The 288,358-nt window shown below is 38.5% G+C and overlaps 6 protein-coding genes and 1 non-coding gene across 10 annotated transcripts in view; 3 read left to right on the top strand and 4 right to left on the bottom strand.

Moving 5' to 3' along the window:
* The window catches only part of LOC117394999 (ethanolaminephosphotransferase 1-like), a 23,422-nt gene extending 20,003 nt beyond the window's left edge, over window positions 1-3,419 (bottom strand). Inside the window, exon 1 of one of the 2 annotated variants that reach the window (XM_033993815.3) lies at window positions 3,240-3,419. Coding sequence is in view for 1 of the 2 variants with exons in the window: in XM_033993814.3 (XP_033849705.1) it covers window positions 978-1,034 (57 nt within the window). In the remaining variant the exon portion in view is untranslated. Of the gene's footprint in view, window positions 1-977; window positions 1,147-3,239 lie in introns of those variants that run through there. The other variant, XM_033993814.3, reaches the window with a different exon arrangement.
* Window positions 3,420-3,624: 205 nt separating this feature from the next.
* Window positions 3,625-124,792, top strand: spidr (scaffold protein involved in DNA repair). Its single transcript, XM_034921108.2, has 20 exons — window positions 3,625-3,901; window positions 4,680-4,838; window positions 5,735-5,804; window positions 6,439-6,648; window positions 8,993-9,126; window positions 29,876-30,108; window positions 42,101-42,201; window positions 48,946-49,165; window positions 63,981-64,191; window positions 64,713-64,963; window positions 92,251-92,412; window positions 97,040-97,127; window positions 99,285-99,431; window positions 100,330-100,389; window positions 106,340-106,547; window positions 113,021-113,143; window positions 114,649-114,748; window positions 116,122-116,230; window positions 122,728-122,781; window positions 123,869-124,792. Exons 1-20 carry the CDS (start codon window positions 3,884-3,886, stop codon window positions 123,980-123,982), a joined length of 2,772 nt encoding a protein of 923 aa, XP_034776999.2. The 5' UTR covers window positions 3,625-3,883; the 3' UTR covers window positions 123,983-124,792.
* Window positions 124,793-125,435: 643 nt separating this feature from the next.
* LOC117394744 (CCAAT/enhancer-binding protein delta) lies at window positions 125,436-126,990 on the bottom strand. Its single transcript, XM_033993253.3, has one exon. It carries the CDS (start codon window positions 126,675-126,677, stop codon window positions 125,865-125,867), a length of 813 nt encoding a protein of 270 aa, XP_033849144.2. The 5' UTR covers window positions 126,678-126,990; the 3' UTR covers window positions 125,436-125,864.
* Window positions 126,991-134,593: 7,603 nt separating this feature from the next.
* On the bottom strand, window positions 134,594-200,918 carry prkdc (protein kinase, DNA-activated, catalytic subunit). The gene is made up of 86 exons (XM_034058436.3): window positions 200,659-200,918; window positions 199,810-199,886; window positions 199,596-199,700; window positions 198,577-198,651; window positions 195,583-195,688; window positions 194,875-194,987; window positions 194,421-194,520; window positions 194,243-194,298; window positions 194,124-194,154; window positions 192,887-193,044; window positions 191,834-191,980; window positions 191,380-191,544; window positions 190,909-191,077; window positions 190,517-190,566; window positions 189,679-189,807; window positions 189,362-189,514; window positions 188,238-188,353; window positions 187,930-188,089; window positions 187,639-187,725; window positions 186,411-186,530; window positions 184,309-184,468; window positions 182,792-182,898; window positions 182,228-182,318; window positions 181,612-181,775; window positions 181,230-181,382; window positions 180,949-181,056; window positions 180,570-180,796; window positions 179,725-179,819; window positions 179,482-179,587; window positions 179,141-179,274; window positions 178,564-178,818; window positions 178,107-178,333; window positions 177,735-177,943; window positions 176,957-177,089; window positions 176,357-176,515; window positions 175,578-175,781; window positions 175,108-175,293; window positions 174,810-174,914; window positions 174,094-174,261; window positions 173,846-173,973; window positions 173,475-173,682; window positions 172,975-173,153; window positions 172,415-172,583; window positions 172,059-172,124; window positions 171,558-171,630; window positions 171,187-171,335; window positions 169,656-169,793; window positions 169,289-169,408; window positions 169,000-169,143; window positions 168,412-168,563; window positions 166,729-166,860; window positions 166,361-166,472; window positions 166,057-166,181; window positions 165,524-165,673; window positions 165,002-165,175; window positions 164,164-164,262; window positions 163,242-163,452; window positions 162,201-162,381; window positions 161,351-161,566; window positions 161,089-161,201; window positions 160,623-160,754; window positions 158,513-158,692; window positions 157,776-157,984; window positions 156,919-157,057; window positions 156,579-156,767; window positions 155,830-156,054; window positions 154,886-154,994; window positions 154,636-154,738; window positions 154,033-154,219; window positions 153,143-153,317; window positions 152,399-152,589; window positions 152,108-152,288; window positions 151,719-151,879; window positions 151,390-151,601; window positions 150,019-150,106; window positions 149,796-149,939; window positions 148,674-148,887; window positions 145,633-145,700; window positions 144,775-144,995; window positions 144,502-144,594; window positions 144,169-144,249; window positions 143,690-143,761; window positions 141,559-141,760; window positions 140,901-141,089; window positions 139,400-139,539; window positions 134,594-135,359 (listed from the first exon to the last, which is right to left on the bottom strand). The coding sequence occupies exons 1-86, from the start codon at window positions 200,828-200,830 to the stop codon at window positions 135,155-135,157; spliced, it is 12,429 nt and encodes a 4,142-aa protein (XP_033914327.3). The 5' UTR covers window positions 200,831-200,918; the 3' UTR covers window positions 134,594-135,154.
* A 2-nt stretch (window positions 200,919-200,920) lies between these two features.
* Window positions 200,921-212,071, top strand: mcm4 (minichromosome maintenance complex component 4). Of its 2 annotated transcripts, XM_033992296.3 has the most exons (18): window positions 200,921-200,992; window positions 201,407-201,505; window positions 201,946-202,020; window positions 203,324-203,488; window positions 203,831-203,994; window positions 204,077-204,178; window positions 204,442-204,537; window positions 204,625-204,720; window positions 204,850-204,988; window positions 205,874-206,094; window positions 207,530-207,650; window positions 207,780-208,039; window positions 208,162-208,527; window positions 208,877-209,004; window positions 209,968-210,175; window positions 210,703-210,931; window positions 211,288-211,421; window positions 211,673-212,071. In XM_033992296.3, exons 3-18 carry the CDS (start codon window positions 201,954-201,956, stop codon window positions 211,763-211,765), a joined length of 2,589 nt encoding a protein of 862 aa, XP_033848187.2. In that variant the 5' UTR covers window positions 200,921-200,992; window positions 201,407-201,505; window positions 201,946-201,953; the 3' UTR covers window positions 211,766-212,071. The 2 variants fall into 2 exon arrangements, with proteins under 2 accessions (XP_033848187.2, XP_058872089.1); XM_059016106.1 differs by lacking the exons at window positions 200,921-200,992; window positions 201,407-201,505 and adding an exon at window positions 201,582-201,709.
* A 3,126-nt stretch (window positions 212,072-215,197) lies between these two features.
* LOC117395070 (5S ribosomal RNA) lies at window positions 215,198-215,316 on the bottom strand. Its single transcript, XR_004543454.1, has one exon. It is a non-coding gene; the product is annotated as a 5S ribosomal RNA (ribosomal RNA).
* A 7,209-nt stretch (window positions 215,317-222,525) lies between these two features.
* Window positions 222,526-287,781, top strand: LOC117394803 (nuclear receptor-binding protein 2-like). 2 transcript variants are annotated; one of them, XM_033993397.3, is made up of 18 exons: window positions 222,528-223,556; window positions 263,590-263,712; window positions 265,490-265,591; window positions 266,350-266,439; window positions 269,815-269,855; window positions 272,584-272,678; window positions 273,305-273,328; window positions 273,905-273,988; window positions 279,117-279,172; window positions 279,431-279,526; window positions 280,241-280,373; window positions 283,506-283,608; window positions 284,319-284,369; window positions 285,299-285,434; window positions 285,802-285,855; window positions 286,081-286,144; window positions 286,691-286,746; window positions 286,981-287,781. In XM_033993397.3, the coding sequence occupies exons 1-18, from the start codon at window positions 223,437-223,439 to the stop codon at window positions 287,074-287,076; spliced, it is 1,524 nt and encodes a 507-aa protein (XP_033849288.1). In that variant the 5' UTR covers window positions 222,528-223,436; the 3' UTR covers window positions 287,077-287,781. The 2 variants fall into 2 exon arrangements, with proteins under 2 accessions (XP_058872069.1, XP_033849288.1); XM_059016086.1 differs by lacking the exon at window positions 263,590-263,712 and having other exon boundaries at window positions 222,526-223,556.
* The last annotated feature ends 577 nt before the right edge of the window (window positions 287,782-288,358 follow it).

Raw genomic sequence — 288,358 nt, 5'->3', positions numbered from 1 at the left:
CTCAATAGTTTGTGCTACAGATTTTCCAAAAATGAAAAACAGATTAGAAATGTCTTATCCTCAAGCACCACAAACCAGGAGGAGTGACCCAATTATTTTATGAAGTGTGAAAGTGTGGGTGCCCTTCACTTCAGAATAAAGGGCAAGCTTCAGATTAAAATGTACTAGACACAGAACATATAACATCATCTGCAACCTGTAACTGTACCTTACAGAGCTGGTGTTTTCCAGCTGAAACGCATACAGAATTATTCTAATGAGGCTTTCATGATGACAGTTACCAAGGGTTACGCTAGAGGTCTACTTTACATGGGGGGCTGTGTAAATCAATTGCTGATGCCAGTGTTTACAGATTGAGTGTTTATTTCCAAAATACATTTGTAATGAAGTTAATCAAAGAGGTGTACTAAATTGTAAAGTGCAAAAGGCAACATGTTTTGTACAACACAGAAAGAATAAAAGAATAACACATCTAGTATTTGTGCATGCAACTATCAATCACTGAGGAAATCTGAAAGCTCAGGCATGTTTCCTTTCGTGAGTCAAACCGCGTTTAGAATCCCAACACCCTTGAAATTCACCAGGCTTTATTTGTGTTCCTTCAACGCCATTACCACCGCGCCCTTCTTTTTAATAAAAAAAAACATGACAAAGCATCTCCAACGCAACTACATGTAAACCCCAAACTCTTTGTCTGCCTGTTATCGCTGCTGCGTAAGCATGACAATACACTTGACAAAGGTGTTGTTTGTTAGTTTGCCGAAGGTGTTTCTTTGCTTTTAAATGATTGATTAACTGCTTTTGCGCAGCATTATCTATAAGATACACACATGACTTCCTAATAGTTTGTCTTTGGTGTAGCCAGTAGACTGTATAGCTGTTCGATACATCATAAAAACACAGCAACATTCAATCTCGTGTGGTATATGCAATATGCACGTTTAAGGGATTTCAACACATCGTTAGTCTTTTTTTACCTTATATTTTTCGAACCCAGCCAGCTGTTGCGGTGTGACATATTGGTAGTTCAACATATTCTTTATATTTTGCACTTCTCAGTTCTAAACTAAAGACAAGTGTTCTTCAGCTCTGCTGCCTCTATGACCATTCGAGCTGTCAAACTCGCAGCTATGTGGATCCTCCTCAGCAATCAACTTTATGCATCAACTGCGTCACTTCCTGATTAGAAATCCAGGTGGAAAAAAAAAGTACTGTATAAGCCTTGTGTTACCATCTTACTGTACGAGTGCTACACTGTATCATTCATGTGTGTGAAACAAGTGTAATAGGAAATATGGGCATTGTGTGGTGTATGATGAAAAGTACATTGTAACTATTCTGTACATTTGTAATCATATTCTTGCTGTGTGTTACATTTGTTTCTTCCCATTCACATTTTGTCTCCCTACTCGCACTGGTAATTCCAGCTGTTAGCCAGCAAGCGTTGCGTTTTAGATTACTCTTTTTATTTTATTTATTTATTTTTGTCAGGTTTCACCCTGGATCATGAAGCCCTTACAATGTCAGCTTTCAGTCATTCCTTCTTCTGTACTGTATTCATAGACAGTAGCAGAGGTTAATGAGAATGATCAAGTTGAGTTGTACATAGTGAAAATAAATATATTGGTAAACATTGGTAAAAATAAATAAAATAAATAAATAAATAAATAAAAACCAAAAAACCAACATGAGTGCAATAATATAGGTACATGGAAAGGATAGTAAATTACAAACTGTGGACATTTACCACATTTAGTCCATTTAGTCCATTTAGTCCAAAGCCAATCTAATACTGTACCATAAACAAGGCAAATCAGAACAGTAACAAATAGTATTAAGGATTAGCAGATTAACCTCTACCCCCCCCCCAAAAAAAAAAAACAATTAAAATAAAATAAACTCAACTCACATCACATAGTCGTTATGACTCATTTATTCAGAACTCACTATGTACATTTCCCCAAGCCCAGGGTGCCTGATAATCCCCCACAGCTCTGTCCAAAGTGCTGAAAGTTGAGGTAAACCACAAACATGGTTGAATTAACTCATTTAATAAATTCTGTGTTGTGAGTTGTGACAGAAGAATGGGATGGTTTTGCAAAACCGTATTAAAGAAAAAAAACAACTCTGCTTAAATGAGTGAGGATGTGCAAATAATACATGAGAGGATTGAGATTGTTGTTTACTGCCATCCTTGATTTAAAAAAAAAATTGGAATTAAAAGTTATAATGGTCTATTGGTGATGACTTGGGTTGAGAGAGAAAAATAAACCTTCAATGCCAAGTGGTAATTTACATACAGTAAATAGTATATTCAACTGGTAAGGTATATCAATAAAATGCCTTAGAAGACAGAGTTGTCTAGCACTGAAATTAGTACAGCATATAATTCTGGGTAAAGAAGTGAAATCTGTCATACAGGCATTTAGCAAATAAACCAATAAAAAAAGCACCAGAAAGGAAGTGAGTGAATGTTGTCGGTTGCTAAAAGAAAATAATAATTTACACAAATACATGGGCTGAGTATTTTAGCTACGACTCATACTTATCAATTGCTTTGGTGATAATTCTAGCAAGGGTTTCACTCACTGTCTTTCCAATCCATTTTTGCTTTGATAGTTTGCATATTGTCTAATTCACAGCCCTCAGTTATTCACTATGATTATACCTTCATTTATCAAGAGGTGTCCTGGATCATCTACAAAAATCCTTGCTTCAACAGAGTACAATTTATTTTCTTTTTTTTTTTTTTTTTTTGAAAACTGTAGTGTTTATGGTAATGTTAAATTGTCGGATATGTAGTTAGACATTCCCTAATTTCTACACTGTAAAGAACCAAAATAATTAATGATAAACTAATTTTAGGATAACTAGTTTCTATAATTGCTGTCAGTAGACCTACTGTCAAGTCAGTATGAATGTTATATAACTTCACTATCTTAATAATTCTACATTGGTTTAATTGAATCTGTGAAAGTAGGCTTATAAATGTTGTTTATGGTTCCCCCATATAGTTTGGGGGAAATTCTACAATCCCTGGGTTTACTTGGCTCTCGGCCAGTAGCCTCTTAATCCTGCCTGTCTTGTAAGTGAGATCATTGTGAAGATGTTTGCAAGAGGATGAGCTCCTTCACTACAGAGTATAAATAATGCTGCATTCACACAAGAGGGCAGTGTAGGTAAGGACATTGCATCACCTCATGCACAATAAAAGACGAACAGACTTAAATTGTTCTTACTTGTTTTGCAGGGATCTTGTGGTGGATTTTCTTGCTTCTTTTTGTATTTTCTTGAATATGGTTATAGAGCCCTATTTCACAAAGTGTTTTATGAATAAAATAAGCTGAAACACGTTAGTTAAAAAGCACAATATTAGCAAATCATGTTTTTTTCTCTCTTGGACCATGATGAACTGTTTGCTCCCTCGGGCGGTTGTACATTGGTACTGCATGGTCTGTAGGCAATTATGTTTATTACAGTACACACCGGTACTGTTATGATACATTTTACAATGTATTCACCGATCTATCTAACACCATACAAAATAAAAGGAACAACCATCAGTAAATAGCCAGATTAATTCACACGAGTGCATAAAAAGTGAAAAAACACACTGCATCACCCAGAAAGCTTCGAGTGGTGGTTAGCAACTCAGCCAATCAGCGACATCTTTTCCCCAGAGAAGCATCCAATGAACGACCAGCAGTGAAGCGGCGCGCTGAGGAGAAAGCAGCAACGTTTGAGGAAGCGGAGTAGTAGAAAACTACAATAAAACTGTGAACCGATTATTTGTATACTATTTGTACAACTAGGGTTCTGTAATAAAACGACTGAAGTATATGGAGTATAAGTTAATTGTAAATAAATACAATCATTTGCCAGGATGTCTTTTTTCGCAAAGGTAAGTTAAAACAGTCCGCGTTGGAGTTTAAAATCCACATGATACAAAACAACTAAACAATGTTGTTGTTACTTTATGTTTGTGCAATGACTTTACCTGTATAGTTATGACGTGTTGTAAGACACATGTAAATGCATGTGTTTGTTTATCCGCAGAAAAAACTTTCGAAGAGGGCTGGATTTACAATCCCAGTTCTGAATGCGTTTATTTTAGTACATTGTTACACTGCCAAGTGTAAACGTGGCTTTTTTTTCTGCGTACAGTCACTGGTCAGTGTAGTGTTTAGTTTGTACTGACACTGTGCTGTGTGTATTAATCGTGCGCCATAATACAAACAATACTCAGGGACGGGAGGAGGGTGATATGGTCAATTTTAGTGAAACTGAGGACCACATTCACAAAGAATTTACATCTGTGTTGAATTTGCACCTTTTTTTTTTTTCTAAAATTAAGACCATCTGCAAATGATACAGAACTAGCAAGAAACAACTGGGTTACATAGGAGTTCTTAGATTATCTCCCACTTAAAGTTTAACATAAAAGAAAAAAATGTGAAAAAAATGTCAATTGCCTTTAGACTGTTTTGGTGCTTGTCCAAGCTGATGCCAGGTGAGCCAGTTTAATACAATTACGGGGAACTGTAGCCTGAATGTTAATTTCTACTTCCAAGGCAACTGTTACTTTTTATTGATGCATACTGTATTTAAAGGTTCAGTAACATTTTCTATAAATGTCCATACAGTGAGGATAACAACATTTGTTTTCTGTTATTTTCCAGCGCAAAAGGAAATCTTGGGATGCAAAGTTTGTTATTTTCCCGGAGGACACTGAAGCTGGATTCAGAAACCTGGGAAGCGAGCCGAAAAATCTCTCTTCATCCTTTTCCAAAGCCTGGAAGACGTGTGGGGAGGGTTTCCAAGACACTACACCTACCGAGGTATGTTTTTATAGCTTTCTCGATTTCCAGAGCTAAGGTGCAAGTTACAGTGATTATTCGTTTGGTGTTATTCATTATTTCGAATTATGGATTATACAGTGTTATTACTTTTCCAGTCCTTCTTCTACATACCTTTTAGCCAGGCCTGCAGAATAGTTGCACACACAATGTGCGTCTAAGGATTTGGTCGGGACCCTAAGATTTTCTTCTAGCAATAATATTTTAGAAATCGACGGGGACATTCTCCTGCCAGAAACCCCCTTGTTATCTATTGCTTGCACTGCTACTTAAACCTCTATATGTATTAAGCCTAGCCTATAACTTTTGTCGTTTGTCAATTATACATATATAATTATTTGGTTCTGAAAGGTTTGAAATTTCTGGAAGATTTTGGACATTCTGCTACCCTGCATTGTCAGATTTAAGCAATATGACCCAAAGGAGAGGGCTCGCCTCATGCGATTTACATTTATTTTTATTTTTTGGTAGGTTGTTCTGCAATAGAGATTAAACATGGTTCGAAAGATAACATTCAGGGTGCTAGCCATAAGATCCCTGTTCTTGACCAATCAGATTGAAGAAGAAAAAAAAAAACTCTGCTATTATGAGCTCTTAACATTTGGACTCTCAGGTTTTCCTGGATCTTGAACAGGATTTATTAAAGTGAAAAAAACATAATTAAAATACAATTCTACAATACTAATTGCACTTAATTGTAATGCTAAATACATGTAAATGGTAAATAAGTTTAGGTGTTTACTAAATTTAAAAAATGCAGATTTTGCATTGTATTTTACATTATACCCCACTCTACTGTATAAAGCAAAATATAAATACAAAGTTAACAGTATACTTTTTATTGTACATACAATCCATTTTAAAAATGTGTTTTTCAGAATTCTCTTTCATCTGGGAAAAAGTTAAGATCAGTGAGACAATTGGCATCATCTTTGTTTTCTGCAAAAGGTAACTACATTCTGTAACAAAGATAACCTGCTGTAAATCATATTTTACTTGTATTCTGAAGGGGCTTTCTTTGTGAAGATATATAATTTGAGGTTTTATTTCAATTGTCAATTCACAGTTCTTTTGTTTCTAGTGGCTGCTTATGCATTCTTTAAAACTTCACTAGTAATTGGCAGGCAAATGGTTGTAGTCCCAATTTGTACCAGATTTACCCGATACAAATTGGAAAGACATCCATTAGATCTAGGGATTACTAAATTGTGAACAACAAATCAATTGGTAACTCAGAAGAGCTGATACAATTGTTTGCTAGTTAGTACACCAATTTCAGGCTTAAATTAAATTTCTAGCCAATACCTCGGTTTTGATGGTAAAAATGCAAAGATCAAGATGGCAACATATATTTGGAAAGATGGTAGCGCCTTTTGTATTTCTTCACAATCTAGGCAGCTAAAAGGACTTTTTGGTGATGGGCTCAGACTTATGTCCAGTACCATACATAATAGTAAGATTAGTTTACTAGTCTACTGTTCTGAGTGGAATTATCTTTCCTATACTACTAGTGGTCTACAGTTTTGAGTGGAGCTTTCTTTCACAGACCTGTATACAAGATACTATTTGTCTGTTTTTGCAGAAAAAACTGAATTGGAGACACCACAAGAACCAGCTGACATTGTGTGGAGCTCCAGCGAGAGCGACTGGTCAGATGGGGAGACCAAGCGTGTTCCCTCCAGGCCTCAGGCAGGCAGGAGGTCTGGGATACATAAGCAAACGATCCTCAACTCCTACAGCAGATACCTGGACATGCTGAATACAGTAACAGCTGATCATGGTGGCAGTGATGGTGAGCTCATTATTGTTGTTCCACTGCCATTGTGGCACAGATAGGGACAGCACCAAGGTTCCTCATGCTGTTCCCTGCAGATGTGCATTGTGTCTTTCCAAATGGGTCTGCTCTCGTGGTCAAAGGAGTGAGAGATGGTTGTAAATCCGTTCCTGGTGCCACCCTGTGTCTCTCTGCCAGTGTACATTCATGTCAGGGACCCACTCATAGCTGTGCTTCAGATCACTTTCTTTTAAAACAAAAAGAAAGAAAACAGTCAAATAAAATGTAAAGGTAGGCATATTGTGAGTGGCAATGTCAGTTTAAAACAATATTTCTATACTCCAGTTCCTAGTCACCACTAATCGTGTTGGATTTTGCTTTCACCTACAGTAAATATTAGCTTTTAATGTGCTTCATGTCCAGTAACGACAGCGTCTGAGACTTTAGATTTATATATATATATATATATATATATATATATATATATATATATATATATACAGTACTGTGCAAAAGTTTTAGGCAGGTGTGAAAAAATGCTGTAAAGTAAGAATGCTTTCAAAAATATACATGTTAATAGATTATATTTATCAATTAACTAAATGCAAAGTGAGTGAACAGAAGAAAAATCTAAATCAAATCCATATTTGGTGTGACCACCCTTTGCCTTCAAAACAGCATCAATTCTTCTAGGTAGACTTGCACAAAGTCTTGGATTTTGTAGGCATATAGTCAGGTGTATGATTAAACAATTATACCAAACAGGTGCTAATGAGAATCAATTCAATATGTAGGTTGAAACACAATCATTAACTGAAACAGAAACAGCTGTGTAGGAGGAATAAAACTGGGTGAGGAACAGCCAAACTCAGCTAACAAGGTGAGGTTGCTGAAGACAGTTTACTGTCAAAAGTCATACACCATGGCAAGACTGAGCACAGCAACAAGACACAAGGTATTTATACTGCATCAGCAAGGTCTCTCCCAGGCAGAAATTTCAAGGCAGACAGGGGTTTCCAGATGTGCTGTCCAAGCTCTTTTGAAGAAGCACAAAGAAACAGGCAACGTTGAGGACTGTAGACGCAGTGGTCGGCCAAGGAAACTTACTGCAGCAGATGAAAGACACATCATGCTTACTTCCCTTCGCAATCGGAAGATGTCCAGCAGTGCCATCAGCTCAGTATTGGCAGAAAACAGTGGGACCCTGGTACACCCATCTACTGTCCGGAGAAGTCTGGTCAGAAGTGGCCTTCATGGAAGACTTGCGGCCAAAAAGCCATACCTCTGACGTGGAAACAAGGCCAAGCGACTCAACAATGCACGAAAACACAGGAACTGGGGTGCAGAAAAATGGCAGCAGGTGCTCTGGACTGATGAGTCAAAATTTGAAATATTTGGCTGTAGCAGAAGGCAGTTTGTTCGCCGAAGGGCTGGAGAGCGGTACACGAATGTCTGCAGGCAACAGTGAAGCATGGTGGAGGTTCCTTGCAAGTTTGGGGCTGCATTTCTGCAAATGGTGTTGGGGATTTGGTCAGAATGAATGGTCTCCTCAATGCTGAGAAGTACAGGCAGATACTTATCCATCATGCAATACCATCAGGGAGGCATCTGATTGGCCCCAAATTTATTCTGCAGCATGACAACGACCCCAAACATACAGCGAAAGTCATTAAGAACTATCTTCAGCGTAAAGAAGAACAAGGAGTCCTGGAAGTGATGGTATGGCCCCCACAGAGCCCTGATCTCAACATCATCGAGTCTGTCTGGGATTACATGAAGAGAGAGAAGCAACTGAGGCTGCCTAAATCCACAGAAGAACTGTGGTTAGTTCTCCAAGATGTTTGGGCCAACCTACCTGCCGAGTTCCTTCAAAAACTGTGTGCAAGTGTACCTAGAAGAATTGATGCTGTTTTGAAGGCAAAGGGTGGTCACACCAAATATTGATTTGATGTAGATTTTTCTTCTGTTCACTCACTTTGCATTTTGTTAATTGATAAATATAAACTATTAACATGTCTATTTTTGAAAGCATTCTTACTTTACAGCATTTTTTCACACCTGCCTAAAACTTTTGCACAGTACTGTGTGTATATATATATATATATATATATATATATTTTAATTACTCTTGGATATAGGGAAAACCTGGAAATGGAGCTGGTAAAAAATGAGAAAATAGTGTAAAACAAAAAAAGCAATTACATTAACTGTCATAACTTTCCCATTCCTGCTTCTAAAAATGTTGAGCAATGCATAATACGCTGCTTCAGACAATACACCTATACAGACACTGTAATATTGTTCTACTTGTGCAACTAAATGCATGTAACCTGTATATTTAAAAAAACATATCTTTTTATAGATGAACAACATGTTATTGATTGGGAGAATGCTAGTGACCAAGAGGAAGGAGAGAGTGTGGCAGAAATTTCCGATGCAGAATCCACCTTTGGGGACGGTACTGTCCAGAAACAGCAGGAGCAAGAACCTACTCTGGTAAACCACATATGTTCTCTTATGCCCAGCTCTGATGGCAGGTACATTTTTATGTATCTTGATGACCACATTAAATACTATAGTACTTTGTGGCTGGATTTCTTTTGCTGTCTGTCCAGTGTTAGGGTCCTGGTGATCATGTCTGCCTTGCTTTCTAAACAGAAACCTGAACCTTGTCTGACACTTTTTTTTTTTATATACAGTGTGATTGCTTGACTGCAGCACTTTCAGTAGGGAAAAAAAACCCTTAAGAAGTCAAGCGGCTGGGGGGGGGGGTTCAGTCTCTTTAGTTCAGTTCACTTGAATAGGATACCTTAGGCAGAAGACCAGGGACTGCTGGGTTTGGTGTGAGAGGTGTCTGTGTGCTGTTGAAGGGCATTCCTGAAGATGTTGGATCTTAGTGGTGCCACGATGGCTTTGTATCAACCACTGTGCCTATCGTACTTCCATACAAATATAACATGAAAAAATGGACTACTCTACTGTGGAGTTCTTTTGATGGTCAAAGTTGGGCCATAGTTCACATGGTGAGAAGAGTGTACTGTAATTGTATGGGTTGTATATAAGAAAGTATTCAAAACATCAAAATGACATGTTGCTTGGATCCATAAGATGAGTCCCTAGTTGCTATTTTGCAATTTGTAAGTGGTCAGGCTGCATCAGCTGTGTCTGGTTGATATGACATATATTGTCCCAATTGCACTTAAAAGAGGTTGTGTTTTAAGTTGGGGATTGTACAGAACAGTTGGTGCATTCTAGCACTCATCACCCAGGAATAGCAACAAAGCATGCTAGAAATGGGTAATTCAATAGCACCGGCGAAGATGTCAATACAAAAACAGGAAACTGGTGGGACAGAGCCCTGCTTACCACTAGAGGGTGCAATTGAACCTCTAACCAGTTTTTATAAGAACATTTCTAGAAATACAGTTGGCATATTATTTATATACTGTCTGTCCTTTAAACATAAGCTTACATTTTTACTAGATGTCCACATCTGATTTTAAGTAACATTGTCTATCACAGTCTGATGGTATATCTTTTTAAATGACTGATTCCAATCAACTTTTTATAGTGATCAAATGTGCAAGGGTGAAGTCCAGAGATTTATTGAGAGAATCCTGATTCTGGATATAACCGAGATACATTTAATAAACCTGTATCATATTTCCAGATAGTAATGCTTAATTACAGCTATTGAAAAGGTTGTTGTTAAAGTCTGCAGTACGGTCGACATTTTGCAGCCTGTCTGAATTATCATGCAGGCTGATTTATCTTTTTCCAGTAGAGGACACTCTTCCACAAGGTGAAACGGCTGATAGTGGTGGTATTTTGTGTGCGTGAGAAAGCTCCACACTAACAACTTGGTTATACACAATTTTTTCTTAGTCAAATAACATTTATAAAACTGAGGGTGGGTAAGTAATGACCAAGCAAAGAGCTGTGACAGAGATCTGAAAACTGAAATGTCATACTGTATGCCTAAATAGTGATGGATAATAGTGGAATGTAGTGAATTTTTTTTTTATATATCTATAAGATCAATATTTGGGTAGGGTACAACATATCTTTCCAATTAATTTTATCTTGTATTACTCATACTAACTTTAATCATAAACCCTGAAGCCTATGACCAGCCTTTGTCTCGTCTCACAGTTTGTATGAGCCAGCATACTTAATTTCTGTCAGTCAACCATCCCCATGCTGTGAAGGCTAGTTGAAGCATGTCGGTTCGAGATTGTTTGCATAGTTAACGTCAGATTTATGACTCGGAACATCGTGTTCCATGATGTCACTGCTTTAAGCACCACTTAAGATAAGTGAAGGAATGGTTAGCAGGAGTTAGAGCGCTATAATACTTGCAAGTTTTAAAGTAGTAAATGGAACTTCTTATCGCTGATAATCCTATGAGCAGCCTGTGAATAGATTTCTAGTCTAGGGATTAAATACAGTGTATACAGAGAGAGTTGCAGAGTTCTCCGTTTGCTGATGGTGTTTTATGTTACTATATGCTAATACTGTGCTAGATTCTTCATTTTGCATTGACTTGTTTTCCAGACATTACTTAACAGAAGGAGAATTATTACCTGTACCTAATTTGTGAATAAAAAAAATAGTAATTTGTGAATAAAAGGGCTCCTTTTCCCAGTCCTGTTTAAGATAAGTGTGTTCTAACAGAAAAAAAGAATGAATGTAAAAAAAATCAAAATTTTCTGAAGAAAAAACAAAACAAAACAATTAAGTGAAGCAAAAGATCGTTTTAATATTTCTTGTACATAAGACACACACGTTGCACTTTTATTTATAGACATTTTTAGAAAATATTAGTGAAGAACATTTATAGATCACTCCTTGCAACATTCTGTCAAGGAGTCGCATGAAGAAACACAGACGATGTAGAAAACACATAAAAAGCAGAGGTTTGGTAACTGGGACTGGTTTGCAGAAGTATTCACCCCCTACCAATAATGTCACATTTTGTTGAATTACAAATAATGTATGCACAGTTTTTCAAACTTTTTTTTATTCAAAACCGTCGTGGTTAAACTGAACACTGTTATATAAGGAGGAGGTTAAATGTCAGCAAAACTTGCAAAGAAAATGTACAAAATGAAATTTACTGGTTGCTTAAGTATTCAGCCCCTTAAGTCAGTGCTTGGTAGAAGCACTTTTTGCAGAAGTTACTGCTATGAGTCTTTTTGGATAGGTCTCTACTAGCTAGCACAGTAGGATGGTGAAACTTTTGCCTGTTTTTCACGTGGAAAATTTGCTCCATTTCTGATAAGTTTGTTGGGGATCGTCAATGGACTGCAGTCTTCAAGTCTCGTCATAAATTTTTTATTGGATTCAAGTCAAGACTTTGACTGGGCCACTCAAGAACATTAATTCTCTTCTTGTTCAACCACTCCAGTGTGGCTTTGGCTTTGTGCTTCAGGTCATTGTCCTGCTGAAATATGAATTTCCTCCCCAGTTTCAGACTCTTGGCTGACTCAAACAGGTTTTCCTCAAGGATTTGCCTGTACTTTGCACCATCCATTCTCCCCTCTATCTTGACAAGCTTCCCAGTCCCTGCTGAAGAGAAGCATCCCCATAACATGATGCTGCCACCACCATGCATGACAGTTGGGATGATGTTGACTGGGTGATGTGCAGTGTTGGGCTTGTGCCAGACGTAGAGTTTTAGACCGAAAAGTTCAATTTTCTCGTCTGACCACAAAACCTTTTTCCACATGTCTGCAGTATCATCTACATGTTTTTTCGCAAACTCCATACGTGCTTTAAGATGAGGCTTTTTGAGTAATGGCTTCTTTCTTGCCACCCGTCCATACAGGCCAGCTTTGTGTAGGGACCGGCTTATTGTTGATGCCTACTCCCATCTCAGACACAGAACTTTGCAGATCTCTCAAGGTCATTGTTGGCTTCAGAGCGACATCCCGAACCAGTTTCCTGGGAGGGCGACCTGATCTGGGTAGTGTCGGGTGGTATGATGCATCTTCCACTTCTTAATGATGGACTTCACTGTGCTGAGAGGGATAATCAGCGCCTTTGAAATTTTCTTGTACCCTTCTCCTGCTCTGTACACACAGGCTGAAACCATTTCACTAATTTTGTGACTTTTCAAACAAATCATTTGCACCTGAGCTGATTTTGGGCTGCAGTAGCAAAGGGGTTGAATACTTATGCAACTGAGATTAATCTGTTTTTTCTCTGTAAATCTTCTATATGCATTTTTTAACTTTATCAATGTGGAGTAGTTTGTGTAGATTCTACATGTAAACTCTAATTTGAAAGCATTGTGGAGTACGCTCAGGTGCCAACAAAATGCGAAAACTGTGCAGGGGGTGAATACTTCTGCAAACCACTGTATATATACTAGGGGTGTTGCGATATGACGATAAAATATATTTTTCAATATCGCTGTAATTATTTATTTATATTTATGATTTGTCAACCTCAAGTCATAGTTTGTAACTCTAAATTATTAATACAAATAAATTCAAATTGCAGTGATGGAATTTTTAAAGTGATCTGCCAGTACCATACTGTATACTTCGTCCTACATACTCTTTTCCGGTATAGAAACTTTTATCTACTTTTCTAATGCTGTGATTGGTCGTGTTACATGGCCCACTGTGTAAGATCAATTATGTTTGAATAACGTGTAAGTTTGCAGCGTGCACTGCACTACAAGATGACAGTTAAGAGAGAAACCAACTGTACCCCCCCAGAAAACAAATTAAATCAATAATATGGGATTATTTTGGTTTTTAAAAAAATGACGATGGTCAGATTGTCAAAGAGGGGGGTCCAATTTGTAAAGTATGCAGAGTTAGTGTTCTCTGCAAGAGCAGCAACACAACAAATATGTTCACGCATTTAAGAGATCACCACAAGTGCTTTATAAATGAGCAACATCAGTAAGGAACAAAGCATGAACAGTTTAAAGTTAAAGGAATTATTAACAGTTGAAATGACTAAAAAGCAAGTTGAACCAGGTTTTCCTCGGCACTCCCTGTTCCTTGACGTGGTCACAAGATGGGGGTCAACATACTTGATGGTTTTCAGGTTCATTGAGCAACAACAAGCAGTTTGTGCAATACTTCTGACCGCAGTTCATGGCATTTCATGCCAACAGATAGTAAAACCCAGGTTCTTGAAAATGTCCATTGCACATATTTACAGATGCACTAGCTGCAGTATCCCATGTTACAATATCTGCCTTGCAACCAGTTAAACATCACCTCCACAGTGACCTGCTGACTGAGCAGGATGGGGAGTTCTCACTAAACAAATGAAGCAAATACTTTCTGCTGATCTAAAATCAAGACATTCTGCAGCATCAACTTCCAGATTGCTTAACCTAACCAGTTATGTAGACCCCATTTTTCTGAGTCAGATGGTCCAAATAGCACTGCTGTTGAAGATGTGCATAAAGAGCTTGGTGTACCATATTTGACTATGTTGGCACCAAAACAGAACCATTTTTAAGTGAGCAAAGAAAAAAAAAAATTTAAATACAAGAAAAATACTAAAAAAGCCTGGACATTTACTTTTTGAGTTAAAAAAAACAAACAAAAACAATGCAGATGATGACTAAGTTCTTTCTGAAGCAGGAGGAAAATGTAAGGCTTATTTTATTTTACTTTGGAAATGCTCCAAATTATTTTTTATTTCATAGAGTTCTACATTTCAAATACTGAGTATTGTAGAAATATCTATTGTATTATAAGTAAGCACCATATTTTTGGAGTTAAAAAGTTTAGGCTATACTGATTTCATACCTATTATAGCTTAATAAATAGTAAACCTCATACATTTTATAAGTTTTTTTTTTTGTAGTTCTTTGTAAATGATCGTGTTTATCACAATTATTGTGATAACACACACAATAATCGTATGAGTGTTCATATCGTGACACCCCTAGTATGTAATATATATATATATATATTACACACACACATACACACCCTATTATAACACTACCCTTTTATAGTGCGGAATCGGATAACAGGTTAAGGTTGTGGCTCCCATTTCCGCCATAATGCAATTTGACTCACAAACGTTGGGTTTTATTGTTGTTTTACATTTACCGTATTTAAACCAATTTAAGTTGAAACTAGGACATATAGTACTTATAGTAAAAACAAACTGTCTGTTAATGTTACAAAACAAGACAAAACAATATAAGTGTGTATAAACGTCCTTGGATTCTGTGTTATTTATTTACACTTCACAACATTTATTATAAAAAAAATATACAATTTAAATAAGAGTGGTGTAAACTTTAGACTGGTGGAATAGCAGTTTCTATTATACTGTGTATAGTATAACGACCCAGGATTTATACTGTTACACGACTGGTCTGTGGACCCCGTGTGTGTGTGTGTGTGTGTGTGTGAGACTTAATATCGTCTTTTTTATCAAAACGGTTTACTTACTGCAGTGTACTGAGTTTCTATAGTCCTTAAAGATAGCGGCCAAGAATGACGCATGAGAGAATAAAGCCTTGCGACACTTAATATCCAGCACTACTTTTATTTATTTATTTTTAACCAGAACGTCTCAGAAAGAGGCTCATAATGCTTTTGTCAGTGACACCCCCTTAGAGATTGTAGCGTTTCAGCCATTCTAAATTGGGTAAAACTATCTCCGAGGGATTTTCCCGCACTGAAAGTTGCAGATATACAGGAGCAACTTGGAAAATGCGTAATTCCCACAGTCCCTCGCTGAAATTTAAGCCCTGATCTATCTGTCTATCTGTCTGTCTGTCTGTCTGTCTGTCTGTCTATCTATCTATCTATCTATCTATCTATCTATCTATCTATCTATCTATCTATCTATCTATCTATCTATCTATCTATCTATCTTTGAGCATCAAAAGAAATATATCACTTATATTTGGATAAAATTCACTAGGTGTAATCGAAAAATGACAAACTCTGTTTTAGAGCAGGTGCAGTGACTTTTTATCGTGTTGATTAACAATTGACATCACGAAGATGCTGCAAAGTGATCTGTTGATCTTGGGCAGGCGAGACGGGCCAGTTCTTGGCCCGTCTCGCCAGGTTTGAAATTGCTGGCTGTGAGCACCCAAGATGGCGAGCCACAGTACGCTGCCCTAGTCCAACCGCCAACATGCCGATTGTACGAAGGCGCTGCTCTCTTGACAGACGTGGCATATTGTTTTTTTTCTGTGATTTTCTTTATTGCTTTTATTAAAGCTTGCAATTCAGCAGCTGAAATCACTCCATATTCAGTGTCCAGTCAACTGTCTTGCTAATTAGGTGATTAAGTGCATATGCTTGTCATAGTCACTCAAGTGTGTCATGGTCATGGTCAAGGATGAATGATCGAGTGATTAAAAAGAAACCAAAAGCATTTCATCAATGTCCATCATTTTATATACCTTTTTTCGAAAATAAATGTGTTATAATAGTGATAAGTTTCATTAGATGCTCAGTATGTATTTCTATCTATCTATCTATCTTATCTATCTATCGATGTTATGAGCATCAACAATTTACTCAAAGCCTCCACTAATGTTTTCCACTATTATATCAACTTTGGCTGTTATTAATACAGTGGTTCTCAACACAGGGGGCGCGAAAAAACTTTTTTTTTTTACTTAATGTATACGTGACATGACGTTGTGTAGATGGCACAGGTTGATTATATGGTAGTTAAACAGCAGTGTATATACGTGCAAGAACAGTCATAGTGTTCAACCTTTTACAAGTAATCTAAGTCCCAAAAGCAATTTCCTCCATGCTCCGGCTGTCCTCAGGAACCATTTGCTGCTTTCCCTATGACTCCCTTGTTTTCAGTGTCCACTGTGCTCCATTTACTTAGGTACAATAACCAGTGATGATACAGACCACGTGCAGTTATTTTTGTTTTTTAATTTTAGTACTAAGCTGTGTATTGTGTTTTTTTTCTGGTTCCATTTGGCATTTGCTAGGTCTGTAAAGATAAAGATGAGGCCTAAAATAAAAAAAAGCTGCATTTGTCATTGTCATTACATTCAGTAAAAAAAAATGTCAGATATATACATACAAAATGAAAGTAACTCAGTTGTTCAGTAATTAAGTACAATATGGTCCAGCTGGACAGCGCATTAGTTTGTTTTTTAAACTTGCACGCTATTACAGGAGGCTAATAGTTCATAGAGTTCAAACGCTGTTTGTATTGGAACCAGCCAGTGAGTAACTCTTCTCAAGGGGAGTGCTGCATTCTCTTATTTGAGCAGTACATTTTCTTAATCAACCTCCAGTTTATTTTTACTCCAAGCTTATGAATGTTTTTAAATGGTAACTCTTGCCGAACCATTTAATCACAAAACACAAATGGAGAGACAATCAAAGACTGCATTCCTTTAGCCAAACGTCATCCAGGAAAACCAGTTGCTTCAGCTAAGACGCTGTGCTTTGAGTCTGCCAACTGCTTACTGGAAATAAAATGGGCAACATGTAGCTTGGAATTCATTGGTGTTTTTTTTGTTTCTTTAATGGAAAAATCCAAATCCCTTTAACCAATTCACTGGACTTGCATTTTTTAATTTTTTTAAATGATGCTTTACACGTGATCGTTTTAAATATGCTATGCTACGTTTATCAATTTAAAACTATGCTAAAAATAAGTTGGAGAGGGAGTATGTTGCAATTCGTGAAATGCAGTAATATTCAAGATTTTGCATCATTATTATTGCACACTGATTGAACTGTTAAGCTGTGTTTCAGCTACATGTTCTTACTGGTGATTTTATTTAGCCTTGCTTTTTTTCTTTTAGAGGTTTGAGTGTAAATTCAGTCCCTTGAATTGTGGAATTATTGCTTCTTTCCAGCCTGTCTCCCTCTTTTGCTTCTGTTCTTTATAGTGTGTCGAGCAGTGTCTCAGTGCCTGTGCTTTTTTAAAATTGTGTATACAGCCGAGGTCAGCCACAAGGAATTAACTTGCCATTATGGTGTCTTATCTGTGGTCTGCAGCCTCAAATTCTATTATTAGTTATTTATTAAAAACTGATGGTTAAGAAGTTGGAGAAACCCATGCTAATGCAGACTGGTTGCAGACATGTTCAGACGTTATTCTGGGCCAGTATAACATTTAAAGCTAATGCAGCGAACAGAGGTCTTGTATGAGATTTGCGTTGTGAGGAATTGGTTCTCTGTTCTGAATCAGTCAGCCTAGCCAGTATGGTAAATCTGTAGGAAAAGAGGTGATTAGGATCATAGTTTTATAGAAGTGGGCCACACTTAAGCACAACTCAGAGCTTGTCAGTTGTGTGTTTCTACTTCAAGGTGGTCATTCCATGCTAATTAGGATTTAATTTTTCCATCAGAAATGGAGTGGAGCATTGAAAAGTTAGATAATGGACTGTCAGGATGTGAGTGGTGCAGGAGTAAATCAAAAGATTTCCTTCAAGGGCGGCAAATACAGTGCTTTGTTTAAAAGTAAAGTGCTTTTGGACCTAAAGCAAGTGCTTATACATATATAGTCACATCTAGGGTTATCAGCAGCGTTCCCTCTAAGGCTGAAATGCGCACATTTTTTGCAAAAATAACTGGCAACAACCTTCGCACCCAAGTTTTCTAACTTTCGCAAGTTATTATCATAAATATCAACCTCAAGTGAGACGCCAACATCTCGAGGTAAACCTATCATTTTGAGAGCATTCTTACTAAGCATTAACATAAGCATATTCCTGTCTGTCTTGCAGCTGATTCTCCGATTTGCATCTGTAAAAATGCATGTCACATTAGTGTAGAGCTCACTCAACGCCAGCGAATCTACTGGTACAGGAGGGTGGGCGAAGCAGGCGTCTGGGCTGCTCGGTGCCTATTTTTTTATTTATATATATATATATATATATATATATATATATAGATATATAGATATATAGATATGTAGATATATAGATATATATAGATAGATATACATACATACAGTGTGTGTGTGTGTGTATATATATATATATATATATATATATATATATATATATATATATATATATATATATATATATACTGCTGTGCAAAAGTCTTAGACATGTTGCATTTTTCTACTCTGATGCATTATGAGCATCAACAATTTACTCCAAGCCTCAACTTGTGTTTTCTACTATTATAACAACCTTGACTTGCATAAACGAAAAACATCACGAGATTTTCAAGGTTTAGTATCCAATGCATAATCAACAAGTACAGAGAAACATCATCTGTAATTGACAAACCCAGGACTGGAAGACCCAAAAAGCTGTTTAACAAGGATGGACAATACTTGAAGATAATATCCTTAAGGAATAGAAAGAAGACAAGTGTTGAATTGACAACAGAACTGGCAGAAGGCACAGGTGTCGTTGTCCATCAAACGGAGATCACTCTTGAACTTAAAGGATGTGTTGCAGTAAGAATACCTCTGTTAAGAAAGGGGAACAAGACTAAAAGGCTAAAATATGCACAGGAACACAGAAATTGGACAATGGAACAATGGTCAAAGGTGCTTTGGACTGTTGATGGATGGACAGCGACACCTGTGCCTTCTGCCAGTTCTGTTGTCAATTCAACGTTTGTTAACTTGGCTTGTGTTTTTCAGGCACAATGGATCAAACTTGCATCAAAAAACACAAGCCAAGTTAGTAGAAACAATTGGGGCCACCTTGACCCCCACCGCTTTTACAGTTGTGCCTATTTGTTTGGTGCTGGCCAAGGTTGCCCCAATTGTTTCTTCTAACTTAGCTCCACTTGGCGTTTTTTCACATTTCCAATGTGTTTTTGTTTCAGATAGGATATATATGTATATCAGGGGTGTACAATTCGTATCGCCCAACGCTCTGGGTAACAAGATTTGTGTGACGGACAACAAGTTTTGCCGTTATAATTTTTCCGTCGGACATGTAGTTTTTATTTTTATTTATTTGTCCTATGTTTGTTGTGTTGCTAGAAAGACACTCCGGGTATATTTCTAGAGAGCCACGCAAGTTTCTGAACACTGAATTGCGGAAGTCTAGCACCAAAGCACACACGTAGGACGTGTTGTTTTATTCACCGCTGCAAATTTGAGCCGGAAGTACATCCACCGGTGACTGAAAACAACAGTTTGGTGACATTAAATATGGCGACTAGTACTAGAATTGTTCAGATGTTATTTATTTTAGTTTTTTTTACATATTTATGTATGATATTTAGTTATGTGAAGGGCCCTGAGATGTTTTACATGAAAAGCACTGTATAATAATACATTTCTTACACTACAGTACCGGTATCTGTTAAAAAAATAAACAAAGCTCAGAAATCATAGTCTAGAGTATGTGTGCGCCTTTTTTATTTATTTATTTTAAGAATATGAATGAACTTAATCGCTTTGATATTGTATTAGATTAGATCATAAAAATAGCATCAACTTAACATTTTTGCTTTATAATTTGAATACTTAATGTAAAGTTTGAAAAGTTCCTAAATTAATGGGATTTGGTAGAACTTTTATTACTTGGTGATTTACAGTATCCAAGTCCACTAGATATTTAATTTAGTCTGCCCACACAGTCCACATTGACAACATGGTCCCCCACATTCCATAGGGGACCATGTTGTCTACATTGTTTACAGTGGGGGGGGGGGGGAACAGGCAGAGCTGTTTTTATTTTTGAATAACTCCCAAATATTGCTTATTATAGTTGTACTCTTAGTATGTTACTTAAATTTACTAGCAAATGTGTTCCAAACTGCACTGAAAGGAACATTTCCTTAAAGTATGTTATACATTTGTTGAGGTGAGGTGGGGTCACAGGAACCTTTTGTGTATCTTGAAGAATTTTCTGAACCAGTCAAGCTACAAGGCTAGAACTGCCCCTGTTAATCACTAATTGATTAATTGTGTTCACTGTTAAACAAAACCAAAATCCTACACATTATATTCTACTTTTTTGTGTGTGTGTTTTGCACGATGGGGAGGGGCCAAGTAGATTAAGAAGGACAAGTAGATTTCGCAGACCGACAAAAAAATATTTCCATCGTTAATAATCGAAATTTATAGAAAGGGGATGTAAGAAAAATGGTTGAAAACATGTTAGAGTTCATTAATGTGTATACAATGAAATGTGGAGGAGGTACAGTATTTACATCTCTGGCTCGAGCAGCCTGCTCCAGGGCAGAGCTGTGAATAATTTATGTTGCGCATCATTCAAGCGTACGGTACGGTGCGTTGGGGTTAAAGTTGAGAAAGATCATATCGTACTCGGTTACGTTTGTCGCGGGAGGTTAAACTGCACTGTAATAATTTGTAAATGCCTTGTGTCGCATGTGCCTCTGAAGACTGACTTGGACAGCTCAACATTTTGTAGGCTACTACAATAAAGACATAAACTTAAATTTGGAGAGCTTTGCTGGATCTAGCAGATAAATATGCATTCCAGTAACTAACAAAAGAAGTTTTTTTAATTCATTTTTACATTTTTTACTTTTTTTTTTTTTACGAATGTACTACCAAATGAACAGAATGATTTAAAGAATGTATGATTTATTGATTTATGTATATTTATATATATTAATAAATTGTCTGCCCCCCCCCACACCCCTAATTACGCGCAATCCAGAACATTTAAATCAATTAAAAATCAAAATAAATGCTGAAAAATAAACATCGATATTATCCGTCGAAATTCTTAAAAAATAAATGGAATAAATAAAAGGATGATTCAGAATCAGAGGCAGCTACAATAAATGTCTTGTTTAAATTTAAAATAAATTGTAAAATTGTTAAGATACTAATATTGTTTCAAAATTGTATAATGCAACAAAAATACCTTAAAAGGGTTAATGCGTGGCCAACAGTTTCTCACTGATAATTTACCCTTTCTCAGTCAAAACAGCAAGTTTCTCAGTATCTAAAAAGCTTAGAGGGAACACTGGTTACCAGATTTCCAGTGTGAAAGGTTTGCAGATATGTGTGAAAAAAACAACAATTTCGGGCAAAGTTTTGTGACAACTAGGCTTGTTTCAAATTTATCCCACATGACTTATTAAATGTATTTTCACATTATAGTACAATTATAAAAGTCAAAGATATTGTTTGGTTCTGTTGTCCGAGTAACAATCGCCACTTCCTGTTGCTGTTTTCTGTGCCTGTTTGCCGCTGACAATGGAGCAAACCACTTTTAGGACGGCTGGACTTCTAACGGCTGCGTTTAAACTACAAAAAAAGGCCTAAGCCATCTCAGAGTCAGCTTAAACATGGCTAGTGTAAACTGGGTACATAAGAGTCTTGTTAATGGCCTTACTTTCCACAAAGCCACATTTGGAGAGTTCTGAAATACCTGGAGGTGCAATGCTTTCACATTCACATCATCCCAATGCTACTTAAAACCATTCCTGTAGCTTCCCACTGTAAGCTGTCTGGAAGCTGTTGATGGGAAGGTCATTAAGTTTTAGTGATTTATAAGACATTTATGTAATTACGATTGAGTTTTACTTCAGTTAACTTCAGTCTAACCACCAGGCCGCTCCGATCACAATATTTGTTGCTTCAGTTATATTGTGATGGCCTTGATTCAAGGTTATAAATGATTCGGCTAACTGTTTGACCTTGAGAGTGTGTTTAGGTGTGTACAGTTAATCATGATAGCCTACATTACATTACAAAAGGTTATCAAGCTGAGAAGGAGGGGGAGGAGACTTTTTTTTTATTTTGCGACAGCATGTTCTGAGCACTGACTGGGTGAGCTCAGCTTTGGATTGAGAGTTGTTTGGGAATGGTGAGGCAAGCCAAGTATTCAGTGTGCAGGACACCTGGCTTTGCTCAAGACTTTTAGCCAAAAACAGTTCAGTTTTCATGAAGTACTAAATAAGTGAAACTGGAACTTTTTAACACTTTGTTCTCATTTAAAACTCATAGGAATCTTTCTTTGTATCCTATACTGTACGCTTCTGAGATTCATTTCACTAAGGAAGCAGTATTCAATGTTCAGCAGTTGATGAGCTTGGTTTTAAATCTCTTTTGCTCTTGGTCCTTTCTGTTTTTTCAGTTTAATCAGTTATTTGTACAAATGGCAAGCCTAACTAATAAAGGCTAAAAACACTATATACATATTAGCAGATGTGTTTATATTTTTTAATATGCTTTCACAAAATATCACAATTGTATTCTTAATGAGAAGAGTGTGTATAGAGCAGTCATTTTTCTTTCTCAGCAACATTGGCGCATATAATAGGGGAAAAAATGTGAGCAAAATCCTTTAAAAACACAGTAAAAAAGTACATCAATGTATTCTGAATGTTCATTCTTTTAGTATAAATTAAAAAATAAAAAATGTTTCCCGTTATAAATCAAAATGTGCGCCATTCTGCAGTACCAGTGAAGATTTCAATTGATCGTGTGAAGTTAAAATGTTAAATGTCAGAGCCCTCCAGCTAAAGAATAATCAAGTCTTCGCTGTGTGCTTGTTAAACAGCTTCTCTTTGAGATGAGAGTGCGATGTTGAGCACTGAAACCACGTTCGCATTCCACTGTAGAGACGAGTATGACGAGGGCTATGTTGGAAAGTCTTGAAAACGGTGGGAAAATATCTGCATAGTCTATTGCCAATGCCTGACAAGTACATGTGAAGCTCAATTGCGAGTTTAAAGGGCAGAAATTAATTTCTTAGGTCGTCAGCATCTGTAACCGGTGGTATGCCTTGGGTCTCTGCACAAAAAACATTAATCGGATGTTCCAAAGCGTCTTTTCCTCAGGTGCGTAGTTCCCCACCGTCGGTTAGAAATGCCATTGGATTAAAAACAATGTCGAAAGCATTGATCGTGTCAGTGTCAGACGGCGGAAACCTGTTCTCAAGGTTTGATCTGAGTTCTTGAATAAATTCCAGTCTTGCGGCTTTGTAGTTGTTTACATTTGTCTGACCAGAGAACTTAAGTTTGTGTCCCTTAAAGTGCTGGTCTGTGATCTCTCGCTCAAGTCACCGCTAGAGGTAACTAAATCGCCAAGCAAATCTAAAGATGTCTTTACTGACGGATTGATCAGGCCAAGGTTTACATTCTCCAGTTGAGAGACTTTCTTGGGACTGTCCATGATGGGCATCACGTCAAGTAACATGTATGTGGTTGCTACAGAGCTGTAGGTTGAGACTTGTTTATGCAAACCCTCCGCTGTCACATTGGTCCGTGCATCTTCACAGAACTGCAGTACACTGCTCTGCTAAGCGACAGCCACCGCACGGAACATGGCTCTTTTAAACTCCTGAAGTCTCCTTCACCAAGAATTCGATTGAGTTCTTGGAGTCTTTCATAGTGGCAAGCAGAGTACTTGAAGTAGTTGAACACAGTGTTGACTGTTTGCCTATACTGCTTAATTGTGTTTACTTTTGCAGCGGCCCCTGAAGAGGCGAGTGCTACGCGATGTGCTGTACAATACACAGATGTCATTCGGGGATTCAGTTGTTCTAAACAAGTGCTAAACCCCAACACTCTCCTGGTCATCACAGCTGCTCCATCAGACCCAAAGCCGACAACTTTAGCTATTGGGATATTACGCTGTTGTAGAACACACGTAATTTTATTGGTTATAGTTTCAGCAGTACCATCAGGCACGTCAAAATTACCGATCAGCTGAGAAGCAGCTTTGCCGTCTTTCATGTAGCGTATAAAAATAAATTTCTTCTTAATATTTACATTGACTGTTTCATCAACCAAAATTCCAACAAAAGGACTTGCACTTACTTCCTGGATAATTTCTTCCCTTGCACACTCGACTAAGGCGTGCTGCATGTGTGTCACAGATGACGGGTGTCTCTATATAAATCATCAAGTTTGAGGTTTGTATTTCAGCTCTGAAGTCGCATTATAGAAGAGAACTTCTCATTTGCTATTTATTCTTGCGTCATCCAATAGACCGTCCACAGGGTAATCAGACGGGATTCTGAGCTCTGTTTTTTTACCTACATCTACAAGTGTTTTCATTTTTTTCTGCATTCCTATATTGGCAACAGCATCGCCATGTTTGTGTCTTTTAAGCGAAGATTCTTGAAAATCTGTACATCCATGTGTATATGCATTTTTCTGCACAGGCTTTTTCACAAACGTGACAGTACAAGCTTTTTCACAAACGTGACAGTACATTTTGCTGTCTTGATAAACAAGCCACGGGTATCTCTTCTTCCATTCAGAGTTATATGAATTGATTTTTCACTTGAGTTTTTCTGCATTGTTGCCTACTGCTTTGGTCACTGATGTACTCGCACACTCTCCTGCATTATTGCCTACTGCTTCAGTCACTGATGTACTCACACACTCTCCTGCATTGTTGCCTACTGCTTCGGTCACTGATGTACTCGCACACTCTCCTGCAGAAGTAGAAGGCTGCTGATCTTTTTCATTAGATGCTGACTGTTTAGAAAAGAAACCGATGGACATCTGCTTCGCCATTTTGACACACACTCACTAGTCTGACCGCCAAAAACGTCTGGAAAGCAATACAGTACTCGTACTTAATGCTGCCACCTTCAGGATTGGAGTGTACTTGGTAAATGCTGTGAATTCTTTTCCTTTTAAAAAAAAAAAAGTCCCGTGAAACGTAAGAAAATATTTTTCCGTCCATTGGATTTAATTTACGTCGCGACCTCTGTGTGTGTGTCGCTCTTGCGCTCTCTCTCTCTCTCTCTCTCTCTCTCTATATCTATATATCTATATATCTATATATCTATATATCTATATATCTATATATCTATATATCTATATATCTATATATATATATATATATATATATATATATATATATATATATATATAAATTGTGGCAGGGCAAATCCCTTCCTGAAGAAAATGTGTTGGTGGCTGGAAGGAATAATGCTAATTTCTGTCCCTTCCAGATAAATGTGTCTGGGTGTGGCTGTGCTTAACTGACACAGGTGTAATTAGTTAATATTTAATTTGATGACTTGTTAAATTGTTTTATAATATAATTTGTGTCACCTGCCTGTAATTAGCAGGCAAGGGCAGTCTCCAGTCTGTGTGAAGAGAGGCTGTGTGGTGTGAAAACCTTTTTGTTCATGTTATATTGTTTGCGTTTGGTGACTGTCCAATTGTGTTAGTGAAGGACGGTGAAAAGTTTTATTTACCGCTCCAAAGTGGAGTTAGGCTTTTGTTTTGTTTTATTTTGTCTTATATTTCTGTAATTAATAAAAAAGCACGAAAGTGCTTTAAAACACCTCAGTCTTGTGTCTGGGTCTTCTGCAAAAGGAATATCAAACCTTTAAACAAGTGAAATCGTTCACAACATATATATATATAATGTTACGGACAATGTCTGAATCCGCCAATGACGTCAATGGCCAGGCATTGTTGTCAGTGCCTAAGAGCAGCAGCCAATGACAGCATTGACCAGGCATTGACGTCATTGGCCGAGTTTATATATTTTGAATTTTTGGTCCATGTTTGTATGTCTTCTGTGTTTTCAATCCACTTACTTGCTCGACCTCAAACAGTATCTCACCGCAGTACATCGGGTGTGGGTACTGTAACTAGCCATGTCAAAACATACAGTATATTGAGAAGTGACTACCTGAACCAGCACTAGAATTAGATGGTACCTGTCAAATCACAGAATGAGCAGCACGCTTTGACAATCTGAGCCGAGCTGCTTTAAAACAACAGCAAAAATTAACCATGTGTTTGCATTCAGCTAGGTACTGTACAAGGGCAATTGAAAACTAAATACAGAAAGCTCATTTCACCAAAGGTATTGTGGTAAAATGATTCCTGGATAATTCCTTTTTCTGTGGTTATTTTTTTTATTAAGTTGCTGATTAGTCATTAAAAAAAACATATACAGTGTGTATGTATGTATGTATGTATGTATGTATGTGTGTGTGTGTATATATATATATATATATATATATATATATCTGTATGTATATCTATATGTATATCTATCTATCTATCTATCTATCTCTGTCTATCTATCTATCTATCTACTGCTGTGCAAAAGTCTTAGACATGTTGCATTTTTCTACTCTGATGCATTATGAGCATTAACAATTTACTCCAAGCCTCCACTTGTGTTTTCTATTATTATAGCAACCTTGACTTGCATAATGAAGGAAAAACATTGAGTCAAATAGCTCGCATCACTCGATTTTCAAGGTGTGGTATCCGAAGCATAATCAACAAGTACAGAGAAACATCATCTGTAATTGAGACACCCAGGACTGGAAGACCCAAAAAGCTGTCTATACATACGATCCATCTGATTCATTATGTAAGCAACATAAAATCTGGCATCGAGATGATATTATTAATTGCTGCATTTAACCCTTCCCTTCAGTACACATGTCTGTTGTACCTAGTATTCAAATAACAGTGGTTTTCAATGCATCAAGGTACTATATAAATGATGAAACTTGACTGAGATTTCTGTCAACTCATATCATAAAGAGATAACACACAAAATAAAGGAATCTTTGTGACCTATAGTTTTACTGTCTTTGTACTGCAAAGTGCTACTAGATAGTTATAAGTAGGCTTGCTACTTTTCAATATTAATAGGTAAAGCTCATTAAATGTCGAATTCCCAAAAAATATGAGTTAGACGGAAATACATTTATATAGGATAAACGTCGGTAAAACCAGTCGCTATTTTTTATTTTCTTACCAAATCATGTCTAGTTTGTGTTGTTTTTATACTTGTTGTCTGTCCCGTCTCGGTTCTGCTCTGAATGGCCGGGGATCGCTGTCAGTCTTCTCAGTGGTCCGTTAGTACTGTAGTTTTCACTATCACTGTCATTTTATCCTATTCTGACAGATCTCGTTGATTGATGCAGCGCTAGAATGCTCTCATTAGTTTAAATGACTGTCAATCATCAAGACCTGCACCGACTGTGCACTTTCATTTGCCAGCTATAGCGCCTGTCATTCAAAACGGCAACTTTGAAATTAGCGGGTTAAGGTGTAGGTAAGCTTTTGCTATTGGTATATATTGAAAATGGGGCGCAAGAGGAAAACACTTAATGAATATTGTGCACAATACCCTGGCTGACAGCTGAAGTCTCCGCGGCAGGATGAAGAGGGACCACCTTCCCAAAGCTTCCAGTAACTGAGTCCAGCTGTGCTAAAGCAGGAGAAGGGCGGAGCTCAGACTTTGAATAATAAGTGCAAGTTAGTTCTGTTCAACTATCTAAGGTTTTGTTCTGTTCATATTGTTTTTACTCGTAAATTTATGCTATAAAAGTAATACACTTTTATATGCTGCGTTTTCTACAGTTTATTTGAGACCATTTTTTAATTTGTGTAGGACCTTTATCTTCACAAGGTATAGCTCTGCTGTGACCAAATGTTATTTCAGTGGCATAAAGTCTGTGTTTTTTTTTTTTTAAAGCATAAAGGTTGATTTCCCAATTCTCTGCTTGAATCGAAAAATAGAAAAAAAAAACCCAGTAAATTCTTTCTAAAATAGACATCGATATTAGTCATTGATTTGGCAAAAAATTGAATAGTTACAAGCCTAGTTATAACTTAGTGTTTTTGTCTGCTTGTGTATTTTTGGCATTATCCAAGCTGCTTCTCTGTCGTTTCTTAATATTGAAAGGTTCTGTGGTGCACTACATCCTCCTTAGGGTTACTTTCGTTGTCAACTACTGTACTGGATGCTATATTATTTTATGAAATCAAATGATAAAACCAGCAGCAGCAAAGAGCTTTCCACTCAATAAATGGATTAGTAGAGGGTTCTTATTTTTAAATTATATGCTTTTTAACATAACCATTAATCAAACAATATGGTAACAATTTAAGATGACATTTTAAATATGAAGTATTCACATTTTTATCTACAGTACGTAGTTGCAACTGAAAAAACTTTTGATAACAGCTTGCTGACGATTTTATTTTGTATAAATAGCATGAACTAAAAAAATGAAATGATCTATTAGATTAGATTGCTGCTGAGTAATACTTAGTTCCTGATGTGGGAAGTGAATAATTAAACCTTAGTTTTATTACTGTGGAAAGATACCATTCTTGGACGGAAATTACTCATATGGTATCCTTTTGTTACATTTTTATGAACCATGACTCCCTTGTCATAACTACAGATAGCCTGTATAACTGCAACTGCCTGTTGCAAAGAGTGTAATATTTCTGACAAACACACCACCAATATACAGAACTATTGGGCCCCAGATTGTATCTAACACTGTTGATTCAATGGGCAATTGTTACAGAGGCTTTATTGGTAAAGGATACACTCTTTCAATTCATCCACTGCAGAGTGGACACATTTTTGTTTCCGGGCCAGGAACATAGTGTTCTACTTGGTCCTCTGCGTGACGTTGTCTCCTGGCATGCATCCAAGCAGTGTCGAGTTCATTCAGCTAGCGTGGGCTGCCTGGGTGAGGAATGCTGAACGTGTCTTCACATGACAAGAAGGCAGTCCCATGGATTTTTTCAGGGAAACTAGTTTCAATTCGTCTTGTCAGGTGTGCTGTGCAAGTGATGATGCACCTTTTTAAAAGGCTTAACTGAATTAAAATTCTGTTTTAATCCAATACTAAATTATTCAAAAGACACTGCTCCGTACTGTGTAAAAATAAAATGAAATAAACAGATATAATATATTTGTCCATGCATTTTGCCTTGCAGAATGCATAATGTTTGGCCCTTTTTCTTAAACTATATACCTAAAACTTTGAATGTCTGCATGTGTATCAATCTCTTGCTTCACAGACATACATTTTATATTTAACACAGATTTAAATGTCACTGCTATGTGAAACATAAATTATTAGAAAAACATAAAAATATATCATATTACACATTTATACATACATAGACAAATCTACCTTTACACTGGTAATGTCCATTATAATAATATTTGTTTGCTGTACTGTACTATTTTCTTTAAAAGCTGGGATATACAGTAATCTATTATGGTCAGAAACAAATACACTATATAAAACATTTGATTACTAGGGATTAAGGTGCACCGCAGGAAAAGGGAACTATAATCTAATCTACTGTACTTTGCAAATGCTTTGGAGTACTATTATTTTACAATTATTATAATAATGGGTAATGGTGTTCTTCTTTGGAGTGTGTTATAACAATCAATAATAAAATAACAAGGGTTTGAATGTTGCGCGTCTACATGGTTTATCCATATTTTTAAGCAGTGTTTTCAGACACATGTATGCTTGTGTGTATTGATTTTCTAGCATCATTGCCAATGAATTTCTTTATTTAAAATATTAACCTTTTTACTGTATATCTTCTAGGGATCTGATGCAGAGATTTCGGAGTATTCTACAGATGGGGAAAGTATGGAGAGCAAATCGCTGACTGCTGTTAGTTCATTCGTGTCCAAAGCAGAGCAGAGCCAGAGTACTGGGAGGTCTGCGAGTGACTGGATCAAGTCAGCTCAGGCTCTTCTGCAGACACCTCAGAAACAGACAGACAGAAAGTTCAAGACCCCGGAGGATTCTGCCAAAAAGAGGAAGAAATTCCTAAGGTTAGTCCTGCAGGATTTTCCATGGGTCTTTTGTTATTATTTTAATTTACTTAGATTATTTAATTGTAGTGAAGTCCATATGAAATATATAATATTATTCTTCGCTTTATATAAGCATGCTAAAGTATACCACCATAATGCCACTGGCTCACTGAGAGACCCTTATTGTCCCTTTTGAAATTAACTCAGTTGCATCAATCATCCATTCTTGTGAAATAGTGTTAAATACATTTTGTTGTAGGTAACAAAGTCATGGTACATACCAAGGGATGGTCATTTGTTTGCCCCTGTTTTGCCCCACCAGATCCCTTATTTATTGTTAACTCTGCATAGATACTTTTCAATAAAAGGCACAATATTTTAATGACCAAGCCTTCTCACAGTGCGGTGGTACCCCAGATATTATCTATTTATTACCAATGCTGAATGTTCAAGAGGGACATTAGCTCTTTATTAAAAGTCTCCCCTGGTGACCATTGCAAAGACACATTTAATGGGTTTAAACACCCAGCCATTTTGATAGTAAATGGATGATGGACTACCACTGCACTTGAGATCATCTGCTATTTAAAATATGTTGCCTATTTTTGAAGAGAGACTGATAGGGTCATTTGTTACCAGTTTTAACCCACTCGGACCCCTTGCTCAGAGTCATTCTGCATTTTTTACTCTGTGCATAAAAAGAAAGTAAACTCTGCATAAACTAATTTTGGCTCAATTTATTCTTCTCCTGTAATGGAATATATTATAATTGACTAATACTGTATTTTTCTTGAAAATGTTGGTTGTACAGTATATTCACTACACTTTTGACTCAAGTGGAAACATGTGTTTTGTATTCTGCTGACTGTGCACTTGGCTGACCTGGATATTTAACTGTATCTTCCAGAAGAGAGGGTTTAACTGCAGTGCATATTCATTACAAAAATCCCACAACAACATTAATATCTAAACATTTTACAAATAGTAATTTGGGTAATTTTGAACTATACCTCTTTGTCTTAACAGGATCATATGACATGGCAAAGCAGAGTTACAAATGAGTAAAAAACAATGGTCCCTAATAATGAGCTGAAACATGCCAGCCCTTCAAAACCTTTACAATACCTGGACAAAACATGAGCAAAAAAAATAAAATAAAATATAGTATTTTTTTTTTCTTAAACATTATTCTGTTTACATTACTACAGTTGATTTTAAGGTTATTAACAAGAAAAAAATGATAAAAATAAATGAACTTCTGCCAAGCCCATATACTGTAGTACATTTTGTACCAGTCTGGGACTGATACATTTAATTTCGTAATGTTTACTGTAGAAATTTGAATTTTGGCAGGGTTACAAGCCAAATCGACCCTATAAGTTTCACATTATGTCTGCATTGAAAATGTGTTACAATGGCAGTCATTGGTGCCTATAACTTGCTCATTTCAGAAGCTGGCAGAAATCCAGTTGTGTTTAATTAGTCGTGGATTTTTCTTGTCATGCAACTTTCAGTGATAGGAAAAAATGTGTTCTAAAGATTGTATCTACTATTGGCTGAAAAGCTGATAACCTGACCTTACCTCTGATTGCCCCACCCTTGTTGTTGTTGTTGTTGTTTTTATATATATATATAATATTAAAGAATTTGCCACGACCTTGCCTAAGTGTGTGGAGTGACTTCCGGAAAGGAAACCTGGTAATGTACATAGTAGTTTGTGTTTTGTTTTCTATTCTTTCTTCACTCAACAACATACATTTTTAAAACGCAGCCAATTATTGTGCATCTATCATTTTGCAGTGTGACAACTGATGTTTGTATTATGTCTGTGAGCAGGGCAGTCTGTTCAAGCAAAGCAATTTTATGTATTGTATATTAAAAATCAGATTTTGTTGGTCTTCTTACTTTGTTGCTGCTTTTTATCTGTAGTTATTGAATTCAAGTGTAAGGACATTATTCTCAGTCATAGAAAGTTATATACAAATGATAGCAGGCTACTTCTAATAATAAACCAGAATACTAATCGCTTTTGTCGGAAAGCATATGTGCCAAGACCTCTGCAGTTTTATGTATTACATTATTTTAAATTGTTTACATGGGCAAAAACACCCATATACCAACAATGTTTAACTAAGTTTGTTACATCTTTCATTTTCAGGGTGTCTGTTTTTAACTTATTATTAGGACATTAGTATGTAAAATGTTTGCTGTATTGCGCCTGACACTGCTGGTATAACTAACACCTGATTCAAGCCTGTTTCCTGCAAAGAGCTTTAATATGCTATCGTTCGTGGCATATACATGTTGTTTACCTTTTTTATTGCCATTAAAGTGACTACCTTTTTAAGGATATGGTTATGTAGGCTTTTCTATAAAAAGAGTATGAAAGGAGAAATACACAAAATAATTTTACCTTCAAATTTAATTTTGTCTTTAACGTGTATTGTGCTCAAGTATTGTCTCTCACTTGATAAAAGCAAACTACTTTTTTCTTAATGTTTCTGCTTTTACATACAGCAACGTGTGCTAAACAGGGTTTTACATAATATGCAACAACATGAAATGTACATGTACATTGCAATACGTCATCACTGGTTTAAGGCTGCTACCCACCAGACGCGATGCGGCAAGCGAAACTGTGCAGCGATGCGACAAAATGAATAGAACCTATACTTCTGATTAGTATCTTTAACACCACAGACAATGCGACGGGCAATGCGAGAGCTGCACCAGTGCTGCACTGGAGCGATGCGAAACAAATAGTATTGAATGCTATTTTTTGCGATTTTGTCGCATTTCAACTAGGGCATTGTGCAATCAGAGAACAGCTTCAATGCACGTGGTCCAGCAGGGTAAGCAGTCACCAAAATGAAGGAGGAAACAACAATACTTGCCGTTGAAAAAATACCCAGAGCTTTATGACAAAGGGCATCACAGTTATAAAGATACAGATTTGAAAGATAATATATGGGAGTCCATTTTGAAGGAGCTGGATGAGCTTGGTGTGTATGATTTATTGCCATATGTGTTTGAAATACAGTCGGAGAAGGCACTGGTAATTACTAGGCCTACATCATGTTGACAAATATGTGTTAGTCTTGACATAGGTTTGGCATAAGCAATTTTTAACAGTTGTATAGATCTGGCCATTTTCAAACCTGTCGCATTGCCTCTGTGTCGCTTCTGGTGTGTGGTCATGTCGCTGCGAAAGTGTCTCGTCGCCAATTTTAAAAATCGCATTGTGTCTGGTGTGTGGAGACCTTTAGTCAGGTGTTTCTGTATGTATCAGTATAAACATACTGAAAAAAGGTTGATCACTTTATTTATATTGTTTCATAGAATGTGACTGATTTATAATTGCAGCATAAAAGTAACAGAATGGAAAAAAAGTGTGTGTGTGTATATATATATATATATATATATATATATATATATATATGTATATTAGGGCTGTCAATTAATCACAGTTGACTTCTGCGATTAACGCCTAAATATTTTTAGAGATTATTTTAACGCATATTAATCACACTGCTGTTTGTTGTCTAAACAGAAAGTTAGTCACTGAACCGCGTAATAGAGCAAAGCAATAAAACTGAGTGGCAGGTTTATTTATTTATTTATTTTAAACGTTCTGACGGCTCATTGGACAGAAAAACGCTTACTTGTCTATTGTTAAAGTGAGTTCCAGTATCACACTTAGCGCATGATTTACAAAAGGGGCGAAATAAGAACTAGGTCGCAAAGTGATTTCTAAAAGCTGATTTGGGTCACTAAGTATCTGGCTTTCAAGGGTTTTAGATTTAAATGAGTCGTGTATTCACTTGTTGACACTTAAAATATAAATCAAGTGATGTGGTTACATTTAATCAGGCTTTAAAAATCATTTTGCAACCTAGTTTTTATTTTGCCCCTTTTTTGAAAATCATGCTGACAGTACATCTTGTTTACTGCGTGCTGAACATGCCTTCACTTCTCAAAATAGACCAGCAGCTTTTCTGCTACAGACGACAACAATACAACAACAAATTAAACCCAGAATAAATAGGATATCTATTTTTAAATGTGATTCAGGATCGCTGCAAGCCCACAAATCAAAAGAGGCTGCGTTGCTGCTTTTTTTTTTTTTTTTTTTTTTTTTTTTTTGGCGTGTACTATGTAAAGCCTAACAATTTTTCTTGTTAGTTTACAGTTTTTGGATATGATGACAGTTTTTTTTTTTTTATGTTCTCTTTACAATGAACAGTTCATTTCCTAGAACTGCTTACTGTAGCTACATATTTATAATTGTTTTTTTTTTTTTTTTTTTAAAATCAGTCCACAATCACATTTAAAAATAGATATCCTGTGTATTATGTTTTCTGATCTCTGTATGCTGCTGATCAAGCTTGAACCGCACATTTTATTGTGTTGGTTGTATTTGTAATTTCTAAATTATTGCCCCTAGTACATTTTGATCACGGTCTCAATGGATCAATTTACTGGTTAAATAAATAAATAAATACATTTTAAACAATTATGTACAGTCAATAATAATAATAATAATAATAATAATAATAATAATAATAATAGCATCGGTAATAAAAATAATTTAAATTAGATGGATGTAGTAATTGTACAATTCAATTTAATATGCGATTACAACCGAAATTAACTAAGATTAATTTTTTCAATTACGATATTAATCGTGATTAATTTATTTAATTGCTTGACAGCCCTTATATATATATATATATATATATATATATATATATATATATATATATATATATATATACACACACACACACACATATACATTGTATACATATGTATAAACGTTCCATGCTTATCCTCATTTTTCTATTGTATTTTCAGAAAAGGCTTTGGCTGTACCTACCTACCCTATTTTGTTCTACACCATTAAAAAAAAAAAAAAAAAAGCGTAACTAAACTTCAAAGCAAAAATATATACAGAGTACACAAATACATATATCCTTATAATTCACAAATCACAGTAAGAAACTTGTATTTTTAAATGAATGCAACAATACTATAAATTGCCTTGGTCTGCAGGAGGAGCCCAGTAAAGTTTGAAAAAGTTCAGCTCTAGGAAGAATATTTAACAAAATAAAAATTACAAAAACATTTAAACTATTTTATATGTAATGATTTAGCAATTGTATTTATTTTTTAAAATGCTACTTTAAATCAGGTTGTTGGCATTAGATTTACTTAGTTATTTTTAATACAACTTTCAAATTACTCCATAGCATTGCACTCTTACTAAACTGCTACCTTCTCTGAATTCTGACTCGACTCTCCGCTGAGTACCCTCAGTCTTCCACTGAAATGCCCACAAAACTAAATGATTTATCTTTATCCAATGGCTTTATAGAAACCAAAATGTATTAAACAAGCGTCATTGCCGCTGATGTAACACGATTTTCGGCTTGTGTATCAGGACAAATATCCACGAAAGAATGCCGTATTATACATTTCTAAACATCTGCTAATCCGAAGATTAAGAGAATAACGTTTTCACTATATGATGAAATATACCCTACAATTACCTAGTTTGAATGTAAAAAAATATTTTTAAAATGTAGTCAATTTATTTTTCTTCACAAATGTCTCCATAAGTGTAATTTAGTGATCTCCTACCTAAAAGTGTGACGTAGTTTGTATCTTTTTAGTTTGATTATTATTTTTGTTTGTGTCATGCACAAAACTTAGATGGGCTCAGTTTTGTTTGGACTGAATTACCTATTTTTTATTTGATTTCCTGGAGCGAATTAATCACAAATTGATTGTGCTCTTTCTTTTATAAAAGCAAAATCATAAAAGTGATATTCTATTTGTGTGTGTATTTTGTGGGACAGTGAGGGAGCAAGTAGATTTTTCTAGCGTTTTGTCACTTGGACAAGAAGTATTTTGTTTTTTTAATTGCACACCCCTGCCGTTACTGGAACCACAAAATTTGTTTGCCCTAATATATTTAAATAAACATGTTGAGCTCTTGATGGAAAGTTTACTTTCCTTAGACCTATGCCATTTTGTATCCATTTTTAATGTCAAAAGAGAAGAATTACACAATCTACAAAGTCTAAAAATAGTTCAGGTACAGTGAGTTCATCCGGAATATTGATTGAGAGAGGGGGTATCGGTAAATCATTGCGCATTGCTAAATAAGCAGTGGGTTACTGAAAGTAACGATTATCAACTGGAAAACCTTATCTTAAAGAATGAGGGCAAAAGCTGCACATATTGACTGTAAAGCTAAATTGTTGCATAGGGTTGTAAAAAAAAAACAAGGTACAGTATTGGGTCCCCTTTTTTTCTCGAGCAGAGCTGGCAGATTTATCATAGCACTTCTGCTGGTGGTAGCTTGAGAATGCCTGTGTGGCAGAGAGGCAGTGTCAACTATATCTTGGGGTGATTGTGTCCTCCCTGCAGCCTTCGAATAAAGACAAACTCTGGATTCATGGATATACTTTCTGAGGACAAGTGATAAACTACTCTGTACAATATATATATTTTTTAGTTTTATGCAAACTCTGGATTCATGGATATACTTTCTGAGGACAAGTGATAAACTACTCTGTACAATATATATATATATATATATATATATATTAGTTTTATGTTTGTGTTGGCTTTGGTTCTGTGCAGCTATGATGGTGCCTCTTACTTGGCAAATTACGGCTTTAACTGATCTAGCACTTGAAGCCTTCAAGAAGCAAACGCTATCTAAGTTGTGGGCAAGGTGGCTGAATGTTGGTAACTGAATGCTGCTTTCCCACGTGTGAGGAAAACTTTCTGGTTAAGGACAAGTCTTGGATATCAGCTCCACCACTTCCTGTCTGGATAAGTCAAACGTGTTAATGCTTATGTCTCACTCACAAGAAACAGGTTTAGCAAGAGATAGGTCTGAACATATTCTATCCCCTCTTCCTGCAGAGCAAAAAATAACTGCTTCTGCATTGTGGCATCTGCACTATTTGGTTTGAAAAAATAGAACTTTTACAGAACCTCATATTCTGACCTTAAAGCAAATACAGACTATATAAACCCAGAGATGGAAATGTAATCTGCATAGCAGTCTGTACTATTACCGTAAGCCTAATTAGACACACCTGAGATTGTTCAACATTACATTGTCTAGTTATGCTCATATAAAACCTGGAGTGATTCAAACTATGTATTTTTTTTTAAATGGTTGCAAACTTCCAAAGATAATGACTTGATTTCTTAATTTATAACCAAGTTTCTTTGAAGTACTACTATGTGTCTTAAAGGGTACATAAGGACCTTTTTATTTTAGTGTGTTACATGTTCCCATGTGTTGCTACAACTGTTTACGTAAGGTGTGTGTATTGTTTTACTTTATGACATTTCCCATCATTCTCCTGCTCACTGCTAAATCCATCTCAGTTACATATGTGAGCAGGAGGATGATGGGAATTGTAGTTCTGAGAGGTCCATGCGGATACATGGGAAGCCATCTAGAAGCAGGGAATACAATTTAAAAGTTCAAAATATAAAAAAAAACAAAAAACAATTTTAATAACAATACCCACACCTTATGTAGCAACACATGGGAACATGTAACTGTGGCAATGTGCCCCGTCCCTGTGTGCATTTGTGTGTTGTGTGTGTTAATGTTGGTGTATATTCATTGGTACACGGGATATAAACGGGTCTGTGTTTCACGTGTATTTAAAATGTAGATTTATATTTAGGCACGAGGAGGGCACAAATCACTTCACCTGCTGGTTAAATGTAATATATGAGCACGGGGTTTGCACAGAATTAATTCACGTGCTGGGATTCAAGTGAATAATTAATTAGTAATTGAATCCCAGCACAATAGTATATATAGACGCACATTTCATTCAGTCAGGGTTAGGTGTTCGGTGAGTGGAGAACGAGTGTGGAGAAGGAGAAACTAAATAATAAGAAAGAACGTAAATATAAAGTGAATAACTGTCTCACTCACCGTGTTTCGTTTGTCTGTCTGTGCACTGTCTGTTTACTGTCTAGTCCGTTTTGTTTACCTGTTTATTTTGGCTACCAGTGCCGTGTCCAGTGTTTTTGTGTGTTTAAAACCTTTTATTTTCTGTTCTGTTTATTAAATGCTGAGCGCGATCACGCGCCAAGCTTCACCAAACCACATCTCTCTGTCTGTTTATTTCCTGCCTCTGGTCTGATGCCACCCACTCCTGCCGTCTTTGTGACAGTAACACAATAAAATAAATGTCCTTATGTAACCTTTGAGAGATCCTTAATATTTATGTTGAAAATTCAACAAATCAATGAAGTAAAATTGCATACCAGTTTCCTTATTGTGTTTAGCTCGGTAGGAAATGCAACTGAAAAATGTTTCGCTGTCATTTTCTGCTTAAAAACAAAAACGTTCCACCCTCATTGGAGCACTATCCTTGGGAGGTGTGCATTTGCATGTGAGAATGAAAGAAATTTTAACATGATTAATGTACGCAAGAGCCAAGATATAGTGGTGTTCTATTAGATGAGATAGGGTGTTTATACTGGCTGTTGCCCAGGGCCTGGCTGAGCTCGATTAGCATGACTGCACACATTTCTAGCTACACCCAGATAGATGTCAGCTAGAAATTGACAGTACAATGACATTTGTCGGCTTGGTGCCTTCGGTCCCTGTTTCCATTGATATATTTACCCAGGCTAGTGCTCCATCTCACTGGGACATAACCCAATGCTTGTTCAGGTGAAAATGCTTATGTACAGTGACAGATGTAATAATTGGAGAATGTAATTAAAACAAGAGAATTCTTATAGTTTGCCATGCAAGCTAATTGATGTATTCATGTGGCAGTAACTGGCTAGAAGTTGGTCTAGACAGTAACAGCTTTCAACCATTAGAGTTATGGTCGACTTAAACAGGTTAGTAACAAAAGACCAGTACCACATACCCTGATCCAAGGTGCCCTACCCAGCATGATGATGATCCTGAACACACTCAAAAATAATTGATACAAAAGCCAGAGATGGAGAACTGGTTTCCTCAGAGTATGGGGTAATTATGTGACAAATCACCCAACAGGTAACCCTTCCCCCCCCTCCGATTTACACCAAATTCGATGAGCAAGGTTGTTCATAACAACCAAAAAAAAAAAAAACTTTACGTTTTCAGCCTGATCAGGTTAAGGGGTCAAAATGTGGTTGATTTTGGACCCCTCAACCTTTTAATCGATCTTTACCTCAAAAATGAATTGAGCTGGAGACTTGTTAGGAAATTAGCTAGAGACTTGTGTTGTTGGAAATTGCATGAGTGATCCAAATGCTAATAACACATTTAAAAATCAAAAAAGTAGTTACCCCTTAACAGTTTTTGACCTAGGAAAACCCCTTATGATAAAAATCTGAACAAAAACGATATGGAAAGGTCAAAGTCTCTTCTTCACATATACAGTTACAGAAAGGTAATATTTTTTGTTTGCTTTGAAGGACAAAGGCCAGCCCTGCATGTGTCCGCTTTTGAGCTCACTGGGCGCCTGGCCAACAGGGTTCTCTGTAACGCGATGAGGAGAAACAGTCCCTGCCGGTTTTGCCTCCCTAGCCCACGGGAGCATCCGCCAATGTGACGCTCCCGTCGGAATCCCCAATAAAGACCGGCGATTCCGCACAGCCAAGATGCGAACCTGCGCTTTATGACACCCTGCACACAACGTGGCTGTGCTTTTTACCAGGTGAACCACTGGGACATGATCTCCTTTTTTAACATTAGCTGTGAACTCCTCCCAAACCAAACTCTTCCCCCAACAGAAGAAAAAACTGCCCTCAAAAATATGCTGGGCATACAAAAAACGGTACAGTTTCATCAATCTTGCCACCATAAACTGGACTTCAAATTGTGATGGTATCGGGGGGATAAACAGCCAAGAGAAAAACATCAAGAATGAGCCGGGTCCTGTTGATGGCCAGATTTTAACACCAGAGGATGTGTTTTCATTCTACAAGACAGCCTTGCACAGCATAACCTTCATCTTTGTCTCTGAAAAAGAGATCATGTTCACCGTAGAACACAGGTTAAAATCAACCTGGAGCATGCTATGCAGTGTTCTATGCCCACTTCAGCTTCCACAAGAGGGTAGAGCCTGTGTGGTTTAAATCCAATCAGTGGTCCAAATAAGCTGTGTACCTGCCGTTTCTACGCATTAAAAAATCTGAAATATGCACTCAATTTATATTTAATGCATAAAAATACACAAAGCAATTTTGCTGCACAGCTTGTTTGCCTCCCTTCGCGCCTCCCCTAAAACTTCCACTAACAACTACATCTCCCAGAATACAATGTATCCAGTTACTAGGAAACTGTACACAAGAAAAACAACCCAACAAACATTATCCAATCTCTGGCTAGCCCGTTTGTCTTTGCAGTCAATCACGGTAAGAATAAGAAAAAATTCGAAGCGACACAGGCTGAAGTGTAAACACCCCAGTCCAGCTACAAATCCAACTGGAGCCATCGTCAGAGGCAATCGCTAAAAAAAGGTCCCTGTAATATGAAACCAACTTTTATAACTTATTTTAATGTTAAAATATAAGTATCGTAATTAATTTGCAGTTTGTGTGATACCTTGAAAAAAATGCACTGAGCCGATAAAGAACCTTGTAAAACCCCTCTAACTTTTGACCTCTTGATCAGGCTGAAAATGTACATTTTGGTTTTTTTTGCCATGAACAACCCTCAACACAGAGTTTGGTGTAAATTGGAGGTGGTAGGGTGTTAAATCCATGGTTTGTCGTAGAATGGCCCTAAGGATAAAGTGAACAAGTGAATATTGTAGGTGCTTCTGACCTGTATAGTAATAAAGTTTGTTCCAGTGGTTTTCAAAGCGTTTACTCCAGTCTTTTAATTTACTTATTTCTTTTGAATGAGGTAAAACGCCAGTGAATTTTACGGAACTAGAACCAAACAACTAATTTAATATGATAGTTATCTTTAGCAGTCTTGAGGTGTTGATTCTCATTTTGTAACTTTTAAGAATCATTTTTCTCCTGTCAGAAAAATAGGAAATGATAATTAAAGAATGCTGGACATGCTTTGAAAATGTCGCCCATGTTGTATTATGCTTTAGATTATGTAAGTATTAACCAATTAAAATAAAATTCAACACCCGCTCCCAACCTTCTTTAGAATATTAATCTTGTCATGACAAGATGCATGTGAAAATGCAGCTGAAGGTTGTGCTGTGATTGTGAGGGGATGTGCAGCTGTTTAGATAAGAGATCCTTACAATGAGTGGGTGCAGCACTGTTCTGTATATGGGATACATGCATGAAAGATGATGTGTGGGAAGAAGGCCTCTGATTATTAAGACTAATTATTTTCCTGATGTTTCTAATGTAAACACATTTCAGCAGAATGAACACGTGTCTGTTAAGATTATCCGTTCATGATTCCACAGGCAGTTTGAGTGGGCAGGCTTCACGTCAGGGCTGAATGTCAGTTATTCTCATATTTCCCTCCATAAAGAAATACGAATGCTTGCTTTCTTTTTTTTCTGTTTCTCGTATTGTACTTTTCACTTTGAATTGTAATTTGTGTACTGTTTTTTTTTTTTTTATAAGTAGTGGATCTGAGGACAAAGGAACTGTATTCACCCTTCTAGTTAATAATGATTCACAGGATCAGGGACCATTCTCAAGTGGTTGGTCATGGTCACATTCTCAAAACTGCTCACATTTGGACCTGGGCTGGTGTTTTTTTATTTTGGATTTAAAGATGTATTAAAGTAGATACAATTTAAATCTAAATATATAATATATATTGTTTTCCATTTTTCCTCATGGTTCTGTTATTCAGAGTCATTGTTATTTTACTCTGTCTATCTGGCTGAGAGCTTTCCTGAAAAGCATAACTGCCAGCACTGTGAAAGGGAAATAATATTTTAAGCTACTTACTAATTTAAAGTCAAAATGAATTTAAATGATTATTTGTTGTGTTTCTAACCACTCTTGACAATGACATACATTCTCCAATACCCTGCAGGGGAGGCCTTGCAGAGCGTCTGAATCGTCTGCAGTGCCGAGAGAGGTCTGCCATTAGTTTTTGGAGACATCAGTGCATTTCGGATTACAAAACTCCAGCAGGTAAGCTTCACTTTCAAATATTTATTGTGGAAAAATAGAGACAGAGACAGAGACAGAGACAGAGACAGAGACAGAGAGAGAGACAGAGAGAGAGACAGAGAGAGAGACAGAGAGAGAGACAGAGAGAGAGACAGAGAGAGAGAGAGAGAGAGAGAGAGAGAGAGAGAGACTCTTTGCAACACCATTCTGGCGCTCAGGTTGATTACACACTCAAATTTATTTACTATTTTCATAATGGTGGAAAAATATGAGAAATTGCATTGAAAACTACATAAAGGACTGGAAAATATGATAAAATAAAAAAAGATGTAAAAGACCAAAAACAGAATAACGTACCAGATCTGAATGGGTGCTTCTCTGATTTCTTCGCAAAAGTTGTTTTAGGCATGTGGGGATCGTGCTGGCTCAGTAGCTTCAGCTCCCGGATCCGTAGAGGTCTTCCAACACAACAAAAACAATCACACGCAGCATTCCGGCTGGTTCATGTTTCATCATAAGGTGCCATACTCGCAGAGCTGCATCCCTTTTGTACTGCTAAAGTCCCCCCTGTTATCAGTGTGGCGCCACACTCTATCCAATCACCATGCAACACATCACAATAGAGCCGTTCTGCAGTCTACAGCTACGCTCCCCCCCACCCCCCCAAGATGGCCGACTTCCAGTTCCGTCCTACCATCGAGTCGGCCCATCCCTGTGAAGGCGTACCACCAACCTTACTTAGCGCCCTTCCTTGTCAGGAGGTATATTTGTAGCTCAGATTCATTCATTCATTCATTCATTCATTAACAAGGCTACAGAGGTCAAAACACAAAATAAAACACTTTCAAAAACATGCAAAACAAATGTTTGCCGTGCACTTGTGAAGAGTCCTGCAGCAGTAAAACTATTTTAACTAACTAAATCCTATATGTTCAGTTGTCTTGGAAACCAGATAAACTATCTTATTCTTAGTTTAATTTTGCAATGCAGAAGTAGCTGGAGATTCAGGGCTGCTCCCCTGCACACAGTTTACTAATCCTGGCCACCGAACTCTGTATACAATACCTTCTGCCATACAGGAATACAGATAAAAGAAGCCGCTCAGCTTCTCCCTGCTGACTTGACCTGGCAAATGAACATGTTTTATTAAGCATATCACAGTGAAATTCTCGTAGCCACTTGACTACTACATATCCTACTAATCCTGGCGGTGACCCAATGTGGCTTTTTTTTTATATAGAAGACCGTTTTTCAATTTACCATATAATTAAGCTTTTCTGACAATCAAATGCTGACAGAGAACGCCTGCAGCTAATTCAGGTTAGCTTGAGAGAGCTTGTTCCATGCTTACATCACATTAGTTTACTGTAAAGCTACGTCTTAGTTGGTGCTTATCTTGGCGAGAGCCGAGTTCAAATCAGCATGAAGTTTTAACATCTACTCTCGTGTAATGGAAATCATTATAGTATTGTGTTGTTTTTTTGTTTGTTTGTTTGTTTTTTAAATATCATTGTCTCAATCCTAAAATTCTAGGTGATGCAACACTTTTGGCCAAAGTTGTGTTGATTAACCTCATGGTTTGTAGAGTGTGATATGCAGATTTTAATGATCTCTGCTGAGCAATTTTTTCCTGCCAGAGTATGTCTGGGAGTTATTAGCTTGCGTTGGGGTGGCGGTCTGTTGCTGGTGGTAATGAGCACGTGTTTCCCGTAATAACCAGACATCATTACAGGGAAATATTAACTGGATCAGCCCATTGAAAAAAAATTGCTCACCAGTTATTATCAAATGTAGTAAGACATGTAAGTTATGTAACAATCTTTTAGCGTCTAGTTCAAGAAATATGTTTTGTTTCTCACGTGAATAGCACATGCTATAGCTCAATGACTATGTCTTGCAGGGTGGAAATAAACAAAAGCCTTACATTGACTTAATACAAACAGCCTAGATTTGACAGCCTTGTTTCAGAATTTCGTGGTAGGTTTGTGGTGGAAGGAATGCATTCAGGAAATACAAAACTGTTTTTGTTTATTATGCTGAATGCTGGTGTTTCTGTTAACTTGAGAAGAACGTGAACGTGCAAGTAGTTTGACAGGAAGTTTGCTACTGCGTGGGTTTTGTTTTTTTCCATCTTACAAATAAATAAGTCTTACTTTTGCGGCAGTAAGTAGAGCGATCTGACAAGAAATCTAGAAGGCTCTTTTTCATGTGCTTTGTTAACTGTGGAACCATTTGGCTAGTTGAAACTAGTTAGCTGATCGTTATATTTTAAAATATAGCAGTGGAAAACTTAAAGAAACAAACTTGATCAATAGTTCATCTGAAATGTTGGCACTGAAGGACTATTTTAAGACACACTGTGGTATTTTTATTTATTTTTTTCCCAAAAAAAATGCTTCAACAATATGCCAAGTGAAGTGTCCCTAAAATAGAATTCCTTTATTGCACTTACTGAATATTTAGTATTACAGTACTGTATGTGCGCTCATAATCGGAAAGAATAGTTTTATCTAGAAGGACACAGGATTTTCCCCCCATTTAAACCCTGCTTGTCGCTACTTCACTTGTTTTTGCTTTTGTGTGCAACAGTAGGAGGTTAAAAATGTTGTTTTCACTAACACAGGAAACAAAAGTGAACATGCTCAAGAGTTGGTGAGCACCAAAGAGCCTTCGTAGTGTTGATTTTGGTCCTGGTGTTGTTGTTTTTCATGTTTTAATTAATATTATTTTGTTTATTAAAGTACTTTAAGTGTACATGAAACTGCAAATGAGATTTAAATTATATGCAGCGTTTAAAGGTAGAATGGAGAGGGCTTAAAGAGTGAGTAGTGGGGTTCCAAATAATATAGCGTTCCATGCCCCCACGTGTTGCTGCAACTGTTTAAATAGCCTACCTGTCATTTTTCTTTTCAGTGTTGAACATCCTGACAACCTTTTACACTAATAACTTTAAAGTCTGTTTCAGAGCTTTTTTCAAAATCGTTGCTCTAGTGCGCTGATAGTGTAAGGATTATTGTCCACATTGTCAAACAGGTAACACAGCAATAACGATCCATGATGAGAAAGCCAGAGCACTTGGTGTTATGTTTTATTCGCTCTTCCTGTAGTTATTTACAGGACAGATCTGAAACGCCAGTGCACGAGAGCGGACATTTTAAAAAGAGCTTTGAAACGGACTTTGAAGTTAGAAGTGTAAAAAGTAGACCGGATGTTAATAATGAAAAGAAAAATTACAGGTACGTTATTTAAACAGTGTAGCAACATGTGGAGATGTATAATGCTTTTTTTTTTTTTTTTTTTCAGAACCCCGCTACTTAATCTAACAAATTGATTTTTCTCATACACTTGCGTCATTCAAGTTTGGTTTCCAATTATTGTCTTGTTTCTGTTCTTCATTAAATCATTGTTTAAAAGGTTTAAGCACAGCAAGGTTTTATTTTACTTTAATGATTATTAATGTAAACAGTGTTGAATGATCAGATCAGTTGTTTATGTGGAATTGCTAAAAAAAAAAAAAAAAAAAAATCTAGAATTTTTCAGCTGCAATAGTGGTTTCGTGAGGTAAATGGTTGTGAAAAAATTGCAGCTTTAAGGGGAAAAATATAACTTAAAATATTTTTAATCTCGACTGTCTTGCACCACTAGTGGATACAAAAGTTACATGTTGAGCAGCTCAAAGTATATAATACTATGGTAAATATACTGTCCATGTATATGTCTGCTAGGGGAGTACTGACGCTTGCATGGCATGTAACTGTCAAGTTACTAGTTTCACAAATCCTAGTGTCAAATCCTTTTTGCTGGGAGTCATGGTGAATAAATTAGAGAGGGACATAAATGGGGAAGTACGCAAAAGCATGGTTGTTTATGGTATTTGCGACAGTTTTAGTGGTTTGGAAAATAAGTTTACAAATATTTAACCAGCTGATTTAAATTTTAACTCCATAATTACGGTACTGGTATTTTAACAAAACATTGGTCTACAGTTTAAGAAAAACAATATGTTCTTAGAGGCACAGCAAGATTGTTGTTACTGTGGTTTCAGAAATGGTGCCAGCATGCAAGCAATGTGAACTTGTTACTCTTTACAGCTTCTTCCCTTCAGTGTTCGAATATACTGTACTTCACAGTTTATGAACATGCTTCACTGGTTATCTTTTTCTTTTTCTTTTTTTTTTTTTTAGTCCTAGTTTATTGTTCTGTGTGTTTGTTTTGTTTTTGTTTTTTTGGGTTACTTTAACCGCTAACATATGCAGGTCAATAACTTGGTTATGCTGCATAGGATTTGTTTACATAAGTCACACAGTGAAAGTATATTGACTATGTGCTTGTTTAATTCTGTATGGATTTTATGTTCAATGCCTAGACGTGCAGATAAACCAGTTGATATTCTCTGAACCTAGAGCTACAAATACCATGAACCGTGTTATCTGTAATCAGGGACACTAGTTTCCTACCACTGTATTTATATACCGGATTCTGCAGAGTCAACGTCCAGGAGGCGTAAAGTTGTCGTTAAGGCAAGAGTGTGTGGGTGGGGACGTTGAATGGACTTCCTGTCTATTTTGAGATATCTTTAAATGATAATTTGGCTTGCCATAGAACAAGGAACAAGCGTGTCTTCTCCTGTTTTCCGCCTCCTGTTGAAGCACTACTATATATATATATATATATATATATATATATATATATATATATATATATATATATAGATGTGTGTGTATGTATGTATATATATATATAGTATGTATGTATGTATATATATATATATATATATATATATATATATATATACACACACATATTTATACACATACATACATACATACATACATATATACATACAGTAATCCATCACATATCTAACTGCGCTGGGACTAGAGTAAGGGTGGATATGTAAAAAGTCAGATGAATGAATCCTGTTTTAAATACCATTATACACAGCTATAACAATTACTATATTCACACAATTATTGTTTAGAGATTCAGCTTTTATTGGGGAACTTCCCAAAATCCCTTGTTTAGAAAGATACAGGGTATTAGTGCTTGTGACAGGGTAGGTGTCTGCCATGTGGGTGCGTGCATATATTATTATTATTAATTTCTTAGCAGACGCCCTTATCCAGGGCGACTTACAATTGTTACAAGATATCACGTTATTTTTACATACAATTACATTATTTTTTACACATTCTTTTTTTTACATACAATTACCAATTTATACAGTTGGGTTTTTACTGGAGCAATCTAGGTAAAGTACCTTGCTCAAGGGTACAGCAGCAGTGTCCTCCACCTGGGATTGAACCCACGACCCTCCGGTCAAGAGTGTGTGCGTATATATATATATATATATATATATATATATATATATATATATATATATATATATATATATATATATATATATATATATAATTACACACACACACATTGTTTAGTTGTACTCAAGGTTATGTTTTACCAAAATGTAACCTTAAATAAAAAAAATAAAATGTCATTTGTTTAGATTCATGAAAATAAATGATGGTGCTTTTATAAACACCACAGACCACAATTCTGTACCATGACTAAGGCTTCCACGTTTAAATCTTTTTGGAAATGTGTAAACCACCTGTAGTAAATGAACGGCAACTTTTGAACACAGGGCAAAAAAATGTAAATACTGCAAACAAGCATCTTTCCGTTTTTCTCTTTTCATATTTTCTAGATCTTTCTTTTAGGTCACAAGATACTTTTAGTTAAATTAATAATAAATTTGTTTGTTGTCTGGGGGTGTGCATTGGTCCTGGGGACAGCTCATACATTTTGATACATGTTTTCTATATAGTTTATGTACTGTACTGAAATTATTATGAACTATTTCTCTTCATACTCTCGCTGCTGTGAGTTGTCCATGAAACAACAGTTGTGCAAGATTCAACATGCAACAAGTACTGTGCCAACATAGCAGTAAGCAAATAATAGACTATTCAGATATTTAACCTAAAAGAAATTTGGGCTAAAGCAATGATCATGTCTTTGGAAGCATCATTGTGTATGTGAGCTGCAGTGCAATGCACATGCTGGTTTATACATGGTCTTGTTTGTATGAGCGCTTTGTTGTTGGGCCTACTACTCCTGAACCTTGGATTGAGCTAAACCTTGTTGGATTGAGCATTGTAATCGCCGGGAAATGAAACTGGCACAGATTTCTATCACAACTCGTTCCCCCGAAACATCCCAAAACTCACCCACTGAAATAGCATAATCTTTTGCAAACTCACATGTCATGTTAGGAAAACATCCTAGTTAACGTCTAGCTCAAAATTAATTAATTTTAGTTCAGAAATCCCACACAGACATCTATATCTTTTACCATGTTGTTTGCTGTGTTTCGTTTCCTTTTTACATATTTCTTAGTTCATAGCATTTAATTAAGGAACATAAAGTACTTTTTGCAGTAACACACAGGAAACGAGTGTCTCTCATTTAAACTTCTCCAACTTCAAAAGAACTCAACAAGAAATGGAAATGGGCAAGAAGTTGAGATCGGAACCTTACAAAATATATACAGTAGATGCCGGTTATTAGCAACCCTGATAAAGACAACTTTTGGTTATTAACAACATTTTCCCAGGAACCATTCTCGTCCCATAGACTTTAATGTCAATGGAATTCTGATATTAGTAACTGCACGCCGCTTGGTTTTGCATGTAGTGGCATCATGTATTTGTAATATAGAAATTCATCACAGTTTCATAGCAAAACCTGTTTCTCTGTCCACAGCTGGGAAATCTGGAGTTCTGATTTTGAAGATCTTGAAGATCCAGGAGGAGTGCTCTACACAAGTTGCCTTCTGCCAGCAGATAGAGCAGTCGGCAGACACCAGTGCAAAAAATACCTCCTCCTCTACTAGGGAAACCCAGCTGACGGTCCTGTTTACCAAGGACACAGCGTCTCATCTGAGGCCAGGACCAGGAGACATTGTGCACGTTTACCCTCCCTGGTAAGTGCACTACAGCCCTGAACTGGTCCCTTTGTGTTGCAATCTGATAATCTTACACAACTGAGCAGTCTTGTTTACAGTCTGTGATTCCTCACCCCTGCTGTTTAGTTTAATAACAGAAAATGCCAAATGATGCATCTATATGTTCCATTGTGTTGCGTTTGTTTAGATTAGCAGGGGTTGTTTGTAGTAGGTTGGCGATTTTGTATAAAATGTTTTATAAAGAAAAATAATTTTACTTTACCACCAGGCCATTCATACAGTACCTGTTTAATAAAAGTTATCACATGCTGAAGCTTGCAGTAACTGATAAACTGTATATACACTCCATTGAGGTAAAAGTTACAGTTTGATAATTTAGAGGGCAGACTTCTATCCTGTTGTACATTTTCTTTTTATGTGACTCTGATACGGTGTACTGTTTGACATACATCTCCTTCCTTTTCTAAAATTTGCGTCAGATGATGATCTTCAGAAATAATCAACCAAAGCAGACAGGTTACACTGGCTGCATATAAACTTAGATTCTGTAGAGACCAGGCATTAGGTGCAAAACTGAGCTGTTGCAGGTTCTCACTTAGTTATCTTTTAAGCAGTAGGTGTGAAGGTGGCACTGTTCTTATGAACTGTTTCAAAGAACCTGGTAGACGTTTTGCAAATCAAAGTCATAACAGGCAAGTTTAGAATTTAGGTTATCTCCCTAGCATTATTGCAGAACATGGAAACAATTACATAATAATCACTTTGTTTCTATTAAAGTGATATGTATGTGCTCTGGTCCTATAACAATTGCCAGGGCAGATGCTGAGTTTAATAAAGATTTGCTTGTTGGGTTTTCTGATCAGACTTGCATGAGTTGAGGGCATAGAAAACAGTGTCAAGAAACACACGCTGCTCCTTTAGCGAGTAGCTGCCGATAGAAAAATCAGTCCAGCAAATGCATTTTATTATTGTATTACAAAAAAAAACCAAGTATTGTATGTAATCCTTCTGAATTTATTGTTTTAACATTAAATTCCAATAATAACTTTGTTTGCTGATGAAAACTCTCACTCCATCAAGCAAGCACAGATGAGCTGTTGACTTAAACATTATTATTGTTAATGCAAGCTTTTTATTTATTGCTGTATGTGTGAATGTATGTGCTATGTTTTTGAGCAACCAGTGTAACCAGTCCGCGGTTTATTATTTGACTATCCTCTGACACAGATTTTAAATTTGAAACTCAGGTACACAGACTGCTTGCATTTCTAAAATGCAGGTTTTCAAAGTGTAGCGGTACCTCTGCGAGGTCTAATTTCAAGTCTGTATGTTGTCACACCTGCAAGACTTGTGCATAACCTCTATGTCCTTGACTGAAGCAAAACTTTAATTAGGATGCAGACTTTCATGATTTTAAGACTTAACATTTCTGTGATAACTTTTCTTAATTGAAATGTCATTATAAATGAACAGAACAGAACAGTTTTTGAGTTACTCTTGCTGTAACAGGGTGATGTTACATATGTGGGTCGTCACTGAATGATACTGAATCAGACACAGAGCAGTGGGTGTTGACATGCCGCACAGGCGTGCAGATTTAATAAATAACACAGGCCCCGACGCGAGGGTACCAACTGGTAATCCCAGCGCCAGATTTAATAAAGAAAAGAAAAAATAAAGAAAAGCAGTTTTACTAAAGAAAAAAAAAGAAAACAAAGCTAAAAATAAGTTTGCCACACAAGGTGAGCACTAGCCTTACTAAAAGAGACATCCCGCTCCAGGAACCTACTACACTATGAAACCTCTCCTATACTTGTTTAGGATCAAATCCCCTAAACTGACCTAGTGATTTCCCGGCATCCTCATGGCAACTCAGGCCTTCATGATCACCATCTTATAGTGGAAGGGTTTTGTGTAGTAGTTCTCTCCAGGGAGCGGACGCTTTACTCCTCAATGTAAACGCAGCAAGCTTTTGCTCGGTGTCTGTCTGTATGGCTATGGCCGCGCAGCCTCCCCGGGCACGCGCCCCAGCCAATCCAAACCTTCCAATCAGCTCAGTGCCGGGCGAGCCTGATTGCTCAATTGATTGCCCAACAACGGGTCTTCTGTTCCACGTCACCAGCTGCAAACATTTGCACAAGAACCAGTGACAGGGGTCTCCCTGTCAAAACTAGAACAGTTTTTGTAGTAATAACTACAACAGAAACGCAACCATTTTCTTTAGCGTTTCTACTTTGTTAGTCAAATGCTTTTGTTAACTTCAGGGCTTTAAATCTTTATATTTTGCCATTTTAACTACATGTTCATACTTTGTTACACTACCGTGAAATTTAAGATTTAAATAGCTGTAAACATAAAATTTAAGATTTATTAAATGTTATGACTGTGACATTTATGAAAATGTACTGTGAATTTGGTAGGGCCCTAATACTGTAAGTGTATTTCTGTAATATATTGGCATGGCTTTTTATGCACAAGGGGGACCTGGCAGACCTAAGTCGTTTTAAAGAGGGTCCTAGCTAGAAAAAGTTGGAGAACTGCTGACATACTTGTAGTGTGTTGTTCATGCATGTCGAGCTCACATGACAGTTTGGTTTTACAGTAAGAATTAATTCCTTAAAGTTGCACTTCTCGCAGGGGAGGAAATATCAATTACTCTGAGAGTAACACATTGTTCTGATAGGTGCTTGTTGACGTCAGAACTGGAAAGACTTCTTTACAGAGGTTTCTTGTATATAATTTATTACAAGGGCAATTACTATTGCTAAATTACATGTTTTAAAGTAACTTCCTATTCAACAAGTAGGCCATTTAAAAAAAAAAAAATGCTACATAAGTAGTTCCAGTGTCAGGACAGTCTTGCATTAAATAACCACCTTTTATTATAATACAGATTTCCAAAAACATTGAACCTAAACCATGGTTGAAGAAAAATAAGTAGAGTAAAAATAGTTGGAGCACAGCCTTAATTCGAAAGCACGGCAGGACTGAGTTTGCGAAGTAGGTTTATATCTTATAGTTTGATGGGAACTTGCCAGTAATTGGCTTGCAGATTGACCAATGAATGTACTAGGCGCTTGTGGCAGTGACATGCATCCCCACCACCACGTCTGTTAACATAAAAAAGTAGAGCATCATGACCTACATCCATATTGTATGGACATGTAAAAATGTATGTTTGACATAGATCCAGACATGCAGACAGACAAATGCTTCCCTTCTGGTACTCTCGATAACTTGTGGGAAAAAAAGGTCCCACCAAGTTTAACGCTAATTGAACAGTGCTGTAAAAACTGAAGTGTGACATACAGAAAGGAATGCCTTTCCATATAACCCCAAATTATTATACACTCTGGGGGGGGGGGGTTGTGGGAGGGATGGGGGTGAGGGAGTGGGTGAAAATAGTAAAATAGGGAGTTCATATGTTCGTGTTTTTGTGTATTTCTGTGTTCGGTGTACTTGCAATAAAAAAAATATATTATACACTCTAACTTGTAAGATCCTTCTCGAGTTTCTTAACAATTGTAGCAAGCAGTTCTCTACATTTATGAAAAGCTGTGAAGTGTGTAATATGTATGGACAGAATTCATAGAGAACACTTTCTCAATGTTTACTAGTCACTAACAATTTGTCCTGAGGAAAATGCGCAAGTATAACAATGCAAACCAAAGAAACTTCTTCTATAGTCGTGCGATGTGTCGCTTTTGTTCCATGATTTATCACCCTCTTCCTACCTCAAGCAGCAGGAATGACTTTTTTTATGCTCTGAAATGAAAGACCAACCTCTTAGCCCTCCTCTGGATAAAAAGGTGGGCATTTTCCAGAACAGATTTGCATTTCTTCCTGTTTTACTGTAACTGTTCTGTGAGGTTTATATTGTTTTTAGGAACATAAGGAAGTATTTTGTACCTGTTTATTTGGTGGGTGTTTCTGGAGACCAGAATGGCAGCACTCTCTTAAAACATTTTTTTTTTGTATACTTGTTAAACATAAACAGAAAATGCACACAAACAAATGTATATCTAGTACTGGGTGGGGTCTCATCACTGTGTATGTTATGTCACCTTCTTCAAACAGGCATGTTTTGGTAATTCTGAGCCCTCACACCTTTTAAGTTATTTGTCTTTATCGAAATTAAGGGTGTTATCAAAATATTAACGTAGATTTGTATAGTCTTTCCTGTTTAACTGGCCAGTAAGTTGAACTTTTTCATTCTGCTTTGACTGATATATTTGTTTTCTTTTTATTGATTTATAATCAATAAATACAAATATAATATTAAAAAATTAAATAAAATAAACTGACAGAAAGGACATACTGTGAACTTGATGTATGTGGGTGATGTTGGGCCATACAGAAAGAAAAGGAGCTCAGGAGTAGGCACGGTTTGATAAGTTTCATTATCTATTCGAGCAAGGCTGATTCAATGCAGGCTCCATTATCTATTCGAGCAAGGCTGTGGAGCTGATTCAGTGCAGGCTCCAGCTGGTTTGAAAAGTGCATTTGTACTGTGGAACACTGGAATTTCCAGACAGGCTTGACCGGGCCACACTGGAATGTTCTGCTGACGTCAGGGGCCGCTCCTGGGAATGTACTGCATTCCACTTCCTGGCAGTGGTCAGGTGGCTTCCAGCAAAAGAGAGTAAAAAAAAAAAATAATAAACTGACTCTTTTCCAAAACTTTTGGGAACATTTTATATTGGTTGCAGAGCAGAGGGGTTGTTCCCAGGCAGGCACCAATAGATGCATTGAAAACACATGCCGCTTATATCGGCACGTCATTTGAACAGCCCTGTAAATGTTGGAGTACAGGGAGGAGTTTTTGGAGAAAATAATTTTAATGAGCCTTCTAAAGAATTTGATTTTCTTAATCTGTCTGAAGAGAATGGCACTAAACACGCATTACTTAAAATAATTTGTTTTCCAAAATGCTAATCTATAAATTAGCTACCTAATCTGGCAGACAAAAAATACATGTTGCTAAAAACCAGTTTGTTATGCTGTATATACACACCCACACACTCGTTTAGCAACATTCAGTACAGTACAGTATACCTTTCTCCTGGGACTGCAGGGTTTTTAAATACATTGTTTTGAAAGATTTACAATAAAATATTACAGAAATCTGCAAATAAAAATAAGTTAAGTACATACGTATAAAAAATAGTACTACACATTAGTTCAAGACTATTCAAAGTAAATTATTTTAAGTGAAAATAAAAACACAGACACACAGAAACCTGATTACAATCCATCCATTGTACAATCATTGCAAGTGTCACATGTATTCTATCTGCTCTCAAAAGCTGCATACCTAAATAGGTGTCCGGTTTTACATATTAGGAATATTAATTTCAATTTTCCTAAGTAGCATGCAGTGAATGTATATCAAATAAATATAAAACCACATTCCAAACTCTTCCTCTTTACAATGTCTTTCATGGATCTCATGTGATAAAATGCTGAGGGAAGCCTAAGGCATGCTACCCAGCCCCTCCTTGTACAGAGGTAGACAGACAGACAGACAGACAGACAGACAGCTTCCTGCTGTGGGGGAGGAGGTGGAATGTACTTTTAGGAATTTCCAGTTATTGAACCATGACAATGTGCAGTGGTGGGGTGAGGGGAGATTGTTCCAAAGGGCATTCATCATCTGTTACTTTGAGTTTTTAAATTATTATTTTTAGTGCTGTTAATTCAGGTTCTTTTTGCAGCCATTGTGATCATTACCTGAACTTTGTACACCCACTGCAGAGTGGGAATGTTAAAATCAAGGAAGTAGAAAATATGTACTGTTTAAAATGCAGTATTGAGAATTAGAAAAACCCATTTCATCCATTTTACTTTTTTCAACAAGTGTGTTAAACACCAGCATGTATAACTATAATTCATGCTTTTTACTAACAGTTGCCGAAGCATTGAGTCCTACTCTTTACAACTGAATTGGAGGAACCTTACTGTTTCTTGGTTCTTGCATGTATCATTATATCTATTAAGTTTTGATATTTAGGTATTGATTATACACCTCTTTAAAAATGTTTTCCATTTCCATACACCAATATGTGGTGGTGTTTTTTTTTTATCTGCATTTTTGTTTTGTCTCTTGAAAACCCTGGTGCATAGGAAAAAGATTTTGGGGAATATATAGATTTTTGTGTACATGAGTAGGAGGAGGAATTTGTGCTTCCTAAAAGTGAGAATCTAATAAGCATGGTCCTTTTGAGATGCATGTTGGAGGCTGCATTGCAGCTTGGCTACGTGCCAGCAGCTGACTTCCAGTAGAAAGTGACTTGTGCTGAGTAGGGAAGAAACCGGGGAAAACCTGAGAAGCAACTAGGTGTGTGAAGTATGGCAAATGTCAGCGGTAACTAGTTCATCTAGTTCATCTTTAAAGTCTTTAAACGAGCAGTGAAATTATTATTATTAATATTATTATTATTATTATTATTATTATTATTATTATTATTTCAATGTTTCCAGTACTGAAAAAAGTTACACAAGTCTACAGATATATATATATTTTTTAAATAATATTATTAATATTCTCTACCTTTTGGGGGTAGGTTTTCAACAAAAGAACATTTTTTAATTAAATTACATTACTTTTCATACCCTGGGGTAAAACTAAAGGGATTTGTTTCACAATTTAACGCAAATGATTGACTCTATAGTTTATAATACTCAACATAACCAACTTCAACACATGGTCATATAGTAAACAACTACAATACAAATGTCAACAGATTGCATAATAATACCAACATTGTATAAAACTGCCAAAAGTTTATACACCAACCTATAAACATTGTTTTTGCCTATGTGTATATAACAATGTCAAGGCTCTGCCTGAATTTTTACCCAATTGATGTTTTTTATGCCTGGTCTTATGTATGTGTATCAGTGACAGGCCCAAACGGTCCACAATACCTTGTAATGCCCTCTCTGTCAAGTCGTATTGCTTACATATTCTTCCAAATAAACTTTTATTTCTGTTTAGAATATCACATTTCAATGTTTCCGTTGTCCTTTTAAATTCGAAAATAGAACTCCGTGGAGACGATCACCTCTTGTATTATCATGTGATTGCGTATGTGTGAGGGACTGACTGACAGCTGGAAACACAGATCAACAACATCGTCTTTAAAGTGGTGACAACCTGTCAATCAAGCTATGTAAGTAAACAGAGACAAGTCTGGCTGGTTCACAAAAGCCTTGGCTGCCTCTGTGCAGAGTTGGGTGCAATTTGATGACGTATTGCTATAGTTAAGAACTAAGAAGGGTGGTATAATGTAGAATTGAGCATAGCTCATGGCTGCTACCCAAAGACCACTCAGGGAATCGAGCATAGCCGATGGAGGCTGCAAAGGGATTAAGCCAGTCTTTCTTTTCAACAACTGGTTTCGGATAAACTGAATTTTCTTTAGTTTTTATTTATTTCATTTTATTTTTCCAATGTTGTAAAGAAGCAATTATTGTCTGTTAGTAACTCAAAGGCATGGCCCGAAGAAACTACACTGTTCTATTTAAAAAGAAAATGAAAACTATTTATTTAATCCTTCCTTAATGACTTGCCAAATTCCAAACAGCAGATATTAAACCTTTATTTAAATCTCGTATCATTTATTTATTGCCTGTAATGTCAAAATTGCTGGAAAAAGTAATTCTAACCCAGGTTAGGAATTTTGTTACAAAAAAAACTGCTGAAAACAAGCTTTAAACAAGTCTGCCAAATTTACAGTTGATTTTGTAAATGTGTAAACCACCTGGAGTAAACTTAATGGAGACGTTTAAACGATGGGCACAGCCTTTTTAACCAAAAATATATCAAGTAAAACCACAGTTGAGGATTAAAGCAGTGCATAGCACAGTCATTCAGTAATAAACAAGCAAGGTGAAACAAAAACTCCCATCAGTTCAGGAAGATTTGTGCGTAAGATGTTCTGTGATTGAGTACAGGGCATTCTGAAAAAATCATGGCTACTTTTGCATGCACATCAACAGGTGTTTTTTTACTTTCTGCAATGCACTTGTACTGCAGAAAGGAGATGATCATCTGGTACGGGCCATTTACACAAGCAAGTCAACAATAAAGCCAACAATCAGATACTATTTTGTCAATGGCTTTAGGTTTACAAATACATTTTTTATAGTGCGAGAGAGCATTCTTATAGTGCAGAGAGCTGGCGGTGTACTGCCTGCTTGAGGGTTTTAGAGAGGAAAGGTAAGAGACAGGACGGTAGTTCTGGAGGGAGGTGGGGTCGAGGATAGGTTTTTTGAGGAGGGGGGTGATAAACACGCTCAAACAGCCGACTTGAAAATCGCTGACCAGTTTACACGCTATCTAAATTCAGTTCAATCAACCACAGCTCTGAACACTAGAAAATGAATTCCTTCACCCAGCTAATGTAGTGTAAAAACTGTAGGTTATAGATAATGTTTAAACAGCTGGACTATGCAAATATAATGTCTACATTCCAATTCAGGCACCTACAGGTATCTGGCCTACCTAAATCCCCCCCTGTAGTTCAATTGGCTAAGCAATTCCTCACTTCTCCTTTAACTGCTGTGTCAGTGTGCTGGCACAGAATATCTGCCGTGTGTAAAGAGCTTTGGTATCCTATGGGATGAAAGGTGCTATATAAATCCAAAGTATTATTCATTTAAATAAATAGCTTTTTAAAACTAGGTGTAGGGTGAGAAAGGACAATCTGTCTGGTATGGTAAAGGGGGTTCTAAACCACCCATTTTCTTTAAATGTGGTATGCTGGCAGCATAAGCAGCTGTCTAATTCCTCCTGGAGTTTCAGAACCCTCCATTTGTGTGAAAAAATGGACATTCCATTGCTTATCAGAGCCCACTTTGGGTTGGTGGTAGAGGGCACAGCAAGTTTCTTGTTGTTTTTTTTATTTATTTTATTTTTATGTAGCATGTTCTTATTTCACACTCTGGGTAAACACAAAATGCAAGACAGGTTGTTTATAATTAGGTTTGCTACTCTCTACCTGCCTTTTAAAGCTGGATGTAATCATTACTTTTGTACAATGTATTTCATATTTCCCCCCATTTTATATTTGCATAGTCCAACTGTTTAAACAGTATCTATAGCCTACAGTTTAAACTATCAGGAACACATAAGAAAAATGTTGACTAATACCATACAATACAATAAGATTTATTTGAAGTTGTTGAAGGGCACTGGTCTCTTAAACCCAGAAGGTCTGATAAACCCCTACGCGTGATTTTATATTGATAGACATTACATAAGCAAATGAGATGTCCTTTTTTTTTTTTGGAATACCATGTTCCTGCTCAAAAATGTGTTTAAATATTAACCTTTAATAAAGGAAAACACCTACTTTAATGGATTGTCATGTATCTGTTTCAGTGCAATGTAGTTTATTCATTGTAATAAAGAAATAAGCTTTTTTAAAAACATTTACATTTTATTTCTGTTTCTTTGTAAAAAATGTTGTTTTCTGGCGAGAGTCAAAAAATACATTAACTTCTTGTACTAAGAGCAACTCTTAAATGAATTCACGATCCAGTTCTCGTGTACTTTTTTATGGTAAACTGAGCATGCATGACCTAGAAACTTTGCTGTCAGATGAGCAGAATATCCCAAAAACTGGGCTGAATTCGGAAAAGCGAAGAGATAAAGTAATGTATCCTGTACAAAATTGTAATAGTGTGCAGGATATATATTTGCAATTAAAATAAATCACGCAAACGATTATAGATGCTATTTGAAAGAAAAAAGTACATCACCACAGAAAGCCAATTCTTACATTCGTGATCATTTATGTAAAGTAACAGTCACCCATAGTTTGTTATATTAGTATAGCAAAATACCATATTATATTTTAATTGAAAGGTTCAGGAAAGCAGGTCTATCTCTCTCTCTGATAACAGTGTTAAAATGCCTCCAAGCTTTCCCACTCGTGTTGACGTCATATTCCTCTGACAGACAAGGACCAATCAAAACACAAGACTGTTATGCGGTTCCATCCCAAAAACCAGGCCTGTCTCATACCTCTGTTGGATTGTGAAAGCTGCAGTTTTCTTAACCATGTATGCATAGATATAAAGTTGGCTAGGCAGTTTACCTGCGTTTCTTTACATGAGGTAGCTTGTAACGTTCAGTGTTGCATTAAAAGCATGCATGAAGTCAAATAGACAGTTTTAAGCTAATGTTTTCATCAGTGTAATTACATTAGTCTACTTAACTTGGTTTTAACTGAGACTTTAGAAGTTTTGTTATTGTTTAAAGACAATTAGCAAAAAAACAGACTACAATTACATAGTTGTACAATAAAACAATTAGTTATTGGAATGAAGACCATCATGTTAAAATCATGAAAAAAACCTGTTCAGACTTAGCCTGGAAAGCTACAGGTAGTGAACAAAAAAATGGAAACGCCAATGTAAAGTCACTTAATAGGGCGTTGGGCCACTATGGTATCCCACTCTGTGGAGTTCTTGATGAAACTGGCTGCTCGCGCCCCAGGTTGAAATTTGCATCAATTGATCTGCAGTTGCTCGCCTGTTTTGCCTTGCACTTCGAATTAATGCACGGATATCACGTTCCTGGAGTATGCACTTCCGCCCACTGTTGCCCTTTGTCTTTCCCTCGGAGTTCCATGCCGACATCACCTTAGACACCGTTGCTCGTGAAACATCAGTAAGTTGAGCTGTCTTGGTCACTGAAGCTCCTGCCAAACGCGGCCAAACAATCACCCCTCTTTCAAAGACACTGAGGTCTCCTCTTGCAGCCATGCTAGCCATAATTATAGGCAACCATGCCTGTCCAGTATTTTTATACATGACCCTAAGCATGCTGGAATGTTATTTGCTTAATTAACGCATGAGCCACACCTGTGTGGAAGCCCTTGCTTTCAATATACTTGGTGTCCCTCATTTACCAAGGTGTTTCCATTTTTTTGTTCACTACTTGTACATATCAAGCAAATACAGGCTTCATTAGGTAAAGATTTTCAGCATCATAGATAACCATTAGATCACAGTGTTAACGTGTTCAGGTGAAAAATGAATTTAAAGCATTTCACCATGTTAAAGGTCTTCTGATTCTCTGTTTTTCCACTGAGCAAGTAACCCAGGTCTCTTATCTGTCTGGTGATATTTTGTGACCAATGTGGTGATGAAACGGATATAGGTGATAAAGTGGGTGGTAAACAGTACTGTTAAATTAGACAAGCCATAAATAAAAACTGTTGCCACCTGTGCAGCATGGCTATGTAAGTTACGTCTGAGAGGACTGATAAGCACACAGCATCATATCTTTCAGCTTTATCTGACCTTTTACACTTGCTTTTAATATGCATTTGTGGTTTTTATTTACGTGGTAATTTGAGGCCCCTATGCCATTGTTGACTTTTAAAGCAGACGCAACATAACAAAGACACAAGTTTGAAAGTGGTAATCACTAATTAAAATATAAATTGAATTAACTCTATAAAAGTAAATTACTTTAGAAATATAATACACACACATTGCCTGACTTATAAATGCATTTTATATTTTTATGATGTAAAAGACATGTAGTTAAAAAGCAGTAGGCTTTGTATAAAAATTGAAAGTCTATCATCACATTTAACCCTTGTGAAAACAGAGGGGATTTTTTTGTTCAGTTCTCAACAGTTTGAAACGTTAAGTTTGACTTATGGTTTCTGGTCATTTTATCAGGGGAGTTTAAAAAAAAAAAAAAAAAAAAAAAAAAAAACTCCCCTCATAAGGGGAACTGAGATCTCACAAGCTGTGTATACCTGGTATAAATCATGCATTGCATTGCAATTTGCCAGATTTGTTTTTATTAAAACGAGAGTTTAATATAGAGTTTTTTAGTGAGGTGGTTATGTTGCAGATACTGAGGAAACGTGCCTAATTCCATGAATGTGTAACATTCTGGCAGTTTTGCCTTAAAAATAATTAATACTGCATTGCTGATTTATCAGTTCTTGCCTTGTGATCATCTGTAACAAGTAATAATCTAGTGGGTACCCTGCACAAATATTGCTGACCAAGGTAAATAATTAGTATGCAAAGTCAGATTAACTAACTTTGACGTCTTTCTTGCTTTCTTAAAACTAACCAGTATTTTTCACTTTTCAAAAAATAGGAGTTGGAGATGGAGTTGGAGAGTTCTTTGAAAATACTGTAAAGCCATAAATATTTGTGATCAAAATATATGGTGAATCACACCCATCAAACCTATTTTGCTCCAGCAATGTTGGCGACCTGTTGCAATATACAAAGTAAGTTTTGTTAGTGGAATTTGATATTCATGCTAAAAGTGTTTTTCATAGGCGAAAAAAACATAATAAAAGGCTTGCAAATATTTATGGCTTTACAGTATAGTCCAAGGGCCACTATAATGTTTTTTTTTTTTCTAAATAATGTCTAAGTAACATTAGATAGGTGTTCAAACCATGCTGTCATGGATAAATAACATATTAGATAGGTGTTCAAACCATACTCTCATGGATTATAACATATGAGACAGGTGTTTAAACCATGCTCTCAGGGATAAATAACACATTAGATAGGTGTTCAAACCATGCTGTCATGGATAAATAAACATGTCTTGGGCATATTTAGGGACTGGAAAAAGTGCTGAATGTGTTTTTTTGTTTTTTTTTTATTAACAATTACAAACTCTGTTCAAAGCTGTCAATGTGGTTTGCTGTCAACAATTCACAGAAACATAGTTTACTGAAAGAGCGGTTAGTGTTAGTAATGATGCAGCTGACAGTTTCAGACGGCGTACGTGGTTTACATGCTGTGGTGTAAAACTGTAATACCTGGTACATTTTGTTGACGAACAGTTACATGTTTCAAATTGTAATAATTTCCCAAACTATTTCTATACTGATATCAGCAAGGAGCATGTAAAATTGGAAATGACCCTGTATTCTATTTTTGAACTATTCAAAAAGTTTAATTAAGGTTTGTTTTGATTTTATCAGGAGTTGTATTGCCCTACTATTTCATTCTCTAATGTGTTTTTTTTTTTTAAATATATAAATCACATATCACAAATGTCCCTCAAAACCCCATGATAGACAATGGAATTGGCTTGTCCCCTGTCATGTTTTTTTGTTGACAATCCCACCCCTAATGGGGGGGCGCCTTTAACCCTTAATGGGTGATTATCTTTATAAAAGAGTAGCAGTGGAGAAACCCCAGCTTCTACCGAGAACAGAAATTTGAACATTTCCATTCCATCGTTCTTGCACAACTGGTGTACTGTATGAAATAGAACTGCGTATTTGACCCATGTGCTTTGAAAATATTGTTCAAAATAGCGTTTCAATTTCCATATCAAAAACAAATGAGTTTAGGATGTTCAAGTGGAACAGCTAAATTGAATGCAGGCACTCTAAGAAACCAGCATGGACAATCCCTTGTTGGATTTTAAAACGGCAGAGTTAGTAATGGCAGTAACATTTTAAAAGAATTTATTGGAACATGGCTTTATACTTGAGTACTCACAGATGTTTAAAATGACACCAGCATAAAGATGGCCTCCTCTTTAAAGACGAAAACCTCCCAAGATTGGGAAAGTGCTGAGTAAGGAACACAATAAAAAAAACTACAGACTGCAGTTTGAAAAATTAGTACATTTTTAGAACTGTATGCAGAGTTGATGTTGAATTGGTGTATCTAATGCATACACATACTGTACTGGACAGCTTATTATACCCGGCTGGGGATGTGTATTTTTTTTATTACCAAGCAAAATTCCTGTTGGAATTCTAAGGAAACCTGTGCAGATTCTATTTGAATAGCCCTGAGGTGTTTTTCCTTACTTGGAAAAAGCACTGTTCAGTTGAATATGCTATAACTTGATCTTCTATTAAAAAGCTGTATGCGGGGGGTCCTGAGTGGCACATCCGGAAAAGGCACTCCGTTTGGAGTACAGGATGCACTCTATAGCCTGCACGTTGCTGGTTCGAGTCCAGGCTTTTCCACAGCCGACCGTGGATGGGATCTCCCAGGGAGCGGCGCACAATTGGCCGAGCGTCGCCCGGGGGGGGGGGGGGGGCGGGGCCTAGGTCGGCCAGGGTGTCCTCGGCTCAACGCGCACCAGCGACCCCTGTAGTCTGGTCGGGTGCCTGCGGGCTTGCCTGTAAGCTGCCCAGAGCTGCGTTGTCCTCCGACGCTGTATGTGCTTCTCTGGCTGCATGGCGGGCCTGGAGAGTGAAAAGAAGCGGTCGGCTGACGGCACGCGTTTCGGAGGACAGCGTGTATTCGTCTTCACCGCTCCCGAGTCAGTGCAGGGGTGGTAGCGGTGGGCTGAGCCTAAATACAATAGGGCATTTCAAATTGGGAGAAAAACGGGGTAAAAATTAATTGGCGACTACTCAATTAAAAAAAAAAAAAAAAAAAAAAGCTGTATGCTCTTTGATTGTTATTTTATACTGCAGATTGAAATATACAAATATGAAAATACTATAGATGTTGCTGCTACTTTCTGCCTGTAGTCCAGTGTTGTAGCTAAAATCACATTGTATATTAAATATTTGCATCTCCTGAATTAACATATAAACAGTTCAGAACCAAAAGATTCTCTGCACAATAAAAGGGGACCAGTAATAAATAATACAGTTTTAATTTAGATTTTAAACATTGGTTGCTCCTTAAAGCATTATAATCCTCCTCAATTGTGCAGATCTGGAGGTTTGAGCTGTCAATTAAATCTTCAGGCCTGTTATTGTGGAAGGGTTATACATTTAACAACTTAGACCCCACTCTCTGTCTCTTTTTCAGTTTTAAAGCTTACTTATGATAAATTGTATTGTTTTTTCCCCTATTCTAGGCAGAAGCTGGTCATTTATGGTGAACAGTGTCCTGTTATTCTAAACACCCACTTCAGTCAGAAGGTTCTTTCAAAAGACAGTGTAGAAAACAGGCCCAACTCACGAGAGAAATCCCTGACCAAGAAAACCACCCCGCCGCCTTTAGCTCAAATATTCAACTTGACGGAGATGAACAGAAATGCATCTAACACAGATATTTTGGCTCAGCAGGTACGATATGGTTAAATTATTGTTATTATTGTTGTTTATTAGGTTTCACCCCATAAGCCAGACTTTATACCCCTAGAGATATGTTTAGAAATATGCCAGTCTGCAATATAATGCTTTGTACAAATATTAAATCTATTAGGGATTAAGGTAATGAGATACATGCTTGGATGTGTTATTGAGAGCAGGCTTAATGCCTTCATTTTTAAGAGATGTCCTTCAAGTGAATGCACATACGATCCATATGCAGCTGAATGTGATTGATTATTATTATTATTATTATTATTATTATTGATTCTTACCTCCCTCCTTTATATTGTTTTAATAAATTAGTTTTAATCTGTGATCACACTGATCCAATATAACACTGATTGGATCGGTCATGTAGTAAATAATAATAATGTGTATGCTTAGAATGAGGGGCACCAGAATCTTTGATTTAAAAATGTTTGCAGGCATTCAATTCTGAAATCATAAAGCACAATTATACATGTGTTTTGTTTTTGTTTTGTTTTTTAAACCAGGGTACATCATACTCCAAGGTGACAGCACTGAGCTTGCAAATGGACACCCGGGGCTCAGAGGACAGTGTTTGCGACTCTCTGCTGGAAGTGATTGAGAGTCAGGCAGCAGTTGGTTGGACGGGGGTGGATGTGAAGGTTGTGGTGCAGAGAGTGTACTGCCTCCCTCTCGGAGAGCTTCCATCCCAGCCACTGATCAAAAACAGCACAATTCGACGAGCCCAGGCTTTCAGCTCCGAGCAGCCCAACGCCAGGTATGTTATAACTGGGCTTGCTACTTTTCGATTGTAATCGGTAAAGCTCATTAAATGTCAAATTCCCAAAAAATATGAGTTCGAACCACTCGCTATTTTTTTTTTTTCTTACCAAAAAGTAATAACTAGTCTCTAGTTTTTACTGTCTGTCCTGTCTCCGTTCCGTACTGAATGGTTAGGGGTCGTTGTCAGTCAACTCAGTGGTTCCTTAATAGGCTAGTGCAGTTTTACCGTCAGTCATTTCAATCCTGTTCTGACAGATCTCGTTGGCTGAAGCAGCAATAGAATGCTCTCATTCGTTTAAATGACTGTCAATCAAAGACCGACTGTGCACTTTCATTTGCCAGCTACAGTGCCTGTCATTCACAGCGTCTACTTTGAAATTAGCAGGTTAAGGTGTAGGTAAGCTTTTGCTGTTATAGGTATATACGTTTACAGTTACTAGTTTGATTTGAAAATGAGGCTCAAGAGGAAAACACTTAATGAGTATTGTGCACAATACACTGAACGACAGCCAAAGTCTCCACGGCAGGACGAAGCGGGCCAGTCTGCATTGCCACCAGTAAGTCCAGCTGTGCTGTTAAGCAGGAGAGGGGCGGAGCTCAGAATAAGTAAGTTAGTTCTGTTCAACTATCTAATGTTTTGTACTGTGCATATTGTTTTTACTTGTAAATGTATGCTATAAAAGTCTGTAATACACTCTATATGCTGTATTTTCTACAGTTTATTTGAGACAATTTTTTAATTTCTGTAAGAACTTTAGCTTTACAAGGTATACTTTAGCTTTACAAGGTATAGGTTCACTGTGACCAAACATTATTTCAATCAGATGCTGGTAACCATGGTTTTGTTGCATGTTGAATATGATAGTTCTAGTATTAGGAACTTGGGTGTTATTGTGGATTCCTCCTTAACCTTTGAACCTCACGTACGCAGTGTTGTTAGGACAGCCTTTTTTTTACCTCCGCAATATTGCCCGTTTACGTCCTTTTTTATCATCAGTAGGTGCAGAAAGGTTAGATCATGCACTCATCAGCTCAATGCTTTGTTCTGTGGCCTTCCAAATAATACTCTTAGATGGCTCCAATATGTCCAGAATGCTGCTGCTCATATCCTAACAAGATCAAAATCTTGTGATCATATTTCACCTGTACTATGTCAACTCCATTGGTTGCCTGTTAACTTTAGGATTGATTTTTAAAATTGCAATGCTAACCTGTAAAGCTCTGTTCCTTCATATATTGCGGACTTGCTTACTACCTGTGTTCCTGCTCACAGCCTGCATTCCTCTGAGGCTGGTCTGTTGGTTGTCCCCAACTCCAGGCTGCACACTCAGGGTGACGGGGCTTTTTCTGTTTATGCACCCAGACTTTGGAACTCCTTGCCAAATTATATTAAAAGTTCAGACTCTCTGGAGTTTTTTAAAACTTCTTTAAAGACTTATTATTTAAATTGGCTTTTAATTGTATTTAACTGGCTTTTAACTGTACTTAATTGTACTTTTTTCTTTTTGTTTGTTTACATCTTAAGTGCCTTGGGATACTTGCTATGAAAGGTGCTATATAAATAAAATGTTGTTGTTGTTGATATAGGGGTTTCACTAAATGAGATGTTTCTCAATGGCATAAAAAGTCATTTTTTTTTTTTTTTAAGCATAAAGGTCGATTTCCTGCTTGAATTGAAAAATAAAGATTAAAAAAAACGTTAAATTATTTAAAAAATATACATCGATATTAATCATTGATTTGGCAAAAAAATAAAAATCGAATAGTAGCAGGCCTAGTTATAAAGCTGAACCACTTGCTTCCTTTATCATCCCCAGACAGAGATATAGTCATATATATATATATATATATATATATATATATATATATATATATATATATATATATATATATATATATATATATATATATAAAAATGTAATATTAATATTCTCTATATATAGAAGTGCCAGCTAATGGTGACCTATTTTGGGTGTTCTGAGATGTTAATGATAACATGTTATATTTGGGTAGGTATGATTTTCATATGGTGTCCTGTAAAACACATTATAGTATTAAGGTGACTCTCCCAATTAGCATTGTGGTATTCAAGCAGTTCTTTATTGGGAAGCAGTTGTAAATTTGAAAGAAACACCTGGGCATGTACAAAGCAAACAAAAAGTTACTTATTGGATCATACTCAACACACTTTAAATTCACAACTGAAGAAGAAAAATATGCTTAAAGAGACTGACAAGTGTTTTTGTGGGCAAAACTGAGGCATTCAAACAAAGATATAAAGAGATTTATTAAACATTCCTGTGAGAGGAGATTACATTTATATGTTTTTATTAGTCTGCTAACATCTCATATAGGAGGCTTAATGGTCCAGTGGTTAAAGAAGGGGGCTTGTTCCCAGGAGGTTCCTGGTTCAATCCCAGATCAGCCACTGTCTCACTGTGTGTAACCCTGAGCAAGTCACTTAACCTCCTTGTGCTCCGTCCTTCGGATGAGACGTAAAACCGAGGTCCTATTGTAAGTGACTGCGGCAGCAGATGTGATGCATAGTTCACCCCCTAGCCTCTGTAAGTCGCTTTGGATAAAATACAATACATATTTGACCAATGACCTAATGTGGGTGCCATATTGTGGTCATATGACACTGTGGTTTCATGAAGATAAATCCTAAATTATTTAGAGACTTTTTTTGTGAGAAGAGATGCAGTTCAAACACTGTTGCTTGTGAAAATACTCTTTTATTTTTTCTTCATATAGTTAAAGCTATCAATGTACTATTACCCTTTGGAGTGCTTAATATAGTTCTTAATAGCAGCTGTTGAAATAAAGTACAGTAGCCTGCTATTTGTAAGGCCTCTGTTTAGTGTCAAGCTTATATATATATATATATATATATATATATATATATATATATATATATATATATATATATATATATATATATATATATATATATACATACACACACACACACACACACACAGTGCCTATAGAAAGTCTACATCCCCTTTAAAAATTTTTACCTTTTGTTGCCTTAGAGCCTGGAATTAAAATGCATTAAAATAGTTTTTTTTTCATTTATTTACACATCCTACCCCACAACTTCCAAGTGAAAAATATTCTAGAAATTTGTAGAAAATTAATTAAAAATACCCCCCTTGTAATAGCAATCCTAAATTAGCTCGGGTGTAACCAATCGCCTTCAAAATCACACACAAGATAAGTGGCCTTCACCTGTGTTAAATTGTAGTGATTCACATGATTTCAGGATAAATTCAGCAGTTCCTGTAGTTCCTGCTGGGTAGTGCATTTCAAAGCAAAGACTCAACCATGAGCACCAATGTGCTTTCAAAAGAACTCTGGGACAAAGTTGTTGAAAGGCACAGATCTGGATGGGTATAAAAAAATATCAAAGGCCTTGAATATTCCTTGGAGCACGGTCAAGACGATTTATTAAGAAGTGGAAGGTGTATGGCACCACCAAGACCCTGCCTAGATCAGGCCGTCCCTCCAAACTGGATGACCGAGCAAGGAGACTGATCAGAGAGGCTACCAAGAGGCCTATGGCAACTCTGCAAGAGCTACAGGCTTTTATGGCCAAGACTGGTCAAAGTGTGCATGTGACAACAATCTCCCAAGTACTCCACAATCTGGCCTGTATGGTAGGGTGGCAAGAAGGAAGCCATTACTCAAGAAAGCCCATCTTGATGTATGCAAAAAAAAAACTCAGGAGATTCTGTAGCCATGTGGCAAAAGGTTTTGGAACTTTTTGGCCTAAATAAAAGCTTTATGTTTGGCGCAACCTCAACACAGCGCATCACCCAAAGAACACCATCCCTACTGTGAAGCATGGTGGTGGCAGCATCATGTTATGGGGATGTTTCTCATCGGCAGGGACTGGGGCACTTGTCAGGATAGAAGGGAAAATGAATGGAGCAAAGTACAGAGAAGTCCTTGAGGAAAACCTGCTGCCCTCTGCAAGTAAGCTGAAACTGGGAGGGAAGTTCACCTTTCAGCATGACAACGACCCAAAGCACATAGCCAAAGCTACACTGGAGTGGCTAAGGAACAAAAAGGTAAATGTCCTTGAGTGGCCCAGTCAGAGCCCCGACCTAAATCCAATCGAAAATTTGTGGCATGACTTGAAGATTGCTGTCCATCAACGCTCCCCAAGGAACTTGACAGAGCTTGAACAGTTCTGTAAAGAAGAATGGCCAAATCTTCTTTACAAAAGCTTGAACAGTTTTGTAAAGAAATATTGCCAAATATTGATAGAGACCTATCCCAACAGACTCACAGCTGTAATTGCTGCCAAAGATGCTTCCACCAAGTATTAACTCAAAGGGGTGGAGACTTATCCAATTATGTAGATAAGTGGAAAAAAATCCTCATTTAAATACATGAAACTCTGAGGCACTGACATAACATAATGTGAAAAAAAGTTCAAGGGGGTGTAGACTTTCTATAGGTACTGTATATATGTATATGTGTGTATATGTGTGTGTGTGTGTGTGTGTGTATATATATATATATATATATATATATATATATATATATATATATATATATATATATATATATATATATATACATACACACACACACAGTAATAATGTTGTAACTAAATGTTTTAACAAGGGTGTGATGTAATGCATATGAAGTATAATTCCTTGTAAAAATCTTTTGCTCTTATTTTGTACATTTTATATATTGTTTTTCAAATTCAATTTCAAATGTTTCATTTAACAAACAGGTACATTTGCTGTGCAGTAAAAAAGAATCTGTCAAGGCTAAGTTTGACTATACTGTAAAGTAAATTTCCATTGCTGGCAAGGTTTGTTTTGGCATGCAGCCGATCTGAACCTCCCGGGATCTTGGCGAAATACCCTTATTAATGCCTCATCTTGATAAACACTCAAAAAACTATTGTTTTGTTTTTTCATTTTTTAAAAACTTCCAGACATATGACAAAGCATTTTCTTCACTTTGAGTCTCCCTTTTTGTGATTTACTAGTCCTTGAAGCCTCGGTTCTTTCTATTACTATAATACATGGTGAACGATAATTTTCCTACATACTGTTATACACAGTGGTGGTGCGAGACCCTTGTATAATAAGATGTAATAAGGCTGATGATAAAACTGCTGACCTCAATTTCTAAAAATAAACCCTATCACCAGTACATGAACATAACAAAACAGTCAATACCAAAACAAATAACAATGGCCTGCCGATTTTATCCGCAGAAGATTGGAAGAAATTTAATGGTAATGGGGTAGGCATTAAAAAAAAAAAAGCCTTCCATTTTAACAGCAATGTTACTTTGAACTACTGTACAAGTAGTGTTTTACAAGGTTCTTTATCGGCTCCGTGCATTTTTTCAAGGTATCACACGAACTGCAAATTAATTACATATATTTCAACATTACTTTTTTTTTTTCTTTAATTTAATCGTTGCCAATTATTTTTTTATAATTTTCTCCCCAATTTGAAATGGCCAATTATTTTTTTTTTTAGGCTCAGCTCACCGCTACCACCCTTGCTCGGGAGGGCGAAGACGAACACACGCAGTCATCCGAAGCGTGTGCCGTCAGCCGACCACTTTTTGTCACACTGCAGACCCACACTGCAGCCACCCAAGAGCTACAGCGTCGGAGAACAACGCAGCTCTCGGGCAGCTTACAGGCAAGCCTGCAGGCACCCGGCCAGACTACAGGGGTCGCTGGTGCTCGGTGAGCCTAGGACACCCTGGCCGACCTAACCCTCCCTTCCCCCAGGCGGCGCTCGGCCAATTGAGCACCGCCCCCTGGAAGCTCCCGTCCTCGGTCGGCAAAGGAATAGTCTGGACTCGAACTCGTGACGTCCAGACTATAGGGCAAGTCCTGCACTCCATGTGGAGCGCCTTTACTGGATGCTCCACTCGGGAGCCCATTAACAGTACATTCTTAAACTTGGTGAGCATGTTAAAACTTCAGTATAAAGCCATACAGATAAATAAAATAAGCAAATCCATTAATAACTTATAAAACAGTTTGTTTAATATTACAGGGACCTTTTTTTTAGTGGTTGCCTCTGACGATGGCTCCAGTTGGATTTGTAGCTGGACTGGGGTGTTTACACTTGAACCTGTGTAGCTTCACATTTTTTTTATTCCTACTGTGACTGGCTGCAGACAACAGGGCTAGCCAGAGATTGGATAATGTTTGTTGGGTTGGTTTTTCTTATGTATAGTTTCCTAGTAACTGAAGACCTTGTATTCTGGGAGATGTAGTTGTTAGTCGAAGTTTTAGGGGAGGCAGACAAGCTGTGCAGCAAAATTGCTATGTGTATTTTTACACATTACATTTAAATTTAGTGCGTATTTCATATACAAAGTTTATCTGGACTGCTGCTTGCGCCGATGGCCAGCCTAGCAGAAACATTTCAGCAAAATTTGACTGTGAAGATGTTAATAGTTACGTTGCCTGGTTAACACAGGAAGTTTGAACAACCTTGAATATGCAGGTTTTATTCATCCAGGTAGTAGCTTATTTTGGTTATCTATCAGATGCTGCAAATCCCTTACTGAAAGAGGAAATTTATCGGTCTATAATAATGATTTTACACAAGTTGCAAATGACTGAATTTGATATCCGTATGCCTCTGAATGTGGTGTATTGCTGCTTTTACTGTAAGCAGACTGTTGTTCTGAATATGGGAGCCTCTTTGTTTCACAGCTATAGATGGTCTGTTGGCGTTTACCACTGACAAGAAGCTTTTTTTTATACCTTCAAAAGCTTGCTCCCTAAAGAGTCCAATCCAGACAAGTACAGAATAACAAAATATCAAACCTAATAACATTTATACTAAACCTTTCTAGTAATTTGTCTTTCCTGTTTTACCCTTGAAGTGTTGGCATGTGACTGTACATCAGTCTTATCATGCTCGAGTCCAGCTTGAGGACATTTACTCAGGCTGCAGAGATTAAAAAGAAATGGTTAATGTTTAAAAAAAACACTGCAGCAGCGAGCATCGGGGGACTCCCAAAAGGCAGAGGGAATGCAGGACATGGCCAGTCCACATACCAGCGTCCCAGGAGGTGGTTCCAGGGCCACCGCCCCAGGCAGCCGACTCAAACTGACCCGCCACAACCTCAGCAGCCCCAGCAGGACCCCTGAAGGCTTGCGGCCGCAGACCCCCTTTTCGGCACACCAGCTGCATTACTGGTGCGCTTGCACCTTGGACACCTGGTGCCCAAAAAAGATGCCGGCCTTCGCCCCATCCTAGACCTGAGGCTTCTCAATGGGTTCTTAAAAGAAAGGAGGTTCCAGATGCTGACTCACCGTCACATTCTTCAGTCAGTCCAGCCGGGCGACTGGTTCACAACCGTGGACTTACAGGACGCATACTTTCACATTCTCATTCATCCAAAGCACAGGAAGTATCTCCGTTTCGCCTTTCAGGGAAGCGTTTTCGAGTTTTCTGTGCTGCCATTCGACCTCTCCCTAGCTCCTTGTACGTTTTCAAAGTGCGAAGACGCCATCCTGGCCCCCTTGTGGTTGCAGGGGATCAGAGTAATAAACTATCTTGACAACTGGTTGATCTGTTCCCAGTCGTGAGAGAGAGCAGTGGCCCACACGGCGGTCATGACAGAGCATCTGGAGAGACTGGGCCTCACCATCAACAATGCAAAGAGTCGGCTTACACCGGTGCAGTGCACAACGTACATGGGGCTCCGGCTGGACTCAGTACGATGCGCGCATACATGTCGACGACAGACGACAGAGTAGCAGCTATCCAAGGTCGCCTCTACCTGTTTCGACAGGTCACTCTGATATTGTGCCAGAAACTGTTGGATCTGATCCGAGTCGGCCAGAGCGCTCCTATACGCGTTCCCGCTGATAACGTTACTCCCTGCCTTTCTTGAAAAGGTCCGGTTGGAGAAGGCATCGGTTCTCCTAGTGGCCCCCAGATGGCCCAGGAGAATCTGGTTCTTGACCCTGTGCTAGCTCTTACAAGGCCAGCCCTGGGAGGTGCCGCTTTGCCTGGATCTCCTCAGTCAGACAAGAGGCACTCTTTGGAGCATGGCGATTACGTCCTCGCAGGAGGACTTTCTCCAAACGTAACGATTATCAGCGTGACCAAATAGCTCGATTTTTGTTTCATCACTCCACGAAACCTTTGACTAGAACTCATATCTATCATCCAAATGCAATTTTGCAAACTTTAAGAGATTGTCCTTGTGACGTTTTCCTAAGAGTGGCTTTTTCCTTGGCCTGCGACCATTGAGACCTTCACCATGCAATTCTCGACCTAAGGTTGACATGGAAACCCCAGTCCCACTTGCAGCCAATTCACTTTGAATATCTTTGGCAGTCAATCTCAGACTGTTATTAACCTTTCTCACAATTATTCTACTTGTTCATGGTGAAAGAACCTTCTTTCTTCCAGACCGAGGGAGCATTGTGACAATACCATGAGTCTTGTACTTCTTGATAATAGAATCAATAGTTTAAATTGGGATATTCAAATGCTTGGAAATCCTTCTCCAGCTTTATGACAGTAAATCATTTTCTGCCTAAGGTCTTCAGATAGCTCTTTACTTTTTACCATATTGACTTATTGGTAATGACAGCAATCATCCTATGCCTAACCCTTTTATACTCTCTAAGAATGTTCACATACAATCCAGCATTTTCTTTTCTAGAATTAGGTTCTGTATTATAGTATTGAAATTTCTAGCATCAAAGGGTATGAATACTTGAATTAGCATTTTTTGAGTTTTGCAAAACAATTGCTGAAATAAATAATTGTAGACATCTATTTCTTGTAACTTTAAGTTTTGCTACGAAAGATTTTTCCTAAAATTCTGTTTTTCGAGAAACTTGGATTGGGGTATGTAAACTTTAAACTCTCTCTCTCTCTCTCTCTCTCTCTCTCTCTCTCTCTCTCTCTCTCTCTCTCTCTCTCATTCATATATATACACACACAGTGCCTTGAAAAAATATTTGCCCCCTGTCTGATTTTCTGCATTTTTGCACATTTTTCACATTGCATTTGGTCAGATTTTTTGTAGTAGTATATAGAAGGAGTCTGAGAGAAAAAATGACACCAAAGTTTGGTGCTTCTTTCATTTGTTTGGTGTGCAAGGTAATCAAACATGCAATCTTCATGTGTGATAAAGTTATTGCCTCCCCTAGTTAACTCAACCCAATTAAAGGGATAATTAGGGTCAGCTGTCTGAGTACTTTGGTTAACAACCAGGCCTGATTTGGGCCAGCCCTGCCCAATATAAATCTGACTAACTTTGGCCCTTACCATCAGAGTGAAGTTGTCAGCACACAGGTTCTAGAGGCACATCATGCCACGAACAAAAGAAATTCCTGAAGACCTCCGGAAAAAAGTTGTTGATGCCTATCAGTCTGGAAAGGGTTACAAAGCCATTTCTAAGGCTCTGGGGCTCCACCGAAACCACAGTCCGAGCCATATTGTGGTAGTGGAGAAAGGGACAGTAGTGAATCTTCCCAGGAGTGGCCGTCCTGCCAAAATCTCTCCAAGAACAAGGCGTAAAATCGTCCAGGAAGTCACAAAGAACCCTAGAACAACATCCAGGGATCTGCAGGCCTCTCTCGCCTCGGCTAAGGTCAGTGTTCATGACTCCACCATCAGAAAGACACTGGGCAAAAATGGGATTCATGGCAGACTAGCAAGGCGGAAACCATTGCTCACTAAGAAGAACATGAATGCTCGTCTCAAGTGTGCCAAAAAGCACCTGGGTGATCCTCAAGAGTTCTGGAACAATGTTCTATGGACAGATGAGTCAAAAGTGGAACGACATGGGCCCCGTTATATCTGGAAAATCAAACACTGCATTCCACAGTAAGAACCTCATACCAACGGTCAAGCATGGTGGTGGTAGTGTCATGGTTTGGGGATGCTTTGCTGCATCAGGACCTGGATGCCTTGCCATCATTGAAGGAACCATGAATTCTACTCTGTATCAGAGAATTCTACAGGAGAATGTCAGGCCATCCGTCCGTGAGCTGAAGCTGAAGCGCAGCTGGGTCATGCAGCAAGACAATGATCCGAAACACACAAGCAAGTCTACATCAGAATGGTTGAAGAACAAGAAATTTAAAGTTTTGGAATGGCCTAGTCAAAGTCCAGACCTAAACCCCATTGAGATGTGTGGCAGCACCTGAAACGAGCAGTTCATGCTCGAAAACCCACAAATGTCACTGACTTGAAGCAGTTCTGCATGGAGGAGTGGGCCAAAATTCCTCCACGGTGCTGTGAGAGACTAATCAATAACTACAGGAAGCATTTGGTTGCAGTTATTGCTGCTAAAGGTGGCATAACCAGTTATTGAGTCTAAGGGGGAGATTTATTTTTCACACGGGGGCATTGGGTGTTGCATCACTTTCTTTAATAAATAAATGAAATTTATCAAATTTTTGTGTTATTTTTTCACTCAGGGTTTCTTTTATCTAATATTAGGTTTTGGTTGAAGATCTGATAACATTCAGTGTCACAAATATGCAAAAATGCAGAAAATCAGACAGGGGGCAAATACTTTTTCACGGCACTGTATGTATATATATATATATATATATATATATATATATATATATACACACTATATTGTGAATAAAAAAAATAAGCGAAAATCTGTAACCATTTAGATTATTGAAAATAATGAATTAAATAAACTAAGCTAAATGTATATGTTATAGAGAATGTTTTCTCATTGCAAATGTTTTTCGATGGAAAGTTTTTGTTTCCTCTTACAGTAACTCAGGATGTAATTAACTATTCTGTAATCATTTGCTTGGTTTATTTGGTCAGTATTAAAAATAGAAACTCTTAAGCTCAAGTTATGTACGACACAGTGCCAACTAAATTTGTTTAAGATGACGGATATCTTTTTTTGAGGTTTCCGTAGTGGTTATATCTCCAATGTGTGCTTGTAATGAATAACGTCACAACCATTAGATTGGTTTCACTTTCATTGACGTATACTGTACTTGGATGCAAAATTAGATAATTGACAGTTGTTGCTTTAAGGCTGTAATCGCTGTCCTTTTTTATATCTACCTTTTTTTTTTACATTTATAATCACAGTTCTGATCATTAAAATAGCCCAGGGTTTGTCAACAGCAGTTCTTTAAATAGGTCAAACCTCAATGTGCAGTGTTTTTTTGGTTTTCACTTGAACTAGGGTAGCAAGCTTCAAATAATGTGCGTAACCTTTTCTTGTGCAGAAATAAAATGCAATGGATGCATTAATGAAATAATGTTATGGTGCATTTTCCATGCTTGTATAAAATGACTTGACTTTGTGTTTCTCCCCCTGACAGTTAAGTTGAGGGAAGAATAGAGAGCAATATATTTTTTAAAGAATTACGTTGCCAGGGCTTTAGTGATGTAATTTAAAGTTAACTGGTGTCTTTGCAGCATTTTGTGATAGAGTATACTAATGTTCTCTTTCAAGCATTCCTAGGCTTGTGAGACCATCCAATACTATTTGGACCTCATTCCAAACTCCATTGTTTCTTTAGTCTTCTCAGTAGATTTGAATATTGATTTTTTATTTTTTTTGCTTAACCCATCGTCGCCGGCAAGGGTGACAATTACCTTTTTGATACCGACTTCTCCGACTTGTCTGGGAAGCGGGAATAATCCTTCTTCAAAGTGCACATGGTACATTTCTGAGGTAGTTTTGCACCCCATGGACACTGACAAAGTTTTCCTGCTCTTTTCTTGTCTTGTTTGTCTTGCAAGAGTCTTATGAACAAATGTACAGTATGTATCAGCAGATTGTACCACATTCTGTAGAAACCCCAGAGATTCACTGCAATCCACTAAAGAGGCTCTTTCATCATAAAAGAGGAGCCACAATGGATTTTATGCAACAGTGTATATATTGTAACACCTTTTATGCCAAGCATCGCAAGGTATTATAAGGTGTAATACTTCAAGAGCATATGTTGGTTTTGTGTGTGTGGGTCAGCTGCTGTTGTTTCAGCCTTTGATTCTGATGTGGGGTTTCTGTGTGACGGGTCTGGTTTGTAACTTTTAAATAATGTGAACTATTCTGGTGGTAATGGTATTTATTTTTGTTAGGTGTAAAGGGTAATATTCATTGAACCTATTTGCATGCCATGTGACAAAGACAAGGTGTTTGTAAACATGTTAATAAATACTGTAATAGTGAGTGTATTTTAGAACCAAGACCTGCAGTTCCTCCTTTTGTCACTCAAGCATGGTGGCAGCAAAGCACTCTCAATGTCTGCTGATCAAGTTAATTTGGTTAGCAATGTTTGCATGCAGGTATCATACTTGATAGGTTTTAATAACAGGGAAACTATGAGCTTATACAGCACTACAGAACCACTAAGCTGTGATCTTAAAATTCATGAATAAAATAGATAATTTGACACAAGGCAGTCTACAGTAGTCTCACCCAAATTGTGTTCGTCTCGGCACTTACCTAGGTCATCACTTATAGCCGTCTCCAGAGGGAGTATTCGTTTTCCAAAGCCAGGTTGAACAGTGCTGTTAAGATCGCATTCTCTGGGATCTACAGTATTATTCAGTTGAACCTGTCTGCCTGTAATGCAACATTTCTTGTTTGACAGGAATGGGTAGAACCACACCTTTTCTGGCCTCCCTATTGCTGGTTTATGGTTTAGCTGATATCTTATATGGGTTGAAGTCTTCTAAAGCATAATTTATATACTGAACAAAAACAGGGAGATGGACTGATTGAGCTAACATTGTCAGGTGTGACAGAGACAACTATCTATTGGTCCTGTGAAATTTTGATGCACCCTTACCAGGTGCTGGTAATGCAGTCTTTATGGCAGTGTGACCATATAACCGGTGAGTAAGTAAAAGCTGTAAAAGTGCATCCTTTAACTTACTGAGCCTTCAAAGGCTGCTACAGTACCATTGATTTATTCTACTCTGAACGACAGTTTTGAGCTACAGTTTTGACCAGCATCGCAACACTATTGTTAAGTTCAGTAAATATACATAGGTACTGTACATATAAAATGTGCTGTGCATTGTAATTCTTTTTTTCCTCAAAATATGTTTCAGACATTATAGCAAAGCAAGAATCTCTAGGCAATTGCCACCTTGCACTTTATTTATTTATTTATTTATTTATTATTATTATTTATTTCTTAGCAGATGCCCTTATCCAGGGCGACAATTGTTACAAGATATCACATTATTTTTACATACAATTACATTATTTTTTACACTTTTTTTCATACAATTACCCATTATACAGTTGTGGTGTTTTTTTTTTTTGTTTTGTTTTACTGTAGCAATGTAGGTAAAGTACCTTGCTCAAGGGTACAGCAGCAGTGTCCCCCACAACCCTCCGGTCAAGAGTCCAGAGCCCTACCCCTACTCCACACTGCTGCCCCACTTTAAGATCCTCAGTCTTCATGCATTGTGAGGAAACGCATCACTGAAAAAAATACAGTCCGGTGTAACAGGACAAAGCAGGCTAGGAACAATCTCCCCACTTGCTTGAAGTTATTTATTTAAAGATCTAATTGGAAGCAGAGAAACACGCATTTCAGTTTGATCCTGAATCAAAGTTGTGTGGTGGTGGTGTTGTTTCTTATTCGTACTAAAACATTTAGTAGGCTTGGTCAGCTGACCCTGTGAAATCAGATGCCAGTCCTGGCAAATGCTGTTGAGTAAACAAATATCTGCAGAGAAACCAGAGTGTTCTGGTTCATAGCGGCTCATTCATTGAGTGCGGTGCAGGCAGGAAGTGCTGCTTGTGACATCACCGGCCTGCCTCTGCGTGGCTTTGACGTGCAGGCTGGGAGGGGAGGGACAGGCCCCAGCATGCTTGTTTGTTGTACTGAGTGGGAAACTTTTTATAGCTCTCAGCCAGCTGGAGCTGGTTAGAGTAGACTGGCTCCAGACTAGCTTGAAGAGAACAGCCCCCCCCCCTCCCCCTCCCGTCCCAGGATAGTGGGCCACTGATGGGAACTCAAAAGAAAACAAAAAACAGCCTTTTGTACACAGCACTAAATATATGCCTGGTGGGTTTCCTGTGTCATACCAGCATGCAAGGGAAGAGATAAAACATGCCGGTGTATTGCTCAATGTATTCCTGTCAATATAATACAATTACACACACATTGCCTATGTTGTTCCCAAATCCCCAGAAAGTGTCTTTTAAATGTGGTTACCCTGTTACAGGATAGATCATTAAGAATACTTTTTGAAAGCATTTCAGTCCTAGTCTCATGTGAGAAAAGCACTTTACAATAAAATATTTAATGAAGCATTTCATCTTTTAAGTCTTGATATCATGGTGTTTTGTTGTTTTTTTGTTTTTTTTTTATAATTAGGGGATTGTTTTACCATTTTAAAGTAATCCCAATCCTCAATTTCTGCATATCATGCAAGGCTAAAATAAAGAAGATGTATGTTTCTGGTTTCCTGCCTGGGTATATTTATTTTTCTGGTGTTCAAACTGTTATTTTTCACTTGAGCTCTGGGTGGTTTCCCACTGTCTCCTCTCACTTGCCCTGTACTGCAGGCTGCAAATAAAATATCTTAAATCAAGCTAATATGGCTTAAACTACTACCTACTATTAAGAACCCATTACTGCTACTACTGCACAATGTACAGTATGTGCACCACTTTGTTGTGCTAGTAGCCAGAAAAGACAAAGGACATCTTGTATCAGTTTAAAAAAAAAAAAAAAAAAAAAAAAGTAACATGAAATATCATATGGAGTAAACAATCGTTTATTGTAGAAATAAACAGAGGGTGGTTTTTTTCCACAAGAAAAACTATTTTTATGTGCAATTAAAAGAATGTCAGCTCCAACAGGCACCCAATCTATATGCATGTCATTTGCTGAGTTTTAACTTCCACTGGATGATGATAATCATTTTTCTTTTGTTAATTTTTTTTATTAAGCTGACTGTTTCAGCAAGCAAGTTCTCAGTTGACTTGACGTATTTCGTTTTCTGTAAATTGTACCTTAAAATTGTATTCTTTCCATTTCATTTTAGCTCCGGTTTGAAACCTGGTCAGTACTGTCATCTAGTAAGGTGAATTGTCTTCTATGCTTCTTTTCTTGGAAGATAAAATATACTGATTAAATATATATACAGTACTGTGCAAAAGTTTTAGGCAGGTGTGAAAAAATGCTGTAAAGTAAGAATGCTTTCAAAAATAGACATGTTAATAGTTTATATTTATCAATTAACAAAATGCAAAGTGAGTGAACAGAAGAAAAATCTACATCAATTCAATATTTGGTGTGACCACCCTTTGCCTTCAAAACAGCATCAATTCTTCTAGGTACACTTGCACACTCACACACTGATTTTGACTCATCAGTCCAGAGCACCTGCTGCCATTTTTCTGCACCCCAGTTCCTGTGTTTTCGTGCATAGTTGAGTCGCTTGGCCTTGTTTCCACGTCGGAGGTATGGCTTTTTGGCCGCAAGTCTTCCATAAAGGCCACTTCTGACCAGACTTCTCCGGACAGTAGATGGGTGTACCAGGTTCCCACTGTTTTCTGCCAATTCTGAGCTGATGGCACTGCTGGACATCTTCTGATTGTGAAGGGAAGTAAGCATGATGTGTCTTTCGTCTGCTGCAGTAAGTTTCCTTGGCCGACCACTGCGTCTACAGTCCTCAACGTTGCCCGTTTCTTTGTGCTTCTTCAAAAGAGCTTGGACAGCACATCTGGAAACCCCTGTCTGCCTTGAAATTTCTGCCTGGGAGAGACCTTGCTGATGCAGTATAACTACCTTGTGTCTTGTTGCTGTGCTCAGTCTTGACATGGTGTATGACTTTTGACAGTAAACTGTCTTCAGCAACCTCACCTTGTTAACTGAGTTTGGCTGTTCCTCACCCAGTTTTATTCCTCCTACACAGCTGTTTCTGTTTCAGTTAATGATTGTGTTTCAGCCTACATATTGAATTGATGATCATTAGCACCTGTTTGGTATAATTGTTTAATCATACACCTGACTATATGCCTACAAAATCCCTGACTTTGTGCAAGTGTACCTAGAAGAATTGATGCTGTTTTGAAGGCAAAGGGTGGTCACACCAAATATGGATTTGATTTAGATTTTTCTTCTGTTCACTCACTTTGCATTTAGTTAATTGATAAATATAATCTATTAACATGTCTATTTTTGAAAGCATTCTTACTTTACAGCATTTTTTCACACCTGCCTAAAACTTTTGCACAGTACTGTGTGTGTGTGTATGTATGTGTGTATATATATATATATATATATATATATATATATATATATATATATATATATATATATATATATATATATATAGTCTCCGGCTAAAAGAACACCCATCGGGAAGCAAGTGAAGTGTTCTTATAGCCGAAGTGTTTTCTTAGAAGAATTAGCCACCAGACACCAATATGAATCAATAAATGAATACATATGTGTTACTTGTCATGACACATATGCATCAGCATATGAAATGAACTGAATAAGTAAAAGAAAAGCAATAGGCAAGTGTACGTTAATAAACTATAATAATAAAGTAACAGACGTTAATAAACTGTCAAACTAAATTAACAAAACACCCCTAAACACGTTAAAAAAAAAAAAATGCAGCAGCAATATACAAGACATGCACATTTATTTAACAGAATGGTGAAGCAACTCACTTCAGAACGGGGAAAAAACCAAATTGTTCGGTGACTTGTGTCTGATTCAGGTTTTTTTCAAGAGTTTGAATAATTTCCAAGTTTTTGTAGCAAGAGAAACAGCAGCGCCTTTTGCCGTTTGTTTACATGCCATTTTGTAGCGATGAGGTGCACTCGTGGAAATCAGAATACAAAACGAGACAATGATATGACGCCGCGGTTCTGGAAGGATTTATTAAACCAATCTGTGTGCCTCAAGACACTCTCACTCTCAAGACAAGTCGCTTTTGAAAAGACTGTATAAATCATTTTAATTTATCAGGTTACAAAACAGTACGGCATCCGTTGTGAACGAATCACTATCTCTGCTTTTATTAAATAGTTAACACAATCATTTAGTTAATAATAATAATTTATGCTTCATGAACCAAAATAAGAAAACGCAATTCAGTCCAAACATACTTGCCAAAACTGAGCCCATCTATTTTTTTGTGCATGACACATGGTAAAACAAAAATAATAATTAAACCTAAAAAGATTCTAAAGAAAAATTAATTTGAGTACATTTTAAAACCTATTTTTTACATTAAAAATAGGTAATTGTAGGGTATATTTCATCATAGAGTGAAAATTCTCTTAATAATCTTCAGATTCTCAGCTGTTTAGAAAGGTATAATGCGGTATACTTTCGTGGATATTTGACCTGATACACAAGCCGAAAGTAATGTTATGCTAAACAGGTAGAATGGGTTAAAGCAGTGGTTCCCGACCTGTGGTCTGTGAGTAAGCTCCAGGCGGTCAGCAAACAACTCCCAAAATTCAGTTACGCAGTTCTTGCAAAAACCCATTTCTACACAATCACATGTTGTGATATTACTAAGCAACACAACAAACAACTTTAACCATGCGATATGTAATTATAAGATATGTATGTAGTCTGCATTTTTCCCCTTTATCTGTTTTCTTTTATTACAGGTGTGTTTATATTAATATATATTGCAAGCATCACCTTCAAAGCTGGCATTAACTGAAACAGCTTTCTAATGTCAAACAAATAGTAAATAAATAGCTTGCACAGTATGATGGCACATTTGTCTTGACAAAATTAGACTTTTTTTTTTTAGTGAGAATTATTTAAAAAAATTAATCTACATCTAGCATTCATGTAAATGCACATCTTTCTAATCTGTGCTCATTCTTCGCTGTTCAGAAAAAAAAAAAACGTAATCTCGCTCTGTCCGCCTTTTCGCTCCTTATAAAAGTAGCACACTGCATTGAATATTATAAAAAAAAAAAATTAAAATCACAGGTTTAGTACTGTAATGAACCTGCTCGTTCGCAGCTACTGGATTAATGAACCTGCTCGTTCACGGCTACTGGATTAAATATGCAATAGCGTGCCGCTGCTACCACCTTTGTTTAACCGGAGGGTCGGATAGTTAGGTATATTTATAGAATAAGGGAGAGTGTATGAAGTCACGTCACAAAGACACCAGGAACAGCAACTCAGGGCAAACAATTTATTAATATAGTTAATTAAAACAGGGCAGTTAGCAGTCTTAAACCATACCAATAAATTAGACCAGTTGAGCTAGATTAATTATTCTCTGCAGAACAGAAAACACAAGGGGGCAGACACACCCACTGCAACCCCTGTGGAGTAAGAAAATAACTCAAACACAATAATTCATTAGTGAACATAAATCACACTACAATACAAAAATAGTGATAAAATACAATACATTAACTACAACAAGGTAGCTTGAAGAAGCTATAAACAGATAAATCAAACCATTAATAGTAACCCAAAATAGACAATAACCATATAGCACAGTAAACTCAAATACATAAAATAAACCTCCACCAAGGATTGGAGTGAGCACGTCTGTCCTCTGCAGATCCACACAGTGTTTAAATACAGTGTAACAGTTTGGAATTTAAGTGTGGTTAAGATCAATAAAACACCCAGATTACAAAGCAGAAATACAACAATAGTATAGTAATTTAAAAGAGTACTCCCCTGGTTTCTCATCAAAGCCAGTCCCCTTACAAACTAGTCATCCCAGTGCTCACACCGAGCCCTCTATCCCGGTAAGGCGCCCGGTGTTGAGCGCTGGTCCCCTTTTTAAAGTTCAGGCAATCAAATCGTAATCGCCGGCACCTGCCGACCAACTGCACCTAATGGGCAATCAACAAGGTCCATTGCAGTACTTTTAATTTTCAACAATATAAAATATGTGCTACAGTGTTGCCAGGGATATAGAAATATACCTTTTATTTTCTGCTGTTATTTCCATAAGTTTTTAGAGAGGTTAGCTGCATATTGTAACAGAAGTTAATATGAAACAGAAAGAGGCTATATTTGTAGCTTGACTTGTGAACTGTACCATAGTGTGAATGTTTGATTTCAGCTCCATGTTATCATATGGGTTTATTCAGCTAGGTTTAATATCTCACAAACACGACTATATGCCAAAAGGAAATTCTCTTAACACTACTTCTGGAAATAATGTGTACAGTCTGTTCTGATGCTGTCATATTTAACCAAAATGTTATAAATCCTATTGACTGTATGCCACCAATCCCGTTTAATTTACACATCACAGCCCACCAGAAGTGGTAAGTAGCATCCTGTCCACTCTTCAATCATTTTATAATTTATGAAATTGCTTCCCAAGCCCCAGTGCATTATTTGCAAAATAGAGATGCCATTTATCTACAAAGCATTCAGAATGCGAAAAAAAAAAAAAATTAACAAAAGAAACAGGAACTTTGCCATCAGTAACTTTTAATGCGCAAAATGACAACATTCCTTACTGACTTGGTAGCAAAGATTTAAGCCCAGGAATCTCATTAAGTTAGGTACGTTAAATATTTTACTTTCTACATGTACTTGTACATATACACATAAAAAGCAGTTTTAAAAAAATCCTGTTGCGAAAAAATGCGTGGCAAGTGGTCCTCAATGTGAGAGATTGAGAGTACTCAGTGGAGAGTCAAGTCAGAATTCGGAGTTAGCAGTTTAGTATAGTCCATGAGCCAGGACCCAAATTTTGGCCGATTGGTACCAAATGGAGATACCAAATGAAATAATACTTTTCTAAAAACTTATCTGTTGATTCCAAATATGTATGCTGGACATCTATACCTTGTAGCCTTTTTGTAGTAATTTGCTTCCAAACAGAAGCACTATCAGACAATATTGGAAGTTTTTGGTGGATATGTGGGGTTGACAACTCATACTTCAATCCGACTATCTTATGCAATACGCAGCAAATCTTTATTAACTATACACCACTCTTCAAGCTCAACGGCCTGTGCCCACTGGCTCAATAATCATATTGCTACAGTGGTGGAATAGCATTATTTTTTTCAGTTTTGAACCAGTTTTGTGCCATATATTGTTCGATAGTGCTTCTGTTTGGAAGCAAATTACTACCAAAAAGCTACAAGGTATAAATGTCCAGCATATATATTTGGAATCTATAGATAATAAGCTTTTAGAAAAGTATTGTTTCATTTGGTACCTCCATTTAGTACCAATCGGCCAAAATTTGGGTCCTGGCTTATACTGGTGCAAACATCAAACACGTGTAAATTGATAAAGCTACTCATTTGGAATGTCCAGCATGCATTTCTAGCATTGGTTTACCATCCTTGTTCACTGGTATGAAGATCATTAGGTTACCATCTTTGTTCACTGGTGTGAAGATCTTTTGGTACCACCTATCCTGTCTGGCCCATGGACTAGTAAGAGTTCAATGCTGTGGAGTAATTTCAACGTTTTATTAAAAATAATGAAGTCAATCTATAGATTTACAAACCTGCCAACCACACGATTTTAAGTACTTTTAAAAAAAATAAAATAATAATAATAATTGCTAAACCGTTATATACGGTGCTACCCAGTTATAATGTGGTTGTCGGGGTCCATAATTAAGAGACCGCTTTATTTGTGTTTCGCCTTACAGAATATTGGCATTTTTGTTCCTGAAATGATTTACAATGTCCACAAGCCAAATTAATATTGTAGCATACGGTGGAAAATGAAGGAAGGAGACACACACACTTTGCAGGTACTTGAATCCACGGTTTATTGGGACGATTATTCCCGGCCCCTGTTAGCCTGGGCCACACCAAAAACAACAAACAGTCTTGCACTCTCACAGCAGCACATTCACACAGCAGCTTCTCTCACTCTGCTCTGCCCACGCTGATGTGGGCACCACCCTATATGCTTTCATGTCCTGCCTCCATGTTGACATTCCTGCAGAAACCAAACGAATAAAGCAGAGTCTAATTCATTGCATTTAGCGCAGTGCATCATATTCCTAGAGTAGCCCTCTTTGGAGTCAGTCTTATCAAGAAAACCTTTGTCTTTTACCCATCCACACAATGTAGATTCTACAACATTTATATAGTTTGAAACTGCTTGTTGAGTTTCACCTTTTCTTACTCTGCCACCGAGTTTCATTTTAACAGAGAAAGATTTTTTGTTTTTTGGTGTCTGCCATGCTTCGTACTGTATATCTGGAAAGTTCACCCAATGTTTGTGAGTCAAACAGGTGTAACAGGTCGCGCTATAACGGGGTAGCACTGTAATAGTTTTAAAGGTGTTTGTAATTTTTTATTATGTTAAATATTCTTCCTAGAGCTGGCAACCAAACTTCCTACTGTAGACAATGTAATAGTATTGTTGCATTAATTTAAATACGCTTGTTACTGTGTGTGACTGAGGGTTTGTGAATTAAAAGGATATGTGTATTGGTGTACATTTTCATTTGTATGTGCGAGATGTCTGCAGTTTAGAGTTTTCAGAACCTTGCGTGACTCCCTAGAAATCTACGGGAGTTTTTTTAGCAACAGAACGTTGTGACAAAAGAAGAAAAAAAAAAAAAAACTTGTCCGATAGTATAACTGCAAAACTTGTTGTCCCTCACACAAATCTGGGCGTCGGGCGATATGAATTGCACACCCCTGATAGTTGAAGTAATATCTGGAATATTTTTTATTAGAACAGATAACATCGGTTAGACATGAATATACATGCATATCTTTATATATCAGTGTTGCAAGCCTGTTGATTCTAACAGTAAATGTAAAAGATTTAAGTTGTAGGTGTAATACAAGTCTTTGTTTGTGTGTATGTATGTGCAGTATATATGGATGTAAGTATGCAAGTTCAAATGTGTGTGTCTGTTTGCATGTGTGGATATAATTGTTTGTGAGGGAAGACTTGGCTCCAGTCAGGATCACAGCCTTCTGAAAATATTTACAGCGATTTCGCTTTTGCTAATAAATCCTTGTCCCTAAGGTCTTCAGAATCAAATAACATTTCAGAGCAGCATAGCCAAGACCTAACAGCCGTGCTTTAATTTGAATGTGATGCTTAAAAATAAAAAAATACATTTTAACTCCAAAAACAGTTGTCGCATAACAGGGTTACATATCACAAAAAAAGAACGAAGGAACTTGAACATTTCCAAATAATGCTTATTTTAATAAACATGCAAATGCCTTTTATTAACTATTGGGTTGTTTTAAGTCTGTTGGGGTAGGCGGGCAGGGATTGTCACTACTAAGAAAGGAACTCTGACTCTTAGAACATCTTAACGACAGCAGGCTAAAGGTTAGGCCACTTTAAAGAAAAAACGTTGATCCCTTTTTAGACATTGTGTCCTACCGGTAATTCCTTAGGACCAGGTGACAGGCCCTGCTCTGTGTGACTGTAACTGAATCACTCAACCTACTTGTGTCTCTGGTCAACCAACTGTAGAACTTGGAACAAACAGAAAGTCAATGGAAATGAGATGCCACATGCTGGTGGGTTTAAAGTTTCTAAACATTTAACCTGAGAAGAGCATGTGAGAGTTTAACACACTGACCTCTTCACTGTGCCTTGCACTCGAACCCGAGACTGAAAAGAGAGAAAGTGAAAGTGCCAGTCATTTCTTCCAGTATTCTGCTTCTATGCTGTCTTAATGAGCAGCACCATCTGTCTTTTTTTTTTTTTTTTTTTAAATCATTTAATTTTGTATCCCGCAGTACAAAAGGCTAATGAATTCCAAGTTTAATAAACAAGAGGATTAACTGTTTACTTAGAGCGGGCAGGAGCAGGTTGTTTTTGTCCATGAGAGGGAACACAATGTGCTGTGGGTGTCTGGTTTCAAGTGTGATGTTTATCATAACGTCTTGTGCTCCAGTTGGTGGGGAGAACAGGGGAAGGCATTCCGCCTACTCAAGCTCTCCCATTGAGGCCTCATTTCAGAGCTGGAGTGTTGTCAGTGTGTGTGTGCACAGTCGTTTAACTGCCTGTCACGAGCTGGCATAACAAACTAGGGCTTATTAACAGGCAGTTCCTGGAAGTGTCTTGGAGCTCCTAAGAACTTCATATTACTCATAATAACAAGCTTCTCAAATAAAGCAGAGGTAGCAGCTCGCCTAGGGAAAACAGCAAACAAGCGTGGGAGCTCGGGGCAGGGCTAAGAAAAAGAAGGAAAAACACCAGAACCTGAAGATGGAATGTGGTTCAGTTTTTGTCAGCTTGAGTTCTCACTAGGTTAAAATAATTCATTATTATTATTATTATTATTATTATTATTAATAATATTATTTATTTCTTAGCAGATGCCCTTATCCAGGGCGACTTACAATTGTTACAAGATATTGCATTATTTTTACATACAATTACATTATTTTTTACAAATTATTTTTTACATACAATTACCCATTTATACAGTTGGGTTTTTACTGGCGCAATCTAGGTAAAGTACCTTGCTCAAGGGTACAGCAGCAGCGTCCCCCACCTGGGATTGAACCCACGACCCTCCAGTCAAGAGTCCAGAGCCCTAACCACTACTCCACACTGCTGCCCGTTCATAACTTGTCTTTTTTTTGCCTTGTGGTTATTTACTAGATTGATTGATTTAATCTGAAGCAGTTACATAATGAGGAAGAAGAGTTTTGGATAAAAAATAACATGTATGTAGTACCTCTCCATCCATATACCCCAGATTCTGATAAAGAATGTCCACAGCAAAGTTTATAAAAATTGCTGTTCTGTAAATGTATGTTCTTTGTATGCATCTAAAACATGCCTCCACTATGTCCGTGTAGGGGATAATAAGTAAAGCAATGAATTACCACTGCGCAGAACACAACTGAAGGGGATATCCGAGCTTTTGGGGGTTTGCCTAACCCAAACCCAAGATATGCTACTCTTTTCATGTTGTGTCAAAATTGATTTGTGGTGTTTTAATGTTAATTTGCTTCTGCATGCACAGATAACCCCTTGCAACAAGCCTACTAGGCCACAAATGTATCCTAATACATTGTGAACATGTATCTTTCCTTCCTGTGCTTGCTAACTGACAGGAAATCCATAAGAGTTTGACTAGACTAACCTAGCTAGTTTGGTCTGGATCCAAATATCTAGGTCCATAGGAGAAGCGAAACACTATGACCATGATAGCCATGCAAGGCACAACAGTTGCCCATTAAGCTTACGCCATTTGAATTTCTAATTTCAGATGCTAGAAAGATTGATATTTTTTTCCCCCGTTCACAGGCACGTTTGTATGTTACTGTTTATTTATTTTTGTTTGTGTTCTTAAAAGTGGGTACAGTAGGTGAAGGTACAGCATGGCCCTTTCACAGAGGGAAGTGCTCATTCCAGTGACTGTTCTATACTACCTATGCCCTTTTCTATTTAGCAGTGGCAGATGTAGCATGTTAATGAAATTCCAAAAGCAGCTATTTCCTTAATAAATGAACTGCCGAAGTATTTATTCATGAGAAAACTGGGTACAGCTGATTCTGCTTTTAGAAATGTCACTGCATAGATTGTTGTGTTTGAAAGGAAGCTCAGATTATATTATTGTTATTATAATTATTATTACAGAATAATGTACACCCAGCTGTGTAGAATGACACTGTAATTCTGTCAAAGGTTTCTGGTGATCAATGCCACCAGAAGCGAGAGATAGAATTACAACCTTATATGTACAGTTTTGGTGGACATTTGTTATATGCGTAATGACATAACAGACAGAAATTGTAGAACCAGCAGTGTTTATTTTTAACAATTGGAGAAGTGTTGAGAATAACATTGGAAAACAAGGGGTTCCCGAGTGGCGCATCCAGTAAAGGCGCTCCGTGCGGAGTGCAGGATCTGCCCTATAGCCTGGAGATCGCAGGTTTGAATCCAGGCTATGTCACAGCCGACCGTGACTGGGAGTTCCTAGGGGGCGGCGCACAATTGGCTGAGCGCTGCCCGGGTAGGGAGGGCTTAGGTCGGCAGGGGAATCCACGGTTCACCGGGCATCAGCGACCCCTGTGGCCGATAGGGCACCTGTGGTTCTGCAGTGGAGCCGCCAGATCTGTGTTGTCCTCCGGCACTATAGGTCTGGTGGCATTGCTGTGGATCTGCAGTGCGAAACATGACGGCTTGGCACCCTTGCAGGAGCACGTTTCGGAGGACGCGTGTTCCAGCCTCTGTTTCCCAAGTCGGCGGGGGGGTTGCAAGCGGTGAGCCGGGGATACAGATAATAATTGTGCATGCTAAATTGGGGAGAAAACCGGGGTAAAAAAAATTGGCAACGACCTAAATTTAAAAAAAAAAAACATTGGAAAACAGAATTTAAAAACATTGGAAAACCAAGTTTATTTTTTAACAATTCATTTTAAACTTTTTATTTTATTAACACTTTTTGGGTGGTGGGGATGTGGGAAAACTACATGAGTAGAAATTTCACTTGACTTTTTTGGAGGGGGGAGTTGCTCTGCTTTCAGTTTACCCTGCCTAACATCCCACAGAGGGCAGGTGGCTGAGGTAATTTCTTTCGAAATATTTGTCGCATATTTTTTTCTAAGAATACTTGCTTTATTCTGCTCTTCCACAAATTTCTCTCTGTCTGCTGAGGATAAAACTTTAAATTTGCAGGCAATAATTGTATGCCTATAATTGCGTTCATGTACTGATGGTAAAGTTTTTTTAAAAAAATTGAGGTTAGCAGTTTCTCATCAACCTTATTATACACAGCCTCAAGCCATCACCGTGTATAAGACTGTAAAATAACAACATTTATAGAAAAGTATTGTTCACCATGTATACTAATAATGCAGTATGCACATTTCCAGCAAGGTTTAGGCTGTAGAGAATCTAGCTCACAATCCTACAAAGCCTGTTAAAATAGTGCTGTTGGATTATTTTTTATGTGTATATCAGAATTTATGGCTTGTGTCTTGCCTTGGTCTTTGCTTTGCTTACTCAAAGAAAAAACAGTAACCCCAAAGAGTTAGCACCCTCCTCTCATTCTCTTACTGAACACATGCAAACTAGCAGTCTTTTGCAGCACTAGTTGCTGTGACTGTAAGCCTAATGAACATGATTAGGGGTCTGAAGTGATTAGCTGGGAACACATTGAGATCAGAGAATGTATTCTATGGAAACATTCAGGGAGAGGGAACAAACAGGCACTAAAGAAAGGAATCAGAATAATTTCTGCTGTTTTAAAAAAAAAAAAAAAAAAAATTAGGAATTGAGCTGAAAAACATATTTCAGGTTCAAAGGGAAAAACATTGTATTTTCAGATGAATTACTTTGGCCCCCTCCTACAGTACCTACAGAGCAGGTCACGGAGTGCAGAGCAGCCCCCCCCCCCCCCAGTATGTTTCTCATGCACACGGTGCACTCAGCACAGCCTTGCTTTCCCAGCTCGGTCCCCACGTGATCAGATCACTGCTGTTTACTCACATTTCAGAGGAGACGGAGGTTGTGTTCTGACTTGAAGCAGTCAGGAGATGGTTTTTATTTTTTTGCCATTCCACAAGTCTGTTTTGAGAAAAGGAATTAAGCACTTGGAACATTGCACACTTAGGTTTTGTTTATTGATTTTTATGGGTTGTATAATTTATCTTCCAGCTTAGTGAATTTTCTATTTTAATACTTACAAGAAACAAATGAATGTAGACCAGTGTTTCAGTTATTCAGTTTAATATACATTCTGTCTATACAGTGATTCAGGTTTTTAGCCCCATGAATATCATTTTGTTCTGTGCTTGTTTTTTAACTTTACTTTAATTGTGACTCTGCATATTTTTCAGGCACTCTGTAAAGTTCACTTCCTTCCAAGTATCGCTTCAAAGAACAAAAATAAATTAATCACACAGATTAGGGTTAATGTTGCAAATAAGATTAATTTTAAACACTATCACACATTTCAAGGTGTTATAAGAAGGTTTTTCATTAGTTATTTAGATGTTCTTTCAATAAATTTAGTGCACCGTGCTGTGCCTTAGTTATCACTCCTTTATCAAGACAATCGGTTATCAAATGGCTTTTTGTGATACACATGTCTTTCTATAAAGTAAATCTACACAAACTGCAGTGTTCGTTCCATAACTTTTTTTTGTTTCTAGATAACATCCTACCCAGTGTAAAAAAAAAAAAAAAAAAAAGAATACAAATAAATTAATAAATTAGACAAAATCATGAAGACATTAGCTAGAAACAAACAAAACATTTGTAAGGAGCCCTCCCTTAGATGCGGTTTCTTTGCTCCAACCACTAGACCACAGTCTATTAGGTAAAATGTGGTGTACCAATTTACAGAAGCTCTGCCTTTTTTCACATAGACTTTGCCTTCTGGTGCAAGATGTCTATGGGATTTTTAGTGAGGTCCAGCTCCATACCTTCTGCTCCTCCAAAGAGAAGCTCCAGCAGGACAGTGAGAAATGGGAGGGTAGATCCTGCTACCTGAAGAGCATGAAGGTGCTGCAGAGGACTACGCGAGGAAGGTAAGGCCCATCACGGCACGCTTACTGAAGGGAATGGGATTCCAGTTTCCACTGGGTTGCCCTTTTTAACATCTGAAAAGTACACCTCTAACGTTGAAAACAGATTCAGAATTGACACTCTTACTGAGGCAGGGATAGCTTTGTTTCTGCCGTGAAGGGTGGAAAAATATCTAATGCAATGAGCTGTCTTTTTCAGATGATCATTTGTTTATATAGCCAGATTATGCATCTGCACATAAATCATGTATTATTGATCTAGATGTGTTGAAATACAACCTGTGGTTAACAGTTAATCTGTTCTTACTACTAGGTATGAATTGGGACTTTTAAAATAAAGATTTGTGCTCAGTTTGTTGTTACAGGTTGTTAAATATGCACCAGTTAGTCTTATGCAGTGATTCATATTATAAATGTAATCGTATTGTTCCCACAGATGGTTTCAGATCTCATGTTGATTTTTTTTGTTTTTAATTAGATGTTCTTTTCAATAAATCAGTGTAACTTTTTTTTTTGTTTTGGTGATTCAGTGCTCTATGATTTGAATAGTATCCAAATCTAGGATGGGTATCTCTTGTTTTGCTTTTAGATTTGAAACATTCTTACACTCCCAAATACAGCTAGCCTGCAGTGAAATGCAGTGAATTTCTTTTTAAATGCATGATTATACTGTCATTTCCAAAAAATATTTCTGGTGACAAGAAAAGAAGTACACAAGATCAAAACTGAAATACTAGTTTACATGGACAATTTTATTGTGTTTTTTTTATATCGGATTTCAGTTATAAGATGACCTATAGCACTTGTGGGGTAGCAGCCTTCCTCCTATTATCCCATATTGTTTACAGTTTACTTGAGATGGGCTGCAGCTAGAGTATTCATAGTTACTTTGCTTTACTAGTTTTAAAAGGGCTTACTTTCAATATATCATTGATATGGGGGGAAAACCCCCTTAAAGTGTATTACTTATAATTGTTTTTATATATATATATATATTTATATATATGTTTTTTTTTTTTTATTTACAGCATGTTTTAGGAGATTATTGTTTCTGATATTGTTGTTTGTCTTGGGAAAAGTCCACTTTTAGTGAAAACCAAATACCCCAATAGTAAGGTCCATGTATTTTACAGCTGTCCCTCTGGTAACAATTTCAATGTTTGCAATAGTATCTAGTTTGATATTAAGAAGTGGATACACTTGATGGCAGTGTTATTGTGTATCAACATGACATCTGTTAGTGGGATATTATCCATAATTTTGAGTTCTTGGCTGGGAATTCTAAATCTTGTCATCTTTGCGGAGTCATATCAATATCAAGACCATCTATACCATATTACAAGAGTTACTTCCAGTTTGTTATTTGTATGCATTAACTGTGCCATTCTAACTATTTTAATACAACAAGAATCTCTGGAATGCCTTGCGTGGTTTTGAGTGTGGGGGAGGAGGGGGTGAAAGGTTTAACATTAAATATGGCCTTGTCTGCAGTCCATTCATACCAGGAAATGTTGAGGAAATATAAAGGTCATGTGCTAGCACACAAAATATGTAGCAAAACCCCAGTCTGCTTGACAACCCTTTAACAGACTAAATGTATATTTTAACTTGTACCAGACATGCAGAAAAACCGAACTCATAGATAGAATTAGTCAGTCACAGGCCACACAGTATAGTGCTGCTAGTGTTGCAGGCCTACACATTTACACTGCTGATATGATGGCCTTCCAAGAACTGACCAGACACTTAATAAAAGTGACAGATCTCAAAATCTAACTGCAAAATGTACAGTTACATTTATCAACTTAGTGGTTCCTTAGGAATTACATTTGGATTTAGATTTGATAGAGGAGTTGTGGTGGTCAAAAAATACCAGCAGGTAAAACCTGATTTATGGCTCTCTTGAAAGATTAATCTTTGTTTTTGAGAGCTTTAAAAAAAAAAAAAAAAAAGGGCGGGGTGGGGGGGCATATTATGCAATCATGTAAGATCAGGTGTACAATAGATAAGATTCCTTTAAATATTTAGAGGAATTGATCATAATTAAGGATTAAGACACAGTAATGCAATGAAATGAAATGGAATGGAGTGGAGTGGATTGAAAGAGCCAGAGTTTCCGACGCATGGTCTAGATCTAGCTAGGGCTAACTGTTGATATATAAATTCACATCAGCATACATACAGCTGTGTATTATGCTTTCTGGGGTTCATCAGTTAACACATTCCAGAGAAAAAAAAAGTTACAGGCAATGAAAAGCAATTTATATGAATTAAACAGTTTAGTTTAAGGTGACAGTGTTTTCATTTTATATACATATATCATAGTCAAAGTTCTTCTCATGACTTCCAAAGGCTTGATTTGTGCAAAACCATCCCTGTTTGCATATATATATAAAAAAAAAAATAATAAGTTTGCAGTTAGTTTTCAGAAATCTGGTTTTGATAAACATTACGGGGCCATCAAGGAACTATCACAATTCTGTGCACATTGAGCTAGCACTGGGGTTTCTGTAAATTAACCATGAGGTTATGGGCAGCAGTGTGGAGTAGTGTTTAGGGCTCTGGACACTTGACCGGAGGGTCGTGGGTTCAGTCCCAGGTGGGAGACACTGCTGCTGTACCCTTGAGCAAGGTACTTTACCTAGATTGCTCCAGTAAAAACCCAACTGTAGAAATGGGTAATTGTATGTAAAAATAATGTGATATCTTGTAACAATTGTAAGTCGCCCTCGATAAGGGCGTCTGCTAAGAAATAAATAATAATAATAATAATAAGCACACAGTCATCATTATTATAAGCCTTATCGAGGATATAGAACTTATCACAAGGTGATAAAAAAAAAAAAAATGACCTTGCAATTATAGACATGTGATATACAACAAACTGTGTATTGTTGTCTCTGCTTTTTATTTTACAATTAAAATGAATTATGCTGGGCAATCGCAAGGTCACAGGGATTAGGTTTTAATTAATTTTACTTACATTAATGAGTACATGAAGTATATTACCTTTTTTAAATTAAGGTCACATTTAACTGCTCCACTTATTGATATGTGGTACAATATTCATTTTTAATGAATGTTAATAGTGTTATTGAAGAGTTGCAGGGTTTAGAATACAGCATTTTACTTTCCTTATCTTTCTGCTTTGCCGTACGTATTCCTGCAATATCTTTTGCAATATAATTACAGCTGAAACCCAACACGTAAGCAGACCTGTCAGGTAGTAATATTTTTACTGCAGTGAATTCTACAAAATGCAGAGAGATAAAAAACAGAATTGAAGCCATCATTACTGAAAATGACGAGTTTAAGAAACATCAGTGGTGTTCAATACTGATAACCCAATGGTCTCTTGCAGTGGCAGAATGTTTGTTTGAAAAAGCTGGTGGTCAACTAGCATGTACAGTTTTATCGCTAGGAAAAATATGTAAGTGCCAGCACAATTAGCTTGTTTCTACCTAAGTTCAGTTGAGAATATCAATGCAGCCACCTGGTACATCTGGGGGAAAAATATTTTAGGAAATATGTCCACATTTTGCACAAATCTCTGTAGTTATCCCGCAGATACACTAATCCTAACACCGCACTGCAGACACTCAAACGTAGACTTGAAACAAGAGACATAATATCTGTAACTGGTCATAAACTCCTTCTGAAAGTTACCAAAGAGTAAAAACAAATCTTTCCCTTTTTTAAATGTTCATTTTTTTTTTTTTTTTCTTTTTTTTTTTTTTTTTTTTTTTTTTTTAAATTTAGTCGTTGCCAATTAGTTTTTATTATTTTCTCCCCAATTTGAAATGCCCAGTTATTTTTAGGCTTAGCTCACCGCTACCACCCCTGCGCTGACTCGGGAGGGGCGAAGATAAACACACGCTGTCCTCCGAAACGTGTGCTGTCAGCCGCCCGCTTCTTTACACTCTGCAGACTCACCGTGCAGCCGCCTCAGAGCAACAGCGTCTGAGGACAACGCAGCTCTGGGCAGTTTACAGGCAAGCTCGCAGGCGCCCGGCCAGACTACAGGGGTCGCTGGTGCACGGTGAGCCGAGGGCACCCTGGCCAACCTAACCCTCCCTCCCCCCGGGCGGCGCTCGGCCAATTGAGCGCCGCCCCCTGGGAGCTCCTGTCCACGGTCGGCTGTGGAATAGCCTGGACTCGAACTCGCGACGTCCAGGCTATAGAGCGCATTATATGTTTAAAACATATATTGTGAACTGTATTTTGTTGGAGTGGGCTACCAATTAATGATGAGGGAGAAACACTTGGATCCTTTAAGACCCAACTTGAATGGCCTCCTCTCAAACTTTCTTACGTTCTTAGTCGCAGACAAACGTATTGGCACCCTATGCTTATTATACCATAATTCAAGGTAACACATCGACAATTATTTAGTAAATTTGAACCACTTTTTAATAAAACAACAAACTAAATACACGTTTGATCACGAATTGCTGTAGTGGCACATCGAAGAAGGGAGGCATAGTGTGTAATCAAACACGGCCGATGGCAGCTACCCATAGACCACCAGGGGGAATTGAACATAACCGATTCAGAACAAGTCAGTTTGAAATAGTGACTAATTGCATGACTGGGAAGGACTGTTAAAGGTGTATGTCCTTTTCTTTTAAAGGTCTGCTGGGCTCTTTAACCTGATTGACAGTTTGTGGCCTCCGTTGGTATCTTTGAAAGTGCATGGAAAAAGCCAGGATAGTCTGAAGGTTAGTATGGTTGGGAGGTTTGTTATTGATTTTACCCAGAAGACATCATATTGAATGATTTATCAGTCTTCGGAGTCACCATTGCTGGCACCAGTATACCAAGATAAGGTGCTGAGCAAGGGCTTTGATAAGGGTTAAATGGACAAAAATGATTACGTTTTGGGGGTGTAGGCTTTGTAACTAGATGATGCCAATTTATTATTTTTTTTTCATGTTTTCCCTAAAATTAGTAAATTCAATATCAGCATCTACTTTAAAGTATTTCTTGCTTTCATTTTAACACAAATGAAAGTGTTTTCATATAATGCCATTAAATATAGTATCATACATAATGTGTTGAACAAGAGGAATGATATCGGGTTTAACAAGAGGTTAATAATGAATTAGTAAAGATAATAATTTAACCATATTGAATAATGATTTGTGCCAGCTTAATCCCTGTCACCCATATATCACTGTACAAACAAAGAATGGACCTATTGTTCCATACAGGTAGCAAATAAAAAAAAAAGATATACAGAGATATATTCTTGTGAATTCAATCCTGTTGAGAAATCTTATCACGTGGGGTAGTTGTAGGTTTGAGATAATGAGACTGAAGAACAGAACATTTTGTATCATTGCTTGTTTCAAACACTCCAGGGTTGATACCTCTGGATAAAGGGGGGGTGGGGGTTGTGCGTTTGGTTCCTGGCCAAAGTTGCCTTAGAATGATTTAAGATTGCTGTGAGCACCCTGCAGCAGGCTGGCAACCATTCCAGAGAGATTATTATTAGTACCTCCTACTGCTGGGATCCATTGCCCACATCAGGGAGGAGGTATTGGCACTGTCCAGACATGCTAAAACCTGTTGAGCTGCCCAGGGCTGTAGATAGATTGTCACCTGCTTCAATCATAGGACAGTGACAATGCCTGACTTAATCAGTCAGAGCAGTAGGTCCATTTGTGAAACTGACGTGTGTTGATTAAGATTTCACTTGTAACACCTTTTTTCACCTGGATCATAAACATCCTTTCCTTACCTTGTCGGCTAGAAATTGATCAGTACTATGGACCAAGAAAGAACACCATTAAAATGAAGACTTGCAAGAAGCACACAATATAGGAATAATGAAGCACACCTTTCCATGGTCAATTTCAGGAGACACCCATACAGAAAAGTATGCAAAGAATAACTACAAGGGAACAGGCTCACACTAGTGTTCAGCATATAGAATTCCTAAACGATTGGGGTTATGGAGGCAAAACCGCTGCGGTGAAGAGAACAAATTATTGGACATTCTAAATTGAGGAAAAAATGTGGGCACTCTAAATAAACATATATATATATATATATATATATATATATAGCAGCTGTAGCATGGTATTTAAAAAGGGGAGATGTTTGTTTGCTAGAGCAGGGGTAGGCAACCCTGGTCCTGAAGTTCTTCTGGTTTTTGTTTTACCCAAGCCCTAATTGATTCAAGGATTGGCTTAAATTGGTCAGAATAACCATGTGTAGGGGCTCCCGAGTGCCGCATCCAGTAAAAGCACTCGCTAGAGTGCAGGATGCGCTCTATAGCCTGGACATCGCCGGTTCGAGTCCATGCTATTCCACAGCCGACCGTGGATGGGAGCTCCCAGGGGGCGGCACTCCATTGGCCGAGCGTCGTCCAGGGGAGGGAGGGTCAGGTCGGCCAGGGTGTCCTTGGCTCACCGCGCACCAGTGACCCCTGTAGTCTGGCCAAGCGCCTGCAGGTTTGCCTGTAAGCTGCCCAGAGCTGCGTTGTCCTCTGACACTGTAGCTCTGAGGTGGCTGCACGGTGAGTCTGCAGAGTGTAAAGAAGCGGGTGGCTGACGGCACACGCTTCGGAGGACAGCGTGTGTTCATCTTCGCCCCTCCCGAATCAGCGCTGGGGTGGTAGTGGTGAGCTGAGCCTAAAAATAATTGGGCATTTCAAATTGGGGAGAAAATAATAAAAACTAATTGGCAACGACTAAAATTAAAAAAAATAAATAAATAAAATAAAAAAAATAACCATGTGTTCCAGGTATTTAGCCATTGATGATTGAGATAAGAATAAAACCTGCAGGATTGTGGCACTCCAGGACCAGGGTTGCCTACCCTTTGCTAAAGTATGACTTATGTTCCTGATGTCCTCTCTGCTGTGCCTCCAGGAGGACGACATGGTTCTCCTTGCTCCCAGTTTCTGTTACGTCCTTGCTGCCTGTAGAGAGGAGGGCAATGTGCAGGTGCTGCAGGAGGAAACTGTGTCCGATCTCTACCTGCCTCCAGTTGTGCATCACCTCAGAGAGATCCTTCAGGTAAAAACACTCCTACCTTTACATGCTTTGCAATCAAGAAAAACATTTATATTTATTACACTCAATCGCCATCTTAGAAGTCTTGGTTGCAGCCGAATATAGTGCCTGATGTTGCCCACAAGTGGAGTTATCTTTCCAAGACCGTTGTACAGATCTGCAGTGTTGGAAGAGTTAAATAAAGATTGATACTGTTGGAGTAAGAAGCTTGAAATGAAATGCATATTATGTTGTACATTTTCACTTACAATTTGATAATGTTTGCAACTATTTGAGTGGTTCTGGCTTCTTTTGCTCCATAAGTTGTCCTGGGACTGAACAGCCTTCCTCATTCCATTCAAATCTAGTGTGACCTTGTCAGCCTCACCAACACAAATACTGTATTTAAATGTATAGGAAAAGCTGGCATTTACATATTGGAATTCAGATTGTGTGCTCTATAATACAGGTAATTAGATTATGCAGTAGATTACCTTTTAGGGTAAGGAGATGAAAACAGTGCATACCTATGATACTTTCTGAAACTAATGCATTTCACAGGACCTACTGAATGCTCTTATAATGTATAAACTGAGTTGATCAATCTTTTCTCATCCAGGATAAACCGCAGCTGTATTTTTCATAGAGCACTGTGTAGTATTAGGAAATCTGGGATAGCCACAGATAAGTGGGTGATGAAATCCATTGATTACCCAGTGCTATAAAATGAAGTATAGGTTGATCATACAAAACCTCTTAGTTAATGTTTATGCTTCATTTTGAAGAGGGTTTGGCTGCCCTTGTTGTATACCTGCTCTGAAGTTATACAGTATAAAAAAATGCCTGCAGTTCTGAAGTTTTGATTCTTCTGTGCTGTAAGGTTTATGTGAGTAATTTTCACTCTTTTTCTTCCACACTTCAGGGAGTCCCTGGCAGTCAGCGTTGTAGTTTCAGTGCAACTGTTGTATATAAGAGGCTGCAGGTAAGTTTAAAGTGTAGGTAATTAACAAGATGTGCAGAAAACTTGATCATTTCTAATACTTGAAGATTCAATTAAACGTTTGAAGATAACATTTTTATGTTAGTGCCTTTATCCATCTGCTTGTCTGTCTGTCTGATCACAATATCTAACGATTTTGACTTTAATACTGTATGGAAAAAAAAGATTTTAGGTAAAAAAAATATGCATATGTAGCTAAATGGGTGATTTAAAAAAAACAATGAAGATGGGGGGGGGGGGGGGCTTTGTTACTAATTACTAATTCAACAATTACCTTACCAATTACATTTATTTGCAATTACCAGGTGGAGCAAATAATATGAGATTAATAAAGTAGACAGCAATTTGTCAAACTGCAGTGTCCAAAGAACAGCTGCTTCTTCCTCTGTTCTAAGAATGTGGTCTTTTAACTGCTGCCCTCACATTTTGACTTCCTTAAATTAACAGACATTACTTTTAGCAAATATATGAGCAGATTTAACCAACATGCATCATGATTAGTGTTCCGCATTTCCGGTTTATTCAGAATTTTACTGAACAATTACAGGATTTTTTTTTAACTGGACGTTGGTTTTTACTGATTTTATACCCAATTTTTGTCTATTATTCAATATTTTCCTGGTACTGTTTTCTAGGAAATACACAATATTTTGATTAAAATGTTGTTTTATTTTGACTCTGACATTGACATTGTTATAAGCAGCACTACACTGTATCCTAGGATACAGAAGACGTTCAGATGTCAGAGGATCAAATAACGTTCAAACGTGGTTCTCTGTCATTCACAAACACATTATCACCTGATTGTGTTGGCCAATCAAAGTCTGATTATTGTGGCAATTGCTGGGCATAGTAACTATTAGCATGATCAAAAACGAAACTGAAATAAAGTACTTGCACGAAAATATAATATTTTTAGTGGATGAGGAATGTGGAGAAAAGGTAAATCGGTTTATGAATATTCAAAAGAAAACAAATGTTTCGAAGTATACAAAAAGCAAAAATAGCAGAAGTGGGTCAGATATGAGGCAGAGGATGCATAGAGTTGCAAATACTGCTGCACTGAGGTACATGTTCACGCTGACAATAAAAGAACATACTGAAAAATAAGCGACACTAAACTAAAACAATAAAGTGAACTGAGAGACAAGCAATCCATTTATGCGGCTTTACACACGCTTTAATAAAAGATAGTGCAGAATGACTGTGTTAATGAGTTTGTCAGAGCACTGGTTTGCTGGACAGCCACTGTTTATTGCAGAGAGGTATGTATTGGTGACTTCGGGTGACAGTACTGTCCATCAGCTGAAACACTGCCTAACGGCGACAATCTTAATTGTAAATATTTGTTATTCGTAAAGAAAGTGGTGATGCTTCAGTTGGTAAACTTATGGAATGCATTGATGGAAATGTCTGTCTCCCTATGGCTTGCACCGCCCAGTTCTGTCAGTTTTCTTTTCTTTTTATGAGTTCAAGATGAATAAACCTGTCTTGTTTTGTGCTGATGCCATGTTCATACCTTCTGTAGATACTATTTCCATCAGCACAGCGATTGCCCAAACGTTCGCAAAGTACCAGCTAACTGGTACCAGGGAAAATGTGACTTCGACTTGCACAGATTCTGCTTCATCATACGTGCCAGGGACATTAAACTTAATCAGAAACCAGAACCACTACGCATCATATTCCACATGTAAAGTGTGTGTACTGAGATCCCCCCACCACGATGTTTCAATTAAAAACCTGGTTTTTTTTTTACCAATTTTATCCCTATTTTAATATATGTAAAATAAATTCTGAACAATTCCCAGAATTTTTCTTTAAAGATAAAAACTCAAAATGCAGACTATGACTCTTTATTGACTATGATTGCCCAACATTAACATTAGGAAGGGAAGTTGAGGGAAATATCTCTTCTGACTTTAAACAGGAGTCAAGCATCTGTTCTTGTTTTGTTTTTAAGTACACATTTGAATCAACATATAAGTAAAAGTATTTGTAGGGCTTCTGTTTTCTGGTTTTTATTAATTTCATTTTTCAGTGCTTATTTTTGTCTCCCAAGTTTTATGTAATTTTTTTCTTTTTTTTCTGGGCTTTCGCTTTTAATATAATGTATTAAATTATTGTTTTCGGTTACTTTACAAAATGTTTGGGTGTTTTTTTTCTGTCACAACAGTAGTAATTCGACAGCACTTGCAATTGTACCATCTTTTCATTTGCTGTCTTCCACAACTAAATCCTCATGGTCACGGACACACTCTTCTGGGGTTTGTGTGTCTAGGCATTTTTTTTACATTTGGCCACAATTGGCAATTCTGTTTTAAATTGTCACTATCTAACTGTAATATAGCTTTAATTCCCGCCAACAAGCCTTCTACTGTAATTGTAATCTCGTTTTAAATCTTGCAAGCGGAGTCTCCAGTAGAAATATAGAATTTGCTGCCACTCAGTAGTTGCGGTGGGTTTAAAGTATTCCGAACGAATCAATGAATGATAGATACGAGTCAGGAAGGAGGCGCATTGTCCAACTGCACTGGAAGGCAGTTTTTTTTTGTTTTGAAATGGGAAAGGTGTTAAGTCAACATGAATTGAGTAACCATTTCCAGTGTTTTTGTGGTGTTTTCCAGTGTTTATTGGCATACCAGGAAATCTAGACCCAGTATTACGGGGATGAAGCACTGGTGTGCATATTTTAATTATAAAGTAAAGGTTTGTACAAAGTAAAACAACACAAAACAAAAGGCATGATGGCCAGAACAAACAGACAACACACAGTGAACAAGTATCGTGCTGGTTTAAAGCCAGCACGAGTAGCAATTGTTTACTTTAAATATCGTGGTTCTTACTTGCCTCGTTCCTCCTCTGAACAACCCAACCCCCATTCAGCCCAGGCTGCAGGTTTTTATACCTGTGACCATCTCTAGATAAGTAATGTATTAATCAATTTGAGATGGTCACATTCTGCACGAGAGTTTTCAATTTTCGTGGCCGACAATCAGTTTGTCAACTGCCGCCCACGCATTCTCACAAACTGTCTGTCAGAGACAAGCTGCTAACACCGCATCTGCTAGACCACATTTAATGTACCATAATACATTAAATCACCTGTGCTACATAACCCAAACAATACCTTTTAAATCATAATACAATAGACAATACAAAATAATACAAAATACACACAAGTGCGGGGTGTACCCCACCACATGGCTATACACCGATTTTTTTTTTTATTTATTTTTTTTTTTTAAGTTTGTTTTATCGTTTTTTTATTGGTTAAATCCAGAAATCAAAAGCCCCAAGTGTGTTCCATGAGAGAATCATATGTAATATGTCGTTTGCTACTGTGACACTGCTTACTGTATATAAGTGCTCTCTGACTCTGAAAAAGCCGAAAGTTGTAAATGCAATTTATTTTTTCTCATTTTAGTCCCATGGCCAGGCAATGACTCTTCTGCCAAGTGAATTTGAAGCATAGTTTCATGTTCTAAACATCATCAATTTACTATATACATGAATTCTCATGCATTTGTGTTGTTGGTGGTCCTAAACTAGATACTGTTATACCGATAAATAGATGGAATAGGCCTTGTTGCACAGCTGTGTACATTATGCTGTGGTCTGTACATTTTTTTAAGACATTTTGAAGGCAAACCAGTGTCATATCTGACAAACTCCGCTATGATCTTAGTATGCCAGTTGTTTGTTTTCTTCATCTTTTTTTTCAGATTTGTTTGTGCACATTTTTTTTCCAGGGACATCATATTGGTCAAATCAGGAAATGAGTAAATATCTTCCATATGTGTGGATGTTTTTAAATGCCACTCTAACCAAAACCTGCTGCTATTTGTCTTTGCTTCTATTCGTAATCCCCAATAGAAGAAAAAATGTGCCTGCTGAAAAAGCACAGAGAGCTGTGGTCATTTTGATTTTGGCAGTGTATTTGTGCACTTAAAGTCCATTTATACGTGCAGGGAAAGCACATTTTCTTTCCAAAACAGATTGCGTGTGACTGAGACAGAAGTGAGAGGGAACTTGAAAGAGGAAGGGGTTGTGATGCATGCATCAGAATCTTAACACTAGTCTGAGAAAAGCTGTCAAATCGACTGTCACCCTTCGTGATGGAGTTAGGAGAGGTCAGACAATGACTGGCAAAACTACTTCTGCTTGCACTCAACAGTCTGTCGTTTTGATTCCCTGCCCTTGTATGAAGCTTGCAGAATATGACTTATTATTTATCTTTGTTCACTAAGATACCATAGAGATAAGAACCTTTGCCGCTTCAAGACTGGTGATGTTGTGCTAGTATCCATTTTTTATTGTTGTTGTTCTGTTTAAACATCCCCTTTTATGGGTTTGGCTGTTAAAGTCGGTTTGTTATTTCTGTGCTAATTGATTGCGGTGTGCCATTATTAACTACAGGAACTGGAATCCACATTTTCTGACATTCCCTGACATTCCCTCCAAAGCCAAATCCAATCCTGTGCAGCTGTCCCCAGTACTGAGAGTAGTTTATTATTATTATTATTATTATTATTATTATTATTTGTTTATTTAACAGACGCCTTTATCCAAGGCGACTTACAGAAACTAGGGTGTGTGAACTATGCATCAGCTGCAAAATCACTTACAATTACATCTCACCCGAAAGACGGAGCACAAGGAGGTTAAGTGACTTGCTCAGGGTCACACAATGAGTCAGTGGCTGAGGTGGGATTTGAACCAGGGACCTCCTGGTTACAAGCCCCTTTCTTTAACCACTGGACCACACAGCCTCCATAAGTTTAGTAACCACTAATGTACTGTTCACAGAAAGCAAATTTGAGGCATTTTACAAACTTGCAAAGGTTACAAAGAATGTACTTTATGTAATCCCCTTGGCTTCTCTGTTGAACCAGTGCTTTATCTTTGAGATATTAAAACTATTTTAAACAGTGTTGCATGCAGCTCATTCAAAATGTCATGTAGCTTGCTTGCACATACATGTTTGTACAAACCTTGAATGTTGTACGCATGTCAAGGTTATTAAATATTGGTAAGATTTTGGGGATTAGCTTAAAACAATACAAACATTCCAAATTCTCAATTTAGACCCCAGTACAAACATGGTTTTCTTAATTGTGTAAAATCCATGCAGTACAGTATATTTTCACAGATAAAAAAAAAATAGCTGTGTTTCTCCTGCTATAAGAGCATAAATGAAGTATATTGGTAAAGGACAGAATTATCCCCTTGGGTTTTCACATTCCAGTAATCAGTTCCTGAAGCCTTATCCTTTAGCATAAAGGTTATTTGCATAACCATTAGGGTTTTCACATGGTTGCCAGAGGTACAATATATCTTCCTTATCTGAAAGGTCAAGGTTTCACAGACCTGGTCCCAAATCCCTGTTTGTTCTTTGATATAAAGTCCTACAGTGCATGGGAAGGGCTAAAGTACAGGAGACCTTTGTTAGCATGGCCATGCATTAAATACATTTACATAGCAGGTAAATAGTTAAGATTGGTTAAAAACATACAGGTGAAAACTGTACCCCTTTCATTTGCTGACCTGGTGTTGACTCACTTAAATTTTTTCAAGTTGAATACTTAGTAAGCATGGCCATAACAGGATATTGAACAGGCAAAAAAAGAAATGTTAGGCAAATGTACAGACTATACAGGACAGCGAAGAGATAAGAAATACATTAAATGTAATGAAAATGTAATTGATATAAATCCCTTTAACATGATACAATTCTGTTGTATACAGTATGTATGTAAGTGACCATTTGAAGGAACGACTGTAAGTTTTGTAAATTTGCTAAAGAAAAATAACCTTGGTATTGAGCGCAACAGTAATTCATCTTTTAGAAGAGAGAACTCTGGTGTTGATAATACATAGTGTTTTTAATGGACACTGAAACATGCTGATGATTTAGGTGTTTGGCTTTCAGAATGAAGACCCAGTGCAGAGCGAGTTCTGGTTGTTTGTGACAGATGCGGGGCTGCAGTCCGAGAGTGAAAACGGGCCTGGAATTCCTAGAGTGGTGTCAGTCTGCGTGACCACTTCCTGTGTGCTCCATCCTGCGATTGTAAATGCATTGAAAAGTGACACATCCTGTCACCTCACCTTTACCTTCAAGGATGCAGTAAGAGAGCATGGTAAGCTGATTGTACTTTGTTTTGACTGGTACTGTACTACCCCTTGTCTATTCTGCACACAAATGTATAAATAATTATGCCATATTGGGGTTATGTGATTTTTTTTTTTTTTTTTTTTCTTTCTGGATGATAAAGATCTAACGCTTCACAGACACTGGCTTCGTACTGTACACACCTGTTCCCTTTCGAATATGAAATGTAACCATTACTGAATGCCATTACCGAATGGGTATTGACCTCTTTAAGACCTGAAACCTGAATAAGATCTAACAAAGCTGCTCAGCCAAGCCTCTGTGACATAGCCATGCCCGCCCCCGAGGGCATAAAGGACTGCAAGCACAGAACTCTGCGTCATTTCTCCTTTCAAGAACTGACCTGACAGGAGAGAGAGCCTATTCAGATAAGTACTTGTTACTTTTTTCTGTTATAAATTTTCACATTATCGTGTTTTCCACAAATTATATGTGATATTACAATAATCGCTCTATTAGTTTTACTAAATACACGTATTTGTGCACTACAGCCTTTGTTACATCCCGCTGTGGCCTTGTGCCCCACGTGAAGCCAGCGGCTTGAATTGCTCCTTCCCAGGGATCAAGCAACATAAGTCGGCTGACTTTTTTTTCTCTCATCCCAGGCTGCAATAGCTCCAGCTGGAGTGTTTTTATTCTAGTTTTGGCTTTGGCCAAAATTACAAAATGGTTTGTATAATTTAAGTAATTGCATTATTGTATGTGAGAAACATTTTCTTTTCTCATTATATTTTTCTGTTTTCACGGAGACTACACGCAGGATTGTTTACATTGCATGCTGTGGCACACGTGTAGTAAGAGCAGCTGCTGGGCCCAGCAGCTCTACGCAGGACCAAGAGGCTGCTTCTGGAATCCCTCCCTCACTATTACGAGAGCTGTTAGTTTACTAACAAGCAGACCTTCCTCAGTCTCTTGTGGGTACTGACTGAGTGGTTTTGACAGTAGCTTTCACCGGTGGGCACCCCTGTACATTTCTACCCGTGGTATCTGCGAACCGGTACCGACCCGTACTGTCCCGGTCCCGTACCATAACGTACCATACCAAACCGGTGCTACAGGCACCAGCTCACGCATTCTGTGACAGCCTCCTGTTTAGGAGTGTGCTTGGACTCCAGGTCCATGCTGTCCACTCTGTCGGATGGCAGAGCACAGAGAATAGCCGCCTGTTTACAGCTCTTTCAGCTCAGCAGAGAGCTCACGGTAGTGACGTTCCAGAAACTTCTGGGCTTGAGGCAGCAGCTTCCCAGACCCGTCCATTGGGTCTCCTGTGCATGTGCCCTCTGCAAGCCTGTCTCATCATTGTATAAAGGCACTGTCTTGGTGGAAACAGCCTGCCCATCTACACCTCTGGGCTGGGGCGCTCTGTGGAATGGCAGGGGGGCACAGGTGGTGTGGAACCCCCCTTGGCAGGGTCTCCACATCAATATTTTGGAGCTGCAGGCAGTTTACCTGGCCTTGCAGAAATTTTTGCAGGAGGTTCAAGAAAGACCTGTACTTGTCCGGATGGACAACACAACAGTGATGGCCTATATAAACCACCAGGGCGGCCTCAGGTCTTCCAGTCTCCATCACGTGGCCCTCAAACTCTTGCTTTGGGCGCACGAGAACCTCCTCACACTGCGGGCAGTACACCTGCCCGGGGTGACAAACTGGGCAGCGGACCGCCTCTCAAGGGGAGTTCCCAGCGCCTCAGAGTAGAGGCTTCACTCCTAGGTGGTGAGTCTCATTCGGGAGAGATTCGGGAGAGCAGAGATAGCTGTCTTTGCTGTCTTTGCAATTTTTGAAAGGAACTCAGTGGCTTCAGCCACCTATGAAGGATATTGTTCTTCGCTAGAGGCTTAACATAGCTGAAATTGATCGCTTGAAGGTGCTTTCTTGCTTGCAATCACCTCCGCAATGGTATCGCACAAGGCAGCCTCGGCTTAGCCTTGTAGCATTCCAGTTGTGCAGCAATTTTGTGTGACGACTTTGGTATACTGACCCATTCGGTAACGGTTACATTTCATACTTGAAAGGGAATGTTGAGTTATTATCAACCCTGGTTCCCTGAAATAGAAATGTAACCATTAACCTTCAAGGTCGCTGTGTCCATGATTGCAATAGGCTTGAAGGAAAAATGACGCAGAGTTCTATGCGTGTGTGCAGGCCTTTATATCCTCAGGGACAATGTTTTCTGTGATTCTGTCGGCCGTTCTATCATGGGTATCATATAAAGAAGAAATTGGTGACCATGACGTTGACATTTTAAGGCCGTGTGAAGTTTCTGCTGTATAGAGACAGTACACTTTTGAATTATTGTCTTTTTAATGTTTGTTCACAGGTTTTTGGAGCAGTTTTTATGCCTTTGTATTCATACATTTTTTTGGTGTTTTCGTGTATTTTAAAATATGCCCTACGTACATCTCTAAAATCATAAACATCCAAATATATAAACAGCAGTCTGTTGACAACTTTGTTTGAAGTTTGTTCACTGTATTGGTGGGTGTCTTTCCCACTCTCCGCCACTCCCCATCACTCAAACATTTTATCCCAGCTTGCCAGCACTGCTTTCCCCTTATGCAGTACGTATTAAAAAAAAAAAAAAAACTTTCTCCAATCGCCCACATCTTCAGTTTCAGTGACGTCAGACCATTCATAGAGTACAAACAACATTGGCAATTGACATTAACAACTGTCCATTTTTTCTGTGTCTTTTGTGTATACATTTGTCTGAGACTAAGGGAATGATTGATTGTGGAAAGTCAAAAAATGTGGTGTTTGCGTACGACTCTTCACTGGCTATAAACATGTTGGGGTATACAAATCCAAATTACTTTATAAAGGTAAAATATGTTATCAATAAACTTGATGAAATACAGTATTGAATGATATACACGCACATTAACTAGATCCACTAAATATAAACTAGTATGAGCACCTGTATTTATCCCCCATGGTGGATAAACATTTCACTCCTAGCTATGTATGTCTTGAGAACTGCTTATCCAGTTGTGATACTTGTTAAGAACATTGTTTAGTTATTGAGAGAATCAGAGTCTGGGGAGGCACCTGTCTGTCCTTCAGTCCATTGGTATAACCTTATATTTTTGCATGTATATATGATGGATAGCTAATACTAATACTAAGAGCTCATTTTATATTTATGTAATTAGGGTTTTTTTGTTTTGTTTTTTATTTCCATTAACAGCATATTGTCCTTCCTGAGAGTATCAATTAACATATGGGTTTTTTTGGTTTTTTTTAATACAGCCTACACCATACATGACATTTACATATATATATTCGTTTTAAGTGTTTTTCAGTTTTTTCTCAACACTCCCTGATAGTGTTTTTTTTTTTTGTTTTCCAGATACCTTAACCATATGAAAGGAAATTTTGTGGCATTTAATATATGCTCCAGTTTATCAATAAACTCAACCTAAAATCAATAAACTCAACCTAATTTGCTTAATATTATAGAAATAAATGTATCTTGAAAGGCTAAGAGTTTAACATAACAATGTGTGTTACAAAATAAGTAATTTTCATTATTTTTAGATAAAGGTTTGTTCACTAATACGTTAAAAAATAAAAAAATAAAAAATTAACCGCCTATACTTAGCACAATTTAAATCCAAATTTTTTGTCTAAGTAGAATCCAAAGAGGACAATTGTATTTTGAATAACACTAACATAAAAGGCGGTATTGTAGCTGCTGTTTCATAAACGCATGCAAAATACCCCAGCAGCGCAAACAAATTTTTTTTTTTTACCGATGTAGTAATTGATCTGTTCACCCACCATGACAAAATCCACAGACCACTGGGAGGCTGTGTGGTTCAGTGGTTAAAGAAAAGGGCTTGTAACCAGGAGGTGCCTGTTTCAAATCCTACCTCAGCCACTGACTCATTGTGTGACCCTGAGCAAGTCACTTAACCTCCTTGTGCTCCGTCTTTCGGGTGAGACGTAATTGTAAGTGCCTCTGCAGCTGATGCATAGCTCACACACCCTAGTCTGTGTAAGTCGCCTTGGATAAAGGCATCTGCTAAATAAACAAATAAAAATAATAACAATGTTGATTGTGCCTATTCCAAAAATCATGCTGCTGTGGTCTGGTCTGCCCATTTTAGTTTTTATGAATTTATTCTTAAAAAACCAAAACGTTTTTAACCAGACTAACTCTAAAACATCTATCCAGTGTGCAAATACTGGTGTATTAAATTAATCAAACACGTCTACAGCTGATTAACTCAATTCGGGGGAAAAAAAAGAAGACCGTGCAACAGCTTCATTCAGTGCGTTTACATGAGCATACTAATTCCGATATCAAAAGCCATGTAACACAGTTTTCGGAAAATGTATCTGAACATTCCAAGTCAGTTTTCGGAAAACAGCACCTAGAAATTTCCGATTCAATTCCGAAAACTAACAAAATGTATATCATGTAAACACACTTTTTGGAAAACTTATTCCGATAGCGTACTGCACATGTGCAAACTTTGACCTTTGATTCTGCACGTGGTTTTAGGAAACAGAGAAAATAATAATAATCTGTAGTCAGTCTGCATGCATCCATTTGTCTAGTTAGGGATAAAGTAATACATTTGTTAAAGTCTGTATGTATTTGTTAATAGCCCATACTGAAGCAGCAAATGTTTTCCAGCTTTAAAATGACTTGATAATTTAATTTAAAATAATGTCTGCAAAATAAACTGGTAATATAGAACAGGATAAGCTATTGGAAAGGCTGATTGCACATTGTGGGGCATCTGAATAGAGAAATAGGATAGTAATCTTTGAATTTAAGACCTGACACTTCGATAAAGCACTATATTGGATTGGTCTATAGTTTGTAAGCTTGTGCATGAGTTCGGATTTTAAAAACTACCAATTTTAGCAAAAGATGGCTTTTTTGCCAGTTAATTTTTTGTTTTCTAAAACTTTTTTTTTTTTTTTTAAACATTGTATAAACCAAACAACAAACACTTAAACCCCTGTTTTTTCTAGCGCATTTAGGTTTTAAGCTTACTTAAATAAAAATCTATTGATTAACCCACCAATTCATGAATTTCTTATTGAAACTTATTGAAAAAAAAGACCAAAAACGATTTCATTTATTTTAGACACAGTTTATTTTAGTTTGGCATGTCTCAGTGCTGGCAGGGTGCAGACTGCTTATTTCTCTCCCTATCTACTCCATAGTTCTTGTGAACTTGATGAGTGCAGGTACTCTTGATTTTACCTTCCATGCTGCTGACGCTACTCTCTCTGTCTCTATGTTGTCATGTGTTCCTCTCACTCATAAAGAGGCAGGGCTTGTACACATCAGAAGAAGGGTTGCGGTTATTGAAAACAAAACTGTTTGTGTAATTTATTTTATCATAAAGACTATGACTCAAGTCAATAAAATGTTAGGACCCTATTGGGATAAGGTCGACCACATCGGATAATGTTTAGAACCCTGAAATCTTTTCATGTTTGGCTTGGGGTTGTGTTGTGAATGACCCCATCAAGATGCAGAATATTCACTTTACCCTGAAAAAGAAGATCCGCTTTTCTGCTTTTGAAATGTAAATAAATAAATGGTTTGATCATTTTATTTTAAACCATAGATCTGCAATGTATTTATTAGGCTACTGCATTGACATTTTTTATTTATTTATTTATTTTTATTTCCAAATAGTTTGATACAATTGTGGCTACCCTGGAGAATAATTCCAACTGGTCTCACTTTTACATGAAGGGATGAAAACTAAATAAACATGGTCTATGGGTAGAATTGTACAGTTTTTTTAATATATAGTTTTACGTAAGATTTATAAAGTTGTGTTCGAACATACACCAAATACAATACAGTTCCTTTCTTAAAGTAAGTTAGCTTTAATTTCTCTTCATACAGGATTGTCTTCCGTTTGATACAATATTAATACATAAATAAATAAATCCGATGGCTTGATAATTTTATTTAAAAACATAAACCTGCAATGTATTTATTACCGCATTAATGAACTCCCCCCCCCCCAAAAAAAAAGTAGTCTAGTTTGACATATTTGGGGCTACCTCAAGAATAATTCAAACTAGTCTCACTTACATAAATAAAAAACATTGACATGAAGGGACAGTCGTATCTTCTAGTTTTAGGTCTTCAGATCGGCTACGAGTAAAGTGATTTTTCTGTGTCGCAATAGGGTCATTTGGAAGACAACCCCAAGCCAAACACAAAAAGATTTCAGGGTTCTAAAAATGTCAATTAACCCTAAGCCATTAAACCCCAAAAAGTAAACCTATTCCAAAATCACTGTAGTGTCATAAACAAACACTACAGGTGACAAGTTTGACAATCCTGTAACCAACAAAATAAATCTTCACTCATTCAGTTATGTGTGTCTGTGTATTATTTGTTGTTAATCTGTAAAATGTGTTTCTATACAACATCTATATAAATATATGTTGTGTTTGCAGGTTCCATTCTTTGTGTTGAACGCACAGTGCTGAAGCTAGAGCCACAGCCTTCGCTGACTAATCCTGTCAAACTGGATGAACTGAATCCAACAACTAAAATCAACTCTCTCTGCGCTGTGAAAGGTTTGGTCCTTCTCTCATTTCTCTTGCATTACATTTCAGTTGTTCACACCACCTGACAGAAAGCAAAGTGTAACACTATATTGCCAGCAGAATGGTATATTAGAGTGGTTGTGCATGTATGTGTTTCTAGGAATCTTCACGCTCATGTTTCTCTGGGAAGTCCATAGCTAATTTAAAAAATATTTGTCCTGATGCCTGAAGGGCTCAAGTTAGGTTCTTGCTTTTCTAGCACATTCTACCCTTCCATTCATTTGCCGCTCCCTTCCCCACATCCCTTTATGTAAATAATGACTTTTTACAGTTCCACAAAAGCTAGAAGCAATCGGAAGCTCTTTTTAGACTGCTTTGTGGGTGTGTCCCAAGGCCTAGTAGCTGTTTAGTTGGGTGGAATTATTACAGTTACAGTTACAAATTTCTTTCAATTGGTTTCCAACAATATACCTGATGATAAAGAAAATGTTGCATCCCCTTTGATTAGTGCTGGGACGAACATGGGATTTTCATGTTTGGATATTCGCTCATAATTTAAATATTCATTCGAATATTCATTCATTTTTCAAAAAGTAATAAAAGCCATTATATTGCTCTGAATGCAGGCAGAGACAGCAGCAAGGGCAGGGTGTGTGGCCACAAAGTTGTGTAGGCCTTACTTTACCCCAGTGAATTAACTACAAAACAAAGGATCCCAAATAGCAGTTAAAGTTAAATGTTGTTTTGTTTATTCCCAAAATAAATAGTATATAAAGTTGACACCACATTTTATTTATTTTTTCCTTTTTTTCATTCCTTGCCATTGCCGTTTCTTCACAGTATACAGTGGCCATAGACACGTTTTCATAAAGTAATAACATGAGGTTGACTTGTGCCTTTTTGTAGCTGAACAAGCAAACGAAAACTGAAATTTAACTTTAACACTTCAAATAAAACAAATGTGGAAATGGCGTTGTAAAGTGAAGGGGAAAAAAACTCACTGTTTTGGTTCTTGTTTATTACATTCCACATAAAAGTCGCAACAAAATATATAACATATACAGTCTATATAAAAATCACTACACAACATCTTCAGGAAGTTGGGTATTGTTTAAGCAAGGCATTTCAGAATGACGAGCTTGCGTTTTTCTGGCTCGCTCTGAAACAGCACAATGCATTTTTGTCCCAGGTGGCTTTCCATAGAGATCACTATGTGTTTGCGCGCATAATCTGGTTTGTTTACTTTTTGCTGTCTAAAACTTTTAAATAGAGGCTCAAGAGCTGCTGTGTTGATTCTGTACTTTTATTTATATAATATTAATCTTGCATATCATACAGAGCTCTTTTTCATTTGCCATTTTTTGTCGAGCAAAGTCGGATATTTGTCCCAGCACTACTTTTGATACTTCTTCTATAGGTCTTTACAAACCCAATAAGTACGTATTCCTATGTTAAAATTCTGTTGTATACTTATCTCCCCCCCCCTCCTTTTTTTTGAGTGAATGACTGACTGGATTACACCCCCACTTTTACAGGAACCATTGTCGGGGTTGACGAGGATAATGCATATTCCTGGCCAGCCTGTGACCGTTGTGGGAATGAAAAGCTGGAGGCAGCACACGAAGAACAGCAAGGGTATTTTGAAAACACATACAGTAGTGTGGTAGTGTGGCAGGGTGAAAGCCCTGCCGCTGCACGTGGGGGTGTGGCCACAGGTGTGTTTTTAAAGGGTGATCATGGGTGTTAATTAGACTTAGTAGAGTTAATGTTGGTGTGGAGGTCCGTGTGGTGTGTTCCGTGTTCTGTGCTGTCTCGTCCTGTATTGTTGTTTTAAGTTAAGTTTTTTATAGACCTTTTGTTTTTGCCCTTGTGCCTTTTATTTTGTTACTGTTTCTGTGCTTATTTGTTATTAAACGTGCGCATTAGCACTTCACTACAGCTTTCTGTGTCTGAGTCTCTCTTCTGTGCCGATAACATCCGGTACCCTGTCACAGTTGGTGTTAAAAGCGGGATAGCGCCCCATAGAGACATTTAACAAAATAAAAGGCACCCAATACTCACCCCCACACACACACACCCACACACCCGTGCACCAGCAGGGCTTTCACACTGCCACAGCAATAACAACCCTTTTAAGCAGCTACTGTACTTGTATACAGAAACTTATTTTCAAAGGTGGTCGGTAGATTCTTAAATTTGAAGTACCTTGTTTTTCAAAGGTTGTACGTTTGCACTTACTGACTCAGCACATTAAACTTGCTTTTATTCATCTGTCGAAATTATTTATTTGTCTTTTGTAAATGTAGCTGTAGATAATTTGTTTGGAATATGAACTCTATATGCATGAACATGAGAGTTTGTTAGACATTCTTTGTATGGAGAGGGGGGATTGAAAGCATGTGAACTGGCTGTACTGTTTGGAGCTTGCAGACACACAGCACTTTGAAGAACAACAAAGAAAGTTAAATATCTCTTTCAGATAATCCCGTTCAGAATGCATTTCAAAGCTTGGGAGCTAATTGATAATCTTTTGACATCTGAATTTAGCTGATCAACATCAGTTTTACTCTGAATATGGTTTCCAGTAATATACATTTTCTTCATCAACCCTTCCTTTTTTTTCTGTAACCCTTTAGAACACAAAAGGAACATGACTAAACCTGGAGTTTCCGTCTCCTGGAACATTCCCAGTGTTGCCCTGTATATGCTCTAGTAACCAGTTTAAGCCGAATCATACACCTTTTTGTCAGTTGCTATTTTCTGCCCCCTAGTCACAGTATAAGAGTCCCCTGTTGTCATTGTTTCATAAAGTCTCAGTACTGTATATGTTGGGTTTGTAGAAATGTTAATTTAACTTTGTCTTGGATGTAATTTAAACAGGTTTAATGGCTATTCATACTTGCAGCAATAACTTTTTTTTTTTAATTATTTGTAGTTCCTCAAAAAAGCTTACTGTGCTAAACTGTGCAAACTGTGCAAAAAGCTTTATTTTTGTGTCTTTTTTTCAGACTTTTCTGTTGCTTGTGTGTCAGGACAGTGAGCAGACCAACAATGAAAATGCAGCTTGAAGTATTCCTACACAGTGTGTCACACCCTGAGTGCACTGTGAAAGTAAAGGTACATTTCCTTTACTTAGAAGGGATGGGCTTATTTTCCTAACTAACAAATGCCAACTGCAGTGTCTTGTTGAGTTGGGTTCTGTTCTTTTTTCCAGTTGGGAACGCAGGGAGGTCATGCTACATGCAGGTACATACTTTGACCTCTGTCTCTAATCCCTTGGGCTAACCATTACACCACACCACGTGATTGTATGCATTCAGATACAAACCGTTTTTATATATTTATTTTATTTTTTATTTCCAAATACAATGAGATTAACCTTGTAATCTGCAATTTCATCTAGCACTCAAATATGCAGGCTATTTGAAATTTGATTTAAAATACTTATTAAAATTAAAGATAGATTTCTGATACTGTGGGTTTAGTTTTATAGACATGTGACAGGGAGGACCCTGTCGCTGGTTCTTGCGCAGATGTGTGCAGCTGGGACTTGTAACATGAGAAGCGTTGCTAGGCAACCAGTTGAGCAGGTAGGCTCCTAGCTGGCTAGGGGGCGTGCCAGGGGAGGCTGCGCACAGCACAAAAAGCGTCTGAGCGACAGCTCGAGGCAACTGCACTGCCATGCCACACTTCCCCCTTTTACATATGGTGACAGCAGTGGGCGTCACTGGTCCTGCTGAGTCAAGGCAGGATATGCACAGAGCAGATGGCTGCCAGGATGCACAGGCAAAACCAGGTGAAGATCAGCAGCCACCAGAAGTGCTGCTGAAGGAGCAACAAAGAGAGTGAGGAGCTGGAGCCCCAAAAGATGGAGCGGGAGGAGATACTGTCCTCAAAAGCCAAAGTAGGAGTGGCTGCCTGCCTGTCTGAAGAGCTAGAGGGGGAGCTATGGTCCAAGAAGAAGTAGCTACCGTCCTGAGGGCCAAAGAAGGAGGAGCTACCGTCCCGATAGCCTGAGGAGGAGGAGCTTCTGTCCGACAGCCTGAGGAGGAGGAGGAGCTGCTGTCTGACAGCTTGAGGAGGAGGAGGAGCTGCTGTCCGACATCCTGAGGAGGAGGTGGAGGAGCTGCTGTCCAACAGCCTGAGGAGGAGGAGGAGCTGCTGTCCGACAGCCTGAGGAGGAGGAGGAGCTGCTGTCCGACTTCCTGAGGAGGAGGAGCTGCTGTCCGACAGCCTGAGGAAGAGCTACTGTCCGACAGCCTGGGGAAGAGCTACTGTCCAACAGCCTGAGGAGGAGCTGCTGTCCGACAGCCTGAGGAGGAGGAGGAGCTGCTGTCCGACAGCCTGAGGAGGAGGAGCTGCTGTCCGACAGCCTGAGGAGGAGGAGCTGCTGTCCGACAGCCTGAGGAGGAGGAGAAGCTGCTGTCTGACTTCCTGAGGAGGAGGAGGAGCTGCTGTCCGACAGCCTGAGGAAGAGCTGCTGTCCGACAGCCTGAGGAGGAGCTGCTGTCCGACAGCCTGAGGAGGAGGAGGAGCTGCTGTCCGACTTCCTGAGGAGGAGCTGCTGTCCGACAGCCTGAGGAGGAGGAGGAGGAGCTGCTGTCCGACAGCCTGAGGAGGAGGAGGAGGAGGAGCTGCTGTCTGACAGCCTGAGGAGGAGGAGCTGCTGTCCGACAGCCTGAGGAGGAGGAGGAGCTGCTGTCCGACTTCCTGAGGAGGAGCTGCTGTCCGACAGCCTGAGGAGGAGGAGGAGGAGCTGCTGTCCGACAGCCTGAGGAGGAGGAGGAGGAGCTGCTGTCCGACAGCCTGAGGAGGAGGAGGAGGAGGAGCTGCTGTCCGACAGCCTGAGGAGGAGGAGCTGCTGTCCGACAGCCTGAGGAGGAGCTGCTGTCCGACAGCCTGAGGAGGAGCTGCTGTCCGACAGCCAGAGGAGGAGGAGGAGGAGCTGCTGTCCGACAGCCTGAGGAGGAGGAGGAGGAGGAGCTGCTGTCCGACAGCCTGAGGAGGAGGAGGAGGAGGAGCTGCTGTCTGACAGCCTGAGGAGGAGGAGCTGCTGTCTGACAGCCTGAAGAGGAGGAGGAGGAGCTGCTGTCTGACAGCCTGAGGAGGAGGAGGAGCTGCTGTCTGACAGCCTGAGGAGGAGGAGGAGCTGCTGTCTGACAGCCTGAGGAGGTGGAGGAGCTGCTGTCTGACAGCCTGAGGAGGAGGAGGAGCTGCTGTCCGACAGCCTGAGGAGGAGGAGGAGCTGCTGTCCGACAGCCTGAGGAGGAGGAGTAGCTGCTGTCCGACTTCCTGAGGAAGAGCTACTGTCCGACAGCCTGGGGAAGAGCTACTGTCCAACAGCCTGAGGAGGAGCTGCTGTCCGACAGCCTGAGGAGGAGGAGGAGCTGCTGTCCGACAGCCAGAGGAGGAGGAGCTGCTGTCCGACAGCCTGAGGAGGAGGAGCTGCTGTCCGACTTCCTGAGGAGGAGGAGAAGCTGCTGTCCGACTTCCTGAGGAGGAGGAGGAGCTGCTGTCCGACAGCCTGAGGAAGAGCTGCTGTCCGACAGCCTGAGGAGGAGCTGCTGTCCGACAGCCTGAGGAGGAGGAGGAGCTGCTGTCCGACAGCCTGAGGAGGAGGAGCTGCTCTCCGACAGCCTGAGGAGGAGGAGGAGGAGGAGCGGCTGTCCGACAGCCTGAGGAGGAGGAGGAGCTGCTGTCCGACAGCCAGAGGAGGAGGAGGAGGAGGAGCTGCTGCTGTCCGCCAGCCTGAGGAGGAGGAGCTGCTGTCCGACAGCCTGAGGAGGAGGAGGAGCTGCTGTCCGACTTCCTGAGGAGGAGGAGGAGGAGCTGCTGTCTGACAGCCTGAGGAAGAGCGGCTGTCTGACAGCCTGAGGAGGAGGAGGAGGAGCTGCTGTCCGACAGCCTGAGGAGGAGGAGGAGCTGCTGTCCGACAGCCTGAGGAGGAGGAGGAGGAGCTGCTGTCCGACAGCCTGAGGAGGAGGAGGAGGAGCTGCTGTCCGACAGCCTGAGGAGGAGGAGCTGCTGTCCGACAGCCTGAGGAGGAGGAGGAGCTGCTGTCCGACAGCCTGAGGAGGAGGAGGAGCTGCTGTCCGACAGCCTGAGGAGGAGGAGGAGCTGCTGTCCGACAGCCTGAGGAGGAGGAGCTGCTGTCCGACAGCCTGAGGAGGAGCTGCTGTCCGACAGCCTGAGGAGGAGGAGGAGGAGCTGCTGTCCGACAGCCTGAGGAGGAGGAGGAGGAGCTGCTGTCTGACAGCCTGAGGAGGAGGAGCTGCTGTCTGACAGCCTGAAGAGGAGGAGGAGGAGCTGCTGTCTGACAGCCTGAGGAGGAGGAGGAGCTGCTGTCTGACAGCCTGAGGAGGAGGAGGAGCTGCTGTCCGACAGCCTGAGGAGGAGGAGCTGCTGTCCGACAGCCTGAGGAGGAGGAGGAACTGTTGCTGTCCCCGAGAGCGATGAAGGAGAGAAGCGACGGGTTTCTATGGCGGAGTCAAGGAGACCAGCTCCACCAAAGCCCCAACCACAACTCCTGCGCTCCAATCCGGCACCTATGGGTCAGCTCCCTCGGCCCATGCTTCCAGATACCCCACGTCATGTCTGGACCATCAGCCGCTGACCCCCCAAACAAAAGAGGAACCAGCTGAAGAAAATCGAATATACTGGTGGTGCCATTCTGAGGGGGAGGGTATGTGACAGGGAGGACCCTGTCGCTGGTTCTTGCATGGATGTGGGCAGTTGGGACGTGTAACATGTGACGTGTTGCTAGGCAACCAATTGAGCAGGTAGGCTCGCCCAGCGCTGAGCTAATATGGAGGTCCGGATTGGCTGGGAGGTGTGCCCAGGAAGGGCTGCGTGCAGCTCAAAAAGCATCTGCGCCACAGCTCGAGGCGACTGCACACGCATGCTACACAGAGGGGCAATTTGTTAACATCAAGAGGAGAGCATCTGCTCTGCAGCATAACTACTACTACAGAACCCCTCAACTGCATGACGGTGCCTGTGAAGGCTCTACTCTGCCAGGACTGTCTTAAAGACCCAGAGATGCTGGGAAGCCAGGACTTTGGGAGCAACAGCAATATAGAGAAGGTTTCGTAGTGTAGTAGGTTCCTGGAGCGGGAGACTAGCGATCTCGTTCTGTGGCAAACCTTTTATTATTCAGTGATGACCCACGGATGTAACACTTCCCCTTGTCACAAGACATATAAAATATATGGTGGTTTATATATAATTGGCCAAATGCAAAGAGTGAGATTTTTGACCCTACTGTAAATTCCACAAATCATTGTGACGTAGCTGCTACAATACTATCCAGCACAGTGGGAATTACCATCTGTGCAAGAGTAATATAGTGATTTATAAATCCAAATATTTTGTATTGGAAAATGATTCAGTACCATCAGCCAATCAGCTTCCACCTCTACTGGGCTTCTATCAGGCGGTTGATGCTCGCTGGAACATCACTGCATCATCTGTGAATCAAACTTAAAATCAATCTGCGCAAGTGCCGGCTTTATCATTTTGACTTTGACCTTAACGAAAGCTCAGTTCACTATTCAGTCTATTGGACAGCAACTACTAAACAAATACACAAAATTGGTCAAAATTTAATTCATTATCTACCAAAACCAGCCAGTCAATACTTGGCACCGACGAAAGCAACCAGTCCTGTACCTGCCACAGCCTGTCAGCTTGACTGGAGCTCTGCATCTTTCAACAGCAACAAACTGAGGCATGAGACGCATAACACCAGACGCGGTCACCTACCACACGGTAGAGCCTTCATTGACGGGCACTATTGCTTTAAATAGTGTTTTTTGGCATTGATACCATCCCCAGTTGGTTATCAGAGTTATCATTCTACACAATCAGAACCTTTACAACCAATCAGATCACTTGGCTGTCATACGATAGGTCATAATACACTACTGTTATCTGAGCACCAAATCTGGTGATGAACCTCAACCCCCGGTAGAGATCATTTTTTAGTGTTTTTGGGACAGGCTAGGTGCTGATACACCCTTCTAGGGTGGGTATGTTATTTGGCAATGTGGTACCATTTTTGTGTTAGTCCGATGTGTAAAACACTAGTTATTGTTATTAATCTTACCACCACCCCTAACTTTTTTTTTTTTAAATATATTAATTTCAGGTAAGTTACATGAAAAACAGCCTGTATTTTTTTTTTTATTATACCACATTGCCAATGACGTACCCACCCTAGAACGATGTACAGCAGTAGGGCCAAGTCTGTCCCGAAAACACTGTAAAAAGTATCACAAAATGTAAAACTGTTTTTAATACAGATGATTGAATATACAGCTTCTGATTTCTGTAGTGCTATGATATGGAACTAGTTTAAACTTAAAAACTAGTTGGAACTTAAAAACACATCCCATCACTGGCAACTGTGCAGCCTACCCTAGAAGAGAGCAAAGTAAAAAGCAAAAATGTCAAGTATTGGAGAGGAAAAAAAGCAAAAGAAAGCAAACAGAACACATTCTAAAATAAACGACAAGTTTACCTCCTTGTACGCGACACTTAAAAACAAATTGTTGTTTAATTAGCAATTGTTTTTAGGCCATAGACTAATAATTTTTATATATATATATATATATATATATATATATATATATATATATATATATATATATATATTATAGTTGCTATATAACACTGATAAGAATTACAAAATGTATGAGACCACAAGCCCACATTTTTTATGTAGGTGGATTATATAATATATTATTTGTTTCTTTTATTATTATTTGTTTATTTTAGCAGACGCTTTTATCCAAAGCGACTTTGAGACTCGGGTGTGTGAACTATGCATCAGCTGCAGAGTCACTTACAACTACGTCTCACCTGAAAGATGGTGCACAAGGAGGTTAAGTGACATGCTCAGGGTTACACAATGAATCAGTGAATGAATCAGAATTTGAACTGGGGACCTCCTGGTTATAAGCCCTTTCTTTAACCACAGGACCACACAACCTCCAATATAGCAACTCGAATGGGCAGGTGACCTATGTCTATGTTCCAATGGATTCATGCCTACCGTACAAGGGTGACCCAATAATTATTGGCTGAGATTCAATTCCCGGGATCCCTGCCAGTCCCTCAGCTCTACCCACTGTGCTGTACTGCCTCATCACTGTACCCATATTGTGTATCACTGGGAGTTTGTCTTTGTTTCACAGGCTGTCATCTCAGAAAGACCTGTTCAGCTTGCTAGACAGTATGGCCCTGTTGGCTGTGTATGGGTTTAACCATGGATAGGGGTGTGAAAACTTCTGACTGAACAGAAAAATAAAGTAGGACTGGTTTGCTAAAGAACAATCTTTGTAGGAAGTAGAATAGGAAATTACAGGCCCTACAGTATTTACCAAGCAAGTCTTTTTTTGACGAACAAAACCTAAAAGGGTTCTGGACTGTTGTTGGCCTATTTAACAGTAGTCCTGAGTTGTTGCCTGTATGTGAAACTTCCATAAAAAAAAATTCGATTAGTTTACAATGACTTATGTTGTGGTAGACAGCTGATATGTAAGATCCTAAACACTGAGGCATTACATTGAATACAGCAACCTAAAATTTATGCTGATGTACCTTATTTTTCACAGCTACAACAGGAAACTATTACATCCCTTCTGACATCTGCCACCAGTGACAGTGAGGTAAGCTTTTACATGAAGAGGTTTTTAAAAACCTGGGCAGCAGTGTGGAGTAGTGGTTAGGGCTCTGGACTCTTGACCGGAGGGTTGTGGGTTCAATCCCAGGTGGAGACACTGCTGCTGTACCCTTGAGCAAGGTACTTTACCTAAATTGCTCCAGTAAAAAAACTCAGCTGTATAAATGGGTAATTGTATGTAAAAATAATGTGTAAAAAATAATGTAATTGTGTGTAAAAATAATGTGATATCTTGTAACAATTGTAAGTTGCCCTGGATAAGGGTGTCTGCTAAGAAATAAAAAATAATAATAATAATAATAATAAAAAAGGATGGTTCATAGCCCATAGATGGACAAGGAAGTTAAGCTGCCATGTTTGGAGAGGAGGGGTCGCCAATCCTGCTCTCCAAATGAACATATCTCATAAATGTGCTAAATTTATCACAGTGCAGATCTGTTAGCCTTATTTGTTTGTTGGGTCTCAAGGTTCATGTATCTTGGACTGGGAGAGAGGTGTGATGTGGATTTTAGAAACACTTGAGGTCAGCAGCCAGAGGGAGCCTTGTTCATTTCTCTGACTGGTGACTCAAAAGCCTTCCATTTCTGACACAAGCATTTTTTATTCATCAAATAGTGGCCACACCAGGATGAACAAAATTACAAGGCAAAACTCATTGCATTCTAGTTAAAATACCTTACAGAATTTCTCCTATTTAGTATGTTTTTTTAGCTTTGATCTTATTGTAAATTAGCCATAATTAAAATGTCTGCACTTGAACACTCATCCTATTTGTAATTGATATCATGTTCCTGTGTATGGTGTCTCTTGGCTCTCTGTACAGGTAATAAAAATAACCTAGTAGAACGCTGTGATCTTTATGTACCAAAGGTAGTGTCTGCAAGCCATAAATCCAATTACTGTATTCCACAATTGGTCCTGTACTTTGAAACATAATAAACCACCTGTTAAAGGGACCATAAAAAAATAGGTTGATAACTTTCTTGTGATATCTGAACATTCGATTTTCCAGAACCACGTGTGCAGTACATTACTCTCCGTTGTTTAACTGGACCTCTGCTCTGCTGTTACAGGGTTACGAGGTGGAGAATGTGCTTGGTAAGGAAGTGAGTCCCCTGAACTGTTACGTTCGTCTTATACAAAGGAAGCCAGCCATCTGGATAGGTCTGGAAGAAATCAGCCTCTGAGGAGAAGCAGCGAAGGAAGTGGGACTGGGTTCCAGTCCTGTATGATAAAATATTCCAACGCTGCAGGAAAAAAGTAAATAAAAATAGCACAAACATAAAATTGTTTTCTTGGAATTTTGTGATATAGGTTTCTGTAAGTGTGTTTCTGTATTGCTTAAACCTTGACACGTGGACATATTAATGTTATCTCAATTTTGACAGAGAGGGGACAATTGTATGTTTATGCTGTTTAAAATATCTTGTTTAAGACCATTTGTAAATAAGGATTTAGCTTGGAGGTTTTAAAACAACCTATTTAATTTAAACCTACCTCAAGATTGTCATTGGCTCAACTGTGGAAATGCAAAGCAATACCAGTCTAATTTTGCGGTATAAATTGTTATTATTTTAAAGCCTTTGTCAGTGGTTTGGATTTATAAATTACCTCCATATACTCCAAAGGAGTTAACACCACATTCACAAACAGTTGCAATCATATTAACCCCATTGCACCAGAAAGCTCAATCCCCTATTTATTGTATGAATGTCTGGGGTTCAAGTCAACCCAGATGCAGTGAGGAAGGAACAGTCTGAAGTATTAGTGTGAACGTTAGAAGGATTGTGTCGTCAGAAACCTTTTCTTCCATGGTTTCGTTTGCTGATCTCTGGTAAGCCGATCTATAGTCCACGGAAGGAAGAAAAGCGAAACCACAATCCATGAACGTTACATTTATTTGTTAAATATATTAATTTGTTTGTAAACTATTTTGTGAAAAATATACTATTTACAATATTGTAAAACACAGGGAGAATTAAAATGATGTTTCTGTGTTCTGAAGTCTCAAATTATTTTAACCATAATTGTGCATAAAGGCACCTGTATTTGTATTTAACTAAATAACCAAACATTCTATATTCAATATCAGAATATTGTGTTGGATGTAAGAAAACACCTTATACTGTGATTTGTACTGGATGTGCAAATTCCTTTATTGCTGTATTGCTTTTTAAAGAAAATAATTCCACCATTATTTTCCATAGTGGGGGTATGGATGTGCAGTGTACACTTAAGTTTTTAAAACAAATTAAATGCAATTAAGGAAGGTGCAAAGTATTCTGTGTTATGTTGTAGTATTTGATGGATTTCAAGTACTGTAATTGTAGTTTATTGGGGTTAACTTATTTTCTTGCCCCATTCAATAAATCTAGATTCTCAGATAGAACATTTTCATTAAAATTCCTGACCTGAAAAAATATTACTATTGGTTTATTGTTGAAAGCAAGGCTTTAGCTTTTGGAACTGACGAACAACCTTATGACCTTTTGTTCGCTTACGTTTACAACTCAAACAATATGTTGGCTTTTTACTCAGGGCAGCAGTAACTCAGCTGTCACTTAGATACTGAGGACTCTAAATCTACTATTATAGGTGCACACCCACTACCATCACCATATTTACACAATTAAACAAAAATCGTTTCAAAAGATTTTATTTTATTTTTTACAAAAAAAATACAAAATTATATATAAACTTCATATAAAATGTTCAAACATGCTCAGGCTGTTTTTTTAACACATACAATACATCGTTTGGAATTTTAAAGATGTACCATAACTGCATTAATACATTTTTTACATATAGAAAACTCATAAAATAATTTAAGAAAGACGAAAATAAGTTCAGCTTTTCTGGCTTCTGTAGGGGTATCCCATTTCTTCAGTACAATGCAAACAGAAATATGCATACTTTTTTTTTTACCCCTTTTTCAATTCACTTAGTTTATTTGGTGTAACTATTTTACAGTATTTTATGCTGCAGGCTTTTGTAAAAGTTCTGATTTGATATTTGTGTCTCCTTGAGGTATCGTGCTAAAACAAGTCCGTTAACATTTCCACGCTCACCTCACCGACAGTCAGTACTCGTGGTGCCCAAACAAGTAGAACTGGGCAGCTGCTTGAAGAAATTTCGGAGGCTGGTCAGATCCCTGGTTAACTGGTCGATGGTTGTATGCAGTCGTTCGTTCTCAGCGCCTAGCTCAAGCAACTTATGCTGCATTTCCAAGTTGCGCAGTTTTGCCTTGTCTCTGCTTTTTCTGACGGCGATGTTATTCCGCTCCCGTCTCTGCCGATACTCCTGGCTGTACCTGTCCTGGTTCTTTTTCCCCTTCTCTTTGCCTACTTTTCTGGAGGTGGTATGTGATGCAGATGGCTCTGGTCCGGTCTGCAGGCTCATGATGGTCTGTGCGCAGTTTTCAATCTGCGAGGGAAGAGATGAGGACATGTCGCTATCACTCCACTCCGACTCCTGCTTAATTGGGGCGTTGAACCCACCATTCACGCTTTGATTCAGCTTGTCTCTGGCAGCAAAGACTTCTGAAGCGGTGCTGGTCAGGTAGGTAAAGTCCACTTTCTCCTGCTTGACACTGTTGTTAAAAAGGTCAGCGAAGAGTTCGTCGTTGCACAGCTCCAGGTTCGGCACGGACGCCATAGAGTCGATGTAGGTGCTGAAGTCGATTGCGCTCTCGTCGTCATACATGGCAGTAGCGGTGCTCAGCTCTGCCAGGTTGCTTTCTTCGCACATGCCGCCACGGCTGGGCTTGCAGGAGCCCTGGATAGTGCTCAGCTTACTGTCGTAGAAATTGGTTGGCTCCATTGACCAGTTCATATTGCATGGTGGTGAGGCGCACTGTGAATCCAGACTGTATAGCACACTCATTAACTTAATTATTTTCTGTTCTTTCAAGAGAGACCTAAAAAAGGTAAGCTGTTTGTTGCAGGTAGTAGCTTTTTAAAAAAAAATTCCAAGTCCTATTGTTTAATCTTGCTTTCACAACGACCCTTTTCAGTTCAGGATCATTTTTACCTTGGATATCTGCAATTGTAAGTTTTGGTAAAGAACGATTTATCTTCTGGTTTCTCAAATAGTAATCCAAATAACTACAGGTGCTTCTAGCTGGAGTTCAAACTTTGGACTCACTTGCAGTATATAGCACTGCTCGTGTTCTCTGAAGTTTTCGAGTGCGCACACTGTTTATTTATCTCCTGTGCTGACGTCAATATCCTCCCCCCTCTGTGCAAACCGCAAGTGACCAGTTCTTATTTGAGGATATAGGGGGTGGGCTTACTACTCCGCCTCCTGCCCTACTACAGCTAAACAACTACTGTACTGCTGTGAACACGGTCAATTCGAGCCCTCCTTTGAAATTGGATATTTTGTTATGTTTCCTTTATTATTATTATTTTAATTAACCCTATTATGAATGCACGGTACACGATCTGAACTTGGGCCATGTTTACAGCTTTAGGAAAATGTTAAAGCATGATGTTCTATCACACAACTTCCAAATATTAACACATTTTCGATTGCTTGCAGGTTTTACTAGTCACTGGCTCAGGTTTTCTGTGAAGGTGTTTGTTATTACACTATACATTAAAAAAAAACGGGTTGATGTGCACACATACTTTATATAATATTTATATTGTTAAATGTTGGCTGAAAAAATTCACGGGGAATTCATAATTTAAAGCCACTGAAGGCTTAATTCAGGTAGTGTTTTGTGTAATACTGCAAGTTCGTTGACCACAGTATATGATTGTGAGATGATTTGCTAATGATTATATATAAAAGGGTACTTATTCCCCGACGACCCCCTATAAAGTAAACATGTCAAGTAAGACAGTTCTAAAGCGATAAACGATGGTAGACTCTCCCCCCCGAGTACATCTGGCATGATTAAAACCAAGACCAGAACCGCACGCGATATTACCATCATTATTTACTGTCATTTATCAAAGTAAATTCACTTCTTCATTACACCGTGGATTTACTGGATGAAATTAATTAACGTTTTGAAATGTTGCGGTCTGGCAGCTTTATTTCAGCATTAGACCGCTATAAATCATCCTGTACATACAAGTCATTTCTACTCTTCGTTGTCTATTACATAGAAGGCACTGGAAACAGGGAAATGACAAGTTTAAGTTTGAATAGAAAAGCTTTCCGTACATTGTCTATGCGCCCTCTGGTGTTCGAATGTTTACCGTTACCTGGGCAGCAGTGGTTAGGGCTCTGGACTCCAGACGAAGAGGGTCATGGGTTCAATCCAACGTGGGGGACACTGCTGCTGTACCCTTCAGCAAGCTACTTTACCTAAATTGCTCCAGTAAAAAAAACTCAACTGTACAAATGGGTAATTGTATGTAAAAATAATGTGTAAAAAATAATGTAATTGTATGTAAAAATAATGTGATATCTTGTAACAATTGTAAGTCGCCCTGGGTAAGGGCATCTGCTAAGAAATAAATAATAATAATAATAATAATAATAATAATAATAATAATAATAATAATAAACAATAACAACAACAACAACAACAACAATAATACCCTCAATGTGGAAGTAGGATAAAACAATTGTAAAGCTAATCAACTTACTTACACCATGCCACAAATATACATGTGTGACAAACAGGTGAGGATCCTCACCGTTCTATTAATCCATTTATAGTAATTAAACACTAGAATCTCTCATATAAAAGTGGAAAAGGTACAGTTAACAGTTTTGAGCTTTGGCTGGAGGTTAAAATACATTTGACAATGACCATCATGAAACTTGATTAAAAGAATCATAAAATATAACATGTGTTATGCATCATTGACATGACCAGAGGTAAAAACAATACGACAGTGAAAGTAAATTCTTACTGGAAACATCAGTCATCATCATCATCGGCGATCATTCGAGTCGAGTATGATTGTCCTCCATAGGGTCTTCATAAAGGCCGATCCGGGAGCCACATATTTTGGTGCAGTGTGGGCAGGGGTGAGTGTTGGTTGTGGTTGGTAGTTGGGCCTTCCTGGTGTTGACTCTCTCCTTGCGAAGCTGCCGCTTGTCCTCTGCGACACAGCGGAGATCCTTTTTGTGTAGTGCAGCCCCCTCTTGAACGATTTTCCTCCAGCTGTGTCTGTTTAGTGCAATGTCTTCCCAGTTGTTGGAGGTGATGTTGAATTTCTTCAGGTTTGTTTTGCCCGCCAGGGGCTTGCTGACCTTCCCTCAACTGGGAGTACATGATCTGTTTTGGGAGGCGTGAGTTGGGCATCCGGATGACATGACCTGTCCATCGGAGTTGGTGTTGCATTATGGTAGTGGTGATGCTGTTTATGTTGGCCTCCTCCAGAACGCTGGTATTGGTGCGTCTGTCCTCCCAGCTGATCCTCAGGATTTTCCGTAAGGATCTTTGGTGGTGTTGTTCCAGAGCTTTCAGGTGCCTACTGTAGGTGGTCCATGTTTCGTCTCTGTATAGCAGTGTGTGGAGGACAACAGCTTTGTAGACCAGGAGTTTTGTATGAAGCTGTAGGTCATGGTCTTCGAAAACTTTCTCAGTCTTGCGTAAGCTCCATTGGCACAACTCAGGCGGCAGTTTATCTCTGAGTCAATGTCTGCTTTGGAGGAGAGAAGGCTGCCGAGGTATGAAAAGTGATCAACATTTTCAAGGGTGTTATTGTCAACTTGTATTGTGGGCAGAGTAGAGGGCTTGTTGAGTGGTGGTTGGTGAAGAACTTGCGTCTTCTTTATATTCAAGGCTAGACCCAGGAGATGTGTATGCCTTGGCAAAAGCATTCAGGATACACTGGAGGTCTTCTGCGGAGTGTGCTGCGATGGCATTGTCGTCAGCGTACTGAAGCTCCATGATGGTGGTGGTGACGACTTTGCTTTTAGCCTTGAACCTGTTGAGGTTGAACAGCCTGCCATCTGTTCGGTACAGGATTTGAATTCCCTGTGGCAGGTCTTGGCCAATGAGGTGAAAAATGGCAGCAATGAAAACGGCAAACAGGGTGGGCGTGATGATGCAGCACTGTTTGACCCCTGTCTCCGCAGTGAAGGGCTCCGACTCAGATCCGCTGTTTGACCCGTCTCCACAGTGAAGGGCTCCGACTCAGAGCCGTTGTTTGACCCGTCTCCACAGTGAAGGGCTCTGACTCAGAGCCGCTGTTGCCGAGTACTGTGGCAGACATGCCGTCATGCAGCATCTGTAATGGACCTTGAATTAGTAGGATTCTAGAACAAAGATGTGGACCAAATGTGAGACACAATATCAAAACATGTGGTCTATATTATTGATATAGCCCGAGGTTACAATAATGGTCAATTACAACAAACTAAAACTAGGGCAGTGCTGCAGGATAGTACCAATTGCAACAAATCAAATGCCACCAGATAGTCTGCAGCTAGGTTCCCTTTCAAGTACAAAATATAAACATTACCAAATCAATCAATCAATCAATCAATCAATATTTATTTTATATAGTGCCTTTCATTTTGGACCATCATCACAAAGCGCTTTACAATACAGGGAGGAACAATGCATAATACATTAAATACAAACTGAAAAAAAAAGAAAAAAGAAAAAAAGCAAATACATTAAATACAAGGTTAGGATGTGAATTCTAAACATTGTGGATGCGTGCGTCATACAGAATCATACAAATACAATGGAGTGAAAAACCTGAAATAGCAATTTAGATAACAGCTAACAACAGATATGAGGCTTAAAGACCATTGAAAGCAAGAGAGTACAAGTGGGTCTTGAGGGTTGATTTGAAGCGAGCGACTGTGGGAGCTGCACGCACTAAAGCTGGGGGAGAGTTCCAGAGAGTCAGGGCCATGAAGCTAAAAGAGTGCTCTCCGAGTGTGGTGCACTTTTGCTTGGGTATAATGAGCAAGCCTGAGTCAGAGGGCCTCAGCTTGCGTGCAGGGACATAGCGAGATACTTTGGACTTGTGTGATGAAGGGCCTTGTAGGCAAGCAGGAGAACTTTACAGGTAGCCAGTGCAGCTGGGCAATACGGGGTAATGTGATCATGTTTTTTACATCTGGTAAGGATCCTAGCAGCGGCATTTTGAACCAGCTGCAATCAGTTTATGGCGCCTGACGGAAGACCACCATAGAGAGTTGCAATAGTCGAGTCGAGAGGACATTAATGCATGACAGAGTATCTCTGCATCTGGGATGGAAAGTTAGGGACGGATCTTTGAGATGTTTCGGAGGTGGTAGAAGGAGGATTTGACTACAGAGGAGATTTGGGCATCAAAGGACAGGTTACTATCCAGAAGTACACCAAGGCTTCGTACAGTGATGGAAGGCAGCAGCAGACAGTTTCCAAGGTTCAAGGCAGCAATATTGAGATTCTTGAGCTGAGTTTGTGTCAGCACTGCTTCCATCATAGAAAACAGACTGAATGCGTCCAGATAGGTAAGAGGACAGCCAGGCGAGACAGGTTCCAGAGATCCCAGAATACTAACGAAGGCGGTCAAGAAGAATGCTATGATCTATGGTATCAAGGGGAGCAGCAGCATCAGCATTAAGCAGGAGATCATTTACAATCCAGTTTCGGTACTGTGACGCGGCTGGAAGCCAGACTGCAGAGATTCAAGTAGATTGTTATCTGAGATGTTTCATCAGCTGGCTGGTTACAGCCCTTTCAAGAGTTTTGGTGAGAAAAGGAAGATTGGATATGGGACGGAAGTTAAACAAGACAGCCGGGTCAAGGGAGGGTTTTTTGATATACAACCTTTGGTATACAATATACAGAATTTGGGTCTTTAGGAGGTAAACACCCATTCGGTAATGGTTACATTTCTATTTAAGGGACCCAGGGTTATGATAATAAATAATCTAACGTTTTAACCTCTAGAATACTGTAAATGACATATTAAGTTAATCTGGTAATTCTTTAGTTAGTCCTGTTCTAAATTGTTACTTAAATAAATAGAACCCCTTTGTGTATTTTCAACACATTCAACACGTAATGCTTTAATTTGTTTTAAACAATTTAACACATTCATTCTGGATGTGTAAATCCAACACAGTACATTTAAATTCTGTCCATTTTAATTGCGGACAAATAAATAAAATGTTACATTTAACAAAATGCTTTTTGCAAAAAGCCTGTCTGCAGAATTTGACTCACTAGAAACCTAACAATGGATCACTCCACTTACTATCCCGCCCCCTCCCATAGACAATGAAGAAATGATCAGTTTAACCCTGAGGTCTGTACTCAACGTGGGGATAAGCTGATCCCGATCTTTGTTCCATGCCCTTTTTCATTGTAATTGGTACAAACTTAAGGTAATACAGAGCTGGAAATGATCCACAGCTACCACTCAACAATTCTTTGCAATTGACCAATAGTCCCTATAGCATATTTGTGCAAAGCAAATCATTTGAAATGTGCATTATAATGAAGACACATTAATCCTGAGCACTGAATGTAACAGATACATTCTCAGAAGATGTACTAAATATCAACACATCTCCACTTGGGTAGTTTAAATAACAATCACCATTAAATGAAAAAGGACTAATATTTTGAGGGGAGAAAGCTTGAGAGAGAGAGAGAGAGAGAGAGATTATGTATTATTATTTTGGTGATTATTTAGAATGAACAATACAACTGCTCCACAAAGTGTGTATTCATTTTAGTGTTAAGTTTTATTACTATATAGCCAACCCCAAAACATCCTGTGATTTTGTGTCATCGGTGCTTATGCAACTGACTGTGAAAGAGGAATGGAAATTCACGCACAGGAAAAGAACACCCGTGAAGTTCTCTCTGTACTTTTACAAGCAAACACTTATTTTTCCTTCAGTTCATTTTACAACAGCCTATTTTGTTCTATTTGTTTTATTGGCTATTCACAATACTAAACCAACTGATCCAAACACATGCCCACAAACTTACAAAGTGCTCAGAAAAACAGCGAAACTTCTTGAACAATTCAATAACCAAAGTCTTCTTGACAAAACCATGGGTCTTGTGCAATACATATACTGACCATTTTTACAGTAATAACACTAATGTAATTACATGACAAATTAATAGTCAGACAAAAGTAATGCTATTGACAATTGGGAGTACATAGCTTTGAGAATCCAACACATGAATTCAATTACTTTTTAGTATGCACTGAGAAACCAATTACACATGCCATAGCAACCACTGTTTTTAATATTTCTCCAAAAACATTTAAAACTTTCTAACTTTGTTAATTGAAAACATTTTCTGCAAGTGCTCATAACATAGATTCCATCCTGTAGTTTGTACACTCAAAAAATGTTTAAAGTGTTAAAACAGTGCCCAAGTTCCACTGTAGCTGTTAATGAGCGGTTAAAAATTAAAAATAATACAGAACTGCAAACAGCACAATAGCGTGAAATAAATGTTCTTTAAAGTTCAGGCTCCAGGTGTTAGGATTTTTCTGGAGTGGTGTAGAGAGGTGGTCAAAATGTTTGACCAATAGAGTGGGGAGGTGTGGTATGTCCAACGGACTATACTAACTTGTTCAGTCCTCTCGGGCAGAAAACGCTGGAAACTCACCAAGACTGTAAACAAAGTCCTGCATCAGGCGAGTGCCATGGAGATACTGTCCTGCTGAGTAACCTTAAAGCTGCAGTACCATGGGCTTTCACAAACTGAACAATAAAACCGCATGTACAATTTAAAAAGGAAGACGCTATTAAACAAACATCTTCAACATTTGTATTCATAGGGAGTCAGTGGCTCATAAACACGTAAAGTGTAGTATGTAACGGAATCCAACTAATGTTTGTGATTTTACTTTTTGCAGCCAAATCAAATGTAGTGAATACTACTGTATATGCCATTTACAGGCAATACTGTAGTTTTTTTCAAAATGGGAAACGTTTTTAAAAAAGATACAGTACTGATAGACATGCCTCACATGTGGACCTTCCACGTTTCTGTACCTTATTCTTTTTATTGGTCCAACAAAACTAATATCTTACACCCTTTGTACTTACTATAACTTAAAATAAAAACAAAATGCATTAGCAGTGCTTTAAAGTTCAGTTATTAAGATCATGGACATATTGCTGATGCCGAGAGCTGTGAATTGCCCTCTAAACTGTATCGCCAAAGAACTTACAGCAGCTAGAAGGGAAAACTATATATGCATACACCGCTGTGTGTGTGTGAGTGATTCTAAACAGCAGTAAAGTTCGGTTCTAATTAGCAGCTTGGTACATGTATTAATAAACCAAAACCTCCCAAAGGTCTTGTAATTTGGCACTCAGGGTCCTATGAAACATCTGTATTTTGTCCAGTTATTACAAAACCACAATGTAGAAATATTGGGAGGGGTATAGACTGACATCTTATGACGTTGCAAATTAGCAATACAAAAACAGCTTTGGACATCCCCAAAAACAACCTGCAGATCTGCAGGCTCAGCGAAGAGGGGGAAAAATACATGATTTTAAGCATTAAACTTGTGGATGAAGAATGCACTACACAGAATCTTACAGACCTTAATGTGAAATCAAACGCCAGAAAACTTAACTGAAATAATGTATTTGTTGCCAGTAGTACGTTTGATCCACAAGAACTACAGAGAAATGACCGGAGGCCGAGATAGAATTATAGTTTCTTTACACTATTACCTTTACTTTATGGTATGTTTTAAGGGCGGGAGATGAAACAGTGTTCTGACTAATACAGATGATAAAAAGAAGAAAGCATCCTTGTGTGACAATGAACCTTAGAAATTCAGTCCAGACAACTCTTTAGTGTTCACATATTGTTATGTGTTGGCAAAAAACAAATATCCAAGTGGACTTTGGTAACAGTTTTAATAATGCGTCTTGTGATGGTTTGATGAGTAGAATATTTATTTTATCAAGCATCTCATTTTAGTGATCTGCATACAACCTCCTGTGGCTTGTAACAACACATTATTCCAAATGCAATATACATATATAATGCATGAAAACACACAATATATAAATTTCAAATATCAGACAATAAGGATATGCAAATGTTTTCTAGCATGGAGAAAATGTATTTTTAAAAAAAACTGTTTCAATTAGCAACTAATTAGTAATTGGTGCTTTTTACCACCTCCAAAAATTCCTTGTTTTGCTGCTTTACCATTATGGATTTGACATTAGACTGAGATGCAAGCTGGTTTAACATGAAACTTGTAGCTTCCCCTCTTCCCTTGATTCTCATTTGGGCTGTAACACTATTACAGCACCACGAGTGCCATATACAGGTCATGTAAAATACATGTGTTTTTACAAATGTATGCAAATCACTCCTTTAATTTGATTACTTAAAAAAGGACTTGGAGCTTCCCATTGTAGATCTTCTGAGAAGAGATCTGTTCACTGCCTCACACCCACGACTCCCAGCCCACCCAGACTCTGCCCAGAATGTTGGGGTCAGTGGCCTGGTCGATGAGGCACTCCACCTGGGTCTCCACAGACAGCCCCTGAGGAGCCTCCCGTGCCCGGACGTTGTGCTCCTTCTCCCCCTGGGCCACGGCTATGATGCTTTGATAGGCTGGGCTCTTTTCAAATCCCAGCTTGAGCTCTTCACTGGAACACAGAAAAAGAAAACAAGAGTAGTATTATTCAAGAAGTTAGTACGTCGTGTGTAGACTCTAGTGGCTCTTATTGTCTCAAGCAGTTTGGGCGAGGAGGAAGGCGAAACAAAAGTTATTTTCTAGTTGTAATTTCCGTTATATTTTCTTCTGAGAAACTAGTGTCAAGTTCATAATAATTTTAAGAAAGAGTTAAGTTAATAGAATGAACCAGTTTACAAAAGGTACCAGATATGTTCAGGGTTCGACTTAACCATGGCCTGGCGGCCCGGGGCCAGTAGGGATCGCAGTTTGGCCGGTAGTTATGAAGCACCACAGGCCTGACTAGGCCGGTAACATTTTTTAACTGTATAATGTATATAGTATAGTCCACATGGCTTCTGTTTTATGAACACAGGAAAATGGGTCAGTGTGCCAAAAAGCTGAAAAAAAAAAAAAAAAAAACACAAAAAACAAAAAAAACAATTTAAAAACATAACCACCTCCCACCCCCGATAACAACGTAATTGAACTTGTCCGAACTTTCCTGCCTCACGTTGTATTTGTTGTACAGTCAGCATCTGAGACTGTACTGAAGTGCTGTTGGTAATACTCGTTACCTCGACATGGCAATTTCTTACAATTTTTTTTGTTTGTTTTTTTACAACTAAGCAACCAACTGCACCAATAAGCCAAAAGTAAAGTGTTTAAATCAATAATGATAGAGAGAAACTATGAAAAAAATTAAGACGAAAATAGAGTGGAGTGGAAGAAAGACTTCCTGGCTTCATGATGACACTGAAACAAATGTCAGTTACCAAATGTCCAGTATCATTTGTACACATACATTTTCAAATCTTGAATGCAGTATTTCCATTTTCTGACAAGCACAAGCAACATGTGTGCATGTTAAATGGCTGAAATAACTACAATAGCATATATTGAAAGGCTTCGCTTAGCCACTTTTTTTATTTGAGACGTGGGCTCTCTTTGTTTACCCTACACATTACTAAACATATGGAAATGAAAAAAAAATCATGAAAGAATATGCATGCAAGCTAAAGTGGTTTTTTTTTCTTCCCCTTTGGTTTTTTTTCAGGACCGAGTCCGTTTGTGTTCACAATGCAGTTTGCAAGTGCACTTGGCTCATTTCTATGGTGTGTGAACTGGATGTTTACAATATCCTGCAAGGCATATTGAAAGATGGCAGATATTGATGTATTGCTCTGGTTTTTAATATAGACTCTTACATATTGCTATGGAAGAAAGCACTGGGGAGCACTTCACTAATTTAATTAATACATTTATTGAATGCCTACAAGTAAGAGAATGCTGTTGCTGCACGGTGCTCCTACTGTCGGCATTAAACAAAGTAATTTGAGAAAAGAATATATTTGACTATTTTGTGAGTTTTGTCGAGTTCGGCTTGGATTTTGGTGTCTGACCAAAATTTCTACCAGAACTTCAGTTTCTCGCACTGTCCATGTAGTTTAGGATTACAAGATTTCCACAGTGAAAAACGGGGATTTATTTATTTATTTATTTATTTATTTAACTCGGCGATGCCGTAGCAACTCTGAAGCCAAAAATAACAGTATATAAAATAACACGATAATAGTTTAAAAATTAAACCTCGGGTGAATTTACTGCAGATGATAACTCATCATTTCATTTTTATATTGTCATCTAGTCAAAACATGTTAAATGTACAAAAAGCCAGATTTAAAAAATAGATCAGCTATTATCATTTAAACATATGGCATACACAGAATCAGAATGGTTAAACAAATAATCCATAAGATTGTTTATTTTATTTTTGAATGGCACAAACACACAACCTAATACATTACTCTGCTATTAACTTGCTGAGCACGCTGATACAGTTTTGTACTTATTATGGGGCCAGTTAAAATTGTATCCGGGCCAGTAAAAACACTACCTCAGTGGCCCAAGGGGCCAGTAGTAAAAAATGTAAATGTAGAGCCCTGATGTGTGTTTTTTTGTTTTTGTTGATTTCTGAACATTGGAATTAGGTGTGGTGTTCTATGCACAGGATACAGAGATGCCAACCTCTGAATGAAGAAAATATCAGCATTTTATTTTTTATTTATTTTATTATTTATTTTTTAAGGCCAGTGGCTACTAGCCCCTACAAATTAAAAAAAAAGGTTCTTAGTTCTGGCAAGCCAATTACCTATTTTTTGCTGTTCAATCTGTCATTTTGGTAATTGTCAACACACAGCATTTAGAAATTTAAAACCCCCAATAAAAATACTTCAACACTGATTTTTATATTACTGTAATGAGAGTGTTTTAGGATCTCGTAAGTGCTATGAAACCTGGACTGAAATATTCAACCTCAAAACTTTATAAAAATAACTATCAAAATAACAACACCTCAAGAAAGATTAACATAATGGTTTTTTTTTTTCAATTTAAATGTTTACTACTCAGCAACTATCAAAACATAAAATGCTGTGTTGTATCCAATAATTAATTATTCATTTTAAGTGAGTTAAACCTCAAAACCCATTTGCACAAACATACAGTAATGGGGACTGTTAGATTTTGCTTGTTGCTGGTGTTTCTTCGTACCTATGTGAGTGATACAGTCATGACGCCCACCATGTTTCACAGAGAAGTCTGCCTGGCAGTAGTTACAGCAGACGTGAGATTGAGACACTCCACATCTTTTAATGCATGGCCATAAATTCCTCTCGATATGTCTGACAAGCCAACCTCGATCTTTAAGATGGAGGAGAGTGACATTTTTATTTATTTTTTTTTATTTGTGATTCCTACTTTAATAACTGATAAGTAAGGCTGGGATTTTGTCACAGAAATTTGTACTAAAAATCACGGAGCAGTAATGGTAAATTTGTTTAAAATCACAGAGGAAGGGGGAAATGGTGTGTGAAGAAGTCACAGGGAGGAAAATTCAACTTTTTTTAATACAATATACAGTACCTACATATACATAAAATTAGTCTACAGAAGTAGGAAAAAAGGAATATGAATCTAAATATGTATTTATTATGGTTTTCACAGAATCTGGTTCAAGTTTTAATCCTGTAAATTGGTGAACTATAATACTATATTATACTATAAACAAAATGTTCATTTTACAATTACATAACATTTGGTGGGGTTTCCACAGGACAGCAAACAAAAACTGTAGCTTTTACATACATTTAAAAAATAATGTTTTAAGTTCAAAAAGTCTGTCTCTGTGTGCATCTGTTGTGGAACAGGTTTGCAGTTACGTTTTGGATTGTTTGTTTACATATTATTCTGATACAACATGTTGTTCATTTGATGCCTTTCAGGAGTGCCGGGCACACTTTTGTATGCAGAAAATGATTACAGCAAGAGTTGGGAATCTCATTTCCATGTTTTTCCATGTTAATTTCACTGACAATTTCATAGTAATAAGCACATTATTCATGCTGTGCTACACAGTTGTCTTCAAACAGTAGAATGGCCTCAAACACTTTTTTTCAGTTTCTGAAGGACCTCTAAACTGGTTACTAAGCAACCTGGCTCAGAGCTTTTAGTATGTCAGTTATAATGCCACAATAAACTGTCAGTGAAATACAGTATTATTTAAGAACCATTAACAGGAGAACACACACATGGTATTGAAATAATATTTCATAAACGTTCAGGGCGTATCCATCATTTATTTATTTAATAAAAATCGTAGTAATTATACCCTTTCGATGTAGCGCCGTAGCAGAACCTCCAAAATAGCAGCTCTACGGCAAAATCATAGCAGTTGGCATCCTTGAGGATAACATGTACTGACATTTTGGCAAAATACTTCAGTGTGATTAGTTGATTTCTGATATGTGGTTAGAGAAAGGGGCTTGATACCTTGAGGTTCCTGGTTCAAATCCCAGCTGAGCCAGTGACTCACCAAACCGTTTCGGAGCAACATCACATCAGCTAGAATGTTTAGATAGTCCAATTTTTCTGGCAAGAACAATTTTCTTGGTCCACTTTTGTGTATCAACCTTACTGTTATATTGGGTGAATTGTGAGCTGGTAAATGGCTACCTGGTGATAACAGCAGGATTGGCTCCTTCCAGCTTCCGCCTGGCGAAGTTCACCTTCTGCATGGGATACCAGTTGATCTCGTTGGTGTTCACTGCTTCTGACCAGCTCCCGGCTTTCTTCATCTGCTTGAGCTCAAAGTTCTGCAGCAGGTCAAATGTAACAATGGTTATGGACTCTATGGAAGAATGCTGCACAATAGTGAGCCACTCTGTACATCACTGTGACAGCTCATCTATGGAATCTACCCACACTGTTAACAAAATGCTTTGTATCTGTGGGAGAACAGTTACTGTTATGTTGCTATTTTTGTTATCAAAAGAATACAAATTTGGGTTAAACTATTATACACCAAACTTATTTTCAAAAACAAAAGATTATTCTTCCTTTACAACAGTGTCAATTTTTATGTGAATTGCAATTTGGGCTTGTGCAATTGTAACAGGCAGTGTAGTCTGATGTACTGCCATGACGGATGTTGAAAGCTCTATATGCTGTCTCATTTGTATAGTGGTTAAGAAGATTGCTTGTGGTGTTCTTGGTGGTCAGTTCAAACCATGTATACTCACCCTGCTAATTGTTGCTTGAGTTGTGCCTTTGAACTCTTTCAACACTCAAACCTCTATAGATGTTCTTATAATAATAATCTTTCAGCAGGAGAAACGTAACTCATTTAATTGGTTATCTTATAGTTACAATTTGAATAGTTACTTAGTGCTGAATGGGGTTATGTGTCAGTAACTGAGATTGTATTGTCTTAAAAGATTGTTAACCCAAGCAGACAATTGGGTTAAATATATCACAGAAATTACATTTTGTCGTGTATAAATTAACTGGTATTTTTAGTGTAATCTTTCCACTATGTTTTGTTCTTCCCTCTTTACTCTATTTTTTCCAGTGTCATACAGTTTGTGCTTGATTTCCAGAAGCAGGATGTCAAAGCTCATTTCTTCATTTCCTGTTTCAGAGGCCTGATGCATTCTATTGTAAATGCATATTGGGGAAATTGCACCAGGAACGGCTCAGAACAACAGTACTAGAGATTTCTGGTTACAAAAGGGCTACTTTTCAATTTGCATACCTCCAGTGCAGTCTCTGATGTCTTACTGACAACCTGTCAAAGCTCATTTCTTCATTTCCTGTTTCAGAGGCCTGATGCATTCTATTGTAAATGCATATTGGGGAAATTGCACCAGGAACGGATCAGAACAACAGTACTAGAGATTTCTGGTTACAAAAGGGCTACTTTTCAATTTGCATACCTCCAGTGCAGTCTCTGATGTCTTACTGACAACCTGTCATTTGACAAGTTATCAAAATTGCTTGTGTAAAATTGAATGAAATCGTCAGTTCAAGCACTTGGCAAGTCCCACTTTTTTAGGCAAGAAAACTATGTTTGTAGTTTTTGATCTACTGGAATTGTAACACGAGTTATCAGGTTCTTTTTATGTTCTTCCACAGGTGGCTTCAAAAGAAAGTCTGTACAATATCAGGGATCCTTTACCTTCCAGTCCAACGAAGGCTCTTTCACAAACACATCCATGGTGTTAATCAGGAGGTCTGGGTCTGCCCGATACGCCCTCAAAGAGTGAACCATCACACTGTAGATCTGGCCTGACTCCCTCATTGGCAGCATGAGGTTCAGGAACTGACGGGTCAGACGGAATGGCATGAGCTCCGGCACTGGCAGAAACTACAGCAAGCAGCAAAAAGTCAGGTAGGGGCTCACACAATGCATGGTTAATACTTCAGTTTAATTTGTTTCCTTTTGCATAAGCTTATTAAAACACACACACACACACACACACACACACACAAGCACTATACAAACACAGATACATGGGATTTTCACCCAAACTCCTGTATTTTCATTTACAGAATGCTTAGTTATCAAGTGTTGCTCTCACAATCAGTGATCAGTGATATAATGGCTTGTGGCATCAGTGGGAGTGCTGCCTGCAGCTGGGGTGGAGGCAAACTCATCTTGCCCATTTTGTGGGGATGGATGGAATTGCACTTATTGGCAGGGGGAGTGTGATCTTTGTGCAGACCTGCCCTTTGAATCATGTAATATGAAGGGGTCAACTGACTAAAGCCAGAGAGATACACTCATCATATTAAAAAAAAAAAAAAAAAAAAAAAGACCCCGACCCAAACCGTACCTGTGTAGCAGACCCGAAGGCGTGTCCGAAATCAATGCCCACCATACCCCCGGTCTCCATGTTGATCATGAAGTTGGAGAGGTGCCGGTCGCCAATGCCCAGAATCCAGTGACTGACGCACATGAGGGCATGAGAGCAGGTGAAGTGCGATCGCAGGGAGAGGAAGGCCTCTGGGGTGGTGCTCATCTTCATAAAGGCTCTCCTGGAAATGGGTCAAGGTGGGAATAAACCTTAAAATGTGAACAGTCTGAGCTAGTAAGCACATGGTAGGCAATACTTGTTTGAGGCTTTCTTTTTGAGCCCAGGGCTGCAACATACACTAATGTTACCTCCAGGATCTGTACTTGCTGTTTCACTGGTATAGTTCAGAGATCCAATATGCAAATTGTCATTTGGTGTATGACTCTCCTTAGAAACAGTACCATGCCCTGCAGCATAGAGTATAAACAGACACATGGCAACAAGATTGAGACCGAGATACCGGAGACAACCTTGGTGGTTGATGTAAGCCACCACGCACGTTGCACACCGTGAAAACAGTTCTGTACATTAGCTTTAGCAGGGGCTGCAGGAGCCTGAATCTACTTTTGGGGCTGAGGATGCCTGTTTTGCCAGTGTTTTTCTGGCTTACGGGCTGGAGGCTTCTGCTTGGGGAGGAGGCATGCCAACTCCATGGAAGACGTGCTTGGTGAGAGCGTTTTAGCATCTCATCCACTGCCGGCCCAAACGTATGCCCTGGTGTTACAGGTGCATCCAGTAACAACGCCTTGTCCTTGTCCTTGTCCTCCAGTGACCTGGAGACAGCTGGGGTAGTTGCTGAGTGCTCCCAGGATGATTGCACCTCGTGCAAACAATCCAGGTGAACCGGGGGGCCTGGCGCAGGCACCTGCAGGGCTGTGGTAGCACGTCCGATAAGGGAGGTGAGCTCCTCCGACCGGGAGGGGCTTACCGTGGGAGCCAACACATCTGATTCCGCGTCCTCGGACAGGAAGATTAATTCTTGGGTGTCCATGCCCTCAGATGAAGGAAGGGACAAGGTGTCCTCCTGCTCTGGTTGTGGGTCAGTCAATGGTAACAGCGGGGAGAGCTGCTGGCTTCGCACAGGGCACATGGCCACAGAGGGGACTTAATTAGAACCTAAAGCTAAGAATAATTATACACTTAAACGAAATTATTTTAAAATATGAAATAAAGAGAGAAAAAGTGAATTAAATCAACTTCATCAGAGCTCACTTCTTCCTCAGGCAAAGACTGAAAGAGAAAATGGTGCCGAGCCTTATGCGTCACTCGTACTGATCTCCTGGGGCAGAGACAACGTCTGATGCATATGAGACTCTTAAAAGGAGCAGCTTTGATATAAGTGCCCAGGTAATTCGGGCTATAAGGGTTTATATCCCATTAGGTAACGGTTACATTTTGTACTTGAAAGGGAACTGGTCCTGTAAGCCTTTATGATTTGCTATATACCCAAGTTAGTTCAAAACAAATACTATCCTATTAAATTGTTTGGCCAAAAGAAAAATAATGTTATGATTGTTTTAAAGGTTTCCAAACTTCAAAAATCAAAGTGATAAAGGAATAGTACCCACATTATGTTGTAGAGATTAAAATAATACCACAGTAAAGTCTACACCTTCTATCTAAAACCAGATACCAAAATAATTACAAGGCCATCATACTTTAACATACTACCCCATACAATTGAACCTACTCAATTGGATTGGTAGACAATGCTCAAGCATATCTAATGGAGACAAATAGTGAAATACATTTAAAAGACTAGTTTGGATATCTCACACAAAACATATTATGTATTAAAACACAAAGGGATCGGGGGATAATTTAATGGATTTTTCTTTGTTTTTGGCAGTATCAAAAGGGGCATAGATATGAATATGCTTGTTACTGTAAAACATTTCCCATGTGATGTGGGAGATCACCAATTACATTCCTGCAGTCTAGAGATAAATGTGTCTCTGTATGAGTGTGCGCGTGTTGATTTCTTTGGGTTATGGGATGAATTGAAACGTTTTAACTATTTTATTACAAGACATAAATGATAAAGTCTTATGATGTGGAAAGATATTTTATTTTTTTATTTAATTTATTTTTTAAAGCTACAAATACCCACCTTAGAAGATCTTCTGGTACATGGTGTTCTACATTCCTAAAAGCTCTGACAGTCTCTGTTCTTTTTGCTGTCCTGCAAAGGAAATTTAAATCAGACAAACATACTGACAACATGTAAGGCTACGGTGACAGAGAAAGTAACGGAAGGAAAGCAACACAAGTTATGAAACATCCTCTGCATTAAAACTGTAGAAATGTTACGAAAAAGCCGTTGGCTTAAACTTCAGTTAACCACAGCAGCACAGTGTGGAAGTTCCAAATATGCCGACAAGATCTGTAAATCTAAAAGCCAAACCAACATACAATCTCAACCCTTCTACTTCAGAAGCACACATACTTCAGTGGAGCGATCAGTATTGTATCAGTTATGAACAATTCACCAACCTTAGAGATAGTAAATACCGTCATTCTCTTTACTGGGAGTATTCACCACTGATAAGACCAAAGAACAAATGGCACACCAGGTAATGCAGTTCTTACTTGTACATGGTAATATACTGGGCAATTCCTTTTTCTTTTCCTGCCACTTTGGAAAGCCATTCCATGTAAGACTCAGCAGGACTGTGAAAATATTATAGTTTTAAGTTATTTAAAACACATTTACTTACATTCTTACTTTCCTAAATCATAACATAATCTCCCTGTATAAAGGCAAAGATACCCACAGGCATGAATATAATTTAAATTACAAAGTGTTAATTATATTTATGAGAATGTTTAGAACAACATAATTGTATACAGCAGAACTAGCGCCCTATAGAATAGCTGGAGCACAATCTACAAATAGTCTCAGCCTGTAGTTTTAACGGTTACCGTTTACAGTGCTTTCGCTCTTCTTCCGTCATTCTGTCGAACAGGAATTCTTTTAATGTACAAGTGTTCTCCAGCCACTCGATCAATCCAATCCTTAACAAAACATACAAACAAATGTGAACCAAAACAATAAAAACAGGAAAATCACATTTTACAAAAAAAAAAATCAATAAACCGTCAAAATAAAAAAGGCAAGCTTAGAACGCAGAACCAAATGAAGCTGAACATTTTAGCATGATATACAAGCAACACAATCCACCCCCCAAACCATACCTGGCTGTCATTGGAATGACCTGGTAGGTTTTGAGCTGGAGGTTCCTCTGGCTGCAGGTGGCGTCGCGGGACAGGATGATGTTCATGACGTCGAAAAGCTGTTCGATGCGCTGGTCTTGCCGCAAGTCCTCGCCTCCCTTCACCAGGAAGGGGTACTCTCGCTCGTCGTTGCCGCGCATTATCAGACGCTTGGGCTTTCGCATGGAGCTCATCACTTTGATCTAAATGAAGCCACACAAGGACACCGACTATAAAATGGGCCAATGTTGTGACACACTGGTCTCAAACCCGCTGCACCTATATATGCTCAATTCTCCTTGTAATATTTAAGGGAAGCAGGTCCTAATTTCACTAGAAATTAGCATTGGTCACCCTTTTTTCTGTTCGAGATCTTTGGATTGCTGCTTGTATTTCATACTTTAATTTGATGTATATTTCAAAGGCAATGCTATACCTGAAAAGTTGCTGCCGCTTCCTTGTACCCAATTGCTTCAAGTGTTCAAACTCACTTCGTTAGTCTAGCTTCATTATGACACGTGACCAAACACAGCAGCTATATTCTTGTATTTGAAATATTTGTATATCTTTAATTATTAACAAAGAAAAACAAATTAAGAATCAAATAATCTTCAGCACAATAAAAGAAAGACCAGTAATAATGTTAATAAAGCTCATTAGAAATGTAGGATTGAGGCTTGGCTAACACTCCTTTAAAAACAAATTAGAAAAAAAAAAATTCTCATCACTAATTCGTGACTAAACTGTAAAAATGATAGTGGTCACAGGCAGTACTGACCAAATATTCTTTTAAAATGTATTTATTTTATTTCACTGGATAATATCAAAAAGGTCACATACCCTTTCATCAAAGCCTGTAATCCTTGCATGGTATTCTGGTAACGGTTTGCATTTGCCATCATACTGTCCTAAATTAAGAGAGAAATGTCACTCAGCACCCTGTGATGGTATACGTCCCATCCCTTATAAAAAAAACTTGCAACCATGTTTAACTGAGACATTGAATATAACGGGACTGTTTGTTAAGAATGCAATGACAACTGCTGCTTTACTACTTCATACTGTGTTTAAATGACATGTCTGGTTTTACACACGCAATAACAGAGTATAACTGTACTGTAACAAATAAGAAAATGACTGTCCTTACCTGTGCGTAAAAAAAAGAAGAGAGACCAAAAAGTTAGTTTGCGTACTTCCCTGTGAGGGTGCACATTGGCAGAGAAATGCATGGTTTATTATTCAGTAACCTAAATGATCTATAAAAGTAAAACTAAAAAATATTCAAAGAAAGTAATTATTGGCGTTTGCTGGTTCCATGTGGTGCCTGGGCGGCGCCATGTTTGTGGGTGCCTGGTATTACCATGATTGTGCGCGGCTTGTAATACCTCGGTTGTACCGTGAAGCCTGATTCCAAGGCGCAAGTACATTTTATTGTTACGCACCACAAATCATTTTATAAAGTTTGGGTAGGAGAAGTGGATACTCTTGCTATGTACAATTGTGGTCATTTTTACACACAGAACACACACACAAAAAAAAAAAAAATACATCATTTTTATTTTATACTGGAGAACACCAGTAATCTAACTTCACTGGCAAAAATCATAGATTGGAGCCATACTGAATCAAAGTCAATGTTATGATCTTTTAGACATTAATGGTGTTTTGTAAAGCTTTCCTGTACAAATAATATCCACTTAGTTGAAATCTAAAGACTTCAGCCTTTTGTATTAGCAAATGACTGAATTTATAACTTTGTACGTAGTTACACATCCATTGCTCCCTGATCTATCTACAGAAGGCTTTGTATTAAGTCCTATACAATTAGGCAAATGGATGGACCCTGATTAGATGGCTTTGTAAAACTATCATATACAAATAATATCCACGTTGTATTGGATTAGTAATATACAGAATTTACAAAAACGTGTGCAGTGCAAGTTAAGCAACTTTAGCCTATTCATTTCTAAACTAAACTAAGCTAACTATTGTATGACTAAAAAAACAACATATTTTTAAGTATTCCTCCAAATGAGTGTAAATGAAGGATGGGACTCTTTTTTTATAGACTACACACAGGGCTCGGAGTCTGCAGTATAAATAGGCTACCAGCTTCATTAACGTTAGTAAATCAAAAAAATTACAGTTCCCTTTCACGTGTAACCATGTTCGCTGTGTTTTTCGCTTATTGCGATTGTTTTTATGTGTTTTAGTAACGATTACTTCACATATTGTGCACTCAGCCGTGGTTGTTCGTTAGTCCCTTGTGCTCCGCGCGAAGCAGGCAGCTCTGCTGCCCCTTCCCCCGGGATCGAATGCCTTAAGTCGGCTACTGGTGCTCTCTCTTCTGCTAGCTTCGGTTGAAGTGCAAAATAAAAATGTTGTTATTTATTATAAAAAAATATATTAAAATAATGGTAACTGTTTGTTTACTGTTTTGTGTGATAAGAAATTGTTTTCTCTTTTGTATTTTCTGTCTTTTTCCACAGAAATGCCGACGCGGCTGCTGGGCTCAGCTGTCCTGCGCTGAACAGAGACGTGCACACTGAGTCAATTTGCTTGCAGCTTTTCCCACAGTGTCTCTGTACCACATTAAGATCTGCTTGCAGAGTTAGTGTGAAGACTGTTAGGGCTCTAGCAGTAGGCTTTCCCTGGGTTTTGAGCTGTTGGTTAGTCAAAAAGCATTATAGGTGGGCATCCCTATATCACTCCTGTGGTAACTGTAGGTCCAAGACCTGCTTCCGTTCCCGCCGGTACTTTGTACAACGAACAAGATTACCTTTCCGATTCACCAGCAGTTGCTGGGCTCAGCTTCGGGTCCGATTGCTTGCAGTCCTTCCCGCAGTGTTTCATTGCCACTCTGGTCTCTGCTTGCAGTGCCATTGCGAAGGCTGTCACTGCCGACAGCAGGCTTCCTCCAGTCTTATCGCTGTGTTGTGTTAAGCCAGAAGCTATACAGGTGGGCATCTCTGTATACTGCTTCTTCGGTAACTGTAGAGCACTGATCTACTACCATTCTTGGTGAACGCGGTTACTGCAAAGGTAGTGGACCGTGCTCTGCACCGTACCATACTGTGTGCACCGTACACCACACTGTACCAGGGGTACCGTGTGCTATATACTGACTGTATATACCATACATTGGGTATTATACTATATCATTAGCAGTATACCGTACCGTTTGTACCGTACTGTGTATACTGTGCATTGTCCACCACACTGTACTACACATTGCACACCATGCACTGTCTCTGTGCACTGTACTATACTGCTGCATTATACTGTGCTTTGTGCACTATAGACACGTTCTGTGTACCGTACATTGTACTATAGTAAACGGTGCAGGTGTTAAGCATTTGATACAAGACAGTACCATCATTGATCTAGTCAGCACTGGTTAGAGTCAAATCACTGTTGTCGCACTCCCAGCCGTAATTGCTGCTTGCGTTGTTCTACAGTCTCTTTTAGGTACTAGTAATAGATGCTGTACTGTTATAGCAATTACAATTAAAAGTTGTTTGCTTTGTGTTTTATATCTCAAAAGACTTAGATCTTTATCATCCAAAAACCAAAGTCACATGATCAAAAGACCGCAGTGAGGGGTACAGATAGATTTTCATTGAGGAGTTCCCACAAAACTGAAAATAAGTAGTCAACATCTAAAATGATCTTAATAGCGGAAACAGATTGACAATTGCACAAGGTTTCTTAATAAAGTAGGAAACCATTACTGAGCGACTGTAATGAATTAAGACGCACAATGCGGACATATGCGACCACTACCAACAGCACATGAAAGAAGTAACAAAGCCATGTGTACAAAGACATTCCCATTGCTTCAGTTGCTGCATTCTCAGTCACCTCAGCTTGCAAACACAAACCTGGGATCTCGAGTTCATTTCTCAGGACCTCTGGTTTAAAGTTGCTCATCCATGGGGAGTACTCCTTCAGGTTGCCAGGCTCCTTCTCTTTTTTCTGTTCTTCAGATATCGATCCCCAGAGCGAATCAGAAGCTTTCCTAAAGGCATCATGCTTCATATCAAACAGCTTTGCACCTCCCTTTCCAAACGTTTTATCAAATTCTTTGCTGAAATGCTGTAGGAAAAACAAACAGGTCAGTGCCATTCATCCATTGCAACGGCTGTAAATGAAAAAAGTCAGAGCTAGAAGTAAATTGAAAAAATAGATCACCATGACTTGTAGCTACTGTATGCATATGTAAAAAAGTCTTCAAATTCTACCAGATTCCTGTACTCTCAAAAGCTTGCCTTGATTTATTTCATGATAAAGCTTCAACTGTGTAAGTTTCTCTACAGCTAATATAACTTAGTATGATATATGGATTATGATACACCCAATAAAAGTGTTAACAGTGCTAAAATTCATCACAATTTGACATGGTGTTCAAGGTAAATGAAAAAATCTAAGTGTGGCATACATACAGGGAGTGGGACCAGCAGACAAGCTGTCTCCACGTACCTCAAGAACATGCTACACTCAATAACTCGTGTTCAAGAAGGTCCTTAACAGGTTTCATCACAAATAGACAAGCAGCTCTTTAGATATGTGTTGAAATCTAAAGACATTTAGCAATATTACCCCACAGGGTATAATAAAAATAAAAAATGATAAAAAATTCTATCCCTAGTTACTTGTCCTGGAGACAGTGTGAGTTTCCCTTCCCAGTCAAATAGTTGAGGTAAAAATAGTCAAATAGATCAGCAAACTGCCACTTTTAAATAAAAAGTAAATAAATGTATTTGATAATGTTGTGGGCGCTATTACTGTTTATAATAATACTCTAATAATGTTCTGAAAATACACATTTCACAACTTACTTCACAGTAACACCAGACATGGGAGATGACTATTCAACGCTACCCCTACAACTAACACCAGATAACTGGATGTATATGGTACAGTAATGTAAAACAGATGTTTACAGCGATTCTACCTAAAGTTCAGCTATTCTTATGTTTAAATGCATTAAAACTATGCAGAACCTGAGCAAACTTCTTGCGGAAAGCCCCTATTCCTTGACATCTTGGATTTCCCAGGGCTGAATACATTTCTTCATACATATTCTTCAGCAGTTTCTTATCCGTCTTTGGCTTTTCCAGTTCCTTCTTCACATCCTCCATCCAGTCCTGCCAGCAGAGAAAAAAAAGTTTTATTACCAGGCATATTGCATTATTAGGAATATACTTCTCAACAAGTCAGTACTACCTTGAAGAGCATTTCAGGGTTGGTGAGCTGCTGCAAGGCATCAATAAAGTTTTTAACAACACCCCCCTTATCTAGCTGGGACTTCAACCTATGAAATAAAGATGAAGAAAGAGACATTAACATATAGGCAAAACGTTTACACATGAGTTATGAAGGACCATTTTAATATATTAAGAAAAAGAAAAAAACAGTTGATGTAAACTTTTGAATGACGTGATATTCCTTGGAGTAAGATAACCATGAATAAACCAAGCATAAAACGTACACAACTGCAGGAACAACTACACATAAATGGGAATTAAAAAAGGTTCCTTAAAATTAGGGGCGCACCGATAATCGGTAGCCTATCAGCATGGCACCAATATAAGGGAAAAAAAAAAAAAAACAACACACAAAATCGGCCAGCACAGAATTGAATGTTTGGTCTGGCGCGCTTACTAATGATGCAAGAAGACCGAGTCGTTTACCTTGCAGTGCTGTGTAACGTGCGATCAACCTGCAGTAAACACGTCTCAAAAAAGCGGTGTTTGGACTTTTTTTTAAATATCTGAAGACAATAGGATAGCTGAGTTGTGTGCAGCAGAACAGACGATGCTACTGTAATAATGGAGGTTTTATTTATTTTCTCAATCAGAACACAGCATAGTATACACAAAACAAAAGTATAGGCAAGGAGCATATCTTTTACTGCTGCTGCTCTCTCTCGCTGTTCCTGTGTGTCTCTTTTTGTCACATCCAGTTTGTTCTAACTTTACTGTCAGTTCACTGGTCGCTCTATAGCAAACACAATAGTCCAAAACAAAACTTAAAAAGGTGCAGTACTCCAATTCCGAATTGATAATTTATTTTTATTTTTGTTTACGACTAAGTCGCCCTGGATAAGGGCGTCTGCTAAGAAATAAATAATAATAAAAAATATGTAAATGTTTCTTACACTACATTAAATCTAACAATGAACTGTGAGTAGAATTCCGATGCTTTTTTTTAGGTTGAATCGTAAATAACATTAAAGGTTTAAATTATTATTATTATTATTATTATTATTATTATTATTATTATTATTATTATTATTATTATTATACAATGTACTTCAAAATTACCTTTTGTAATTTTTGTTTATCTTGCTATATCTTCATTGGCTGTGGTTGTATTTGGCGGCATTTTGAAGCAGAAATTGATTATTGTGCCGTCTTTTGTTAAGTAACAAATTCAAGTTTGACTGAATTTTGTAACCGGAAACGTCACATTTTTTATTTTTTAATTTATTAAGTTGTGCTGCATTTTTAAGCAGTGTATGCTTAAAAAAAACATTTCAACACAAGAAACCCACTCTTACAATGTTAGCTCTCTTCGTATCATGACTCTTGTTACCTTGCGACAAACTCTTTGTTTCTATGGCCAGTGGCTGAATCTTCAAAGACATAGTTTTCACTGCTGATCATGAACGGGTAAAGGATAGCCTGTGGATAGTACTCTGCAATCTCCTTGATGACGTGCTGCACAGCCACGGCCTCCTCCTTATCAAGCAAGGCCATCATCTGACTGATCCAGCCAATCAGCTGCCAGCAGGGGACTGAGGAAACCTATAAATAGCACAGTGGCTTCATTAAATACTGCTTCAAGGTTAAAGTATGGTTAAATGCTAATATAAAGCAGGTGGGATTAGAGAAGTTTAACATTTATTGAAGAATGTACCAGACCTCTTTTGCCATAAGGTCTAGAGTCTCTGCTGGATACAGCTCTATGATCTGCAGCAACCTGGGAAATTTCAGCCTGGCCTCTTTGGAATTCAGCTTCAAGGCTTTCAGCATTGTGTCCACCACAACAGCTGGGAATGTTGGAAGTTCAGAAAATGTGGAAACTGGAAAAGGAATAATTACAGATTTTTAAATCACATTATATTTATTTTGTTCTCATAGGAAAAAAAAATCTTTCTGTAAAAAAACCTATTACACTTTTTTTTATTTTTTTTACTATGAATTTAAAATAAATATTTCAACAGCTCCCATGTAAATAAAAGTGTGTACAGCACATCTATTACAAGCTCCTGCTGCAAACCACAGGTTAGGAACCAAGTTTTGAGACTGACCTTTAGCACTCTCCTCCTCCTCTCGCAGTCGTTTGTCACAGAAGTTCACCAGTGTCATGTAGGCCTCGATGGCTCCAGGGATATCGACGTGCTCTGTAGAGCGGGACTGCAACTCCTCTTCTGCCTTCTTCACAGCATTCTGCAGGTGCTGAAGGGCTTTCCTGTGCAGACCCACCACTACCTACAAGAGTTCAGAGAGTGCACTGCAATGAGCACTAGAAGAGATTGCATCATCAATACAAAAGCAATGTAATAAGGCAGTGGAACCACAGAAACCATCATAATTCATACCTGCTCAAGATTATCAGATGTGGTTCCCAAGAGATCCAGAACTTTCCCAGCTTTGTCCTCCCCAATGTGTTCCAATGCCAAGCCATCTCTGGTCAGAGCGTTAGCCATGATGTGGTAAGTGGTGCCTAACAGGATGTTCTGGTCCCTGACAATGCGAGTAGTTGCCTTTGTATAGTCTATTTTTCTTTCCTCTGTGACAGAAAGAAGTTAAATATGTTCCTTAAAATAAGTTAGCTTACAATACATTTTTCACACTGTGATCCACCGTTTTCTCACACAGAATGTACAGCATTATTTCTTAGCAGACTCCCTTATCCAGGGCGACTTACAATTGTTACAACATATCACATTATACATTATTTCACATTATACAGATATCACATTATTTTTACATACAATTACCCATTTATACAGTTGGGTTTTTACTGGAGCAATCTAGGTAAAGTACCTTGCTCAAGGGTACAACAGCAGCGTCCCCCACTGGGGATTGAACCCACAACCCTCAGGTCAAGAGTCCAGAGCCCTAACCACTACGCCACACTGCTGGCCATGAGCATTTACAGCAAGTAGTTGTAATTAGCAAATATGGGAGGGTCCCACGCAAAACTAGTTATTTATGCTGCAGCGCTGGATACGATAAAAAGTTATAGTCTGAAAGCTTTAATACCATATCCCCAAGCGTCAGCATGCACTGTAGAAAAATCCCCAGGTAAAACCAGTAGGTTAAAAAGACCTGCACAGTACCTAAGAGCGGGATGGTTTTCAACACAGTCAGGATCTGCTCGGAGCTGCTCTGGGTGTGGCTGCGGGTGTGACTGAAGCGACTGAAGGAATGTACCCAGCGGACCAGCCAGTCCTCCTGGTTCTTTGACTCCCTGTGCAGCTCCTTCAGCAACTTGGTGGCCACTGAAAAATTATTCTGCAACAGAGAAACCCTTCCTTTAATGCTTTATTGATATTTGTATTGAGCACATTTAATGTGCATCGGCAGTTCTTGGTGTTTAGACTTTGCCTAAATTTGAGTTGCATCTCCAGACCAGTAACTCAGCAGCACAACTTTCTTCTTCCACCATGCTGCACTTGTGTTGATGCACATCTTTATGACATCCTTTTGCTGCAGTAGCATTCTGGAACAGTTGCACTATTCAGATTATTTTATAAATGTTATTATTTGTTAGAATTAAACAAATGTAGAATATTTAGGTTGCTATTTGATGTGTTATTGTATTCAGAATACAGCAAAAATGACGGTACTCTACTGAGTACTGTGCAGCTAATGTGGTACTGTAGCTTTAATTGGATGACCGATACGCACTGGGACGTTGCTGCTCACTGCTTAAGTTAGGTGGTGTCTTCGGATCTTTTCAGATCAGGTTCGGGTTAAATTAATTTTCTGCATCGCAATGGGGTCATTCGCAGGACAACCCGACCCCGAACACGAAAAGATTTCGGGGTTCTGAAATGTAAATTAACCCCAACCTGATGTGATCGAACCGATCTAGATGGAGGCGTATTTCATGTTGAGGTTCTAACATATATACTTTTTAGCAATGCACTTAAGACTTAATTTAACAGGTAACAGAGAATAAAGACCAAAATATAAATATTAATACTTGTTGCATTTGTGTGTTTACCTGTTTTCTTGCACTATCAGCCATCATCAGTTTCATACTGAACTTGCAACCTCTTATCATGGAGCCAACATCTTCTGGTTCATCCACTTCAATTTTCACACCTGTGTCCTCACCTCCATCCACCTCCATACTGTTATCTGCTTCTGAATTGGTGAGCTTCCCTGCAATCTTATCCAAGAAGAAACACCTGTAATACAGAAGTTTCAAAGAGACCTGTCTCCAAAGATGAATGTGACCAGAGCCAGAAATAAATCAGTAAAAGTAATTACTGTATCAAAAAGGAAACGTTTCAGTAAAGCCGCTCCGCGTGGACTGCAGGATGCGCCCTATAGCCTGGGGATCGCTGGTTCGAGTCCAAGTTATGCCATCGCCAATCGTGGCTGGGAGTTCCCAGGGGTCAACGCACAAAAAGAACAACACAGTCTAATCACTACGTTCATGTGGATACACCTTTCTGTGATAGATATACAGTATACAAAACAAACAAAATCTGTATTTTAGATACCCACAACAGTTTTTCTAAAATATAATACTGTATATCAATAACTCTTATGCAAATCATGGATTGGAAATAAAAAAAATAAAATAAAATGGCAGTGTTACCGAGTTGTGATGATGTCATCCCAAACATTCATGGGGTCCATTTTAGCATCAGGGTAACGGTCAGTCCAAATTCTGATCAGACTCTTAAGTGATGTCTGTGAAACTACATTAAAGAAGAAGAAGAAGAAGAAGAATTTGTAGTATTGTACTGTGATGTGGGTTTCTGTACACATAATGTGATATGTTTTTGTTAAGAATGAGTATATGACACAAAATATAAAAATATAGCTTTTGAGTAAAAATCTCTTACCATCTTTTGTCATGAAGTTGAGGAAGTCCTGTATCTCTGTTAAAGCTTGGACAGATTGCAGTTTGGTGAGACGACTCCCAGGCAACAATGTGTCAATACTGGAATAGTTCTAATGAAATGAACACACATATTTATAACACTGCATGTGCACAGTCTTTCTGGTCAGTATTCATTAACGATCCAATATCAGTTTTTTGTTTTTAATTTAGTTGTCACCAATGGTTTTTACCCTGGTTTTCTCCCCAATTATTATTATTTTTTTTATTCCGGTTCACCGCTGCAACCCCCGGGGGCTCAGGAAATGGAGGCTGAAACACATGTCCTCCGAAACACGTTCCTGCCAATCCGTTATTTTTCACACTGCGGATCCACAGCGAAGCCACCAGACCTATAGTGCCGGAGGACAACACAGGTCTGAAAGGGCGCCTTCGGGCCTGCAGTGGAGCCAATCAACCACAGGGGTCGCTGGTGCGCGGTGAACCATGGATTCCCCTTGCTGACCTAATCCCCTCCCTACCTGGGCGACGCTCGGCCAACTGTGCGCCGCCTACTAGGAACCCCCAGTCACGGTCGGCAATGACATAACCTGGATTCGAACCTGCCATCTCCAGGCTATAGGGCACATCATGCACTCCATGCGGAGCGCCTTTACTGCATGCGCCACTTGGGAGCCCCCCAACATCATAGTTTAAACTAGTCCAGATAAGGATTGGCACACAACACAAGGTGCCAAGTAGTGGCCGGTGCTCGTTCAGATTTGGGAAGCGAGTCAATCTGGGTCTGTTTCTCTCTGCCATACGATACAGATGAGGAATGTCACTTGAACATGTCTCACGTTTTCCAACGACTTTCTGAGGTGTGCATTGTGTTACTATCTGACCGGCAAGAATGAAGATTTAAAAATACCCAATCACCATTGTAAATTTAAAAGAAAAAACAATTACCTGCATGAACACCTGCATGCAGTTATTGACATAGTACTTGGCTCTATCAAAGTCACCCTGCAGGATGTAGAGTAGACTGAGCTCCTGGCTGTAACTTGTCTCAATGATGCTTTTCCTCTCCTCCACCTTCATTGCATTGTCCACAAAGGTCAGCAGAGACTGGTCCGGCTCCCCCAGCTGCAGTAACTTCACCGAGCTGCGCATCACATACGGCAAGTAGGCTTCCTAAAAGAGCAGCAACAAAACCCACAACTAATCAGCACACTTATGAGGTCACGGAACCAAAATGTGTAAATTGCAGTTGTTATCAGTTAGGGATAGTTTTGAGAATAAGCGTTTGCTTATCATCAAGTCACACATCTTCGACGTGTTTACTATAAACTTATTTTATTGTATGCCATTCATTTTACCTGATGCCCATTTCATTGCTGTCTTAAATAGCTGTTGATTGTACACTATGCTAGATAATATGGAATAAACAGTTGTACTCTGTTATTCATCATGTCTTAATTTCGAGTTTCTTAAAAATAGTAAAAAAAAAAAAAAAAAAAAAAAAAAGAGCCAACACTTCTATCAAGGTTTACAGTATCTAGTGCAAGGCACAATCTTTTTGTGAACCTTGATTGATTCTGTAGCCAGAAGTCCAAATTAATAAATATTTGCAGCCCACAATTTTTGCCACAGCCCAACAATGTAGGCAATATTTACAAAAATCATAAAATATATTTTCTTAAATTCCTATAAATGACCTGGTAGAAAGGATCACCCCATATCTTCTCCAGGTCAGCTGGACTGCTATCATCAATGTTGACTGTTGAGCAGTATTGCAATGACTTCCACTCAGTGAGGTGACTGTATGACTCCAAAGCTGCTATCTCCCACAGGTCCTTCTCTGCCTCAGCAGGCTCGCCATCTGTCCACTCTTCTGTATTCAGAGCCTAGCAAAGACATTTCCACTGCAACTGTTAGACAAACACACCTCTCCATGAAAAAGACATTTCAATTAGGACCTAAAATAGCTTATTTAAATGACAGTGGATATATAATATGATGATGGTTTTATTTATCTTCTTTCATGATTCTGTTTACCTCATTGTATAACTTTACAGCTTCAGCGTAGTCGCTTTTGGCTTCAGCCTGCAGTGCCATGCTGGTGATTGACTTGGCTCCAATCTTGCCGCTGAAGATGCCACGAAGGACATCATAATCTCCTAGAGATCTGTACAACCTGCAAAATTCAAGTTTATAACACAATGCTTTATTAGAACAATAAGTTTTTTTGAATATTTCTTTCTTGCTTTGGTCAAGTTTAACATTTGTGCAAATATATATTTATTTCCTGACATGTATCCTAAGGCACAAATCCATGTCCGTGTCTACCAGACATCACATATGCAAAACACGTATAACAATGTGGCTTGCCTTGCACCAATTTACCAGAATTTGAGCTCTGTTTAATGTTTGGGAGCAATATATTTATAAAGAGAACTTAGAATATTCGAATACTTGCATTTTCCAAACATGAAAATACCATATTTTGTCCCAGCACTAATATATAAAGCTCACAAAAGCCCTGAATCAAATCACAAATGCTTTTGATTAAAAACAAAACATCACATTCCTGCATAACTGCATGTTTCTGTATTTATTTCTTACCTGTTTTTTCTACCCAATATGAAATGCCTAATTCGAATCTTGCCTAAACATTGCAATGCATTTACCAATCAGGAGACTGAAGATAAGCAACAGATGTTACCAAACTACTGAAGCCTGGAGGTGTAGCCAAGCCTTGATAGCCTCTCCATGGACTTGTCAGGTGCTTGACCAATAGGGGTCACTATAGTGGTGAGGTGAACGAACCACAGCTGATTTTCATACGACTCCTCCTGCCCTTCAAGGTGTGTCACTGGTGGGGCTTCATATATGCATGCTTTGAAATAACTCACTTGGCGAGGTGGATCCAACGAGCAGTATCGGGAGGCAGTTCTCTCCTTCCTCTGGCTCTCTTCGCAGGCGGCTCTTCAGGGACAAGCCCCTTAATTAAACTCTCCTCCAGCAGCAAGATTCCCATTGGCTGCTGTAGGCTGGCCAAGCAGCTCGAACTCACACTGCTAGGCTCTATATTCAGCAGCTCTTTGTGTCGGTAACTCATGTCCTATATAAAGAACACAGACCTCAAACTCAAAATTGGTGAACTGGCATTCAGCATGTGTTACTTAAAATCTGTTTGGTTTCCAGCAAAGACACTGTGGTACTTCATTACCAGAAAACACACTGTGGTACTTCATTACCAGAAAACACACTGTGGTACTTCATTACCAGAAAACACACTGTGGTACTTCATTACCAGAAAACACACTGTGGTACTTCATTACCAGAAAATACACTGTGGTACTTTATTACCAGCACACTGTTTTACTTGTCTAACGTTAAACCACAGGGGTGCACCTCATGCTTAATCTTGATATGTTATGGATTTGATAGAAGAACACATATTTTAAACCTACCGACTGATTCAAACTTTAGGAACATGATTTTAATACTAAAGAAGAAATATCAATGATTACAATGATTAATACATGATCAAGACATGATTAAGACAATCAATAACAAAGCAATTTACATTAATATTATTTAAATACGTGTATTAGGCTTTTAAACCTTCTGTAATGTTTAGCCTTACCTGAACACAGGTGACAAAGGGAGGGAAATACACTGTAGTTTTACTTAGGAAGTTATTCATGTCTCCTAAAATTTCTTCAGTGATTCGCTTCTTTTCTGATTGGCTTTTAGATTTTTCCATTTCAATCAGAATTCCAGAAAAGAGGGAACTAAAAAGCTGCTTTGCAAGGGTAGGGTCTCTCTGTAAAACAAAAAATGTTTAAAAAAAGCTTGCAAGGGACCACAAAGAGCAAGAATGCCCAATTCCAGTCCTGGATGCAGGGCCGGATTAACACAGGGTCCTTAGGGGCTGCAGCCCAGAGCCTCAGATTCTGAGGGGCCCCAAAATTATATATATATATAATACAATATCTAAAATATGAATAAGTAGCATATTGTGTGTGTTTCGGGTTGTGTATGTTTCCATGTAGTTTTCTTTTAGACTGAGAATTTCTCGTTCCAAATGCAAATAAACTAATTCATATTAAAATACGAGAGGCTATGTTTGTGCCTGAGTTCCAATTTGACCTTGCTTGACTTACTGATATCGTACAGCTTTCTTAAACAGGGTTTCCATTAAGTTTTTAGGTTGTCTTAAACACAGCCTGCCTCAATTGGACCCCCCACCCCCTCAAAAAAAAAACAAAAAAAAAACAGAGCTGTACAAAGCTGTAGCGTTACACAAATAATAATAAAAAACAACAACAACAACATTACATATAAAGCGCTGTGTACTATCTTTGTATTATTTGCTGAACATTTTTTGACTGCATATATATTTACTACAAAGCTATTATACACGTACATATTTGTAAGACATAAGGACAACGCATTTCCAGATAACTTGCTTTTACGACAAGAGTCTGCAGTTTGCACTTCCCATTTTGTATTTGAAACTGCCCGTGACTAATGCTGTGGCCAACGCTCATTTTCAAAACTGGCACTAACTCAAACATCCAATCAGGTAGCTGGCCTCACAGCCACTAAAAAGATGATTGCTCTTGGCTGGCAGCCTCTGCGCTCCCTTTCATGGCACCACTGGACCCTCTCTCTTCTTGACATCATTTATTTGGAACTTTCTATCGCCCGGGTCCATGAAGCCAGGAAGGGGACTGTGCAGGCCTGGAAGCTGCAGATTCCATCAGATCTGTAATTAATCTGTACCCAGCTACTACTGACTGAACTAGGTCCCCGAGGTCCTTTATGGGGTGATTTGGGAGGGAGGGATAAAAATCTTTTGTTTGTTCTCCAAATAAAAGATTTTATCAAAAAAAAAAAATCCGGCCCTGCCTGGATGGCCAAATTTAAAAGGTAAAATAAAATAATTAAACTACATTAGGGCTTGGGTGGAAGTTTATTGGCTCATTTATATAATAGGGTTGGGACAAAGACTTGTAGTGAAAGGGCCAACTCCACCCACCCCTGATCTAGGTAATGGGAATTTTCAGAACGGTCACTATTAACTATAGGTAAGTCTACGATTTTGTCACAGAGGTCACGGAAATTGTGAAAAACGTGAATTTGAAAAGAAGTCAGTGAAATCTTGGAAATTAATGTATAAAACACTTTTGATTAGGCCCTTCCTTTAAAAATTGCAGTAGGTCATGCACTGAAAATACACATCTGCAAGTATCTGTAAATTGTTTGGTTCTGTACACGCAGCATTTACGTGTAGCTATGTAGGTCAGTGAATGAGATAGCTGAGCGAGCAAGCATGTAAATGGGTGACAGCTAAAATGCAAAAATTGTGAGTGAGCTGTTTTCTGTAAAGACAGAAGAACAAATGCATCGGAGAACAGAAGTTTACCAAATCACAGAGGCTTTCTTTACAACATGCTGTTTGTTTCAGAATCGTGGAAAACGCTATTAAAGCCTGGTTCATACAGTATTTATGTTGCAGATGAAGCTTGTGTATGTTGATGTAGCTAAAATTAACTTTCCGTGAATTCTTGAACCTCGCCTGTGAAATGTACAAAAAATGACTGTGCCAAAATTGTAGCCTTAACTATATATCCTTCTATACAGGTGTTTGGTGGTACTGCAGTACCATTTATCAAAGTCTTTACTTTTGTAATGAAAAATGGGTCCAGGGCTAGTGACAGAGTTAAACAAACAAGACAGTGAATACAGACCTGTGCTAAAGCCTGCAGAGGGGCAATCAGGCTGCTGTGTTGGATCTGGATGTCAGGCAAGTCTCCCTGTCTGTAGCTCCTGTACAGAGTCACCTGCGCCTCCCGCTTCAGCTTCTGCTCAGCTACATTCTCCTGCAACAGCCAGCAGGGGGCACTTCATTGAAACCAAACAAATACATGCAAGCCTCGCAACCTAAATACTGCTGCACTGCTGATTGTGAAAAGGAGTACTGAACTTGGATTTTTCTTTTCTTTTTTTAATGTCCTTAAACAATATTCACAATTATTTGTTTTACATGACTTGTATTATAAGTTAGTAAGTTACATGGGGGATGTTTGCTGCTGAATAAGATATGTCATCTGGGTCAGTTTAGGTCAGACGATCACAATTCAAAGCAGAGTGATTGGATGATTTATTTCATGCGACTTAAAAATCCAAATCTCTGCTTCCCCTTCAATGTTGTACCTTTGCTTGTTTCTGTTCCCGGACTCCCTTCTTTGCGTAGATCAGACTGACTTTCTCCTGGTCCTTCAGGAATCTTCTCCTCAGCCTCAGGATGTCAGCTCGCTGGTCTTTCACTGTCACCAAAACAAATCAATAATATTCCACACAACGTTTGGTTTATATTTCAGTAGCCTAATTTCCTGTAGATCTTTAAATAGTCATAGACGTTTTTGTCACTCGTGTCCTTTTCACTATTTGGCTGGCTATTCACAGCTTTCTGTACCTTTAGTCCGGCTGTCCACCTCATCTCCGGGAAGGCCGAGTCGCTTCTTGCCAAAGTCGGACCCCACCGGCTTCCTGGCTGCCTGCTGTGACTTATCACCTCGCTTGCCGAAAACCAGCAAGGAAGAAGAGACAGAATCAGCGGAGGAGGGCAGGGAGTACTCTGACAGGGTGTCGATACTGCCCCCTGTCAGCCAGTTGAAGGAACTGCGTCGGCCTATAAGAGAAAGATCATTGGTTCCTGCCTGTTAGGGTTCATGTTAAAAAAATTCAAAAAAAATCTATGATATGTGTTTGACCTTATCTTTAGGGCTTCTGATTTTCGGTTTTATGATGATGTCGGACAGGGTGCAACATTGGACCGGATAGGAATAATTGCAATGTCGGAACAGGTCCGACATAGGACCGCAAAGGGTTAAAATGTCAATTACTCTTCCGTTGTAAATCATACATGTATGTCCGTTTTGACTTTTCCTAAATATATAAATGTGACCATAACGATTTTGTTGTAGAAGACAGCAAAAAAGAAGGAAGGTACAAGTACTGTTGAGTTACTATACATATTTTTGCCAGAAACAAAATAAATAAATAAATAATTTCGGAAAGTAGCTGAAAACAATAAATGGAAAAAAATGGAAAAATAAATAAATTCAGGTGACCTACATAAAACTAAAAGCTAAAAATAAAACAAAAAATGAAATAAATAAAAACACAGAAAAACAGCAGCCCTATTTATGTTCTATGTTTACTGATACTTTGGAAGGGCTCCTGGTAGAAACCCTCACACCTTGTCCCACACTTTTTCTTGTTTGTTTGTTATCAGGTTTGTAAGCAGAGCATGTTTTGTTCACCTGCAGCCTGTGTCTGTGTGAACTCAAGTTGTGCCTGTGTGGCCCTAACTTGACCACCTATCGTCCCTTGAGGTGAATCCTGTGTGTGGTACTGGGTCCCACCCTGCGTGACTTGAGTCTCAACAAACATGGGGGTGAGAACTGTGCTTCTGTGACGCCAGTTGGAATCAATGATATAGTCCTGTTGGTAAAGAAATGAATACCCTGTTTCACAGTCCTATACAGTGTTAAATATATTACAATTACAAAGCATTACAATTGCAATTTGTTTAAGTTCAGCACAAAACAAAAAACTGTTTTTACACACAGCTAATTTGTTTATACATTATTTCTGCCAATTCAGAATTTTATCATGTTGCTATCTAGCACAGTAGGTTCATTTTGAATAAATAAAACCGTCTATATAGAAGTAAAAGGCTTAAGGACTTGAAAGGACACATGTTTAAGTGTGGCGGGGTACACCACGCCCCTCTGTGTATTTTGTATTTGTTGTGTTATTATTATTTAAATGTATGTATTTCTACACTTATTTTAGGTCAGCAGGGAAGGGTTAATTGCCTCCCCTACCAAATAACGTCACGTGTAGAATGTCCCGGAGCACGACTGAATGATTAACAAGCAATCGAGCTCAGGCACAGCTGCATAAAAAAAAAAAAAAAAAAGAAGAGGTAAGAATCTCGTATCCAGGGAGAAAGAACGGGAGAGAGATGTGATTGAAAAAGAGATAAACAATTGCTACTCATATTGGATTTGGGACCAGCATGATGCTTGTTTGTTCAGTGTTTGTTTTGTTTACTGTCTGTCTTTTTATGCCACAAAGTGTTTGGTTTAAATCTATTTTATAAATAAAAGCACATCAATGCGCATGTCTGTGATGTCACCACCAAGCCATCCATGTGACAGTAAGGTACACCAACTCCGATGAGTGGCACAGTCGCTCAGTATTTCAGCTAGTTTAGTAATATTACAAACAATGTATTTCAAGACATGGGCCGTTTTCATGTATTCAGTATTTAAAACCGTACGTCCGCTAGCACTAACCTGAAACTTGCAGTCGGAAAGTGGGTACTCAAACATGTCCCGTGTATAGTCTGGGCTTCGGCTGGTCATTTCCAGTAGCAGGTTGGTAGCCAGGCTGAGGTAGTGAGCCTCGATCTTACTCGAGTACAGCGATCGAAGGACCACCAGCATTCTTTCAAGGGTGCTTGTCGGGAGACGGCTCTCGTGGCTCCAGAAATTCCGGACATAAAGTCTGCAAAATGTAAGGTTAGATCATTTTGTTAAATACCAATTTTGTTGCCGACAACATACCACATCTTGTTGGAGACAAATCTATCCACTTGATTCAACAAAGAAGTTTTAAAATTGGTAATATTTTTGTTAAAAACTGGTTCATCAAATCTGCCCACGTTAAAATAAAGCGTAATACCGGTTGTTAATTTTCTAGAAATGACAGTAAAAAACAGGAGATTTAAATCATGAGCTCATTAAACAAAGACGGAACAGGTAAAACAGTTTTAAATGCGTGTTTGGTTTTATAGGGAAATGGTCTCCCAGATGGATTAATCACTTTAGCAAACGTTAATTGAAATTTTAAAGTCATATACCTTTAAAATCAATCGGTTAAACAACAGCGAAGAATACACTTACTGAAACTGCTATTTTAGGTATTTTTATATTATTTTAAATTGAACTTTTTCATTTTACTGAAGATTTTAGGGCACAGTATTACTGTTCCACAGCACATCATACAGGACTTATAAGATGTGATTGATTTGTCCATTCCCATGCTCTCTGAATTTCCTGATAAAACAGTTTAGTAAGAGCAAAATAGTTCAGGTTTTATAATGTTGCTGGAATAAATAATGTGGATAATCCATATTTTTGGCACACTGGCAGACTGAGCGGACTGCTAATGCAAGCTCTTATGTCAGTGTGGCCACAACAAAGTGAGGGGACGTACTGAAGGCCTTGGTTTTCGTCAGTCAGCCCTTGAAGCAGCGTCTCCTTGGCCAGGTTGAACACTTCTGTAGAGACACTGTCCGACTGGCTCTCTGGGTCCCTAGAAGTAAAAATAAAACAACTGACAAGTTGGACATAGAAGACACAATATTGCCCCTTATTTTAGCAAGTTTTTCAATTTTTTTGGGAAATTTGGACAACCACAAGCCCACTCTTTCTATTTTTTATTTACTTATTTTTTATAAATTTAGTTGTGGCCAATTGATCTTACCTTGTTTTTCTCCCAATTTGATATTTCCAATTGTATTTTTTTTTTTTTTTTTTTTTTAAAGCTCAGCTCACCGCTACCCCCCCTGCGCTGACTTGGTAGCAGTGAAGATGAACACATGCTGTCCTCCGAAGCGTGTGCCTTCAGCCGACCGTTTTTTTTTCCACTCTGCAGCGCTGCCATGCAGCCAACCCAGAGCTACAGCGTCGGGGGACAACGCAGCTCTGGGCAGCTTACAGGCAAGCCCACAGGCGCCCGGCCAGTCTACAGGGGTCGCTGGTGCGCGGTGAGCCGAGGACACCCTGGCTGACCTAAGCCCCCCCCCCCCCCCCCGGGCGGCGCTTGGCCAATTGTGTGCCACCCCCTGGGAACTCCTGTCCACAGGTCGGCAGTGGAATAGTCTGGACTTGAACCAGCGACCTCCAGGCTATAGGGCACATTCTGCACTCCACGTGGAAGGCTTTCACCTGATGCGCCACTCGGGAGCCCCGACTCTTAATTTTTTAATCTACAATATATTATATATATATATATATATATTTCTTTCATTTAAACACAATGAATGGTTCACCTGTAGTTGTCGTGAATCCACATGAGTATGTCATACATTCTCTCTCTGCACACTGGAGAGGGGTGTGTGGTGAAGGCTGTCACTGAAATGAGCAGCTCCTTCAGTTCAACTGGCTTCAGCTTAGCCAGTATCTTGTGCACAATATCCAAACACACCCTCTGCCTCATCTCATCCCTAAAGAAAATGTGACAGGATAATACACCGTTATACAGTATGCCACTGAAAATGCAAGGTGGAAATAAGCTATCGGCATCAGTAAACAATTCCTCCCTTCATGAAGCCAGATGAAGAAGAACAGCTTTAGATAATAAACTAAAAAGCTCAGATCAGGAGGGAAAACTACTGTAAAGTATAAAATGTGGATGGCCAGAAATAAATAACAAAGATTACCCTCGGATAACTAACAACCCTTCTCTTCTTTCCATACTCCTACAGCAGTCTGCAGTTTTGAATGGAGTTAACTTTCCTAGATTGAGGTGATCCATTCATTGCACTGACAGCATGCCCCCATTAACTGTATACCTGTGACTCATGATCTGGGCGAAATCCTTGCTCTTTAGCTGCAGGTAAATATCAGTCACCTCCTCAGCTCGGCTCATCAGAATCTCCATACAGTGTGTCTTCAGCACGCCATGCAGCTTGGGCAACAGGAACAACACAGCATTCAGAAACCTTTTAAAATTAAGAAACAATACAATGTGTCATATACTGTTACTGAACTAGGAGCAAATGAGCTTATTCTTGTAAACATTTCACAAAACATATTTAAATATGCATTTAAAATTGTGAATCTTGCACCAACTACTCAACACACCATAGTTGTGAAGGTGTCTTCAATACCTGACTGCATGTGTTGGATGATAACACCAGAAAATGTTTAACACTGGTTCTAAAATGCTGCGGATTAAGAAAACAGACCAGGAATGGCACTTTAATCCAAACCAAGAAGCTAACTTGGTGGAAAGCACAGCTGGCTAGTGATTCAGGCTTCAAGCTCATTCAATTATAGGTTTTATTCAGGCAAATGGTTTAAAGACCGTGGTTTGAATTCTCACCTGTCAACAAGTGGAGGGAAGTTCTTCACAACTTTACTTAAACACTCAACAAACTTGTCTTCCTTTGTGTTCTGGAGATGTTTCAATTCTTTTACTGTGAAGTCAAAAATCGGCCCTTCCAATTGCTGATAATAAAAATATGAACATCATCATTTATCAGAAATATACACGACTAGACTTAATATTGTTTAAAATTCAGTATTTCCCACATATTGCTGTGCCAATGGTGATTTTTCACATAACTGTAAAAGGAGGGTTGGGGTAATATTCACAGGAAAAGCAGTTTTCCTGCACATATACCTACCTTTTCGTTCTTAGCCAAATATTGCATTATAAGCCCAATGACCTCTGCTGCTGCTGCATAAATGTCCTTAAACCTTCCAAATGAGATATTGGTGGCCAAGGCCTGAAAGTAACTGGAAGGAGAGAAAAAAAATAGGTTCTGAAATTTAGCACAAACAGACTCTAGCTAAGAAAATAAACACAGTGAGACATGCATTAATTTAACAACAATAACAAAGAAATGTTTGTCAAATGTCACAATGAAGTTTCTTGAACACATATATTTAAAGCATACTGGTTATAAGATGATTTTACAATCAGATTATTTAAAATGAGTTATTTTAACTATAAAAAAAAAGTTACAGGATTTGAAAATACAACTTTCCTTACCTTTCACTGTCAATCCCACATTTTGGATCGTATGGCGGCAGGTTATTAGCTAACACAATACCAAGCAACTGTATCCCCACTGAATTGTTCTTACTGTTCGGATCTTTCCCAGAGAACCGGTCAAATATCAGACTGTGAAGTGGATACAAACATTTGTTAGAAATATAAGTATTTTATTGATGCACAACAACAAAAGAACATGCAGAAACAGATACCGAAGTGTTGATCAATATGGATATACCCCACACTCCAGATAAGCTGTGTGCTGGGTGTTTTACGCAATGAAAAAATATGAATTATGTATGGTAGTTACATTTAATGCTTAAAGAGTACGCATACCAATTTTGCTGCACAGCTTGAGTTCACATGTTATCAAGTTTCTTGTACTTCGTTGGTTCCCGACGTCTCAATAGTCAATTGTGAATATAATGCATGCGGTAGCTAGAGAATGGATCATACAAAATGCCCGTACAGCAAATTGTTGCCTGCCTGGGAATTGCCAGAAACACATGACCAATAAATTCAGGTTTTCATTAAAAAAATTATAATAATAATAATTTAGGGTTGAACCCACTCAATTGCAATGAGTGTTTGTGACTGGCACCATTTTAGTCCCCCTCGATCTAACCAATCTGTCAAACTAATTTTTGGAAGGTAAATCTACATAATAAATACAGTGCAATATTCTGTGTTTGTAGAGTCAGGACGCTTTATATATTGCTATAGCAAGGTAATCAAAAGAGAGTAAAATATTATTTCTTTATTTGCATTAGTGCAGTATCGGTACAGTTTTTTAGTTTTTCTTTATATTACAAACAGGCCTTTTGTTAAGTATAATCCATCTGCAGCGTTTAAATAAAATAAAAAGTTATGTTTCTGTTTATTTGCTTCACATCCATATATATTGTTTGTGGTCAATAAAGCAAATAAGAATAATTGTTGTTTTTTTTTTATTTTAAGACCAAGTTTTTGTACAGTAGTTCAATAACATTAGTTAAAATGTAAGGCTGCAGTTAATGCATACCCAATAAGTTAACATTAAAGTATATCCAGTATTTGTTGCAAGTACTCATGACTAAGTTAATGTTGCATTTTTTCTCACCCAAAATAAATTGTACTCGCATAGTGTCGAAATTAGATTACCCAATGACCCAAAACCTTATCTGGAGTGCAGGACATACATTTCTTTATAGTTCCATGTCACATCTATCTCGTATTACAAAAATGGAAAAATCTGTGCTGGTTTGCAGTGGTGGGGGAACGAGGTATTTGTTGCTCGTTTTTCCCTGCTCACATGTTTTCTAACTAAGTGTCCTGCCCTGCTCTTTAAATATATGCAAAAGCTAACTCACAAGTGTAATGGTACCCCAATATCCATTTTCTAGGTATGACGAACACATGGGTGATTGGCATTTATCACTCATTTAAAACACAATCAAACCACATGTCCCCTGAATAGATAAAATGCTTCTCTTCAAAGACAGGCAAACGGGTTTGAATTAGCAAGATGTCACAGAAGTGCAGTGGTCCCCCCAGTTTGATTTATTTACCATCAAGGAAGATATATTTGACCGGAACAAGGGCTTAATGCCCCACTCCCCACTGTATCTACAAAATTGACTGCAAAACCCAATACATCTTAAAATGCTAAGCCATACTCTAATGCAGCCTGTTATGTGTTACCTGTATGGGACAGCCAGGCAGTCCTTCCAGCACTCAATGACTGTCTTAATGATTTCCAAATTGTGCCTGAAGACAGCTCTCTTATCATAGAAAGCGTTTTTCATTAGGAATTCGAGAAGTCGATTTGCGAGGATTTCGTCTCTGGTATTACCCTAATTTAAAAAAAAGGGATAAAAAATGATAAAACAGACTGCTGGCTGATTCATGTTTCAGATGCTGACTCCAGCATGTCAATGTATCCTCAGTAATTAGCGGATTTGTGTAGAGGGCAAAACAACAGTAAAACACTGGGGAGCATAATACTAAAATCCACATTAAATATCTCATGCATCCGTCTTTCATTTCAGATAGGAGAGCAGGGATGGAAATAAGACTCCCATCGCATAGCAGTTTGATCCATTCCTAGTTTTGCTAGAAGTTTAAAAAAGACACACCGAGCTTGTTACCTATATACTGTGGCTAACCAGGCACATGTATATTAAAACCTGGAATGAGTGAAACTTTTAAGCAATATGAGTCATTTCCATCCCTGGAGGGGGACTAACTACATTAAAGAAAAAAATGAATTAATCATTGTGTGTCCAATACCTTGGGTGAAGCCAGGCTAGTCCAGGACAGAACTGTAACCACGATCTCCACCACCATGTAGTGAATACCTTCACCTCCGTTATTGCCAGAAACTACCAGCTGCAACAGGGGGCCCAACCAGTGCCGGGCATACGGACGGAAAACCTGTGGATTAGCAAAACAACATTAAAGTACAAGAAAAATAAGGCATCAGTAAGCACAAAGGAGTAAAAGAAAAGATCAGTGCCGGATATAAGGCTTTACAATAGATACGCATCATACAGCATTTCCTTTAGTCTGAATTTCAAACCTCCTCGGTGTTGATTATCAGTTTTGCAATGAACAGCTTGATGTTTAAGTGCGTAGAAGCGTTTCCAAACTTCCCGTGCACGAACTTCATCCACGGTGGAAGATCTGCAGGAACTGTGCCCTGGAACAAGGATCAGGATAAATCACAAATTATTATATACTCGGGATCAGTATATAATATTACCATTCTTTTCACTTAAATTTGGCACTTTCTGTAAGTGGCTAAAAAAGTCACCTTGTTATCTGTGAAAGTTCATGTTTAATCTGTCTCAGTCAGGTAATAATTCTGAACTGATCATATGCAAACAAATGTCCTATAAAGCCACAAAGGGACACAGATGTTAATGAACCCATTATTGTTTACAGACCTCGTCCACCTTGGGAGTGATGTTGTTTCTCTGCATGTGATTGAGTAGGGCTGTCATAGATGCCATGCACTCGTGTTGATTCAGCTCATCCATCTCCAGCTCGACAACATCATCCTGCACTAGCGACTCCACTCGCTCCTGGCTCACAACACAGACAAATGCAGAAATATATTATATATATAATTTCCCCATGGTGTAACTGTCTAGTGTATTTTCCCCAATCAAAGTCACACTAATCAATTTAGTGAATTTGTAAGGGGTAAGAATGGGCAGTTTTAACTTTGTATCAATCAAATGTAGGTGTTTTATTGATACAATTGTTGTTTGTTTTTTTATAAATACAAGTAATCTTGACATTTTCTATTGCTCAATTAAACATCTGATCTAGTATATCAATTAAATTTGTTTGCTAGTGACATGAAATGGTACTGAAAGACAAGTAATACAACATATTAACATAATGCTATTTTAGCCAGCTGATCAGTGAAAGGAAACCACTTCTAGACAGATGGTTTGTGAAACCAGTCAAGGCGATGTTTATTCTTGTTTCTCCCGGATATACAGTAACTTGATTATGCTTTTCCCAATTCTATAAAACAGGACTATGACTTCTTGCAAGATTGAACCTGCCAAAGTAACAACACACTTGTACGACAACCATAACTCCCCACCTTCCCTGCAAGCACTGTGGCACATAACATCACTCTCTTAAAGCTACAGCAGCTCAGTAATAAAATCAGTAATACAACTATGTGGTGCATATTCCCTGAAGATTATATTAATACAACTCTAAACTATCAATTAAAGAATTATTCTTACAACTATAATTCAAAAAAGGGGGAAGCTGTGTGTCTTATTGTACGGAATGTCAAGATGGACCGGTATTTTATTCACTCGTTTGCACATTTGACCGAGTATAATAAAAGTAACATTTAAAAGTGTAAACAGTTGTCCAGCACGTTAAGCTTTCTTCAGCTTACATTTTAAACACCTCCAACAGCTGACACTAACTATATACACTGCAGTTAAAATCACTAAGCCACGCAGTTTTTCAGACACACATTTTTCAACATAAATTTTCTGATACAATAAACGTGTAGTACTGGCGTGAAAGGAAAGATAAGCAAATGTTGCAAGTTGCAGTTGTTTTTCTTCACTGACACATTGTGAAACATTAGGTATAGCTAGTAGTAAATACCCTCTGCCATTTTCAAGACTTGTTTTTCGTGCACCCTTTTATGATACCGCACCTCAGGTAGACAACATTAAATCGATCAATTATTTTTTAAATCTATCAAAAGCCCACATGTGTGATTAATCAATGAATCATCAAAATCGATTAAAACCCCCCAAAACAAGTATGCTTATTTTTCAGTACCAGAGCCAAAACCATGGTTTAGAGCCATAAAGCAAACACTTGTTGCAGGCATTTCTCATTTTATACTAAAATAAAAAAACTAAAAATAAAAGGTTATCATTTGGGTCAGGTTATGTATTGCAGAAGTAGAATGGCTAAGCAAAGCAGCCGCACCCTCCTCCTGCCCCGCGCTGCCCTTGCAGAGGGGTCCTGAGAGCTGTAGCTGAAGCTCTGGACGCCGGTGGAGAAATCAAACTGACTCATCTCCTCGCTCAGGCTGCTGTCTGCCATGTACGACTGTGAAGATAAGTAATGGGGCTCATCTGAAAAGACAGACACAATAACACACCTGGTTAGGAAGTTGAAAATAACAACGCTGTGAAGAAACAAACAAACATACGGCTATATCTTTAACACACAGAAAAAAAAAAAAGTCTTTTAAAAAAGCAAATTATATAAAAATAGTATTTAAACCCAAATAATAACAATACTTAAAAATATATATATTTATTTCTAGATTGAAATGAAGAATTACTGGTACTAACCTGAATCCCCTTCACCTCCCTGTCTTGCCTCTTTACGAATAGCTACATACTTTTTCTTCCTTTCAAGTGGAACCTAAAATAAACAATTGCAGTGCACCAGTAATTAATAAAAAAAAAAATATGGGATTGCTGCAATTCCAATGCTGTAATGTGACAAATGTTTATATACAGTATAAACACATACATTTTTGCATAAACACAATAATACATACTTTGGATGTGTGCATGTAGGACAGCAGGTGTCATCTAGTGCATTAGAAATACAGGTCTACATTTCACAAGCTCCATACATTGTTTCCCCCATTCTTGCTACCTAAGACACCTATCCAAATGCAAAGTGCTGTTTGAAGGCTGGAGTTCCATATTCATGATCAATCCCGTTTACTATATTTAACAGTTCTGTTTCATGTGCACTGTACTTCATCACAGAGCAGATTATTTAAATGAATCGTTTTGTTCTACTAGTATTAACCTCTCAACTAAGAACAAAACCCTGCTTACCTCAATCTCCACAGGGAAACTGTATGTGTGCTTGGCATCTATCAGGTTCTCAAAAATAAACTGATTCTGAAAACACAATAATACTTGGCATTACAGATCGGGTTTTATTAGCAATGGCTTACTTTTCATAAATTTAAGCGGTTAGCAAAGTCTAGTATGCTATGTATTGTTGCAAATTATGTATCACACGAGTTCTGGATCATAATTTAACAGAGGGATTTCTATCAAAATTTTTCATTTATAATTAAGTGTGCAACAATATGGACATGAAGATGACATTATGACATTCAGATACTACAGGGTGAGCAGGGTAAGCAAGACCAAAAAAAAAGCGAATGTGAATACATAAGGCTCACCTTCTCTGGTTTCTCACTGAAAAGGAAACCCTGGTAGAACTTTGTCTCATTGAAGCTGCAGCTGATGACAGTGATGGCGCAGTTATAAGCAGCACAGTGATACTTCCTCCTCTTCTCCAGCAGCTGGGTCTCCCCTGCCATGTTCTCCGTGAAGGTGTCAAAGCAGGACCTTCACAAAACACAATGTACAACTGTGCTGGAGCATACAGCTGAATGCTTTTGGGTTGGTTGACAAAATGTGTCAGTACAATACAGGGCTTAAATTCCACTATAGTATGCCCCCACTCTATTCAGTGTTAGTCTACGAAGATAATTCATTTTATACATGTGATGCTGCGTTTTTACTAGATGTAAATATGCAAATCCTTAAAATATATCAAATACTATATATATATATATATATATATATATATATATATATCCATGACACATTTAAATTGCATACAACAGAAAGTACCTCACCACACATTACAGTCACTGGATTCCTTAGAATTAATATACCTTATTATACCAGTTTCCAGTACTTTCAATATAGACTTTGTAAGCAAAGTAGTTCTTACTTCAGTAGGCTCTTTGAAAGCTCATTCCCCTCAGCTTTGTTAGGTCTACAGAAAGCCTGGTTAATTAACGATTCTTTGGAGTAAACATCTTCCTTTGGCAGACGCGAGTACAGCACCTCCAACAGCTTGTAGCAACCGTTCTTCTTGGTTAGCTGGGTTTCAAAAGTTGACTCGCTTGACTGAAAATAAATATATTGTGGCATTTTCAGAAATGGTAAGCAGTTTAGCAGGATTATAATCTATTTCATCCTAATTTGCAACATTTTTTGTACCCAGCAGTTTTATTGCTTTATCAGAAAATTCATAGTTAAATAAACAGTAAAAAAAAAAAGACAACTAACGTAACTGGCAGCGAGTATTTTTTTTTCTCGTCTTACTTAATTACTGTTCTAAAATAAATACAAACAACAACACAGCAAGTAGAAACGGAAGCGCCTTGGAGTTCATTGTTTACTCAGTACCATAAAGCAGTGAAACTGTGTGCTGAGAGACTGGTTTACCTTTGTGAATCTAGCCTGCAAGGTCCCCATGATGTCGCCTACAGTTGTGCAGAAGAACTCCTTGAGAGCGTCTGAGCTGCAGTGGAGTGTGAGAGTGAGGAGAGAGCGGTCCAGGACTGCCTGACGAGCAGTGTTAGAGTGGAGCTCGTCATTCTGGAACATTTGGTACACTGTGTCCAGCAAGGAGACTTGCTTCTCACAACTCCCCCTGCAACACCAGACACTTCCATTACACACTGTACCATCGTTTTTTACATATCATTGGAAATTACTTGAAGTCACAAACAAACAGTTCCAGAGCTGAACTAAAACATGGAACCAAAGCAGGTTGTGTTTTATTTTCTTAAAATACATTGAAGAATGATTTTCACCTTCTGGCAATCCTTTTGAAACAAGTTTGAAACAGCTCTTCCATGACGTGCTTGTTGTCACGACAAAGAATCCCGGTCATTAATTTCAACAGCATTGGACTCTGGGAAAGCTCCAGTGCATCCAGAAACTACAAAATAACGATAAAAAAAAAAATAGGTTTTTTTTTATTTTATTTTTTTACAGTCCACAGTATACTGTTACTTTCCAACTCTGTCAGTTTCAAACTATATCGATTGAATTCCCTTACTTTCTTAATGCTGTCAATGTAGTTGTTGTAGCGCAGAGTCCCCTTGGGAAACTCATCCGACTGCATGGGAAAGTGAGAAGCAACCAGCACTTCGAGGGCGTTGTGAAGGTCTGCGAGCGTGCTCCCGAGGAGGTTGGTGAAGAAAGGGAGGATAATCAGTGCCTGGCTCTGTAAAACACAAACCGTGTATAGGAATGGTGCAACCTCAGCGTGGAGATGAAGGAGGAGACGCTTTAACAAGACAATTAAATAAGTGGATGCCCCACCCCCCCATCATTTGCAGGTACTCGAACCCACGGTTTATTGGGACGATTATTCATGGCCTGTTAGCCTGGGCCACACCAAAAACAACAAACAAGCAAACAGTCTCGCACTTTCACAGCAGCACATTCACACAGCAGCTTGTCTCACTGTTTAGCACAGTACACTGCATTATTGGGGAAATTGGCATCACGCTCTTATCGTGTTATAACCGATTCCGCACTATAACAGGTCACGTTATAACAGGGAAGCACTGTATGTAGCTACACAAAAAGATATTGCTGGTTTATTTTCCTCACTTGTTTTTTTTTTATTTACTGGTATTTATCAAGTTACATTTTTTGTTTTTTATGATTCAAGTGATCACCTGAAAAACAGCTTAAGCTACAGTATAAAGAACAGTGCAACCTGCATTTCTTTTTCCCTACTCAAAGTCTCCAATCTGTTACACTTACCTTTAGATTTAATGGTAGTGTTGAATCAGTGACCAAGGTAGTGTATGTACTGAACACCACTGCAAACGCTAAGTGGCTTGTGTTGAAAGAAACCGAAGAATCAATCTGTAATAAATTAAAAAAAAACATAAAAAAACAGCAGTTTAAAATAAGTTGCTTTTTGTTTTTCGTGTAGATCATTTTTCAATACATTTTCTATTAGTTACATTTTCTACTATTTACAGTGTTACTTCCAATCAATTTTGTTTATTCCTCGCAAAAATCTTGGATAACGCTGAGATCATGCAAGCGCCAGTACCTGCAAGACCTTGGAGAGCAGTGTTAATGCAGCCATTTTACTCTCTGCGGAGGAGCTGCTGGCCCACCAGGACTGCAGACTGGTCCAGCTGCCCAGCACCCCGCCCACCAGCTGGCTTCCCTGCGTCTTCCGCACGGAGCGCTCCCGGAAACTCTGATCCAGCATACCGTTCAAGACCATGCTCACCTGCACCGTGCACACAAAGAATGGAATGGTACAGAAAGCAGTTAGTTATGCTTCTCCAAATAGTGACCAAAAAGTATTCAGATAGTTCCTGGGTGTACAGTAGATTTAAATAGGTAATGCAAAAGACAAAAGGCAAGCAATACCATTGTTTTCTAATTGGATTAGAAAATCAGACAAATTATAGTGATTTTAAAGGATCACTGCTACACAGGTGCTGCTGTTTGTGGCAGCACTTCAAAGAAACAAAGTCTGACCTAATCTTCGTTCATAAAAAGGGCTCTCACCATTTTAGGGTTTTCTGCTGCAGATTTCATCAGCTGTGCCACAGTGGTGTCCAGGTTCTTAAGAAGCTCTGAATTGATGGTTTCTTGGAACAAACTGTAGAAGTACTCTCCGTGAGAGAAAGTAATGAAGTTCTTCTGGGACGTGTCAGACAGAGGTACCGACAGCATTATGCTGTTGAGCAGCAAATCCACCAGTTCCTTACACTGTAAATCCAACACAACACACACGCTTCACTGAGACCACCGACAAAATATGCAAGGAGCCACTTTCCTGCAATACTGCGCACAAGAACTATGGCTCTATGCTGGGGCAAAAAAGTATTTTCATACAATTTCACATCACTAGCAAACAGGTGTGATTAATCGATTTTTATCATTTGGCAGTTGGAGAATATTTGCTTGCATGTAATTGGATGTTAGCCAATTACATGTAAGAAATACGATGAATAAAAATAAATCAACTTACTTGCGACTAACATGATACGCTAAACATGTACTGCCGTGAAAGGAAGCAGTGATGAGTTGCAGTCTTTTTTTCTTCATTCTGAGTTATTGTGAAACATTGGGTATACCTGCCAGTTGCTCTTTTGCCAAGGTCTTTAGAAGTACCCTCTGACACTAAGATTTCTTTTTCGTGCACTGTTTTTACTGCACTGAGGTAGACTAAATCGATCATTTATTTTTTTTAATCGATCAAAGCCCACAGTTGTCATTAATCCATTAAAACTCCTTGGGATATTTATGTAATGGAAAAGATAATAAACAAATGGATTACTAACTTGTCCTCCAAGTGAAAAAGCTAACTGAAGCAATCCATCTGCCATCTTCCTGCTGCTCACATCCATGGAGGGGAGGGACTTTCTTTCATCTCCGGGAGCGATTCCCTTATACACTACTGACAGAAGCTTCGACCCCAGGGACAAGCCAAAGCTGGCAGCCTAAGGAGAGATTGTTTGAAGTGACAATACAAGTTATATTACTGTTAAGATTAATACAGACTGCATGGCATAATTCTATTAACTATTTTACAATCTAAACAACAACAACAAGAAGTATACATATATGTACCACATACAATTTTAACTTTACCACTGCAGACCTCTAAGGAGTATATAGACTATGAATCAACTCAAATGCGCAGTTTAAGAAAAATAACTGCTTTCAACACAGTTCTTGGACATGCCACTATACTGTATAATTATTGCACAACTTGTTCCTGCATAACACAATACTACAACTAACAAACGTTTCAGAGTTTACTTTTTTCTTAGTGCTGAAAAAAATAAACGTTCATGGCAATTGATGCTCCAATGGTCTGTATTTGACAAACTGAAAGCGAAGATAAGGTTGCTTTTCCATTACAATTTAAAAGTCCTAACCTGGCTCTGCAGTGCAGAGTTAAGCAGCCCAGCTTTGTGCAGCTGCTTGCAAGCGGAAAGAACAAATACCAGTCTGGCACGATCGGAACGGGCATCCACGTTACACAGGTCCACACCACACAGCTCCTCAACACTGTTATGGGAAATCCAAATTAATGAAAAATGATAGGCCTTCAACACTGCGCTGGCCTGTGTTCATAGGGAAAATTGTAACGAGTAAAGAAGCGCATTTCATACAGATTGCTTACATTTACCAACTGTAAAATTTACATACATCACTCATAACTATTAAACTCAATAGTGCTATATTTAGAAATACTAAAAGAAAGTTAATTAATTTATTAAGGTTTCTAAAATCTAGATACAGGAGCCAAAATTACCACCCCCGTAGCCATATGCTAGAACTTAACGAATTAGTTTACCTTGAAAATGTATCTTTCTTTCAGCATTGTATCTAGTATTACTAAGCAAAACATGAGGAGAGTTCTACCACTCGAAGAACTGTATCACCAACAGATAGCAAACCTTTCAATAACCTTCCAAGCCTGCTCTTTTGTGCAGTGCTAAAAATTTTTGGCACTAACTGTAGTGTTGGAACACACCAAATGTTTTATTAATTTATAGCTAAAATGATCATCTAACAATTAAAAATGCTGGTATTCTATTAATACATTCTTTTGGTTCACCACTCACCAAGTTTAGTACCCTATTTGACTTAGCAGTCTAGTTGTTATTTTTTTTATGCAGTTTGGGCAAAATCTTGTATTAGAATTGGCACCTCTTATAGGAGATCCTCCTCTTCATACTGATCTCTAGCTGGCCTTTGTAAGGAGATTTCGCCAGAGCCTTCAGCAGCCGCACACAGATATCTGGCAGGTTCTTCATCACCTCAACGTCTGCCATATTGAACCCGATGCTCGATGGATCGCACACTGTTGTAGTAATCAGCTCAAAAAAGGTTGGATTCAGAATATTCTGCTCTAGTAACTAAGGTGGCAAAAGAAGATTTGATTAGTTTTGTTTTTTTCCCCCCTGAGAAGGCAAGATGTATAAACTACTAGTATATTTAGAGATGGCTACACATGTGTAAAACTGGCTCTGGCTGTCAAATTGGTCAAAGAAATTAACCAGTTTCTTTAAGACAAAATACCTTCCAAAATTCCGGCTGGCAGTTCTCAAGGACCATGCTGACAAACTCCATCATCCGAACAATGATTGTGCCCTTACTGTAGTTGTAGTCTTCCCTCTCCTTTGGGCTGAAGAGAGCACCCTTTGGCCCCACAGAAAAGCACAGCTCAGCAGCAGAGATATCCTGCACAGCAAGTTCTGTTATGAAGAACTCAATGGCTTTTAGAAAACCTGACTGCACTTTTGCACCTTCAAAAAGAAGAGAAGGAAGCACGTTTAACAGGAACATACACATGCCTCACCAAATGTATAAACACCCATGAACTTGTAGGTTTACCATGACAGAATAGCATCTCCTAACAAATGCTGGTTTCATCAAAGTTCTTGTAGGAAAGCAGGGAACCAATAATAATTTATTTTGACAAATGTCCCTGCAAACGACCTTACTGAAAAACAGCACAGAACCCAATTAAGCTCACCTAAAACCTCATGAGGCTTGACCAAGTGAAGCCCAATGAAGGTGTTGTAGCAGTCAAGCGCTGCCAGCAGCATGTCCATCCACTGCAGGACAGCTCGCAGGCTGAAGGGTTCCTGCAGGTCATGCAGGGTTGTCTGGGATAGGATACCTGAACAGCCACCGTCTTCGCGGCCTGCACTCTCAAACCTGCTGATCAGGAATGCAACCCCCTGCTTCTTTAGGATATCATCCAACCATGAGGCAGGACTTTTGTTATCTACATAAAAAAACAAAAGAAAAAAAAAACCATTTCAGGTTAAAACAATGGGGCAGTGAAACACTTAATTTCTATTGAGGGCAACAGAGAGAACCACAGAATATAGAGGTAACTACAGTCCCTATACAGCAGAAATCTAAAAAGGTCCCATGACTTCAATATGGCAGCCATATTAGGTCAGAGGTCAATGTTAAGGTCACCAACATATTTATCATGCAATGTTTATATAACCCTGCAAATGTGATGCCAGTCCCTCAAACAGTCCCAAGATACACATCTTCGATAGAGGCTGTCACAAGAAGGTTAAATGCTTAACAGTTACCTGGCAATAAAGGTACAAATTCGTAGAACAACTCCATGCACTTGTGCCGGCACTCTGTCTGAGGACGTCCACACTGCACCAACAACCACATGATGACATCTAACAAACATACAGGTTTATCTGGAGGGAAACCTCTGGAAACAAACAAAGACATGGGGGACATGAACTGGAGCTTCTAAGCACTGTGCACACCACATAACTAACAAAATGCACAAACCAATTTTGAACTAGATGTTGCTATCTAAAACTTTTATAAAACACAATGAAAAAGGATATAACACAAAAAAGGGAGAAATACATTTAAATTGAATGTGCCATGAGGAGAAAGGAAATTTGTAAACCTTGGCACTCGTCTTCTCGATGTTTTCTCAGCATTCAGGGAAGCAGCCTTCTGTTTAATTATCCTCTTCAGGTGATCAATGGCATCACTGCACTGCTGTAATGTACCTGGTGTATGGAACAAATCAAATCACACGCTGGAATCGGTTTCACTGCAATCAGAACTAATGTTCTCATCAGTCAGGGAGTTTGTGTTATATGTAAGAATGAAACACATTTAGAAGTTTGCATGAGGATTACTGTACCTAATGACTTTTCATCTGTATGTGCAAGGGCTAGACTTTCAACAAATATAACTAGTAGTTCAAAGATAAACTGATCAACCAGTGTACTCTCCTCCCTGGAAAAAAAAAAAGACAAAACACATTAATGTATACATTTAATAAAAACGTTTTTATTTAGTTTTTTTAGTTTTTTTTTATGAAATATCACCATTAATCTGATAATAATGAGTGTTGTTAGAAAAGAGTGAAATTCTTTCTTATTCAGGCTTCGACTGTGGTGCACTGCCGCTTTAAATAAAAGTAACATTTGTGTTTTACCAGGATGGCTGAAACATTTGCTCATTTGAAGTGCACTATACATTGTGTTTTGGTGGGAAAACAAATAATTCCAATGATGGTTGCCTCAGGTCGTTCTTATTTATCTGGCAAGTCACATGCATCGGTCAAATGCGCAGACTATGAAGAGTCTGCATGTTTGACTGATACCATTAAGAAAGTACCAATGTACAGAGAAACACAAAAGTAAACTGGCAAGAGAACAACGGTGGTTGTTTAATACAGTTAGCTGCATATTCAAGCCACCTCTCATTTCATTGCATCAGAAAAAACGTAACAGTATCGGGATTTGCTTATGGCTTAGTGTGTTAAAACAAATTTTGCTGTACTAGTGTACTAGGTTAAATACCCAACAGGGGAAGGGAGAAATGTGATGGAATGGAGCATGTTGTACCCCCTTGCAGTAAAAAGCAGTACAGCTTACCATTATCCTAGCCCTGTTCCAAAACCATTTAACACTCGGAGCCTCAATATTGGTTGTAATCAGTTAAGGGGTACATCTATTATAAAAAAAAAAAAAAGTGAGTTACCTGAACTGCCTGTAAATGCTGTTAAAGGAAAGCGCTGCCCCCAGCCTCTTAAACACATTTGGATGCAGAGCCAGGCTGTAGAGTCGTTTGAAGAGGGATTTGGTGTTAGCTGGACTCTTCTCCTGCTGCTTTGGTGTGGTCTGCTTTATTGACCACATCAGGAACTCTTGAACACACTGACCACAGAAGTCTCTCAGAGTGCTGTCCACTGGGTCAACCACTCCATCCTTAAAAAAAAAAATTCTGTTTCAGCAAATGTCTTTGCATTTGTTTTGTTTAATTAAAACAACAAAACAAACATGTATATGATTTGTAATCCAGGGGGTGTATACATAATCCAAAATAAAAACCGAGAAAAGAAAACAACAACAATAGTTACCAGAATGGCTTCCAGCATAGCCACTGTGTCCTGGCTTTCAAACTTGGTGTTGTTTGTGAACCAGTGAATCAGCTGCATTACCAAGGGCTCGTACAGCTGTCTGGTTACCTAAAGGAAACAGGACAACCACACTACTATGACAACACATCATTTTGGTCATAAATGATCCTGTGTGATCAAGCTATAACTTGTATTTCAAAATGATAAACAAGTAAATCCCTCCATTTTTTTTGTTTTTTTTTTAAAATCCAGTGGTTGGTGGGGTGCTCTTGTCATTTTACCTGATCTACGTCACAGGCCAGGCGCAGGAGCACAGGGAAAATGCGCTTGTACAGTCTGTACATTGGAGGGGTGGACTTTTCCCCTTCAGGAATCTGAGAGCCCTTCCCCAGCATGAACACAACCACACTGTGCAGGAGCTCGCAGGCAGCTACCTGAAGAAAAACAAAATCTACCCTCATTACGATGACGATGATGAGAACCAATTGGCAGTCAAACCCATTCTCACCATTTGTTGTTTTTGCCTTTGGTGTAATATGTACACCTTAAACATGAGGATATTAAAATAAAAACAAATTGTCAAACTTTTTGGAAAAAAAAAAAAAAAAAAATCAACAAATCGTCCTACACAGGAAGTAACAGTATATAAAATGTATAATGTACCTTGGTCTGTCTGTCATTAGTAGAGAGTGCCAGTTCAGTGATGCGAGGCAAGAATGTGTCTAGGTAGATGACCGGTTTCATATCAGCAAATGGCACTGCAAAATTTAGCCTCTTCTCTGAATCCCAAGCAACAAACTTTTTCATCATTTCTTCAGCAGAAGTAGCTAGAAATTAAGAATTACAAATGATCTTCTTGCACACAGTTACTGCTTTGGTTCTGTTACAATACCAGATGAGCTACTTGATGGTTTTAAAACTGTATTGGTAGACATTAGAACGCATCCATGGGAAAAGAAGTTCACATGAACTTTACTTTGCGTAGAAAGATCCTGGTTCCACACTAGTATGTACACAAGTTTGAACTCTTCATAAAAACATTTTTGAAATAAAAAAAAAAAAACGAAATAAAAAAACTTGATCACAGTATTTTGATTCACAGGGTTTGACAAATGTATAGAATTATTTAGCTTGGCTCAAAGTATTTGGCCAGGTTGGACATTTTTTCAAAACAAAACAGAAATCAACAAAAGTTATTCCTCAACATTGCATAGGGTTGGACTCTCTACATTCAGCATTAGCCACATTGAGCATTACGTTGTGTGGTTCAAATGTTTACCTGTTACCAGACTCCTATTGATTTGTCCACCCAGATGCCCGAGCAGCCTCACAACTCTCCGCCTCACCAGTGCAGTCGGAGAATCTTCAGTCTGTGAGGAACAGAAATTACTTGGACCCACATCATAACATGCCATGTTTATATGGTTAGCTGCTCTTTGAAATCTGTTTGTTTGACTTGCTATGCAAGCAGATGCAGAATATATATTGCAATAAAATAACTGTTAAAGTATCCAGTATGTATGCATTTTGAATAGCATTAAAGTACACTAGGCTATACTGCTACAAAAAAAAATCATTGTGAATATGTAAGCAGATTCTGCCTTTTGCAATAACAATTATATGATTGATAGATGTAATAATGCAGGATTCATTTGTAGCACACATGTGCTTCTGTGGTCCATGGAAAAATCACAAAAATACCAAGGGGGTGACTACCTTGTAAAATGATGGTTTACAGGAGCTTATGTATTCTCATCCAAGTGACTGGTTCTGAACTAATATAAAATCTGGCTGTAAATTCCCAATAAAAAAGATGAAATGTGCTGTTTGTAGATGAACATACCAGAGAGAAACGCTTCGCTTTCTTTAAAAGCCGCATAAGGACTCTGCCATATCCTTTCTCTGTACTACGGGAAAGACTCATTACCTCCCAGTTATTTTGTTCTTCATCTAAAAAGAAGAAAAAAAATGTTAATGTTACAACAAAACTATAAATAATTTCTAGAAATTTCTCGAAAACAAAGAATTTTAGGAAAAATCTTTTGCAAAACTCTAATTCAAAACAAAAATGCCAATTCAATATTCCTACTTTGACAAATTAATAGCTAGTTGAGACACCTATTGCAGCACTTAAAAAGATAAACATTCACTGGCAGCTCTGACAAACCAGAAGGCAATCCTTCACATATTGAAATCAATTTATACAAAGTCCCCCAGCTTTCTTGAAAATATCGGCGTTTCCCTAGTTTTTCTTTTGTATTTGTTATGCTCTCATTATTAATAGTATCCAACCTAGTAAATTCAGTGACCGTCAGGTCTGGCAGATTCTACTGTAGGCCCTACTTGCTGAAGCAGTTTTCTCCCACTGCTAATTAAAAAAAAAAAAAAAAAAAAAAAAAATACGGTCGCCACCTAGCTAACAATTTCATCCCAAGGGCTACAGTGAAACGTACTATCTTTAGATTGGGACTTTAATGAAGACTGTATGTGTACATGAGTACATTAATTATTGTAGGTAGTAATTCATAGTTATTTAATCAATCACTAACAGGCTGTAACCCCCAACTCCACAAAACAGCCAGCATTTTTGTAAATATCAACACGTGTAATGAACAATAAAATAAACATTTTATTTGTGTCATCGGTGTCAATTTCAGGCAGCGCTTTGTGGTCGGCAAGGGCACAGGCTGAGAGAATTTTTTTCCTGTGTCATCCAGTCTGGTGCTGTCAGTGTCAGTTTCTCAGCACACACTAGTAATCGAAATTTATAACAGCAATTATTTTTTAGTAAAATATTATTTAAGCCTATTTTTAGGGACCCCCAACTATTGTTGATGATGATGATTCCAACTTAGGCACTTCACATAAGGACTAGTAAGTTTACATCAGGACTACCAAGTTTCAAAAGATACTAGTCGTTTGGACCAGTATCACGCTATTCTAACCCTGCACTTTCTAAAGTCACTAAATAATAATATTAGTAAAAAAAAAAAAAAATAATAAAAAAAAATAATACAGTGGAAAAAGGTCCACAATCAAGTGAAGATCTGCTGCAGTTTAGATCATTAAAATAGATCTAATTTATCATTAGATGCAGTACTGGTCCGCAGTGGGGTGACAATAAGAGATACTTTCAAGACCCTATTTCAAAGCATGTGGACTGTATCATTGACATCGCCAGAGTTAAAGAAGTGCAGCAGAGGTGGAGGGTTGACAAACTCCTACAAACTCCCTTACAGGGATGCTTCATTAATTACCTACCTGGACACCAAACTGTCTCGAGTTACCTAAAATATTTTGGCTGTATTTGTAAATAAAAAAAAATTTCAACCAAGTCTATGTTAAGTACCAGTCCCTTACCATTCGATGCTGTTGTTTTTAAGAAGCCATCCAGGTAAGGCAGGATATCTTTGTAGTGGGGCTGCATCACATATTTGGGTATAAATTGCGACCAGTTCTCCAGGGCATATAGGCCTGTGTTGGCCAAGGGGGTGTGGCTAAGACCCAGTTTGAAAGAATTCTGGTGTTTAAAAAAAAAAAAAAAATCACAATGCAACTGAAACTGTCATGCAAATACTTGATTAGTACACTTTTATGAAACTAAGAAAAATGCATCTGAAGTGTCTGACAAGCTGTGATTGACATGGTTAGGTACCATAAATAATAAACAGATACCTTGACACAAAACATGAATTCTATGCTAACCATTAAAATAGGTTACAAAAATGAAGATCCCATATTTAGAAGTTCATATCTGGATATAGTTCATTTTTCACTGTATAGTTGTACCATCAAGGTACTGCAGTCTAGATTTTAAAAAAGTGTAGCTTTAAGTTATCATTTTGCTAGTCACTAGTCACACAAAGCGCAGTACACTAAAATGATGCTTTCTGTGCCATCTGTCATTGTCACACAGTAAAATAGGTCACATGAATGGAGTGTTAGGTCTTTGACCTCTGACCTCCACATCAAGGTGAAAGGATAGCCTTCTATACTGTTTTCAGTGTTCACTATATGTGTGGAACCAATTCTACAATATGGATAAACTTTTGTTCAGTTAGGATTGGGCACAAACACTTTTTTTTTTTTTTTTATATAAATTTAGTCGTTGCCAATAAGTTTTTAATATTTTCACCCCAATTTGAAATGCCCAATTATTTTTAGACTCAGCTCACCGCTACCACCCCTGCGCTGACTCGGGAGGGGCGAAGATGAACACACGCTGTCCTCCGAAGCGTGTGCCGTCAGCCGCCCGCTTCTTTACACTCTGCAGACTCACCGTGCAGCCGCCTCAGAGCTACAGCGTCGGAGGACAACGCAGCTCTGGGCAGCTTACAGGCAAGCCCGGAGGCACCCGGCCAGACTACAGGGGTCGCTGGTGCGCGGTGAGCCGAGGACACCCTGGCCGACCTAACCCTCCCTCCCCCCCGGGCGACGCTCGGCCAATTGAGCGCCGCCCCCTGGGAGCTCCCGTCCACGGTCGGCTGTGGAATAGCCTGGACTCGAACTCGCGACGTCCAGGCTATATAGCGCATCCTGCACTCTAGCGAGTGCTTTTACTGGATGCGCCACTCGGGAGCCACTAAACACTATTTTAATGTAAAAGTAAGTGTGCTCCCCATCTTTCTCAAGACTGTGCAGATGCTATGATGAACCTGTCTGTCTGATGGAATGGCTGCAAAAAGATACAAGAATACATGATTCCAGTGTGGTTTAAAAACAGCAGCAACCACTGACCTGCTCAGAGGATTCAAAACAATTCAGCATTTCCCATACACTATTATGTAGTACTGGTGCAGCCAGTTACAGCAGCAGAATGTGTCAAGACTTCCAATTGGCTTATCATATGGCTGATGATTCCGATTCAGGTTAAGGCCAGGTGGCACATGAAACAGTTCCCTTGGGGGCCCTGACCACAGCAGTAACTGTTGCTTTCGGCTTCACTGTCTCTTTATTGTGCTCCTGTTTCAACTGCTGTTGTGGTTTCTTGTTTTCAGGACCTCACCTGCTAAATGTAAACCTGGTGCAAAACTACTAGATTTACATTTTGTAAACGTAATGAAACTCCACTGACCCCCAAATTCACAATAGATCAAGTGACTCCTGCCAAGTTACAGTCAGGAATTTACTGTGATAGTAGTCGACATGTGCCAAACAGAACCTGAAGAGCACTCAATTCAAACACCTCCTGCAAGAACATGGATTTGTGCTTTACCCTCAATCTGCCTTGCACTGAAGCATCAAAAAAAAAACACCACACACAAGCAGAGGACAGTCTGATCCCTGGTTTTAATTGGACGAGCCGCTCACACCCTCCCGCCCCCTGCTAAAGCACTGCTGTACAGAGTATGCGCGATTATAAGCGAAGTGTTGAATAATGTAAATTGCACCATTTGGTTTTGAATCAAATTGCAAAAGGAGAAGGAGATTGTAGCTTTGAATCTTTTTTTAGATGTACAAACCTGAAGGGCAGGAATATAGGCCTTGATGTCAAGAGCTACAATGTCATGAGGAAGTGAGAGAACAAAAGTGAGACAAGATGCGAGGAGTTCATCCTTGTACTGCTTCATTCTGACAGAGACCTGGAAGAAACATGAAGAATTATAAATGAGGGAATTCACATTGTATTAATAGCATTTGTTCTCAGTTTAAAATGAATGTCTTGTTTCCATCTGCCACTGGGATGAGTATGAGTTTGGAATACGTACCTAAGGAATTTATTCGGCCAAGTTGTTTTGATGGTAGTTCCCAAATGAGCGCCCAATGCAATAGATACTAGAGGCTGGTTTTAAAAGCACAGATTCTAGAAAAAATACGTAGGAATAATGGAGGTGCTGCAAAATAATTATACTATCAGGAAAATATGGGAGATAGATGAATGCCTTTATGCAGATTGGATTACAAACTGCAGAAGGATCCAGTGGCAGGTCCAGTTTAAAATTTGAAACAGAATATAGTGCTCCCTCACTATAAGGCTCTCGATTATAACGTGCCTCGGATATAACGCTCCTACAGCATGTCCCCCAATTCACTATACTAGTGATGCATGCAATATTTCTACAGTAAATACAGTACCGGTGTTCAAACTGTAAACAACTTCTCAGTCTAACTTCCGTTTCTGTCTCTCCCTTTTGATACAGTGTCTGAACTGAAGAAAAGCTGTGTTGGCACTTTATAACATAGACATCTTATTCAGCATTCATTTTATAACTAATTAAACATTGGGTCTATTACGCGGTTATCTTTCCTAATGTATTTACTTTTTTGCTGCGAGAGGAGCTGCAGCTTTCTCCAGGAGACGAGACACTTCAGCCCCGCTCCGGCACCCAAACCTGGGGCACTTGGTTTGCTTGTCTGTCACTTCGACCTGAACTCCCGACAGCTGTTTAGCCGGCTATTCATAGTTTAAAAACTGCTAATTAAAATGATCCACGAGTGGGAATTTTTTTTTTTTTTGTTAAAAATATAGCGTTGATTACATGGTGCTTTATGCATGGTTATTTTATTTAGTATTTTAGTCAGATGCGTGTTATATGTCCTGCGGCGGCCCCCACCCACTCCCCCGCTTATAACACTCTTTGGTTATAAAGCTCATATTGTGTGTCCCCAGAGACCTGCGTTATAGCGAGGGAGCAGTGTAAATCATAAATTTTAAATAGGAAAATGAGAGATAAGAAAAATGGTGCTTACCTCTTTACCAAACTTTGCAAAGAGTGCAAAGCAGGCATACTTATCCGGGTCTTCGGGACTGGTTTTACAGCTCCTGGGACTCACTCCCTGCCATAAACACAAAAGCAACTGTGCAGTTACTATCATCACTTAGTAATTCAGTGATGAGATCAAGCAGGCTCCTATTACTCTGCTATCTATTACTGTTCACTGATACCAAACTAGGCTACCTACTAAAGGACCTATTAGAGATACAACATATGGGTAGCCATAGGTTTAGTCTGAATTAGTAGTGAAATAAAACAAGATTACCTGAAAATACTTAATTCTCTTAGCAATCTTCATTGAAACAGAAAGCAATTTATAGAATCCGCTGACGAGGGGAAATCTTGTCGACTGCAGAATAAGTTCATGGCCCAGTCCGTACACCCACTGCTCGAAGAAATCAACGTGCTCCTTCATGAGCAGCTCACTGCAGGAAAATACAGAAAAAAAACTAAGACTGTGGAAACATGTTCCAAGTAAGAATAAAATGATTTGAGGTCATTTTCCTCTGCAATACATTTAGCTAGTATATCTCAGCAAAAAATAAATACATACTGCAATCAAACAAAGTTTACCTGCAGAACTCCACCAGGTTGACAAAGGCAGTGAAGTCTTTGGGTTTGCTAGGCTGAAGGTTTGCAGCCGGGTCAGAAGAAGGTATTAACATGCTACTGCTGGCATCACTTCTCCCCTGTAATGTGAAGTGAAATCATAAATCACATTCGTAATTCCATAAATCCCATCAGTTACCTGGAATGCAGTAAATACAATTGAAACGTATTATATCTATAGGCTGTATTTCTTTTGACATAAAACAATTAAGACAAAATTTACGATAAAACAAATAAGACAAATGTTGCAGAGAGTGCCTTCTTCGAACTAATCAACAGTACATATAGTAGAAACTGCGACCGAGCTGGATGTACGACGTATTTTGTTACTAAATTGAGGTCTGGTACAACCCAGTTAGACCAGTTAAATTAAACCATACTTAAACGTTCCAAGATTCATATGTCAAAATTGACACGTTGTCGTAGTGTGTGTACATGTGTCTAAAAATGTATAGACTACTTAGTCTTTGCAACTGAATATAAACAGTAGCACATTGTGTAATTTTTAAAAATATAGATTTAAAATATTTTAGCAGCAAAGTCTCAAACAAACAAACCTCAGTTAAACCAGTTTAATGTTGCCATTAACCCTGTGGGTTTTGAGTTTTACTAATCCTTTTTGATGGTTTCCTTTGTTAATTTGTTGTTGTTATTTTTCTGTTGTTGTTTAAATCAAATAAAAAAAAAGGACAGTATCTGAATAGGATCAGGTCATCTTTTTTTCTAATTAGTATTTCAAAGACAGACCCTTCAGTGTCAGGTGAGTGTTAGTTTCATTCAGTGGAAGGTGGAGGCTGACTTGCTGAGGTTTAAAGTGTAAGCCTTTATGACTCCGGGTTTATCGCAGCAGATTCCATACACATAATATCTCTATAGAAACAGGCGAGTCACTTCATTCCACTGTTGTATAATCCAAAGCTGTACTCCAAACATTGCTTTACATATTTTAGCATTGGAGTTGTCACCGAGGAAGCATTGCCAAAAACAATGCCATTTCCTGAGATATATCATGGCATCCATATAAGCCAGCATTGGTTGCTCAGAGATTAAACTGTATAGAATAATGCAATTAACAGCCCGATTCCCACCTCTTGCTCGTCAGCACTCTGTTTCTGGACGGACAAGTCCAGTTTCTCAATGATCTTCAGTATTGATTTGATGAGCTCGTCATAAAGCAGACGATTCAGGGAGTGCAGAGACGAACTTCGGACGTCAAAGGCTCCATCTACGAATCCAGTGTCCTGCAGAAAGAGAACACAATATCTGAAACACGTTTACATTCAGTGAGAATTAAGAAGGGCTAACACTGTATGGCTCCTCAAAAGCCATACTGAACCACTCTTGCACTTATTACTATGTTAAATAGGTACAGACAATAATATACAGTAAGAGAGACACTGTTTACCTTCATTTTATCGCATTCCAGAAGGTTCCTAAACAGGTCTAGGTAGTCCCTGTATGAGGGGACCTTCCACTTTCCTGTGTGAACCTGTCCTTTTTCCACTGGTTGGCCTCCCTCTTGACCCCCTTCTTCCTGAAAAGTAAAAAACCAAGAGAAAAAGGTTTAGCTGACAGAGTAATTTGGAGGTCAGCATACTGACACTGGAGATATCGAAACTAATGTGGAGGTCAGCATACTGACACTGGAGATATCGAAACTAACTGCTAGATATCTCAACGCTTGTTGTATAAAAGTGTTAGTCTTAGTGTACAGTATAGGCTCATTTATTTCATGTTCAATACCTCTCCACAGTCTTTTCCATGTACAATTAAATTAAATTAAATTAGTCACGTTGCAGTAATTCGTTGCAGTAAAAGTGATGAAGGGTTTCTTATGATGGCTTTTTTTGACTGGTTACAAACATTCCCATTATGTTAAAGTTTCAACATTTAAATGTGTTTAATACTAAAGGTTTCTAAAATTAAACAGAAACTAACACCCCCAAGGTCAGAGCTTGTCACTGGCTGCAAGTCTTTACGAGAACCAACTGGTTGGTTAATGACAGGAAAGAAGGCATTTAAGGGGCAAGTTTAAGGCTGAGGTAAAAGTTGTCTTAACGTCTAGTTTCAACACTCAAATAAAGATAAGATTACACTTACTCACAAAATCTCTCCATGAAACGAATTAAACTGCAGGTGCAGTTGAGTTCCATGCAGCATGGTTTTTACAATAACAATGTGAGCAACAAGCAAGGTTCAGAATGTTCTAAATTGTAAAAGTAAATAAATAAGCATGATCTCACCCCAGTAAGAACAACTGGCTTAGAACAGACACGAATCAGACCCTGATGCACTGAAAAACAAACCACATGCCAACATATTATATGTCTGCCAAAAAATAAAATGTACGACGGGAAACTTGTGTTCTGTCTTTACCCAGTACAGTACTAATGAGAATAGCAGTTATAAAAAGGTCAGCTCAGAAATACAAAACATAACTGCTAAATAACGCTTAGCTCAAATTAAAGAAACGGAATCCAGAATACTTGATGACCAAATATCACTTATTGTGCTCCCACATGTTCCAGCTTACAAAGCAAAACTTCAAATCAGAGGGCTCGTTCTAAGCATTTTATAATAAACTGTTGAGTCCTTTCCAAACAGCGATATGAATGGGGTGCTCAATGTCACTCACCCACTGTGCTAATGAAGCTCCAGAGAACAGGCCCCTTCCCTGCCAGGGCAATGAACACCTTGAGAATGGAGCGGCAGCAGACAGGCTGCATCCTCTGACTGTACTGCGGGAAACTGTCAATTTGGACAACGAGCAGGCGCTCCAGCACAGGGGTGTACACTTCAGGAATCTGGAAACAGAACCACACAGCTTACTACCAAACCAACACAGCGTGAAGATACAATGCCAATGCCAAATGTTTGTGGTAAGAGAAATAGACTTCTGGTTTCCTTTTTTCAGTATTTACAAGCTGCAGATTCAGTGTCAAACTTGTTAGTGAATGATTTTTTTTTTTTTTGGTAAAGATTTAAGAAATATATATAAACAAATGGTTTATTATGGCTTTAACCAGATATGGGCCACATAATATTAGGTGGTTTTGATTTCTGTCTTATACAATGTTGATAAATAGGCTCAATCATCAATTTTTACCCTGTCAAGGTGGAATATGACACTGGCAATGGAGTCCAGAAAGCTGGGCAGCTGATACACATTGTCATCCTCTGTGTCAGTCTCAGTCAGGTACATCTGCTTGCAGCGCTGAATCAGCTCTGTGTACATGAAATCCACATCCCCCAGGCACACTGCTTTACAGGGCTGAAAAACAGCGAATGAAAATGAACACTAGTTTGTTTAACCCCTTGTCAATATCGTGACAGTGTGGTAAAAACAAATTTAGAGTTTAAATGAGATGAGCCTAAGCTTTGTGTGTTAAGGGGGTCAATTTAACCCCTACATCCTGGAAAGAGAGCAAATGTTATAACTGGATATTTGTATCCCAAGGCAAACTGCATTTATGCTAAATGAATTCTACTTATAAAAGCACAAAAAAGAAAAAAGTGAAATGATTAACAAGCTAAAATGATAAAAGGAGAGCAAACCGTACAGCTGCAAAGAGTCCATATCCTCGAATGGCAATGGAGAGCTCCTTGGTACTGGAATCCAGTGTTCGAATGACTGTATAGAACTGCCGCATGAAAAACTCCAGCTTACTCTTGTGTAACTCGGCATTCTCAGCAACCAGCAGGGCAACCTGGAGATAGAAGTGACATTCCACAAGAAATCTATATACTAAACATCCACATTACTGGCTTCCATTTATTTTTTTCTCACATTTCAAAACTTCCTACAACTAGGGAGACCACCTTTTCAAGATGGAAAAATGGGACACGGGGGGGGGGGGGGGATGGGGGATTGTGTATGTACATATTTTATACTGTATATTTAATAACAGTAATTAAAAATTAAATATCAACTTATCAAGTTTGAATGCATGACAGCGTTTTCACCTCAGTATCCAATTCCAAAATATTTTGCACATAATGTATAAAAACTCTTGTTGAATCATTAGCACTTTCCCTAATCTACGTGCATGACTGTTATAACCCATTCCTGTCTGAATTTGCACAGGTGCTTTCTTTTTGTCTTTCGTGGAGCACGTCCTATAGGGTACTCCTTCCTTTACCAACGTATCACTATCAGTGTCAGTTCAACTTTGAGTCAGCCATTTCGCATAAACAAAGAAAACAATGAAATTAAAATATTCTACAAATTGTATTTTGTTAGTTGTTGCCAAATCAGATCAGTGTCAAGTCTTAGATTTGCTATCCAATGTGTCACTCATTCTGGAGCTGTGTAAGGCATTGCAAAATGATGTGGGGCTTGCTCCAAACAGATTTGCCGACAGATTTCACTGTGCCGCTAAACTAAGATTGCACTTTGTCTAGAAATCAGGGACAAATTCATCCCGGAGGCATTTAGTCCGGGACCAGGACTTGATCTTTACAATTAGGGACGGGTGGTCACCCTACCTAGAACATTTTAGGATTATAAAAAGTCCAGTGCTGGACCTAACAAATAAATATTACCCCACCTACCCCTACCCCAACCGACCCCCCCAAAATCGTTTGCTTTCATAGTAATTTAGTTAAAAACGTACCTGCTTCAGAAAGGCCTCCAGTGCATGATATCCTGCTTTTTTCATCTCTATGTTTGTATGGCCGCACCACTTGGACATGACTTCATAAAGTGACCTATAGTTGTCCATGAGGCAGGAACCGAATTGACCTGCGTGTTTCGCAAACAAACGTAGTCCAGCTGAAAATAAAACCAAAATGATTTAAATTTGCAGATAAACTGGAAGAGTAGAACTACGGTAGAGTTTCCATGTAGTTTAGAAACTCCCAATTCTCTCTCCGTTGTCGTTAGAATGTGACGTAGCACGTAAGCCTTAAGTAGCCGCTATCATGGGTACCTGCCAAGGACAAAAAAAGTCACTTTTGTACACCAAAATGTATTACATTACCATAGCTGGGAATTTGTGCCAGTGGTGTCCTGTATTATTGCTGCGGGCTACCTAGAGCACCAAAATATGACCAGTATTTTGAAAATGGATAATTTATATATCATTAGCTTAAAGTGCTAGATTTTATCTCTGTTTGTAGACTACCAGAAGCTACAGTTCTGTAGGAAAACGTGTATATGTTATATATGTAAGTGTATAATAGGTTTATAACAAATACATGCAGTAAAAAAAAATGTTTAGCAAATAATACATAGATAATACACCGTGCTTTCTTACTTAATATACATTTTTTATATATATATATATATATATATATATATATATATATATATATATATATATATATATATATATATATATATATATATAAATTTTGTATTTCTGTAACTATGTCTGGTTTTTTGTTTTGATTCCCTTGCTTTTTTATTATATTTTTTTGGTGACCAAATGAGGCAGGCTGCACTTGCGGTTCTTCAACAACCTAAAAACTTCTTGTACATCCAGTTTAAGAAAGATGCATGATATCAGTCGTCGCGCAAGGCCAAATTGGAACGCAGACAGAAACATTTAAATATACCCTCCGTATTAATTAGGTAATTTGCATTTGGAAGGAGAATTTCTCTCCCCAAAAGTAACTACAGGGAAACCCAAATGACCTGAAAGGTACTACCAAAATAGGTACCCTTAGATACCCTGCCTATGATGCACATAATGTTTAGTACAGCTGTAGTAAAGGCAATATTTTGTTCCTTACATTCTTCTACCTTAAAAACACTGCACATTTATTATAATTACCATGAATACCAAACTTTTCTTTTGCATTTTTGAAGCATGCATGCATAAATAAATAAAGAAAGAAAGGAAGACTCACCCAAAAGTACTGCATATCTTTTAAACTCTGTCTGTAAGAACATAGGTAAATGGTTGTTAGATAACCTAGTAAGTTATACAAACCTCTTAAACAGCAATGGAATAAAAAAGGTTACTTACCTGGGGGCTAATAGCTTTTAGTGCAAAATCAAATATTTCCTTTGAACTTTTGGGATCTGCACAAAAATAAAACAAATTTAAAACCCAGTAAAAGACTATTTACAAATAAAATGCTTTATTTAAAATGTTAAAAATAGCACACAAGTGAAATCATCAATTAACAACCGTGCAACCATACCTTCATCCATTGATTTGGTAAAGTTTATCATAAGCGCTGTTAAACCTTTCAGACATCCAGCTACCACTGGTAGCTTGGGCTCTCTTGTTGCAGACGTCATCTAAATCAAATGAAAGAAGTAATTGAGATTATGAGAATCCCAGGATATATTGTATGGAAGTACCTGTCCATCTTTAAGTGTAAAAAAGGAGAACATTTAAAATGGTTTTAAAGCTTAGCAACCTGAAGTTTAAACCAGTAGGTTAATAACACATAAACCCACCACAGCTTCACTTTTTTGTGTCTTTTAAAAAAAATCTGAACACGTAAATAATTTAGGTAACCCAACCACTGTATGTCCTGGTATATCCTGAGCATTATCATTGGAAATCTGAACTTGATTTTATCTAATGGCACTTCCTGATTGCAAAGCTCCTCTATTATTCTACATGGACAGAATTCCCTAACCACTTACCTGTGACTTCAGTTCACTCAGGTAGGCCCGATAAAGTTTCTCAGAATTATTAAGCATGTCGCTGGGCTGCACTTCTCCCAGAACTCCAAGCAGCTCATAAATCTTCTCCAGCACTAGACAGCAAAGAACACTTGTAAGCAGCAAGTCTCAGAAACATAAGAACATAAGAAATTTATGAACGAGAGGCCATTCGGACCATCTATGCTCGTCTGGTTCACAGTAACTGATTGATCTCAAAACATTGTCAAGTTGGGTCTTAAAGGGTCCAAATGATTCAGCATCATGAAAGTACTGGTTAGGGTTAACTTTGCAAACTCTTTTAAAGATTTTAAAGACTTTAAATTATATCCCACTTATTTCTTCTGAGTTATAGGCTAAGCAGATTAAGTTCTTTCAGCCTATCTTCATAGCGCATTCCTCTAAGACCTTGTTGTTCTTTGTTGGACTCTACCCTGGGTCACAATGTCCCTTTAGTGTTGTGGTGACCACAAATGCACACAGTACTCGAAGTGCTGGTCCTTCCAGACCAAGCATTCGATAATTTATTTATGCTGTTCTCTGCCTTCCTTTTCCTAGCTGTCAGTGATATTACTGCTCAGTCTGATAGCCCACACAGATCATCCTCCACTCAACACAAAGCTATACAATTCCATTCAAGAATCTCACACAAGTATAAATAGCTAAAAGGGACATTTATATATGTCTCACCTGTGTCAGGTATTTTACTTTTCTGTGCAAGATCTCCATAAAATTTATTAAACATATCTCCCACTTTAAACTCTTGAAGCAAACAGGGGCTTGTAATGTGAAGCAGCTGAAACACAAAAATAACACAACTTATTATATATACTACTTTATTACACAGCACCCAGATGTCTAATATTATTTGTTTACAACACACTACAAACATATTTAAAAGGCAAAACATATTATTTTAAAAATGAGTCCTTTTAACAATTTCACTCAGAGTGGAAAATAAAATAAAAAAAATTATAGTATAGGCGCTTAAATTTTGCTGCAAATTTTACAATTAAAAGAAATGTTTTGTACTTGCATAAGTTCATAACATAAGCAGGTCCCTAGGGATACATTATTTCCTCTTGTTTTTACTTCTAAATTTTTACTCCTTGTATTACGATGACTATGTCTTAATCACTTACAGTGCTCCAGATAAGCTGTGTAAGGAATATTTTACGTATTGAAAAAATATTAATTATGTATGACATTTAAATTTAATGCATAACGAATATGCATGCAATTTTGCTGCACAGCTTGAGTTTGCATGTTATGAATTTTCTTGTACTCTGTTGGTTCCTGGACTCTCAATGGTCAATTATGACTATACTGCATGCGGTAGCTAGAGAATGCCTGGACAGTTAATTGTAGCCTGCTTGTGATTTGCCAGAAACATGTGACCAATAAGTCTGGGTTTTCAAAACAAAAAATAAAATTTAAGAAAACACACGGTTGAATGTACTCACTTGCAATGCATGTACATCACTCATCACAACGTTAGAATAACTTGCCCTTAGACCAGTTTTCTCATTAGCATATTTTTCGTCTGATTCATAAATCTGTACTGTGCCGTTAACTGACCCTTACTGGCATTATAATTAACATGTGCCTCAGACCAGGCGGAGAATGAAATGTGTCTTAACGGTATAATTTCCTAGCATAATTCCTGTATTTAGGAACATGTATTTAAGCCAATAGTAATAATAAAAAAAATGATTTTAATTATACAAAAATAACATCATTTAAGTATTTTGTTATTTGTAACGCATACATTAAATTGCATTGTTAACTCGTCTGAACAGGATAGGCTGCTTACTGGTTGGAAAGCATAAATCACGTTTGTAGCCTATTCATTGCTGTAAGAAAATGCCAGGTTACAGTGTGCTTGTACATCAAGAGGAGGGAGATATCTTGGAACATGATCCAGAAGAGTGAGAAGACCCTGCAGTTTAGTTTACAATCTGACGTTCATCTTGCCAGAGCGCCTGGCAGTGTATGATCTCCACTTTTACAGTACCAACCGCATTAACCCGATCAGCTATCTCCTGCAATATTATTTTAACCACAGAACCTTGTATTTCAGAACAGCTGATCTGTGTTGACAAGTATGTCTTATTTTAATACTGGGAGTTATTGGGGAGTTGTGGCAAAGTGGCTGGGTGGAATCAGGTGCAGGAGTGATGCAGTGCGGTAATTAAACAGGCAGAGCCTTGTAATCCAGTTTGGAAAAGTGAATCTTTATTTTATATTCCAGGTCTGGTGACCTAAACAATAATCCCCTGGCATTACACAACAATGTGTACTGCACGGGGTAAACAATAACGGGACTGCAGTCCCAACTAATAAATACAATATCTGACCTACAATAATTCATACTCGGTCACCAGTCCTGGGTGCGTGCAGTAGTGCTCGCGGTGGATGATACAATTTATTTAGTGACTGGCCCTTGGCGACAGCTCCAGAACTGTGTTGGCTGTAACATGCAAGACAACACAAGGCAATTGCAAGACAAAACAAACAAAACACTCACAGTACTTTTGACTATGGAACGGCAACATATCCCTTCTCTATGCTAATAAAACAACTGTCATTAGTACTTAATTTTTTTGAAAATACACAATTAAGATACAATGTTCATAGCTACAAAGCCCAATTTTGATAATTAGCTTTTCCAAGCCGATTAAAAAAATATTACCAGTAAAACATACAATACAATTGCTCTTTTTAAAAACACATACGAGTCTACACGTATTTGTGTTGCTGTTGGTACTCCTGACTCAGGGAAAGCACACAATATGGTACCGTACTGTACTACTCGTGTGTACGAAACTTCACTTTACAAGCAATGGTAGAGCAACGGACAGAACCACAGCCACGTCAGATATCGCATCATTCCACCATCCACCAACATGTGCTGTGTGTGCAAATGAGACAGAGTTTTGATTCTCCCAAAAACTCCTTTAAACCTAGTAAAGAACTCTCAAACCAACAACATATGTAAAACTATATTTGTGTAGCTCTGTGCTTGTTTGTCGGTATGGGGATGGGAGTGAAAATGTGCTCCGGACCTTGACCTTGCTGTAACCAAGAATTTTGGACCTTCACTAAAATAATTGAGTACCCAGGTTGTGGAGTTTGAGCTCAAAGAACACAACGTATTTATTCCAATGCTAAGTTTAAAAAGGAAAATAAAAAATTGATATTACACTCAATGGGCGAATTTCTTTTTTTCTAGCTAGTTCTGTGAAATCAGCAGGGGTATATACTGGGGTAAATGCTTTGGCATTAGTATCTAACTTTCTTCGCTCTTTACGATACAATTGTTTCATATTATTATTATTATTATTATTATTATTATTATTTATTTCTTAGCAGACGCCCTTATCCAGGGCGACTTACAATTGTTACAAGGTATCACATTATACATTATTTCACATTATACAGATATCACATTATTTTTACATACAATTACCCATTTATACAGTTGGGTTTTTACTGGAGCAATCTAGGTAAAGTACCTTGCTCAAGGGTACAACAGCAGTGTCCCCCACTGGGGATTGAACCCACGACCCTCCGGTCAAGAGTCCAGAGCTCATCATGAAACCAGAGGACTATCTTGAAATCTGTTTACATATATAATATGTTGTTATGCACAGTTGAAAATACTCTTTAAAAATAATCCCATACCTTGATAAGAAGTTCCAAAGCTGACACTTTGCATTTTGCAGCTCTGTCCTTGGTATACACAACAAGGCATGTATCCTAGGAAAGAGAGTTACCAGAAACAAGCAAGTCAGTGACATTTTCTCTCTCGCCACAGTTGTGAATTCAAAAATCAGTGCTATCAGGAAAGTGAAAACATAGATCCCCATTACCTTAATCCAATGAGCATATAATAATATAAGTTTGACATACTGGCAGATAGAAAGATGCATTCACATACCTGCTGATTCTGATACTCTAGATACTGTATCTTAAAGCATGTCCAGATCAAGTTTCATCACAACTGAATCATTGCAAGCATGGACATAGCGGTTTGACCATTTCTGATTTTAATGAGTTTAACAGACACATGAGCTGGTTACCTAGACACTGTGGCTAACCAAGCTTGTAATAAAACCTGGAATGGGTGAAACTGCTATGTAATAGGAGTCTTATTTCCATCCTTGCATCGCTTCTCTAAATACATGTAAAACTCTTGTGTGATATACGGATATTGACACACAGACCAGCAGGGGGGACTCTATATACCTACACATTTAGATTCTCTTCATAAGTATGTCCAGAGCATACGTACCCCCCTCCGACACACACAATCTATACATCTCGAGATTATAATAAATTCAATAACTGCTAATGAAGGTCCTAGTTTTCATTAAAATCAGTTCTCTATATATATACACAATATCTGTGTAATCCTGCACATGCATCCCATGATTCGTGTTTGTCAAAGGTGCTGTCTTGATGAGACTGAAATGTATTTTAAATGACGCTATAGCTACAGCAGCTGTGGTAATGCAGGCTTCACTGTAGTGTCCCACCACTGTCCTCCAACCCTACCATGTAGAGACCACACTATTACAGGGGTGAGTGACAACTTCCCAGTATACACAGCGCAGTCTAGACTTTCAACTGCGGCTTTTTTTTTTTAACAAAAGGGTGAAACCTTGAGAATTGCTAGTACATTGCGATTCTGAGTGAATTACCTTAATATCACACGCATAGTTTTTCTCCCAGCCATTGACTTTATGTGCTATCCGATCGAGAAAAGTTGTCAAAAGCTTTAAGGCCTCCTCTCTGGTGTCACGAAACTGTAAAATCAAAAATACAATGCCTAAAAATTAAGATGTATTTTTATTTAGTCAAACCATACTCTAATGTTGACAGAATAAAGCGTGGCTATAGATTTTTAAAACTTACATCTTCGATATTGAGGGATTTACGCACAAAAGCCAGCAATCCATTTTCTTTGGAGAAGATTAGCGAAGTCTGTAAAACTTTGGAAACAACAAACAGAATTATGGTATACAGGACACTGAGATACTATAGGAAGTCTATTGTATCTTGTCCCCAGCTTGGGGTGCAAACATAATTTGCATATATTTCCATAAAAACCGAACAAAAAGCATGAGGGTCAGGCAACTCTGTCTCAGTTGTCTTGTTGTGGAGGATGGGAGCCAGGTGTATTTAACACTTGTTACTTTGTAAATCGGGTTCTAAATTCAGACTATCATGCATGACCAGCTGACATAATTTAGAAGTAAATAGGTTTTTTTTCACAAAAAAAATATAAATACATCCCTCAGGTAAGCTGTCTGTTCTCATATCTTAACTTGAAAGGGCATATTTATTAGCTTAATTAATTAACCACAGTACTACAGGCTACAGTACTATAATATTGTATAGTAATACTATATTACAGTACTACAGTAGTACTATAGTGTTCTCATTTTACTATAGTCCAGTACTATTGTGTTTCTATAGTAAGTACTTTTTTGTAAGGGATATTACAACGAGTGCAACAATACGAGTACTATTATTAAAATCTGTGTCGTGGGTGTCGCAGTACTGTAGCTCCCCCATTGTACAACTTCGAGGAAGTAATCACAAACACATTTTGCACATATTTAAATCTTTTTTTTTTTTCTCAGTGCGCAAAAAATGTTGTACATGCACCTTAATCCTCCATTTAACTATAATGTTTAAGTGTGCACGAGCAGGACATAAGACAAGGCATTTCGAGTATTGTACCAATACTAATATACCCACCCAGTTCGTTTTCGTTTTTGGACACCATGCACTCCTGACCCAGGTTGCCAATGAGGTTGTGTGATTCAACCGCAGCGCTTTTGGCGTCTGTGGCGTTGAGGAAGGAGTGGAGTTTATGCAGGTTCCCTTGAATCCCCCCAGCACCAACACTGCAGCTACCAGGTTGAGCCATAACTGCATCTGCAGCTCAGCAACTGCCAACTTCCTCTGTAAGCAAATTAATGTACACCCACCCTCTCACTCTGACCTCAACCACATGGCCTGAGAAACATCCTGAAACAACCAAACACAACGGGAAAGGCAGGCAGATAACTGTCCGCCAACGCTTTATTGGGTACGAGTAACAAAACAAAATACTCTGAAGTGGGGTAAGGTGTAATAAAAAGCTGTATAATTTTAAATTTATGTCCAAGTTCTAATATATCAGGCACAATACAATATTTGTTAGAAATATCTTAACATTTAAGAGCACACCACTGGTTACAATAATGGTATTGCCCAGTTTTTTTTTTGCCGCGAAGTGCTTTGGCTAGCGGTTGAATTCAAGTTAGAAAAGGGGGGGAACAAAAAATATTAACAGTAAACATATACATATTTGTATCATTATTAAATAATAATTCAGTGCTTCGTATTTTTTAAAGGTGATAACCACATATAGCTCGCACTTTTTTTATTTGTGCTTTGTTTTATGTTTAAAATAATACTAATAACGAACTTATTTCCCTCCTGCAAAATGTAACAATCTGAGCTGTGTTGTCATTGGTGGAAAAAACCCGCGGAACCTGGGTCAGCGTTACAGTTTCGCGGGAATTCTGCTGTTCATGGTCTGTTCAGGTTGTGTGTAGAGGTAAGCTTTATTGAAATAAATTAATTTATGAATGTTTGCATGAGTTGTAAAGTTTACTTCATGTTTAATTAAATTCTACATCTACCCCTATGTGTATGGCGTGGTGTTCTTCTGAAACATTACACGCATTTAAAAATGCTATTGTACAAAATTAAAGCATTTAATTAAATCTATGTACTGGCTTATGAGAAAAAAAAACTACAAGTAATGTAACTTACTGGAAGTCCACTAACTTGCATGCATAGGGCGCTTTTATGATTTATTATTGTTTTTTTTAATAATTAGTCCAGAGCATTTTAATGATTGGGAAATATGTTAGTTATTATATTGTTATGCTTGTTTTGGACCCACGAGGCAGCAGAATTGGTGGGGGAGGGGGCTGCAGAAGCAAACAAAGTCTTAAAAGTGTTTTGTAATAAGTGTCCGTTTAACCCTCGCAGTGGTAAAGATGTCCTCTCCAACATCCACCCCGAGTCGCAGAAGCAAGCGTGGAAGAAGCAGCAATCCAACAACTCGTACGTAACTATAAAAGCAGTATTTTTTGTAGTAGAGGAGAATTGATACTGGAACACTATAGTACAATGAAAGGTGTGTCCGTACTCTGCCATCACTGTTTTACCAAACGGTTTACTAATAGCTGATAAGCTTTAAATTACTTAACTTAATTGTAAATCTAAATAAATAAATAATTTATAAATGGGGGCATGACAAACTAATATATATGTCTATGTATGTGTGTGTGTGTGTGTGTATATATATATATATATAGAGAGAGAGAGAGAGAGATGGGCTTTAAGTTAGGTACGTTATATAAATACTTTATTTTCTATATGTACTTATACATAAGCACAGTGGTCCAGATAAGCTGCGTACATGCCGTTTTTTTTACGCATTAACAAATCCGAAATACGCACTAAATTAATTGAATGCGTAAACATTTTGCTGCATAGCTTGTCTGCCTCCCCTAAAACTTCCACTAACAGCTACGTCTCCGTGGATACAATATCTTCAGTTACTAGAAAACTGTACACAAGAAACAACCCAACAAACATTATCCAATCTCAGGCAGGCCCTGTTGTCTTTGCAGCCAATCACAGTAAGAGTAAGATTTTCGAAGCGACACAGGTTGAAGTGTAAACACCCCAGTTCAACTGGAACCATCGTGGGAGGCAACCGCTAAAAAACTTTCCAATAATATTAAACAAACTGTTTTATAACTTACCAATGCATTTCCTTATTTTGTTTATCAGTATGGCTTTATATTGAAGTTTTAACACGTTCACTGAGTTTAAGAATTTAATGTTAAAATATAAGTAATGTTTCTGTGCTTCTCTTCATATATACATTCTGTTTCTGTGCTGTGTTATCTTCAAGTGAATAAGAACAGCTGTTATCGGATTTTTGTTTTAATATTAAGTTTTTGTACAGTAGAACAACGTGACATTGCAGTTTTAATGCTTACCCCATTACCATTAAAGATTGTACAGTATTTATCGAGATTACTTAGGACTAAGGTAATGTTGCATTTTACTCCATGAAAATACATTTTACTCTGTTAAAATTAGAGGGTAAGTTAAACCTGGGGCGGAGAATCTTTACACAATCTTGGCCCTTTCCGCCTGAACATGCCATCTTTGTTTAAAGACACTGATTTAAGGACTTTAGTTGCATTTCCACATTTACATGAAAGTTGGTATATATGTGTGGTGTGGAATGTTGCACCAACAGTGACATACAAATTATCCATGTTCACTAGCAAAACCCTCTTGTTATGTAACTTTTTGGAAGCTGTATTAAAGTGTTAATACCCTGTTACAGCTCGCAGTGAGGACCCCAAGTCCCCTCCCTCTCAGAAGCGGCGCACTGATGACTCCTCCACTGGAGACCTGCAGCCTATGCCCACCTCCCCAGCTGCTGATCAGCGCAGTCCCAACGTGCAGGACACCTCCCTCTTCTCCAGTCCTGCCAAGTCCCGACACTCTGGTGTGCATTTTGTTTTTTTGTGTTTTTAAATATTTTATACATTTTTATATCCAGCTTGTCCTTAATAAATGTCTTGAAAGCATAACGGACTGGTTGGATCTTCTGACCTGATTGATTATCTTGGCCACTTCTATAGCTGTTTTATAAGCATAATGACTCTCTCTAGGCTTTCCGTCCAATTGTGTAATATGCACACTTATTCAGTGTGTTGCAGGCACCCTAGGTATTGTACATTAAACTAAGAATGCACACCTTTTAAAGTGTCGTACCTTTGTTTTTTACGAATGTGAAAACAGTCAGATGTGTAGAGAGTGTAACTTCATGCAATGCCTTTTCCACCAGCCCCTCCAAGTGAGTTTGACATGAGCTCCCCCCTCACCTATGGCACCCCTAGCTCAAGAACGGAGGGTACTCCTCGCAGTGCTGTGCGTGGGACTCCTGCCAGACAGCGCCCTGATCTGGGCTCGGTACGCAAGGGACGCCAGGTCGATCTGCACTCTGAGCAGGTGGGACGTCGTTTTTCTGCTTCTCTATTCCGTGTAGACCGGGCACCAGACAGTGAATAATGATGTTCTGTTTGCCTTGCAGCCAGCAGGGGGCGACATGGTGACCAGTGAACAGTCTATGGGGCAGAAGCTTGTTATCTGGGGAACAGATGTCAATGTAGCAACATGCAAAGAGACATTCCAGGTAAGATAAACTGAAAAGCACTGTCAGATACTATTAGCAGTCTTGGTGTTGTGAGTACCGATAATGCTCATATGTCATAATGCATGTGTGTGATATCTGGCCTTGTGGTTTTTACCTTGCTGGCATGAGAGCTGGGAAGAGTAGTTGGCAAACTAATGCCATCCACAGAACCTTGAATTGTCTTGTGAATACAGTGTTCTTTCTGGCAATTATTTCACCAGTTGTGCTACATTTAAAAATAAGTCCTTCTTCCCCTTTTGTAGCGATTCCTGTTGCGATATATTGACCCCACTTCCAAAGAGGAGGAAAATGCAAGCTTGGATCTAAACGAGCCCTTGTATATGCAACGACTGGAGGAGGTATGATCTGTTGCCTCTATTTTTATTTTTTATTAAAACAATCCTGCACTGGGGATTTTCATGTCTCTGATGTGAATGTTTTCACAGATCAACGTGGTCGGAGATCCTGTGCTTAATGTGAACTGTGGACACCTACAATCATTTGATGCGGAGCTGTACAGGCAGTTAGTCTGCTATCCACAGGTAATATATAAAGCAATGCTGGTATTTATTTGATTTCAAAGAAATACTGAATTTCACTAAGTATTGTGTTTCTGTATCAATGAATTGATCATTGTTTCCTTAAATAGTGTCTCTTTCTGTTTCTTGTAGGAAGTTATCCCCACCTTTGACATGGCTGTCAATGAGATTTTCTTTGATCGCTATCCAGATTCCATTTTGGAGCACCAGATCCAGGTCCGGCCATACAATGCCTTGAAAACAAAGAACATGAGAAGCCTGAACCCTGAAGGTAATACCTACAAGTGCACACACACGCCTCTATACTCGCCATGGAGAGTTTAGATGCTGTATAAGGGCAGCCTACTTAAAAAAAAAAAATTGTCATGTTTAGGGGCTCCCGAGTGGCGCATCCAGTAAAGGTGCTCCGTGTGGAGTGCAGGATGTGCCCTATAGTCTGGACGTTGCGAGTTCGAGTCCAGGCTTTCCTTTGCCGACGAGGACGGGAGCTTCCAGAAGGCGGCGCTCAATTGGCCGAGCACCGCCCGAGGGGGGAGGGAGGGAGGATAAGGTCGGCCAGGGGGTCCTCGGCTCACTGCGCACCAGCGACCCCTGTATTATTATTATTATTATTATTATTATTATTATTATTTATTTCTTAGCAGACGCCCTTATCCAGGGCGACTTACAATTGTTACAAGATATCACATTATACATTATTTCTACATAAAATTACCCATTTATACAGTTGGGTTTTTTTACTGGAGCAATCTAGGTAAAGTACCTTGCTCAAGGGTACAACAGCAGTGTCCCCCCCTGGGGATTGAACCCACAACCCTCCGGTCAAGAGTCCAGAGCCCTAACCACTACTCCACACTGCTGCCCTGTAGTCTGGCCGGGCGCCTGCGGGCTTGCCTGTAAAATGCCAGAGAGCTGCATTGTCCTCAGACGCTGTAGCTCTTGGGTGGCTGCATGGTGAGTCCGCAGTGTGAATTTTTGGAATGGAGCGGTTAACCTTGGTAACAGTGTTACACTTTGGTAGCATCTGAGTGAGCTATCATTGTTTTATCTTTTTATATGTAATTTTAATCTGCATTAAAAAGCTAATTTCCACTTGCACAATAGTGCTAGTTTTAAAAGACATTTTTTCACCCTTGTATTGTCTGCCCTGTCTCAGATATTGACCAGTTGATAACCATCAGTGGGATGGTAATCAGGACCTCGCAGCTGATTCCTGAGATGCAGGAAGCCTTCTTCAAGTGCCAGGTGTGTGCCTTTAACACACGGGTGGAGATCGACCGTGGCCGCATCGCCGAGCCTGCTGTCTGCAGGAACTGCAACACCACACACAGCATGGCCCTGATCCACAACCGCTCCGTCTTCTCCGACAAGCAGATGGTAAGTTGGTAGGAAGTCTGGCAGGGAATATGTCTTCAATTTGGGGAAAGATGAGCTCAAAAGGGGAGATATGTAAAGAAGCTATTTGCTTTTTATTCATGATGTCCATTGGAGACAGTCATGTTGTGCATCTGCCATTCATGTTTTTGTAACTTTACAAACTACTTTATCAACTAATTCAGATACAACTAAACCATTAATTAGCCCTTTAAGGACCGGGATCGTGTTAACATGATCATACTGAAGTGGGCTTCTAGGACCACAATCGTGTAAACGCGATTTTAAAAAAACAAAAAAACACAAAAAAAAACACTTTGTTTTGATGACTTACAGGGCCACCGTACTTTGCATTACAGGCTTGAAGTGCATATCAGTGGACAGTGACATCACTGAGGGGCATTTAGTGTTTAAAGGGCGGAGATAGTTTACAGCAGCCCGGCAGAGGCAAAAGCAGAAACAAAACATCACAGGAACTTGTTTAGAGCAAATAAAAAAAAGTGGAAACACTGTAAATGATGTATTTGACTTAGTTATATAGCAACATTTATTCTGTCTGTCATTTATAAATATCAAGATATAAGCAGATACTATTTCATGAACTAAATGCATCGGGTATTTTTTTTTTTCCTTATCACTAATAATAATGGAATAACTATTTATAAATATTTATTTTGAGAAATAAATCAAGTAGTGTCCATTATTGCTTAAAGACCCTGAGAAATAAAGATACGTTATATTATAGAAGTGTGCATGTCTGCATGAACACATTGCACTGAATTAAGACCCACAAGCATCTACACAATCTCAAAATATCAGATTCATATCTGAAAATAACAAAACAGAAATATACGTCCACACTACCAGTTCTTTACAATAAACAACAAACTATTCTACTCCAATCAGCACTCTTTTGGTTTGCAGTGGTAAGCGAGGTACGCATGCGTTAATGGCATGAAAGGAATATTCAATTTTCAAAGTAAACGCAGATTATGAAAGTAATAAGAGAAATCCACCTGCATGTATACAGAGCATTCGGAATATTCTAGTATTCCAAATACTTACTATTCTGAATACTTGTGCCATGTAAACATACTGTATAATGTTCCCCAGTGTGTTCTGGAAAAAAGGACAGTATTTCCAATATGGTACTGTAAAAAAATATATGTGAATTTTTACAGGAAGAGAGTCAAATACAGTCAAAAAATGCCTGGTCCTGGGGGAGCATCCCACTGAAATGCTTGGTTCTGAAAGGGTTAAGGATTAAAAAAAAAATTCCAGTATTTAATTGGGCCCTTGCTTTAAAAGTAATAATTAAGACAATTAAATAAGATGCCTTAAGATGAATGCTTCGATTTGCTGTGAGTTACAGTAGGGCTGTCTTGGAGGACTTACTGGCAGCTATTTTAATAAGCAAATGGTGTATTTCTAAATGCAGATCAAGCTGCAGGAGTCTCCTGAGGACATGCCAGCTGGACAGACCCCTCACACCACCGTGCTGTATGCTCACAATGACCTGGTGGACAAGGTCCAGCCTGGGGACAGGGTCAATATCACAGGTAAGCATGCATGGGGACAGCACATTCCTGATATTCAGAAGTGGAGCTGTTCTGTATAAATACCTTCTAATTGAAACCGCTTTACCTTGGCACACTGTCTAAAAGCTGACCCATCGTTTTTTCCCCCAGGCATCTACAGAGCTGTCCCCATGCGCGTGAACCCCCGGCAGAGCAATGTGAAGTCTGTGTACAAGACGCACATCGACGCCATCCACTTCCGCAAGACGGATGAGAAGCGTCTGCACGGCATAGATGAGGACTCGGAGCAGAAGCTCTTCACAGAGGAGCGAGTGCAGGTCCTCAAGGAGCTGGCTGCCAAGCCTGACATCTACGAGCGCCTCTCCTCTGCCCTGGCTCCCAGCATCTATGAGCACGAGGATATCAAGAAGGTGAGCAAGTCAACTGTGTGTGTGTTCTGAAAATGTTTTGGTTGTTTTTACATTCGAGGTACAGTACAATCTTAAACCTCAGCCTATTTTTATGTTACCTTGTGTTTTGACGTTTTTTAAAGGGGATTCTGCTGCAGCTGTTTGGAGGCACCCGGAAGGATTTTAGTCACACTGGGAGAGGAAACTTCCGTGCTGAGATCAACATTCTTCTGTGCGGAGATCCCGGTACCAGCAAGTCTCAGCTGCTGCAGTATGTCTTCAACCTGGTGCCCAGGGGCCAATACACATCAGGAAAGGGCTCCAGTGCTGTGGGTCTGACCGCATATGTCATGAAGGACCCAGAGACCAGACAGCTGGTTCTGCAAACCGGTGCCCTGGTGTTGAGTGATAACGGTATCTGCTGTATTGATGAGTTCGACAAGATGAGCGACAGCACTAGGTCTGTTTTGCACGAAGTGATGGAGCAACAGACTCTCTCCATTGCCAAGGTGAAAGAGCCATAGCCTTTTTAGCAAAAGTTGCATGGAATTATGACTGAAGGGTTTAAAATGTCAGGTCTGTGGTCTTTGGTGCAATGTAGTGAAATGCAGGTTGCAGTATCTTGGGCTGGATGAAAACTCAGTTGTAATAGCCCATATGGACCAAGGCTGGTCAGTTGTGACTGAAACAATAACTTTGTAGATGGAATTCCTAGATTTACTGGGTTTATAGTTCTTTCATGCAAGCATTGCTGTGTACATTACAGTGAAGCTTATGCAATTGTTTTATACCAGACAATGCAAGTGTAAGATTGTAAAACATGGTAGAATTAAACTTTAATTTATTTATTACCTTCAGGCTGGAATAATCTGCCAGCTGAATGCCCGCACATCAGTCCTGGCTGCAGCAAACCCTGTGGAGTCTCAGTGGAACCCCAAAAAGACGACCATTGAGAACATCCAGCTTCCACACACCTTGTTATCCAGGTAAACACACTGAAACAACAGCAGATTTTGTTTTGTTGCTACCGTTACCAGTGTTGCTAATAAATTACTTCATCGTGGTGGCAGATGTGTCCACTTTTTCATTTGAACAGAGGTGTAGTACTTCTAGCTTACAACCACAAATTGAATGTCTATTAACCCTTTGCGGTCCATTTATTAATTGCGCGTCAGGCATGCCAGGTCTAATTAATTCACACGCGCAGTTAATTTTAGACGCGCTGTTTAAAAGTATTTTTTTTCACAGTCAAACGGGTTTAAAAGGCCCTGCATATCAACAAAGCACTCACTAGGCATCTCCGCCCCGCCCCACCCTTTCGTTTGCTATAGCGTTCACCTATGTAAGAAATAAATAATAATAATAGTCGTACATACCGATCGATCATCTCCGGATCACTCGTTTTATCACCAAACTCCTCAATAATGCGATCCAAGTCATTATTTTATTACTATAACATCTCAAAAAAGCTCTGCAAATGTCTGTGTTTTCTGCGCGCTGATTGTCAGCCAACTTGTTTACTTCAGACCGCCCCCGTTATTTGATACCTGATACCATGTATGACTATTCATGAGATACGCATTTTTTTTTTTTTTTTCGACTTGTCTCGGCTCCTGTCGCTCCCACTCGGCAATTGAATGGTTCTCGGCTTTTTCCGGAGAAAAAACGACTCGACACCCGTTTATTGCGTTGCTATAATGATGTCGGACCCAGTCCGACAAAGGACCTGTGAGGAATAATTGCAATGTCGGACCCAGTCCGACAATGGACCGCAAAGGGTTAAGTGATGTTTAGTACCAAAGGAAGTTTAAACCCCCATATTAAAGTTTTTGATAATAGTGTAGCTTGCACAACTTTTTCTGTGGCTGGAAAAAGTGCGCTATTTTGGTGTATGTGGTGTAATTGTAGTCACTGGTTTAATTATTATTGACAGAGTAATTTTTCATCAGATTTGATTTGATCTTCCTGATGCTGGATCCCCAAGACGAAGCCTACGACCGGCGTCTTGCTCACCATTTGGTGGCGTTGTACTACCAGAGTGAGGAGCAGATGGAGGAAGAAAATCTGGACATGGCAGTGCTGAAGGACTACATTGCTTATGCACGTACATACATCAACCCCAGGCTCAGTGAAGAGGCAAGCCAGGCCCTTATTGAGGTAATGAAATATGTGCAGTGCAGTTTGTGTGTGGGTGTGTTTTTAGTGCTACAGCTATTTAATGCAATTGTGCAAATTTAAAGCCAATTCTTGAAAGGATTTGTATGTGGATAGATCTTCCTCATGAATTGATTTGTGTAATTGATTCATGAATACTGTATGGGCACTTGGTGTTAATGCAGTTATTCAAAATTCAATCTAAGTTGAAAGTAAGACATTATTTGTAGGTTGGAAGCTTTTTGTTCATTACACTATGAAAAAAAAAATGGTCTGTACTGCTCCAAGTAATGAAAGCAAATATTTGGTTTCGATGAAGGAAAATTTATGTTCGATACCACTCCACTATTAATGCTTTTTTCCAGTCATTGTGCTGTAGGGTAAGTGTTGCAAAGGAAACTGTGTAGAACACTACATTGTAGAAATGCAATGTTAAAAGCAGAGGGTTTCTTATTGCATCATCCCTTTGTTTTCTTGGAATCTGAATTTCCATTAATACAGGGTTAGACTAAGAATAGTCTTCATTTCAGGCTTATGTGGATATGAGGAAGATCGGCAGTGGCAGAGGAATGGTATCTGCCTATCCTAGACAGCTGGAGTCTTTGATTAGACTTGCAGAAGCCCATTCCAAAGTGCGCTTTTCTGATAAAGTGGAGACCATTGATGTAGAAGAGGCAAAGCGCCTGCACCGTGAAGCTCTAAAACAGTCTGCTACAGACCCAAGGACCGGCTTTGTGGACATTTCTATTCTTACCACAGGTACACGTTTATCTTGGTAGTTGCTGTTTTATTCGAGAAGTGTCCTGTGCATTTTACCATGCTGTATGTAAACTACCAAAGCATAGTACCATCATCAATACTAAATATTACAGCACAACTAGTGGCAACAGTGGGTACAGTTACCTGTTACACTGGCTTTGTAAACAGCACTGTACCAGATACTGTAAGGGTCGTTTGTTTTAAAAGGAACAAATTTATTGGCAGTTTTGCTTCTGTAAAGGTATAAGGTGATGGTTAGGGAAACTGTTTGAATACCCAAGAACCTCTTAACCTAGTGCATAAATAAATCTGAAAATAAAGATGGACATAACGATTTTTGTAATTGATGGCTTTAGGTATGAGTGCCACAGCACGGAAGCGCAAAGAGGAACTAGCCAAGGTTTTGAAGAAACTGATCCAGACAAAGGGGAAGACGCCAGCTATGAAATACCAGCAGCTGTTTGATGATCTCCGCGGACAGTCTGATGCTGTAAGTCTCTTCTCTAAAGCCTCATCCCATGTCTAGCTTTTAGTATGTTTAAGCTTGTAATACAGGTATTATATAAGTGGAAGTCGCCAATGTATGAAGATTCTTTCTCCTGTATTATGGCTGTCTTATCTCTATAGGCACTTGACATTGTTGTTTTATGCTATATCTGCCATGTGGAAGCATTAAGTGGTTGTACTTTTCAGCTGGGGAATCAAACTAGATCTTGGCTAATTATTTTATTTGTTTTGCAGGCAATTACCAAGGACATGTTTGATGAAGCACTTAGAGCTCTGGCTGATGAAGACTATTTAACTGTAACTGGGAAGACTGTTCGGTTGCTTTAAAAATGATGTATTTGTAGCAGAGTGTTTCTGTTGCTTCTGTTTTTCTAAATATCTTTGCTGTTTTTGGTAATTCTTGCAATAAGCGTTGTTTAGAATTGTGATTTGCAGCTGCTTTTTTTTTTTTTTTTTTTATAGGCAACCAGTGACAACCTTTAGCAGTCACAGCTACAAAGTATGTAAATTACAAATGATGCATTTTTGTATTTCACTTGAAAGAAGTTTTTGGAAAGAAAACAAGTTTAAACTTTCAAAAAAAAAAAAAAATGCTAATACTCAATAAAGATGATATTTCTGTTTCTTGCTGAACATCGGCCATTACTGAACAAGCCTCCATATGGTAATACCAAGAGAAAGCACTTTTTTGCCCTTTGTCACAACTGCTCTCTGTACTCCTAACTCTGCAAGTGCGGCCGCTAAATAGACCGATGCGCTCATTGAGACCCTCATTATCATAATTGCAGATCATTATTTGTGCGTGTTGAGTAATTTGCATTGCTCTTAAGCTTACCTAGGGCACAGTGCAATTTGAATTTTGCATCCGCAATTATTTGCACGGTGCCTGTACTAGCATCTGCCCCACAGTGCAGAATTGTGCTTATCAGAGTGATGGAGAAGCTGTTCTTCAAATAAGGTATATGTTTGTGAATCTCCATCCATTCCATTTAAATTAGGGTAGACCCTGTTATTTGTGAAAGGGGGTTGTTAACTTTTCAGAGTGGTTGTGTGTTATTTTACACTGATGTTAAACCTTTGGCCATCCTGGCCTCATCACAAGAAACAGATTCTAGAAGACAGATTTATTACCACTGTAGCTGTATATGTTAGTAATATTGTCAGCTGTATAGTATTTTGCTAGTTTTTATAATAATAATCTTTATTTTTATATAGCGTCTTTCATAGTTGACCACCATCACAATGAGCTTTACAAGATACAAGACAAGGGTGTGTGAACTATGCATCAGCTGCAGAGTCACTTACAACAACGTCTCACCTGAAAGACGGAGTACAAGGAGGTTAAGTGACTTGCGCAGGGTCACACGAGTCAGTGGCTGAGCTGGAATTTGAACCAGGGATCGATCTATCTCTATCTCTATCTATCTATATATATATATATATATAATTTTAATCAGAGTGGCAGAGTATGTTAGAATTGTTTATAGCTACTGGTAATGATGCTGCTCTAGGTTGCAGTTAAACATGTTAAGATAAAATGTACTTCAGTGTTTAGCAATAGCCAATTGGACTCTACTCATATCTCTAATAATGCTGGAATCTACAGATAAGAAACTCGTATTCCTATCGCCTCTATACCATGTTGATTGAACTGTCCAAATATACTAGAAACCACTATCAATTATAGTAGCTGTCTGTAGAGCATCAATATACTTTTGAGGGTGAGCACAAACCCATGCTGGAAATGAGATACAGGGTGATAGAAGTATAGACACAGTGCAAATTGCATTGCGGCCAGGCAATTATTTTGCACTCTGCCCTCTGTAAGCTTAAGAACAATCCAAATTACTCAACACAGAAAAAATGATCTGCAATTATGATAACGAGGGTCTCAAGGAGCGCGTCAGTCTATTTAGCTACTGCACTTGCAGAGTTAGGAGTACAGCAAATAGTAGTCACTGTGTGACATTTGTGGAGCACGAAAATACAAACCAAAAAAAAAAGTTTGGATGGGCAGCAAAGTCGTCTTGGGGCACAGGAAAAAAAAAAAAAAAAAAACTTAGGAGATGACAGTCCTTATGGCTGACGTCACCCAGCATGAAATAAAGCTGTTGGAAAAGCCTCAGCTAACATCAGTTATGCGAGTATCTGCAGGAAATTATATGTATTGGCTTTCCCTTTTCAGCATAACATCCAGAAATGTGCCTGGCATTCTGGATTGGGCTATCCCTCCAGACATTCCAACTGTGGTCTGAAAGGAAGCAGAGGCTAAGTAGTGCAAAGAACACAGCACTTTCACATGTGCAGGGATAGCGGTACCTAGATTGACATTGGGGTTTAGCTCATTCCTCAATTCATCTATGAGGTCAAGGATGACCTGCAGAGTGAGATGGTAACGCTTTAGCACCGCATCCTCCGGCAGCCCAAACAAAGTTCCTGCCTCTCCTCAACAACAGCCAAATGTGGCTGCATCAGGAAGTGTACCACAGCAGCCATCCTGAAGCCAATGATAGGTCTCTGCAGGTATGTGCTTTTATACAGCTCTTAATTACTTGCTTCTACAATGGTTTGCACCATGTAAGAGGAGGTGTAAAGTTTTTGGAGGGTCAGCAATTTCCTAAGTGCAAGGCAAAATCCTTACAAATCCTTATGTTTGCACCCACTAGCCAGATCCCGCCCAATTCCATTAGCTTGTTTTTCATTTAAATGCATTTAAATGGAGTTGCCGCATTCTTAGCGACGTAAAATCAGACTTTACGGCTAATAAACACGATTTAAGGCAGCATTATGGGGGTGTTTGGACCCGCAAATCATTTTGCGCATATCCTTATATCACCCCAATAATACCAGACCTAAAAGACGCAGATTGCAATAGAATGTGCTTGTGGAAGGCAGCGCTATGGTATACGTGCTAGTTTCATAGTAGCTGCAGGAACGACATCGTCCTGTATAATTTGTGACATTCTGTCCTCCAATCATAAACGCATATGCAGTAACTACCGAGGTGCATTGTGCGAATGCAATTTATAAATACTTTTACTAAAAATTGAAGAAAATCGTTACGCTAGGCATACCGAGAAGTGCTGTATACAAATAAGTAAAACGCTGTATTTGGAAAACAATGTTTTCTTTTCATTGTAGATTCATTGTAGATGTATTCCTTTGTGGGGGGTCGATGAGTCGGAACGTGTACAGCTCATACTTACTTGGCAGGGGATATACCATGATCATGAAGGTGGTTCACAGAGGGAATTTCGACTGCGTAATGTTTTGTAGTGGATGGATTGCGTTCGCGTTCTCCCCTGATATGGTCAAAAAATAGAAACACGGCTCATTTAAAAGCAGGCAACATTTTCAGAAGCTTCCAGTAGGTGGTGTTATCAAACTTGGAAGGAGATTGTTTTGCACAGTGTAATGTTCTGAAAAGTTGTTGTGTTTCCTGCGCACGTATTTTGATGTGTTTGAGAAGATTAGAAGTAATGTAAGCAGTGCCAGTATCAAAGGTAAAAAAAATAAGAAAAACACCACAAACATCTCTTATGTCCTTCCTTATCCATGCGCTTTTTTTTCTATTCTAGTTGTACTTTTTGTTTAACTTCATGGGTCACATTTCGTCATATACTGTATGACTACTCCGTTTGTTCGTGTGTGTGATGGGACGAAAAAAAAGTAAAATAAAAACAATGTTTACCCTTAGTTTCCAGGTTAATAACAGAAATAGCAGGGAAATAGCGCCCCCTGCTCAGCTGCAGAAAGAAAAGCTTACAGCACCTGGTATTCCCAGGCGGTCTCCCATCCAAGTACTAACCAGGCCCGACCTTGCTTAGCTTCCGAGATCAGACGAGATCGGGCGTTCTCAAGGTGGTATGGCCGTAAGCGAAAGATAAAGTTGGTTTAATCTATTTTATAGTAATAAATTAGCGTCATTCGTGCAGTAACGGTTTATTAGATTTTTTTTTTAACATTTAAGCAGCTATGTATTTTTGTGCAGAATTTAATAAAAACACTTAAATGAAAAACAAACAAACAAAAAAAAGGTTCACCCAGGGCGACGCTCGGCCATTGCACGGCTGTGTTGACCCCTGCGAATTCCCCAAATGCGGGATTCTCGACTGCATTATTGGAGTTGGGGACTGCGTTCCCGCTCTCCACTGATATTCTGGTCAAAGATAGAAATGTCTTCATCTATTCTTGACAATGTGGGGAAGCTATAAAAAAGGCCAACAAGATGCTCGGATATATTGTGAAAAGTGTTGGATTTAAATCAAGGGAAGTAATGTTAAAACTTTACAATGCATAAGACCTCATCTAGAATATTGTGTTCAGTTCTGTTCAGAATTATTCCTGGTTTAAAAACCTGTCTACAGGTAACCAGTGTCTGAGGCAGATAGGTAAGTGATCCTGCTTCAAGTAATTTTAAATTAACTACATTAAGTAACATTATAAGGTGTTTCAATTAGGTGATGTAGTGTGTGATTAGTACCAGGTGAGTGTGGTTAAATTGAATAGAGGTTGATTTGCTATTTGATTGGTTTCCACACAGCTTTTTTCCACCTAGTTGTTATATTATTATTATTATTATTATTATTATTATTATTATTATTATTATTATTATTATTTATTTCTTAGCAGACACCCTTATCCAGGGCGACTTACAGTCGTAAACAAATACATTTCAAGAATCACAGTGCAAGTAATAATACAATTAAGAGCAAGATAAATACAATGATGAATACAATGACTTTGGTTCAAGCAAGTACAAGTGTGACAAAATACAATTCAGTAATACAGCAGATAACAGTGTCAATGATAGTTACATCAGGATATAATTAAATACAAAATACTACAGATTAAACACTTGGCAGATTATAATATACTGAAGTACAGGATTAAATACAGTAAAATAGGGGGCAGATAAGAGCAAGTAAAGCGCATTTAAGGAAGGGTGAAATGTGACCCAGGGGAAAAACAGAGGAGTTCTACAGGTGCTTTCTGAAGAGGTGAGTCTTGAGGAGGCGTCGGAATGTGGTCAGGTCAAGTAGCAGGGTTTCAAAAATGTTTCATTGTTAACATCCTGACAACTTTTTACACTTAAAAGTCTGTTTCAAGGCTCAAAATATCGGCTCTGGTGCACTGGGGTTTGAGATTTGTCCAATAAATCACTGCAGGAAACATAACAATAAGTTCTCTGGCTTTTCTGTTCCATACCACATCATGGATCGTTATTGCTGTGTTAGCTTTTTGACAATGTGGGCAATAATCCATACACTATCAGTGCACTAGAGCAGACATTTTGAAAAGAGCTTTGAAACAGACTTTAAAGTTGTAAGTGTCCAGAGTTATTTATAAACACTCTATAACAAAATACTGTTGTATCTATACTCATTTTGGCAGTACATTATACTGCACTCTTATTAATCCAAACCTATATCATAAAGCGCGGCAGGCTGAAAAAAACTCAGTAAATTCTAATCAATAGAATATTACAAAATCGTAACCAATTCTTTATTAATCTGTTGTTAAAATATAACCTTTAATTAGAATCACGGCACAAAAATATTTTAAAACCCATTAGTTTGTTCTTTAAGGAAAATCCAGCATCTTTTCTGTAATTGGAGAAAATACTTATTTCAGGTTGCAGCGTTGATACAGTATGTGACGACTTGCCGAGGCGGTGCCTCTTTGAGGCTTTGTTTTTTCTTCCACAAAAATTGACCAATTCCAGGAAGGCCAATTCAGTCCATGAATTACTTCTTTAATTATTAGTTGTCCTTTTCTTCAGTAGCAATCCAGCTAATGAAGCTCCTTTTAAATGTTTTAAACAATATTTGAGTTTTCTTCTCAGTTGATTGAGTCATTCCGTATCAGAGGTCAGACATGATTCTGAGATCTATATTGACACCCCAGCAGAGGTGCTTTTCCCAAATATATAGTGCAATCTCTCGGAATGTGGAAAACTATATTTAAATACAATTGATATATTTCAATATTTTAGTGGCAGGGACAGCACGGTGTCGTGGTGCTTAGTGCTGCTGCCTCACAGCTCCTGGGTCCTGGGTTCGATTTCGGCCTCATGGGTCTGTCTTTGTGGAGTTTGCATGTTCTCCCCGTGTTCGCGTGGGTTTCCTCTCACAGTCCAAAGACATGCTGGCTAGTGGATTGCCTCTCTAAATTGTCCTTTAGTTGCCCTGTGATGGACTGGCGTCCCGTCCAGGGTGTAGTCCTGCCTTGCGCCCCTATGTCTGCCGGGTTAGGCTCCAGCTCACCGCAACCCTCTATAGGATTAAGCGGTTACAGATAATGGATGGGTGGATATTTTAGTGGCCCTTTTTGAACAAGTTTAATTTAAAGGCATTTTTAAAGACAAAGCTACCTTTTAATAGTTTATAAATAGGTTATTATGCAATAACTGACCATTTACAAAAAGCTAGTTGTTAGTTGGTAATAAACAGGAAAGTGCCTATTAAAATAAAGCGTTACCAAATATGAGTCTGTCTAGTTAGGCCCAGATATGTGTGACATGCACTGGGAAAAGCTCATCAAAACTTGGCAAGAGCTGTCTTAACCATTGCAATCAACTGGGCATGACCTCATTAAAACCTGCCAGTGCCCCCAGTCATTAGTACAGGGATGTTCCATACCCTTCAACATTCTGCACAGAAATAGCCTACTCTTCAGAGGGCAATCCTGTCCAACACCACATGATTGGTCTAGACAAGTTTTTTTTCTTTTCTTTTAAATTCCAAAAGCTCCTTTTAATTATGCAACCAGTGGAGCAGTGAGACTTTTTTCTAATTAATCCCTGCAGGGTTTTTGGGTCTATTAAGCATTCTGTTCTGATGTAAGAGGTCTTTGTACTGGGAAAACGCCATGTGCTATGATTATGTAAGGCAGGCATACTCCCTACACTAAATGGTAGGGACTGGGTGGACTAATATCCAGAGCTGGCAATGGAACGTGAAACAAGTAATATGATTGGTCGAGCAAGGTTCCAGCTGTGGAAACAGACAGTTGGAGCCTTGTCACATATTCTAAATCACTGCGCTGCCCAACAGAATTTAAAAGTATCGGATGGTAGGCATCTTGCTTTTACAGTTACAGATGTACAGCTTTAACTATGAAAATGAGTTAGCAATTACCTGTAATAAATACCAAAGTAGTAAGTAGACATGCTGATTTGGATGAAGAACAATTAAATGAACTGGAAGATAGTAAAAAAAAAATACAGTCACCCCGTCTTTGTCACTTAAAATAATGTATTTTTAGCAGTTTGTAAATGCTACAGAAAAACATAAAAAGCCACTTCTGTACATTATCCACCCCTCTCAGACACATACCTTGAAAAATTACTGAAATCCGAGACGTTGTATTTTATTCCTCCCGTCTGTTCTGCTCAAACAGTGTGTCTGCACTGTCAGTGACAGGGGAAAAAAATTACTCAGTGCTGTCTCAACTCTGCCCCTTTGTATATATCCCAATTTAAGCCACTGGTTTTGTTTTTCTGTCCCCTGCGGATCCCTCAGAGCAGACATCAACAGTACACAGGATCTTCAGTAACAACACAGGAGGTATTTTTTCAGTATTAACAATTTACAAACATACATACATCGCAATAACATTATTATTTGTATTTCTTTCTTAGCAGACACCCTTATCCAGGGCAACTTACAATTGTTACAAGATCACATTATTTTAACATACAATTACATTATTTTTTACACATTATTTTTATATACAATTACCCATTTATACAGTTGGGTTTTTACTAGAGCAATCTAGGTAAAGTATCTTGCTCAAGGGTACAGCAGCAGTGTCCCCCCACCAGGGATTGAACCCACAACCCTCCGGTCAAGAGTCCAGAGCCCTAACCACTACTCCACACTGCTGCACAGTATTTATATTGATCTCTTTTCATCCGCTTCATTAAATAATTTCAATAATAAATGTGTATCAAACACACGGCAATGCAATAATAAACAATACCCACAGTTTTATCACAGTTGATCTTACAAATATTTTACCAATCGACTCAACAAATATGCCAAATAAAACATTAGATTAACATTCATACATCGACTATTAGCAAATAAATGTTTTTCTTTCTTACATTTTACCTCAGTCGATTTAACAAAACTTTACCACTGTGAATTTAACAAATACACCCAAATAGCATTACAACAACATTAATACATTAAATATCAGCAAAGATTAACATCTGATGGCTAGTATTTCGCTTTAAAGTAATCAAATACAAAATATATGTGTTTCACAATGCGTTTTACCTTCAGTAACAACACAGGTGGTATTGATTTGTGCCAATGCTACTGTGCAAGGCCAGCTTTTCCAGATAGTTGTTACAGCGTCTTGCTCTAATCTGAAGGCATACATAACCATACCATATTCAAACAGTATAATAAAAATATATATACATACACATATACACACACGCATACATAGATCAATATAGTTACATACACACACCCGTACATCATACTACTACTACTACGACTACTTATTATAATAATAATAATAATAATAATAATAATAATAATAATAATAATAATAATAATAATAATAATAATAATAATAATAATAATAATAATAATAATAATAATAATAATAATAATAATAATAATAATGCAATATGGAGTAGTGGTTAGGGCTCTGGACTCTTGACCGGAGGGTTGTGGGTTCAATCCCCAGTGGGGGACACTGCTGTTGTACCCTTGAGCAAGGTACTTTACCTAGATTGCTCCAGTAAAAACCCAACTGTATAAATGGGTAATTGTATGTAAAATAATGTGATATCTGTATAATGTGAAATAATGTATAATGTGATATCTTGTAACAATTGTAAGTCGCCCTGGATAAGGGCGTCTGCTAAGAAATAAATAATAATAATATAAAAGTTACACTAAAACCCACTAAGACAAGAAAGCCATTTTATAAAAGTATGTTTTCAGTCTAGACTTAAAAACTGTAATGGTCCCAGCTTCCGTGACAGACGCAGGCAGAGCATTCCACAACTTAGGAGCTTTACAAGAAAAAGCCCTGCCTCCCGTGTTGCTTTTGTTGACTCTAGGAATAACCAGTAGCCCCGCATCCTGTGATCTCAGAGTGCGATTCCGAAGATACGGGGTCAGTAACTCCTGCAAATAACTAGGTGCTAATCCATTCAGGGTTTTATAAATTAACAACAAAATCATAAAATCAGTTCTATACTCCACAGGGAGACAGTGCAAATAGGCCAAAACAGGGTTAATGTGTTCACTTTTCCTGGTTTTAGTCAGAATTCTAGCGGCTGTATTTTGAACAAGCTGTAAGCGAGAAACCATCCGTTTTGGGATCCCAGAGAAAAGTGCATTGCAATAGTCAATTCTTGATGAAACAAAGGCATGCATTAGCCTCTCAGCATCGGGTATGGAAATAATAGGTCTAAGCTTAGCTATATTTCTCAAATGATAAAATGATACTTTAGTAATTTTCCTAATCTGATTCTCAAATGATAGATCAGGATCAAAGATGACCCCCAAATTTCTAATTTCTAGTTTTAGTTCCATTGAGACACTGCTAAGGTCTAGATTATGTAAATGGATATTCTTTAGTTGATGCTGTGGGCCTACAAGCATGACCTCTGTTTTGTCAGAATTCAACATTGAGAAGCTCTGTGACATCCAACACTTGATGTCAGCAAGGCAAGCAGCTAATAGCACCCCAATAAAAGGATTGCCTGGATCCAGAGACAAGTGTTATCTACATAACAATGAAAATTAATTCCATGCCTGCAGATAATATCATCTAATGGCAGCAGATATAGTGAAAACAACAAAGGACCTAAGATAGAGCAAAATACAAATTGGAGACTTCCCTCCCAGTTCTTGAAACACAGACACGATGTGACATTTCCTTGTAACAATTATTATCCCCCACCGGGGAGGCAGATGTCATTCTTTGGAGTTTTGTCTGTATCTAGATAATTCACAGTCTTACTGTGATGATGTGATGAAACTTCATAAACACAAGTTCATAAATGTTTCATTATCTAGGGGTATATGGAGCCTGTCTGTTCGACCATGGTTATGTCTGTATCACTCGATCAATCAATCAATCTGTATTTTATATAGCGCCTTTCATAGTGGACCACCATCACAAAGCGCTTTACAAGATGCAGTGAAAAAAAATGCATAATTCATTAAATACAGTGAAAGACAATGAATAATACATTAAATACAAGGCTAGGATCTGAAAAGAATTCTAAAACATTTTGAAAAAAAAAGTCTAGTATGTCACACTAGTCACACCGTATATAAAAATGTTAGTATGTCACGCTACGGTGTATCTAGAGAACTGCCTGTCCTATTGTGATTCATCTTCTTTAACATAAGCTATTGAGTGTGTTATAATCTGAGGGTATGTCTCTCTGACCACCTTTCTATTTGTGTGTCTCACACTTACATTTTTAGAGAGCCGTTTTTCCATTTGCGATGAAGCTTGGTAAGGGCATTCCTTAAAGAGTAAGGAGCTTCAAATGCATTTCATGGCCTTTTTTAAACAGGGACTTTAACACCTTCTATCCCTCTATGCTGTATGTTAAAATTAAACTGGACATACAGTAGGTCATAGTGATGTACATTTTCATGTCTAATTTTGTATGTACATTCGTGGCCGGAGATGAATATCACTGACTTCACTGCTTGTGCTTTCTTGATTAAAGTTTTGAATTTGAATCCTGCATTGGTCCTTTAAATCGATTTAATTCCCATCATGCAGTCTGGGGGATGTATTGACCCCATATTACCAACACTGTCTAATTACAATAAAAATACATTGGATATGGCTCGGCTTGTTAAAGGTTTGACGTTTTAGGGAGCCGGCATTTACATCTGCTACAGTTTAGATCATTATGTCCTGATGTTTCAATGATTTTTGAGTTTTCTCAAATAATGCACCAAACTGACACGGCAGAGATCAATGAAGAAAAATCCATGTATTATCATGACCGTTTTACTGCTGTATTTGAGATTGGACACTAGAGGTCGCTAGTCACAAGCCTTTTTCTGTAAAAGAAGGCTGCAACGCTACTTTTGTTTGCAATGCGGCCAAGGTGCAGAGTTAGTTGCCTTAGTGTTACTACTAAGGGCTTTATAAAAGAGGTACACAAGAAGTGTCCCATGCCTGTTGTATGTACAGTACTGATTTTAAACTGGTAACATAGCTGGTGTTTTTAAACGTTTGCAGATTTTCAGATGGTCATCATAATAGTGGAGACTGTAATGTAGGAGCTGGTTAAGCTGATTCAAGGGACATACATGGTACTATTCGCCTAAAATATAAACTAGATACTGATAACTGGATTTGCGGTGAACAATAAACTCCTCAAAGAAACGCGTAAACAATTAATCGTTAATGTTCAAACTGCTGCAGCGGTCTATTCTGCGTGTTGAGATAAGAGCCTCCGAATAGGGAGGTTTTATTCTAATTTGTGAATGATGCGCGCGCGTCTGTGGGGGTGGATTCGCCGTTTAAAAAAAAGTAAACACAGGAATGAGAAACACTGAAGCTGGATTGAAAACGGGCGCTGTTTACACGTTCCGCTGTGAAATATTTATGCAACCCGTAACTTAAAAGTCAAGGTTTATGTGGTGGGGAGCGCGTCACCCCAGTCCTGTAAAACACAAGCAGTGCTTTGTTCCAGCATTTTAAGATTTTTCTTTTCATTTTTGGATGCTTTGGGTTAACAACAAAGAGTGGACAGAGTGCGGATTTTTTTTTTTTTTTTTTTTTTTTTTTATGAATCTCGTAAGGATCCTGTTGTATTTCCCCTGTGCAGAACCTTCTGATTCTGTGAACAGGATTTTATTTGAATGCGTTTTTAAAATCCTGGCTGCTGCAATGCAACGTTTTTAGTCAATCTAAGGAATTGAACTAATGCTCACGTCTGATTAAAAGTGTATATATTATTACAGCACATACATTCTTCTAAAACGTAAAAAAAAACATGACTATGTCAGTCGCAGAGAGGCATTCTGGATCCGGGGGTAAAGAAGAGGAGAGCGAAGATGAGAGCGAAATTTTAGAAGAGAGTCCCTGTGGTCGGTGGCAGAAACGAAAGGAACAGGTACGTGTAGATACAGTTATATAAAACAAATGTGCGTAGAACATAATGTTTTTTATGCATTTGGAAAACTGCAAGCAGAGTTAGCTGCTACGAGTGGGACGTGTGAAGTGCTGCACCTCACCAATGAATATAGCAGTACTAGTACTATTAGTATTGTTTACGTGTATGTTTCCAAAAATAGAAATACGTTTCACCTGAGTGTAGGTAATAATAACGTAGACCACGACAGTTTTCAATGCATGGACTGACGTGTGTAGTATTAATCATACTATTTGGGTGACAATATTGTTAGACACTTGAATTTTTCAGAATTGGAACAAAGAAAGAAGAAAAAAATATATATTTCTGTTCTGTCTGTTCGCGCTTAGCATTGGGGTTGTTTAGCTTAGGTAAGTGTACTTGCTGTATTATACCTACCGTGATATATGTCGTTTTGCTATGGATTTCTCGTGCGCATAAACAGTACTAACATAACAAGCCAGTTGGGTTAAGATATGAAACCACAGTTTAATATTACTAGAATTTAGGAATTACACAATATGATTGTCCAGCCCAGGGTAGGGTTTCCTGAGAAGGGTGCAGTGTGGTTGGATTACTGACACGGAGGAAGCAAGCAGCCAAGGCATGGGTGGCATTTTAGACTGTTGCAGTTTTGTGCTAATGAGCATTCTACGTTGTCAGCTGCGTGACTTCACGCGCAGCTCAAGCAAACTGGCTGCACATATAGTATATTGCAGTCGATCCCGCAGATTTTAAATTGTTCTAAAAGGAGTAAGGTGATACATAAAATAAAATATGTCTAAAAGCTACTATCAAATAGGTAAGATGGTATTAAAGTGTCTGCTCTCAGTGATGTTTATTACTATAGGATACACATGACCAAAACGACTTAAGGGGTGTGCAGCAAACTGCAGCAAGCAAGCAAGCTTGTTGTTCGTCTGCTCGTTGCTGCACAGACGGCAGGCAGACTGCAGCCGAAGACATTCGGCGCATTATGAAACCTGTCAACTCTCCCTTATTTAACTGGACACTCACGGTTTTTCGACACTTCTCCCGCACATTTCCCGGGACAAATTTTCTCCAGTATTTTGCTCAACACTGAACTGTTAAACCCACTTATATCAGCAAACCTTAAATGTCTGCAAAAGTAGTGGTCAGTCTGTGGTTACTGCAATCCCTGTATGTAGCAGTATGGAGCGCCATTTGTGCCAAAACTATCGAGACATTTATTTGTCAATTCATTTGTTAATTCATGATTTGGTCCATTTGTCCAGCAGTTCGTCAATTCATACAGTAATTCATACACTTATTTGTTAATTTGTATAATAATAAATTAATGAATTTGTCAATTCATGAATACGAAAGGCTGTACGGACTAGTGTGAAGCGTTTGCTCAGCGCTTGACCTGCAAATTTCCAATCAACCAGACGAACTTCCCTGCAACTTCCCAACAGACAAACTTCTAACTGTCAATCTCGCACGTGCCGAAAACTATGGCGCCCCATTTGTTCCAAAACTATCTGGCCTTTAGTTTGTAAATTTGTTTGTCAATTTGTTTGTCAATTTGTTTGTCAGTTCGTGAATTGGTCGATTTGTCCAGCAATTCATCCATAAATTTGTCAATTCATACAGTAATTCATAAACGTATTTGTTAATTCATCTAATAATTAATTAATTCATTTATCAATTCATTAATACGAAAGGCTGTACGGACCTGCAAATTTCCAATCAACCAGACAAACTTCCCAACAACCAGACAAACTTCTAACTGTCAATCTCCCACTGTGCCAAAAACATTGCAACCTTTCTAGCCAATGGGAGCACACACTAATATTTTAATCAACGAAAATCCAACCTCACTCAAAAGTGCTTCAGACAATAATATTTAGAAGGGCGTTTCAAAAGATATTCTATTTAACAAGATACTCGCCTCCGCTGAGTTTCAATGGAGACTTCCGTCTCACTGCGCGCAAAGCATTGTGGTATATAGAGAGTTGGGCAAAACAATTCTGTGGCATATGGAACATAAATGCTGTAACACAGCAGAACGCTATTGTTCAGGCCAGGGGCTGATTAATGTGTAGATAACTATCTGACATTCAGTAACTGGAATTCCATTCATGTAATTACTCTGCAGATATAACCTAAAAGGACACCACTATTTACTCAAGCCAGGAGCTGGTTAATTGCTACAGGGGTAAAATAATATTAAAGAGTAATGGAGGGCAAAAGTGGACATATTTCAGCACATAAAAACCTTGCTCTTCTTTAGCTAATCTCAATTTTTTTAGAAACTTTTTTTGCTAAACACATTGCAAGATGTCTTCTTTAGGTGTGGAGGTGATAGTTTGGAAAAAGGCAGAAAATCAGAAACATTCAACCATAGCCAGTCATTAGCCTGCAAACAAAAGGAATTTGTTGGCAGAGGGAGGGGTGGGGTATGCTAATTAAAATTTCCTTCAATCAAATCATGCTGTGATATAAGACGTGGACGGGCTAGAAAGAGACACTTTCACTACTATACAGTGGAAACAAAGGGTCTAAGATGGGAATTTTGCCTCCAAGTGACATCACAACATAAAATATTTACTATGAAAGTTGTATCACCTGTCATCGAACTAAGGGTATATTTGCTGAACTTTTTCTTGACCATTTTTAGTATTAACTCTGTATGCTGTGATATTAAAAGATGACATTATTTAAAGCTGGCGCTCACATTAAAAGGAATGTTTTAAATTGTGCGGTAGTGGTCCTGGTAATTCTTAATTGGTAAGATTTACTGAAATTATTTTGTTTACAGTGGCACAAGTTAACCTCATTGATGTTAATTGAATCTGTCAAGCTATTTTTAAGGCTGGTTTCAAGCTTGTCAATATATATAACGTGTTATATATACTACGGAAGCGCATTGCTGCCATACATTATATATATATATATATATATATATATATATATATATATATACACACACTACCTGCCAAAAGTTTTAGAACACCTCCATTTTTCCAGTTTTTATTGAAATTTACGCAGTTTAATGTCTCAATGTACTCTGAAATTAAAGCATAGAACACATAAACAATTGGAGATAAAAAAGAAATCACGGAATCGTTTTGTTTAACAAAATTTAATCTAAATTTTTGACTCATCAAAGTAGCCACCTTTTGCAGATATAACAGCCGAACACACTCGTGGCATTCTTTCTACAATGGAAATCAAATATTGTTCGGAAAGTTCTTCCCAACACTGTTGCAGAAGTTCCCACAAATGTGTTGCACTTGTAGGTTGCTTTGCTTTCACCCTTCTGTCCAGTTCATCCCAAACCAGCTCGATGGGGTTTAAGTCTGGAGACTGTGCTGGCCATTCCATGATTTGAAGCCTACCGTCTTGTTCTTTTCTTCTAAGGTAGTTCTGACATAGCCTGGAGGTATGTTTTGGGTCATTATCTTGTTGTAGGATGAACCCCTGACCAACTAGGCGTATACCAGAGGGTATTGCATGGCGCTGCAAAATGCTGTGGTAGCAGTTTTGGTTCAGGATGCCACTCACTCTGTGCAAGTGGCCGACTCTGGATCCAGCAAAAGAGCCCCAGACCATCACACTTCCTCCTCCATGTTTGACAGTTGGTGTCACACACCGAGGAACCATCCTTTCGCCTACCCGACGGCGTACAAAAACCCTGCGTGATGAACCAAAGATTTCAAATTTTGATTCATCGGTCCATAAGACCTTCTTCCAGTCTTCAGTAGTCCACTGTCGGTGCTTCATGGCCCAGGCAAGCCTCTTTTTCTTATTTTGCCATCTTAGCAATGGCTTTCTTACTGCCACTCGACCTGTCAAACCTGCAGCTCGAAGTCTTCTCTTCACAGTTGAAACTGAGACTTGCTTACTTCGACCAGTGTTAAGCTGTGCTTGAAGCTGTTGTCCTGTGAGCCGCCTATCACGCTAGCTGTTGACTCTCAGAAACTTGTCTTCTGATTCTGTTGTGGCTTTGGGTCTGCCAGACTTCTTCCTGTCAGAGTTTCCTCCAGTTTCCAAGTGCCTTTTGATGATGTAGGAAACTGTACTCACTGACACCTTGGCTTTCTTTGCAATTTCTCTAAAGGAAAGACCTACACTTTTAAGGGTTATAATGGTCTGTCTGTCTTCCTTTGTTAATTGCCTTTTTCTCGCCATTATGAGAGCAATATACTACTTCCTGCAGTACAATACTGTCCAAATAATGCTTAAGAGGGTGTAGTAACACAGTCTGTTCCAACACTGCTTTTATACAGACAGAGGGTTTGTAAGTAATCAACAAAAGTTGGGACACCTGTAGGAATTGTTAGCATCAACTTTCAAGGCTTAATTTACTTCCATTGCTGCAGAACAGCTGTAAGTTGTTAACCCATTACTTGTTCCCTGAAAAAGGCCTTTTTGTATAACTCTGAAATGTACATTATTTTTCAGTTTTTGGTAACCTAAACTTTTTTTTTAAACCTCTGGCAGTTTACCGCTTACCTTTGTACCATTTCAGGTTATTCACTGGACTTGAACTGCTTAAATTTCAATAAAAACTGGAAAAATGGGGGTGTTCTAAAACTTTTGACCGGTAGTGTGTGTGTGTGTAATATATATATATATATATATATATATATATATATGTATATGTATATGTATATGTATATGTATATGTATATGTATATATGTATATGTATGTATGTGTATACATATACATATATATATATATATATATATATATATATATATGTATGTATATATATGTGTGTATATATATATATATATATATATATATCTATATATATATATCTATATATCTATATATCTATATATATATATATATATATATATATATATATATATATATATATATATATATATATGTATGTATATATATGTATGGCAGCAATGCGCTTCCGTAGTATATATAACACGTTGCATAAGTCTTAAATGTAGCGGTATCATAGAATTAGGTTTCATTTTCAAAACAGCTCGGTTGTGATTGTAACATTATAATTTCTAAGGTCTCAGTGGCACACGTTACTTTTTTTTTTTTTTTTTTTTTTTTTAATCGCTGTCAAGTTATAGGTGCGTCTGATTGGTTAGTTGCCAAAATCTCAGTCAACAATTGCAAACATAAAAGGATAATTTCGTACAGCTTAATTTGCACCCATGAATCATAACCTGGTTAACCGTACTGACGGCATATCAGATGCTCAGATGATAGATATGGTTGCATTCTTGTATAACTTAAGGATAAAACAAAATACATTTTGACAAGGAATTGCATGAGTTCAGTTACTTAGTTGAGCACAAGGTGGTTTAAATGCTTTGTGATTTAAGTATTATTATTAAGAGCTGAATATGTTTTACCACAACTTGCTGAAAGGTTGCGTCCTCGATAGATAATAGTTTAGTTTAAAAGTTATCCAAATTTTATCCAATGGTTTAAATGTAATCAGAAATATGCATGTGAAATATAGATGTTGGCTTTAGTGCTCATAAAGTAGCAACTATGCATTGTACAGTTATTTGTTTAATATTCAGTTTCTTCATAGTCTATTCCATATACACATTAGTGTTGTACACCTGTAGTCATTAACACACAGTCAGTATTTGGAGTGCTTCTTGTTACTGGGTAGCAACATTCCAAATGATAAACGTGTTTAATTTCCTACATTTACACAGTCACACACCTACTGTACGGTGAGCTGGGACTCAAACTCAGGTGTGCAGCTTCTTTGGCCAGAAAAGAAAGGGAATACAGTTTTACAATGTAGAGCTTTACAACCATTGCTTTGTATTTCTGATAAAGTGTGTTCAAAGTGTAATAAACGACCTTGATAGTTGTTGTTTTCTCTTGGCTTCAGTCCATTACAAATTCAACTTGCCCGCTGAGAAGTCATGGGATGTGTTGCATAACAGTCCAGATAGCGTTAAAGTTTGGCTTGATTTTAAACCTGTTTTAGAATGAAAGGTAAATGGTGTTTATTTAGAATGTGGTTTAAGATCGTAGTCCAAGAACAACTGTAAAAAGAACATGTAACACAAGGTCAAAAGTGTTAATTTGGGACTCCCTTTCTTCTGTTGTATCTGTTTCCCAGCGTGCAGGCAAACAGCCTAATCATTATCATAATTCTGACAGGTTGCATTATTTTTGTGGACCCCAAAGTGTAAAGTTTTACAGCTTTGAAAGAGAAATCTAACTATTAGCGAAAATTTAAATATATACAGTGCACTCTGTTTATAAGAATCACATCCGTCCCCATTTGATTCTTATAAGCGGTTGATTCTTAAAAGCGGACCGATATGATTACTGTGGTGCAGAATCAGTATGTTAGAATGAGAATAAGAGCTTGTTCCCTGCAGTGTAATGGGTTGACCATGAGATCAAAACAAGTCCTCGTGGGTGAGCAGCTTGTTACAGGATCACGATTATGTTTACTCAAGGCTGCAGAATCCTGTTTTACTACAGTATACTTGAGAAACGATCGTCTCCTGAGGATGCCTAGTTTAACTGCCTTGCAGTGTTACGTGTAATGGCCTTTGAATTAAAATGACATTACAGTACAGCATTTTACTGTCAGGACTACCACTGCATTTAAACATCTGTGGCTTACTTATTTTCAGTTGCGATGCAAATCTCACAGTTTTTCACTAAGCGGAGATGCAAAGCTCTGCAATCCCCCCCCCCCCCCCTCCTCTTCACCGCACCGCAGTCCCACTCCCTCTATATGCATATCACACAATAACACAGCTGTACTCAGTATGTAGTCAATGAATGTGTATTCACATTATTTTCACTGACAGAGAACACAAAAAACATACCTGCACAATGCAGTTGCGCAGTCACGTCCGATTACAAACAATGCAATGTTTCCTGCATCACTGCACGATACACATGGAAAAACAGCTTTATTGAGTTTATACGTGATTGCTCTTGATCAAGTACCGTGTTACATGTACCCCGAAATGATTCTTATAAGCAGATTGCTTGATTCTTACAAGCAGATTATTTTACATTGGTTAGTATAGGAATTATGTGCCCCAGTGGTTTTGATCACTATATGCAGTTGATTCTTATATAAGTGATTCTTATAAACAGAGTGCACTGTGTATTCTTTTAAAGTGTGCCATTTTTGGTATCCATGCCACACAGAAAAATTCTACACTGTCTTAAAGAGCACGTAACAGAGGTCAGAAAAATATAGCGTTCTACATCGCCACATGTTTCTACAACTGTTTAAATAACGTACGTGTAATTTTTCTTTTCATTGTTAACATCCTGTCTACTTTTTATACATGTAACTTTAAACTGTTTCAAAACTATTTTTAAAATGGCCGCTCTAGTGCACTGGGGTTTGAGATCTGTGTTCTAAATCACTGAAGTGCTCTGGCATTTCTGTTTCGTACCACATCATGGATCGTTATTGCTGTGTTACCTGTTTGACAATGTGGGCAATAATCCTTACGCTATCTGTGCACTAGAGCGGCCATTTTGAAAAGTAAACCTTTCTACAAAAAAACCCCAAAAACGCATACTCATCAAAGTACATATTTAAATGTCCTCTTCAATCAAATAATGACTGCAATTAAAGTTGTCAGTGGAGATAGAACTATATACATATTCAACACATTTTCGGATAGTATAATGTTTTTAAAATAATTTGTTTCTTAAAGGTTAATTAAAAAAAACAGGAACCTCTTACATTTACCTCTTCCGAGAAATATATTGCTCGAGTACTTGAGCATTACATTTACAGAGTACTGTCTTGAGTGCTCGACTCCAGCGCCACTCTCCTCTATGTGTACATAAACCTCCCAAACATTGCCACAATTCCTATTCTTAAATTCCAATTTAACACACAATCAAGAATATTAAGTAATTAATATAATGTTTGCCTTCTTCTGCAGTTAATTGTATATGGTCAAGTATCACTAAATAACATAACGTATTCAAATTCACGTAATCACACAAGCTTTACATTAAATTGTTAAAAAGAGATGCCTGGCCTACCTGTTTGAAGTGTGTCTCAGAGGTCATTTACTTTAGTGCAGTAGTTCCAACATACAAACAAAAATTGTACTAAATATAAAACGGCCTTTGGGTCCAAAATCATACAGAACAATTTCAGGTGAAAAAAGTCTTCTGCCTTTGGGAGGATTGGGGAATGGGGTCCACAAATCTGTGGTAATCGCAACTTTTTTTCTCCCTTTTGAAAGTTTTGTATGAACAGCTGCAGCACAATTTTCTTTAAGTTTTTCCAGCCTCGCTGTTAGTGTTTTATGGGTCAGCACAGTATGACTTAACAAATTCCATCACATCTTGAAATCCATCACCTTCTACAAAGCTTAAGTCTGGAAATTCAGTGGCCGCTTATCTTAAAAACAAACTGTTCTACAATAAAATCAATTATTTTTTTGTACCAAATGTAATCTAGGTGAATTGTGCAAACCGAAGAATTATATTTTGTGAGATTTATGTAATATTGTGAGAAATTATTATTACGATTTAATACGACAGGTTTAATTGTCTTTTGCGATATGTAGTGACTTTAGAGATCTGTAAACATAAAACACTCAAATAGTTAACATACTTAAATATGGACAAAAAGTTGTATTAAAAAAGTGGACAAAAAGTTGTATTAAAAAATATATTTTGCAATTGATGATTACTGGGGTAATCTTAGATCGATTAAAAAACTGTTGCATTCACGATTCGCACACACTGTCCTGGGGATAACGTGATCACGCCCTGTTCGGCTGACTTTATAGCAAATATTGTTATGGATGTTTGCTTTTTACCACCATCAGTAGCTTCATCCACAGTAATTTCTTTATTTAAATACCACGGTTTTCTCGTCCGGTTCCTCAGAATACTTCCAAACGTTGCTTCATCTAGTTTCTTTGTTTAGAGATGCCATTTTATTAAAAAAATATAACAAATGTAAGAAAAAACGGAATTAGGCATTGGGAAAGAAATTGGCATTTTGGGAATGGAATTCTGCTTTGCAAGTGAATCTTTTTAAAAAAACAAAACAAAACAACAAAAAAAAAAAAAAACCTGCGCCAACTGTCTTTTATCGCTGTTATTCTCCTATAAAAAATAATGGATTGCTTTGAAAACTACACTACCCAGAAGCCCAGCGATGACGCTTGTATAAAACGTATTTGTATATTTATTTGGATAATTGGCTAACGAGAAAACAGGTGGTTTTGTGGGTGTTATGCTGATGGGCTGTCTGTGGAGTTGTTTAAAAAAGCAACTGGCTGCTTTGTGAGTCCTACTGCGTCACCTGCTCAACACGATGGTTGAGGTGAAACCTTTAGTTTTATAACTTATTAATTCTAATTTATCATTAACTCCACAATACGTACTACGTACTCAGAGTGATTTTGTTTGTTTGTTTTTTTTACTCCTGTTGCTATAACATGGCTCTCTCTACTCTAGTAAGAACAGAAAATGGTGAAAAGTGTAGATTCAACAATGAGTGGACCAATATATAATATTTATTATTGCTTAAAAATGTGCAGAGTAAAATACTCTGGCCCGCCTACTCCTAACTTTTTTCCAATCTGGCCCCCTTAAATTTAAAAAACTAGTTGAAGAGCCCTGCTCTAACTAAGGCATCTCTATCTGTCCAGGGTATACGAGAAACACGTGCAAGCAGTTTTACAGCAAGTACAGCATAAACCAGTCTGCGTTGTTGCAGATGAAACTACAGATCTGGGAGAGATAAGTGTCCTGATCATTGTATTTAATTTGTAATTTTATGAAAATTGTATATTTTTGTAATAATGCCTAGTCTGTATATTGTAATGCTAGCAATAAGCTGTTTTTTCAAAACACCTTTATTTGTTGAGTGACCTACAGTACATTGTTACTAGTGGGCTGCTTTAAGAAAGATTTTTCCGGAAAACTACAGTATCTCAGGGACTTGAATTCAATAGATTTTTAATGTAAACATTTTATTTATGTAGAAATTACGTTGTTAATTATTAATAAATTGGTAAATGATGGAATTGGTCATTTTGAAAAACGGAAAAAACGGAATTGGTCATTTTGAAAAAAACAGAATTTGCCCTTCCCAAGATTGAAAAATCAGGAGCCCTAATATATATATATATATATATATATATATATATATATATATATATATATATATACAACCACATTTCAAGCCTACATGCAGAAAATCATGTAACAGTTACACCCAAACCCATAAAAAACCCTTTTTCTCAGCTCTTTAAAAAAGAAACACATTTGAATTGCTTCACTCTGCTCCCCCATGTCTCCTCACTGTCTACTTTACTATCCGAGTGTCACATAATTCAACCAGCCATGCATCCCCCCCTCCAGGAATTAATACTAGCCATTTACACCCAAGACCCAATTTTATGACATGTGATGCATTCCAGGGCATGTACTGAATTCTTGCTGATTAAAACTAGCTATATGCAAGCCTGGTCTAAGAGTTTTAAATACATTTTTAATTCAAAGCTTATATCATTCACGCACTCTCACACCATTGCCGTCATCAATTAACAGATTTGTTTTTTCAGACTTAAACACACTTTATTGTACCTGGAAATCGTGTACATACCATTCAGCTTACATCTGAAAGAAACCTGCAGCACCAGTTTATTAAAGGGTATTGCCCCCTGCAGAGGAAAAGAAAACAGATGGTAAACAAAAACCACTGGTAAATTATCAAACGGAGTATGAGATTTTAACTAGTCTGGTTATACTGTAGCGTGGTAAACCTAACCTTTTCCAAGCCATGCACTATTCACTATATAGGTCTCAAATGTATAGTTTTGAAAGAAATATATGTTTTAGCAAGTATGTGCTTTCTTTTTAAATCATGATATACAAAATCTCTGACTGCAGGCCCTGCTTTCTGATAGTCCTTCACTTTTCATGGTCATTTCACCTGGAGAGTGAAAATGGCCCCATGCCTTCAGGGCTTCTTTCCTGTTAGTAACCAACCAGCAGCTTCCCTTAATGACTGAAATGCTTTGCATCCAGTACAATGCTTGCCCCCGAAGACTCTGCTGAGTGAAATGACCAAAGAAGTACGAGTGTGACATATTTCCCTAAAGTACTGCAGTAACAGACATCATGTTTTGAAATTCAAATACATGTTTGCTATAACATGTGTTTCTTTCAGAATTGCACAATTGAGACCTGTGTAGCTAATGGAACTGCAAAAAGGTAAGATTTATGGCATTCTTTGTTGGCTACAATTATTGCAACGCAGGAGCTGTGACCAAGTCAAGGACAAAAGAAAAAGAACTGTGATGGTCAGCAGAAGCGTAGACAGCGTGACTCCATCAAGGATACCTTGTAACATGAAACACTAATATAATTGGCTTTAGGTTAGCACACCTGACTGTAGGCATGAATTTGGAAACGTATTGTATTCTAATAGAACCTTTGATTGGCCAATTTATCTAAACACAATATACAGAGTGCAGGTTGATCTTCTTGTAGGACTGGTGAACTACAGTGAACCACCAGCCCAGGTCTTAACCACTGTACAAGTGAGACCGGCTCTTTTTGACACAGTAGAGGTGCACCTGATAGTGTAAAAATGCAAAACCTGTGTGACTCATTTTTTGTATCCGAGCACACAATGTTTATATTTAATGTATTTAACCTAGAGATAATCCATTGACTGTAGACTCGTTCACAAGGGGGTTGTGGTGGGACAACTCAAACAGATGCTGCAGACATGAATAAGCATAGTCCTGATATAAACAACTTAGTTTCAAATCTGTCTTATAGCAAACACGTAGTGTCAATAAAATATATAAATACTTTCATAAAAAATTAATAACAGTGACTTTAGAGAATGTACTGTAAGTAAAATGAGAAAATCCTTGAAATAATTACAAAAGTTAAAAACATATAAATATGATTTTAAATACTAAATCAAGTCAAGTTTTTTTCTTGAAAAACGTGAAAATGTGTATGATACAGTAGTTTAAAACAGTAAACATCCATTGACACAAAAGGTTTAAAATAGATTTACCATCTTGGTCATGAATGATTGAGACAGTTTAGAAGTGAAATGTATTGTGAGAAGAATTAGACATGCAAACGTAACCCAAATTACAGAAACATTTAACATTGAACAGGAAAAGCCTGTTGTCACTTAAAGTGTAGCAACATGCATTGTAGGCTTTGGTTATTGTCCCTAGACTTGGAAATAACCATGAAAACCTGAAACCTGAAAATCATCTTTCACTGTGCTAAAATGAAAGAGGTTTATAATTTAGGATTTTCTTCTTCACTGAATAAAACTGATTTAGGCAGCGCTGCCATCCAGTTTCCATAAACTTGTTAAATATTTTTTGATTGAATATTTTAATGGCTTTGCAGCTTGGGTGTTGGAATTGGCAGTCAACGACTTTCTGTGGCATACTTGAGAGAATTACATGAGACAACTCTCAGCTCTTAAAGAGACACTGTCCCTTTTGTAGTCAATTTTTTCCAGGCTAATGTGAGGACAGCGCTTTATTCGGGTTCTTTTTTGAAATGCTAATACTAAATGATAAATGTTTTGACTAGAAATTAAAGAACCAGTATAATTTCCATACACGTTACTGTATTGCAATACCTGTAAGATTTATTGGACCTTGCTGTCCTGTTTCCTCTCTTTCCAGATCACTTGAAATAACTTTCAGTACTTTTTCGGCACTATGAACTGCTTTGGGCAGCTCTGATCCTAAAGCTTGGTGGTATGTTTTCATGTTTGGCAGCAGTCCTGAAATTAGCATCTTCATCCTTTCCGGTCACTTACAGCATTGTCATCTGGGACGAATTAACCGATTGGCTTGTCGGTTTTATTTTTGTATTTTTAGACACGTCATTTTTAAATTTTCATAAAATGCCTACTGCAATGGTAATTGTGTACAGTAAATTAAATACAGAGATCCCTCTGGTTGTGTGCCTAGGTCAAAACCAGTGTTTGGTTGTCATCTCACTCCCTGTTCCTAACCAGAAGCCTGGTCATTCCAAACTGTCATTGAGACATTTTGCGTAGGCCATTCATTCATTCATTCATTCATTCATTCATTATGTTACAGTGATGTTACTGTAATAGGCACGTTTGAATGATTAAAACATCAACCAGTTCTGAAAAACATGCCTAAAAGTATCTTGCGCTTGTAAATCGAAAATGCACAAGGATTCGCTAAGTAACCCAACAAGGAGAGTCTCTCCAAAATGGGGGGAAAATGAGAAAACAACCACATAAAAAAAAAACCCTAACCATTTTTTTAAGTTACATTGTTTATAATTAAAAAAGGATGTGTGTACAACAATATGAAGGTTAGTCTATAATACTTGATCTTTAATAAGTGTATTTTGCAAAGCACTCAGATGCTTTTATTGTTTTACTGTTGAAATGTTCCTACTTACTTGCAAACCATATTAGCAAACCAAGCACTTATTCAGAGCCTTGTGTATATTATAAAATAGTGCATGCGTATTTTCAGTTTTCAGAATTTGGTTTCATTTATTTATTAAAGAAAGTTATGCAACACCCAATGCCCCCATGTGAAAAAGTAATCGCCCCCTTAGACTCAGTAACTGGTTACGCCACCTTTAGCAGCAATAACTGCAACCAAACGCTTCCTGTTGTTATTGATTAGTCTCTCACAGCGCTGTGGAACAATTTTGGCCCACTCCTCCATGCAAAACTGCTTCAACTAGGTGACATGGGTTTTCGAGCATGAACTGCTCATTTCAGGTCCTGCCACAACATCTCAATGGGGTTTAGGTCTGGACTTTGACTAGGCCATTCCAAAACATTCTTGTTCTTCAACCATTCTGATGTAGACTTGCTTGTGTGGTTCGGATCATTGTCTTGCTGCATGGCAGAATTATCTGATACAGAGCAGAATTCATGGTTCCTTCAATGATGACAAGGCGTCCAGGTCCTGATGCAGCAAAGCATCCCGAATCCATGACACTACCACCACCATGCTTGACTGTTGGTATGAGGTTCTTACTGTGGAATGTAGTGTTTGGTTTTCGCCATACATAACAGGGCCCATGTCGGCCAAAAAGTTCCACTTTTGACTCATCTGTCCATAGAACATTGTTCCCGAACTCTTGAGGATCATCCAGGTGCTTTTTGGCAAATTTGAGACGAGCATTCATGTTCTTCTTAGTGAGCAATAGTTTCCGCCTTGCTACTCTGCAATGAATCCCATTTTTGCCCAGTGTCTTTCTGATGGTGGAGTCTTGAACACTGACCTTAGCTGAGGCGAAAGAGGCTTGCAGATCCCTGGATGTTGTTCTAGTGTTCTTTGTGACTTCTTGGACAATTTTACGCCTTGCTCGGGGACATTTTGGCAGGACGGCCACTCCTGGGAAGATTCACTACTGTCCCAAACTTTTTCTGTTTGGACAATATGGCTCTGACTGTGGTTCGGTGGAGTCCCAGAGCATTAGAAATGGCTTTGTAACCCTTTCCAGACTGATAGGCATCAACAACTTTTTTTCCGGAGGTCTTCAGGAATTTCTTTTGTTCGTGGCATGATGTGCCTCTAGAACCTGTGTGCTGACAACTTCACTCTGATGGTAAGGGCCAAAGTTAGTCAGATTTATATTGGGCAGGGCTGGCCCAAATCAGGCCTGGTTGTTAACCAAAGTACTCAAACTGCTGACCCTAATTATCCCTTTAATTGGGTTGAGTTAACTAGAGGGGGCAATAACTTTTTCACACCTGAAGATTGCATGTTTGATTACCTTGCGCACCAAACAAATGAAAGAAACACTAAACTTTGGTGTCATTTTTTTCTGTCATACTCCCTCTATATATTACTACAACCCACAAAAAAATCTGACCAAGTACAATATGAAAAATGAGCAAAAATGCAGAAAATCAGACAGAGGGCAGATACTTTTTCACGGCACTGTATATATATTAGGTCTGTCAATTAATCGCAGTTAACTTCTGCAATCGCACTGCTGTGTCTGAGCCTTTCGGCACACCGTACTTTTATCCCGGCCGTGGCAGCATTGGAGTGTCTGTGCGGTTATTGTTTAAATAGAAAGTTAGTCACTGAACTGCGTAATAGAGCAAAGCACTAAAACTGAGTGGGAGGTTTATTTATTTATTTATTTTTTGTAAAAACGTTCTGACAGCTCACTGGGCAGAGACGCTTACTTGTATACTGTCAAAGTGAGTTCCAGTAATCACACACAGTAATCGCACAAGTACATCTAGTCTGCTGCATGCTGAACACGCCTTCACTTCTCAAAATACACCTTCTGCTACAGACAACAATACAACAACAAATTAAACCCACCAGTTTCAACAGAAGTTCAGGAATGGTGCAAGCCCAAGAATCAAGCTAAGTATGATCTTTTTTTTTTTTTTTTTTAAAGAGTAAGCCAGGGGCGTACCCAGTTAGAACACAGACCCACCCAAATCTGTGCCTATGTGAATGCCAAGTTTAAGTAAATTTACATATTTGTTGTTATTATTATTATTATTATTATTTTTTAAACTGTACACCCCGAAGGACAAAAATGCTATTTTTAAAAATGTTGCAGGCTTTAGCCAATCAAAGCAAAGTAGTTATTGTGATGCTATGTTTGGGTGGGATCTTCCTCTCGCTCAACAAATGATGTGCAGGCTGCGTTTGATTGACAGCTTGTGAGGCAGCTGACGCAGATCTTTTGAAAGTCCCAGACTGAAGTTTTTTAAGCGAACTTGCAGAATAATTAGTAGTAATGAGGCTGTCAACGTGGCAAAACAAATGAGTCTATTTAATTTAGTTTTTAAAGACAACAGACAGATATCTGCAAGTTATTAATTGACATCTACTTCAGCAGTGGAAATGGCAACATGTGAAAATAAATGTCGGAAGACAAAATTACCAAATCGACTCGATTATTTGTTTGTTGCTTCATCGTTGGGAAAGTGAACCAGGGAGCACTCTAATGAAGATTTGAGAGTAATGTGGAATCATATTTTAGACTGTCAACTTTGCGAATTGAACAGCCGCTTTTCAAAATGACACATTCGGCAATAGAGGAAGTCTACAGAACTGGCATGGACTTTGTACAACGTTAATATGGATGAAACTGAAGTTTCAGTCTTCGTTCAACAAATAAAAGCGCAAACCAACTGTGGGGGAAAAAATATCCAACATTAATCCAACACTAGGAGGCTGTGTGGTCCAGTGGTTAAAGAAAAGGGCTTGTAACCAGGAGGTCCCCGGTTCAAATCCCATCTCAGCCACTGACTCATTGTGTGACCCTGAGCAAGTCACTTAACCTCCTTGTGCTGCGTCTTTTGGGTGAGACGTAATTGTAAGTGACTCTGCAGCTGATGTATAGTTCACACACCCTAGTCTCTGTAAGTCGCCTTGGATAAAGGCATCTGTTAAATAAACAAATAATAATAAAATAATAATAATTTAAGTTTTAGATTATTGCCACTTGTATATCTTTCCAAATATGCACGTACTTAAGAGTTTTGATCCCAATGACCACCTGTACACCGTGAACAGGATTAATACAGCTGTTGCGAGCCTCAATACTGACGCTGAAGTCACTGAAGAACATGCTGTCTCTCCTGTGGTTTGAAAGAGAGTTGTGCGATTATGAATATATATAATTGCAATATTCAACAGCAAGCCCGACACCTTATCCTGTAAGTTGAAGCAGAGACGAGAGGATACTAACTAGGCAATGGCAAGTAATTTATTAACTTTCATTTTACTTAATAATTGCTTAAAATTTAATATTAGTGTGTTCTTGCTGGTTTGGTTTTTTAAAGTGCATTCACTGTGGATATATGTACATTTATTTTTTGTCTACCTCAAACATTTTAAATGGATTTACAGGGGAAATATTAGATGTATTCAGGGTTTTAATTGATTAAAATAATTTTTGAAATGTAAACTATTTCTTGTGATGTCAGGCCTTTGGTCATTGCCCGTCCAACTTAAATTGGGGCTGTGGCAAGCTGCCCTTAGCGGTGACGTCAGATCCATAAGAAACACAGCACTGCGCGGTGATATGGTGAATGCGCTGCTTGCGCTGTTTAATAAACACACAGAGTGGTGAGTGAATTGTGAATGAAATGCGCTGATGCGCCAGTTTTAAATAAAAAGGTTGAACAAAACAAAAACAATTTGTAAAATATACCGGCACAGTAACCAAAACAGACAAACAAAACTAACAGACACTAACAAACGGGACAAACACTACACAAACAGCACTCCTAGCAATCGTTTATATTATTAAATTCTCCTAACGCTCTCCCGTTCCTACACCCTTTTATGCAGCTATACCGAGACTGGATTGCTAGTCAATCATTCAATTGGAATCTCGGTACTTCTGCACGTGAACTACTGTATGCATTTCCCGTGCTTCCATACAAATACCCATTTTAATCTGCACGTGAAGTGATTGTGCAATCTTCGTGTCTAAACACACCACAACACTTGATATATCGCGGGTGTCGGGGTCCAGTAAAAATCTACTATATATCGAGGGCCGCGATATAGCGAGAGACCCATAGAAAAACAAATAGCCTAACAAATACTGTCCAACCACTCCCTTGTTTTATCGGGGGCGTCAGGGTCCAATATACGTCCTCTACGCAACCTGCTTTTGACTCATTTTTCATATAAAAAGCAGCACACCGTTTTAATTTGTACTACGGAGGGTAATTGCTTCTCATCAACTTAAGTCACCAATTAATTTCATGAGTCTTCCTCTCCTTTCTCAAATGCACAAACCCGCTGCATTGAAGGAATCCCATTCCCAACATAGAGGCTTGTTGCTAGGGAGCTGACATCACTGCCCTATGATTTTTGCTAGTGATTGCTGTTGCAAACACCTAGTTGGCTAAAATAAAAACTGCTTCAGCAAGTAGATCTTTAATTTGCTTACTGTTATTGTGCAATGCATGTGTATATGATAACAGTATGATGTCAATGCTTTGTTTTGATTTGTTTTGTATATTTTTGTTTGTGATGTGCAGTATGAAATAAAACGAACAGTAATTCTAAGTGCATTTGTCTATGTATATTGCAGCTAAGGCATGCACAGTTAGACTGTAAAAATGGGGAGCCAACTCCAGGACCGCAATATATCCAAATCCGCAGTATAGTGAGGGGTGATATAACAAGGGGTGGGTGTATAAATATACACTTTATAACCCTTGTGCTACATAATCCCACATTATATCCCATCCAAGGAGGCTGTGTGGTCCAGTGGTTAAAGAAAAGGGCTTATAACCAGTAGGTCTCCGGTTCAAATCCCATCTCGGCCACTGGCTCATTGTGTGACCCTGAGCAAATCACTTAACCTCCTTGTGCTCCGTCTTTCAGGTGAGACATAATTGTAAGTGACTCTGCAGCTGATGCATAGTTCATACCCTAGTCTCTGTAAATCGCCTTGGATAAAGGCGTCTGCTAAATAAATAAATAATAATAATCCACCAATACATATACACCAACATTAATACACCACACGCAACATATAAACATAAAATACACACAGAGGTGTTGCAGACTGCCACAGGGGCCCACCCACATTTCCAAGCCTAATTACGCCACTGGAGTAGGCTGCTTTTTTTTTCTTACGCATAGTATGTAAAGCCTACCAATTTTCTTGTTAGTTTGCAGTTTTTATAGTTAAATTTTTTTAGTTTTTAAACACAGTTTTTTAAATAAATTAAATAAACCATGCAAATCAATCCTCATTTGCATAAATATTAACATGAACGCAGACTTGCGTTAGTTTCATCTGAGCAATTTATTTTGATCCTCATTTACATTCGGGCAAATCTAAATAAAACATGACAGAGCCAGAAGTGTTAAAGGGACTAGGAGCTCTTAAAACAAATAACCCCCCTGGGCCGGATGAGATCCCCCCAATAGTACTCAAAGAAATGAAAGAAGTTATTTACAGATCGCTAACCAAGATCATGCAACAGTGTCTTGACATAGGGGTTGTACCAACAGACTGGAGAATTGCAAAGGTAACACCAATCCACAAAAAGGGAGACAAAACCGAACCAGGTAATGAGATCCAAAATGGAAAATTACCTATATGGTAACAGTATCCTTTTTTTTTTTTTTTTTTTACTGTGGAGCCAAATCATGTAAAGCCTTAAAAGTAAGAAGTAAAATTTTAAAATCAACACGAAATCTGACAGGCAACCAGTGCAGGGACTCTAGAACAGGAGTCATATGATCCCTTACACGTGACCTTGTCAGGATACGAGCTGCTGAGTTCTGAACATGTTGTAATTTGGACAGTGTGCTTTTGGAGACGCCTGCAAATCTCGGCTTTATGAACAATATTATACCAAATGCAAAATACCATTATTGAAAATAACAGTATTGCAATTTCTTTATTTCTTACACCAGCGTTACAATAATCATTCCTCGAAAAAACAAATGCATGAACCAGCTTTTCAGGTGGAAGAATGATGTCTTAATAGTATTCTGCACATGAGGTTCATAAGTTAATCCAGGATCAAAAATAACTCCAAAATTTCTCATTTTAGATCTAAACTCAAGCATAGTACCATCAACTGACAAGTTTACAGCATTGGTTTTATGTAACTGGTGGGCAGTGCCTTGCAACATAATCTCTGTCTTGTCACTGTAAAGATGACATCCAGTGACATCCAGTTCTTAATATCAGAAAAGCAATCAGCAAGCACAGAGGCAGCAACATCAACATCAGATTTAGTATGCACATAGATTTGGGTGTCATCTGCATAAAAATGACAATTCAGGCCATGTAATCTTAGTATGTGACTGTGGCAAAGTGCCCACCCCTTTATATTTATTTATTCATGTATGTATGTATGTATGTAGTATTATTATTATTATTATTATTATTATTATTATTATTATTATTATTATTATTATTATTATTATTGTTGTTGTTGTTGTTGTAATTATTAGTATTGTAGTTTTATGCAGGCGGACAAAGCCGTCCGTCTTAGTTATTATTTTCAGATGATGGCGAAAAGCCGTGTGTTTGTTGGATGGTATACCATGGAGCATGGAGAGTATAATTGACAGACCTGGTCCTAACTGGGGCCAGGGTGTCAAAAATATTTACTAGGGAGCCAGAGAGTGTATATCGGGCAGCAGTGTGGAGTAGTGGTTAGGGCTCTGGACTCTTGACCGGAGGGTTGTGGGTTCAATCCCTGGGGGGGGGACACTACTGTTGTACCCTTGAGCAAGGTACTTTACCTAGATTGCTCCAGTAAAAACCCAACTGTATAAATGGGTAATTGTATGTGAAATAATGTGATATCTTGTAACAATTGTAAGTCGCCCTGGATAAGGGCGTCTGCTAAGAAATAAATAAAAATAATAAAATAAAAAGAGAAAGCAGAGAGTGAGAAAAGAACAGAATCAGAGAACCTAGCAGGGTCAACTGAACGCCAGTTTCGAAATTTTACTGAGCGTGTAGGGATAATGCGAGGGACAGTAAGTTCCAAATCAAGTAAAATAGCCATATGGTCAGATATACCCAAATCTTGCGTAGTCGGATGGAAAGCAAGAGAGCAATTAGTAATAACTAAATCCAATGTATGATCTTTGTTATGCGTCGGAGTATGAACAGACTGAGTGAAACCAAAGACAGTAAGCCAACTTGTTAAATTTTCAGACGATACAAAAATAGGAGGAGTGGCAAACACTCTTGCAGCAGCAAAGGTCATTCAAAATGATCTAGACAGCATTCAGAACTGGGCAGACACATGACAAAATGACATTTAGTAGAGAAAAGTGTAAGGTACTGCACGCAGGCAATAAAAATGTGCATTATAAATATCATATGGGAGATACTGAAATTGAAGAAGGAATCTATGAAAAAGACCTAGGAGTTTATGTTGACTCAAATGTCTTCATCTAGTCAATGTGGGGAAGCTATAAAAAAGGCCAACAAGATGCTCGGATATATAGTGAAAAGAGTTGAATTTAAATCAAGGTAAGTAATGTTAAAACTTTACAATGCATGAACAAAGAAGACTACACGGCGATCTGATTCAAGCATTCAAAATTCTAAAAAAGTATTGACAATGTCGACCCAAGGGACTTTTTCGACCTGAAAAAAGGACCAGGGGTCACAAATGGAGATTAGATAAAGGGGCATTCAGAACAGAAAGTAGGAGGCACTTTTTTACACAGAGAATTGTGAGGGTTTGGAACCAGCTCCCCAGTAATATTGTTGAAGCCGACACCCTGGGATCATTCAAGATGCTGCTTGATGAGATTCTGGGAACAATAAGCTACTAACAACCAAACGAGCAAGATGGGTTAGGCGGAAGTCGGCCATCTAGAAAAGGGACTGAGCTACGGTACACTAAATCATTGACCCAGAAGGTTAACGGTGTGGTATCTGCAGATTGGAGGAGCGGGTGCGCTCGTTAACCAAGGGGTCATGGTTGACGGTATATAAAGGTGGACGTAGTGAGGTGATCTGTTCCTTGTGTTGGTTATGCTAAGAACCGAAAGGACCAATACTGTGATTATTACCATGAGTGTTTTGTTTGTTTGTCTAAAACGTACTGTTTGTTTGTTTATTAAGACTAGATGGCTAACATGATCTGGAGCTGTCGCCCAAGGCCAGCACTAAACCCAGACAACCCTGCACATTGTGTCCTGGATAAATTGCACTTTGGGCTGGTGATAATGTTTGTATCTTGTGTTTGTTTGCACTGGACTAGTGTTTGTTATTGTTTACCCTGCGCAATACACATCGCTGTGTATTGCCAGTCCTACTGTTATTTACTGTTGGATCATCATACCATTTGGATTACAAATAAAACAGAAACCATTTCACCCGTACTTTGTTGTCTGTCTTTTCTTGTTGGATTACTGCACCTGCACTTCACCTGCTCTACTAATTACCACTTTGCCACACATACTTACATATTTTTTTTATTTAAAAGCTATATTAAACCTATATTATTGGACATGCACAATTCATTGATTTGTGAAACTGTTAAAACATTAAGATTGAAAAATATGTTTATAATGATAGAAGTTAAATGCTTATATGAGATTATCTGTACAATATTTTATTATTTAAATACAATAAAATAAAGACTTTAAATCTCATGGCAATGTGTTTTATTTATTAATTCATTTATGTATCTTTTTTCCATGAGAGTAGTGCAGGGAAAGAATGTTGACCTCCAAAAAAAAAAAAAATCTGTGTATGAAACCAGGATCACCCTTCTGCTGCAGTGTTCCAGTTAGCAATCATGGGACAAGATGTTAGATGAGGAACAATAGCTGTAAAATGCTACACTGTTTTAAAAAAATTAAGTATATATAGAAATAAGACAAAAACATTTTTTCTTTGCAGAATTTGATGGAGCCTACTGTAAATATTGCGTGCATTTTGTTAGAAAAACTGTAAAAATGCAGAGAAACTTGACAGGTTATACACGTCCTTTAAAAATTATTACCATAATTTCTCATTAGTGGCAGTAACGGTAATTAAGTGCCTATTTACAGTAAATGCTGCCCATGTACTCTATAAAAATACAATAAGATAAAATAAATATATATATATATATGTATTTACATATTTACATTGCCCTACTATTGTGGGGCTGTCATAATAATTGCACATACAGCAATCTACCCATTAAAAAAACAAAAAAAATTCAATCCCATTGCACTGAAGCAGTTTACAAGCTTGGGGTTTATCAGTATTTAAACACTAAGCAAATCAGATTCATTCATTCAAATCCACTCATAACCAAAACAGCATTTTCTCCAGTGCAAAGTTTGCACCACTTGAAATAAAACAAATAATTAGCATACTCAGGCAAAATATACAAAACAAGCAATATTTTCCCCAAAAGCAATAAACAGCTAATGATGCTTAACAACGGTATCTTTTGACTCCCGTTCCTGCTGACAGGTACAAAATCTGCACATCATTATTTTGTCACCGTCAGCTGCATACATCCCCTCATGCTCAGATTCTTTGCAGCGTTGTTTAATTGTTTTGTGCAGTTTAGGCATTTTAGAAACAAACGTCTCTTCTCTTCCATCACAATATTAATTCACAAACGACCCGCTCAGAATTATACATCTGCACAAGTGCTAGTCAGAGCTTCTGAGCCTATGATTGCAAGTATTTATTTAAAGTATTTTCTGTATAAACCTCAACATTTAAAAATGTCACTGTTTGTTTTATAATGATTTTGTTATGTTGTTTCTTTTTATTTGCATTTTGTTTTATTTTGTTTTATGTTACATTTCTTGTTATTTTGTATTTGCAAAAAAAACATGAGGCTGTACTTATAGTTGTACTCTAAGTATGTTACTTAAATGTACTAGCAAATGTGTTCCAAACTGCACTGAAAGGAACATTTCCTTAAAGTATGTTAGAAATGTGTTGAGGTGAGGTGGGGTCACAGGGAGCCTTTTGTGTATCTCGAAGAATTTACTGAACCAGTCAAGCTACAAGGCTAGATCCGCCCCTGTTAATCACTATTCGATTGATTGTGTTCACTGTTAAACAAAACCAAAATCCCACAAGTTGTAGTCTCCTTTGTTGTGTGTGTTTTCTGCAACTGGGAGGGGGCAAGTGGGTTTTTAAGAAGGACAAGGTGATTTTTAAGAAGGACAAGTAGATTTTTCTAGCATTTTGTCCCTTGGACAAGTTTTTTTCAAAAATTGCACACCCCTGATTAAGTATAATTTGATGTTCATTACAGAACTGTTACAGTCTAGAAAATGTTTCGAATAGTTTCATAACATCTTTATCTTCAGTTTAAACTGATTAAAAAAACCTTGTGAGTTAAAGCTTTGTGAACTCTTAAACTCCCATTGCATTAATACAGGAAGGCTTAGTGGGTGGGCTTGATCCCGAATTACTGTGGCTGTTTATGGTCAGAGTACAGATACAGTTACTCATTACTTTGAAGAGTAAGTGGCTTCAGATTGCATTTATGAAAAAATTGAAATATAATTTTGAACTACTATAGTTAATCTACAGTACAGTAACTATACTGAGCATCAAAAGAAATGTATCACTTATATTTGGATAAAATTCACTAGTTGTGATTGAAAAATGACAAACTCTCTTTTAGAGCAGGTGCAGTGACTTTTTATTGTGCTGATTAACAATTGATATCACGAAGATGCTGCAAAGTGATCTGTTGCTCTTGGGCAGATGTTGTGGCTCTTAGTCTCCCAGTCCGTGGCCTGTCATTGACGGAGTGTGTCTGGTTATACCGTCTCGCCAGGTTTGAAATTGCTGGCTGTGAGCACCCAAGTCAGTGAGCCACAGTACGCTGCCCTAGTCCAGCCTCCAACATACCGATTGCACGAAGGCGCTCCTCTCTTGACAGACGTGGCATATTGTTTTTTTTGTGTGTGATTTTCTTTATTGCTTTTATTCAAGCTTGCAGTTCAACAGCTGAAATCACTCCATATCCAGTGTCCAATCAGCTGTCTCACTAATTAAGTGATCAAGTGCATATGCTTCAGTCATAGTCACTCAAGCGTGTCATGGTCAAGGATGAATGATCAAGTGATTAAAAAGAAACCAAAAACATTTCGTCAATGTCCATCATTTATATACCTTATTTATTTTTATTTTTTTTAAATAAATGTGTTTATAATAGCGATAAGTTTATTTTGATGCTCGGTATATATAAAAACAAAGCACTTCACGAAACCGATGGGATGAAATTGTTGGGACTTAATTGAGGAAACTGAGGTTTCAGTGTTCTGGCCCTTGCTTCAAGTATGTTCTGGCAGTAAAAAGGGCAGTGCTCCAGTGTGGATCAGGCCGACCCAGGCTTATTCAAATGCCAGCCGAATCCACCCCTGGGTCACAGTGTGGGTGACTGGGGGTGGGGGCAGGTCCTATGGTTAATTGGGGGAAAAAGAGAAGTGTGATCAGGTCTGACAATAACTCTGTACTCGCTTAGTGGCTTGCACCATTGCAGATTTAACTACTGAATAGGAACTGTTTCAGAGGTTTGGGATAACAACTTGGAGGCTCAATATTGATCCTGGATTCCAATGCCATGATGATGTCTAGTGACCACAAGAAATACAACACATCTGTCCACTCCCCCTTTCGTAGCTGGGCAAGCAAGTGCTTGCAAGCCACAAGGTTAACACTTTGCAACCCAGTCACGGCTCTTAAAATACAAAAAATGGCTAATTGTTTCTTTGCTCCATTCTGCTCAATATGCTGATTTTCTGAGTAAAAAAAACCCAGCTGTACATGTCAGGGGGGTAGGGTCAGGGTTAGGGTGGTGGACTGGCTAGATCAGGTAGTCTAAAAATGGTGTACAGTAATGTGAAGAAGTTGTTAATACTGCTGCACTTATCACTCACTTTTTTTCAAGATGCAATTGCATATTTTTTGTATTAAAAGTATTCATGACATCAGGCAGATTAGAATGCTCTCTTGTTCAGTAAGGGCTACTGTATTTGCAAGGTTGCAAACACATTCATGAGGGTCTAATATACAGTGCAGCCTTTGAAGCAGAATGTAGAAGACCTCCGTTTACCCAGTGGAAGTTGGACAGAGAGGCTTTGCCAGTTTATCCATGGCATAATTACTGCGAGACATAGTGGGCTTGATCCAGCAGTGGGTACCAAGGAACTGCCGGACACCGACGTGTTCAAAAGAGGAGATGATAGCTGGTGCTTTGCTGGTGTTCATGTCTGCTTCTTAAGTTCACTGTTTCACTGGTACTGTAGTTCTTACAATATCTGTAATACTTGGAACAGTGTCAGTAGTTCAAGTTTAGTTGTGTATTTATATAAAAACAAGTTTTAGGGACATGCAGTATTATTATTATTATTATTATTATTATTATTATTATTATTATTATTATTATTATTATTATTATTTGTTTATTTAGCAGATGCCTTTATCCAAGGCGACTTACAGAGACTAGGGTGTGTGAACTATTCATCAGCTGACTTCTAACAACATCTCACCCAAAAGACAGAGCACAAGGAGGTTAAGTGACTTGCTCAAGGTCATACAGTGAGTCAGTGAGTGAGCCGGGATTTGAACCGAAGACCTCACAGACTACTATTGTATATGGAAGAGTTAATGGCTGACTTTGAGGTCCTTTACAGTAGGTCTTATCAATGCATACCCTCTCAATTTGCCTCTCTTTCTCACAGTTTTTCCAATGGAAATATCCCTAAGTCTTAGAAGAGCTCTTTAGAGCGGATTTTTACAGAAATTATACGATATTTTATTAAACTGCAGTAGTTTTTTTAATTTATTTTTTGTATATTAATTACGCGTATTTTGTGCACTACAGCCTGTTGTTTGTTATGTTCCACTGCAGCCTTGTGCCCCATGTGAAGACAGCGTCTTGAGTCGCCCCTTCCCAGGGATCAAGCAGTATAGGTAGTGAGAGCAGCTGCTGGGCTCAGCAGCGCTGCACAGGGCCAAGAGGCTGCTTCGGTTGTGGTTGCTTGCAATCTCTACCACAGCATCTTCATAACGTTTTGGTGACAGCTGTGTCTCACCATTGTGAGGGCTGTTAGTGCACTCTAACAAGCAGGCTTCCCTCAGTCTCATGTGCGTACTGACTGAGTGACTTTCACAGATAGGCATCCCTGTACAGTGCTACCTGCAGTAACTGCGAACCGGAGGACCCGTACTGTTCCGGTACTGAGGTCACCGACCAGCTCCGATACAAAGCAGTTTCCTACCAAGGAATGGTGCTTGCAGAGTTACTGCCCTGCCTGCTCCGTCTGTCCCTTTGGGTTCTCGGGGCCACGAGCACAGATTGGCAGCAGGATGACATGCTGTCCATCGGCTCCTCTGAGGAGGTGGGCAAACAGGAGCTGGCGTTCCCATCTGAGGACGTGGAGTCAGACAGCTCATCCCCTGCGGTTAAGCTATCCCTGTCAGTAGAGCTTCTACCACTGATTAAGAGGGCCACTGCAGTCTTGCAAGTGCCGTGGCCTACAGAAGGTGAGGCAAGGCAGTCCATCTTTGATGACGAGCCTACCACCTCTCCCATGCCCCCCCCCCCCCCAATACACCCAGACCTTGAGATCCAGGGGTCCTGGGGTCACCTGGCTACAGCTTCTGCTGTTTCCCGGTCTATGGACACCCTATATAGGGTGCACAACGCAGAGAAGCTGGGCCTGGCCCAATTTAGCACTCCTGTCCAAGGATGCTATCTGCCCCAACAAACAGTGCCGGGTCTCGGAGGTGATCTTCAAGCGTACCTATTCAGCCAGTGCATTCGCCGCATGACTTTTAATAGTGTTCTGGAAGCCTACCAGTCATATTTGTTGAGGTCCCCTCTGACAGTCACGACCCTTACCACAACAGTTAGATGAGCTGTGCCTGGTTAATAAGAACCTGCGCTGTCTGTCAGAACTGAACGGACAGGCTGTAGGTAGAAACCTGGCTGCGCTTGTAACTGCTCGCAGGGAGCTCTGGCTTTCCCAGTCAGACATGCCTGAAGGGGACAAAGCACTGCTGTTGGATGCCCTATTACACCAGGGCATACCTTTGGTCCTGCGGTGGACGAGGTGCTGCAGTGCTTTCACCACGCGTGGGAATCCATAAAGGAGCTGGTGCGCTTGCTTCCCAAGCGACTACCCCCAGTGTGCAAATCAGCGGCAAACTGACGCTCTAGGTCCCAGCAACCTCCAAGACCGGAACAGCTGGCTGCGCCTGCTGCCAGATGGGGGTGTTCAGAACTGGCCCACGGCTGCTCATAGCACCACCAACATTTGGGTGCTTACTATAGTTCAGATTGGCTACTCGCTGCAGTTCAAGCACGGTCCCCCTCTCTTTCGGGGCGTGACTGTAACTTCTGTCATGGGCTCACAGGACGCCGTGGTGGTGTCTCAGGAGGTAGCAGCTATTCGCGTGATAGACCCCCTCCATTTAGAGGAAGGGTTCTACTCCAGGTATTTCCTAGTGCCCAAGGGGGGTGGTGGCCTCAGACAGATCCTCGACCTCAGACAGGTCAACCTGTATCTGAACCGAAGGAGGTTCAAAATGTTGTCCGCCTATGAAGGACCTTGTTCCTCTCTGAAGGTTAAATGTGGTGCTCAATGCACTCTTGAAGCCTCCATTTGGGCCCATGCATTCAGCTGAGCTGCTTGCTGTCACCATAGCGAAAGCCTGCTTAATTTTTTTACAGAGGCCAGGACAAAAGTTACGCTCCGTACCAATCCTGCCTTTTTCCGAAGACAACCTCGGCATTCCGTGTCAACTAGTCTGTGGAATTGGCGGCTTCCTTCCACCTCCTTTCCAGTTTGACAGGGAGCTGCAGCTCCATACGCTCTGCCCAGAGCAGACCCTGGCATACTACGTTGACAGGAGTGGGAGCAGTCCGAACAGTGTTTTTCTGTGAATCAATCTTTATTTAATATAGCTCCCTTTGCAACAAGTTGACACAGAGCGCTTCACATGGGCAAAACAAGACAATATACACAGCAGTAAGCATTAGAAGCAGAACAACAAATTAGTAAATACAATAAAATACATGAGTACGAAATAATAATAAAACACAGTAAACCTTCGAGGTCGCTGCGTCCGTGATTGCAGCAGGCTTGAAGGAAAAATGACCAGGTTCGTGATTGTAGTGTTTTTATGTCCTTGGGGGCGGGCCATGACTGTGTCACAGGCTCGTTGAGCAGCTTTGATATATCTTATTCAGGTTTTGTGTCTTTAAGAGGTAAATACCAATTCAGTAATGGTTACATTTCTATTTCAGGGAACTATGGTTATGATAATAACCTAACATTATGCTTTCATGTAGACATTTGACCTCAGACAGAAAATACATTGTACAATACTATGGTGGTATGAGCTGATTCTCTCTATTCAGATTATGTTTGGCATTATATTTGACTAAGGTGCCCCAGGGAAACTACAACAATACATTATCTAGGACAGCAAATTTAGCCTGAAAGACACATCAATATGCCAGATGAGCATGAAAGATAATAATGCAAACAGTAGCACATGCTGTTCAATGGAACTGGAGGTCGAGGCAAGGTGAGTCTTATACCCACTTGTGTTTGGCCAGCCATGGTTTTTGTAGTAGTTTTAAGTAACAAGCTTTTAGGATCATAGTAACCTTTCCTACAGTTGTACAGAGGCAAATAGACAAGTGCTTTAAGGGCTTTTGAGAGCAAACAAGTACACACGATTGTACCAAAACTCTTAGTTGTTCAGGCAGTTAACCATGTAAACAAATATTTAACAGCTCTATAATGGAGAATATCTCTGGTAGACATTGTAGTAAAATGCCAAGTGCAGGGTAAACCTACAGATGTACTGTACTACAGCAGGTGTATTCCTCTGCACAGTACACTAATTGCAAGTAACTATTACTGTAATTGTTTGTCTGTGCGTCCCAGTTAAGTTTGCACACTGTTGTCTCTCATTAAATATTAATTTTTAATGACTTACAGGCTTTGCAAGTCACTGCAATGCAAATGGTAGATCCAAGAAAATATGTAACACCTTTTTTTTTTTTTTTTTTACAATTTTTACTCTGTTGATTTATTTACCATACTCAAACACCTGAGGCTGTACACCAGTCTTTAACTCCTATTTTCTGGATGGAGAAAAATGCCTGTTTATATCACAAAGCTAGAACCAAACAAGTAGGCAGTTTAGCCTCAAGTTGTTTGTTAACATTAACATGAACTTTATATATGTTAAATAAAAGTAAAGGTGTAAAGACTGGAGTAAACACTTTGACAATGCCCCCTGGATGCTAAAGCATGTGCTTCATCTGTGCATTCTTATTTATGAACACATTTCCAATCCAGACTTTTAAAGAATGTTTCCACAGTCGTTTTTTCTGTAGTTAGGGGTTCATGCTGTGTCTAGCCCAGTGGAAGCCACATATTCATGGTCAGAGGTCTGTAAAAGTCAGACAGGACTGTATATATAATGCCAGTGGACCCGCAAGCAGGATTATTCATTTATGGAGCTAATGCGGTCCAGATATTTGTTTGAAAGGAAAAAGGTTTATTGCTGTCTTCAGGCCAGCATATATAACCAGCAACATGTTTCTGAAAATGTGAGCCGCTGCTCTTGTGTTTCTCTACAATGCCAAGAAATATTACAAGAAGTGTGTTTCTGGATACATGCTCCTTCCACTTTCAAAAGGCGCTGTAAAACCAGCATGAACAATCAGTTGTAGCACCATCAACAAAATAATGTCGCATATTCGAAAAGTTTCGTAGGTAGGCGCATAACGGTAAATTAAGGTCACGATACAACGCAATAAGATATGCATCACTGAAGTGTATTAAGATCAAACAATTGTTAATGATGTACTGAAGACTGAGATTATATGTTCAAACCAACAATACATGTCATTCAAGAACCTATTGGTAACTAAGCTTTTAGTCATGTGTCATGAGACGGTGTATCATGTAAAAATAGTATCCCAATTCATTACGACTTGATCTGGGACTTGACAGCACGTCATGTGTCCATCCATAAAGATATTACAAGTCTGTTTTAGACAGCAGATCTCACAGCAGTCAATGGTGGGATGATAGTAGGTGCTCAGTTTGCAGGTACTTTATCCAATACTGCTAAAATTATGGATTTACTGACATTTAATGTTCTTATGCATTGTCTTTTTTTTTTAAGATAGTAAGATCAGGTGGTGTTTTTTGGGAAGCTTCTTCTGACAAAAAGGACTGTCAGTCATAAGATATTCTTTGATGTTTAAACAAGTGATTGTACTATTAAAACGGATAGCACAAGCATTATTATTATTATTATTTGTTTATTTAGCAGACGCCTTTATCCAAGGTGACTTACAGAGACTAGGGTGTGTGAACTATGCATCAGCTGCAGAGTCACTTACAATTACATCTCACCCGAAAGACGGAGGTTAAGTGACTTGCTCAGGGTCACATAATGAGTCAGTGTCTGTGGTATTTGAACCGGGGACCTCCTGGTTACAAGCCCTTTAACCACTGGACCACACAGCCTCCTTAGAGGACCGTAAATAGAACCGTAAAGATCATAATATGAGCTTATTATAAAAAGACTCAATGTTATGTGCACGATCTTAAGAGGCTGGTCTGTTGCACAATCACAGATGTTAGGAATTTGTGGAGAGCACACAGTTTATTACAGATCCCTCGGGCACCACAGGGGTTCACAGTTCACTCATATAATGGCATAAACCTTCTATCTCTCAGCAGAGTATTTGATATTGTCATAAATCGTGCACCACAGAGTGCTTCAAAGCATACATTTTTTGGCAGTTTAAGTAAAGCATAGAGCTATTTTATGGTGGTAAAATAACTCTTTCAGATGCTGTTTTGGGAGAATAGGCAATTAAACAACAAGGCATGGGGTTATCTCGTTCTACCCCTTAAGGATGAGGCATGAGGCAAGGCAACATCCCACAAAATCTACTTGCAGAATCTACTCTATTGCGCACAGCTTGTACTCTGGTCTCCAAATTTAGAGACCAGCATGCTAGCTCCAAAAGAGCAGGACAGATGCAACTTTTATATTATTCATTACAGGTGTTTAAAGTGCCTATTAAATGCCACCAGTATACTGTAATGAACCTCCTCCTAGTGGCTGATCAGTTAATAATACTGAAATCAGCAGAAGACACAACTTCCCTCTTGACTACAGAGCTTGCTCTTAGTTGAATGGTAAGACATTCATCAGGCTTTTTTGAATGTATTCAATATAATAGGGTTTTTAGTTATTGTTAGCATATTTTTCTAGAGCCTATAAAAGGGAGTGCACTCGGTGGAATGGGACCAGCGATGTGTTGTTCTATCGATATCCACGTTGGACTGGCTTTGTCTAAACTGAGCCAGACACATATACCACGAAGCCGCCCCCCCCCCCCCTTTATAAACGGGGCCTGAAGTGTAGATGTCCCCACTCTAGCATGTTTATGATGCCACAGAAATTTAGAAATAATTTCTTGAATTTTAATATAGAACATTTGGGGAATTTTTAGGGGAATTGTTTGGAATAAGTAAAAAAATGTAGGCAAAACATTCATTTTTATAATATTCACCCTACCAATTAGTGATAGGGGTAAGTCACTCTGTAGGTCATTCTTTGTTTTATCTAGCAATGGTAAATAATTAGCCTGGTAAACTTTATCTATGGAGTTAGTTATTTGGACCCCCAAATATTTAAAACCATTTGGACTCCACTTAAAAGATCGAACTAACTGTTGAGTTTTGTTGTTAATACTATTATTGAGAGGCATCACTTCACTTTTATCATAATTTTAATTTATAACCAGATACCGCACTGTAGTCAGTTAAGGTTTGAAATACATTAGGCAATGAAGTATCTGGGTTAGACACATACAAAAGGAGATCATCTGTGTATAAAGAGAGTTTGTGTTATGTTACACCATACATTATACCCCTGATTTGTGGGTTGGATCGAATTGCAACCACAAGAGGCTCAATAGCCAGAGCGAACAGGAGTGGGGAGAGGGGGCAGCCCTGCCTTGTGCCCCTCCCTAGAAAAAAAAGGTTCAGAAATAACAGTTCATCAAAATCTGGGCTTGGGGGCATTTATAAAGCGTTTTAATATAATTAATAAAAGTTTGGCCAAAATTCATATGTTCAAGGACCTGGAATAAAAATTCCCACTATGCGGTCAAATGCTTTTTCTGCATCCATCGAAATAACAAGGCTAGGGTCTTTTGAGGGTTGTGATTGATGTATTATGTGGAATAATCTACAAAGATTATCAGATCCCAGTCTGTGTTGTATGAAGCCTGTTTGGTCTTTATGTTGGAAAGTAGCTTAGATAGGATCTTAAAATCTATGTCAAGTGGTGATAGTGGTCTATACGAGCTACATTGTTCTTTTTCTTTGGTGGGCTTGGGGAGAAGTCTAACTGTTGCTAGTTCTAGAGTTTGGGGTAGTTGTCCCTTATGCAAGTATTCCTTGAGCATCTCTGTCAAGGGTGTTATAAATGTATCCATAAATGCTCTATAGAATTGAATGGGGAACCCGTCCGGGCCTGCCGCCTTGCCACTCTGTAAAAGATTAGCTGCTTTAAGAATTTCGGCTTCTGTAATTTCTGTGTCCAATGCAAGTTTATAGTCCTCATTAATCTTGGGTAGGAGCAATTTATTGAGAAAGTCTTTACTTTCTGAATGGTCAGGGCCCAATTCTGATTTATAGAAATCTTTGTAGAATTCTCTGAAGCATTAATCTCCTCTGGTCTATATACAACATATTACCTTTACTTGACTAATGGAATGTATACCTGGATAAGGGCGTCTGCTAAGAAATAAATAATAATAATAATTATAATAATTATAATAATAATAATAATAATAATAATATTCTTTTAGTATTTTTTTATTTTTATTCGCCAGGTCAGTAACTTCCCTGTTTTATTACCGTTTTCATAATAATGATATTGTGTTCTTGCCATAGCAGCCTCTGCTGTTTGAATGCAGTGATTATTATACTGCAGTTGTTTTTGGATCAGTAGGTTAAATATTTCAGTCTTTTTAGCTTTAACATGTCCTTTTTCAAGCTTGCGTATGTCCCTTTCCAGTGTGCTCAGCTGCTCTCTCTTTTTTTCTCTGTCTATAAGCACCGTATGACATCATCTGTCCTCTCATGAAGGCTTAAGGATTCCCAGATTGTCCCAATGCGAGGATGAGTTTTTTTTTTTATTTGTGACTAGAAACAGGTCAATCTGGTTTTTCATAAATTTGACAAATATATATGCTGTGTGTGTATATATATATATATATATATATATATATATATATATATATATATATATATATCTATATCAGGTCAGAACAGACTGGTTAGGATGTTTTAACCTTTGCCTCTTGCAAATAAATCATTTTGTGAGTGACTGTGTTATTTGATCTAGCTGTGAATGTTTACCCCAGTAGACCCTTACACTATGTAACCTCAGGAAAACAAGATAGTTGTGTCTCATAAGTTAGACAGAACTGCCAGTCAGGCCTTGAGATTTATTATTATTATTATTATTATTATTATTATTTTCTGCAGTTTAAAAAACACAAACCAATTTAAATGATCAGTGGCATCGGGACAGGAGCAATGAGAGAATGCAATAAAGTCTGTTGTGCACCAACCTACAAGTTGAAATGATTCCTCAGTAACAATGCTTGCTATTCATTTATTAACAACAGTTGTATCATTGTGATTGGAATGACCAAAGCATCATGCAGATTAGCCTTTGCATACATGCTGGCCTGATTACTTCATGTCCTCTCAATTTTTTTCTTGTATTGCTGCCTTTCCTGTAGTTCAAAAAACAGAGTTGCATTGCCTGAGCTTTCATGATAGCTACTGTATCATTTCGGTGCTAGAGGCATGTCCAGATAAAAGTTTTGGCTTAAAGAAAAATGTTTGTCATCAACTGTATGTGTTTCTTGTAGTTTTACTAAATATCTAGATCAATTTATTTCTCCCCGGTGGTCCAGTTGCACAGCAGCTCTTGTTTTGTTTTTTTTCGTACCTAATGATTTAGCAGTTTAACCAATCGATCACCTTGTATTTCTGTAGTGCCACACATACACAGTATACCAGCACCATGACACAGACCTGCAAAGACTGCATGAGACCTCCATACAGCAGCATAAGGCACAATGGGAATTGACCTGGCTGACACAAACATATCGATTTGCCTAAATGAGTCATTTTCTGTAGTTAAAAGTGGCAAGGTACATGTGATGTTACAAAAACAGCAAACCATTGCTGGGTTAAAGGAGCAGAGGCGTTGCCATGGTTTGTTGAAGGTTAAATTAGTGATTGTTACAGTAAATATTTCAATAACCAGTGTGCTGACACAGGTACTTGTTGGCAGTGGGTTCCTCCAGCTGGCACACAGCCAATTGCTGGATCATTGTTTCATTATGTGGGAAATGTGTAGGGTAAAAAGTTTCCATTTAGTCCCAGAAAAACTGCTTCACATCCTTTAAATCAAAACAAAAAATCTGGGTCAAGTAGGAGGGTTTTAGTATTATATTTAAAAGGCATTATCATATTATTTATTTATTTATTTGTTATGAAATTCAACACGTTGCATTTAACGATATCTGATAAGCATGTTGTCCAGGAAAATCTTAAACGATAAGAGGTAGGATGAGCCATACAATTTGTGCTAAGTCTCCTTGAGCCTATATACACAGAGTTGCTTAGCAACCAGTTACTGAATAACTAATAACTTGTGTCCTCTCCCAATACTATAGTGTTGGCCAATGTAAACAATGTTTTTTTTATTTTTTAACTTCTGTATTTTTCACAGCTGTACAGAATTGCCCAATCCAAATCTGCCTACCATAATGGATGAGGTGTCTGATAAACCACAGTAACAAGCCCCATACAATAGAAGAGTGCCTATATACTGTATACTCCTCCTTTTTAATTCTTGTAGCACCAGTCATTTTTGGATCTACACTTAAGGGTTTGAAATATCTGCAATATCAACAACATTGTCATTGTTCCACAATGCTTTTCCACGTAATAACCCATCCCAGGAAACTGAGTGGGCAGATTATTCATGTTAGAACTCGCTACTGGTTTCTGTCATTTTGCCTACAGCCCTGCAGTTTTGTCCACAGTTTGGTAAATCTTGCATATTCCACATTCTAAAGCATGCTTTACTTTGGTGATTTTAAAAAATATATATATTAAAAAACAAATTGCAATTACCAGTTTGGTAAAATGTATTGCAATTCTCAATTCTGAGAAAGCTAGACAGTATACAGTAGAAACAAAAGGTAGCACCTAGTTTTGTGGGATTTGTTCTTATGATGTTGACAGGGAATAGAGGTTTCTTGAAGGCAGGCCAACCCCCACCACCCCCCTTTCTCTGTACTTTTTGTGTTGGATAGTTTGTTAGTGAAGCAACAGAATATCTCATTTTCATTCAGGAATTTGTCAAGCTTGTGACTAGCTCCAAGGTCACAGTGTGAGTGAGCCAGTGGCATAAACAGGCCCTTAGTCATTTCAACTAAACTCCAGCTCAAACTGCCTTTTAGTAAATACACCTTACTTGGACCGGAAATCTCTTTAGTGAAGCAATGCTGTAGTACAGGTAAGAACATAAGAAAGATTACAAACAAGAGGAGGCCATTTGGCCCATCTTGCTCGTTTTGGTAGGGTTGAGCAACTTGAGCTAACCTATTTTTGGGGCCCTCAAACACCCTTGAGGGCAGCAACACTCTTATGACACAGCTCAGCTGTAAGATTTTCAGCTATGGGATAATAACATAACTGTTTTCAGGGGTGGACTTTGCTAACCTTTTCATTTAAAAACAAAAATAGAAATGAAACATTTTAATGATATAATCCTATTTAATGTGTCAGTTCAAAGAAGTAAACAACCTTTGCTTCATTGCCTTATCTAATCGCTGTAGGGTGGGCATAAGGGTCTCACGTTGCATATAACTGCTGTATTTCACTTTGACTGGCAGGAGCATCCATGTTGAAGATTGCACAGATGTTCCACAGCGAGCAGGCTTAAACGTTAGGGCTCTATTGACCATCCCCGCAGCACGGAAACTTTCACTGAACCACTAGATGATGGAGTCTGCTTGAGGATCCATCCATGGCTGGTGGCAGTCATGACTCCTGCTACACACATACTGAATGCTCTGTGTTCACCTTGACTGTGATCCTGCTCGACTCGCTGCTCTGTGCTGTTGGGCCACCTGTCCAAAGTCTGTCTCCATCACCGTACGTCATTCACACAGCTGCGAATCAAGGGACGGGCAGCACCCGTTGACACATTTCACCCCTTAAAAAGGAAGTTGTTGCCATCATGCTCTGCTAGCTGTAAATTAGTAAGAGTAAAAAGTACGAGTACAAACCTGCTTCAATACACAGTGTGTGGCAGGAAGAAAACTAACTGACATTTATTATTAGATTATTTTTATGACTTTAAAGTAGAACCTGTCAAATCTGATTTAATTGTTTCCAGGTGTCCATCGGATATGTGAAAGTATCGTACCTCAGACGGAGTCGTTATACTATATTATAATTTCTTTATTAACGTTGGGGCATTATAAATGAACAGTGTCAGGTACAGGAGTGTGTCTAAAACACCAAAGTATGGTATTGCATCTATACTATGCAAAGAAAAATGATTGCAAAACAAAGCATGTAATACAGTATTTGGCAATTTTACACAACAGCATTCCAAGAACAGTTCATATTATGCTTTCTCAGTCCATGCCAATGAAATCCAACAGTTTTTTGGTTTTTTATGCACTTTAAGTGCCGATTAACCCGAGACACAAATGGCGTTTAAAAAACAAAAAACAAACAAAAAAAAAAAAAAAACCCCAACAACAACAAAAGCGCACACACACACAAACTGGCTTTGGACATTGGCGAAAACAGTAATTATATGAATGTTCCATGTTTCTTTTCTTGAACGTGGTTAAGCTGTGCAGTTTGTTTTACGTGAAGTGACCGCATGTAAAAAGTGAAACTGAATTCCCAAACACACCATCTTTTCTTTTTCTTAATTATATGCAACTGAATACATTTTTTCCTGCTAACATCTAAATGTACTGTTTTAGAACCATAATGCAACGTGCATTGATCAGTTTCCATCTGTACTGCTCAGTTGGTACCAGCATGTGTAAATGAAACATGCCAGAGGTCAATCGGTTAATAGAGTGTACTGTGTCTTACAGGATCAGATGATAGGATCTGTAATAGTTATTTTATACAGGCTTTGAGATTTTATTGTGCCTGGCTCTTGTTTTTGATGAAATCTGACTCTGTGAGATAACAGCAGGATTATGATTTCTGATGGGGGGGGGGGGGGGGGGGGATTTGTGTAAATAAAGGTAGCTCTCAACCATGTTATTTGTCTGCTCCCACAATAGCATTGGTCATAGCATGTCACTCCTGTATTGGTAACAGCGGAAGAAAATGTGACGCCAGTCTAGATAGTGGGGTAGTGCTGTGAGTTTGAGCAATTGCATCAGGCAAATAACATGTCTTGATGATCATGAAGAATTTACAGTAGATTGAGCCCAGGTAGTAGAGGTGCAGTCAGCTACCAGTTTCCTTATCGTATTTTATATAATTAATAATCAACAATAATCCATGCAGTGAGGACACTGTTTGTCAAAAGCAAGGAGCAAAATAAATATATAGCCTGTAACATTTTGAGTAAGTACCAATTACTGAGTGTTGAGAATTGTCCATTTTTCTTGTGCCAAAATGGTATTTAAAACTTTGCATGGATTATGTACTCCACCCTTAAAGGAATTCATGAAAACTCTCTGAAGATACTAATAGGCTCACAAGGGAAGCTGTATGTGGGAATTGTAAAGTGGAAAGGTACTTTATTCTGGAAAACTCACTTCCTTCAGAAATTAAGGTCTTAAAGGAGTTTAAAATATTTTGTAATAAACTTTAAGGCTTGGTTAAAACATAATGAATTATGCAATCATTAATTTATTCAGGATGTATTTAAATTAGAATTGTGTATATTGGATATTTATATTATATAAATTGTACTGTAACTTGATTATGTAAGCTGCTGATTGTTATGCACTTTTAATAGGTAATTTATTACTTTAATGTTGTGTGCATTTTTAATCATATATTCAATAGGAGGTTATTGCTATAGTTTAGAGTAGAAGAAATATGGGGATTTATTACAGTTGTCATCAATGTCTGCCCAGGACTGTCAATGGAAATTAGCCTACTGGCTAAATTGAAAATGCAATGCATCTTGTGTCATGTAAATGACTCTTATGTGTCCCTGATAAATAAATACAATAAACAAATAAAGCCTTCAAATAAAACATTGATGTGCATAGATTATACCATTTCTCACCATGAAATACAGAAGAGCTTTAGTCTAACAATGTGCAGGGAAAGCACGTGTTACTGGGCAGATAGCTCCATTGTTTAATTGTTTCATTTAATTGAGAAGCTTGAAAAATAAAAGCCATGCCCATCAATAATTGATTTAACTGGTTTTATTTTGGTATCTCTAAAACCGGGTGCTGTCTAACGCATTGAAGTCTGTTCATCTGTCTTAAGGCGAGCGCCCTTTGTTAAATTTGTCCTGAGCTAAAATACAGCGGCAAAAGCCATCAATTAAAAAGCGTAATATATAATGTATTGTGGTATCTGCAGCCATTACCTTACACCGACGACATCATCATCAGAGCATCTGCACTGTGGATTGCCACCACAGTTACTAACTTTATTTTGCATACTGTATAACTGCAGTTCCAGACTAAGGTAACTTCAAAATGAAATAATAAAGATGTGTCAAATCTAGTGCTCAATTTGCATTAGTTAGTAGTCTCTGAACATGATTATGGTAGGAGTACAGTGCAGTTAGGATAATGACCGTTTACAGTTGGACCATAGCGATTTCTAAAAGCACACGCTACTTCAGTTATTATAAAGCAGTGTCCTCATGTGTCTGGCTGGCAGCCACTCTCCACTGTGATGACCTGTGCTCAGAAATTTTGTTACACCTGTAGCGATAAATGAACTCTTCCAGCAGTAAGCAACTTTATTTAGATGATGAAATAGTAGCAGATTTGTATTGGATTGATCAGAACAGACTGAAATCTTAATAGCCACCTCTGCTATCTTGATTGTAGTGCGTCAAAGCAGACTGTTTTAATGGAGTTTACTGTGTTTTTTTTTGTGTTCATTATTACACTATGAAATTGTTTGCAGACAGTAATAAGGCATATCAAGTCACATGATTTAGTACGTTGAGATTACCTCCTCTCTAGCAAGAACCAGCCCCTCCAGCATCAGTATCTATAACCAGTTTGTAGATTTCTTTGTCAGTGTATTCATATTTTTGCCTTCCAGCATGTTTCACCGTGAAATAATTCTCCTTTCTGATGCACCAAAGGCTAAGCTATGGGAGAATGTGAACCGACACTTCTGAGTTACATCTTCATGTGAAATTCAACATGACTGTGTGAAACAGCAGCTCTCCAACCATAGTTGACCTGTTGTGTCTCTGTCTCTTCCCCTGGCGCAGGTAAACCAAGGCAATGTGCCGGGCATGGAGAGTGCTTTCCTAGCTATGGACACAGAGGAGGGAGTGGAGGTGGTGTGGAACGAGGTCCAGTTCTCTGACAAAAAGGTTTTCAAAGCACACGAGGTACAGCAGTCTGACGTTTTCCATTGTATTATTGATATTGCATACTACTCCCCTGAGCAAGGGATAGGTGACAGACTTATTTTACAAGCTGGTATAGGAACTGGAGCTCTGGCCACTGTAAACTAGGATTCACTGGTGAACTATAGGAGTAGCTCTAATGCTATGTTACCATCGGCCAACTGGAAAGCGATCTGAAATTAAAAATGTAACCAAACGTTATTAACAGCCCTTTGAGTTGTGTGAAAGGGGCCCACTGTACAGTACTGATAAAGAAGACACTGGGCACTCTTCTCTGGTTTAAAGTCTGTTTTGATTAATTAAATAAAGTTAGTATTAATTATAATTCTGTTAAAGAAGCCAGGCCACTTATAATACTGGTTCTAAGTCAGTCCCAGTCTCCTCAAAATGGTAAAGAAACAAAAGCCGTACATACTTTTACAATTTTGAGAATTCTTGTTGGTTTCCAGTTTTTAATTCAGCATGATCTCATTCTACTGTTAATAATTGATATTTAGTTCAACTTTATTTGTATCCAGGGCCTGTTAAAATCCCAGGGAGGTTTACCCAGCCAAGTCTGTCTTTTTTTTATTTATTTATTTTTTTATAGTAATACTGAAGCCAGTGGTGTCACAACCATTTTAATTGGCCGACGAATGATGCTAACATTGGCAAATCGTTCCAAAACTTTACCCTGTCCAGGCCTCTCCGGGGAAAAGAACACTCTGTAGTGTTTATAAGAAACCTATTAGTTAATCTTGACTGTGTCCCAAGTTGTCGGTATTGTAGCAATATATCTTTAAACATAATCCTGACTTTGTTGTGGTATCAGGGGCAGCAGTGTGTTAGTGGTTAGGGCTCTGGATTCTTGATCCGAGGGTCGTGGGTTCAATCCCAGGTGGGGGACACTACTGCTGTACCCTTCAGCAAGATACTTTACCTAGATTGCTCCAGTAAAAACCCAACTGTATAAATGGGTAATTGTATGTAAAAAATAATATGATATAATTGTAACAATTGTAAGTCGCCCTGGATAAGGGCGTCTGCTAAGTAGTAATAATAATAATAATAATAATAATAATAATAATAATAATAATAATAATTTGCTTGACAGGAGAGAGAATGATAAGGTGCGTTTACACTTGCACAAATATTCTGGAATGAGCAGCCAAGAGGACGTATTCCGGAAGATTTTGCTTGTGTAAACTACCGAACGCATTCCAGAACGCGTCCTCTCATCCTCTCAAAAGCTGGAGTTAGATTATGGCACAGCCGGAATATTTGCAAGTGTAACTGCTCTGAGGACATGTTCTGGAACAATTCAAGAAAATTCCCAGCAGGCACTGCACGCAAGCAAGCCAGCAACGTCATCACCCTGCTGCCTTACCGTGATTACCTAGGTGATAGCATTAAATACCATGATTAAATATTCACTGCATTATACCTTACATGAACATAGTAAAAGTAAAATAAGATTAAATATATGCTGCCTACCTTTCCAAAACTGTTTCTAATCCTCTTCATCAACGTCCACCGCAAGCACTGAACAAGGTAGTATTTTCCAATGATGGCACTTGATGATGTCAACATTACACCATAGTGTCAGACGTCTTCAGCTAAACGCACCCTTCCGGAACAAAATGTTTCAGAATCCTTTCGAAATGATTCCAGAACGCAAGCGTAAATGCAGCAATAGATCTGACTGAAAACTTCATACAAACAAAAGGAAATCTTGAAAATGAAATGTGAAGCCATTTAACTTTATATGTTTCTGTTGCAGGAGAAGATTAAAGATATGTTTGAAAACCTGATGCAGGTGGAGCACCCGAACATTGTGAAGTTTCACAAGTACTGGCTTGATGTGACGGAAAGCAAAGCCAGGGTGAGCCGAGCACAGTATCCAGACCGTCATTTAGTGTAGTTCAGAATGTGCTTAAATATTAAACAAGCTTTTGTTGGCATTGTTTTTTTGTTTGTTTATTCATGATGTACCCTGTAATTTAATAGAAGAAGTGTGATGTTTTCAATAACGATAAGAGAAACTAATTAAATCAGTGCGGACTAGGAAATACATTTTTCCTGGGATTTAGTTTCTCTTCTGAACTAGCGCTGTGTTCTCATGCTTCCAAACCAAAACCGAATAAATTGAGTCATTGTTCCTCTAATAAGCTGTTGCTCAGACGGCAAGTGATTTATTCATCTTGTTTTGTCTGTTTTATTATTTATTCATTTGTCTGCTTATTTACTTACATGTTTATCAGCAAATGGTGTTTTTTTTCTTTTGTCAGTGGATGTTTCGTTTAGGATTTATATATCAAATGCCAAATGAACTAGACCAGTACACAAACAAAAATATAGGGAACATATACCACAAGTGGTAAAAACTAAGTTACTTTAAATGCAATTACATGTTTTTGTTTTCATGATACTGTATTTCCATAGAATTCAGACTATCTGTTATCTTTCCAACCCTAAGTGGCAGTAATTTTTATTTTAATTATTTTTTTATTCATTTAATAACTATGTTGACAAGTAGTGATAGAAAGCAAATATCTGTGCGTTTCTAAAAAGCAGTTTTCCATTCTGCTGAATTTCATCAAGTGCTTCAGCTGAGCCTGTTTGTTCCCCCTCTTGCTCCAGGTGATCTTCATCACTGAATACATGTCTTCAGGGAGTCTCAAACAATTCCTAAAGAAAACCAAGAAAAACCACAAGACCATGAACGAAAAGGTAAAAGCACTTATCTAGCCACCAACACGGAAAACAAATTCCGTTACATAAACCTTCAAAGCCAAAGTCACACACTCTGAGCTAAATGTGTCCATTAAGTAACATTGTCCCTTATGTGTAGCCGACACCCAAAGCGAGATTTATTTCAGAGCTAAAAGGTGTGAGTTATGAAGATCTGAATTTATTTAGCCTTGAACAAAGAAGGGTTAGGTAAAGCTCGGTCACAGTTGTTGAAATCCTAGAATTGGAGAAACTTAACCCAAGTTATTATTTCAAGCACAGCACAGAGAGCAGGACCAGAGGACACAGTTGGGTAATGAGTGGAAACAGATATAAGACACAGGGGTGAGGAGTGTATGGGACAGGGTAGCAAGCCACATAGTTGATGCAGAGTTACTGTGATTCTTTAAGACCTGCAGTAACTAGACAAAGTTCTGGGTTCAGTCCACTGCTTGTTATGGCCTGCTTGCATTCAAGGCTGTTCTTTCCTCTGTATGTTCAGCAGTTCAGACCCACATGCTTGTTTTGAGGAGAAGGAAGAGAAGATGCATTGAGATGCCTTGGTGTCTCCTATTTAAAAGGAATTGTGTGATCCCTCTCAGTGTGAGTTGTATCTTTTGACTGGTTGGGTTGCTTCAATGAGGGGGATAGATAAGAGCTTATCTGTACTCGTTCAAAAGACCAGGCTTTTTTCTGCTTTGCCTAGTTAGTGTTTGTTAAGATAGGTAATTCATTTGAGGAACTGTCTGCCATACAGAAAACATGATAAAGGACATTCTGACATTCTGTTTATGATCTCTTTTTACAGCTGTGGTGGGGGATGTATGCTACTGATATATTTGTTGATATTTCTCATATCCTCTCTGCCCCATCTGAAACTGAAACTATTAGAAATCATAAGCTAATGCCGTCAATGCCTCCTAGGGTAAAATGGCTGTACTTTTAATTCTGATGAGTGTTTCAGCGTTATGAATGATGCATTACCAGTATGCTGTTTTGTATTTTCACTTGTTTCACATATGTTACGCATTCTTCATTTTGAGCAATGTTTTTTTAGCAGGTACCGGTAGTAGGAACCATAAACCCCTTGTCCTAAATGTAACGTGGGTCCTTTGGTTCTAAACCATAGGCAAATAGAATACTGTTTTTAACAAGCATTTATATTCAGTATGTGTAGGGTGAGCAAACCATTCCTTCCAAACAGTCATTCGATAGCCACATGTGATGTTTTATCCATCTGATTGGCAGGCCCACAGTTGGCCAATCAATCAAACCGTATTGAACGAAATGATCATTCCATTGCAGGGTATTTCTACATTCATCCTGTGGAGTTCATCTTGACTGCAATTTCGAAGCATCACTGACCTCTGCTGGTCATTTCTGGCACTACACCTTCCACACAAAGAGAGCAACAAGAATATAGCAGAGCGGGACACCCAAGCCTGCAATGAGCTTTGGTGGGGTGTGCTAGGAAAACTTGCGAACCCACAATTTATTTTTCTTTTAGACCTGTCCTTGCTTTGTATTACCAACCGAATACTTTTTGATGGTAATATTAAGGAATATTAGGTGAATCTGAAATTGTGTTTTATAAAGGATAGCTTTTAATTGTACCATGACACAAGATGCATTGTATACTTGTTTAGCCAGTGGTCCCTAGGCAGACATACAGTGTTGCTATTGTAAACGTTATTTCTCTAAAATTTTGTCTTTCTCAATGTCTATTTTTCTACTCTAAAAAGCAATCTTTGTGTAGACCTACTTGCACAATAAGCTTACGTTAAACACAAAACCGCTTTTGTGAATAAACCCAAACTCAGTGATTTGGACAATGCTGAATTTATATTGCATAGTTTGTTTGTTTGTCAAATTTTGGGCAGATCAAATCCCTGTCCCTGTTAAATTGTTTTATTCAGTAAAGAGGATTACATCACTGTTTGCTCATTCTTCATTGTTTTATTGAGGATTTAAAAAATGTTCAGCTTCCAGCCAAATGCAAGAGCGGCTTTGAACACTGTAAAGGAAAATCGCTCCTTGTGGAGGCGTTTGAAGGAACCTATCCTAAAAACTCACGCCTGTCGGTATCCAAGCACTATATATCATTTGGCATGTCTGTTAATATTAAGTGCCAGGACTACTCTGCCTGCTAAATCCAGTTCTCCTCCATTACTAAGAAGATTCAACGTCAATAAACAATCTTAAACTGGGATTGTTTTTACTGTTAATGTTTTAATGTTGTTATTATTATTCAATAGTCATTTAGCAGAGGTTTTTATCCAAAGCGACTTAGAGAGGCTAGGGTGTAAACTATGCATCATGTCTGCTGCTGCAGAGTCACTTGCAATAGGACCTCGGTTTTTACATCTCATCCGAAGGACAGAGCACAAGGAGGTTAAGTGACTTGCTGAGGGTCACACACAGTGAGACAGTGGCTGAGCTGGGATTGAACCTGGAACCTCCTGGGAACAAGCCCCCTTTAACCACTGGACCACCAAGTCTCTTATGTCCTGATCTTTTTCAGATACACATGGAGAAATGTACATTTGTAATTGGGTCCATATGCACAAAGATGAGTGTATTTATTTAAAGCCTGTCAAAAAGGATTTGTCTGTGGCACAGATTAAGCAGTGTTTTTTGACAACATATTACTGCTGATTTCACCTTTTATTTGAACTTTGCGCAGTTACACTGTGTTAAAAGTCTGGATCGTTTATGGAGGTGTTATCTTTTAAAACATAACGCACTGTATGTCGCTCAGTGGTGTCTGAATGAATGACCCACTGTGGTAGGGTATCCGATTGCTTTCGGCAATAAAGTTTTCTCTCTTGGTAGCAGAGCATGGCAAGCATAAAACCAAATGAACTCTCCAACCTTATTTCAGTAAATCAGAGGCTTCCAGCAGAGTTCCCACAGCCAATCGTGTTAATTCTACTGTATTGCTTGTAAGCAGGATGCAAAGATGGCATGGGACCAATCAAACTGACCTGTTTTATTTTTTTTAGAATAAAAAAACCTCAAGCCATGCCAACCTAAACTACTGGGAAGTTTAATCGATAAGAAATAACTTATTACATTGCTGCCAACAAGTTAAAGAGCCTAATTTACAAGGTTTACAGGAAATCTTTAGACCCATAACAGGCTTGGCTTTAGTTCAACACTATTTTGTCTGGGATCTTTGGACCTTAAGATATATCCTGTCTTTAGTGAACACCTTAAAACAATAAGGCTGCTGGGCATGTCGTTTTAAATTGTGGATTTATTTTTATTTTTTTCATAATGGGAGCTATGCTGGGATGGCAACATTTATTTGCTGGTATAATTTTGTCCGCTCTATGTGCTTTGTTTGCTTTTCTAATATTAATCTTTATTTTCTAGGCATGGAAGAGATGGTGCACACAGATCCTCTCAGCCCTCTGGTGAGCATTGCACATCACACCCCTGCTGATGTAACAAGCCTAGCCTGAAGACCACGCACGGTCAAAAAGAGCGTTTTAACCCATTTCAACTTTTAACCTCCATGTCCCTCCCCATCTCTTCAGGCCTGTTCTCGACTTGGCCCTGACCTCTTCGACCAGTCTGCCCCATTTCTCTCTCTCTCTCTCTCTCTCTCTCTCTCTCTCTCTCTCTCTCTCTCTCTCTCTCTCTCTCTCTCTCTCTCTCTCTCTCTCTCTCTCTCTCTCTCTCTCTCTCTCTCTCTCTCTCTCTCTCGTTTCAAACAGCATACATCTTTCCAGACATTATTCATCTGGTTTCAGATTCTGCTGCACTTTTTGGTATATGCCCTCGCTGAGGACCGCAGAGCATTGACGTCAGCTTGTGCCCGCTCGAACAGTATGCACCAATATCCTATACAACAAAATGGGGTTGATTTATAACAAGAACAAAATAGGCAACTATATTGATGCATTTTATAATAATGACCATTTTTTAAATTTAAATAAATAAATAAATGCAGGATTTCTGCAAATGTGTGGTGGTTTTTTTTGGTAGTGCTATATTTTCTTCCCATTAAATAAATAAAATAAACCATACCGCTCCTACTTGCCTGTACAGGCAGGCTTATGTTTCAGTCAGACAGTGTACAACTGAGTGCAGTAATAATCATGGAGCATTTCTCAAACATCAGTACAAATGAACAACTTCTGTCACCAAAAGGTATCAAAATCATAATTTCGATAGCATGACACTCGGGGGTAGATGTACTAAAGTGTACATTTGCGGCGGTGCAAATCAGGGTTCTTTGATATTATAATGAGATGTACTAAAGCTGCCGGCAATTTCAACACGTACAGTTGCATCAATTTGTTTAGAACTTTTGCAAGCATGTTTTAAACAACCACAATTGTTGCTGGCATTTCCCAGCCCGCTTTTTCTCGTGCGTTGCCAGTTGTGTTCAGTGCATTTTTGAGGCGAACACACAAATACCTATTTTTCCCTAAAAGTTGGGTGTACTTGCAAGCCTTGAAAACAAATTTCTCTGACATTTCTGTTTTCCCCAACGTATTGGGAGCAATAGACTGCACACATGTGCAGCTAACCCCTCCAGCTCATTCTGAACATCTGTATAGGAATAGGAAACACACCTATTCTATTAATTTGCAGGTGGTTTGTAATTGTGCACAATTTAGCACTGCACCCTGACTAACTTGTAATGTGTACAATGCAGCAGCATGACATTTTGTGTTACTGGTAGCCTACAGGCTAAAGTAAAAAGAAAGTGCGCTAGGTATTCATTTGATTTTACTACTGTACTGAATACTGTATAGGCCTACTGCACAGATTTATATTTTTACATAATGTAATGTGTAGCCTTCCCAAAACACATCAGTGTTATTTCAATGATTTATACATTTAAACTACACTGAGCACTATAAATGTATGTGTGTGCGATATTATTGTATTTTATTAAACGCGACACCTCCTTATGTCGGACAAACATGTCCGGTTTAGCAAGGGGCTACTGTTTGATTATGAAAAGTTTTTTGATAGAAACACATTTTTTATTTGGGTGTGAAGGTGGGGGCACCACTATAGAATCTGATGGGGTTAAACTTCCTTTCATTTTTTTAATGTTGCAGTATTAAAATAGATCAAATGAAGACAGAACACAAAGCTTCTTTGTGTGTCTCTTCATGTCATACCACCGTTTTTCTAAATCGCTCGCAGTCCATGTGGTGACTCCTTGCCCGTTGACTTTTGCTAAAATGGCTCTCTATTTAATTTTTTTGGCCAGCTGACGCATTCCTGGACCACAGAGCAGCCTCATGCTGGACAACTGCCTGAACAAGAATTTCCTCCTCCTCCTCCTCCTTCTCCTCCTCCTCCTCAAAAAAAATATTTTCCTGCCTTCCCCTTCACCGCTAGTACCAGGAACAGGTTGTGGACTTGGTGAGGCAGACCCAGACATTGCTCCATTGCCTCTGTGTCGGGTAAGAGTGGTGTATAGACGTTATCCTTCGGGCACCCTCTGCTGCAGCAAACCACAACTCAACTCCCATTATTTATTAAAAAAAAAAAGTTTCACGACTCTCATAATGCTAGAGATCTTGCTAAGATGAGGCAACAAATATTTAAATTAGTATATTGCGGCTCTCTTCATTAACGCATTTTCTTTTAGTACATACGACAAAATGTATACTTTGCGAATTGTCGCAACGAAAATGCAAATTGCGGTTTGTTTGCACGGCGAACTGGCCCTTCTTAGTACATCTACCTCTGAGTGTTCAGTTTGCATTTGCTTACAAAGATGGCCTTGATTACCTGTAGTGTGTGATCTGCTTGGAATTGCTGTCTAATGAGTGCCTCAAAACACCATTTTCAGGAAAAACACCCAAAGAAGCTGTGAATTATGTTTGCACTGAAAGCAAAGGTACTGCTTTTCTATAGATTCTTTGGGTGTGGGTCCTCAGGATGCCTATGTCATGGGGGCCTTGAGCCATGAAATTGAGAATCCCTGCTATAGAGCATATTTTTTTAAAGAAATATGCAGAGTTCTGAAGATCAATATAAGCATCTGAGTGCCAATGAAATTAAATAATAAACAGAAGTACATGAGAAGTAATTACACTAAAACAGATGAATGGTTCTGGAGAATGGTTAGAGGTTAAAGTGGCTGGTTAACAGTCCGCTGTGTTGATTCCACAGCTACCTGCATTCCTGTGACCCCCCTATTATCCATGGCAACCTGACCTGCGACACCATCTTCATCCAACACAACGGCCTCATCAAGATCGGCTCAGGTACAAGCATCTGCAACACAACACAGTGTACTGTATACTGGTGATTAGAAACCTCAGAACTTTCACCCACCAATCAGGAAGCTGCACTGCAGTGCACTACCACACAGTAGATGACCGCCGAACACGCCCTTTAATGAAAGTTCCATTCCTTAATTCACATCTACAACTATATGATGGACGGGGCAGTGGCTATATTCAGGCACATTGTTTATTTAGCAGACGCCTTTATCCAAGGCGACTTACAGAGACTAGGGTGTGTGAACTATGCATCAGCTGCAGAGTCACTACAATTACATCTCATCCGAAAGACGGAGCACAAGGAGGTTAAGTGACTTGATCAGGGTCACACAATGAGTCAGTGGCTGAGGTGGGATTTGAACCAGGGACCTCCTGGTTACAAGCCCTTTTCTTTAACCACTGGAAGACATTTTGAGAGCTTGCCCTCGCAGCTCTGCAAATATCTAAAATGTATTTGTTCTACTTTGTGTACTGGTTGCGCTTTGTTTTACATTTCTGCTGTAGGGAAACCCTTGGGTATATTAACTACTATGTGATCCCCTCACCTATCAGTTCATGTTGCTAAACTGTTTGTCTTGTTTATCTCTCCAAACCTGTCTCCACTGCAGTCTGGCATCGCCTTTTTGTCAATGGTAAGAGTCTGTTCCTGAACTTCCTCTACCCACCAGACCACAGTACTGTCGACTTACTGGACGAGGAAAAACTAGGGAAAGCAGTTAATAGATGCACTGTACAACAGAGGCGCTGCAGAGAACATTCGAATGAAGAAAGCTGAATTACTTAGCAGAAATGTCAAGGATTTGCAGTACTTTAAAGCAGCAAATGGATATGATAAACTGCTGTGGTTGTGGTTGTTCCTACTAAAATTCTGTGAAGGGGTAGTTGTTGGTGTGCTGACAATGAACTCTTTGTTTAATTGATGTTAAGCACCAAGGGGCATATCTGCAATGGTTTAAAAGCAAGCATCATGTAACTGCTCCTTCCTGCAACTAAGTTGTCTCTTGCTATTTGTATACCGTTACAATTGTTTTATTGGCTTAGTGGAGGTGTCACTACAAATAATTATTTTGTGTGCACCCCGCTTTATGCCACACAACTAACTGAGTGGCTACCTCTTCAAAAAGAAAATGCAGAATCACAAGTTTATATATTAATGGAGAAAATTGTCAGTTGATGCAGATTTGTATTTGTTATTTTTTCCCCCTCAGTATTCCCCGATGCAGTCCATGGCCGCATCAAACACCTCCGAGATGAACAGAGAAACCTCCATTTCTTAGCCCCGGAATACGGCTGTAAGTGTCTGTGTGTGCTAGTATGCAAGTACATGTGTGCCAAGGCTGTAGGTGTTTATTTAACAGGCAAAACGCTTAAACCCTTTTTCACATCCAGCATACAAATAATGTACTGTATCAAAATACGGAACATGATGACAATTACAAAAACAATGCTGAACGTTTAATAAAATACTGTTGTAATTTTCGTTTGCCAATTTGCACATTTAAACTTTTTTTTAAAGCCTTATTCGAGATGTATGGTCAGGTGGTTTGACCGAATTTTGAATTTAGCGACGGGCACAGGACACATCAGACCACATTAATCTTAATCTCATATTGAAATGAAATTTGCACTAAATCATTAGCATAACTTGTAAAAAAACAATGTAGGCAAATTTTGGAGTCCTAAAGTAACCCTACAAGTTCTTCCTTACTTATTTTGTAAGATTAGCAGTTATATTTTACTTTAAATAAAATATGGCGGAAATTGCATGTTGGTGTAAAGACCTTGATAAATCGGGTCCATTGACCAACATTACTCTGATCCTGGCCCAGCTTCAAAATGTACCAGCCTGGCATCATGTTTAGCATCGGCTTTTAGATTTGCTGAAATAATCACCATGCCCATAACTACATGCCAGATCTTCTTACTCTCTACCCAGACTGCAGCTTTCTGGCCCTGCCAGTTAGCGTTCCTTTAGCTCTGTTGCATTTTCTATTTGTCCACTAATAATTTGGATACTGATACTGATCCCCTTTTTTTGTGATCAACTGTTTATTTTTTCCAAATAAAACAGAGCGTGACAAAGCAAAACACACACAAAGAATGATATACAAAAGAGCTCATACACACAGCAGAGAGAAAGAGAGGGAAAAGAAAAAAGGAAAACATAGTCATTCCAGCAGGAGTTTGGCCAGGGAGGTGGACGCTCGTAGTTAACCGTACGCGTGGACGCTCGTAGTTAACCGTACGCGTGGACGCTCGTAGTTAACCGTACGCGTGGACGCTCGTAGTTAACCGTACGCGTGGACGCTTGTAGTTAACCGTACGCGTGGACGCTTGTAGTTAACCGTACGCGTGGACGCTTGTAGTTGACCGTACGCGTGGACGCTCGTAGTTAACCGTACGCGTGGACGCTCGTAGTTAACCGTACGCGTGGACGCTCGTAGTTAACCGTACGCGTGGACGCTCGTAGTTGACCGTACGCGTGGACGCTCGTAGTTGACCGTACGCGTGGACGCTCGTAGTTGACCGTACGCGTGGACGCTCGTAGTTGACCGTACGCGTGGACGCTCGTAGTTGACCGTACGCGTGGACGCTCGTAGTTGACCGTACGCGTGGACGCTCGTAGTTGACCGTACGCGTGGACGCTCGTAGTTGACCGTACGCGTGGACGCTCGTGGTTAACCGTACGCGTGGACGCTCGTGGTTAACCGTACGCGTGGACGCTCGTAGTTCACCGTACGCGTGGACGCTTGCCCCCCCAAATAAATTGAGATCATTGAGTGGGCTTCTTCAAAATATTCTGGAAGAAGAGCTAGAGGCAACATAGAAAACAGAAAATGAATACATAGTAGAACATTCATTTTGATTGTAGCTATCCTACCTGGCAAGGAGAACTGCAAAGCAGACCACCTTGAAAGATCAGCCTTGACCCTCTGCATCAGTGATTTCAAATTATGCCTAGATATCTGATGTAAAGAGGGATAGATTTGTATGCCTAGATATGTAAAACTTTTATCTATAGGGATGATGGGAGGTAATATAACGTTCCTAGTAGTAGAATTCAAAGGAAACAAAGTTGATTTGGTCCAGATAATCTTGTAACCTGACATCCTTCCAAAAGCCTCAAACAATGTTAAAAGGGAAATGGTATGTTTTGAACCTTTAATTTCAGTAGGAGTAATAAGAGTGTTTTATCTAATGTTTTGTGCTAAAGGTTCCAGAGACAATGCAAATAGAAGGGACGACAAAGGACATCCTTGTTGTGTTCCCCTCCCCAGAGAGAAGGGGCAAGATCAAGTGCCACCTGTGAGAACCGAGGCCGAAGGAGAGCTATACAAGGATTTCACCATAACAATAAAGCCAGAGCCAAATCCAAAATGTTCCAAAACTAGCCAGAGGTTAGGGTTAGGGTTAGGGCAATCCCATTCCATCCAATCGAAGACCTTTACATCATCCAGGGAGAGAAGTGCACAAGCAGCAGGGGGAGGAGCAGACACATGAATTACATGAAGCAGACGCCGAATATCATTCGAAGCCAAACGTCCTTTCATAAAACCGGTTTGATCAAAATCTATGAGATATCCTATATATGATTCTAGTCTGGTAACGAGCACTTTAGCGTATAATTTAAGAACACTGCAAATGAGAGAAATAGGTCTATAGCTTGGGCATAGAAGGGGATGTTTACCTTTCGTTAATAACAGAGATATCAGGGTAGTTTTCGAATCCCTATGAAATGATCCAATTTTAATTGCAAAATTTATGGCATCCAGAATCGAAGGGCCGACTGCTCCAAAATTCTTGTAATAGTTTGGGAGGAATGCCATCTAAGCCATTACCTTCATTGATTTAATAGCCATTTTAAGTTCATCGAATATTATTGGGGCATCAAGCCTTCTAGTGTCTTCAGCTCCTAGTTTAGGAAGATCTAAATTATTTAAGAATGTTTTACAATTATCATGATCAATCTATGTTTCAACGCAGCATTTGCCTCCTCTGGCTTTGAAAACAAAACATCTTTCTCTGTTTTTATTGCATTGATAGAGGCCAGAGATTCATTGTGTTTCAGTCTCAATGCCAGCAGCCTACTCGGTCTATCCCCTTGAAAATAATATTTCTGTCTAGTGCTGTGCATAATAAATTCAGCTCTGGATAAAGACAATGCATTAAACTCACCTTCTAATACATTCAGTGCTTTAGCTCGATCCTCCAATAATTTAATTTTCTGTGCCTTCTCCAACTCTAAGAATGGTCTTTCTATGTCATTGATACGTTTTGTTCCGAGATGAATTTAGATATGAAGAGAAGGAAGTGCAGTTACCACTCAAGAAGCATTTAGTTACCTCCCAGAGTGTCTGGATTCTCTGCAGAATCAGTGTTAAACTGAAGAAATTCAATCCATTTTGTGTTAAAGTTGTGTTAAAAATTTGTAGCAGGGATGTATTAAAGTGCCATCTACTGGCTCGCAAGGTTTTACTGCTACAGTTGAAAGTGTATAGCACAGGAGAATGATCAGTGCAATCGGAAGGATGTCAGTCTTAAACACAGAATTAGTAAGCTCTGAAGAAACAAAAATGTAATCGATCCGGGAATATGACATGTCTGGAAGAAAAAAAAAACCTAAAGTCTTTAACATTAATATTCCTCATATGCCACACATCCATTATATTCAGGTCGTTTATAGGATTGCACAGGGTCTGTGATGAAAGAGTTGCAGCAGGATCAGAAATAGATTTATCTAAACTGGGGTTGATTACTATGTTAAAGTCCCCTCCTATTAATAATCTGAGAGACCAAGCATCACATCAGCAATCCCAGGAAAAAAATCAGCAGCATATTCGTTGGGGGCATAGATTGAACAGAACACTATTTTAACAGTATTTAAAGTGGTAAGCAAGTATACAAAACAGCCCTCGTCATCACATCCAAATCCGTCAATAGACAACTGTAATTTCCTATCCATGAGGATAAGTACACCTCTAGTTTTGTTGCAGCAGTTTTATAGAATTTATTTTGAAATCAATGTAAGTCACACAATTTAAGACGTGTTTCTTGTAATAAAGCTATATTTTCACGTTTACAATGCAGAAAGTCGAAGCATTTTGTACATTTAATAGGTGAGTTCAAACCCCCATACATTCCAAGACAAGACCTTAATATCCATTTTAATGGTAATGGCAGAATTGCAGGAGACCCCTTCCCCCATGAAGGTAATGCAAAAGGCGAGATGTAACATCAAATGTGGTACGAGCTCTAAAACAGGCAACATAAGATGAATAACTATAAACACAAAACAAGAGCCGCAGAGGCATATCACAAAACCAGCTTCCCTGGTTCTTAAACAATCCCAACACCTACCTTGTGATCGTGATCTTATAACCACAACGTATGCCCAAGCCAAGCTCCCGTGTGCACTGCAGCCAGCCAACCCTTGAGTTTAGAAACAAACATTTACACTGCAAGTTCCAACCTTCCTCGGGTTCAGGCAGACCCACCAGCCGCAGATTATTCCTTTGGCTCCTGTCCTCCATTTTCTGCGGCCTTGTCCGGCAGTTGCTCAATCAGTTGTTGCAGAGTGTGGCATCATTTTTATTTGACCTCACCGTGAACTGCAGACTGTCAAATCTGGAGTATAGCGTCTGTAAAGATTTGGTGCACGTGTCAAAATCTTCCTTAAATGTTTTAATAGTATCGTTTGTGGCTTGTAGTGCGATTTGCAAAGAGCTGTGGAATGAATGTATCTTCCAGAACCCCATGCACTACTTGCTTAATCAAAATGACTTTGCTCAGTTGCTCCTCAGAGAAGACTGGCGATTCCCTGAATTTTTTCATTGAAGGTGCTAAAGAAGGTTCAGTTGTTACTGTCACATGGGTAGTGAAATACAGCCACAGAGAAGACATGGTTGCAATGGCAGCAGTGTGGCGTAGTGGTTAGGGCTCTGGACTCTTGACCGGTGGGTTGTGGGTTCAATCCCTGGTATGGGACACTGCTGCTGTACCCTTGAGCAAGGTACTTTACCTAGATTGCTCCAGTAAAAACCCAGCTGTATAAATGGGTAATTGTATGTAAAAATAATGTGATATCTTGTAACAATTGTAAGTCGCCCTGGATAAGGGCGTCTGCTAAGAAATAAATAATAATAATAATAATAATGGTTGGAGTGATCAATGGTCATGGTAGTCATGAGGTAATTTTATGTGGTCACAAAGAACATTACATTTTCGTGCTCCAACCTGAGAATGCACCCATTATACAGTCAAGGCCATACAAGGGTCTAAAAATAACAATTTGCCATATATTGCATCAAGTGATGTGCTGCATCAAGTATTAATGTGGCCCAATGGGGCGAGTCGCAGCCACTGTTGTTTAATGGTGAGAGGAAGTCTTTAATCATTTATCCGCTTTGCTTCCTTTCTCAGCTTTTGAAGACAAAACTGCGATAGATATCTTCTCGTTTGGAATCTGTGCACTGGAGGTACGAGATCAGTCTGATAAATTCATAGGTTTATATAATGCCCCAAAATCCAGGTGGTGTATTTTTGTGTTAACGTGTTGCACCAAACAATCTTGTTGAGATCGGCAGTCGTTGTGCTGCAGTGCCAAGATAGTTTATTAGAAAGTGAATTACTGCAAGAGCATTGCCTTTAACTCGCACCAGCGCAGAGCCCAGGTCACCTGGACAGTAAAGGAGCCATTCCTTCATCTCCCTCCCTCTTCCTCTCCTCTCTGTTAGATGGCTGTGCTGGAGATCCAGGCCAATGGGGACGCTATCGTGTCGAAAGAAGCCGTAGCTCACACGGGGCAGTCTCTGGAGGATCCGTTAATGAGGGTCAGTGAGCTTCGCTACAGAAACCAGGAATACATGCATCAGAAGAAAATAAACTTTACAGCATGTCATGTTTTTCAAGGAGAGGTGTTCGTAAAACTGTAGTGGAATTTTAATTGTTATCAACAAATACATTGGGAGTAACGGTAGTCCCTTCAGTCAAGTTAGAATAAAGGATGTAGGAAAACTACCTACAAAACAAAATAATAATAGCTGTGATAAAGATATTAGAAGATAAAGGCCAAAAGTGGAAAAAGCTTTTGTTGAAGAGACAAAATATATATATATTTTTTTGATTGAATTGACATTGAATATATACTGTAAGATAAAAATGAAATTTGAGAAGACAGCATGGTCTAGCTGTCTGAAGGGTATAGCCATGTAAAGGTACAATATCTACATAAGTGGCCATGTTGCATACAAAACATAATTGGCGAAGCTTGATCACCACTTTTTTTTTTATTCATGTTGTTACTAGATCCTACTGCACTAAAAATGGGGGGCCAAGTTCGCCCCAATTGTATCTTGTTTAAGCTTTGCCATATTTGCTCTATTTTTGGCGTTTACATTTTGTATTGCATAGTTCATTAAACCATGTGATAGGCACACATGGGCTTCAACGTATGAACCTCTTTTTATGCCAGTCCTGTATTCCTAAGCTAGCGGTTGCATGCTGTGTTTGGGAGGAGCTGTCATGAATGTTTCTTGTCCCTACAGGAGTTTGTCCAGGCGTGTGTGCGTCACGAAGCTAAGAAGCGCCCCAGTGCCCACGACCTGCTCTTCCACCGGGTCCTGTTTGAGGTGCACTCCCTGAAGCTCCTGGCTGCACACTGCTTCATCAACAACCAGTGTGAGTCGATGCACCCCAAGACTAGAGTGACCTTTCAAAGCTTTTCCGACAGCAGTCAGCATAAATCAATAACCACAATAACAACTTGGATTTATAAAGCGTCTTTCAGGCCCTGGGTGCCCCAAAGTGCTGCACAAAGTTTAATTTTAATTTGAAGTCATCTCCAGGGGCCCCACAAACATTTGTCAAAAGCAGAGGAAAACATTTTCAGCTTAGTCTTAAACAGTTAAGAAGTGAGTCTGCATTCTTTGAGTTCCACAGCTCAGACACAGTGCACTGTCGGCCCACTGGTGACATTAAGTGCCCAGCTTCAGACAACCTCCAAGAAGCAGTTGGGGTGGAAAATGAGAAGCATTTTGTGAAGGGCTTTGTATCTCAAAAAGAAGGTCCTTGTAGTCAATCCGTACAGGGAGCCAGGGCAGTTTTTCCAGGACAGCTGATATGGTCATTCCTGCGAGTGCCTGTAAAATCTTAGCCAGAACAACTAGGGTAATTCCATACCCAATTTAAACAAAAACTATGTTTCTTACCAGTAACTACTTTTCACATGACAGAATAACAACATTTTGTATATTTATATAACATAGTTAAAATTTGACATAGCAATCAAGTATATATGGCAGTAGTGTAGTCTGCCATCACAGACTATAGGGAACTATGATAAATTATCTAAAGCAGTGACATTCTGTATTTTAACCAGACCCAGCATTTTTTCTTTGAAACTATTCAGGTAATTCATTTGTATTTTGGGTCAGGTCATATGAAGATGGTTCCATGTAAATGGAACATTTAATATCTGTGACCTTATATTAACATTCTGGTCCCCAATTGCAGCATTTCAAAGCCGACTTTGTTTTACAAAGTATTTAAGAAATGTGCGCCTGTCTTCATCTTTCATCATTATGCAATAACTACCTTCAGTCACAAGGTTAGTTACGTAATGACCCATCCATCTCTGTGAATGCAATCAGCCTTCTTAACTGTCTCCTTTATTATCCTCTGGGGATGTGTATTCCTGGTTGAGGGAATATAGTGGAAGCACCTGTATGATCATCCATTCATGAAAGTGTCAAAATTGTGGGCTATAAACAAAAGTACGTGGGTGAAAGTGGCCAATGATAATTTTGAATGAAACTCCTGGGGCAAAACCAATCTTTTGGCTGGGGGTCTGGAGGCCGCCTAGGCCCCCCCGAAGCTCTGGGGTTGTACATGCTGTCAGATGCATTATGAGCGATCTTGGGCTACTTTCAGAAGCAAGTTTGAACTTGACTGTAGAAAAAGAGATTCAGAAATGACTTCACTTACAACTTGTCATTTTAGCAGATGGACCAACCTGATAAATCTCACATGAGAGAAATTAACATAGTTTTTGAAATGCAGTGTTTGCTCTAGGACTTCCTGATTTGAGGGGAACATTTTCTTTAGTTAGGGGGTAAATATGTTTTATGATTTAGAATTTAACACAACCACAGTATTTTTATACATGCCAACAGAGTTTACTGACGAACAACAAAAAATAAAAAAGTAAAAACAGTGTTTTCATTTAGTATTCAGTTAGTAAGAATTATGTCTTTTGGAATTACCTTGTTAAAAAAAACTGGTAGAAACAAGGTGTCCCTACATTACACAAGTCCATTTTTTGCAGCTCTTATGCAGAAGATCCTTCTTTCCTTTTAATTTCTGAACTTTGCCAGGGCCTTCTCATAATCAAAGTCCATCAAGTGAGGTCCCTCCACTCTTATGACAAGGAGGGTATCCAGTCTGTCACTTGCCAGTCTATTCCTGAGGGCTGTCTTCAACACATTTTGAGCCCTGAGCCCCTCGCCAACAAGACTTGGAGACACACATATATATTTCCAAGTTACATTATAAACCCCATTATAAAAATGTAGTACTCATTTCTCACATTCTCTCACTCTGTCACTCTCTCCAGTTCAAAACTAATCGATCGCCACTTGACAGTTCAGGCATAACTAGGCCGGCACGACTATGTTTTGGTCTAGCAAACAGATACGTTTACAATGTGTCTTCCGGTGTTTCATTGCCCGGTGGAGCATTTTCGTCATTGTGGTATCGGCATCATTCTCAAGATCAGCATTTCATTCCAAGGTAGATTAGTTTTGACACCCGACCGTGAATGTTGTGTGTTTTTTTTTTTTTTTTTAGAAACACAAACTTGTTGCTGTACTCATCAAAAATTGTGTTTCTGCAGCCATTCGCTTACATTAATTACAGTATAATCCATTTTACTGCTTATTGGAAGTGTGTGTGGCTGGGATGTCTTAATAGAAGCACTCCTGTGTCATAAACCGGCCGCACTTTGATAGATGTAGCTCGCTAATCTAAAAATTGTCAGTGATGGAGCTTGGAAGGTAGGAGGATTCACTCCGTGTCGGCACTTTGCACACACTGTGAGACGGACACCAGCCCCCACCCCCCCTCATTTTTTTGCACTTCTACACAAATCACATGAATGGATCTGGGAGAGGCCATTTTGATGGAATTCCGTCAAGAGATGGAACACTTTCACCCATGAAAGCATGTCTGTTTCTGTTCATATGTCACTGTAAAGTTATGTCTGTTTATGTTCATATGTCACTGTAAGGTTATGTCTGTTTCTGTTCATATGTCACTGTAAAGTTATGTCTGTTTCTGTTCATATGTCACTGTAAAGTTATGTCTGTTTTTGTTCATATGTCACTGTAAGGTTATGTCTGTTTCTGTTCATATGTCACTGTAAGGTTATGTCTGTTTCTGTTCATATGTCACTGTAAAGTTATGTCTGTTTCTGTTCATATGTCACTGTAAAGTTATGTCTGTTTCTGTTCATATGTCACTGTAAGGTTATGTCTGTTTCTGTTCATATGTCACAGTAAAGTTATGTCTGTTTCTGTTCATATGTCACTGTAAAGTTATGTCTGTTTCTGTTCATATGTCACTGTAAAGTTATGTCTGTTTTTGTTCATATCTCACTGGAAAGTTTTTACAATGAATGTTCTCAATCTGGGAGTTAGAGCTGCCTGACTTTTAGGTAAACTGTTTAAATAACTAGCAATCAGGTCCTTGCAACTGCATCTTGATTGTGCATTTAAAAAAAATGTGAATCTATACTTGCTTTGGTTTCCCTCCTAGATATGTTGCCTGAGAACTGTGTGGAAGAAAAGACGAAAACATTTGATCCCAGCGCTGTGATGGCGGAGATTCGACATAAAAACCGTCCCGGGGTGCAGCTGAAGTGAGTAGACTGGGGTGGGTGTACCAGAGTGTTTAAGGGCGCAGGGCCAAAGGGACCATTGATAACAGTCACGTTCAAATGGGCCTGTTCTAGGGATCTGTTCAGTTCTAAACACTGAATTTAGGTGTTTTCCCTATCAGAGTTCCCCATGACTGAAACCACAAAGGTGTTGTACAGGAAAAGGACTAACCCTAGGATACAAATTAAATTATGGTTCTACTATCCTTTAAAGACAATTTTAAAAAGTACCAAATAATAAAAAAATATAACTGTGTGCAACTTTTTATTGTTAATGCAGGCTGGTCCCTCTCTCAAAGTGGGGTCTATTTGAATTCTCTAAACTATGGCAGATGAAAATACTACTGCTCTTTACCTCTATATTAATGCAACTAAGGATAACAACAACCCTGACAGATTGTTGAGAGTTGCAGGAGAGCCGGGGGAGATGTAGAAACGGTGTATCGCTACTAATATTATTGCACTATCCCTACATATTTCGTTTTTGTTTTGCCAATAGTTAAATATGCAGGTATTTTATTTTGTAATTTGATCCCACATTGATATGTTTGATAAGCTATTGGATGTAGACTATGTTTGCAGTTATGCATGGCTGTTCATCTGGGAGCCACAACACAAAACATGATAGAAAGGCCAACAAATTGCAAACAGGTAGCCTTGATCATTTACTGATTTACTGTGCTAACTTGCAGGTATTCCCATGTGTCCCCTCTGGAACTGGACAAGTTCCTGGAAGATGTCAAGTAAGTTTGCACTTCATAATATTCTAGAGCAGGGACACGCAACCCGTGAGCCACATGCGGCCTGTCTGACTGCAGCGAAGTGTTTAATTCCATTTCACTTATCAATATATCGTCAGTATTTTTTTTTTAACATTGTTGACTTGTTTTTTCTCATTTTTTGCATAAAAAGCAACAGACTGTTTTAATTTGTACTGCGGAGGGTAATTGCTTCTCATCAACTTAAGTCTCCAACTAATTTCATGAGTCTTCCTCTCCTTTGTCAAATGCACAAACCCGCCTCATTGAAAGAACCCATTCCCAGCATAGGAGGCTTGTTGCTAGGGAGTGATGTCACTGCCCTGTGACTTTTGTTACATCGCTGCCTGCTACAACTGAACAACTCGTCGGTTAAAATAAAAACCACTGCAGCAAGTAGATATTTAATTTGTGTTATTGTGCAATGCGTGTGTATATGGTAACAGTACGATATTAATGCTTTGTTTTTAATTGTTTTTGTTTTGTGATGTGTATCATGCAGTACGAAATTAAATGAACAGTAATTGTAAGGGAAATTGCATATATATGGATGAATGCTGTATTGGTATCCTGAGCCATTCGAAAAAAAAGGCATAATACCACAGTAGTGACGGCAAAAAGTGATAATTCCGCTAGAGGAAAATATACTTGAACTTTGACCCATTCGACTCCTCAAGATCATCACTTTCAATGCAAACACCCACAGTACAGAAATGTTCATTAATGATCAACAAAATGAGAATAAGTTAATCATGTTCGTATTAAAACTTGAGTGAAAACTCTTGTTTCCATCCCTGTAACACTGTGCTTCGAATTTGGCAATGCTGGGAGATTATTTGACCATTCCAGGTAGATAGCAATTGGGTGAGAATTATTTTTTTACAGCGGTAGTTGATGATGGTGTTGTTTTACAGGAATGGGATTTACCCCCTAATGAACTTTGCTTCTCCCCGTCCCCACCTCATACCACGCGCCCTGTCACTGTCCCAGGAGCATGTGGAGACTGTGACAACCCCCACCCCTGAGCCACAGGAGATGGAGACCAGGAAGGTAAGTGCGGGCTTTACATTTCATGTGACGGAGCAGGGTGCAGAGACAGCAGGGGGCAGATGCTGCAGCCATTATTTTTTGTGCTAATTTGTATTGTAATTTTATTTTTATTTAGGCCGCTGTTATGCTTATATAAAACAAAAACAAAAGCAAGTATTTACACTGCAAAAGAAATGGCAAAACAATCACAGTTGTTGCTTGTTTTGTAATTAGGTACTTTCTATAAGCAACTTCAAAGGCTATTGGCACCATAATTCTAATTAATACTAAGGTTACCCCAAACCAGTTTCATACGGGTTCCAGCCCAGGTTTCTCACTGTCACAGTCGACTGCTGCAGTGAATCAGCTCTCTGTTTAACATTTGCAGGTTGTCCAGATGCACTGTAACCTGGATTCCAATGACGAAGGGACCAAAATGCATGTGAGTATTGGATTCTCCAGCATTTATTAAAACTCAGAAACCACTACAGTATTTTTGTGAAAAAGGGAGGAAAACAGTGGGCCTTCCTTTAAAAAAAATAAAAAATTAGTAGGGGCAATGAATATGTGTGTAGGTATATTAATTAACATGTAACTATACACTTGTGTTGGTCAGTGAGATTATATTTCTGGTTAATAATACAAACATATATATTTCTTTCCATAGCTGACCCTATTTCTGAAAATGGAAGATAAGCTACACAGACAGCTCAGCTGTGACATCCTTCCCTGTAAGTGTGGTATGAATCATACTTAGAAATGCTAAAACAAACGTAATAAATTCAGTGACAAGCTTCAATGAAGATGACATTGAGTGTTTTTTATAGTTATGGATGTGGTATAAAGCATATGAACAATTACCTTCTAAACAAAACTGCTTTCAGAGTCGTAAGAATAAAGTAAGAGTTTTCCATAGCGTTTTCAGCAGAACCCCAAGTAACTGTAAGACCAAAAAGAATAGTCCTTTAATTTCAATATATGGACAGCACCATCTGGTGTTTATAGACAAAAAAGTATTTTTTATAATTGTTCTATTGGCTTTTCTTTGAGGTTTTTCACAATTCAAATAATATCAGGGTAACTACATTCAATAATTTAACAGTGCTTTATAGAAACAAATATAAATAAGAAATAACTGCTTAGGCAAGTGGTGTATATATTGGTAACTGCTTTCCTGCATTTGATAACAGCTTTGTGAATATACAAGACTACACTGTGCTTTTAGGGTATCTAAATTAAAAAAAAAAAAAAAAATGTAAATGTATTTTGTTTTTCAGCTGACAGTTCAAAGGATCTAGCAAATGAACTGGTTCATTATGCATTCATTTGTGAGGTATGTGCCACAACTCTCTCTTGGACTAGAACCAGCCTCAACAATCTGGTATTTTTTTTTGTTTATTCAATCTCATATGCAGCATGTTAGGTACATACCTATCTATTTATATTTTGGCTGGCTGCTGCTTAAAGAAAGAATTTCTTCCATATAAATTGCCAAGCATAGTCTACTTATAATCTGGAAACACAGTCCAATAACATTGCTTTGTTTAAATTGTTGTTGTTTGAACAGGATGACTGTGAGAAGCTCACCAGCTTCCTGGAGGAGGCCTTTGTCAAGCACAGAGCCAGTGGATCAGTCTCGCATGGAGTCATGATGATGCACTGAACCGATTCCACAGTTTCCACAGAAACTGCCTCCCACCCTGAGTCTAAAAATTACTTTGAGAGAACAGCAAGACTGGCAATGAGACAAGGGCTTTTGGTCTCTGGGTACAACCTCAACCGAACTTTACAGATGGACTCAATATAGATACAATACGAAAAGAACATAAACAGCTCTTTTACCCCTGTCCCCCGATAGCTCAACTGAGATGCAACATTGCATTTTCAGTAGCATGTCCAGTTGCTTCTACCTAGTTTAGGAGCATGGATAGGACTGTGAGGGTACAGTCAAACAGTCAGAAACAAATGTGATTTCAATAATCTCCTGGCCTACTCTGACCCATAATTTTATTTCCTACCTCCACCGTGACCTTACATCTTCAAGAATGTATGCATGAAATGTCTTTGCAATTTCGAAAGCTTCCAAAAAACATACCTACTACATACTGTGGAGCCCCATGATCAAATACATGTATTGTCATTTTATTATCCAGTCTTGAGGAACTGCGTGCTGGTTCTGTAATTTTTTCTTTCTGTTCCCGTATAGAAGGACTGACCTTTGCTCACCAAACTCATTTCAAGGCATGCCATATGACTGTGATGCCCAGGGAAGGACCACCAGCACATTAGTCCAGTGCACCAGCCCGGTACACTGGAGTGCATGTGGGCTTTTACTTATATAAAAAATATTAAAAAAACATATTTCAAATCATTCTTGTTGTCCACTCATTGATGAGCAGTCCTAGTAGACTTCCCAACATACTGAAAATAAACAACAGTGGGGGTTCTAGGAAGTTTTGAGAGATGGAAAGGGTAGGGGGAGGACGATGACAATCTTCTATTTAGAAATTGGGACCATCAACCTACCTATTATTTATGTATTTATTTTAATTTAGTGCCCAATTATTTTATCCCCATGTAAAAGTACTTATTTCCTTATCATTTTTCCTCATGCAAAATGTTAATGTTCCTTGAGAACAACAGAAAGATCCAGCAGCCCTAAGAAACAGTAAAGCTCCGCTATGTCTTCCCTGAGGGAGCTGTCTAACAAGTCTGCTCATTCCTGCGGCAGTGGGGAGAGAGATGCACCTGCAAAACCGGCTGCAGCCACTGCAGAGACCCCAACTTAGCCACTTCCAGTGGCTAAAGGTATTCAAGATCTTTAACAGGCTCGGCAGCCTGTAGCCCTGCGGCAGTCCTTGGTACCGCAACAACCATGATTGCAGGCGATCAGCAGTACAATCCTGCAGTTGCAGCTTGTCTGCTTGATGATGACGTCATTGACT

This window comes from Acipenser ruthenus, chromosome 3 (genome assembly GCF_902713425.1).
Source record: "Acipenser ruthenus chromosome 3, fAciRut3.2 maternal haplotype, whole genome shotgun sequence".
Classification (NCBI taxonomy): Eukaryota; Metazoa; Chordata; class Actinopteri; order Acipenseriformes; family Acipenseridae; genus Acipenser; species Acipenser ruthenus.
Note: the sequence above shows the minus strand (reverse complement) of the source record. Positions and strands in the feature narration are given on the sequence as shown.

Excerpts from the sequence above, each read along its gene's own strand:
- mcm4 (XM_059016106.1), top strand. Across the intron at positions 208,040-208,161 it reads AGCACGAGGATATCAAGAAG|GGGATTCTGCTGCAGCTGTT; the intron begins GTGAGCAAGTCA and ends CGTTTTTTAAAG. Across the intron at positions 208,528-208,876 it reads AGACTCTCTCCATTGCCAAG|GCTGGAATAATCTGCCAGCT; the intron begins GTGAAAGAGCCA and ends TATTACCTTCAG.
- LOC117394803 (XM_033993397.3), top strand. The coding sequence starts at position 223,437 with ATGACTATGTCAGTCGCAGAGAGGCATTCTGGATCCGGGGGTAAAGAA. Across the intron at positions 279,173-279,430 it reads TTGGAATCTGTGCACTGGAG|ATGGCTGTGCTGGAGATCCA; the intron begins GTACGAGATCAG and ends CCTCTCTGTTAG. Across the intron at positions 286,145-286,690 it reads CAGCTGTGACATCCTTCCCT|CTGACAGTTCAAAGGATCTA; the intron begins GTAAGTGTGGTA and ends TTTGTTTTTCAG.
- prkdc (XM_034058436.3), bottom strand. The coding sequence starts at position 200,830 with ATGGCTCAACCTGGTAGCTGCAGTGTTGGTGCTGGGGGGATTCAAGGG. Across the intron at positions 154,739-154,885 it reads CAACTTCATGACAAAAGATG|TTTCACAGACATCACTTAAG; the intron begins GTAAGAGATTTT and ends TCTTTAATGTAG. Across the intron at positions 148,888-149,795 it reads TCCGCAAGAAGTTTGCTCAG|CATTTCAGCAAAGAATTTGA; the intron begins GTTCTGCATAGT and ends TTTTTCCTACAG.
- LOC117394744 (XM_033993253.3), bottom strand. The coding sequence starts at position 126,677 with ATGAGTGTGCTATACAGTCTGGATTCACAGTGCGCCTCACCACCATGC.
- spidr (XM_034921108.2), top strand. Across the intron at positions 4,839-5,734 it reads AAGACACTACACCTACCGAG|AATTCTCTTTCATCTGGGAA; the intron begins GTATGTTTTTAT and ends TGTGTTTTTCAG. Across the intron at positions 122,782-123,868 it reads CTGCCACCAGTGACAGTGAG|GGTTACGAGGTGGAGAATGT; the intron begins GTAAGCTTTTAC and ends CTGCTGTTACAG.